General features: G+C 34.5%; 2 long non-coding RNA genes and 1 pseudogene across 7 annotated transcripts, besides 5 other annotated features; all 3 read right to left on the bottom strand.

Moving 5' to 3' along the window:
* Positions 1-65,016: 65,016 nt before the first annotated feature.
* On the bottom strand, positions 65,017-213,749 carry LOC105377261 (uncharacterized). Of its 6 annotated transcripts, XR_007058453.1 has the most exons (5): positions 213,588-213,749; positions 131,009-131,091; positions 94,522-94,594; positions 81,484-81,562; positions 65,017-67,076 (listed from the first exon to the last, which is right to left on the bottom strand). It is a non-coding gene; the product is annotated as an uncharacterized LOC105377261 (long non-coding RNA). The 6 variants fall into 6 exon arrangements; XR_938844.2 differs by lacking the exons at positions 65,017-67,076; positions 81,484-81,562; positions 94,522-94,594; positions 131,009-131,091 and adding exons at positions 170,330-170,391; positions 171,806-171,937; XR_938845.2 differs by lacking the exons at positions 65,017-67,076; positions 81,484-81,562; positions 94,522-94,594; positions 131,009-131,091 and adding exons at positions 171,590-171,937; positions 191,342-191,451.
* Positions 92,302-93,188: an enhancer, noted in NCBI's record as "VISTA enhancer hs840". NCBI's record gives its function as "enhancer in: forebrain[10/10]" and the evidence as "EXISTENCE:transgenic organism evidence [ECO:0001131][PMID:17130149]".
* Positions 122,264-122,880, bottom strand: IFITM3P1 (IFITM3 pseudogene 1; annotated as a pseudogene).
* Positions 217,308-217,872: an enhancer, noted in NCBI's record as "H3K27ac-H3K4me1 hESC enhancer chr4:66864796-66865360 (GRCh37/hg19 assembly coordinates)". NCBI's record gives its function as "activates a minimal SCP1, AML or CMV promoter by ChIP-STARR-seq in naive H9 embryonic stem cells {active_cell/tissue: H9 hESC(naive)}" and the evidence as "EXISTENCE:reporter gene assay evidence [ECO:0000049][PMID:30033119]".
* Positions 217,873-218,438: an enhancer, noted in NCBI's record as "H3K27ac-H3K4me1 hESC enhancer chr4:66864230-66864795 (GRCh37/hg19 assembly coordinates)". NCBI's record gives its function as "activates a minimal SCP1, AML or CMV promoter by ChIP-STARR-seq in naive and primed H9 embryonic stem cells {active_cell/tissue: H9 hESC(naive and primed)}" and the evidence as "EXISTENCE:reporter gene assay evidence [ECO:0000049][PMID:30033119]".
* Positions 233,612-233,812: a silencer, noted in NCBI's record as "peak5039 fragment used in MPRA reporter construct". NCBI's record gives its function as "represses an SCP1 promoter by STARR-seq MPRAs in K562 erythroleukemia cells {active_cell/tissue: K562}" and the evidence as "EXISTENCE:reporter gene assay evidence [ECO:0000049][PMID:32103011]".
* LOC105377260 (uncharacterized) lies at positions 268,689-272,011 on the bottom strand. The gene is made up of 3 exons (XR_938841.1): positions 271,946-272,011; positions 269,109-269,311; positions 268,689-268,856 (listed from the first exon to the last, which is right to left on the bottom strand). It is a non-coding gene; the product is annotated as an uncharacterized LOC105377260 (long non-coding RNA).
* Positions 273,365-273,940: an enhancer, noted in NCBI's record as "OCT4-NANOG hESC enhancer chr4:66808728-66809303 (GRCh37/hg19 assembly coordinates)". NCBI's record gives its function as "activates a minimal SCP1, AML or CMV promoter by ChIP-STARR-seq in naive H9 embryonic stem cells {active_cell/tissue: H9 hESC(naive)}" and the evidence as "EXISTENCE:reporter gene assay evidence [ECO:0000049][PMID:30033119]".

Here is a 288,358-nt window from a genome sequence, read left to right as displayed (position 1 = left end):
GGATCACCTGAGGTCAGGAGTTTGAGACCAGCCTGACCAATATGGTGAAACCCTGTCTCCACTAGAAATACAGAAATTGGCTAGACATGGTGGTGCACACCTGTAGTCCCAGCTACTTGGGAGGCTGAGACAGGAGAATTGCTTGAATCTGGGAGGTGGAGGTTTCAGTGAGCCGAGGTCGTGCCATTGCACTCCAGTCTGGGTGACAGAACAAGACTCTGTCTCAAAAAAAAAAAAAAGAGCTCATGAATAAGACAACATTGAATATAGTAGTGTCTAGCTCACAATGTAGTCACTGTAGAGTGTAAATGTGGGCTTTGGGGATATATAATTCTTGCTCACATTGTGGCTTTACACTTACAAGATGTGTGATCCTGAAAATCTTGGTTTGCTCCTCAATAAAATGGGAGTAATAACTGCACCTAACTTCTAGAACTGTTATAAGGCTATAAACAAGTTAGCACATGTTCAGCACCTAGAACAGTATCTGACAAGCAAAAAGTGTTCAGTACAATTATGATATCACTATTAGTAAGTTCTGCTGTTGAAAGGCCCTTGATATTGGCATCCTACTCATGCCACACAAGTAACATCAAATTTCTTAAATTTTTAATTTTCTTTATTGATTTATCAAATTTTATGTTTGTCTTATTTTCTATTTTTGGTCTTGTATTCTTCCTTATTATTTTCTTCTGTTGACCTTATTCTATTCCAATTCTTTTCTTCACTATTTCTAATTCTCCTTCCTTTCATACATCTTTATTATCAACTTTAACTTCTCAAGATTTGTTCAATAAACAACTCTTTATACATATAACCTGTAGAGCTGAACAGAAAAAAGTGTAGCATATATTGAATTGTGCACTGAAAATCATGCCTACCTCACAGATGAACCAGTATTAAGAACCAGATTACCAATGTTTTTCTAATTAAGTAAAATCTAGTTAAATAATTATATTCATAATATGACTAAATAGCTTAATCATTTCAGATACTTCACTTTTTTATATATTTCATTTTAGTGGCTTAATCTAACCAAACATATTCATTGTAGTCCAAATATAAATTTTAAAATTGTGGATCATGACTCATTAATAGGTCCTAAAGTAAATTTAATGAGTTAAGTCCTGCATTAATAAATAAAATATAATTAAGTAGATTAGAATTGAAACAGAATGGAGTGGAATAGAGAGGGTTGCCATTATACATTGTAAGTGGGAGTATTGTTTTATGAAACATTTTTTATTCTAGGTTTGTGTATGTGTGTGTGTGCATATGTGTGTTGGGCATCAACGTGATGTATATTTCTCACTATGATCCATGACCCGAAAATTTTGGAAGACACTAGGCTGCTAGTCTTGTGAAAATAATAGACCAAAAATAAATTGCTGTGTTATGTCAATTAGTGTTGAAAACAAATAACTGCTATTGGGATTGAAAACTGATCAAGCCACAGATCGTTCTACTTTAAGCCTTTGTGATCACTTTGATACAGTTAAGAATGATCTTTTTGTGATTCATAAGCATTTTCTATTTACCTGTGTCATACTGGTAAATCCAAACTGGCTTCTGGTTACCACTTTCTGGGACAGATTGTCTCATTTCTGTCTATTGTTTGATACAATGTATTTATTACTAAATATAAACAAAATAATTTATAAAATTCTGAAAATTGTTTTCATCAATTTCTTCTATTCCTGTCAATTTTTCTTTACATATTTTGAAATATTATTAGGTACAGATAAGTTTGGAATTGTTATGCCTTCTGGTTGAATTCAAACTTTTACAAGTATAAAATGTCCTCTTTAATTTCTGATAGTACTCTTTATCTTGAAGTCTAATTTTTCTGATATTCATATTGCCACATTAGCTATTTTATAGTTATTATTGGCATAGCATATCTGTCCTTATACTTTTAATTTCAATTCATGTGTGTCTTTATATTTAAAGTGCATCTCTTTCAGACAACTGATAGCTGGATCTTATTTTTTTATTATGGCTGATAATCTATGGCTTGTAACTGAAGTGTTTAGTCTATTACCTTTAGTGCAGTTATTGATGTATGTAAGTCTAAATATTTGCTATTGTATGTATGTGTGTTTCATTACTTTTTAGTTCCTGTTTATTTTTTTCTCACTTTATTTTAGATTGTCCCACTCTTTTACATAGGTTTTACTTCCTATATTGAATTTTTAGCCAAACAGATTTTTATCATATTTTAGTTGTTGCTATAGGAGTTACAAAGGAAATATATCCTTAATTTATCTCTCTCTTTTTTTTTTTTTTTTTTTTGAGACAGAGTCTCACTTTGTCACCCAGGCTGGAGTGCAGTGTCGCTCTCTCAGCTCACTGCAAGCTCTGCCTCCCGGGTTCACGCCATTCTCCTGCCTCAGCCTCCCGAGTAGCTGTGACTGCAGGCACCCACCACCACGCCCGGCTAATTTTTTGTATTTTTAGTAGAGACGGGGTTTCACCGTGTTAGCCAGGATGGTCTCAGATCTCCTGACCTCGTGATCCACCCGCCTCGGCCTCCCAAAGTGCTGGGATTACAGGCGTGAGCCACCGCGCCCAGCCTATCTCTTTGCTTTTTAAAATTATCAAATCATTTCATATTCATAATTTATAAACATGTGGACTTTTCAAATATATAATTACAGTTATCATCCCCTGTGCATTGGCTATTACTGTCATGTATTATAATTCTACAAACAGTATAAACCCCATATTTGCAATGGTAGGTTTTTTTGTTTGTTTTAAGTAGTTATTTGTTTTTACATTATCTAGAAGGCAAAAAATTTAGTCCTTTATAGCTACCATTTATTTTCCATTTGGGGTCCTCTTCATTTTTTTTTTTTCTTCAGATGTAGTTTTCCTCCTGGTAGTCTGGTATAATTTACCTCAACCTGATTAAGTTTCTTATTCATTTCTGGTAGCACAGTTTTCTAACAACAAATTCTCTCGGTATTCGTTTATCTGAAAATGTCTTAATTTTGCCTGTATTTTTAAAGAATATTTTGGATGAATATAGAATTTGGGGTGAACAACATTTTTTTTTTCATCTTTTGAAGCATGTCATTTTCTTTTTTATTCTGGCCTTTGTAGTATCTAAAGAGAAGGTCAAGATGATTTATACCATTGTTTTCCTGTATACAATTTGTCTTCTCTTTTTTCCTGACTTCCTTTAAGATTTACTTTTTATCTTCTTTCAGAGGATTGACTGTGTGTTCCTAGATGTCTTTTTCTTTGCTTTTAACCTTCTTGAGATTGACTGAACTTCTTAGACTTCTAAGTTGATGTTTGTTACAAAATTTGGAAGATATTTTATCTTTATGTCTTTAAATTATTTTTGACCCATTTACTTCCTCTGGGTCTCCATGTAAATACATGTGAAATCTTACATTATCTCACATGTCACTTGGATGCTGCTTATTATTATTAACCCATCTCTTCTTGTCTCACATGTTCAGATTGAAAAATTTCTCAAATCAGAGTCCAGGCTTACTGACTTTTCTTCCATCTCCAATCTGCTTTTAGTCCAACTCAGTGAATTCTTGTTTTTACACATAACTCACCAAGCTGACCCTGCATATATTTATGATGTAGTGACATGACAATAAAACGTAATAATCAAATGTTACACCATAACAGGGTTTTCAACCTCAGAATTGCTAATTTTTTAACTTGGGTTACAAGGAGAATTGTCCTGTGCATTGTAGAATGCACAGAAGCTTACTTGGTATCTACGTACTAGAGGCCAACCCTCTTTCTGTTGTGACAACTAAAAGTGTACCCAGATGTTTCTAAATGTCGTCTTGAAGGAAAAATAGCGCTTGGTTGGGAACCACTAAGTAACAAAATATGTTGTCTTAATTTATTTATATTCATAGCTGCATTTCCATTGAGAAAATACTAGATTTATAAAGCAAGAGGAATTAAATTTAATCATAGATTGAATCACAATTAGTCAAGGAACAAGTTTGATTTACATATTTAAGGAACTAACTTAACTATGTCTTATGAGGCAATTACTCTGAAATTGCTTTCACATGATACGTTCAGTATGGGGTTAGAGAGCACATAACTGCATCTTTAAATTGCAATCAATTTCAAATAAGTTAAGTGCAAAAACCTTGTTAACTATACATGTGCATTAAATTCTCAACTCTTTTCTTCATAATCTGCCTTTGAAAATGTAACGCAAAGGGAGGACCTGAATGTCCAAACTTAGCATATGACTTTCTGTAAACTGCTGTGCTTGCAGCCAAGCTGTGCATCTGTGGATATGCCCAGATGGCTTTTCGTAGCTATTTAAATTGGGAAATCCATAAGAAGAAATCACTGCTTATTTAATCTGCTTTTTCAGGATACTTAGCATACATATTTGGTTAAAATTTCTAGAATTTTTTCATCATGTATGCTGTGTCTAGTGTATAAACAAGTGGGTGTGTGTGTGCGCGCGTGCGTGCATTTTTGTGTAGAAAGTTGTGTTATATCAGCTATTTCTCAATTTTGGTCTATTCTGCCAATATAGATTTTAATTTGGTTTTGTCAGTTGGGAAAGAACATTAACTGCCTTCTAAAATTAAATGCAATTCTGGTAACTAGATTTGTGCACGTGCAGGCCCTTAATATATGCTTGTTGAAGGTATAATAATAAGAAAAAAATAATGAACTTTAGATGGCATAAATTATATACTTCTAGATAAAGGAAAGAGATAAATTATGGACAAAGCAGAGTATTGGTTTTCTTTGTAATTATACCATGAGAATCAAACCAATAACCCTCTTAACAACAAAAAAAAGATAAAATTAGCTTAAAATAGTCATGTGAATTATATTTTTTATTTATTAATGAAATAGTATTCAGAAACCAGGCAGAAGCATATGTATTTGTATAATTTATATATATTTCTCTAATCTTTTACTGCTTCTTGTCAGCTATCAAATTTTTATTAATGAGAAAAGACAAATAATAAACTATATTACCAAAAGTTATTTCAGAAATTGATTCCTCCTACGTTAACATGGCAGAAAGTAAAATGTGTATTTTATGTGATCAAATACAGCCTAATAGAGTCTTTAAACTTTTAAAATAAATACCCCAAATTTATTAAAATATACTTTATGATTAAAAGAGCACATTGGTGTTTAGTGACTTTTGAATAGTTCTTTCTTGTGTATTATGTTCTATACCTTATGTATAAAATGTGATAATACATAATTTAAAAAGATTATTTGCCAAGTGATTGGAAACAAATTGGAAGTTATGTAGGGACAAGTGGCCAAATACTTTTGATATAACATTTTTTTTAAATGAAGTATTCTCTCAATGAACATATACTCTCATTTGCCATTTATTGTTGGTAACAATAAACAAAACCCATGACAAGATGTGGACATATTTTTAGAATAATCACAGAACAATGAGCAATGTTCATTACATTTGTAGCAAACAGAATTTTACCTTCACAATATTATGCTTCTTTCTCTCCCTAGATTAAACAATATAACCCCTTTCCCAAAGAGAATCAGCAATGGACTGAGTGATCTGAAAGGCTACTCTGGCATAGAAGTGGAAACAATCTTGGGATTCCATTTGGGTATTCTGGGTTCAAGTTTGATTTTTGCCACTTAACATCTAAGTAAATGAATCCACAGCAACTTAACCCACAACACAAGCTACTTGTGCATTTTAAAAAAGGTGGGTTTTTTTTTGTTTGTTTGTTTTGTTTTTTGCCGGGCGTGGTGGCTTACGCCTGTGCCTGTAATCCCAGCACTTTGAGAGGCCAAGGCAGGCAGACCCCTTGAGGTCAGGAGTTGGAGACCAGCCTGGCCAACATGGGGAAATTACCCTGTAGTCCCTGCTACTCAGGAGGCTGAGGTAGGAGAATAGCTTGAACCCCGGAGGCAGAGGTTGCAGTGAACCTAGCTGTCGCCACAGCACTCCAGCCTGGGTGACAGAGCGAGACTCCACTCAAAAAAAAAAAAAAAAGTACTTTTAATTTGGAAATTGGGCTACATAGATGCTTAGAGAGATATAAAGGGAAACAGGGAATGTAAGTTTCCCCAGAAATAAGTCCCACCAGAAAGTCACTAGATACCCAGAACCAGAAGGTCAGAGGGAGGGAGTAGTGCTATTGCAGGGCAGGGTCTAGATCACTCAGAAAATGTGGCAATCAAGTGATCCCACTCAATGTCAAATGAAACCATATAACAGATATAGCTAGTAGTAGAAATGGAGGGAAAGAAAGGAGATGCAAAGAAAGAGAGGCAGAAATAACCTGACTTATCTCTTTCTTCCATCCTCCCAACTCCCAATAATACCACATTGCCTGATCCCATCCAGAATTCAGCTGACATTGGAGTGTTATACAAGCAGTCTGTAAGCCAGCCCCTACAATGCAGAGGAGAATAGAAAAGGGCTCTGGGGAAGAACAGACACTAGATAAGCACAGTCAGTCTCTCCCATGTTTCTTGATCTGTAAAATATAAATTATAGTAACCACCACAGAAGATTAGTGTCAGGATTAATGTAAAACAATGTGCTAGGCTTTGAAAAGTGTCATGAGAGTTGTTACTATTATTGCTTGAAGGAATCCAGTAGTCCCAGAGCTAAAGAGTCTTCCTTCCTTTGGTTTCTTTATAACTTTGGATAAGATACCCATCTGTGATCATCAATAAGACTTAAAATTAGGAATTTATTTTTTTGAGCCTTGCAAAGGTCAATGCGCATCTCTAATAATTTGTAATATTGATGTTGGAAATACCTTGAATTCCTGAAAATAAAGGGTCAAGGTTTCCATTTTCAGTATGGCAATGTGAGAAGCCCCTTGGATACACTCCTCAGGAAAACGTAAAAATTACAAACAACAGCAACAAAAATAACAATAATATTTAGAGTATCTGGAAATGCACCTAAGGATATATAGTAAATAATGAAATATTCAACATAATCTATCAAGACTCCTTAAAAACAGTGGTATTTGAACTACAACCTCTCCACTCTTCTCCCCTTCCAGCTTAGTGTAATGGAAACTCCACCCCAACCAGGCAAAGTCAAGAACACAAAATTTCCTCTAGCTCCAGCTTCCTATTAAGGGCTACAGTATCTTCTCCAGAGAGTTGGGACATCAGCATTTTATATTCTGACTTCAAGTTACCTATTAAAGAGGATAATTCCTGAAGACAAGCAGCAGGGTTCTTTTCTTCTTTGCAGCCCTATTTGTGGTATCAAAGCTTTAACTAAGGTGTAGTGTGCTGAAAGTATGGGATTCCTGTTCACCCTCACTGTCTTGTTCATAAAGTGGAGGTTAAGTGTTGGGAAAGAAAAAGCTCATAAAACTAGGGCCCCAGGCAACCACCTCTCTCTCTTCTGAGTACTCAGCTACTAAAGTAGGGATGGCACTCTGAGAGAAGGACGGCACTGTCCTTGATCCCAGCTCCAGAACCATGGCTCAGATATTTTGCTGAGGCAGAGAGGCAGAACCTAACAAACAGCTTAAATCTCTCCTAAAAGAAATTACTTTATTGGCAGCAAACTGTGGGAATGTTAAGCCCAAGGATACTTTCAAAAACAATGGTGTTTGTAGTAAACAGAAGTTAAAAAGAGAATTGTAGCTTCATTGGTGATAAGAGCCAAATCATGTACCAGTTACTTTACAAGAGAGAACCAGGAAAAGAAACAAGAAAGTAGAACTTTGCTCGGAATCACAACAACTCTCCATCACTGACTCCATGAAGTATCACTGCAAAGAGGCCAAATTTTAATTGGATCAGTCTGTGGAACAATTAATGTCAAAAAATACTTTGTGGAAATCGAAAGCAATCAACTAACAAATAGTGAAATTCTCTTCTGGTGTGATCAGGAAAAGAGACAGTCAAATGTTGTCCTGCTAAAACCATTGTTATCCCAAGGTGACTGTGTGCATGCACAAGGCTGTACCCTCTGAGGGGGGACATCAGAGTCTCCACATATCTGATGGAAAACAGATTTTACTAAAATAATCTAAACAGTCACTAAAATGAACAAGAAAACCGCAATGATAAGCCCTGCATAGAGAGAGATTAGTTCTCAGTTTTGTTGCAATATATTTGCTAAAATATCTAGGTTTCAATAACAAATTTATATGAGGCATGAAAAAAACAAGAAATTTTTATATGAGAAAAGAGTAAGTCAACAGAAGCTTCCTGTTACAGCAACCAGATATCATATTTAACAAAGACTTGAAAGAAGCAATTATAAATATGTTCAATGAACTAAAGAAAGCCATATTTAAAGAAGTAAAGGAAGTTATGCTGACAAAGTCTTATCAAATAGATAATACCAATAAAGAGACAGAAAGTGTATTTTTTTTAAAAGACCAAATGGAAATTCTAGAGTTAAAAGGCACATAGCTAAAATGGACAAAAAATAACTTACTAGGGAGGTTCAACAATAGATTTGAACTGTCAGAAGAAAGAATTTGTTAAATCAGAGGTAAATAGAGATTTATACTATCTGAAGAACAGAGAGAAAACAATGATAAAAATGAACATAGCTTCAGAGAAAAGTGGGTTACCATTAAGAACATCAAATATATTTAATGAGGTTCTAAGAAAAGAGGAGAGGAAGAAAGAGAAAAAAATCCAAGAAATTATGGCTGATCACTTGAAAATTTAATGAATACCATTATCTACACATCTAAAAAGCTTAACAGAATTTAAGTAGGATAAATGCAAAGAGGTCTATTCAATGACATAATAAAATGCTGTTAGACAAAGTAAAATATTAAAAGACAAAGACAAGGGGTAAATTGTATCAGCAAGAAGAGAAAAAACTCCTCACAAATAAAGGAAACCCCCATTAGAGTAACAGCTGACTTCTCATCAGAGCAATGAAGGCAAGAAAGAAATAAGATAACATATTTAAAGTGCTCAGAGAAAATAACTGTCAACCAAAAATCATATATCTAGCAAAACTAACATGCAAAATATAGACACACCAAGATAAACAAAATCTGATTAATTTTGTGGCTGACAGAACTGCCTTATGAGAAATACTAAAGAAACTTTCACAAATTAAAAGTAAGTCATCCCATATTTAAATAATAAAAAAAATCTTAAATCAATAAACTAATTTACTGTAAGACACTGAAAGCTCTGGCTAGGGCAATTACTCAAGAAAAAGAAACATACAGTATCTTTATAAGATTGGATAAAATAAGTAAAACCTATCTCTATTTGCAGCTGATGAAATCTTCTATACATGAAATCCTAAAAATATCTGTTAGAACTATTAAACTATGTCAGTAATGTACAAAAATCAATTGTATTTCTATAAACTTGCAATGAAAAATCCAAAAATGAAATTAAGTAAATATTTCACTAGGAATAGCATCAAAAGAACAAAGTATATAGGTGAGAATTTAACAATAGAAGCATAAGACTTATCCACTAAATATTGTGAACCATTGTCAGAAAACAAAATGAATGGGAAGTACTCCATATTCATAAATTTGAGGACTTATTATTGTTATGGTTGCAATTTTTCCCAAATCTATCTACAGATTTAACACAATACTTTCCAGAATTTGAACTGGCTTTTTTTTTTTTTTTTAGAAATTGACAACTTGATCCTAAAATTTATATGGAAATTTAAAGGATCCCAAATACCAAAAGCAATCCTAAAGAAGAGCAAATTTGGAGGACTCACACATCTAAATTTCAAAACATACTACAAAGCAAAAGTAATCAACACTGAGTGATACTGACATAAGAATAGACATAAAGATCAATGTAACATAATTAAATATCCAAAAATAAAGTTATATGCCTATCTCAATTGATTCTTAGCAAGGATGCCAATATCATTCCATGGAGAAAGAATAATATTTTCAACAAATAGTACTGGGACAGCTGGATATCCATGTATAAGCAATGAAATTTGAAGCCTACCTCATACCATACACAAAAATGAATACAAACTGTATGAAATACCTAGATATAAAAGCTAAAACTATGAACTTTTAGAAGAAATTATGGGGGTATATATTTGTTACCTTTGATTTGACAATAAATTGTTAGATATAACACCAAAAGCATTGGCAAAATAAAAAGTAGATATATTTTACTTTATCAAAATTAAAAAAAATTGCTCTTCAAAGAACATAATCAGAAAGTGAAAAGATAATCCATAAAATTACTGAAAATATTTGCAAATATTATATCTTATACAGGACTTATGTTTAGTGCACATAAAGAACACTTACAACTAAATAACAAAAAGTGAAATAACTCAATTAAAAAATGGGCAGAGAATTTGCAGAGGCATTTATCTAAAGAAAATAGGGCCAGGCACGGTGGCTCACGCCTGTAATCCCAGCACTTTGGGAGGCTGAGGCCAGCGGATCACGAGGTCAGGAGATCGAGACCATCCTGGCTAATATAGTGAAACCCCGTCTCTACTAAAAATACAAAAAATTAGCCAGGCGTTGTGGCGGGTGCCTGTAGTCCCCGCTACTCGGGAGGCTGAGGTAGGAGAATGGCGTGAACCTGGGAGGCGGAGCTTGCAGTGAGCTGAGATGGCGCCACTGCACTCCAGCCTGGGCGACAGAGTGAGACTCTGCCTCAAAAAAAAAAAAAAAAAAAAAAAGAAAATAAACAAATGGTCAATAAACACATGAAAATATGCTCAATATTAGTTATTAGGGAAATACAAGTGAAAACCGTAATGATATTCTATTTCACACCCATTAGGATGACTATAATAAAAAAGTCAGATAATACCAAGTGTTGACAAAGGTGTGGAAAGATTAGAATCTTTACATACTGCTGTTGGGAATGTGAAATGATGCAGCAACTTTGTAAAACATTCTTATAGTCTCTCAAAATGTTAAATATAGAGCTATCATTTGGTCCAGCCATTCCACTTCTGGGTATATACCCAAAGGAAATGGAAACATATGCTCTTACAAAAATCTGTACACTAATATTCACAGCGACATTATTCACAATATCCAAAATGTAGAAACAACCTAAGTATGAATCAACTGAAAAATGAATAAACAAAATTTGGCTTGTCTGTAAACTGGAATATTATTCAGCCAAAAAAATAAAATATTGATATATGCTAAAACTTGGATGAATCTTGAAAACAGCCTGAGAAAAAAAAAGCCAGTTACAAAAGACCACATATTATATGATTTCATATATATGAAATTTCCAGAAAAGGGATATCTAAAAGACAGAAAATCAATTATGGTTGCCTAGGTCTTGGGGGCAATAGGGGTTTGGGAATGATAGTTAAGGGGCATGGTCTTTTGTTTATGGGTGACAACAATATTTTAAAATTGATTGTGGTGATGGCTGAACAATTCCATGAATACAGTAAGTTCTAAAAACAAATACTAAATTAATACTAGAAAAGTTGAGTTGTACATTTAAATGGGTGAATTGTATGGCCTGTGAATTATAACAATAAAGCTGCAGCCAAAAAAGGGTCATGTTTTCATCATTTTTAGGGAAGTATAAACATGAAATAGAATGCAGTTACCACTGTTGTCTACTTGTCATTTTTTGAAGCATAAACCACTGTCAAGGGGCAAAAAATGCAGTGGCTATTAGTAGTTTTTACAATTAAATAAGTAATATACTTTCCTATATTTTGCTGCTACCTATGTTTGTACTTTTCAAAAGTGATATTTTCACTAAAAATTCAAATAACTGAGCTTGATGTTCAAGGATGTATAAAATATACACAATTTTCTAGACATGCTAACCTTTAATTTTGTTCCCTTTTCCTGCATTTGGGAATGTGTGTTCTTCCCCCAGCAGGGCAGTCTAAACGCCTTTAGGCAGCTTTAGTTTTGCATTTGCTGGCTTTCATGTGCATGTATCTTAACCTTAACATCTCTTAAATAGAGTGTATTTTGCAGAGAATCTGTTTATCTAGCATTAGTACATGACAAAACCAGAAGTGTAATAAGAATGCATAAATTGCAAATGCATAGTGCATAACTGAATATTTGAACATGTCTCAAAGCAGTGGAGCAATTTGATCCTTATAATCCAGTTTACTTTTTTTTTTCCCTAAGAGAAAAGGGCATGCTTAGCTAGGATTTATTTCATCTGCAATTTTCACATGACAAACTTTACTTTTAAGTTTAAAATGATGTTGTTTCAGTCCCTGGTGTCTGAGTGTGATGAGAGTTGGAAAAGCAGACAGAACTGCAAACGTCTAATCTTGGCATGGTATTTGCTTTCCATTTTCTTTAGTGTACGCTGGTGGGATATTACTGAATGTTAAAACCTTGGCAGAGTCACTAGTGTGTAGAGTCCATTTCTTTTGTGAAGAGGGAAGTGAATTTGAAGTCCAGTGATGTTTATCTATTTTTAAAATTATCAGAGATTAGGTTTCATTTCTTTTCATCCTTAAAATTTCTCTTCAGCTGTATATAGCCTGAAGAACACTGAATTTTCAGCCCACTAAAAAGTTATATGCAGGAATATACTATTTCTTCTAGATGAAGGATAGGAATTTCAAATTTTGTCCTTCGTGAATATATTGCATTCTTGTCAAGAGTTAAGAGTGTCCCAAAAGTATGCATCACTTAGTGTCATCACACTTGCTCCTCTTTCCCTATATTCATAATTCCCGATTCTCTAAAAATACTGTCTCCTAGCTTATTTCAGGACATTTATTAAATATTGGTTATTTAAATATTTTCCAAACATAATTTATGTGGAGTACAAATTTAAAATACATTACCAAATGTTTACTATAAAATAATTGAACCTTATTTAATATAGGTATAACATCTTCAAAATTGAGTTAAATACAAAAAAACCCTTATATGCTAAATTTTTATTTGATATTTCTGGTATCAAGTATAAGAAATACTTATTTTCAATAGACTTGTATTTCCCTTTCAGATTCCATTTTTGGAATTGTTTCAGTTAGAGGATAAAATATTATTGGAAATGAAGAAATTTCCAGGCAAATGGTGGGGTGGGGATGGTAAATTTGTCTATCGTTACCCGTGTCTATTGTTGGCCACGCTAGCACAAACAAATCTTATCAAAACTATCCCTGCTCTGTTCTCTTTTGAAAGCTTCACAATAGCTGTCCCTCAGTGTTACAGTTTTTTCCACCATCAGTTGAGAAAAGGTTCCCATAGCTCTCTGATAGACAGTCTAACACACACATCCACACAATGCACAAATACAGCTATAAAACTTTTTAGATCTAAATGTCACTTTTAAAGCAACCTTAGAGACTATTATGATTTGAATAAATGTCCCCCTCAAAACTCATGTTGAAATGTAATTGCCATTGTAACAGTATTAAGAAGTGGACTTTTTGTTTGTTTGTTTGTTTGTTTTTGATGGAGTCTTGCTCTGTCGCCAAGGCTGGAGTGCAGTGGTGCGATCTTGATCTTGGCTCACTGCAACCTCTAACTCCCGGGTTCAGAGATTCTCCTGCCTTAGCCTTGCGAGTAGCTGGGATTACAGGTGCCCGCCACCACGCACAGCTAATCTTCCTTATTTTTAGTAGAGACGGGGTTTCACCATGTTGGCCAAGCTGGTCTTGAACTCCTGATGTCATGATTGGCCCGCCTTGGCCTCCCAAATTGCTCGGATTACAAGCGTAAGCCACCGCGCCTGGCCAAGAAGTGGAAGTTTTCAGAGGTGGTTATGCTATGGAGGCTCCACTAGTGGGTAATACTCGTGCTGTGATAAAAGGGGAATTTGGCCCCCTCTTGCCCTCTGTCACCCTCTTACCATCTGCCATATTATCATATAATGCAGCAAAAAGGCTCTCTCCAGATGCTTGCAGCTAGATACTGGATTTTCCAACCTCCAGAATTGTGAGCCAATAATTTTCTGTTCATTATAAATTACGCAATCTCAGGTATTTTGTGATAGCAATACAAAACAAACTAATATAGGGAATGTTCGTGGTTGTGACTAATCATGCTTCTAGAAGAATCTCAAAGCCTTTAGACAGGTGATGATATTTATCCAGTGATTAATACAGATTATAGAAGAGAGATTAATTTACTTCATATATTAATATGGGATCTCTTCCCTGGTTCCGCTTTGCTAACATCTATGTTGAGTTAAAACTCTCTAAGAGAAAACTTCTCTCACTCAACCATTGCATTACCAATGGTGACCCTTTTATGCTGATTAGCTTCTAAAACATACATTTTCAATGCAGTCGTCAGTGGTTTTCTCTTCTGTCTCTCCCACAAAGCTACAAGTTCCTTGAGAGAAATAATTATGGCATATTCCTGTAGTCTAGTACCTAGTATAATATTTGGGCCTGAGAAAATGCTTATATAATACATAGATGATTATCTTAATGTAGAAACTCATAGAATTCTTATCTTTAAGAAATTACCTATCACCAGAAGAAATTTGTTATAGTCTTTCTGATTTTTTGATAATTGCCTTAAAAATGTTACAGATTAAGTAGTAAAAAAGAAAAAAAATGGAAAAATGGAAACGTTTAGATGCACTTAATATTATACATTATCTATATTTCTAAAAGTATTTTTAATATTGTTCTTAGACTCAGGTAATTAAGTCCCCTTATATGAGCCCTGAGTTTTAGAATGCTTGCAACAGGCACTTCCCTTTTCAGACTTGAATCCAGCCCTAGCATAGACCTAATGGAATGCCATTACCCAAGACACGTGACTTCTCCTGCCTGATCAATCTGTTTTAAACCTCTGTTTAAGCTGGACCGCAGTTCTTACTGCTCTTGAGAACTGTCCAAAATACATCTGGAAATGTGGCTCCTATTGCTACAACCAAATGGGTTATGTAAAGTGAGAGAGAGAGAGAGAGATCTTCAGAAGGAATCTAACAAGTTCTCAGCCCTATCTTTTCTCTCAGAGTCTCCCCCAGCCTCAGTGGATTTACTATTCATATTCAGTTCTCACAGAACTAAAGTCTGTTTAAATGGGATAACTGGAAGAAAGCCAGCTCAAGACTATGTACATATGTGTTATATGGCTTGCTTTTTTTTATTATTCTTGGGAAATATTGAGAATGGTGGAGATCCACTGGGTTGAGTTTTGCATCATGTGGTTTCTATACTTTTCTAAATAAAACTGATTCAATAATTCTACAAAATAAAATATGATAAACTGAGAAAATTGCATGTTTACTTTTTACTCCTGTAGTGTATGCATAGTATCCATGGTTTTGAAACATACCAAAATAAATGTTGGTATCAAAATGAAGAAAATCATATTGTATGTCATATGATTCCAATGATCTTTGAAAATGAGATGAAACATATATAATTGCACTTATGACTTAAGCTTGTATTTTCCTTTACTTACGTGACAGTGTATCAGTACATGAGCATAAGATGAAATGGTATTATGATGGTCCTTTGTATTGTTATACGGCTAAGATTTTAACATTTCTATTAAAAGGAAGATAGTAAAGAGGACATTAAATTGGTCTTTATACAAAGTATATAGGTATTATTTCATATAAGAAAGTGTTTTATTTTACTTTCTTTTAGCTTTTCTGTTAAAGATTCAAGCCTAAGTATTTTCGTGAATATCTTATTGCACATGGCTTCTCATTGTAAAACAGCTACTTACTACTTATATGACCTTGGGCAAATTATATAAATTTTGTATTCTGGTTTACTTAACCATAAAATAAAGGTAGTGATAATACCTTTTTCACAGAGTTGTTAGTAGACTATAAATTATCTGTTAAGCTCTTAGAAGAGTGATAACGATGATGATGATAGTGATAGCAATGATGCTAGGGCAAGGCACATTATAGGTAATGACTAGACCACTTACTGAAGAGGATGATCTGAGTAGTATGATATGAGTCACTAAGGTGGGATAGGCCCCATTATGCATAACCTACCCTGCAAGGTAAAGGAATATATATACTTCATGTTAAAGTTTTAGATAACCCTTAAAAATGGTTGGATAAAAGAATATTAATAAATTCAATTAGATAAGTATCTATGGAATATAACCTGAGATCATGTGAGTTATGATGCATGATTCAGATAATTGTTATATGAGAGGACAAAGTCAAATAAAAAGAATCTTTTATATTTAAAACCACTTTTAATTCTTTACATGGAAATTCACATATACGAAGTTTTAGTGAAAAAATTTTTAAGTGAACAAAATTTGGTTACTAAAATAAAACTGAAAGACTACATTGGCTTTTATAAATAATATGTACTGATTTATAATTTTTTCATAATCTTGGTATGTAATAGTTTTAAAATAACAATATTAATTATAAATGTTGATCATCCAGACTATTTTGTTTTCTATCTTAAATGGCATCAAGGTCTTAAACAATGTCACATACATTGAAAAGACTCAAAATTTCATTTTTGGATATTGAAAATAGTTGCAATATATTGCTTATTGAGAAAAATATTAGTTATGCTATAATTATGTATCATAGCATCAATATTTATGCTACAACTACCATCCAGGTCAAAGGACAAAATCTCGCCACCATCTATGAACTCTCCCCATTCCCTTCCAAAGCATCGCCTTTTGCCTCTTATCCAAAATAACAATTATTTTAATATCTAAGTATAATTTTTAGCCTATTTTTGAAAATTGGATATTGGAAATTATACAATATTCTTTTGTTTTGGCTACCTTTTTTCCACTAAGTGTTTGTTTGTGACATTTGCTCATATTGCTTTGGTAGCTATAGTTTGTTAGCTGTCATTTCTGAATAGTATTCTATGGCCTGAACATCCTTAATCATTTTTTTGAAGTGTTCCGTTAATGTAAAAGTGAATACAATCTTACAAAATGTACTCTTAATTTGTAGCAAGGTAGATGAGTGTGGCCTGACAATGATGCAAGTGAAAGAAGAAAAATTATCTAAAGGGAGAGAAGCTGATTTATAGAGGGAGAGGATAAAACAATCAAACATCATAAGTATAGTAAGTTATCCCAAATTTGTAAACACAATAAATAAAATAGATAATTTTCTTTGAAGTTAAGAAAAACTTCAAGCTGCTGATTTAAAAATATAAGAAATTAGAGGAAAATTTAGTACAGAACACTCAATAGTATGTCCCATCTTGGCTAACTTATTGACCCTCAAAAATGAAAAAAGGAGTTGAGAACCCTGTGAAGAAAAGGAAAATAACTTAGCAAAGTGAAAACATCAGGTTAGCATCAAATGTCTCCATAGAAACAATGTTAAAAAACACTGGAGCAGTAGTTATGGAATTCTGAAGACAAGGTGACCGAAGAATATTAAATTCAAGCCATAGTATGTGCTTAAAGAGATAGATATTTAAAAGATGAAAGGAGTCAATAAGTACATATATTAGCTTTTCTTGGAAAAAAAAAAAACAAAGAAGGAGAGAAGAAAAGGAGGAAAGGAAAAAGGGAGGCAAGGAAGGAAGAGGGAACAAAGAAGGGAGAGAGGAAAAAAGGAAGGAAGGAAGGAAAGAAAAAAGAAGAATAAAGAAAAAGAGCAAGAGGGATGGAGGAAGAAAGGAAAGGATGAAAGAAGGAAGGGAGAAAAAATGAAGGAAAAAAGGAAGGAATGAAGAAGAAACTTTACTAAGGAATCTACTCATTTAAGATAGGATATGTATCAAAATAAAAGGCTTAAAAATAAAGAAGGAGAGGATGAAATGAGTGTAAGCAGTTATTCCATGTAAATTATTCATGTAATTCCATGTAAATCATTGCTAAGAAAAAATAAAATAATTTAAAGTTTGAGATTGAAAAAAGTGATTCTAGAATTAACAAAAATCAGAGCTGGGGAGTAGGAGGAAATGTGTGAGCCCTTCATCACAACAGAGAGGCAGATGAAATCGCCTACAATCAAGACATTTTAACTTCATACATTTTTTCATAGTATCATTTTTAATTAATAGTTATGGTAATCTTTTAGAACATTATTTTTCTGCTCTAAAATATTCTATGTGAATTTTAACTATTCCTTTACTTTCTATTTTACTTGTTTTTCTTGTTCTAATATAAATAAAATTTAATAATCTACATTCATATTACCACATAATACCACATAATCAAGTTTTTATAGTAGTATTTTGATCTATCTGACCCTCCTAATCTTTCTACATGAAAATAAAAGTAGGAATGATACTCACTTAAGCTAAATAATGATATCTATTTCCTGGTAGTAGAAGTAAAGCAATTATTTTGTATATTTTTTCTTTTACTTTCCATACATTGAATTTTCTAAGACAAACATGTATTATTATTGAAATACGAATAACAACTTCATTTTCATGATAATAATAGTGTTAATTAATAGGCAATGAGCTTGCTTTAAGGACTACTGGATAAAGAAAAATGTATAAGAGAAAGTTAAAGAACGTGGGTATTTAATTATCAATGAAAGTTATCCCAAAAGTAAATCTACATTTGGAGTGTTGTTAAACAATCAGCTCAATTGCAACAACAACAATAACAATAACATTTCAACAAGGTCCCTATGTTATACGCCCCCCAACCTTTTTTTAAATAGACCACCAGATAATAGCTGTGTTTTCCCCTCAAATGTATTTAACTATGACTAAAAACTCTTTATGGGAGGTTTAGTGTACATCATTTTAAGTAGAATCAGGGATAACTTACACAGAGTAAATTACCAGCATGGTTTATGTTTAAACTATGAGGAAGTGATATTGAATTCTTGATTTAAGAGTTCTGAAGAAAAAGTGACAAATAGAATAATAACATGGATTTTCTGCTTTAAAATTTATATATTTTAAATATTTTATTTATTGATCAGGTTCAGTACTAAATCCTTCATAAAATCTAAAACCACATGTTAGTTATTTTTTACCAACATATTTTGTAAGGTTCTAACCCACAATAAGGGCTAAGATTGAAAAGGCAAGTTATTACCTGGAGTTATATAAACCTTCTTTCTTTGAGATTTGCTTACAAAAACCCCACAAATGTAAAATAGTATTGATGTGTTTTAATATGGAGATGCTCGTCCAGTAATAAAAGTGTGTTGATCTGTGATTTTTGCATTCTGATTTTTATTTTTGTGTTAACATCTGCTCATGGAGATGACAAGTTCGTGTGGGATTAGGGAGCTGCATTATATTCCCAATTGAATTAATGGGTGTTATATTATCTCCTATTTTTTAAAAGTGGGCTTTAAAAATTCAGTGATAATATCTATGCCACAGATTTGCCCAAAAGGGAATACTACTGTGGTTTCCTATGGGATATAGCAAATGCAAATAACATTTTAAACAGTCCTATATGAACAGATGGCCCAGCAGAGGGTTTTACTCTAGAGAGTCCTGCTTGATTCTATGTTGCACAGGGTGGGCTGAGACAATAACCATGGAAGCTGCAAATCTCCTTATACACGTGGAGGAGATAAAGAATGTACAGCCACATCAAGATTTGGAGACTTTGGAAGACAGCAGCTGTATCTGGCACCTACCAAATGGCATTTAGAAAGATTAAAAGGATGGACTATGAAGAAGATGAAAGTTAATTACTGAGGGTCACCAGAGTAGTCAATAAATTTTTCATAAGCATTCAACACAACAAGTTAGGTGAAAGGAACAAACTTTAGAGCATTAAATATGGCACTTTTAAGAAATTGGTTGCATGATGAATGTATTTGGAAATTATTGTATTCAGCTGATTCTTTTACTTAAAAACATTTATAAAGTAAACCTTAGCAAGTATTTCCTGAATCTCAAGTCATTCCATGGTATTGTTTGAAATTTCTGGTTACTTGTCTTTCTTACACATATGTGCATAACAATGATGCAGAATTAAAAATGTGGCAAATTATCACCATGTAGATTTTCAGTGCTATCTTAGAGCATTGTCCAAAACGCATGCCTAAAGTCATCTTCAGAAGAAGCCAAAAGGGTTTCTTTATTGTTTGACTGTTTCTTTGCTCCTCATTATGGTCCAGAGTCTGGAATATCAGGTGCTATCCTGAGGAATATTGATGATTTATAGATAATTCTTATCTGATAGAAATGCTAATGATCTCTATTTGGTAGAAAGTATAACTCCATATAAATATAGCTTTAATATCAATTGTGTATCTATATTTTACAATTCTACAATCTAATTTTAACATTCTTTTCTTTATTGACCATACATACTTTGGCCTCAGACATTCTCTTTTGAGCTTTGCCATCCTGCTAGTTGTCTCTTCAGTGACTTAAACAAATTTTGACATGTGCTTCCTAAACATCTTGGTATGTACTTCACCAAAGCTATGCATTTGTAGCTTTGAAATGCCTATCCTGATGCCTCTGCCTGTGAAACTGAGAACAGAAACTCTGTTTTAGCTCTGTATCCCTAACAACTCTATTGTAGCCAGCCTGGCACTTTCTAGGCTCTCAATAAATGCTTGTTCAAAGAATGTGTTAATAATGGTAAATGTATACACATAAACAAGAGAGCAGTAATTAGATATCTGTTTATAAATACACTCACATATGTATGTGCGTACATATGTATATAATTTTGAAAAATTTGCTGATGTAGGTTTCTACTACCTAAGGTAAAATGGAAAGCAAGACACTTGGGCAGAAAACTATTCAGCACATGTGAGCAACGAATTAAAAGACAAATCCAAAGCGATTGTATTTGGTCACCTCAGGAAAATGTTTCTCCTAAAGATTTAAAGTCAAAAGGATAAGTTCTCCTGGTAACTACACACAAGGTCTCTTCTTTTGACCCTTATCTGACAAAACGTAAAAGCCTCTAAAACATATCTTTCAGAATTTTAACACAAAGCTATTGAAAATCTTACAATATACCTTTTGACTTGCTAAGAGAAGGGACTATGTATCATAATTTTACACTCTCTGTTAATTCAGTTTAATTCATTTACCCAGGGAATCATGGGCATAATGCGGCTTAATCCTAACTGATATTGTCTTCAGAGTCCTGGGGAGGGAACAAGTGGGAGGTAAAGAAATCTCTTTAGGGTAAAGAATGGAAAAGACCTATATGCTGACTGAAGGTGAGTATAAAGGAGACAGTAATTTAGGAAAAAATGACCTACTAGTTTATTATGCTAAGTACATTTTAAGAATAGAAAACATTTAATATTCAAAGCATCTCCAACTGTAATGAAAGAAATTTTGCCACAGAGAGTTGAGTAATTTGTTAAATATCAACAACTAATGTTGATTTTATCTTGATGCCTTTATTATAAACTGGGCACAGTTATTTTCCTTAAAATTTTGTGTCTCCTACTTTTGGCTATAATGTTCCTGTTCCCCAGTATCTCCAAAAATTGTTTGACATCAACTCACTAATAGAAAATTGTGTATCAACAGTTTATTGTTATCTATGAGAAAATATGTCCTTCTTTATAGTATGGATTTAGGTTCTTGTAATTTCCAAAAAATAGTTTAGTCCAAGAAAACTTATTCTGTTGAAGTAGAGACAGTCTTGTCTCCATAGTTTAAGAAGGTAGTTGGTAGAAAATGCAAAAGAAGTTTCTATTATCAGGGAAGAAGGAGAATTAAACGCTAAACATTCATAGCTAAAATTTTTTTGATGATCACACAAAATTGAAAATTTTCGAGTAATTGTAGATTATACAGAAAGAATAGAAGTTGTAGAAAACAGCATATTCACTACTTATCCACAGTTCTTAAACAGGCTTCTAAAGCTAATGACATGAATCAGAAAAGATATATTATTTCTAGTTTAAAATTTTCTAAGAGAAATAAAATTTTTCATTTAGAATTATTGGAAGCTCCAGTTTCGGTTTATGTTCAGTTTGGGTGATGCATTAACTTTTGTTTTGTTTGTTTGTTTTAAGGTTTGAAGGATTTCTTTCCTACTGGATAGCTTCCATTCATTTCCCTGCTCGGTCACTTCAACTTGGTTCTTTCTCTTGTGTGTTGCACATGGAATATGTCTGCTTGGATTTCTTCCTCGCTTATACCTCCAGTTCAGCTCGACCCTTTTTCCAGACCCACTAAATTCTCTGGAAATGATGTAGTTTCTATCTATACTTTCAGAATCTCCATTCAAATTCTATTCTGCATATTCATGCATATATTCAGCAAACTACATTGTCTCTTTAAACCAATCTGTTAAACAATCTTTAAAACTATCTTGTGGTTAAGTAAAATTTGGAGATATTAAAGAACTTATTCAAGATTGCACAGATTGCACAACTAGTCAAGTCAGTTTTCAAAATAGCTCTAATTCCACTATCTTAACACTTAAAACCTATAGTATACTTCCTTCTCTACTGCAATGACTCTCTCCTTCCAGTCCTTTTACAGCTTAGAAAAAGTACAAGAAACAGAAACCCTTTTAATATTATTGTTAGTTTGTGCTTTTTATTTTTCTTAAAGTCGATCAAATTGAACTACTCTCATCTTTGATTCTCTTTAGTCTCTTTCCCATATATTACCTCTTCTCAAGCCATAATCCTCACCAGTACATAGCAAAATCCAAACTTTAAAATGTTTGTATCATCTCATCTTCTGCTTTTGGGAAGGTGGTATAGACATATTTTTGACTATTCCTTCCAATTAATACTATGAAAAACATTATATATAACAGACACATGAGAAGACTCTGAAAGTTGGAGAGAAGAAGGAAGACCAGCTAGGCACTCCAGTATCAAGGAACGGTGTAACACAGTTTCTCGGTTTTCTTTTTGCCTCAAATATTCCTGACTTGGGAGTGAAAAAGCCCCAAACTTGAAAATGACCTATTTACTTCAAAATATTACTTAAAGTGTCACGGTAGGTAATATGTTCCCACAGTTTTATAAATGGCATGTGTGTAATTTGGTATTCTTGTGTTTTTTATCAGCAAATAAATACAGTAAATGTTTAATCAATAAATGTCAAATGAGTGATAAAAATTAGTAATTAAACCAGTTTACCATATATACATTAAGGATATAAGAATAGCTTTTATTTTCATGTACTCATAATGGATATTCAGTAAGAAAGAAGCTGTTGAACAAAAGGTCATTATGGTAACTTTTTAATGAGTGATTTTGATAACATAATATATTTTCTTGATGCATTTTTTTTTCTCCATTGAAGTGGCCATTCACTTGAGAACTACAGTAATTAGAGTTCTTTTTAACTAAGTCTTGTTTTCTAAAAATGGATCACTTTCTTTCATTTTTTTATTAATAATTTCTGACATACAACCTTTACTCAAAAGGCGCTTATGAGAATAAAAGGAACTTCCTATAAATGAGCTCAGTGCTGTTTATTCTCTGACACTTATGTACTGCTCAAAAGTGCTTGTCAGAATTCAAGAGACATTTGACAAATGAGCCTTGTATGATTTTAGACTCTGAGGACATCTTACTTTTTGATGAATTCTCCACAGTGCTTAGAACAATGTGGATAAATTAATACTTCCTGACTGGTTGGACTTAGTAATTCCTCATTACAGAAATTTTCTGTACTATCAGTGAATATAAGTTTTTGAAAAAGAAATATTTATGAAATATATGATGTTTAAATGTTGAGGTGAATTACTCATTTTGAAGCGAGCATTAAATCAGTTCCACAGCTTTAATATTTTACATTTCTAATGCACTGTTTATGACATCGTAGTTCAAATCCAAAAGCTAGTAAGCTAGTGGTTTGTTATATACATTTAAACCAATTTCTCCAACTAAATTTTTTCATTTGTGAAAAAAATGCAGCCATATTCAATACAAAGGGATGTTATTTACAAATCTCCATCTGATTGCTAAAATGCTGATTTACAATGAGAAAAAACAATAAAGAATTAACTGAAAAAACACATTGTACTATTAAGTGCAAAGAGATCTAGATACACAGAATGTAAGTTAAGATGAAGAACCAAATTATTCAATTTTTGGAAATATATATTCCAGTTAGTGTTGTCTGGCAGTCCAGAAAAAAATGCATCATTACTTACTAAACTTTTAAATGCTGTAGAAAGTTATTTGCTGAAATACTGAAGAAAAAGTTTGCCATGCGCAAGAAAAGCCTAAATATGTCACTGTAACTATTGGTAGAAAATAATTTAATCAACTTTCACTTTTTAACATGTGAATTATTTACAATGGATTTTCCCCTGTCATTTTTTACCCATTGATGTGAAAGCAAAGAAAACAAACAAAAATGAATGTTAACCTAGACAAAGTATAGCCAGAAAAAATTTATTTCAATTCATTACTGGATTCCCAAATTAAATTATTTTTGTATCACTAAATTGGCATGTATAAAGTTAATTCTCTTTAATTTTAAAAATACATTTATTAAAATGAGTGAGTTAAATTCATTAGAAAGAAAGAAAATCGCCTGTAAAATTCTTTGATGTTGACATAATAAGTAAGGTCAATTTTTCCATAATATGTAATAGTAAGAAATTCCCTGACTGTGTGCATCAATATTGACACTGTCTTTTGGGTTAGTGTAAATATCTGAAAAGTAACTGTATAAATGTTTACAAGAATGTTTTAGTTTAAAATACTGAAAACTAAAAATATGTTATTTTATTTTTTCTTAATTTACAGTGACATCTCTTGGTTTACCCAGAGGCTTGAGGAAAATATTTATTGTAAGATATTGAAATGATAAAAATTTATACAAGGTAAGAAGAGAGTATAGAGAAAAATAAGATTAGTGGGAAAAGACCTTTAGCACTTATGACACTATGAGTATGGTTTCCACATTCCTATTTCTGAAAGACAATATATTCAGCTAAAATAATTGCTATCACTTGTGACTTCACACTATTTTAATTTTACAACCAGAAAATATCAAATGCATTGTGTTTGATAAATGCTATATATACACACACTCATACACACATATATTATTTAAAGAACTAATTATAAAAGTTTGAATTGATGAAGGGATGAGGTCAGATATTTTTCTAAAATGAGGCTTTGATTTACAAGGGTTTTACTCTTTGAAAAATGTGCACTTTAGATCTATAGTGTCCACATGGCAGCCCTTAGCAATATCTGAGTATTTAACTTTTACTTAATTACAACAAATAAATAATTCATTTCCTCAATCTCACTAGCCATATTTCAAATGCTTGGTAGACTTATGTGACTAGTGAACAGTGCAGTTCCGGAGTTCAGATACAGGATATTTTATCATTGCAATAAATTCTACTGGAAAGCCTAGAACTCTTAAACTAGGAATCACTTTTTAAAAGTTGTTTCTATAAACAAAATGAGGTAAAACACTTATTATATAAAATAATATGCTATTGCAAATAATTTAAATACTTCATTACACATTATTTAAATACTCCTTTATGAAGAAGGTATTTAAATCATATGTATTTAACAATTATTTATCAGACCATTGTACCTGTCTAGAGACACAATTCATATTTAGTTATTGAGTTTTAATAAAAAGGCTTCTCTTATCATCTTGTCCTCTCTAGCTATTCCACTCCATTCCAGGGAATGTGGATGGATCTTATACAACAAAGAGACATTTTTCTATGTAAAAACTCATCTTTGATTACTGCTGTTTTCTTATACCATATAAACTTACTGTTTGATTAATACTTCTAGTCTGAAGCAAAATCTTGGACAAGGATGTATGTGCCAACTCCAAAGTCCCAAAGAAGCAGGAAGTAGATGAAGAACATAGGGAAATAAGGATCACCTTTACACTTCTAGACATGTGTAACCAGAGAAACGTACATTAAGGGATTTATTGCAACGAATTGGCTTATGTGATTGTAGGACCTGGCTGGGCAAGTCTGAAATCCATAAGGAGACTAGAAAGCGGAGGAGACTGGAACTTCTGGGCACAAACTGATGTTCACAAGCATAACTTCTTATTCCGCAAGCCTTTAGCTTTGTTCTGCAGGCCTTTCAACTGACTGACTCAGGGCCATCTGGATTATCTACAATAATCTCCCTTACTTATTATTAATTGATTATGGACTTTAATTGCATTTACAAAATACCTTCACAGAAACATCTAAATTCCTTTCTTATTGGATGACTGGGAACTCTAATCTAACCAAGGTGACATGTAAGACTGACTATCACAGTGGAGAATATAATTAATTGCTGCTAGATTTTAAAAGATAATTTATGGGGAAAAAAGGTGTTTTATAAGTTAACAAATATTCTAGGCCCATCATGACCTTTAACCAATGGGTTGACACAATAGAATATGTTTCGTAAAATGACTTGAAGTGAAACATTATAGAATTCTTCATATTCTTCAGGAAAACATTTCTATCTCTTTAACAAATGCTATACAATTTCAAATAATTCATTTTCTATACATATGAATTGGTTGTAAATATAAGAAATGCAAATTTATTGTTTATATAGGTAGGGCACATTGCTTTATATCTCATTTCAAAATTCCCATCTTTCCTTAAATTAAAGAAAACATAATGTATATTTTTAAATGCTTTGGTAGAAATTTAAAAACAGTTTAGGATGTCTTGTTTATCCCCAGAAAGTTTTTATCTATTTTTTATATAGCTTGGCTAAAACATACACACAATAGACCTTCAGTTGCACATCAAGACATGAGAAATCTGGGAACACAATCCAGAACTCTTATTTCATCCATTTTGTTTTGTTTCTGCAAAATGAAATTGTTTCACAGAGATGGATATTCTGATTATTCCTTTATACCCTGAACTCCCATTTTTAACCAATGTTGTCATTTCATTGCAGTCCTGATTCTAATCCTTTTTCTTTAAAAGAAGCTCAAAGAGAATGAAAAGAGAATAAAATTCAATGTTCATTATCTATAACTATTACCATTTAAAATTAAATATTGCATTTGTTCTAAGATACCTAATGTTCTTTATAAAATGTGTCAAAGATACAGGCATTTGTTGTCAATCACTTCTCTGAATATAGAGAAAAAATATACTGTTGTAAAAAGAGAAACAAAAAGATCAATATATATAAGAGCAATATGAATTATTTTGAATAAATAAGGAAAAGCCAAGGTCATAAGATTTAGTCTAGGGAGGTAAAGCTGATTTGTCATTCCAGGATGAAAACAAACAAAACAGCTACTGTTTTTTGTTTGTTTGTTTGGTTGGTTGGTTTTGTTGTTTTGGGAGGTGGGGTGGTTGTGGTTTTTTTTTTTTTTTTAACAGCTTCTCACTTTCAAGATAAGAGTTTGACTTTAAAAACAAGAGTGTTTTGCATTTATACCAATATACTGGGAATCTTACAATTTTGCCCAATTTATTTTTAAGTTTTTCATAAATTTGGAGGGATTTTTTTTCTCAAAAACAGTGTTTGAGCAACATATTTGTTCAATGCTTGCTTAATCTCACTGCTAAATGGAATACACCTGACCAATACACATTCTACAACATCAAAAAGACCTCAGCCTAGAAACACAGACTGAAAATTCATGTATAATTCAATAGCACGACCAAAAAAATAGAATGCTTCTATTAAAGCCAATAAAAAGATTGTTATAATTTTAAGGGTAAGAATGGGTGAGTTGGCAATGAAACAGACTTTTATTGGAATGTTGTTCAAGTTGAGTCTTAACATTTAAAGAAAAGTATAAAGCATGTACCAAAATAAACGTGAGAAGGAGACACAGTTGGGGAGTAGAGACTTTCTGTTACAGGGAAAAGTATGTACAAAAGCCCATGTTCAAGGGAAAACAGTCTGTTTAGCAAAAGGAGAGATTTCATTGAGTAGAACTTACAAATTAGAGGAGCGGAGACTGGCATACCTTAGTAACAAACAAGGTTGTGAATTATTTTGCATGATACAGCAGATAATGTACACTTTTACATTAAATATGATTTGTTAAATTTCCAGTGCTTGTGGGACATCTATTCATATTTTGGGCTCTCAGATCATGTACCGCCTCACCTCTAATAATCTTTTAATCTGCTTAACTACAATAACACATCCTCGGAGCCTTACTCTAGACCATGCAAACCCAACTGAATCATCTCTGAAATTCAACATCAAGCTTTTTGGTCTCTGTGAAACCATCTAGTTTACAGATCATTTGCTCTATTATACCCAATTAATAAAAATATATTTTGATTTTATTTAGCTGTCCAATCCATTGATCCTGATACCTTTTCTCTTTTAAGTCAACTTTCTCCTTAGGCAGCTTAGATTCATTTGGACAGTATTATAATCACACCCAAATAAATAAGGATGGTAAATAGACCTTCTCCTATCTTCATATTAGCTTGTTATATATTTTACGTTATAATAACAACACTCAAATCACTCTCCTTGTTAGCTCATATTCTTGGCTAAAATTATAAGAAAGAGACTAAAGCTTAAAATGTTATTCCTTGTGGTTTTTACATTTTTGTCACAGGTACTTTGGGGCTTCTGATCCATATCTTTACTCTGAGATTCAAGCTAACATGGAGGATGGAAAATTATGCTCTGGCTTTTAGAGCTTTACACAGAAGTAACATATGTCAAATTTGCTTATAAATCTGGGGAAAGTAAAAACAAGTCACATAATGATACTTATTTCAAATGGTGGAGAAGTACAACTTTACTAGATACCTGGAGAAGAGAACATTTGTGGTATTTATATATTAATAGCTCTAACTATGAACAACCCTGACCAAATCTAGCCTTCCTCGCTTAAACCCAGATAGCTGCCTATTTGTTTTCACCTTAACAGGTGAAAATTTTTAGAAAAACAAACATAAAAGCCTCCTAAAAATGTTCACTTTTCTCACTTAACATCCATGATGACAAATAATAAATGAACACTGAAAATTGCCCAGCAATCCTGCTATACTTTCCTAAAATGTATAGTACCCTGCTGTGCAAAGTAAATAGTTCACACTCTTATTACTCTTCAAAGCACACCTTTTCCTATGTGACTTATGATGACATTGTTCTATACTGAGAAATCATAAGCACTCATTCAGGAACTATTTAATATTCCTATTTCATTACTTACCATTTATATCCTTCCCTCCTATTACAATGAATGACTCAGGTATGTATCCATCAATACCCAAATCTGCCATCTGTGTCATGGATCCTATGCCTCAAGCGGTATGAAAAGATTCTCTTCTCCATTTTTTTCTCCACCTCCTTTCTAACTGTGTTTCTTACTTTCCGAGACCATCCCCAAAAGATCATAAACAGTATAGTTGATCCCATATTTAAATAATAATATTTTGAAAAGCAGAATTAGGAAAATGACTTCTGCAAGAAAGCATAATAGGACTTTCTAGTGCTTGTCCCAAAGAATATCAATTGGAACCGTCTGCACATGAAAATATTTTTACAAGAGCCATAAATAAAGGTGAGAGATTGCAGCACCTGGTGGAGCACAGAAAATACACACACACAAACACACCCCCACACACACACATACTAACACACACACTGAAAGAGGTCAGAAGGATCACATCACATTACTCATGTCACTCTTCTCCTAAGCCTACACAGCACAACACAGAGACACATACCTTCTGTTTGGGAGAAGTAGAATGAAGGAAGCAACTACCAATTTCATCAGAGACCCTAGTACCCGACCTGCGACAGTAAACCCTGGCATCAAGCCAGTCCCCACAAACCCAGCACCTGCAGACCCAGGCTTTGAGCCAGCCTGCATGACCTCAGGCACCAGATTCACCCCAGAGCCAGGTGGCAGAACAGCAACCATGGACTCAGGTTCCAGGCTGGATGGCGTGGACCCAGGTTCCAAGCCTCCCAGTCCCAGGCTGCCACCAGTGTTCTCAAGCACCAGGCTGATACCCATAGACTCAGGCTCCTGGTCCACACTAGTGCCAATTGCTAAGCCAGCACCCATGAACCCAGGCTCTGGGAAGGCATTCATGGATGCAGATTCCAGGCCTGCCCCAGTGCCAGGGCAGCCCTTGTAGCCCCAGGATTCAGGCGGGCCCTTGAAAAACCAGGCTCCAAGATTGCTCCTATAACCTATGTCTCCAGGCTGGCTCCTACAGCTGCAGGAGGTAGGGCCACACCTGCCATTCCAGGTACCAGGCCAGCCTACCTGAGGACATCAGCAGCAAGCCCACCAACAGACTCTGCCAGCCAAACCTCCCAGAATGTCTGGATGGATTGACTAAGAAAGGGTTTTTCCTGCTGAAGTCAGAGCATACCAGTACAAAAAAATATATATCAAATTACAAAGGAAGACATCAGGAGAGGGAGGAAGAAACTAAGGAAGAGTGAGAAAACTTTTTTTTGAGTTGCCTTAGTAAGTCCTTATCTACCAATAGTTAATTTAAATGTAAATTGATTAATTTCTCCAGTCAAAAGACATAATGCGGCAGAATTAGTATAAAAATTGCCCAACTATATCCTGCCCATAAGAGACTCATTTCACTTTTATGGACACAGTAAAAGTAAAGGGATAGAAAATTATATTTCATGCAAATGATAACCAAAAGAGAGCAGGGAATGAGGGAGCTATACTGCTATCAGTCAAAAAATACTTTGAGTCAAATACTGTAAAATGAGACTAAGACGATCACTATATAATCATAAAGGGATCAATTTATCAAAAGGATACAACAATTGTAGATGTATGTACACCTAACATCAGAGTACCTAAATATATAAGGCCATTTTGAATATATCCAAAGGGATACATAGATAGCTACACAATAATAGTAAGGGACTTCAAAACCACACTTTCATCAGTAAATAGATCATGCAGACATAAAATCAATAAGGAAACAGTGGACTTCAGCCACACTGTATACTGAATAGACTTAACAGACATAGGCAAAACATTTCATCCAACAGCATCAGAATTCACATTCTTCTCAAGTGCACATGAAGCATTCTCCATGATAGATCATATATTAGGCTACAAAACAAGTATTAACACATTTAGAAAGGTACATTATATCAAATATATTTACTGACCACAATTGTAGGAAACTAGAGATTACTAACAGGAGGAAATTTGGAAAATTTACAAATATGTGGAAATCAAGCAACATGCCCCTAAACAACCAATGGATTAAAAAAGAAATCAAAAGATAAATGTAAAAATATATTGATATAAACATAAATAAAAACACAAATATCAAAACTTAAGAGATACCACAAAAACAATTCTAAAAGTTTATAGTGATATATGTCTACATTAATAAAAAATAAAGATCTCAAATAAACAGCCTTACTTTACGCCTTAAAGACCTAGAAAAAGAAGAAAAAATTAAAGCCAAAGTTAGAAAGAATAAAATAATAATGATAAGGAGGAAATAAGTAGAATCTAGGAAAACTATATTAAAAATGAATGATATGGTCAAATATTTGTCATCTTTCAACCCAAATTTATATGATAAAATCCTAATAGTCTAAGTGAAGATGTTAGGAGATGGGATCTTTCGAGAGGTGGTTAGCTCCTGAAGGCAGAGTCCTCATGAATGGATTAGCTCCCTTATAACATAGGCTCAAAGGAGTTCCCTCACTCTTTCCACCATGCGAGGACACAGACAATGCCATCTATGAACTAGAAAGTGTGTCTTCACCATTTACTGAAGCTACCATTCATCTTCAATTCCTCAGCCTCTAGTATTGTGAGAAATACATTTTTGTTGTTTATAAAACACCCAGTTTGTGATATTTTACCATAGAAGTTTATATAAACTAAAATTTTGAAAACTGGTACTGAGTAGGGAGAGATGCTACTACAACAAACACCTACAATGTGGAAGTGACTTAGCAACTGGGTAATGGAAAGAAGCTGGAAGAGTTGTGAGGTGCATGTAGAAAAAGCCTACATTGTCATTAATAGATACTAAAGGGTGATTCTGGTGTGGGCTCTTAAGAATTAAAAAGGTGTCAAGAAAACCTCAATCTTCTTAGAGACTATGTAAGTAGTTGTGAACAGAATGTTTGTAGAAATATAGTGAGGTCTCAAATGGAAATGAAGAACATACCATTGAGAACTGGAGAAAATGTGATCCTTCTTATAAAAGGGCAAAGAATGGGCTGAATTATGTTAATGTCCTAGTGCTCTGTGGAGGGTAGAACATAATAATAATAAAATATCAGCATATTCAGCTGAAGAAATGTCCAAACAAAAGTATGAAGGTGTGATCTAGCTTCTCCTGACTGCTTACAGTAAAATATAAGAAGAGAGAAACAATTTAAAAACAGAATTTATACTCAAAATGGAAGCAGAACTGAAAGATTTAAAAATTCTCAACTTGTCTATACTGAAAAAAAGTGAAAATACATGTGGATGAGAACATTAAGTATGTGTCCAAGAAACTGTTTAATAAAGAAATTGGCATGGCCAGATGGTATTCATCAAGGTAATGGAAAGATGACGCCAAGGCTTATTGGTGATTACTTAGGCTGCTGCTACAATCACAGCCTCAGAATGTCAGAGTCTGAGGAATGAACAATTTCAAATGAGGTATCACAAGTGCCTGTCAGACATAGGCACTTGCTGCCCAGCACCAACACAAAGCACTGCTGCACAAATTCTGGCAGGAAACTTTTTAGCTATCTGAGGTGTGGCTCTAATGAGTCCAGGTATGGTGTGGGCCATGTTGCCTTCCTCTTCACATGGCACATGTGATAAACCTTGGCGGCAATGCAGAATACTCAAGCTTTGGAGGTGTGCCTTCCTCCACTTAGATTTTGAAAGATGGTGCTGCCCTAAGCCTCATAGCAATGACTTGTGCTGAATGTTACTATGATAGAGAGCCACTGCAAAGAGTCTTCCACAGAACAATGCCTAGAAAAATTAAGGGGACAGGGCCGCATTCAAGTCGCTAGACCCGTAGAGCCACATGCATATGGCTCCAGCTTTGGAGAGTTACAGGTGTGCTACTCCAACCAGTGAGAGCCGCAGTGGGGACTGTCCCCATCAAAGCCACAGTGGCAGGGTTGCCCAGAGCGTTGGGGAACCAACCACTGTCTCAAAGTTGCCCAGAAGGTGGAATATTGAGTCAAACATGATTATTCTCAAGGCTTAAGACTAAATATTTTTTCCCCTGTTGGGTTAAAGACTTATTTGGGACTTATTACTTGTTTATTTTTTCCTAGTTCTTTCTTTTGGAATTGAAAGGCCCATTCTGGGCCTGTCCTAACATTGTATTTTGGAAGAACATAACTTGTTTGACTTCACAGATTCACAACTGGAGAGCAATTTGCCTCAGGATGAATTGTACCTCGAGTCTCACTCATGTCTGATTTAGATGATATTTAAGGAGACTTTAAACATAATGTCGGAACAAGTTAAAACTTTTGGAGCTATTGGGATACAGTTAATATATTTTGTATGGGAGAAGGAGATGAGTTTTGTGAGGCAACGGCAGAATGCTGCGGTCTAAATATTTGTATCTCCATCAAAATTCATAGGTTAAAATCATATCACCAATGTGATGGTGCCAGGAGGCAGGGCCTGTGCCAAGTGATCAGGTCATAAGGGAAGAGCCTTCATGAATGAGATTAGTGTACTTGAAAAGAAACCCCAGATAATTGCCTTGCCACTGCCACCCTATGAGAACACAGCAAGAAGACATCATCTATGAACCAGAAAGTGGGCCCCCACCAGACACTGCGTCTGTTGACATCTTGTTCTTGGACTTCCCAGCCTCTAGAATAGTGAGAAATACATTTATCTTATTTATTTATTTATTTATTTTATTTATTTATTTATTTTGAGATGGAGTCTTGCTCTGTCGCCCAGGCTGGAGTGCAGTGGCGTGATCTCGACTCACTGCAAGCTCTGCCTCCCGGGTTCACGCTATTCTCCTGCCTCAGCCTCCCCAGTAGCTGGGACTACAGGTGCCTGCCACCATGCTTGCCTAATTTTTTGTATTTTTTAGTAGAGACAGGGTTTCACCGTGTTAGCCAGGATGGTCTCGATCTCCTGACCTCATGATCCGCCCACCTCGGCCTCCCAAATTTCTGGGATTACAGGTGTGAGCCAACGCGCCCAGCCTATCTTATTTATAAATTACCCAGTCTATGGTATTTTGCAATAGCAGTCCAAATGGACAAACATACCACATTTACATACTGAAGGATACAAATTATATAGTCATCCCAATAGATACAGAGAAATCCTTAGACAAAGTTCAACATTCTTTCATGATGAATACTCTTCACGAACTAACTATAGGAGGAATTTACTTCAGCATAAAAAAGCCATATATGACAGGTCCACATCTAACATCATACTCAATGGTGAAATCCTGAAACATTTTCCTCTAAGATGAGGAACAAGACAAGAATGCCCACTCTCACCACTGTAATTCAATATAACCCCACTGCCATCACCTTGGGATTAATATTTCAACATGTGAATATATGAATTTTGGGCAGACATAGACAATCAAACCATATCAAATGACTAAAGAAAATGTGAGACGTATACACACACATGAAATACCGTTAAGCCACAAGATATTAAAAAATCCTATCATTTGAAACAACATGGATGAACCTGAAGGACATTATGCTAAATGAAATAGAACATACACAGTAAAACAAATACTGCATGGTCTCACCTATATGTAGAATCAAAAAATGTTGAACTCAAAGAAGCAGTTAGTAAAATAGTTCCCAGAGAGTGGGTGGGAGTGAAATAGAGAGATGTTGCTCAAAGTGTATAAAGTTCAATTATGCAGGAGGAATACATTTTGCAGATCTAAAGTACAGGATGGTGACTATAGTTAATAATCCTGCATTGTATATTTGAAATTTGCCAAGAAAGTAGATGTTCAATGATCTTACCACACATGCATGCATACACACACACACACACACACACACACACACGATAGTAACTATGTGAGGTAATGGATATGTTAATTAGCTTGATTGACATAATCATTTCACAACTTGTAGGAGTATCAAAAATCATGATGTACACCTTAAATATATACTATTTTTTATTTGCAATTATGCCTCAATGAAGCTGGGGATGTGTGGAGAAGAAACAAAACAAAAATCATAAATATTTCTTGACGCCACAACTTTCTCCAACAAAAACTTAATGTTTACTTTCTTTCACAGCAAAGCTCCTAAGAGTTGTCTCTAGTGTCTAACCCTGTTGCTCACTTTCCATTCTCTCCCCAACACACTGAAGTTGGATGTCTTTCCCTTCCACGGCACGAATTTTTTTCTCTGCGAACTTTCCATTGGCCTCCACGCTTTCAAATCCTGATCTCACTTGACCTTCTCAGCCACATTAGAAACAGCTGACATTATCACCTATTTTAAACTATTTCTTCCTTTGCATTCCAGATTTCCTCCTACCTTGGTGACCTTTCTATCTTAGTTTCGGTGCTATCATCCATCCATGGCTCATCCACTAAATGTTGAAGTGCTACAGTAATTACTCCCGAGACTCTTTTTCTCTTTCCTTGTTACTCCTTTTGTCTGTTTATACCATAGAGTTACATGCCTTTAAACACATTCATTAAGCAGCAGATTTTTAAGTCTATCTTCAGTTTGGAATTTCACATTTGTTTATCCATCTTAACACATCCATTTAAATGTCTATAGTAAAATGTCTACATTGAAGATCATGTAAATGAGTATTGTGTAATGTGCAGGACAAAATGTCTACTATGTATATAAATCTTAACAAATTCATAAAATGTTTCTTGATATCTATCACTCTATAATCGGTTCCTGGCCAATATTTTCTATCCCAGTAATTGGCAATATCAGTTACATAACCATTCAAATCTAAAACTAATATACTTTTTTTCCCTCCTTTCTACATAGTACCAAATCAATTCATCAGAATGTTTTGATCACTCTACCCCACAATATATCCAGAATCTGGCCATTTTAGTCCCTTCGCACCATTGCACTTTTGTCTAATCCACCTTCATTATTAAACTGAATTAATGCAATAATCACTTTACTTACTCTCCTACCTCTATTATTGTTTTCTATAACAGGGCAAGGGAGAATATTTTTAAGACACATAATAGAGTATATCATTCCACTGTTAATATTCTACAATACTTTTCCATCTTATTTTTAATAATATTTTAATTCTGATAGTTCCTCATGTTTCTTATCACATTTTCCTTTTTCATTAATGACTAATAATTTTTTTTTTCTGAAAAGTGTCATAGAGTAAATATTTTAGAATTTACAGGTCTAGTAGTTTCGGTCACAACTACTCCACTGTGCCTTTGTAGTACAAAAGCAGCCATTAACAATGAATAAACGAATGGGCATGACTATGTTCCAGTAAAACTTTATTTACCAAAAATATGTAGTGGGAAGGATTTAGCCTCTGGGCTGTGGCTTGCTCTTCTCTAGATAAAGAGCCTATGCCCATGCTATTTTTTCTTTTATTCTTTTGTTTGTTTGCTTTTGTTTTGAGATGGAGTCTCGCCCCGTCGCCCAGGCCGGAGTGTAGTGGAGCGATTTCCGCTCACTGCAAGCTCCGCCTCCCGGGTTTACGCCATTCTCCTGCCTCAGCCTCCCAAGTAGCTGGGACTGCAGGCGCCCGCCACTACGCCAGGCTAATTTTTTTGTATATTTAGTAGAGACGGGGTTTCACTGTGTTAGCCAGGACCGTCTAGATCTCCTGACCTCATGATCTGCCCGCTCGGCCTCCGAAAGTTCTGGGATTACAGGCGTGAGCCACCGCGCCTGTCCTGCCCATGCTGTTTTTTCTGACTGGAATCTCATCCTATAACACTCATATGACTAAATCCTTCTCAAAATATTACCTTTCTAGACAGGTTTTCCTCGTTGCCTTATCAAAATAGCCCTCACGGTAATGTTACAGCTGATTTTGTGATTTATTTTTCATAACCCTTATAACTATTTTAAATTAATTTTATTTTCATTTACTTATCAGTGCACTGTCTTTTTATTAGAATGTGAGCACCATTAAAACAGAGGCTTGCATGCTTGGTTTTTGATGGCCTCTCCAATATCTAGAACTCCAGAATGTAGGCACTGGATAAACTGTGGCTCATGAAATGAAAGAGTTCTAACATTGAAGAGAGTAATCGAAGCTGGAGATAAAATCTTTAAAATACATTTGGGAATATAAAACTCTTCTTTATTAGTTTTTAGGCGTGCATTTTCATTCATGCTAATTAATTAGAGTGTTTTTAATGGCCTCATTTCACTAACTTCAAGCTAGGTCAATTTCTGGCTCAGAAAAAATAAATGCCTAAGTAAACTCTTTAATCAAAATACCGATATACTTATTTCTTAATATGGAAAATGATATATGTATCCATTTTTGTGAAACCACCTACATATACATATTTATGTCTACATATATAATTATTACAGATGAATTTATTACTAAAGTATATTTTTTATTAAGTGACAAGTGATTTAATTTTTCCTCCATGAACAAGAATGGGGACAGGAGGAGAACGAGAAAGGAGAGGAAGAACAATTGCACCGGCAGCAATGATGTCTGTATTGAAATTAGCAATGATGGGTGTGGAGTGGAAAAAGGAAATGCATTCTCTCTCCATGTCCTTATCTCCCATAGTCTGGACAGCCAAAATAAACTGATGAAATTGAATCTATGATTTAGTGTAATCAAATCTGTTTCATCATTTTCATCTTTCTCCCTTTTGTATCTTAGAAATAAATTAGTAATAAACTAGAGTATCCTCTGAATTGGGTACATCTAATATGCCTGGAAGTAGCCATGCCAGAATGCATATTAGTTGAGTGGCTCCTTCTTTGTAATAAAGCTGTCAGGACTGACATCCTCAGAATTCATGGTGTCCTCCTTCCTCCTTGAACAGGGTGAAGGGATTATGCAGATGAGTCACAACACTGTGTCTGCCTAGAAAACCTCCTCTTGTGTGCTTGGCATACTCTGAAATTCCTTTCTATACCACTGAATGCCCACAGCTCAGAACTGTGTCTAGGGGATAAACACCTTAACAAAGCTGTTCAGCAGCTCCACTAAATGGTTCTGGCAGGCATACACTTTTGAGTGGATGGGAGCAATCTTCCTCTCCCACTTAGTTCTATTTATCCTCATTCAACCCACACACTCTCTCTCTGCTCCTTCCTTAAGTCTGTTTTGTCTCTTACTCCATGTCTCTCTCCCAACCATTTGAAATTTTTGTTTTTATTATATACAAACATTAAGATACATTCTTAGAGTTCCTTTCCTTAAAGCGAGAAACTATCTTTTCTAGTGTGACTAGCTCTGAGTAAGCAGAGAAGAAAGAGACTGGGAATAAGAAGTGAGCTAGCCACCCAGCAGTCATAGTCAATTTCCTATCACCAAAAGCCTTTTGGACTGTGGTTCAAAGTTTAGGTTTTATTCTGAGAGTGATGGAAAATCTCAAAAAAATTTTAAACAGGCAAAATTCACAATTTGATTTATATTTAAAATATCAAATTTTGGTTACAGTTCATAAAGAATAATCTATACTGGGAAGAAGGTGAGACACGAAGCAGGTAGTTCAGGTAGAATGCTATTGCAGAAGTCCAACGTAATAAAATCATGGCTTGATCTACTATTTTTTTTTTTTTTGCCAGTTTGTCTTGCTTTTCTTATTTTCAAATAGTTAAATGTCTTATGAATGTGTCTGTTTTCTTTCTTTCCTTTTTCAGAGGAGAAGCTACCATGAGTGGGTATTAAATTCACTCTTCTCTATTTTCCTATTATTTTGCTGTTGACATTGTAGAGATTCAGGTATATTTTCAGAGGTCTATCTAGGTTAAAGCTCAGTGGAGTACTTATATTCACAATTCCTTCAGCATCTTTTAGAAAATGTAAAGTCTTACAAACTAAATCTTCAAGGAAAGAAGAACTTCATTGGTTTCACGGTGGTTCTCAACTATCCCCCAGAGAAAAAACAGACATTGAATTCATTCTACTCAGTCTAAATTTGTATTTAATCCTTATTTTACTTTAGAGTTAACCATTCTAGATTTCCCTCTAGCAGCAGCCTATAAAAAGTGCAGTGAAACCTTTAGAAATTTATCTGTAATCATTTTTTCCAAATGAGTCCTTTTTATTGACATTTCTGGTAACTTATTTTTTCTAACTGGCAATCAAATGTCTATGAAAACATAATTCTATATGTGTGTTCTTCAGCATATTATTTTTTACGTTTTTGGAAATAACACATCAAACACACACGCATATAAATTTGTTCCAAGACTTTCAGTTCAAAATAGCTAAATTTAACAGTTTGAAAAATTACGAGCTAATAAATATTTGAATTGTCAGTAACCAGAATATATGAACAATCTTTAGTTTCATATAAAGGAATTGCAGCTTTTTAACATTTTCTTTTTGATAAAGACTTTTAGATATGGAGTCATGCACCACAAATTGATCTAATCATATGTAATCTCTGTTTAAGACCAATAAATTAAGTCATGGCCTTATATTTTTAAGGATATTATATTGCACAAAAAAACCTTTCATTTTTTTTCTAGGTCAAAATTGTTTATTGCCAATTTTATTTTATTCAAACTATACTTATATTGGCAGATGATGAACTTATTCACATACATAAATGCAAAACATCTTTAACAGGCCAATATAAAATTTTACGTTAGTTGGTAAAAACTATCCAATAAAAGATGCTTCAGGGTGGATATGAACATTCTATTGGCTTATATAATATCCATCACTGTAATGATAAATGTGGCCTTATATATAAGAATAATATTCCCAACTCCAAATATCTCTTAAATCTTAGAATCAGTATGTTTTAGCCTTTTTTATTTTATTATCTTTCCCTTTCACATAAATTCAGCTACTACTCTCCACTATGTGTCTATCATTACCCCTTTGTGTCTTCCCAAGCACCAAATCATGTATTTTTTCATCTTTCTAGAGTTTCTACAGGTATTTTAACATATGCAGAATAACCTTTGTTTTCTTCCCACCACACTTTATAGCATTTTTCATTTAAGCCTTACATGGTGACATCACCATGCACATAGTAGGAAGAGCACTAATCTTGACATCAACCTTTAGATCCACATTTCTAGACTTTTACTTTTATTAAATCAACCAGCTATGCTAATTATACCTCTGAAATGCTCCCCAATTGCTGCGTCTCTCTTTTACTAACAATGTTGCCTCAGTTAAGACTCTTATCATGCCTGTTTAGATTGTTGCAAAGGACACTGAATCATTTTCCCTGAGAGTAGCTTTCTCCTCTTCTGGTAAATACTTTTCTACCTTCTCCCTTGTTCTCCCTTCTCTCCTCTCCCTCTCCCTTTCCCTTCTCCTTCTCCTTCTCATTTCTTTTTCTTTTTTCTTTTTCATTAAGAAAGCAAAGGAATAAAAGAATAGCTACTTCGTAGGCAGAGCAGCTGGCAAGTTGTTAAAAGCATATATTTTTATATCATAAAGAGAAAGTTGATGTTATTAGTTTTAGGAATAAAACTTTATACTGGCTCTCTTAAAACTAAGTACTTTTAAAATCTTGTCTCAAGTTATAATGACATCTCCATTCCTTGCCTATTCATCATACTGTATTTTGCAGATATAATGAAATTCTCATTACTATCGTGTGTTGAGTTCACTTTTGTTGTTGTTATTATCTTTTATTTTCTAATTTATTACCTTCATATGTTTTGTTTATTCTGCTTAGTGACTTTGTTTTTATTCCTGACAACTCATTTGTAATTTCCTACTCTTCCTTCAGAATCAAGTTAAAACTTCACCTCAGTAAAAGCTTCTTTTTAACCTTCTAGAAGGAGTTAGGTTTTTGTGTTGCCAAATAAAACTATGGTGTATTATAAACTATTTTATTAAACTTGTGTCTCCAACTTGGACAAAACTAACATAAGGTGGATTAGCTCTTCAGAAAAGTTCTGGCAATTTAAGGAATTGTTCAAAATATCAATGTTTTAGAAGTCCTATTTCAGATAGCCTTGTTAAACCCTTTATGATTCAAAACCTACTTCTAGATCAAGAAGAAAATTTATTGAGTACCAGAAATAATAATAAATAATAATTTCTACTAGAAATTATCTGTTTTGCAGATGATACCACTTAAATAAATATGATTTAATCAAATATTGATTACTTGTGCCTATGTGTTATCAATATGATAGAGAAAATCTGTGGTAATGTGGAAATCTTATTGAACAAATTATTGATGTCTCCATTGTCTTATAAAGTAAAATCTAATGATAAGGAAATGTCTAATTTAATTCTATTATTGCAGCAATATACGTATCTAAAAAGTTATTTCACTAAAGCAAGTTTCTTTTTCATCCCTGTTATTCTGCTGAAAAGAGAAAAATTCAATGAATCAGAGATTATAACTCTACAGGAAAAAAAAAATCCTAGTGTTCAATAAAAAAGCCTGCCTATTGCTTTCTTTGAATTCATTTTGCTTGATTTTTGTTCAGTATGAGAAGAACTCACATTGATTACAATGAACCTGTTTTATACAGACCATGTAAAGATCCCTGTGGATTTGATTGTGGGGTGGGTCTCTAGTCTCTTTTTTATTACTATTGTCTTTTAGAATATTCTTGCAAGAAGAACAATGCAATGTGATGGCATTTTAAAGTTTAAAAAAAGGTATGAACAATATTCCAAAAACATTGCTTTCTTTTTCTCTCATCACGGTATTTTCAGGAAGTATAATATGCAATAGATACGTTCCATCAAATATGGCTAATTTACTGACATTTATTTGGTATTTTATATGCTCAAAATTTATACACAGATTTTGTCCTGACATTTTCCAGTATTTAAGTAGATCAGGGTTTTTAATAGCCAATGACATTTTAGATCCTCTTTACAGAATAACCAAATAATAAAGGCAACAAACACATTCATCCAGGCAATGGAGCACAGTGGGGATTTATTTTAGTTTTTCTAACAATATGGGTTTTTCTGATTGCTTTCCAGATATGCCTTTTTTGGTTACAAAAGTCCAAAATGTATGCTAATAAGGCTTATAAATCTAAATTATTATGGATATTGCCTTCAGTGGTTCTCATCTGAGAAACACAGGGAATTAAACATTAAAAAGAAATTAATGAGGTATAGAAAAAAAGGAATAGATGTAATAATAAACCATAATCCAGGCTCTTGGAAAAAAGTAACATGATTAATGAACCAATAGCTAACTTAATCCATTTAGTAAGGTAGAAATCACAGATATTCAAAATAAGAAATCATAAGGATAAAATAACTGTTAGAAAAGAAGAAAAATATTTGATTGTTTTCTTTGCTCTGCAGAAGTTTATTAGTTTGATGTAATCCCACTTTTTTTTTGTTTTTGTTGCCATACTTTTGGAATCATATCCAAGAAGTCATTGCCAAGACCAAAGTTAAGAAAGTTTTCTCCAAGGAATTTTACAGTTTCATATCTTACATTTCAGTTTTTAATCTACTTTGAGTTAATTTTGTGTATGATGTATGGTAAGGGTCCAATTTTATTTATTTTGAGACAGGGTCTGGCTCTGTCAACCAGGCTGGAGTTCTGCAGCAGGATCACAATTCACTTCAGCCTCTACCATGATTCTCCCATCTCAGCTTTCCGAGTAGTTGGGACCACAGGCATGCACCACCACATCCAGCTAAATATTTTCTATGCTTTTTTGTTGTTGTTGTTTTGTTTTGTTTTGTTTTTGGGTAGAGATAGGATTTTGCCAAGTTTCCCAGGCTGCTCTGGAGTTCCCGAGATCAAGTGATCTGCCCACCTTGAAAAGTGCTAGCATTACAGGCATAAACCACTGTGCCCAGACCAATTTTATTCTTTTACATGTGTATATATAGTTTAACCAATACCACTTATTAAAATTACTGTTTTCTTCATTGTATATTCTTGCCATCTTTGTCAAGATTAGTTTACCATGTGTGCTTAGGATTATTTCTGGACTCTCTCTATTATGTCTAATTGGTCTATATGTCTGTTTCCATGTCAGGACCATACTGTTTTGATTATTACAGCTTTGCAATATAATTTGAAACCAGGAAGCGTAATGACTCCAATTCATTCTTCTGTCTCCTGATTGTTTTATCTATTGAAGTATTCTTTGTGGTTCCATAAGCATTTTAGTAATTTTTCTAAAAGTTCTAAAGTTTTTTTTAGAATTTTTCTATTTCTGTGAAAAATATCACTGGAATTTTGATAAAGATTGCATTGACTCTCTATGTGGCTTTGGGTAGTATCAACTGCACAATAGAAAAGCAAATCAATAAAAAGGCAACCTACATAATAGCATAAAATAGTTGCAAGCCAAATATCTGAAAAGGAGTTAATATCCAAAATATATGAGTAGTTCATACAACTCAATAGCAAAAAAAAAACAGATAACCCAATTAAAACATAAAGGAACCAGATAGAAATATTTCCAAATAAAACATACAAATGGCCAAAGTTGTATGAAAAGGTGCTTAACAGAGCTCAAGTAATTTGTACCAGAAATACCAATGGAGGAAATGCTCCAGATGCTGGTGAAGATGCATGAACAGGTCCAACCAACTGTACACTTGAAAAAATAAACATTTATTAAATCAAAAAAATAAAAAAGGTGCTTAACATCACTAGTCATCAGAAAAATGCAAATCAAAACCTCAAAATGGAATACAACCTCACATCTCTTAGTAGGGCTATTATCAACATAGACATAGATATTATCAAAATATATAAATAGATAATTACTATTGGCTAGAGTGTGATGAAAAGGAACATTTGCACGTTATTGGTGGGAATGTAAATCGATATAATGATTATGGGAAACAGTACAGAGGCTCTTCAAAAGATCAAAAAGAAAAGTACCATATGACCTAATAATATATCTTCTGTATGTATACTCAATGAAAATGAAATTAGCATGTCAAAATGATATCTGCACTCCCATGATTATTACAGCATTATTCACAATAGCCAATGTAAGGAAATAACTTGTTCGTCAATGGATAAATGAATTGTTTGTGTGTATGTATACATACATATATACACACATATGTATACATATATATACATACACATATATATGTATTTGTGTATAAGTATTTATGTACATGTATAAATGGAGTATTATTCAGCCATAAAAAGGAAGGAAATCTTGCCACTTTGTAACAACACAGATTAATCCAAAAGACATTATGTGAAGTCAAATAAGCTAGATACAGAAAGGCAAACACTGAATAATTCTTACTTATATGTGGAATCTAAAAATGTTAAACTTACAGAGAGTAGAATGCTGCCTGCCAGGGGCTGGGAGTGGGAGAAATGAGAAGACACTCTTCAAAGGGTACAAACTTTTATTAAAAGATGAATAATTTCCGGGGATATAATGTACAGCATGGTGACCATTGTGAATAATACTGTATCATTACCTAAAATTTGTTAAGATAGTTGTTTAAAACTTTTCTCACCACAAAGAATTTAAAAAGATAACTATGTGAGTTGAAGGATATATTAATTAGCTTGATTGTGGTAATCATTTCACAATGTATATGTGTATCAAATCATCAAGTTTTATACTTTAAATGAATAAAAAATAAACCATTCTTTACAGAAATACAATAAGAAACAAATAAACAGATGTCCTAAGGGTAGCTGTTACATAGAATTCTATGTAAACATATATGGAAACCTAGATAAAAAGAAAATTTAAATTTAATTTGTTAAATAAAATTTTCCAACATTAACCACAATAGAAATAGTAAACTGAAACACATTAATTTACTCAAATGATGAGAAATTTGTCAAGAAATTGCCCCCCAAACCACCAGTCCCAGTTAGTTTCACAGGACAATTGAGCTAATCTTTAAAACCGGATAGTCTCAATAATATTTAAATTATTCCAAAGAATATAACATTAAGAAAATTTCTATTTTTTGTAATAAAACAAATATTTTCTATGGTCTTCAGCAGGTAAGTGACTCACAGACAAAATAGAAGCCATGGAATAAAATCTCTTTTATCTTCCTTTCAGGTCCATCCTCCTTTTCTACTTCTTATGATAAGAATAAGAAGCCTTTGCCTGGGTGCTGGTGCTCAGTCTTACCTACTGTCTCAGAATTCTATTTAATGATTTTCCTGAAGTTCTTCAGAATATGTGATATCACTTGTATAAAGTCAGGTACAACAGCAATATAGAGGTATAGTATATAATTTAATTTGATCATTTCAATTTTTGAATTTCCTAAAATTCACAAAATCTTTAACAAGATTATGTAGTGGAAATAATGGTTGGTCATACAGTTTGTCTGTGTCTGCACCCAAATCTCAACTTGAATTGTATTTCCCAGAATTCCCACACAATGTGGGAGGGACCCAGTGGAGATAACTGAATATGGGTGCCAGTCTTTCTCGTGCTATTTTATTATTTTTTTTTAAACAGAGTCTTGCTCTGTCACCCAGGCTGGAGTGCAATGGCACAATCTCCGCTCACTGCAACCTCCACCTCCCAGGTTCAAGTGATTCTCCTGCCTCAGCCTCCCAAGTAGCTGGGATTACAGGCACCTGCCACCATGCCCAACTAATTTTTGTAATTTTAGCAGAGACGGGGTTGCAACATGTTGGTCAGGCTGGTCTCGAACTCCTGACATCAGGTGATCTGCCTGTCTTGGCCTCCCAAAGTGCTGGGATTACAGGTGTGAGCCACCATGCCCAGCCCCCAGTGCTATTCTTGTGATAGTGAATAAGTCTCACAAGATCTGATGGGTTTATCAGGGGTTTCCACTTTTGTTTCTTCCTTATTCTCTCTTGCCACAACCATGTAAGAAATGCCTTTTGCCCTCCACCATGATTCTGAGGCCTCCCCAGCCATTTGGAACTGTAAGTCCAATTAAACCTCTTTTTGTTCCTAGTTTCGGGTATGTCTTTATCAGCAGCGTGAAAATGAATTAATACAGTTTGCTTGGCTGTTGTTGCTTCCTCAGTTAAATAACTTAATTTAAAATTTGAAATTTTAATACCAGTAGTAGTATGGAGAAAGGAGATCTTTTATAGAAGAATGTAGAAGATTGCTTAGTAATATCTTTTTTTTTTTTTGAGACAGAGTTTCACTCTTTTCACCTGGGCTTGATTGCAATGGCATGATCTCAGCTCACTCCAACCTCTGCTTTCCAGGTTCAAGCGATTCTCCTGCCTCAGTTTCCCGAGTAGCTGGGATTACAGGCACCTGCCACCACACCCAGCTAATTTTTGTATTTTTAGTAGGCGTCTGCCACCATACCTTGCTAATTTTTTTGTATTTTTAGTAGAGATGTGGTCTCACCATGTTGGCCAAGCTGGTCTTGAACTCCTGACCACGGCCTCCCAAAGTGCTGGGATTACAAGCTCGACCCTGTTGGGAGCAAGCCCCCCCAAATCCTGCCATAAACTGGCCCCAAGACTGGCCATAAACAAAATCTCTGCAGCACTGTGATAGGTTCATAATGGCCCTAACACCCAAGCTGGAAGGTTGTGGGTTTACGGGAATGAGGGCAAGGAACACTTGGCCTGCCCAAGGCGGAAAACCGCTTAAAGGCATTCTTAAGCCACAATTAGCCTGACCGATCTGTGTCTTAAGGGCATGTTCCTGCTGCAATTAATTCGGCCCATCCCTTCGTTTCCCTTAAGGGATACTTTTAGTTAATTTAATATCTATAGAAACCATGCTAATGACTGGTTTGCTGTTAATAAATATGTGGGTAAATCTCTGTTCAGGGCTCTCAGCTCTGAAGGCTGTGAGACCCCTGATTTCCCACTTCACACCTCTGTATTTCTGTGTGTGTGTCTTTAATTCCTCTAGCGCAGCTGGGTTAGGGTCTCCCTGACCAAGCTGGTCTCAGCAGAGCCATTGCACCCGACAAGTTGGTTAATAATATCTATTCAATTCACAAATATGTATGAACCTTATTTAAACAATTCCAGTGTAAAAATGTGTCTATACATATATGTATAAAACTGTGCCAGTTAGTTTTTTCCTGGGAAAAAAATCATTTTGTATATGTTGATTTATACAGAGTTATAAGATCATTTTGACATGATAAAAGAAAGGTGATGTAGGATATGAATAGTATGAAATCATACATACAAATTAAATATATTTATATACTGGTCTATGCATACAAATAGTAGAGAAATGTACATACCAAACTGGTAATGGGTATCACATAACGCCAGTGGAGGTGGAGGTGTTTGGAGGAGACATAAAGTTTAATTTTTAAATTATTCTGTACTTTTTGTGTTTTCTTTACAGCATATATTCATCATATTATTTCAAAATAAATTTTGAAATAAAGATGAATTAAGTCACAGGATTTAGTATGACTTTGACTTCTTGAGATGTTGTGATTTAAGTACGTCTTGATTTAATTTCCATAAAAATTTGTTTCAAAGGGAAAAATGAAAAAAAGAAAAAGAAAACAAGAGAAAAAGAGAGAAACAGGAGCTGGAGAGCAGGGAGAAATAGGAAAAGAAAAAGGAGAAGAAAGGAAGAAGGGAGGTAGAAAAGAAGGGGGAATCTCTACCTCTGACTTTGACAAACGCTATGAAAATCTTTACTGTTGACCAGGCGATGGCGCAATATAACCTATCCTGGATGATACTACTACTACTAACAACAATAACAACTCGACTTAGTCTTTCATAGTTATAACCGTATTTTTCACAACACATTGTGCTGTATTTTATTTAAATAATTGTATACAATACAAAATTGCTAATTTTGGAAGATATAAATTATAATATGTATTTGTCTTGCCAATTCATATCTCTGAAGCCAATTTTATCATTTATTTAAAATGGCATTTAAGAAGGAATTTATCTCTAGGTTAAAAAGTAAGTTTTCCATCAATAAGATTATATTTTTACAGAAATAATAGTATAAAAGTGGTGCTTTTACACTTTTACAGTGAAAAAATTGTACATTCTTTAGTTTTGTCGAAAGACACTAAAAAATGTAGTATGTCTTAAAAAGTAGTCCTTCTCTTAAAAAAAAAAAAAAACTAACAAAAATTACCTTTGTTTTTTGCTTAAATAACACTTAGTTCCTGAGATAAAAGGACTGGTGTCTTTAAACTTACTGTGATTTCCAACAGCTCTAATTTCAATTCAGAATAGCAAACATAATATGTCCTAAAAAGAAGTGTGCATTGTTTATACTTTTTTGTTTTGTATTTAACTGTTTTTTAAGAGTGAAACTAGATAAAATTTTAAGTGTCTCCTGCTCCCACTGTTTGAAATTTAATTCCAAACCAAAGCTTCTCTCTCATATGGACTGCAAGCAGGTATCTACGCGCTTCTTAAGAATTCCAGTATTATAAGATTAAGTTAATTGAGCGAAAGACCATATCTATCTGTTGAGCTTGAAAATGATATATTTGTTTTTTTTTAAGACAGAAAAACAGAACATGTAATTAGCAATAGGTTTTTTTTTTTAACAAATACATATTTATGTTCATTCAGCACATCTGTGAAATAATCTATTTGTATGTATTCAAAGAATTTACTTACTTTTCGAGTTTAGCACAATAATTCCTTCTTTTTGTGTCTATTCTTACATTTTCTTAAAATTCAAGTTTAATAGACAACTAAAATGTTTGCTACTTTTGTGAGCTTTATTGTTGTGTTACCCATACAACAAAAGATTTATGACAGTCAGGAAGGGTGTATGCCTGGAAAAAGTGAAGAACAAGAAGAATGAAGGTACAAAGATGCACATAAAATTTCAGAAAGTTCCTCATGACTGAAAAGGCACAATTTAACCTATTACCTATCCAATGACTTTGAAAACTAAATGAAATAATGTAAAAAAGAAAATTCTAAAATGCTGTAACTAATGGAATGTTTAAGGTAGACTCATGTACCCAGCTAAATGGAAATACATACATATACACATACATACATGTATACCTGACTTCAGGATCACAGCGAGTTCGTGCTCTAAAGTTGCCTCAGAAAATTGTTATATCTAAGCTACAAAGCGTTTGTTCATCAACACATTGGATTATGTAAGGCTTCTGACCTCTCCCTAGTATTGATTTAAGCAACCTTCAAATTCACTGTAGCTTGCTATAATTTACTTTTTGCTGTGTAGCAACAGAAAAACTGACAATATTTGCTAAAGTTTGTATATTTTTTTCAATGGAAACTTAAAAATAAACTGCTTAGTCGCTCAGTATCCACTTTTATTAGTGTATCTATGTTCCATTAATCTTATTGGGTTAGTTCTCCAAATTAGTAATCTTTTATGATTCTGTTAATTCCCTACAAAATGTTCAGTGATGAGAGGAATCAAGCTCCAATCTCATCTGTAAATGAGAGCACCGTTGCATTCAGAGGTAGATGTTTGCTATTTACCATGTGTTACCTTTCACGTCCTTATGCATTCTATAAGAAATCTGTCTACCTTGCTGGCACACACATATATAATGGAGGTTTACTCTTTTATACCAAATCCCATTACTGGAAATGGAAAACTAACACTGCTTTCCTTATTGATTTTACTGTTTTCAGTTTATTTAATGTGTGTGTTTCCCATAACCCATTCTAATTATAACCAAAATGAGTATGGAAGGCAAAGCAGCTTAAATGGGAAAAACCATAACTGGAAACCTGAAGGGTTGTCCTTCATGAAAGAAACTGAGGTAGTAAATCTCATAGCTAAAGGGAGAAAGCCACAAATATTTGACTTCCTTATCCATGACACTGGGAGCAATAGGATGCTCATTTGAGAAGCTTTTGCTGCATAATAAAACTCTATTAGCAAACAAGAGTAGACAGCTATTTCTCAATCTCACTTTGACTGTTAGTTTGTGTGGCTCTGCTTGAGGCTTTTTGTTGAGTCTGGTACTAAAGTCTGGTTCTACTACCCAGATCTCATTCCAGGGCAAAGCTGGAGACATAATATTCACCCAGGTCTTGCTTTTTTTTATGGTGATCATTAAAAATTTCAGAGGGATGTCCAAAAACACTCATTGCCTCTTAAGATATAGGCTGGGAATTGGTTCTCTCTCACTTCCACCTACATAGTTTTGAACAAAGCCAGCCACATAGTCAAGGCCAACATTGTTGGGGCATGAAGATGGAATTGTGGGGAAGCAGGATGAATATACGCTGAAAAGTAAGTTAATCTGTTATAGCAGTCATCAGGATAGAGACCAAAGCAACCCAGTAAGCTGCTTTGCAAATTTCCTATACTGAAGTAGAACTAATATAGTAGCAACTCTTTATTCACAGGAGACATGTTGAAAAATCCCCAGTAGACGCCTGAAATCATGGATAGTACTAAATCCTATTTATACTATATTTTTCTATACATACATACCTGTGATGAAATTTAATTTATATACTAGGCACAGTAAGAGATTAGCAACAATAACTAATAAAAAAATAGAATATTCTAATAATAAATCATAATAAAAGCTATGTGAATGTGGTCTCTCTCTCTCTCTCAATATATCTCATTGTATGGTACTCATCCTTCCTCTTTTGATTATGTGAGATAATAAAATGCCTACATGACAAGGTGAAGTGAGGTGAATGGGCTACTCTTGACCTTCTGATGATATATCAGAAGGAGGATCATTGGATTCAGATGATCCTGAATCACAGAGCTGTGACAATGTCAATGATTGGATGTCATGATCAGATGATGTCGACGCCTAACAGACAGGTATAGAGCTCGGATACACTGGACAAAAAGATGATTCAAGGGATGACACAAGTCTTCATCATGCTACTCAGAAAGGAGCCAAATTTAAAATTTGCGAGTTATTTCTGGAATTTTCCATTTAATATTTTTGGACATTGGTTGACTGTGAGTAACTAAAATATCAGAAAGCAAAACCATGGTTTAGTGGGGACTACTGCAATTTAATTTAACTTAATTTAGTGGGTTGGTAGCCTTCAATATCCACGGAGAATGAGATTTCTTTTATTTTTATCCTATAATACTTAAATAATAGTTTAGTAAGTAACCCAGCTTGATCCCCAAGCTATTTCTACCAGGTAAATCCAAATCTGTATGGCTAATGTGCAGGGCAGCAGATCAGAGAGTTTATACCCATGGAGTGTTGGAAAGCAGCCGAGGAAAGCAGTAATCCTCAGTGATATTGGATTGACCAGAACAAGATTATCCCACAAACTGAATCAGCAATCAGAAGGAGGCAACAACTGCGTTCCAAGTTATCTAAGACTCAGATTTGTGTTCAATTTAAGTCACCACAGAATTATAACTGGATTTTTCAGACAGGAGAGAAGATAGCAGGTGAAAAGAGAAAAAAAAGTTAATTTGGCTAATGCTTCAGGAGGAGAATGGGAGATAAGTTATTCTTTATTTGCTATATGCATTCTCCCTTACTTTGCCTTAGAATCTTGTAGAGCTATAGTACTGGAGGTTAGCAGTTGCTGAGGTAAAGGAGGAACGCTGCTCAATTCTCCTTTAAAACAACCTGCTTCATACTCATCAGCTATCAATCACCCCTTTGGATCTACTAAGGTTGTCACAGTAAGCCACATTTCCTTTTGGCTGCTCTCAACCAATGGTCATTACCAATCACCTTGAGGGTGGAGTGGTTTCAGAGTTGGTTCACTCAGGCCAAACTCAGCCCTCCTATAATGGGCAACCTTTGCTCAGGAACTCTCCATTGGCCTGATCAGCGATTTCTCAGAACTGTACTGCAGTTAAAGACTGTTCCTACCTTTATTCTTTATCTGTTTCCTTTCACAGGAGTCAGTACACACTGTGAGCTAAAGGTTCCCACTGCCTAATTTAGTACCCTTGTATTTTAGCTTTAATGGCATTTCTCCCATAAGTCTTTTGTATATCTAATCTTATATTGGTAGCAGACTTTATGAGAATCTAACCTGACACAGTCATTAGAACTTACAGAAGCAGAAAATAGAGTGGAGGTTGGCAGAAGATAGGGAAGTTGTAGTTCAATGGGTATAATGTTACATTTATACAAGGTGAGTAAGTTTTAGAGAGATACTCTACAACATAGTGCCTATACTAAAGATATTGAGAGAGGAGAAAAGGTAAAAAAAAAACAGGCAGACAGTTAAGGCAGGTCCTCAGTAGAATTCTTTTAAACAGAGAAACAGCATGAAAAATCAAGCTGTAGCTGCACAGATAAGTGAGCAAGACCCAACAAAGAAATGCCTTTGTACTTTGTGTAATCAGCGGGCTCCCAGGAAAATGTTTCCTCCCCTTCTATGGATGTATACATTGTGGGCTCCATGGGAACTTGTCTTGCACAGGGAGGAGGCTTGCTTAAGACGTGCTCACAGCTGCACAGATAAGGGCACTTAACACAGGCAGCTACACAGATAAGGGGAATTTCCTATAAAAGCTTTTGTGTTCAACTGTAAAGTGGCAACCCTCTTGGGCCCCCTCTCCATTGCAGAGAGCTTTCCTCTTTTGCTTATTAAACTTTCACTCAAACCTCACTCTTGGTGTCCATGCTCCTTATTTTTCTTGGTCCTGAGACAAGAATTATGGATAACACCTCAGACAATGAGCCTGCTTCATTGACCTTAAACTGCTTCAATATGTGCATGAAAATTTAACAGAGTAGATCTTAATTAGTCTTAAAGCACCATGATTGCTTAGGAAATATTACTACAAGTTCTTACTACAAGAAAAGAGACTCAAGAACACTTTTGGTTTTATGTGGATAGATTCATTACATTTGTTATGGCAATGGTATCACATATGTACAAGCTCATCAAATTGTATACATTAAGTATATGCAGGTTGTTTGCTTAAAAATCATATCTCAGTAAAGATGTGAATCATATCTCTCTAAAAGTGTTATGAAAAGTGGGACTTGTGTTGCTAATAAGTAGTGGCTACCATGCTCAGCACTAATATTAAACATAGTGTGCTTTGGAAGGCACATGGTGTTTTATAGACAGAGGGGATACTTTTCATCCCTTTATAAAAAGAAACTCCTTCATGCTCTACTTTGCATGTTAGCCACACAGATTTAATTCTCCTGATGAACATAGCTTGGACATAAAGTTGGCTCAAACAAAAAGAAATGGTAAAACCTAGTGAAGGAGCAGTCATGCTTGACAGATCATGCACTGCTCAGTGAAGGTGGCCTATGGGCAAAAGGGACAATGATGCCTGGGAAGTGCTATCCTCAGAATAGGTGGTAGCAGAGCCCAGGAGGAGCAGAGCTTGATGAGACCCAAGTGGAAGTGGCTTTTCTATGGGCTCCAAAGACACACCTATCAAGGAAACTTTAGACAGTTTAGCAGACATTGGAAGCCTTGAACCAGAAGTGTGTTAAGACAATTGGGTTGGGAAGAGAGAGGGAAAAGGAGGAAGAATTGCAGATATAAGGTATATATAATTCATGTTCACACACTAGGAAACTTTCTAAAATGATCCCTGGGAAAAAAATGCAAGAACTATTATATTATTGAAACAATGGGCAGGTTTTAAAAAATAGGCTGTGAAAAGAACCACGAATATGAGTTTTGAAGTGACTCTATTCAGACCCATGAGTAGTTAACCTTGAGGAACACGCGTTATAATATTGGTGTTAACATTCCTAAATACGTATCAGCTTCATTTTGAGCAGTGACATATTAAGAGAAGGAAGATGATTCAGGGTATAAATCACATTCCCATAGCAAAACATTCTCACATTGAGATGGCACTTGGATTGCAATCTCTAACTCTACCAAGATTCCAAATGTGTCCTGTGAGTTAATGGTCCAGTAAATTTTCTTCTTTAGACATAGAGAACCACACAAATTCTGTTAATTTTGTTAGTGCTTTTGTCACTGATATGATACTAATGTTGTTGAGTGATTGTCAGTGATATAATCACTCCTGTCCTTAGGGAAAACAAAAACAAGAGTACAGGCTAAATAAGAGGAGGAGGAGAATGTTTATAAGGTTCCATGCATTATGAATGACATGAGTCAAGTGACACAAGCGAGTTGCCGGATTTGGGGTCAAGAATCAGTGCTGGGGTTAGCAGGTGAGAGCACACTCAATGTCTGGGAGGAGATGAAATACATTTACAGATCAAGAGCAATCTGAATACTGTTATTATAAATTATTGTTTGTTCTTCATTGTATCATGTATTCTGCAATTCTTAAAAATAATGACTATTGAATTCCTTAAAGAATAGTCAATAAATGCTATTATTAACAATAAAAGCAAATAAATAAAAACATGTCAGGCTATCATAACATAGAAAGTTAATCCCAGAAGTTCATAAAATTGAATGAAAATGAAGGGAATTTGGAGGTTAAAAAATTGATTGTGGAGTAAGAAGACTTTGAAAAAAATAAATACATCCAAGTGCATTGTTGCTCAGCTCCCTATTCATACATTGTGTTTCTTACCTCACATTAAAGTGTTTAAAATCTCTAAGTTTCTTCTAATAAATTTAGGATAAGGAGATTAGATATTAGAGTACTGCAATTGTTCATTGATGCTAGGCATCTGAACTAAGGAGATAGTGACGAGAATTGAGTGGGAGGGAATGGTGAGGAAGGCATTGCAAGTATTAAATAAATGGCCTGTTGGAATCCAGAGTACTAGCCCTTCCTTTCTAAATCTAGATGGTAGTTTTCAAAACAAAATGTGTGCTATAACATGAAATGATTTTATGTATAAAAGCCATTTAATAAAAACCCTAGAATATGAAAAATTTATTTAAATGTATAAAACATGCTTGTATTTGTAACGATGATATATAAACTCACCAAATTTGTTAGATATTTGGAAGTTTTAGATGTAGCAAATTTAGTTTATAGCTTTCTCCTTGTGTAAGGGGAAAATAATGAAAGCAGCAAATACAAATGCCAATTTTTGACAGTTGTAACTTATGCTGTGTTTTTTTCTTTTTTTCAGACCACTAGATTTTCTGAATACACAATTACTGTACTGAGATTTCCACTTGACATTCCTCAAAAGTTTCAACAACTTGACCTTTCAAAGATGCTATTCTGTTGAAATTATTCTTATATCCACTGTGAACCAGTGGGTTTTAAGCAAGATAGCCAGAAATCCACCAATTATCACACTGAATGCTTAAAAGAAAAGTGTGTTAGGACTTTGAGTTTCTCATTGGTACTCAACTATTCAAGCATCTTTGATTCAAATCTTTGATTTATATACTCAAATTTCATTTATGCTATTACTAACAAGTTTGTCTGCATAAATTGTAGGAATCCTTTTTCCAAGTTTCATCCAGGGAGAGAGTTCAAATATACTTTTAAAAGTCAATACACAAGTCTAGACTACAGTAAACTCTCCCTAGTATGTCCTGCTTAATTTCTCAACTTTATGTACATTTGGGAAGTAAAATGATCAGAAATCTCAAATTGACCATGACTGTAATAAAGAGGAACATTTCTTTCAGAATGCATTAGAAAGCTATTTGTTAAAAATCAACTTGTGAATAGTACCATATTCTTTTTTTTTCTGTTTCTCATCACCTTTTGGTATTAATTTGTGTGTATGTATTTTTTATTTGTTTCTTTCATCCTAGAAAAGAGAGCAATCCTGCAAGCCAATCCCGACTCTGAAAATCATCACTATACTGTGAATATATTCTGAGCTCTTCCCGACATCCCTCCATCATTATTCTATAACAGACACTTTGCTTTCCCATAAATAAGAAAGGCAAACACAATATAATGGCTTTTGACATAAAAGAGCATTGGATTTTGACATAAAAGAGCATTTCAATGTATCCAAGTTTCCTATCCAAAGCAATAACTCACAAGAAGTTTTGCTATAATTGAATTAGTCTCTTTGTTTTATGATTAAGATTTATGTGTCTGTTATTTAACAGTAACAACTCTTTCTCTTTTGCTCCCTTTGAATCTTAGTTATCCTTAGAAACATACTAAAACACTGGAGACACGTCTTTTATTTCTCTACTTAAATTGTTCCACCAATCCTAAGTTGGAAGTACCTGTGTAGTATGTAATACTACACTCAGTATAGGTAAACTGCTTTCTCATCAGGTTATCAGCATCAAGTTTTAACATCTGGCTTGCTTTAGGTTAAGTTTTCAAGGTTAGTGGAATTTTTTATTTACTTAAATTAGTAGCAACAATTTAGCATTTTTGAGACAATAAAATATACTATCTTAGTAAATCAGACATTTACTCATGTTTACCAAATAATGAACACCATGCTAAGCAGGAAAGATAAGGAAGAATGCTATGGCTCAGCCCTACATAAAATTGCCCAAGAATCTTATAGTGAAGATAAACAACTAAAAAGTTTCCACATAGTGTAATAATTATTTTCAAGAAGGCAGTTTAAGAATGCAAAGATGACTCGAAAGTTGGCCATCATCCCTGTTGCCATCCTGAAAGATCCTTCAGACATGGGAGATTAGCCTGGGACCTATTTGTCATGTAGCTTTCAGAGACATTGATTGCCCTCAGATTCTGCCTAACCCTCAAACTAATTAACAAATGCAGATTTTCTACTACTAATTATTTGAATTTATACAATTCAGGCAGGAAAAACACTTTTGCACCAAGAACTAGTAGGACCAAATTCTAAGCAGAAAAAGAAAGTATACAAAATCACAGACATATGAGAAAACAATCGATGAGATTTGGGTTATTACAACACGTGGTAGAAAGTGACTACTTCCTGCCGGGGGCGGTGGCTCACGCCTGTAATCCGAGAACTTTGGGAGGCCCAGGCGGGCAGATCACGAGGTCAGGAGATCAAGACCATCCTGGCTAACATGGTGAAACCCCGTCTCTACTGAAAAAAAAAAAAAAATTAGCTATGCATGGTGGCGGGAGCCTGTAGTCCCAGCTACTCCGAAAGCTGAGGCAGGAGAATGGCGTGAACTCGGGAGGCGGAGCTTGCAGTGAGCCCAGATGGCGCCACTGCACTCCAGGTGGGCAGCAGAGCGAGAGTTCCTCTCAAAAAAAGAGAAAGTGAGTACTTCCAAGAGTGAGGTTGGGGTTTTTGTGTAGCCAGCCAAAGTGATTGGATTTTATGTGATAAAGCAAATATTTTTAAACATCTCCACAAAAGTGCACCTTAAGGCTCATCTAAGATAATATGAAACATTTTGCCTCTGGGGAAATTGCTTAAGCTCAGAACATTTTGATGCAAAAATAGCATTTCTTTTTAAACTCATATTTTATCCCTACAATTTTTGCATGTTTGCCATTTATTCTTTAATATTAACTTTAATACCAATTCCTTCAAAATAAGCAAAACAGATATTGAGAAGATATGCTATGATGATCCTGTGGTTTTGCATATGTATATATACTATCTTTTAATTTTACCTTACATCGAGAAGAACATAAAACCTCTAAGTTTGGGGAAGATATTTAAGAAATTTAAGAAAATAAGTCACATGATTGAATTTGCAATTTAACAAATAGCACTTATGATAGGCCAAATTTACCCTATTGAAATGTTTTAGTAATAAATTTATATATAACTCAACCAATTTTGTTCTTTTTTATGTAATATGCAATTGGAATTTTGATAGGAAGTGTGTTGAATCTGTATATCACTTCAGATAGTATGGACAAGAATATTAATTTTTCCAATCCATGAACAAGAGATATCTTTCCATTTATTTGTGTCCATTTATTTGTGTCCTCTTCAGTTTCTTTGACCAGTGCTTTATAGTTTACAGTGTACAGATTTTTCACTTCCTCAGTTAAATGTATTCTTCAGTATTTTGCTCTTTTTGATATGCTCATAAGTGAGACTGTTTTCTTGATTTCTTTTTTTTTTCATTGTTCTTTTATTATTGCTATTACTTTTTTTTTTTTTTTTTGAGACAGAGTCTCACTCTGTCGCCCAGGCTGAAATGCAGTGGCAGGATCTCGGCTCACTGCAACCTCAGCCTCCTGGGCTCGAGCAATTCTTCTGCCTCAGCCTCCCAAGTATCTTGGATTACAGGCATGAGCCACCACACCCTGCTGATTTTTGTATTTTTAGTAGAGACAGGGTTTCACCATGTTGGCCAGGCTGGTTTCCAACTCCTGATCTCCAGTGATTCATCTGCCTTAGCCTCCAAAAGTGCTGGAATTACAGGCCTAAGCCACCACGCAATGGATTTTTGTATGTTGATTTTGTATCCAATTAATTTACTAAATTTGTGTATTAGTTCTAACAGTTTTATGATAGAGTAGGATTTTCTACACATGGGGTTATGTCATCTGCAAACACAAATAATTTTACTTATTCTTTTCTGATTTAGATGCATTTATTTCTTTTAAAAATCTGATTGCTCTTTCTAAAACTTCCAGTACTATGTGAATTACAAGTGGTGAGAGTGGACATCCTTGCCTTGTACCAAATCTTAGAGGAAAAGTTTTTGGTTTTCCTCCCACTGATTATGAGTTTAGCTGTGAGCTTTTAATAAATGGCTTTTTTAAGTTGAGGAAATTTCCTCATACACCTATTTGGCTGAGAGTTTTTAGTTCTGAAAGGATGTTGAACTTAATCAAATGCTTTTTCTATGTATACTGAGAAAATTATGTGATTTTTATTTTTCATTCTGTTAATATGAATTTACTTACTTCCACATATTAAATAAACCTTGCATTTCAGAAGTAAATCCACTTATTCATAAACCTCAAAGGACCACAGATAGCCAAATAATCTTGAGAAAGAAAAATAAAGTTGAGGAACTCACTCTTCTTGATTTCAATTTATATTGCAAAAGATACAGTAATCAAAATGTATGGTATGGCATGAAAACAGTCACATCGAACAATGAAACAGAATAGAGAGCCCAAAAATAAAACCTAAGTGTATAAAGACAACTAATTTTCAACAAGTCTGCCAAGAATATACAATGGGGAAAGGATAGTTTCTTTAATAAATGGTATTGAAAAAACTGGATAGCCAGATGCAAAGGAGTGAAACTGCACCCTTATCTCACACCAGAGTTGAGTTGAAAATCAACTCAACATGAATTAAACACCTAACTGTAAGACCTGCAACTGTGAAGCTCTTAGAAGAAAACATATGGGAAAAGCCCCTTGATACTGGCTTTGACAATCATTTTTTTGGATATCACACCAAAAGCTCAGGCAACAAAAGCAAAAATAAGTGGTATTATATGAAACTATAGTGTTTCTGCAGATCAGTAGGAAGGAATCAACAAAATGAAAAGACAGCTTACTAATTCAGAAAAAAAATTTGCAAATGAGATATCTAATAAGGACTTAATATCCAAAAGAAACTAAGACAACTGAGGAGAAAACCTAAGAAATGTAAGAAACTCAGACAACTCAGCAAACACATAGAAAGTAAATAGCCTAATTTAAACATGTGCAAAGGAGCTGAATAGACATTTTTTTCTAAAGGAAACATACCAATGCCCAAAGGTATACAGACATATTTTCAATATCACTTGTCATTAGGGAAATGCAAATAAAAACTACAGTAAGTTATCATCTCATACATGTAAGAATAGCTATTATCAACAAACTATACCAAGAGTTGGCAAGGATATGGAGAAAAAGAAACCTCTGCACACAATTGGAGGAAAAAGAAATTGGTACAGCCATTATGGCAAACAGTCTGGAAGTTCCTCCAAAACTTAAAAATAGTAAAGCATATATCTCAGCAATCTTTTTGATTTCATACCGAAGGAAAATGAAGACAGCACCTCATAGAGTTGTCTGTACTCCCATGTTTATTGCATTATACGTAACAGTCAAGGTATAAAACACCGTAAGTATTTACCAGCACATGAATGAATAAATAAACTGTGGTGTATATGTCTTCTTGATGCAATACTATTTAGCCTTAAAAAAGAGAACGGTAACTGCCATTTACAACAGTATGGACGAAACCGGAGGGCATGAGGCTAAGTGAAATAAGCCAAACACAGAAGGAAAAATGCTGCAAGATTTCACTTACATATGGAATCTACAAAAAAGTCAAATATATAGAAACACAGAACAGAATGGTGGTTACCAGGAGTAGGGAGCAGGGAGAAAATGTGAAACAATATGTTAGAGAATATGAATTCACAGTTACATACAATGAATAAGTCTAAAGAGCTAATGTACAGCATAAGGACTACAGTTAGTAAAACTGAGTAATATTGAGAAGAAACGGTTACCTTGACCCTTTCACGGGCTCGAACTAGATTGCACCTGCTCTAAGTCCAGCCAGTCACTTCAGCGCCAGCAGGGATGAACTTCACTTTCTTGAACCCGTTGGGTTCAACCCCTTACAGGCAGGAGCACGTAGGTGAGCAAGTGCTGGGCCGCGGGTGAGTACTTTCGGGCTCCCGCCCCATGGCAGTGTCTAGGTGTGTTAAAATTAATGCCCTTTTAGCTTTGCTGTCCGCAGATGGCTTAAGTGTTAAACAGCTCAGGGAAGAGTCAGTGTGACAGGCTTTTTGGGTTCCCACAACCATTGTATCCCGAATTCTTGTCCGGCATCCAGGAAGAATCAGCTCACATGAATGGTTTGAAAGGTGAGGAATGCAGAGGATTTTCTTAAGGAGTGGAGGTAGATCTCAGTGGAAGGGGAGCTGAGAAGGGGATGGAGCGGGAAGAAGGTGATCTTTCCCTGAAATTTAGCCAGAGATGGCTGGGCTCCTCTCTGAAGTCGTGCCATCTAAAGTTAAGCTGAGTCTATCCATAGTCTCTGATACTCAGTTGCTTCTTCTCTCAACATTCAACCACTTGTCTCTTTGCCAGCTGAGGTCTGGGGTTTATATGGGCACAGGATAGGGAAGTCGGGCGGGCCAAAAAGGTAACATTTGGGTGGGAAAATAGTAACGACTTGTCTCATTTAGGGCCGTGCTTTCCAAGCTTGAGGACAGGGCCTCTGTTGGGGAACCACGTTCTTTTACCCAGTATTTCCCTGCCTCCTGTCCATATCAGTATTACATATCAAAAATGTACCGAGAGTGGTAGATTTCTGATGCTCTTACCACAAAACCAAAAAAGGTAACTAAGGAAAGTGACAGATAGGTTAACTTGTTTGGCTATAGTAACAATCTAAGTAAAAACTTCACTGTGCATATGTCTATCAAAATATCATTTCCACATTTTATATAAAACTTTGAACAAGACTCAACACAAGACATTGGGCACATACAACTCCATAAACTAAAATATTTAGGTAGCGTACGCTAAGGTGTTAAGAGTGCAGAAAGTTCACTTAGGGTAATACCTGCAAATAATTAAGGGGAAGGAAGCAGGATTCCTTAGGGAAAGGAGTCAGATTGCAATGCTCATCTGGCACCTGTGAAAAGGAAACAGGAAGGAGAATCGGGCAGAGAGACGCTCAGACTGTGACACAGATTTAATAAGGTTTCTACCTCAAAACACAGATCTAGAGCAAAAAATTTATGGTACAAGAGTCCCGTCATCAGAAAAAATGGTCAAGTTTCAGTGCTCCTTCCAGGCACAGTCATTGTCTGTGCTTCCTTGTGAAGAGCGTGGCCTAGATGGAAAGTTGCAGCCATTATAAAGTTGCTGCAGCTGGAAGAAAGTTTTTGAAAGGCTAACGGGTGAATTTTTAGTGTTGCAACAGGCCAATACTTATGCCATATGGGCCCCATACTTCATATATATTTGGAGAGGAACTTTTATGGGTTTCAATTGAGCCTCATTTTCTAAAGGCGGGCATGGAAAAAAAAGAAAAAAAGCAGGTTAAGGAAATGAAATTTAGCTCCTGGTCAGGTCCTTTGATTACTAGTAGTTATCTTTTTGTTTCAATATCCCTTCCATATTTTTCTCCACACTCACCTAACATTTCTAGTGGTCTTGGTGGCTTACTTTGTGAAGTGACAGAAGTCTTTATTCTGGGAGGAATGAGATTCCCTCATGTCTATGGAGTGAGTACATAATAAGCCTTCATAGCATGGTGCCAGCTGAGGCCCTCTGGACAGGAAATGACCAGAATAGGTGTCTGTTATTTTGAGAATAAATTGTAGACCCTTCTAAAATGGAAGAGACTTAGCAAAACAGACTTAAAACCAACGAGCTGGTTTCTTCCTATTAGAAATAATGCTATATCAAGGGCTCATTATTATTTTCTGTTGCTGTCATATTGGGCAGTAAGTGGTGACAATAACTAGATAAGTCTTAAGAAGAACAGTTTACACTGTTGGGCCCATGCACATCTTCTATCACTGTCACATGGAGACTCCATTTGTGGCTTATCACACCTTATGAATAAGAATTACTGTGTCCTCCTTTCTTGACTGAAATTAAACACATACACACTACACACTTGTCAAGTCAAAGGCCACATATCATGTACTCAGACTGTATTAATATGCTCTAGTAAATATATCAAATCTAGCATGGCAGTTAAAATTGGCCTTACCACTTGGCTGAGCTTGCAGTAATCCAGAATCCATTTGGTTCCCGCAGTGTCTATAAAGCAAGAAAGGTTCCCTTGTCCCTCTCGCAGTGTGTGTAATGGGGGTGTAGCTAATTTCTTCAGTGCCCTGCGGCTCAAACCTCTAAGGGAACATACAGACAGGCAGGCTCTGGCGCTCCGACCCCAAGGCAGTGTCTATGGGTGAATGTTTACAGCTCCTGAAGCCCCTGTGGGCATGTGTTACAGGGTACTTTCTTAGCTTGCTGTCTATAGGTGGCTTGTGTAAACCAGCTCAATTATACCCCCATCTTTATCACAAGGACAGAAGGATTTTTGTATCCCAGGGTTTCTTGCCTTGGTGTACCAGGATAATGGATCACATGTGGGCTTGGAGAATGAGTGTAAAGTTTTATTGAGTAGAAGTAGGTCTCAGCTGATGGGGGAGCCAGAAAGGAGACGGTTTTCCCCTGGAGTTAGGCCACCTGGCTTCCCCAGCTCTCCTCCAACTGCCCAGTCAAACTCCACCTCATCCCTTCATGGTCGATGGCCTGCCAGCATGCAGGCATCTGTTAGTATGCTCTTCCTCCAGTGTGCTCTTCTCGATGTCCTCTCGATGTCCAGCTGCCTCTGTCTCTGCCTTGCTAGGGTCTCAGGTTTTTATAGGCCCAGGATGGGGGTGTGGGGGGCCAGGGTGATCTTGGGAAATGCAACCCCCATTTGGGCAGGACATGCCTGTCCTCACCTAGGTCCATGGGGCAGAGCCCTAGCCAGGGACCACGCCCTCCTTTACCCAGCACTTCCCTTCCTCGCTTCCCTAACATTTAAAGGGACTATACTCTTCCCTTCCCAGCACTCCCATATCATCTCGACTGGTAAATTAAATGAAGTTATATTATCAACCTACATTCTTCAGAGATACCTAAGGGTGACACTAAAGTACACCACTCACCTCCTTCTGACCCCCACTAACAAAAAGGTTATATTCCTTTTTATTTTTTAATTTTCTACCTTGGTCAAAGAGTTATGGTTTCAGAAGCTCCCATTTGGCCTTCTCCACTATGAAAGCATTTACCCCAGTGGTCAAGAATCTAATATGAAGGTTGTTCCGACTTCCAAGTATGGCAATTACAATTATATATTAGAAACTGACCATCAAGTGAGTCCATGGCCCTTGTAGACCTGCTGTAGGCTGGACTTCAGTCCAGCCTTCACGTTTTACATAGCTCCTGCATACCACCATTCTAACAGGGGACCATGATGATGCTTTGAGTCTCTGGGTATCAATGTTATCTAAAACTCTCTTTCCAGTAGTTATCAAAATGTCTGCTATTCTGCATTCCCCAGCATACAGTGCACATAAGCAAAGACTTTATGCTCCATTAAGGACAAACTGGAACATCATTAGGTATATACTAGCTCTGTAGTTGTAAAATCCTTTCTCCCGGATACCAGTCACAATTTTATTCTATAGTTAAAGGTTGAAAATGTATCTCAATCCCAGAAATTGGGAAGGGAATCCATACATTTTTCCCAATATTTTAATTGTAATAATATATACATGAAATAAGTATACTATCTTAACCATTTTTAACTATACAGCTCAGTGCAATTAAATACATTCATAATGCCATACCACCACTACCACCATCTACTTCCATAACTCTTGTCACCTTGTAAAACTGAAACTCTATACTCATGAAACAATAACCTATCCTACCATTACCACAGTCTCTGACAACCACCATCCTATTTTCTGCCTCTATAATTTTGACTTCTCTAAGTACCTCATGTAAGAAGAATCATATAGTATTTGATACGTATATAATATATATATATATTCAGAAATGGAATTGTTGGATTATATGATAATTCCGTCTTTAATTTTTTGCTCAGTTCCACAGCAATTGTACCATTTTGCATTCCTTCAAAAGTGGACAAGATTCTAATTACTCCACATCTTAGCCAACACTTACTATTGTATTTTTCATTCATTTTGTTTTTGATAGTAGCCATTCTAATAGGTGTGAGGTAGTATCTCATTGGAGTTTTGATATGCGTTTGCCTAAGTATTAGTGATATTGAACATCTTTTTATGTGCTTTTTTTTTGTATATCTTCTTTGGAGAAATGTCTATTAAAATCCTTTGCCCATTTTTTAATTGGCTCATATATTTATTTCTTGTTAGAAGTTCTCTATATATTTTGGTTATTCATATTTTATCAGATATGTGACTTGAAAATATATTTTCCCAAAATGTGAGTTTCCTTTTTACTCTTTTACTGGTCTCTTTTGATGCAAATATTTTTAAAAATTTTCATGAAGTCCAATTTGTCATTTTCCTGTTTGTTTTCTTATGCCTTTGGTGTCTTTTATTCAAGATTTTAAAAAATGTGGTACACGTGTTATGGAGAAACCAGGTGTTCAGTCTAGTTCCTGCTGCCTGCTCACCACAAAGAAAACCAATCACCGAGACAATTATTGCCAAAAAGGATGGCTTTAATTGGCCAGTTGCTGCAGCCAAGGGGACAGAAGATTGGTCTAAAAATCCACCCCCTTGACCAACTAAAACTAGGGGTTTACATAGCAGGAAAAAACGTAACAATGTGTAAGAAAACAGAAACTATGGAGGGGCATGGAAGCAATTATGATTAACACAGGGTCTAACATTTCATTGTCTGGATGAAGTGATCCAGTGAGTTCTTTAATAATTTTTGAGAGGCCTAAAGGTTCATTCCTGGAGTAGGAGCTCAGATAAAACAAATGTAAGTTTCAAGCTTTAAGACCAGAAGTGTTTTTAACAAGAACAAGAACAACAACAACAACAACAACAGCAACAACAAAACTATGAGACTGTTGAGTCGGTTTCAGTCCCCTTTTTTATTTATCAATTCCTCAATCATGGGGAATCCAGGTGTTGATCTTTCTGGCTGCTTCATGCTGAGGAGGGGTTTCATGAGCAGCTCCCATCCATGGGTGACCTCATGGCCACTCAGGAATCAAAGATTAGTGTAATACTATAGTTTTCTTCGGAAACACAATATTTATTTCTCCAGTCCCCCACTTCCACCAAAGACAAATCACAACAGGACCAATCTAACTGCAAAATAAGTGTCAGTCCCATATACTCGGCCTGATTACCCACACAATGTGCAGCAAGAATCATTGTCCATATACGCTCTCCTAAATTGGCTTTGCTGGAACCTCTCACAATGCCATTTTAGTCAAAGGCCTGAGAAAATAACAAGTTCCTCCAGTTATGGCCCATTATAAAATAAAACATGTTGTTATTAAATGTATGCAAGCAACCACATTGCCATTAATTAAAAATATTCACAAGTAGTTTACAAATTCTGGATAAATTAAACAGAGAGAGAAATATGCTTCAAAAGTGTGTTTACAGAAGTATGATGTACTCACTATACTAAAAAATATATTAAAAGGCTATAAATAGCTCAAAAGAAAAACATTATTCAAAACTTATTCTGAAAAACAAAACAAAAAGAATCAGCAATATTTCAAAAAAAGCCATAAATATTATTTTAGTCCTCCATTAGTTCAGTTCATGCAATCAACTCTTGCTCTGCTTGATATTGGTTTAGCTATGTTTATGAACACATCAGCCTTCCACTTAGTTCACTGGAAGTTTTCTCTCTATTCCAGTGGCACAATCTCCAAAGTTATCAGAAACCTGCATTCAAGAATCCTTTTCATGAAATCCTCCAAAGAAGCAAGCCCTGGACCATAGCTGATTACAAGTCACTTTTTGAGAAGGATCAAAGCAAAACAAGGATTGTAGATGACAAAAGGCTTAAGTCAGCCATAGATAAAGACACAGTTGACCAGGACGGTTGGTTATTTCTATGGCATACAAAAATTTAACATAATAATCGTAATTATGACAGACAACATATATTAAGACATATCAGAATTTTAGGCATCTCATATAATACTGGAATGCATATTAACAACACGTCTATATAAATAAGCCGAAAGGAAGCTAAATACCACCTCAGATTTCACAATGCTTTCTGCATAATTCTAACATAACAAAAGCCTAGTAAGCCTAATATGTCTTTCTTGGACTTGAGGGAACCTAATATCCAAAGAGTTAGTTTGAGGTCAAAAAGCCTGAATTTAGACTCTGAAATTTTGCTGTTGGAAAGTCTGTCAACTATCAAATGTTTAAGACATTTGATATATCACAAAATAGGATCATGGTTATTATAAAATAGTCATTTGTTTAGCCAAAATGATAGCACAAAAATGTTTACCTTTTGATAGAGAAGACACTCAGTTTCCCAAGCAATAAGACCTGATACTTAGAACAGCTTGAGGCCAACTAAATCTGTCTCCTCTCACTCCCTTTCTTTTCCCCTGCAGTTGACTCAAAAGGTAAACAAAAATATCTTATTATTCCTTACATAAAAATTTTATTCAAAAGAGAAAACCAAATTTTACCTTGTATGCTGTATTATTAATGTTAAAGCTAATTTTAATAAAACCTTATAAACAAATACAATTTTAATCAGTTTTACCATAAGGTAAGATTTTGATAAACCTTTTAAAACCTTTTACAGCTTTCTATTAAAGAGCAGATCAATGCTCCAAGAAAACCCTGTTATTCCAACACACGGGCGGAGACGCTGGCCTTGCATCGGTGTGCTTTTGATTTTAATGTTTAATTTATAGAAAACTCTAAACTAATCAACCCTCAAAATCAGCCCTCACAATCTTATGTTCCCATCTCTTCTGCGATAGTTCCTGGGCCTAGGGGACTTTAATAGTCTTAATTTCTGGTCCTTTGCCTCATTAAAAAGCAGATCGTTGTGATTGTTGCTTCTTCCAAGGCTGACGACTAATGTCAGTGTTCAGAATTTAGCAGGGATCGCTGCCTTTTTCAGACCCAAGAGTCAAAACCCTATAAATAATAGCACAAGGATTTGTTAGTAGGATGTTTATACTACAGAAAGTGCTATCATTCTCTCTAATATGTTATACTGTGATTTGGCATTTAGGAGTAACTGCAGGACTCCTTTAATTCAAATCACTGAATTAAAGTAGTTAGGTTACTCACTGCCTATGTCTAATTGCTGTATTCTAGTGACAGAACTGTGACCAAAAGCATCACAAATGTAATAGGGCCTTTGCCAAACATATCAAAGTTAGACAACTAACCTTTCTCTACATTATTTAAGAAAATGGTAAATGCAAATATCAGTTTTGGAAATATGGTATGAGGTTAAACAATCTCCTTTCACTTAAATACTATACAGCAAAACAAGGACAAAGTAAGAACAAACACAGTAATTTCTCTTCAGCTATAAACAGAGCATCATTACACATTTCCAGGTTTGGTTTCTAGATACGTACTGACAACTGATTAGGTAACTTTCACTACCAAAATCTTCAAATCAGTGAAGCACCTGCACATATTTTGTTTTCAGGTACACATATGAAGGCCCATTATTAGTAAGTACCTTGGCATTAAAAATCAGTAGAAAGTATTACATTTTAAAGAAAAATTATTACTACCTAATCCAAGTCAATGTCATTTAATGTTAATCATTGTAAACACAATTAAAGTAGTTTGAGAGCAATCCCAATCAATGTAATCTCCTTAAGGACAAGGCCAATCTTTCCTGAACTTTAAAACATTGTCACTATATCACAGTTTGTCTTTATTATCTCATGAAAAAAATCTGACACCAACTCAAATTATTGATTAAACTGAATTATCTTGAAAATAAACACGATTTAAATATTTTTATTCTCACTTTTTCAAATAATAAATAATGTACTATTTTGGTTCCCAACTTATAAAAATATGTCATTTGTGTAATTTTTTTTCTTATACTCTCAAGATCATCAGAGGTAAGCAAAACCAACTGAATTTTAAATGGCTGGTGTCCTCTATCAATTTTTGGAAACTTGACAAAGTTAGAAATTTTAGATAAATAGATCAAATAATGAATTGTTGGACCTGCATAGAAAACAAAATTGCTATTCATAGAATCAAATAAAAGCCTTCCATTAAAATCTAAAAAAAAAATCAATAGTTTTATACATATGGACAAATAAGTAAAACCCAGAGGACAACAAACAAAAAATAAATAAAAATTAAAAGCAAAAACAATTTTTTAAATTTAATTTAATTTTTTTCTTTGCAGATAGAGTCTCGTTCTGTTGCCCAGGCTGGAGTGCAGTGGTGCGATCACAGCTTATTGCAACCTCCGCCTCCCGGGTTCAAACCATTCTCCTGCCTCAGCCGCCTGAGTAGCTGGGAATACAGGTGCCCGCCACCATGCCTGGCTAATTTTTTTTATTTTTAGTAGAGATAGGGTTTCACCATATTGGCCAGGCTGGTCTCGAACTCCTGACCTTGTGATCTGTCCACCTCAGCCTCCCAAAGTGCTGGTGTGAGCTGCTGTACCTGGCAACAATTTTTTTTTTCTTAGTTTACTTGACAGGCTACAGTGTTATCCAGAGCCTAACAAAAATACACGATGGACATTTTGCTCCTGGCACAGTAAGTTAATGTCATTAAATCCAGCAATACCACTATAAATTGTGTACAATTAAAAAATTCACTTCAGGTGCATGACTGTAAGTACTTTAATGCTAGTACTACCTATGCAGAATTGCAAATATAGTGTGAGGCAATGCAAGCACGTATGTAAAATTTGGCTCTATGCTAAATCTGGCTTCATGCTTAGCTATATTTAAAAATTGCCTAACTGCCCATGTATTTCTTTACGCTATTTCTTATTTTACTTTTACCAAGAGTAAGAGCTTTAACAATCCACGATGTTAATTTCTCTAGTTTTCTATGAGGTTTTGAAGAATATTTTATGATCTAAACTTCTTTAACTTTCTATTTTCTTTGTATATGCGTGAAGATAGACACACAGAAACAAGAAAAAACTACATGTGACTTACATAGACCATGTATGACGTGTTGAACCTTGTGTTTCATTCTAAGTTTTCTTTTTTTAAATACTCAGTCATTTTACTTTAAGACAAAAACTCATTATACAAGATCCATTCTCATATAAAAATTATCTTTTCTTTATAACCTTCCTTACCAAATATATAACTTCATACCCATAACTTTCTTCACACATCTCTCCCCTACTTACTGGTTGCTTTCTACCTTGTTTCATAAATAATCTTTTTAAGTTTATAATTTGAATTAACATGTAGATAACTTCTTAATTAGAAAAAATTATTCTTTTACTCCCTAGGAACACATCTACTTTGGCACGTTATATACAGAATTATATATTAACTCCACTTCTTATCCTTAGTAACTACCTTAATATTGTGTGAACTCTAGGAAGCAAGAAATCCTGAAATAGCAGATATTAGCATTTTATAGATGAGAAAAACTCCACAATTTTTAGAAACATATTTTCTCATATCATAACCCTTCCTTAATTGGAAATGACACAGGCATCCAATGAGCATCAAAAACAATTTTAAGATTTTAATTTATACAAAAAATTCACCTATAACACTTATCCATTTAAATTGTATTCATTTTAGCAATTAATAAAGATTATTTATGCATCATTTCCTTGTTATTCATTTTATAACCTGAAAATATCAGATGTTCACCCAAATAAGAACCTTAAAGTTAACTACATGGGCATTTTCACCAATAACTCAGAAGATTCAGTTGTTTTCGTAAACCAGCAACATTAAATTAGTCTTACTTTTCAAAAAATTCACACAAAGACTATTTTGTTTTGGCTGGCTTCATAGTTTTATAACCTTCTGTGCCCAACCCTGATACTTTATCTAGCAGAGACAAATATAAAACCCAGACAAAATATAAAACTCAGAGTTGCTGACAACTCTGAAGGCATTTCCATGTTTATTTTACCAATAATTTTAAAGCCAACTTGTTTATTAAAGTTTTACTTAAGTCATGTGAATTTGAAAGTTGCTTGGACTTTTTAACTTAATTTATGAATGCACTTTTAATTATGAGCCAATTTGGTAGACACAACATATAAGAATAAATGTACATGCACATAAACACATCTAAGCATGTATACACACACACAAATGAAGATCCAATAGTTTTTACCTCAGAATCCAGTCATGAGATAGCAATACAGACTCAGCAATCTACAAACTTATTCACATGGCCAAACTTAGCCCTGATAGGTGATCCGATGAAGGCTATGGAACAAAATTTTGGGTAAAGCACTTTCCATAGCAGTTTGATTTTTAAAATCCAAATCTTTCCAGACTTCGGCCCAAAACTGCCTAAAACAGCAACTTAAAAGCCTGAATACACAGAATTCCATCTTGCTTTTCCATTCAACAGCGAACTTCAGACTCCAAAGAATATTGGGACCAAACAGTATTGTAAAAGAATATCAGTTACCAAATTCTGATTTCCCATGGCTACATCAAACACACAATCATCAAGGCACAATCCAAGTGCTGCAGAAACAAACAAGCTCCAAGAGTGTGCAAACTGAAACAGTCCGGGTAATTCCTCTCCCCATGGGTTGGGCTTGATCAACCCACAGACAAAATTTTCTTTGGAATTTCTCAAATTTAGAGGAGCCAATTCTGCTGTCTGTTACCCACAAAAGAAACTCACACACACACACACACACAATACACAGTTACACACACACAATACACAGTTACAAACAAGCCCCAAGGGTGTTCACAGTGAAACTGTCAGGGTGCTCTCCTCTCTCAATCAGTTGGGTTTGTTCAACCTGCAAATGGAAATTCCTTTAAAAATTTCCCAAATTGAGAGGAACAGATCCTGCCCTCTGGGCCAACAAAGGACATTCACCTATCTGAATGCAGATGTCAAGTTTCAAAGCCTGTTCCTCTGTGGCAATCAGGAATGCAATTGGAGCCAGTAGTGGCAGGGCCAGACAGAGAGGAAAACTCACCTCCAGCCAAAATTGGGAAAGCAACTGCTTTGGAGGGCTTCTGAGACTCCTGAGTCATGGCAGCTGAGCCACAAGCACCATGCTGCTTATAAAGACATTTGAGACTGGGCAATTTACAAAGGAAAGGGGTTTAATGGAGGACTCACATTTCCACGTTGCTGGGGAAGCCTTACAATCATGGTGGAAGGCAAGGAGGAGAAAATCACATCTTACACAGGTGATGGCAGGCAAAGAGAGAGCTTGTGCAGGCAAACTCCCATTTTTAAAGCCATCAGATGTCCTGAGACTTATTCACTATCATGAGAACAGCACAGAAAAGACCCGTCCCCATGATTCAATTATCTCCCACTGGGTCCCCACAACACGTGGGAATTATGGGAGCTACCAGAACAGATTTGGAGGGGGCTGGGTGCACACAGAGCCAAACCATATCGTACACCATGGAATACTATGCAACCGTAAACGAGAACAATATCATGTCTTTTGCAGTAACAGGGATGCAACTGGAGGCCATTATCCTAAGTGAATTAACACAGAAACAGAATACCAAATACTGCATGTTCTCACTTATAAGGGGAGCTAAACATTGAGTACACGTAGACATAAAGATGGGAACAATGGACACTGGAGACTACCACAGGATGGAGGGAAGGAGGTGGACATGGGCTAAAAAACTACCTGTCGGGTACTATGCTCAATACCCAAATTGCAGGATCATTTGTACCCTAAACCTCAGTATAAAGCAATATATCCAGGTAAGAAACCTACACACGTACCCTCTGAATCCAAAGTAAAAGTTAAAAACAAAATTGAATGTTATGAAGACTTTGCCCTGTTTTCTTCTAAGAGTTGTATAAATTTAAGTTTTACATGTTTAATCAATTTTGAGTTAATTTTTGCATATAGCTCAGATAAGAGTCTAACTTCATTTATTTGCAGGTGGATATCAAGTTTTCTAGCACCATTTTTTGAAAAGACTCTCCTTTCCCCTATTGAATGGTGTGGGTATCCTTGTGAAAAATTATTTAGCCATATATGTAAAAATTTGTTTCTGGGCTTTTTATTCCATTTCATTTGTCTCTGTCTGTTTTTATGAGAGCACTAAACTGCTTTGATTACTGCAGCTTTGTAATATGCTCTGAAATCGGGAAGTATGAGTCCCCTCATTTTGTTCTATTTCAAATTTGTTCTGACTATTCTGGGACCCTTGAGATTCTATATGAATTTTAAAATTTGTTTTTCTATATCTACAAAAAAAACTCATTGGTATTTTTATAGGGATTTCACTGAATTTGTAGATCACTTTGGGTAATGCTGACATCTTAACAATATTGTTTTTTAACCTATGAACATGGATATGTTTACTTATGTATTCTTTAATTTATTCCAGCAATGGTTTGAAGGTATCTGGGGCTGTAAATTTTTATTGAGGTAACCACTTTCAGACCCTATCATCTGTATTGGTTTCTTTTGATTTTTTTATGTTAGGCAGTGCCCTGATTGGCTATCCATTTATTTTGCCCTTAGGGTTGCCGTATTCCAGTATCATTCGCATAATACTATGAGGGTTCACCTCCCTTGACTGTCACTCTGAACTTGCTGGTTTTATGATAACTATGACTGCCTGATTTCTGGGATTTTAGCATGATCATTTTATCTCTAGGTCTTTGAGGCCCTTCATACCGAAAACCAACCTGTGTTATATTCTTTCCTTCCATTAGTTCTAGCTATAAAAAAAAAGAGTCACCTACCACTGAACTTCTTAGTGAAACTGATGCCTCTGTGACCAGGCATCAGTTAGTGACCTCAGTGACCTTGTTGAATAATGTGGCTCTTTTGTTCTCCACTGCACCATGCCCAGTTCCCTGGGCATTTTAATCCCTTCTGCCATGACCACCTACCACAGTAATTCAAATATTTTAACATCACTCAACTGCGCTTTCATTTTTTCAAGTTTATAGAAATCATCAAAACAGATAGTCAGCACCTTTTCCTGGGTTTCTTACAAAGATATTATAGTATTATATAATGTTTATCAATAATATCTCCAAATCAATTAACTCTACTTTACAGTCTTGTATAGTCTTGTATGTCAGGCATCTTGATCAAGCATTTTCATAACCCAGTCATACTGAAAGTTTCATATTTCTTGATAAAATATGCTGACTAACTTTTGCAGCCCCTTTTGAGCATTGACAGTTTCCTGCATATGCCTGGATAGATTAAGCTAAAATTAGCATCAACCAAGAAGTTGGAAAAACTCTTCAGGGGGCAGATCATATTATGTTGTGGGAGAGAGGCCTCTTCATTGCCTTTTTACTCAAGAATAGTTATAATTCTTGTTAGGGAATGGTGGATCAACTCTGTAAATTCTTTGGGATATAAAAGAGTGTGAGGAGCTGAAATCTTGAGTGGTATGCATTATGCATCCAGATATTCCCATGCCATGTGTTAGAGTGCCTGGCTTTTTGACCCAGGGTCATATATTTTGCACTACACATTTTTATCATCTGTAGAGTCAATGGTTTCTGAAGCTCAGAGACTCTAAATATTAAATTCTGAGTTTAATCTTTACATTTTTCTGCTCTACCACAGCTGCAAAAAAGGTTGTCTTTGTAAGCAACCAAGGAGGATTCTGACTTTCATGCATGGTTTTCAATTTTTGGTGAACAGTCCTGCTTTTCATTTGTTGTAGGGTGTCAAAGCAACTTAAGAGCGTCAGCCTACATTGTATGCATGGTACGCATTGTCCTCTCTCCCTGTACTTTTCAAATTCCTGACTTATTTTACTGAACAAGACAACTCCCACCATGGAACATACTTCTAAGTATTTGTAGGTTTAAAAATTAATTATATTTTGGAAAGTTTATGATTTCAACATTGAGTTGTAAATTTTCCGTTTAAAAAATTCAACCAGATTTATTTAAAAATAACAGCCACATCAAATATTATCTCTAATACTAACCAAATACAAAATTATTTTATAAAAAATACATATTATGCATGAACATAGATGCCAAAATAATAAACTGTGTAAACCTGTAATGAATTTCTGTCCATTATAAGAATTTTAATTATAAATTTAAAATAAAAAAACAAATTACTCAAGAATAAAACATAATTTATAAGTAATTGGAGAAATAGAAGTTAAGTAGAAAAATATTATGGTTCTTAAAAATACAAATGCATAGGATTATATATTCAAATACTACTAAAATTCCTTTTGCCACTTAGTAACAAAAATTAGTTATTTCACTGTGAATTATCTTCTCTTGATATATTCTTGAATTCTTGGTGTATTAATTGAAAAGTATGTTCATCTAAGTAGGATAAATATATTAAATTTTATATTATAATACTTTCATAGTGTTACATATACCTTAATATAGTTTTCTCCACTATTATAAGAGGAAATTGTACTATTTCTACCGACTTTTACAGAGTCTATAATTTTCTGTGCTCTTTTGTTAATTGTCAAAAAAAATAGATAAGAAAGAGGAGGAAGGAAAGGGAGAGGAGATGGGGAAAAAATAAAGCAAAGAGGAAAAAAAAAGTAAGATAAGGGGGAAAATTGTCAGGCAAGAATATCTTATTCCTAACATAAGACTTTCTGGACAAACAGGATATGAACAGAGCATTAATGAAATTGATAATCTAAACTAAAGAAGATGATTGAAGAAAATAGAAGTTTTAGGTGTTTATCAATAAAATTGTTTAATAGTCCTTCATTAAAAGGAATTTTTCTTTTCTAAATTAGCCACTGATATGCTTTGGATTTGCGTCCCTGCCCAAATCTCAAGTTGATTTACAGGAGGTGCCTGATGGGAGGTGACTGAATCATGGGGATAGATTTCCCCCTTGCTGTTCTAGTGATAACCGGTCAGTTCTCATGAGAACTGATGGGTTAAAACTGTGTGGCACTTCCCCCTTCTCTCTCTCTCTCTCTCCTGCTCTGACTTGTGAAGAAGGTGCTTGCTTCCCCTTCACCTTCCACCATTATTGCAATTTTTCTGGGGCCTCCCAAGTCATGCTTCCTGTTAAGCTTGTGGAACTCTGAGTCAATTAAACCTCTTTTCTTCATAAATTACCCAGTCTAAGATAGTTATTGATAGCAGGGTAAAACAGACTAATACAGCCACCAAAATTTGAGGTTATTTGAGGAAAAAGAAACTTGAGGAAATACTTGAAATTCGTTGATCATTATCTATTCAACTCTCTTCCAGTTATTTAGGGTCCTAAATAAATTCTCCAACAAATGAAAATATGTGCACACACACTCACATACATACATACAAATTCTCACAATTTGGTGTCAAAAACATAAAGCCCATTTTTTGGAAAGATTATATTTTTCTACCAAATTAAATTGCTACATATAATTGTCAAATCTAATAATTTTATATATGATATAAAATTAGTAAATTCACTGATTTTAATATTAAATGTGGTTTTAAATTTTAACAGTATTTTATTTTGAATAAGTTATTTGTAAACAAATATTGGAATATTTATTTTGGCCTACATTATATTTTATATATTGTATGTAATATATATATTTTATATTTGAGATACATTAAATATTTAGCTTTGTTGATTTTTATCTTATACATTCTAAATACATTTTTTCTCTGAACATTTAAACTTAATATTAGTTATTATCTTGTGTTACAACCTCTAGTAATTTGTAAATTCTAACCACTTTTAAAGTTAATACTGAAAAACATTTTGTTATGCTTTTTATTCCCCCAAGGAGAGGCAAAAGTATCAATCAACGTTGCTATCCACTGCATTATTGATGCATAAGGACATGCTCAGAATTGATACAAAAGCAAGGGGCTAAATACTGACCAGGTAATAGAACAGATATTAATAATAATCCTCTATACAGTATCTAAATGTCAGAAATGTATTTGTAAGCATTTAATATATATAAGTTTTTAAATTCTGATAATTTGGGCAGAGGTTATTTTGAACAGTCTATCTTCTCCAAGTGTATATGATGTTACTCAGTAAGTTTCTGTGTGTCCAATGTTTCTTCTTTCCAAATAAGCATACATTGCTCTTTTTCTCATAGTAACTTATTATAGATATTTAATTTTTCACACTATTATAGTTTTCCAAATTTATTCCTTCAAATACAATGACATGCGAGGCTTTAGACAAATAGCACTAAATGTCCTCCTGTCCTCAATGATATCATGGTATAGATAAGTGAGAAACACACAAACCAACTATTGCAATTCATGGATATGAGTGCTATAAAAATATTTTAGAAGGGAAAACAGGAAGAACAAAGTGAAAGAGCGAATTATGAGAAACTTGATTTGGAGACTGATTGAAGGGACTTTTCACAGGGCCTAAGTTATATAAGAAAAACAGTAAATCAAACAAGATATTTATTTTGGTGGATAAAAAGAGGGCTTGCCAATCTATTAGAAAGTAATATAAAAAGTTTACTAAGATAAGGTAAGTGGGAGCTGGAATATATAGGGTTGTGCCATTAAGAAAAAATGTTCAAATTTATAGACTCAGAGCAATTCTAAGAAACCGCAAAGTTTAGATCAAAATCATAAGTGCTGGTAGCTGAGTGTTGGCAGTCATGGGATGAGAATAAGAAGGTACATTCCATTCATTAGTCTGTCTGTTAAGTATACCTGTGTTTTGAGTATAAATGTGTTTTCTAAAATCAAAGACCAATTCAAGTTCATTCTGAATTATGATCCAACATTTTATATGAATACTCTACATCTATTCTATGCTGAGATTAGGACCATTTGAAGATTAGTGAGCATTCCATTTCAACAACTTTCACAAATGTAAAATCTGAGTTTATTTTTTGCATCTACTCAGTATTGCAGCATTGTTGTTTCACAGTTCAAAGCCCATACACATATTATATAACCATATATTTATTAAGAATTTATTACATATTAAATACTGTTCTAGGTGCTGTTTATACAACAAACTACAATGTGATAAAGGTTCAGAGGGCAAATTGTTTCCCTAAGTATTAATATTCTTACTCTCAATAATGCCTTCATTTCTAAGTCATGTGGAACACACGGTAGGCAACAATTCCAATGATATTTATTAATTTCTTCCCATCATATAGACATCAGGTATTCAGTAACACTAGGCTTTTAGCTCTCCACTATACCCAAAAGTTTAATACTTGGAAATATTTTTAAAAGGATAAATTTTTTTTCCTAAAGTTTCTAATTTCAGTTATGATTTTTCTTCATAAAAATTTCAGAATATTTTACTTTTTTTTTTTTTTTGAGTCAGAGTTTCGCTCTTGTTGCCCAGGCCGGGGTGCAATACCGCGATCTTGGCTCACCACAACCTACGCCTCCTGGCTTCAAGCCATTCTCCTGCCTCAGCCTCCTGAGTAGCTGGGATTATGGGCATGCACCACCACGCCTGGCTAATTTTGTATTTTTTAGTAGAGATGGGGTTTCTCCATATTGGTCAGACTGGTCTCGAACTCCCGACCTTAGGTGATCTGCCTGCCTCGGCCTCCCAAAGTTCTGGGATTACAGGCATGAGCCACCGAGCCTGGCCTTATTTTACTTTTTATCACATTATTATCAAGAGTTTTGAACATTGTCTGCTTGGAGAAAGCCACTGAGTTTATATCTAATACCTACCTGTTTCCTATGCTTCAGTATTATATCTCAAAATAAATATATTTTTCTGTGACCACAAATGCAATATATCCAAAATGGTTTTCTTTTTTCTTCAAGTCAGATCCTCTACCAATTTGTCTGTCTTTTAATAATGGTATCCTGTGTTTCCAATTATCCTTAAAGCAAATATTTCAGTACCTATAATTATTCAGTCACAGAGACCCATCATTTTTCTTCAAATGATGTGATATTCCTTTTCCAAATTTCTGTCTATTTCACCTTATCATTCTAACCCATACCCTTAACCCTCACATAGCATTATTAAAATAGCCTTCTATGTAACCTTCTATACTAAATTTACCATTCAGTCTATAAGATAAATCCCAGATCCTATAGAATTGAAAATGGCCATGGAATCTTGGAACCCCAACTTTTGTCATCTGAGTATTATCTCCTTTTAATATTTACCTAGAATATTATTATCACATCAGTTCTTACAAAGACAATTCTCCCCATCTTTCAAAAGGAGCCCTTGGGGCAGTATAATTGAGAGAAGATTGGAACACTTAAGTTAAAAGCTTCTATTGATTTGGTGTTAGGGAAATAGAAATAAATACCAAAAGGGAAACAAAATTAGATATTTTGGCTCCTACATATTTAGAATAGTTGTCTTTAACTTGGCATGCCTTAGGGTAATAATTACCTGTTTAGAGTTCAGGCTGCCACTGCTTTTCAGAGCCCTTCTTTCGTCTATACAAAATAAGAGTAACTTAACTATATCTGGACTTGAAATTGAGGCCTGAGATATCCAGATCCAGAAGAGGCTAAGATTCCCTCTTGCCAACTGAGATCTCTCTTCCTGGAACACACATTTGACATTTCTGTTGGCTGTCCAGAATCAGAAACACTTTTATGTTTGGGAAATTTCTGAAATTATGAGTTGAAGTTGACTTGCAGCTAACATTAACATATGAACTAGACTTTGCCAAACAAATGCAGCTACCTGTGCATGGAATCGAAGGATAGTGGTGTAAAATATAATAGACATTAGTGATAGTTAAAAAATAAACTTTCTAGAAGCATTAGTGATGTCAGATCCTGCAGAAGCTTCTGATGTTCCAAATGCTGGCAACCTAAAGCATAGGATATAATATTTGATGGCTGATGCGGTATTTTTTTTTTTTTTTTTATCTAGAATAGTGTTTCTTAAAGTGTGTTTCTTGTACCAGTGGCAATAGTAACATCTAGGACTTGGTACAGATGCAAATTCTCAGGTCCTACCCCAGACCTACTCAATCAAAAGAAATTCTGAGAGTGGGACCCACCAGTCAGTGCTTCAGCAAGCCCTTGAGGTACATGGACACTAAACTTTGAGGATCATTGATTTAGGATGTTATTTCAGGCTGCCTTTAATACTCACTTAGCCCTTACATGTGTTTTTGGTGTTGGCACCTTTGTCTCTGTATAATGTCAGCAACTTTGATCTTGGCATAAACTAGTAGTCACATTCAATAGAAGCCAATAAAAGCACCTGAACTTTGCCCTAAAGAACTTTTATCTGGTTTGATTTCCGTCTGTCTGTGATGAGCCTACAAATCATGGCCCCTGGGTTCTCACACATTTTCTCTGAACCTCAGCTTCTTATCTAATCCTGCTTGAATTTGGTGATTTGACATTACACTTCGTATCTTGTCTGTAATCTGAAAATGGTGCTAATGATGGTAGGTAGTGCCCTGGTTACTGCACTGGTAGCAGCATGCCCAGGAATAGTGCCCCTAAAACAGGAAGTTTGAGTCATTTAATATGTCCATATATTATCTCCTTTTAGGACTAGAAAATCTATATGGTCAGCGATTATGCATTATACTTTTGTATTCTGCTCATTAAATAGAACTGTGAAGCTCAATCATACCTATATTTTATTCATTGTGTAGATAACTTTGATTTTACATCCACTTTGATTTGACAAACCATTTTATTTACATTTTAATTCATTTTCAATCAAAATAAATCACAGCACCAAGTGGCTATAGAAAAATGAACTGTGCAATTGGACATCACATTGAATTCTTATATTGACTAATTTTTTATCTTTCACTAAATCTTATCAGTAACCTTCTATCTATGAATCTAAATGCTATTATAAACTCTTAAATGATACCTCTGTTACTCAGAGCCTATTGCAAAATTTGATGAAATTGTCTCATGGGATTGTGGTAAATTAAATATGATCATAGATTCTGGTCTACTCCTCTTGTTAAAAGTGGAGCCGATCCCCCAAACCCTTACATCTCAGCAGCCCTCATGACCTGCTTTGACCAATAAATGATAGTGGAAGTGACCTTGTGTGAGTTCTGGAGCCCAAGCCACACGAGGTTTTGCAACTATTCTACATTCACCCTCTTGAAACACTTCTGCCATCTTATAAAAAAATCTGGTCTAGCTATCTAGAAAATAGAGACTGTGGAGGCGAGCCAAGGTGCCTCAGTTGACAACCAGCCAGAAGCTTCCAGAATGAGTGAGGCCATCATTGGTCTCCTAGGGCAGCTGACCCACTAGCTAGTGGTAATCACATGAGTAAGCCCAGGTGCAACCAGCAGAAGAACCACCCATCTAAACAACAGAATTTGGAGTAATTATAAATTGTAATTTTAATTCGTTATATTAGTAGTTTTGGTGTTGCAGTAATAGTTAACTAAATATTTTTAAAATAGTAATTAATGTTCTGGATTGTTTTTGTTATAGTTTTATATGTTGTCTTCTTTGGCTTATACTGCCAGTAATGCTTGATCAGACATTTTAAGAGGAGCCTTTGGAATTTCTTTTGTTAGAATTTATTTTAAAATCATTAAAGACTTCACTTTTAGAGCATATTTATTAATGATCTAAGAAAATCTGGTCTCGATGCCAACTGTGTACTTCCAAAAAAATATTCTATCATTCTAACTATTTCCCTGCTTTCTCCTCAGACAAGGTCATAGTTAATGGGCTTCTCACTGTGCATCTGAAATATGATGACAATTAAAGAGAAATCCCTCTTCAAGCACATGCAGCATTATAAAAATGACTTCCAAATAACAAACTGAGAATACACACGTAACACTCATATCTGATAAGTTCTAAGTGCTTAAGTTATTTGTTACTTCCTTGAAGAGTATAGTTTAATGAATCTGTTAAAAATCAGTTAAAGTATAAGTAGAGAAGACATTATTCATTGATAACTCCTCTTATTAATCAATCAATACTTTTTTTTTTTTTTTTTTTTTGAGATGGAGTGTCACTCTTATTGCCCAGTCTGGAGTGCAATGGCATGATCTCGGCTCACCGCAACCTCCACCTCTCGGGTTTAAGCAATTATACTGCCCAAGCCTTCGGAGTAGCTGGGATTACAGGCACCCGCTGCCACACCCAGATAATTTTTTTGTATTTTTAGTAGAGAAGGGGTTTCGGCATGTTGGCCAGTCGGGTCTCGAACTTCTGACAGGTGATCCACCCGCCTCTGCCTCCCAAAGTGCTGGGATTACAGGCATAAACCACCATGCCTGGCCAATACTTTCTATTAATTTATTTATAATCCAAATTTAATGTGATATCTAATATTTACATGCAATAGCTCAGATAATAGGTATGAAGCTAAAAAATATCATACATCAAATATGCTAGTTAGAAAAAACATCTTGTCTCTAACTTTTATATTAAACTATTTAAAATATTTTTCAAATTTTGCTTGTTTACAGAATTTTCTTGAAATTACTAAACATAATTTTTGAATTCTTACCATATGCTAGATGAGTTTTCTCAGCACAAGGGACTCAGAAGAACAAAGCAGAAAAATCTTTATTATTGGAGCTTGAATTCTAGAATGGGAGAAGAAAGATAATTCATATAAATGAGTAAATTATAGTAAAAGTATATAATTATATGATTGTGTACATGTTGCGTGGTAAGATATGCCATGTATTTCATGGTAATAAAGAAAAAAAACTAAACAGAAAATAGATGTAAAGACTACAGATAATTTGGAAGGGAATGGAGCAGTGTCATTTTACATAAATTCGTCATGAAATGCCTCACTGAAAATATGGCATTTAAACCAAAGTCTTAACAAATTCATTAACGGAGACAAGGAATACATCTGTTTGAATACTGGGATGGGTCCAATTTACAAGGAAGTGCAATCGCAAAGACAGAAAACATGAGCATGTCTGTACTTTTTAAGGAATGTCTGAGAAATTGGTGTAGATGAAAAGTATTAAATGATGCCAAAAGCAGTAGATGCATTTGGAGAGATAAGGTAAGGCCAGATCATCTATAGCCTTACAGATTATTATAAGATTCTGGCTTTGACTAGGAGTGAAATGAAAAGTGATTTAGAACATTTTCAAACAGAGTACTTGCTGTGGTATAAATGTTGATGTCCTCCCCCGAAAAATTAAATGTTGGAACCTAATACCCAATGTGGTAGTATTAAGAGGTAGGGCCTTTGGGGTGTGATTAAGTCATGAGGGCACCATCCTCATGAATTGGATAAGTGCACTCATCAGTGAATCTTAATCAAGCTCCCTAGCCTTTTTCCACTATGTGAGAACACACAGAAAGCAGCATCTATGAAGAATAGGCCCTCACTAGATATCAAATCTGCTGGTGCCTTTATCTTGGACTCTCAGTCTCCAGAACTGTGAGCTATAGAATCTGTTGTTTATATGTTACCCAGTCTGTGATATATTGTTACAGCAGCCCCAATAGACTTAGACAGTAGTCTTTTGATTGGACTTGCATTTAAAAATGATTACCTTGATAACTACATAAAATTACTTTTTGTTAGTGAGACAGGTTGTTGCCATCTTCTGAGAAATAGGTGAAGGACACTTGGACCATGGTGATAGTGCAGAGGGTAGAGGTAATATATAATAGAAAGGTTAAGATACTACATATAAGAATTGAGTCAACATTACTACTGTGAAGTTGATGACGGATGTGAGAGGCAGAAAAGATAAACATGACTCCAGTGTTTTATTTTAAATCCATGGATATTTTTCCATAATGTTAACATCTATACAATAATTTCTTTTTTTTAATTTTACTTTAAGTTCTAGGGTACATGTGCACAACATGCAGATTTGTTACATATGTATACATGTGCCATGTTGGTGTGCTGCACCCATTAACTCGTCAGTCATTTACATTAGGTATATCTCCTAATGCTATCCCTCCCCTCTTCCCCCACCTCACAACAGGCCCCAGTGTGTGATATTCCCCACCCTGTGTCCAAGTGTTCTCATTGTTCAATTCCCACCTATGAGTGAGAACATGCGGTGTTTGGTTTTCTGTCCTTGGAATAGTTTGCTCAGAATGATGGTTTCCAGCTTCATCCATGTCCCTACAAAGGACATGAACTCATCCTTTTTTATGGCTGCATAATATTGCATGGTGTATATGTGCCACATCTTCTTAATCCAGTCTATCATTGATGACATTTGGGTTGGTTCCAAGTCTTTGCTATTGTGAATAGTGCCGCAATAAACATACGTGTGCATGTGTCTTTATAGCAGCATGATTTATAATCCTTTGGGTATATATCCAGTAATAGGATGGCTGGATCAAATGGTATTTCTAGTTCTAGATCCTTGAGGAATTGCCACACTGTCTTCCACAATGATGGAACTAATTTACACTCCCACTAACAGTGTAAAAGCGTTCCTGTTTCTCCACATCCTCTCCAGAACCTGTTGTTTCCTGACTTTTTAATGATTGCCATTGTAACTCGTGTGAGATGGTATCTCATTGTGGTTTTGATTTGCATTTCTCTGATGGCCAGTGATGATGAGCATTTTTTCATGTGTCTGTTGGCTGCATAAATGACTTCTTTTGAGAAGTGTCTGTTCATATACTTTGCCTATTTTTTGATGGAGTTGTTTGTTTTTTTCTTGTAAATTTGTTTAAGTTCTTTGTAGATTCTGAATATTAGCCCTTTGTCAGATGGGTAGATTGTAAAAATTTTCTCCCATTCTGTAGGTTGCCTGTTCACTCTGATGGTAGTTTCTTTTGCTGTGAAGAAGCTCTTTAGTTTAATTAGATCCCATTTGTCAATTTTGCCTTTTGTTGCCATTGCTTTTGGTGTTTTAGTCATGAAGTCCTTGCCCATGCTTATGTCCTGAATGGTATTGCCTAGGTTTTCTTCTAGGGTTTCTATGGTTTTAGGTCTAATGTTTAAGTCTTTAATCCATCTTGAATTGATTTTTAGGTCTAACATTTAAGTCTTTAATCCCTGTTGAATTAATTTTTGTATAAGGTGTAAGGAAGGGATCCAGTTTCAGCTTAAAGAACACTATGTTGAATAGTTTTACTGTAATTACCATAACCATTTCTATATGCTGACTGTCACATTGTAATAAACATAGGTTTTCTGAGAATATAATGTGAGAAACTATGTTAGGCTTAAAAATGGATGAAATGTATTCCCTGTTCTTGAGTAGCCTACAAATTTAGTGTGAAAAACAAATATCTATAAAAATTATTTTAATTCAGAGTAGAAACTGATAAGATATAGATAAAAACATGAAGATACATGAAAAAAATAATGTGCACTAATCTGATATGGAGCATGGAGGTCATAGGAGTAAACTTCAAAGTACAGAAAGATTTTTTTCAGAGAAAAATATAACAACTTAAAGAGAAAAAAAGACTTGAATAAATGGGGAGACACACCATGTTCATAGACTGGAAGATGCAATATTTTAAAAGGGAAAAATTTCCTAAGACTGACAATAGATTAAATAAAATTCTACTTAAAATACAGAAATGATTATTATTTATTATTATACTATTGAGCCAATTAAGAGAAAATAACGAGACACCCATAAATAAAATGACCAGGTAAAAAAATCTACTCTGAAAATAACAAGACAATATTGAAACAATAATTGTTAAGATGATATTGTATTGGTTCAAGTGTATTAAATAACCTATATAAGTGGAGCAAAGAATTAGCAGAAATATTGATATGTTGTATGGAACAACGTATGCCCAACATGGAATGAATGATCAATACAGAATAAACAATCTTTTAAATAAATGATGGTTGAGCAATGGGATATCAATGTGACATAGAATGAAATCATAAACTCTCTTCCTGCTACATTAAAATATCAATTCCAAATAAAGAAAAGCTAAAACTATGGACAGAATATTATTATGTAGAATATAATAGAGTGAAATATTTACAAGAACCTACTTCAATGCATGTTATGAAACAATAAAAAAAGCTATGAGAATAGATTAAAAGACTAATGAGTTAAAATACAAAAAAGTTAATATTGTATTTATTAACATAATAAATAATATATATAATAAAATATATAAACTGTATTTATCAAAAGATACCGTGAAGAAAATACAAATACCAGTCGCAACATGGGAGAAAATACTCAACATTTAAAAAGCTAACAAAAACCCTGTTGCCCAAAATATGAAAAGGATATTTTCATGCAGTTAAAAAAAATAACCCAAACTGATGGAGGGAGGGGGGAATTTCCAAAATGTATAAATGAATTTTTTTAAAAAGAAAAGTGAAATAATTATATGAAAAGATGTTTAATCAAATTAGTAATCAGGGAAAAGCAAATTAAAATCTCAAAAAATACCACTACTGAAAAAAATAACCATTGGTAACAAGGACCTGGAGCATGTTTTTTTGAACATTTTTGACATTATCTGTTAAATTATAAAATTTGTATACCCTCTGACCCAGAAATCCTAACACTATGCATAGACCCTACATAAAATGACAAATGCATGCACTAAAAGTCACAGGACATTCATAACACCATAGTTTGGCACAGGCAGGCAATACAAACAATCCAAATGGTCATTTACAGTAGAATGGATTTAATAAATATATGATATATTCATACAATGAAATATCATATGGCAATAAAAATGAGTGAGCTAAAGCTATACACAAAAATTCGGATGAATCTTATAAATAATATATTGGACAAAAGAAACCATATGGAACAGAAGTATGTATGGTAGGAGTCCATTCTTACACATTTTAAAACCAAGCAAAACTAAAAACAGTATTGCTTCAGAATCTATACATAAATCTAAAATAAAGAAATTAAAATAATGATTAATGATTATCACAACTCAACATAGTGGTTAATTCTTGGGGAAGGATTAAGTTCCTGACAGAAGAGAATTCAGGTGGCCTCGGAAGTACTGAAAATAATCTATTAGATTTTCCGTAGAACACAAAATGATTTACTTTGTTAATTTTGTAACACTCTGAATATATGTTCTACTTAATTTCTTTAGGTAAGTTATATTTTTAAATTTGTAGAAAAGTTTATATTTTGTCGTGAAATCATTCCAAAGATATTAGGCTTTTGTTTAAGTAGCAGGAACAAAAAAAGAACGTGTATATGAATGCCATAATACTGAGAACACAGAGTCTCTCAAATCATTCTTTTCATGTAATTTTCATAGCTAATAATATAACAAAATGAAGCTATGAGATAAACTGTAAAATCCAAAAAATATATTAATATTGAAAAAATAATATAAGATAAGCAGCATACTCTACTTTCAGAAATGACAACATGAGAAGTTCAGGGAATCTACTGTAGAAAAAAAGAGTATACTATAACTAGCCATACTATCATAAACAACAATTTTAGAACACTGAAAAATATTCAAAGATGGACAACAGCTTGAGAAGTATAGTTGATATTTGTTATTCGTGGTACTTATATTCTATAACTTTGCTGAGAACACTGAATTAATGAACCCAGAATCATTGCTCTTGGGGGAAATTCATGGTTAGATTCCCCCTAGCTTATAGTTACAGTATTTTCATCAACTGATCAATAAATAATCTTCTTTTATGGGTGTTTCTCTTTAAAGATGCCCTATTAAATCTATGTCATTGATTCATTAATATTGAACTTATGGCTGGCGGCACTACTACTCATGCCTGAATGGGTATGTCTGACATGCGTGTTTTCTCTGTAAGGCACAGCACAGCCTTCTTGTACTGAGGAACCCAGACAGCATTTCAGTACTACACTTCAGGGTCAATTTAAACAGCAAAATCGTCAACAAAAAGTACAAACGTGAAAAATGTGGCTGTAAATAGACTGTAAAAACGACCCTCGTTCATTGTATGAGAACTAAACAAGGGAGAACATTGTCTTTTTCTATCTCATCTGGGAACATGTGCCACTCAAATTTTTCACCATTTTGTGCATGTCTGCGAATAAGCACCAAAGCCCATGAGTACAGCTATTGCAATTACAAATGCACATTAGCCAGTAGGCAAATTTGCAAATATAGTATCTGTAAATAATGAGGATTAACTTTATCGACTTACAAAAAATTACACTGCATTGTATACGATGAGTGAGTTTGTGATCTTCTTACCTGGTGGAACTTTTATTCTGGTCATGACAGGTGGCAAAACCCAAAGTTTTACCTTCAGAAGTGATGAAATAGTTAAGATAAGGTGACAAAGCACCTAGAAATTTAATGCAGAGATTTGGAAATTGAGAGAATAATAGAAACACTGTTATACTAACCTACCCCACACCCCTGGCTTACCGCTGAGGTAAGAAAGTACAAAGGAGATCCCAGAAAGTCTGGTCAGGTCAAAATTTACAGCCAGATGAAGGTTTAAATTTTGCTGTGCCTCTGAATGCAACCCTCAACTCACGCATGGCTCAGGCAACAGAGGATGGACATCTTACTGGGATTATTTTATCTGGGATTACAGGCGCCCACCCCCACACCAGGCTAATTTTTGTATTTTTCGTAGAGATGGAGTTTCACCATGTTGGCCAGGCTGTTCTTGAACTCCTGACCTCAAGTGATCTGCCTGCCTTGGCCTCCCAATCTTTCTTTGCTTTTTCTTTTCTTTTCTTTTTTTTCTTTCTTTCTTTTTTTTTTTTGTTTTTTTGAGACAGGGTCACACTCTGTCACCCATGCTTGAGTGCAGTGGCACAACCACAGCTCACCGCAGCCTCAACCTCCTGGGCTCAAGCAATCCTCCTACCCGAGCCTCCTGGGTACCTGGGACTACAGGAACATACAACCACACCCTGCTAATTTTTGTATTCTTTGCAGAGATGGTTTTCATCATGTTGTCCAGGATGGTCTCTAACTCCTGGGCTCAAGTGATGCACCTGACTTCGCAAGTGCTGGGAATAAACACTTGCCTTGGCAGGTGCATCACTTGAGCTCAGGAGTTAGTTGACATGTTTGGGATTACAGGCATGAGCCACTGCACCTGGGCATGTACTACATTTTCTTTAGTCTATTGTCAGTGGGCATTTAGGTTTATTCTACGTCTTTACTATTTTGAATAGTGCCCTGCCACTGTTTTTAAGTCCATGTTCCTTGGAGTGTGTCCTTCTCAAGTGTTGATTAAGGAACAGCTGGGGCTTTGACTAGATTTTTGTATGTACACAGGTGGTGAGCTTCTACCACGTGTAACTCACTAATTTTTGGTATTCTCTTCCTAAATTTCCAACCATTATGGTAGCCCCAGACTGTTTTCTGACACTCCAGCCAATGAAACTATGCTTTTCTGCTAGAGTTTGGCCATGCTGTGCAAATTAAAGAGAGCCTTTAGGGGGAAAAGTATGTAAAGCTGACACAGTGTGGTTCTCTTCCATAAAGGGTAAATCTTATCTATTCTCTGCCTTAAATTTTTTAAAAATACATAGTTCAAGTTATAGTTGATATATGCAGGAGGATCTGTCTGATGCAGTCAGTTCCATCATTATTGAACATACTAACCAATTTTAAAATATGTACACACACACTGACACATACGTTCATGTACATATTCTGATAGCATAAGATTACATATTTTAATTAGCAACCCATTATTTTTTCATGTTATTTATGGAACTCTACTCAAACCATATAAAAACTATACACAGTCCATAGTTTTATTTATCATAATTAATTGAGCACACACTCAAATTAAGGAGCTATGAATTTTTCTCTCTTATAGATGATGATGCATTGAAATCATTGTGATAGTTTGTGTATTAATTTATCTCTTTTACATAAGGTTTTGGGAGTGGAATATAAAACAAAGGGTATATACATTTTTAAAATTTGGATATCTATTGCCTCATTATGGCAGTATCATTTTCTATTATCACCAATAATATATAAGAATATCTATTCAGTGTCTTGATCATTATGACAATATTATTAATTTCTGACAATTAAGTAGTCACAATTGCTGTTTTGTATTATCTTATTGGCTTTTCCTGACTTTGTAAAAGGCATAGGTATTACAGCATTTTAGAAAATATGTCTTGGTTAGGTTGACATGAAGGGAGAGGGCTGTTATTTTTATTTATACAGGAATAGCAACATTTTTACACTACTGAGGACAATTATTGCACTATTCACCCAAATTTTTAGAGTGGCTCTTCTGTACCTGGCACCAGTTTAAGCAGAGGAATAACACTTTGAAATATCATTTACTGCAGATTTCCTCTTGTTGATAATCTATGCTAAGGTAAGGCATCTACATTACATTACTAATTTCTGAAAATAAGGTATATGGACTTTATTTTATAGTTTAGGTAAACTGTGCATCAGAAAGGTTTTGTGGCTGAGTTTAAAGAGTAAGAAAGAACCAGAGCTAATTTGTTTAACTCCAAAGTGAGTGCTTTATGGTATTAAGTTCAGGTGAAGGATAAAAAAAATTAATTCCATTATTACAGTGAGATCAGGACTATGATTGGAGAAGTAAAGGAAACTCTGAAATATTTGAATAGGTGTATCTGGCACTGGCTTGGTTCTTCAAGTTAGTATTCCTGATAGAAGCAGTATCTAAGCTGAGACCACAGGGATAACAGCCGTCAGACAGGCAAGGAAGGTAAGTACGTTTCAACCAACAGAATGACGTGTGCAAAGATTCAGAGACAAAGATGTACAGTATTTTGGGCAAAGAAATGTGCACATCAGTCTGACTAGTGTCTTGTAAAAATAAACATCAGCGCTAAATTATGTGTACACAATTTAAGTTCCTCATGGATTTTTAGATTTAATTTTTATTATCTATTAGGCATTTTATCAGACCTATATTAAAGATAAGATAATTGAGGCAAAAAGAAATAAGATATCTTTCCAAGTTTAAAAATGAATGATAATCCCGACTCAGGATTTGAACGCAGGCTTTTTTTAGAGTTTGGATGCTTACCCAAAATGCTATGCTATCCTGTGGCAATCTGTGTTAAAGGGTTTAGATTTAATTTAAAGACACATGTAAGACATTGAAAAGGTTTATGCAAAGAATAATATGATCAAATGTTCATTTATGAAGGATAGTGCTGACTACAATGTGGAGAAATAATTGGATGGATTTGGAAGAAAAAGTATCCAGGGTGAAAAAGAGCATGCAGTAAAACTTTTCTGTACAATTGCCCTTTGAACACAATACTTACAAATATATAAGAGTAGTCTTCTTTCCATTACATAAGTAATGCAACTGGACATATCACTGATTTTGTTTGTTAAATTGATGATTTTATTTTAAGAGATTGTAATCATTCAACAATATTTTATTTTTGTGACATAGATAAAATATTTTAAAGTGATCAATTTATAAGCATTTCTAAGCAACTTCCCTCTATAAGCAAGATGTGATATTGTTGTTGTATTTCAAAAGGCACTGTATTTGTAATCAGTGAAACATGGAATCGAATTTGAGATCTGTCATTTATTAATTGTATGACTTGAACAGGTTATGTAATATCTATGCATGTGAGAAAAATCGAGGTCCTACAGGAATTAAATGAGATATATCAACAGTCTTTATATAGTGCTAAAAACAGTATTTTCTCAGATGATGATAGTAATTATATCTAACTAGATGCAAGGTTTTGACAATGTTTGAGTCATTTTAAGATTTTTTGTATGTGTATATATCATTTACATTTTATTCTTCTTCTTAAGTAGTATTGAATGCACCCGGGATATAATGAATTTTAAAATATATACACACGTGAATCTATTCTTAATTTGGTTGACAATTTTTCAGTTCTATGTATATGTATGCACATACACAAAGATTCTATTTTTCTGATATTTTTACAGAAATTGAATTGCAATATACATATTTGTCTATGAATTCTTATATTTCTTTTCTTTTTTTTTACTTCATAATATGGCTTAGAGAGTGTTTTTTAATGCATCTTTTTTTTACATGGCTGCCTAGTTTTCTAAAGGATATAGTCTTCTATGATGTAATTTGTTCTTTATTGGTAGAGCTTTAGATCTTTCCAACTGGTCATAATTATGAACAATATTTCTATGAACATATTTGTATGTAATTTTAAAAGGATATGTAAATATATATATGTATATAGTTGTGTTTCTATGAAACAGGTTTCTTATGCCAAATTTATACATTAGTGGAAATACTCATCTTAAGTCTGTCACAGATGCTCAAATATGCTCCTACAATGCCTGTGTCAATTTAATTGGCACAAGGAGTATATAAAAGTGCTCTTAATCTCATACCATATTTGATAACGAATATAATAAAATTGAAAAAAAGCCAGTATTTTAGGGTTGAAATAGTCTTATTTCATTTTCCATTTCTTTGCTTATTTTCTGATCAAGCACTACACAAGACGTTTGTGCCTTGTGGCAAAGTTACATAGATACTTGATTTTTATGGATAACTATTTACACTTGTGTTATTTCAATTAAGTGCTCTTTTTGTTTAATGTTAGAGGATTATTTGTATTGTCATGAAATTCTCTATAATAAGAATTTCATTCAGCCTTTCATTTCTTGTTAACTTTGTTTATATAACATTTTTACTCTATAGAAACTTAAAAATTTACAGTTAAATCTAGAAATACTTTACTTCAGAATTGTGAAACTCATGCTACATCTTTCATTACAAGGTTATTTTTAAAACTGTATTTATTCTCATCTCATATCTTAATAGTTTAGTTATATACATACATATGTATAACATAAATATGTATTTTTTAATATATATATATATAAAATGTCCTTTTGCCATTGTGAATGTATTTTCACATAGGTATAATATGTGATGTGCAGATTTCATTATATTATTTTATAAATGGGTAGCCAATTACAGGTTAATAAATTATAAAAGATCATATTTGACATAAAAATATTGCGTTAAAATTTATTTAAAATCATTTTATTTCCTTTGCAATTTTAACTTGCTACAATTAAATTTTCTACATTTCCTATTGCTCAACACAGGTCAAATTATCATAAATGCCATTTGTTATGTAATACCTTCTTCAAATAACTGATTGATTTGCAAAGTAGAATTTGCTCTTACTTATACAAAATAATATGTTTTAGACACAGTTACCTTTTCAGTCTTGAAAAGGTAAAAATCTCTCTGCCCACCTAATCATAACCCAAATTTTTCCATGTTCAATCTTGCCAATGTGTTCACTCTACCTGAATTGATGCAGGACAATAGATCAAGATTTGCTCTTCAGTATCTGTATTGCCCATGAGCCATATTCTACATGATTTATATAAACGTTGACCTAATGTCAGCTTCATATTTCTGATAAAGTTTTGGTTGTTTGTGCTTTGAGTGCTATGTCTCTCTCTGTTTCTCTGGTTCTCTCTCTCTCTCTCTCTCTCTCTCTCTCTCTGTCACACACACACACACAAACACACACACGCAAACACACACACATACACAAGATTTAAGCCTTTCTATTGATCTTTTATTTTAGTTATATTTATGGATAGAGGAACTGTGTGAAGCTTGCTGAGTAACTGATGATGTTAAGGTGATATATCACTCTGATATAAACAGATTAAAATAAAGAACCACTGCTTAATACTAATGAAACAGCACAGCACACTCAATTAGTCACTAAACAGCTTTTCACTCTTCTCTTACACCCAGGTCTAAAGGATTACTGGAGCTGTGGTTCAGTTACTCAAATTTTGCACAGCCTTCCAACAACATGTTATGGTTACCAAAGACAAGAGGCAATAATAGATTAATTCAGCAAGGGCTGAATATGCCATTAATGGCCATGCAATAGGCTTATCTGGGCTCACAAAGTAGCCCCCTTTCATGTCTGTTCAATGAGAGATAATAGTTGAAGGCATTAATCACACATATTTTCAACAAAACTTTTCTCAGTTAAAGACACCCTGCAAATGATGTGGTCCAATGCACATCCGCCTATTAGGGTTGCTATGACTATGGTGAGTCTGATCTGAAAGACAGGATACAATCAAGCCTGAGACAATGAGTGGATTTTCATATTTAATGGCCTTGGTTTTCAGCTTGGCACAGCAAACTGAATAGCAGTGACCCAAAGATGACCTTCTATTTTTCTTCTTTGATTTGTCCCCAGGGATGGACAAGGCATTGGGATCATGGGAGTAATCAGAAAACAAGCATGCCACCTTATGTAGATGAAAACACCGGGAAAAGTCTACCTTAGAAAACTTTTGTTTCATTACTGATATGGAAGAATCCCCTTTTTATTAAATTGTTCTTGAGTTAAAGGTATTTCTAGGAATGCAATGGAGATAAAAAGCATGCCAACCAAAAATCACAGGACCAGGGGCTTGCTCTACCATTAAAGGTCTTTAGTCACATGCCTTTATTTCTCAGGTTTTTGGTTTATCCATTGATCAAAGCATTTGAACAAGGTGTTCTAAATCCAGGTTTAAAAATACATTTATTTATTTTGCAATCTTAATATAGAATAAAAATAAGAATTAATTATCATGGATCTCTTCTCTGAGGCAAACATTAGATAATGCACAGAAAATGATGCATGCTGGATATGTCTGTGTTGTCATGTCTCATCCTTCACATGTCTGTACCATGAGTCATATTCAACTTTAAGAACATTGATATATTCTTCTTTTGTAAAAGTTTCCTAGGAACTTTTCCTCAAGAAAATATCAGATATCAATTATTCATCTTCATGAATTCTATACATTGCTCCAATTAATACTGGCAAATATTGATCACAGACAGTACTGTCATTTACTAAAATCCTGAATTACATGCTATTGAATATTGTGTGATGTACCAAGGAATCTGGTAACAAACACAGTCTTGTTTTTTAAAAATATATGTGTTATATATATAATTATATGGTTTGAAATTATTTAAATATGAATATATGTGTATATCAATATATAACATCCATATATATATTATATATATAAAATTCAAATGGCCACATTAAAACTATTAATTTATAAAACAGTTCACTAATTGAACAGGGGTTGCCCCAAGTTAACACGGGGAGTTAATTAGGAGATAGTGTAAATAAAGCAATCAGACAAAATACATTTATAAACTAAGAAATTTATCTTTCCATCCAGATACGTTAGTTATATTTCACTTGTTTAATTTAAGCCAACTCATTCGTTTAGCGTTTCTTCATCACTCAGCTTGAATTGTTTTTTCTTTTCTGTGTTTCCACTTCCCTTGGACATCAGTTATGGCATTTGTATTATTTGGCCTGCTATTATTGTTGTTTTCATGTATAGCTTTACCAGTAGTTGAAAACAAACCAAATACCTAATAAGGCATTATGAACCTTATTTATGAAGCCTTTATTTATTTAGATAATAGGGTGGAAAATGAATGAATACAACTTCACACACAAGAATGGTGTTTCGGATCTGATAGTGGATGAATTGATGGAGTCTTTGACTAAGTGTGTGTTGTTTAAAAAAAAATACAAGCTGGAAAGATAAGAAGATGAGTAATTACTGGTACAATAAATTGCCAAGAGCTATAACTACTTACATTTTTGTTTTCAAGAGAATTGGACAGCATTATATGCCTCTGAGATATGGTAACTTGGGAACAAACTAGATTCCTAGAGAAGAAAAAATAGAACCATTATGTTAAGCAGGCAAAGTTGTTAAAAATAGTTGTGTATAGGAGTCCAAGAGTGTTAAAATATGCTACAGGTATTTAATTGGTAAGCTGTAGAATTTACCTTTAAATTTTAAATGAAAAACCTTTCTGTCTAAAAGTATAAATTTCTATGTTAGAGTTCACACTGGCTTGTTTGTTTATAGAGTACCCTTTACTACATATGGAAAGTAGTAAAGATAGATTGAAAAATATAGACAGATAGATAAAAAGATAGATAAAATGATCTTACTGAAAACTCGTTTCTCACTGATGTACTATAGGAATCTGTTAATTAAAGGCTTTCAATAATTTTAAGTTTATTTATAGATTTTTGAATATTTAAAGAAACATTCTCTTTGATCACTTTCCTGATCTAGTTTGCCTACAAATACTTTTTTTTGCATTTCAGAACTCATTTGCATTTTCTTCCATGCGACTATCAAAATGCTAAGAACACAGCAAACTAATGCAGGAACAGAAAACCAAATACCTCATGTTCTCACTTATAAGTGGAAACTAAATTATGAGAACACACGGACACATACAGGGGAACAATACACACTGAGGCCTATCAGAGGGTGGAGGGTGGGAGGAGAAAGAGGACCAGGAAAAACAACTAATAAATATTAGCCTTCGTACCTGGATGATGAATAATCTGTACAACAAACTCATGACATAAGTTTACCTATATAACAAACCTGCACATATACCCCTGAAATTAAAATAAAAGTTAAAAAATAAAAATTAAATTTAAAACACAGAGAAAATATTTATTTCAGCATGACAAAATATATATATAGTGCGTGCATGTATATAATATGTGAATATATATACATGCAAACATGTATGCATACATACACATATAGACATATAAATAGATTTGAACAAGCTAATATGTAAATGTGATTGTTTAAAATGCAACAGTTATATTATTTAAAAATATTTGTATGGAAATATCTTCAAACATACAGAAAAGTTTCAAGGATAATAATAGTATATAGTAAATATACATACTATTATATTAGGGATTTTTAGAGAACCAGAATGAATGTGCATGTATATATATGCAAACAGAGATGAGCTACAAGTGAGAGACAGAGTAAGAGTGAGAGAAAGAGAGAGAGAGAGAAAGTGGTACTTATTCTAAGGAACTGGCTCACACAATTGTAGAGGTTAGCAACTCTGAAATCCACAAGGAAGGCCAGCAGGCTGGAAACTGAGGCAGAGTTCTTATGTTTCAATCTTGACTCAGATTTTTTTTAACTTCAAGAAGTCTTGATCTTTGCCCTTAAGGCTTTTAATTAATTTATTAAAGCTCACCCACTTTATGGAGGATAATCTGCTTTAGTTTAATTTCTACTGATTGAAATGTTAATCACAGTAACAAAAGACTTTCAGAGCAACATCTGTGCTGCTAGTCTTTCACCACACAGTCACCATACACTAAGCAGGCTGACATATAATATTAACCATCAAAACACTTTACACAATGTTTATGAATATTTGTATCTGTTTTTTCAATATCTATCTGCAATACTTTTCTGGACCATTTGAGATTAAGCTGCATATATCATAGCATTTTATTCCTCAAATATTTCAAAGTGTATACCTAAGAATAAGAATGATCACTAGCATAATCATATACATTTATTAACTTCAGCAATTTTAATATTAATATTATATTTCTGTGTAATTTATTGTCCATATTCCAATTTATACAATACCTTGCTTATAGTGTTTTTTTCTACATCAGTTTACTTGGTCCAATCCAAGATCAAGTATTAAACTTAGTTATTGTAACTTTTAGTCTCCTTCAATTTGAAATATTTCCACAGTTTTATCATGTCTTTTTTATCATGGCCACTTTTTTTTAAAAAAAGTACAATTTCCACACCACCTTATTTTTTTTTTTCATAGAACCTTCTGCATTTTTATTTTGTCTTGTATTTTCTCTTGCTTGCCGACAGGTTGTGAATTCCTGGCAAGGATATTACAGATATGATCTCTTAAGTCCTCCTCAGGTTATCACATCTGGAGAGACACTATGTTCATCTGCCTTTTACTAATAATATTAATTTTAATCACTCAGTCAAGGTGTTGTCTGTATAGCTGCAATTTTTTTCTCTGGCAAATAAGAAATATGTAGAGAGATCTCCCTAAGCCTACTTCTCATCAAATTCCTTTCTTTATTTATAAGCCTTTGCTTTTTACCTGAACCAGTTTTTACAGCAATGTTGATTCTCCATGTCCAGAACTCCTTCTGTAAATTGGCCTTCACAAATCTACTGTAAGCAAGAGTTCTCCCTTCTCCTCATTTTTTGTTTGTTTAATATCCAATATGGACTCATGGGTTTCTAGTTTTTCATTGGTCTGTGCTCTCTTAATGTCTTTCATTATTTTGGTATTCAAATCGTCTTATTTTTGGCTATTTAGAGCTCCTTCAGGCTACATCCCATGCACTGCGACAGTCTCCATCAGCCTTTAGAGTACTTCCTCACTTTCTGCTATAACAAGATATCCCAGGATGATCTTTTGTCTATTCTGTCCCAGCCTAGAATCAGCCATTTCAAGAAATAGCTCTGGTTCTTTTTAGGGGAAAGTGACAAATTCTATTATGAGAAACTAAGATTGGAGTTCCAGTTATGCCCATTGGTACTGGATTGTCTTTCTTCCTAAGTTCACTTTGTGGACAGAAATAGAAAGTTTGTTTGTTTATACATATGCATATATATGCGCAAAAATACATATACATAGTATCAAACTGATATTAAACTCAATTCCAACACGTCTTCTCAGAGACTTATTCTTATGTTTCCCCTTCTATATTGTGTATCATATATTCTGTAGTGAGGACTGTGGCTCCCCAAATCTCATTACATTTACTCATTTTCTCAATCTACAATACAAATAAATTTATTTTTAAGTGGATTCAACCATATCACTACCAAATATAAGTTCACTGAAAAGAATTCAGGAAACGTTTTCATTACTCCCCCACCAAATTTATCCTACTCAGAAATGAGGGCATACAGTAAAATTCTGTGTTCTTGGATTGCCTTGCTTCTTTTGTTTTTGTTTTTTCAAAGTGGCCATGTTAGTCATTTGAAATTCATTTATTTCTTTCAGTTTGATAACTGTTTTCAGTTTTACTTTATCTTCCCATTATTGTTGATATATTGGAATATGTATACATTAACAACTTCCAAAAGCCAAAAACTACAGGAAAATATATAATTACGAAAAATATAGTTATACAAATATATAGAGTCTCTGACATATCCTTCCCATCCCATTATCTACTTGCATGCAACTTTCCATTTTCCTGTTTTTTCTTACCTACATAAAAAGTAGCATTCTTTATATGCATTTTTGTCCTTATATCTTTTCATTGAATAATATCACCTGAAGTTATTCCATATTGGTCCATAGACTTTCTTCATTCTCTTACACCTTAATAGTACTACATTTGGTGTATGTATCATAAAATAAAAAAATCTTATATTGGAAATTTAGGTAGTTTCTATTATTTTTTACTTTAAAACACTTTCATCTACAAGCAAAGAATAGTCATCTGCATATATATTACTTTGTGTTTGAAATATATCTTCAGGGTAAGTTTTTAAAAGTTGCATTTCTGGGTCAAATCATATTGCCTAAGTAATTTTGTGTTATATTGCCAAATTTAACTCAATAGGAACTGGCCTATTTTTACACGTGAATGAGAGTCTTTCAAGAACTGTCACCCAAACTTTTATAAATACAAGTTTCTGATTTAGCTGATGTAATCAACTATCCCAATTTTACTTTTATTATGGGGAAAATAAAAATCTATACACCTGAGTAAGCTCTTCTAAAAGTAGAGCATAATTTTCTAAATCCCTGGGAGGCAACGAGTAGATAGTTGGCTCCTTCTTACCTTTCCCTGGAACAAAGAATTGCAGTGAAATTATCAGGCTCTCTATTAAAAAAAAATAGCTCTTATTGTTTTGAGATACGTCCCATCAATACCTAATTTATTGAGAGTTTTTAGCATGAAGGGCTGTTGAATTTTGTCAAGGCCTTTTCTGCATCGATTGAGATAATCATGTGGTTTTTGTCTTTGATTCTGTTTATATGCTGGATTACATTTATTGATTTGCATATGTTGAACCAGCCTTGCATCCCAGGGATGAAGCCCACTTGATCATGGTGGATAAGCTTTTTGATGTGCTGCTGGATTCGGTTTGCCAGTATTTTATTGAAAAAATGATCATCATCACTGGCCATCAGAGAAATGCAAATCAAAACCACAATGAGATATCATCTCACACCAGTTAGAATGGCGATCATTAAAAACTCAGGGAACAGCAGGTGCTGGAGAGCATGTGGAGAAATAGGAACACTTTTACACTGTAGGTGGGACTGTAAACTAGTTCAACTATTATGGAAGACAGTGTGGCGATTCCTCAGGGATCTAGAACTAGAAATACCATTTGACCCAGCCAATCCTGTTACTGGGTATATACCCAAAGGATTATAAATCATGCTGCTATAAAGACACATGCACACGTATGTTTATTGTGGCACTATTCACAATAGCAAAGACTTGGAATCAACCCAAATGTCCAACAAGGATAGACTGGATTAAGAAGATGTGGCACATATACACCGTGGAATACTATGCAGCCATAAACAATGATGAGTTCATGTCCTTTGTAGGGACATGGATGAAGCTGGAAACCATCATTCTCAGCAAACTATCGCAAGGATAAAAAAACCAAACACCGCATGTTCTCACTCATAGGTGGGAACTGAACAATGAGAACACTTGGACACAGGAAGGGGAACATCACATACTGGGGCCTGTTATGGGGTGGGGGGAGGGGGGAAGGATAGCATTAGGAGATATACCTAATGTAAATGATGAGTTCATGGGTGCAGCACACCAACATGGCACATGTATACATATGTAACAAACCTACACCTTGTGCACATGTAACCTAGAACTTAAAGTATAATAAAAATATATATATATAAAATAAAAAAAAAATAAAAAAAGAAAGGACTGGCATGAGTAAACAAAAAGTAGACTAAGTCTTACCAGAGAAATATTCTAGCCCCTATTGAACATAGAATTTTATTGATTTAAGGTAATTAGCTACCATCACATTTTCCTACACTCTGGAAAAAGATGTCATTAACTAGAGCATCTGTATTTTAATACATAATGTTGTATTCAATAAAACCATTATTACATGTGACATAAAAGAATAAGGCCAAAATATTTGTATAAACAAATAAAGAACAAAATGGTATAATTAATTAAAAGATGGAGAATTTTATGAGATTGTTAAGGTCTGTAAAAAGGTGACATTCTAAAATTTAAAAATATAGTATTTGACATTAAGAATTATTATATGGATTTAATGAAACATTAGCAACAGCAGAATACACGATTAGTAAACTGGAAAATAAACAAATAGAATGTATTTAAAGAGTATATCCACACTTAAATACATGGAAAAAAATGACAAACATATAAACAACTTAAAGATAGATGGGACATTGTGAAAAGGTCTAACATAATTTCAGTAGAGGTGCTAGGAGGGCAACGGAATACAGGGATAAAATAGAGTTAAAAAAAAAAAAAAAGAAAGGCGAAAAGATTCAAAACGTTGATTCAAGACCTCAGGTTACATATCCAAAAAGTTTTGCAACCCTCAAGCAAAGCAACACCTAGAAATACAATAGTAAGACTACTAAGAATCAAGGATGTATTGGACATTGGTTTTGGAAAATAATTTATGACTAAGTCCTCAAAATCATTTGCAACAAAAACAAAAATTGACAGGTGGGACCTAATTAAATTAAAGAGCTTCTGCCCAGGAAAAAAAAGTCAACAGAGTAAACACACAATCTACATAATGGGCTAATATCCAGAATCTTGAACGTGAACAGACACTTCTCAAAAGAAAACATATGGCAGGCATGGTGGCTTCTACCTATAATCCCAGCAATTTGGGAAGCTGAGGCAGGAGGATCCTTTGACCTCAGGAGTTTGAGATCAGCATGGCAACATAAGGAAACCCCATTTCTGTAAATAAAATTTTAAAATTAGCCAGGTATGGTGGTGCACTCCTCTAGTGTCAGCTACTTAGGAGGCTAAGGTGGGAGGATTGCTTTAGCCCAGGAGATGGAGGCTGTGGTGAGCCATGATCACACTAAAGCACTCCAGCCTGGATGAAAGAGAGAGACCCTGTCTCAAAACAAAAAACAAACAAACAAAAAAGACTGCTCAACACCACTAATCACTAATCATTAGATAAATGCAAATCAAAACAATGATATATCATCTCACACTAATCAGAATGGCTATTATTATTTCTTACTTTAAGTTCTGGGATACATGTGCAGAATGTGCAGGTTTGTTACATAGGTATACATGTACCATGGTTGTTTGCTGAACCTATCAACCTGTCATCTAGGTTTTAAGCCCCATGTCCATTAGGTACTTGTCTTAATGCTCTCCCTCCTCTTTCCTCCCACCCCCCAAACAGGCCCCAGTGTGTGATGTTTGCCTCCCTGTATCCATGTGTTCCCATTGTTCAACTCCCACTTATAAGTGAGAATATGTGGTGTATGGTTTTCTGTTCCTGTGTTAGTTTGCTGAGGATGATGGCTTCCAGCATTTCCATGTCCCTGCAGAGTACATGAATTCATTCTTTTTTACATCTGCTTAGTATTCCATGTTGTGTATGTGCCACATTTTCTTTATCCAGTCTATCATTGATGGGCATTTGGGTTGGCTCCAAGTCTTTGCTATTGTAAATAGTGTTGCAATACACATACCATGTGCATGTGTCTTTATAGTAGAATGATTTGTAATCCTTTGTGTATATACCCATTAATAGGATTGCTGGGTCAAATGGTATTTCTGGTTCTAGATCCTTGAGGAATTGCCACACTGTCATCCACAATGTTTGAACTAATTTACATTCCCACCAACAGTGTAAGAGCATTCCTATTTCTCCACAGCCTTGCCAGCATTTGTTGTTTCCTGACTTTTTTTTTAAGAGCTTCCTTCTACTTTATTGTATACTACCCTTAATACATGGTTTCCAGCTCACAGTCCAAGATAGAAACATTAAAACTGCTGTTCTCTTCCAAAAAATATAGATTCCCTAGAAAAGGGACAGTTGTGAGCCATTGGCAGTCAATACTTTCTTTTCTTTTTTTTAAAAAAATGTTATTATTATTATACTTTAAGTTTTAGGGTACATGTGCACAACGTGCAGGTTTGTTACATATGTATACATGTGCCATGTTGGTGTGCTGCACCCATTAACTCGTCATTTAGCATTAGGTATATCTCCTAATGCGATCTCTCACCCCTCCCCCAACCCCACAACTGGCCCCAGTGTGTGACGTTCCCCTTCCTGTGTCCATGCGTTCTCATTGCTCAGTTCCCACCTATGAGTGAGAACATGTGGTGTTTGGTTTTTTGACCTTGCAATAGTTTGCTGAGAATGATGGTTTCCATCTTCATCCATGTCCCTACAAAGGACATGAACTCATCCTTTTTTATGGCTGCATAGTATTCCATGGTGTATATGTGCCACATTTTCTTAATCCAGTCTATCATTGTTGGACATTTGGGTTGGTTCCAAGTCTTTGCTATTGTGAATAGTGCCGCAATAAACATACGTGTGCATGTGTCTTTATAGCAGTATGATTTATAATCCTTTGGGTATATACCCAGTAATGGGATGGCTGGGTCAAATGGTATTTCTAGTTCTAGATCCCTGAGGAATTGCCACACTGACTTCCACAATGGTTGAACTAGTTTACAGTCCCACCTACAGTGTAAAAGTGTTCCTATTTCTCCACATCCTCTCCAGCACCTGTTGTTTCCTGACTTTTTAATGATCGCCATTCTAACTGGTGTGAGATGATATCTCATTGTGGTTTTGATTTGCATTTCTCTGATGGCCAGTGATGATGAGCATTTTTTCATGTGTTTTTTGGCTGCATAAATGTCTTCTTTTGAGAAGTGTCTGTTCATATCCTTTGCCAACTTTTTGATGGGGTTGTTTGATTTTTTCTTGTAAATTTGTTTGAGTTCATTGTAGATTCTGGATTATTAGCCCTTTGTCAGATGAGTAGGTTGCAAAAATTTTCTCCCATTCTGTAGGTTGCCTGTTCACTCTGATGGTAGTTTCTTTTGCTGTGCAGAAGCTCTTTAGTTTAATTAGATCCCATTTGTCAATTTTGACTTTTGTTGCCATTGCTTTTGGTGTTTTAGACATGAAGTCCTTGCCCATGCCTATGTCCTGAATGGTATTGCCTAGGTTTTCTTCTAGGGTTTTTATGGTTTTAGGTCTAACATTTAAGTCTTTAATCCATCTTGAATTAATTTTTGTATAAGGTGTAAGGAAATGATCCAGTTTCAGCTTTCTACATATGGCTAGCCAGTTTTCCCAGGACCATTTATTAAATAGGGAATCCTTTCCCCATTGCTTGCTTTTGTTAGGTTTTTCAAAGATCAGATAGTTGTAGATATGTGGCATTATTTCTGAGGGCTCTTTCCTGTTCCATTGGTCTATATCTCTGTTTTGGTACCAGTACCATGCTGTTTTGGTTACTATAGCCTTGTAGTATAGTTTGCAGTCAGGTAGCGTGATGCCTCCAGCTTTGTTCTTTTGGCTTAGGATTGACTTGGCAATGCAGGCTCTTTTTTGGTTCCATATGAACTTTAAAGTAGTTTTTTCCAATTCTGTGAAGAAAGCCATTGGTAGCTTGATGGGGATGGCATTGAATCCATAAATTACCTTGGGCAGTATGGCCATTTTCATGATATTGATTCTTCCTGCCCATGAGCATGGAATGTTCTTCCATTTGTTTGTATCCTCTTTTACTTCATTGAGCAGTGGTTTGTAGTTCTCCTTGAAGAGGTCCTTCACATCCCTTGTAAATTGGATTCCTAGGTATTTTATTCTCTTTGAAGCAATTGTGAATGGGTTCACTCATGATTTGGCTCTCTGTCTGTTATTGGTGTATAAGAATGCTTGTTATTTTTGCACATTGATTTTGAATCCTGAGACTTTGCTGAAGTTGCTTATCAGCTTAAGGAGATTTGGGGCTGAGACGATGGGGTTTTCTAGATATACAATCATGTCATCTGCAAACAGGGACAATTTGACTTCCTCTTTTCCTAATTGAATACCCTTTATTTCCTTCTCCTGCCTGATTGCCCTGGCCAGAACTTCCAACACTATGTTGAATAGGAGTGGTGAGAGATGGCATCCCTGTCTTGTGCCAGTTTTCAAAGGGAATGCCTCCAGTTTTTGTTCATTCAGTATGATATTGGCTGTGGGTCTGTCATAGATAGCTCTTATTATTTTGAGATACATCCCATCAATACCTAATTTATTGAGAGTTTTTAGCATGAAGAGTTGCTGAATTTTGTCAAAGGCCTTTTCTGCATCGATTGAGATAATCATGTGGTTTTTGTCATTGGTTGTGTTTATATGCTGGATTACGTTTATTGATTTGCATATGTTGAACCAGCGTTGCCTCCCAGGGATGAAGCCCACTTGATCATGGCGGATAAGCTTTTTGATGTGTTGCTGGATTCAGTTTGCCAGTATTTTATTGAAGATTTTTGCATCAATGTTCATCAAGGATATTGATCTAAAATTCTCTTTTTTTGTTATGTCTCTGCCAGGCTTTGGTATCAGGATGATGCTGGCCTCATAAAATGAGTTAAGGAGGATTCCCTCTTTTTCTATTGATTGGAATAGTTTCAGAAGGAATGGTAACAGCTCCTCGTTGTGCCTCTGGTGGAATTCAGCTGTGAATCCATCTGATCCTGGACTTTTTTTGGTTGGTAAGCTATTAATTATTGCCTCAATTTCAGAGCCTGTTATTGGTCTATTCAGAGATTCAGTTTCTTCCTGGTTTAGTCTTGGGAGAGTGTATGTGTGGAGGAATTTATGCATTTCTTCTAGATTTTCTAGTTTATTTGCGTAGAGGTGTTTGTAGTATTCTCTGATGGTAGTTTGTATATCTGTGGGATCGGTGGTGATATCCCCTTTGTCATTTCTTATTGTGACTATTTGATTCTTCTCTCTTTTCTTATTTATTATTCTTGCTAGTGGTCTATCAATTTTGTTGATCTTTTCAAAAAACCAGCTCCTGGATTCATTGATTTTTTGAAGGGTTTTTGTGTCTCTATTTCCTTCAGTTCTGCTCTGATCTTAGTTATTTCTTGCCTTCTGCTAGCTTTTGAATGTGTTTGCTCTTGCTTCTCTAGTTCTTTTAATTGTGATGTTAGGGTGTCAATTTTAGATCTTTCCTGCTTTCTCTTGTGGGCATTTAGTGCTATAAATTTCCCTCTACACACTGCTTTGAATGTGTCCCAGAGATTCTGGTATGTTGTGTCTTTGTTCTCGTTGGTTTCAAAGAGCATCTTTATTTCTGCCTTCATTTTGTTATGTACCCAGTAGTCGTTCAGGAGCAGGTTGTTCAGTTTCCATGTAGTTGAGCAGTTTTGAGTGAGATTCTTAATCCTGAGTTCTAGTTTGATCGCACTGTGGTCCGAGAGACAGTTTGTTATAATTTCTATTCTTTTACATTTGCTGAGGAATGCTTTACTTCCAAGTATGTGGTCAATTTTGGAATAGATGTGGTGTGGTGCTGAAAAGAACGTATATTCTGTTGATTTGGGGTGGAGAGTTCTGTAGATGTCTCTTAGGTCCGCTTGGTGCAGAGCTGAGTTCAATTCCTGGATATCCTTGTTAACTTTCTGACTCGTTGATCTGTCTAATGTTGACAGTGGGGTGTTAAAGTCTCCCATTATTATTGTGTGGGAGTCTAAGTCTCTTTGTAGGTCACTAAGGACTTGCTTTATGAATCTGGGCGCTCCTGTATTGGGTGCATATATATTTAGGATAGTTAGCTCTTCTTGTTGAATTGATCTCTTTACCATTATGTAATGGCCTTCTTTGTCTCTTTTGATCTTTGTTGGTTTAAAGTCTGTTTTATCAGAGACTAGGATTGCAACCCCTGCCTTTTTTTGTTTTCCATTTGCTTGGTAGATCTTCCTCCATCCCTTTATTTTGAGCCTATTTGTGTCTCTGCACGTGAAATGGGTTTCCTGAATACAGCACACTGATGGGTCTTGACTCTTAATCCAATTCTCCAGTCTGTGTCTTTTAATTGGAGCATTTAGCCCATTTACATTTAAGGTTAGTATTGTTATGTGTGAATTTGATCTGTCATTATGATGTTAGCTGGTTATTTTGCTCGTTAGTTGAGGCAGTTTCTTCCTAGCCTTGATGGTCTTTACAATTTGGCATGTTTTTGCAGTGGCTGTTACCGGTTGTTCCTTTCCATGTTTAGTACTTCCTTCAGGAGCTCTTTTAGGGCAGGTCAAATAATTGCCATTCTAACTGGAGTGAGGTGTTATCTAATTATGGTTTTGATTTTTGCATTTCTCTAATGACCAGTGATGATGAGATTTTATTTGTGTTTGTTGGCTGCATAAATGTCTTCTTTTGAGTGGTGTCTATTCATATCCTTTGTCCACTTTTTTTTTTTTTTTCTTGTAAATTTGTTTAAGTTCCTTATAGATTCTGGCTATTAGACCTTTGTCAGATGGGTAGCTTGCAAAAATTTTCTCCCATTCTGTTGGTTGCCTGTTCACTCTGATGATAGTCTCTTTTGCTGTGCAGAAGCTCTTTAGTTTAATTAGATCCCATTTGTCTATTTTGGCTTTTGCTGCCATTGTTTTTAGTGTTTTAGTCATGAAGTCTTTGCCCATGCCTATGTCCTTAATGGTATTGCCTACATTTTCTTCTAGGGTTTTTATTGTTTTAGGTCTTACATTTAAGTGTTTAATCCATCTTGAGTTAATTTTTGTACAAAGTGCAAGGAAGGGGTCCAGTTTCTGATTTCTGCATATGGCCAGAGAATGGCTATTATTAAACAGTCAGAAAACAACAGATATTGGCAAGGTTACAGAGAAGAAGGAATACTTTATATGCTGCTGGTAGGAATGTAAATTAGTTTAGCTGCTGTGAAAAGGAGTTTGAAGATTTCTCAAAGAACTTAAAACAGAACTACAATTCAACGCAGCAATCCCAATATTGTGTATATACCCAAAGGAAAATAAATTGTTCTACCAAACAGACACATGTAATCATATCTTCATCACAGCACTAATCAAAATACCAAAGGGATATCAACGAATATAGCCATCAACTGTGGACTGAAAATAATGTGGTACATATTCACAATGGAATAGTATGCAGCCAGAAAAATGAATAAAATCATGTTCTCTGCAGCAACATGGATGCAGCTGGAGGCTATTATCCTAAGTGAACTAATGGAGAAGCCATTAAATATACATGGACACCACAAAGATGGATACAAGACACTGGGGACTGCTTGAAGGAGGAGGATATGAGGATGGTGTGGGTTGGAAAGCTACCTATCAGATACTATGCTCACTACCTTGGTGATGGGATCCTTCACACATCAAGGCTCAGTGACACACAATTTACCCGTGTAACAAATCTGTAAAAGTATCACCTGGGTGGGGTGTGGTGGCTCACGCCTGTAGTCCCAATACTTTGGGAGGCTGAGGTGGGTGGATTGCCTGAGGTCAGGAGTTCGAGACCAGCCTGGCCAACATGGTGCTACCCCGTTTCTACTAAAAATACAAAAATTAGCTGGGCATGGTGGAGGGCACCTATAATCCCAGCTACTCGGGAGGCTGAGGCAGGCAAATCAATTGAACCCTTGAGGCGTAAGTTGCAGTGAGCCAAGATCGAGCCATTGCACTTGAACCTGGGTGACAAGAATGAAACTCCAACTAAAAAAAAAAAAAAAAAATCATCTGATCCCTCCTAAAATGAAATTAGAAAAAAGAGACAGAAAATCTTAAAAGTAGCCAGAAAACGTTGTACATTAATTTCAGAGGAGTAATTTTAAGTCACCAGAAATTTGTTCTATACAAATTATGGCCCTAATGACAATGGAATGGTATTCTTTAAATAATAAAAGGAAATAAATACCTATCTAGAATTCTATGCCCAAGGAAATATTCTTAAAATTGAAGCTACAATAATAAAGTGTTTCAGACAAAAATCTAACAGCATTTGCTACAAGATAACCTGAAATTAAATGAATCAAAAGGAAGTTAAGACTGAAGAAAAATGACCCCAAATGGAAACAAACAGAACTGCAGGAAGAATGAGAAAGAAAATAAAAAGAGAATATATAAATGAATAGTGAGAAAGTAAGTAAAGGTAAAAAATAATAGTACTTTTGTGGCTTTAAAACTATTTGGAACAATGACTCAAAATAAGAGAAGGAGAAAATGGAGTATATTGTTCTCTTTTTATCAAAATTAATAAAAATAATAATGTATATTAAGTGACAATGAGTAAAAATTAAATGTTTTAATATCTAAAATAACTTTAAAAATAATAATGTATACATAGCAAATTAGTAAAATAAAATAACAATTCTATAAATTATTTGAAAAATCTGAATATAGGCCAGACAAGAAATGAATAGAAGTATAAAGTAAGTGAGCCTAACATAGGAACAGTAGAATTTAGTTACAATATTAATTTTAAAGAAAACAGTCAATGATAAGATTAAACATGCCCTAGAAATGCCAGTTTTCTCTTTTTTTACACGTTGAAAACATCTGGGCAGGTGATGTCTTTTTAAATCTGCATAAATTATCAGAAGACAAAACAAAAATAGTTTCCCAAATTACCAGCTAGATCATTTACGTTTATATTTATGCTTACATTTATTTTTCTTCTCAAAATAAATAACGTATTTAAATAACTCTGAAATCATAAACTCATTTCAATTAAACTCTTTTCTAAAACAATTATGGAGAATTTATGTACTGCCCAAATTCTTTGTTATTAAGAAGGCAATATAATAACATTCTGATTTCTGAAGTTGTAGAATCCATCTTTGAAGCATTTGAAAACTAAAATGTTTCTCCAGAAAGTGTATCCGAATGTTGCCTAAAATACTGAGATTATTTTAGATTAGGGCTTCTCAGTCAGTATGCTGCTACCATTTCAGGCTCAATAATTCTTTATTTTGGGGGCCTCTCCTGTGCATTATGAGATGTTTAGCAGGATCCCTGGCCTCCACTCACTAAATGTTAATAGCATCCTCCTAGTCATAACAAGCAAACTATGTCTCTAGACATTGTCAAAATTTCCCTTGAGGGAAAAATTACCTCTTGTTGAAAACAATTGCCCCAGATGATCTATAATCATTTACTACAGTGCTGAAGATAACTATCATCTTTAGTTCCAGGGTTGACTGACTTAATTCATGTTATGCTAATTCTCCAAAAACATTAGACATCTTCATTAAAATAGCATATAAATTATAAGGCATCCCTGAACTATTTTTACAAAAATAACTTATTTTGAGAAGGTGTTGCTTTGATGTTGAAAGAATAAGAGCATAAATTTTTTAAACTATATGTAGAAAATATTCTGCATTTGAAAAATAAATAGAACGAAAACATATTTCTACAGAAATTCTTGGAACTTTTCTACTTTTGTGTAAAGATCAATTATGACAGACTAATATGAAATTTGACCTTTATTTGGAAGAAATCTGTCACAGGTTGTCATTGATTACATGAAAAATTATAAACGTTCTGTACTAAACAGGAACACTATCAGCATTTACAGTGACTGCACATCTGCCTAGTGAGATTCCAGTCATACTTAATATCACCCTGATGCCTGATTTGGAAACAAACTTACACTTTCTCTAAAAGCAAGAACAAAGAATTTGGACTATAAAAACAGGTTCCTGGAATCTTACCATATTTGTATTTTTTTCACCGGTAATTTTACTTCAAACATAATCTTGTTCATTAGCATGCATATTTCTTATGTACATATTTTTTCATATATTAATTTTTGAATGGATATTGACTAATTATTAGAAGGCGGGTGTTGTGAGAGGTGGATGTAAACTGAATAAAATTAAAATGTCTGACATTTAATGGAAGGCATAGGCAAGTACATAAATTGTCACATCTGATAAAGCATCTAAAATCATGAACAAATTATTTTTCAGGACTAATTCTATCTTTAATATAAGTGTTCTATTGACTTGTTTCTCAAAAAAATGAGTTATAATAAGGATTGAAAATTTAAAGAGCTTTGAACAGTTGGTGGAGTATATCAGTTTCTTCAAACTAGGTATGTGTATACCTGAGAGTAAATGAAAATACTTTTTAAAAGGATAAGAAATTTTCAGGAAAGAAAAAGTTTAAAAGATATTCAGGTCTTAAGTAAAGTCATTGTTTAATTAAAAGGTACACATTGATAATTTCTGTTATGCCTTATCTAGAATACCTATGAGTGAGAGAAGCAGGATGAGGCAGAGGAAGAATTTGAACTACAATGCACCTGCAACACAGACCTTAGCTGATGGCACTTCAGAGATATCCCAAATTGGGACAAGAAGATTGGGTCTTTGAACCTCTGTGAGGACCAATTTTGGGAAGGGGGCTGGCCCTAAGAGAAGTTTTAACTATGACAGAAGCCTTTCAATGAGGGAGTTCCTTGAGAGTCTCACCTGTGAGCTGCCTTCCAGGATTGAATGTGAATCTAGGGCAAAGCTACAGCATCCACTGCATACCACCCCCTGACTAGTTAGAATCCATGTGCTTTGCATGGTATGTTTACTCTATTTGGGAACATACTCTCCAAGACTCTGGCTGGTATTGTTTCTGGACAACTTATAAGCGGAAGGTTAATGGGGAAAAAATAAGTTCATATAGCCACAGCTAATTTCACAGCTGCAACTATTTTTTAAATTATTGTTTGCCTCCTTCTGATACATATTTTAAATTTGTTTCATTGTTGCCTAGAATCCTGGCTGATTTGGGTAGCTTACCTATCAAGGTGACCCAGATTTGCATACCTGAGAGGTTTGAGCCCTTTGATTTTTCATGTCCTTCTGAGATCTTTGATGTTGTGCTTGCTCACATACCATCAAAATTAGGCAGAGCAAGTCAACTAGATGCTCCAGGGGATTAATTTGGCAAACACTGTCTTCTCTGCCTCTATTGTATCAGACCAACCCTACCTATTCCTGATTACCAACAACAATTATTCTTGGCAGCATACCTCATTTTATTGGCTTTGACGTATGCACAACGAACCCCAAAGGGCCACGTGGCAGCCGTAGGTTAAGTTTAGTCAGCCTTCCGCAAATATTCAACCTCTGAGAATCACAAGATCTGGGACTGCAGTTTTAGGGTCAGGACGCTCAAATTATTTAGGTAAGTCACTGAAGTGAGGCTACTAAGGGCTATTGTAATTGGAACAACTTGATTCCAGACATATGTAGTCTACCTAATTAGGGATACAGCACCATATAAAAGTCATATCTCTCTCATAACTCCATCTGCTTGCCTCTTTACCAGAGCTCCTTGTCCCACAGTGTTTAATCTTTCTTCTCCCAAGTCCTGATCAATCAGCAAAGCCATTCACTATTTCCCAGGAAATAGTCTCATAATAATCACCTCCTCCACCTTTCAAAGTCTGAGAAAATACATCTGCCAGTTCAATCCTTTCCACAGTAGCCCTTCTCATTTTGCATCAGCATTGTTGAAAATTTAATAATTGTAGTCCAACAGCAAGCCAATGGGATGTGGTACTCTACCTTTCACCTGTGATGGGATCCTCATTTCCTGCTTGCCTGTAGGTGATTTAGCTGTAAGGTATCATTTTAGGGTCTGCTTTCTAGAAACCAGACTGCTACCAACTTCCAAAAATCACACATGGTATATTTAGGAATGCTCTCAAGAACAGTACCAGTAAGACATTAGGATAGAAGACTGACAAAAGGGAGAAGTTGAACTGTGATGTAGTTCGAGACTTCAGGTAGTCCCATGAGGGGTCCATCAGAGATGCTTCTAATTTAGAAATTAACCCGGCTGGGCTTGGTGGCTCACGCCTGTAATCCCAGCGCTTTGGGAGGCCGGGGCAGGCAGATCACCTGAAGTCAGGAGTTTGAGACCAGCCTGACCAACATGGAGAAACCTCATCTCTACTAAAAATACAAAAAATTAGCTGGGCGTGGTCATGCATGTCTGTAACCCCAGCTACTCGGGAGGCTGCAGCAGGAGAATCACTTGAACCTGGGAGGCAGGGGTTGTGGTGAGCCAAGATCACACCATTGCACACCAGCCTGGGCAACAAGAGCAAAACTCTGTCTAAAAAAACAAAAAAAAAGAAAGAAAGAAAGAAAAAGAAATTAATGAATTATGCAGGTTATTCCATTGCTCAAGTTTGAAAAGCCAATGACTTAAGATAGCAAACATTACCATATGTATTAGCTACCTAAGGATGCCATAACAAATTGCCACAGACTTCACAGCTTAAAACAACAGAAACATATTCTCTTAGAATCTGTTTCATCATTTTATCCAAGCTTCTGAGGGCTCCTGGCAATTCTTGACATTCCTTGGCTTACACACTTGATAACTTCAATCTCTGCCTCTATCTTCATATGTCTTTCTTCTCTCTGTGTCTGTCTTTTCCTTTTCTGTCACTTATAAAAACACCGACCATGGGATTCCAGGCACATTCTAACTCAGGATATCTCATCTCAAGACCCTAACCTTAATGACATCTGTAAAGACTCTTCTTACTTCAAATAATGTCATTTGTCAAGGTTCTGCCTGAACACACATTTTGAATCCAGCCACTATTTAATCTGCTACACTCTAGAAGAGTGGTTCTCTGATTTCAGAGTGCATGAGAATCCCCTGGTGTGTTCACTAAAAATGTAAAATTCCATACACAGGCATTCTGTGACTGAATTCTAAATTCTTAATGCAGGTGGCCCTTCAAAAACATTTTATAAAACACTGTTCTTGAAAACATGGACAACTTTACTAGCATAAGACAATTACTTCTGTATTTGATGATAGGGTTACTGGAATGGTTTATGTTTTGATATGTCACTGGTTAAGGATAACACTTAAAGAGTGTCTTATGTTCTTCTACTACAACACACATAAAGACTGCAGCTACTACTGCAGGATATGCTGCTGTAACAATCAAGGCATTGAAAACTATAATACTTCTTGTAGTGAACAGCACTGTTTTTATTTTATTTGAAAGCCAGTTTTAGATGGTAGTGTCATTTGCTAATGCCAGTGGATGTTTGGTGGCAAATATGGCTCATTGGCTGATTTTTAAAACTGCTGGGTTTCTAAGTTGTCATCCACAGGTAAAAAAGACTGACTCTTTGGATTGAGTAAGTGATACTTAGGCACTGAATTTGATGTTTCAAAAAAACATATATGACTTTATGTTATATCTCTCTGTATTAGTTTATTCTCATGCTGCTGATAAAGACATACCTGAGAATGGGTCATTTATAAAGAAAAAGAGGTTTAATGGACTCACAGTTCCACGTGGCTGGGAAGGCCTCACAATCATGGCGGAAGGTGAAACACACATCTTACATGGCAGCAGACAAGAGAGAATGAGAGGCCAAGCAAAAGGGGTTTCCCCTTATAAAACCATCAGCTCTCTTACCACGAGAGCTGTGGGAGAGAAACCACCTCCATAATTCAATTATCTTCCACTGGTTCTCTCCCACAACACAAAGGGATTATGGGAGCTATAATTCAAGATGAGATTTGGGTGGGGACACAGCCAAACCATACCATTTTGCCCCAGCCTCTCCTGAATCTCATGCCCTCTTATTTCAAAACCAATCATGCCTTCCCAACCGTCCACCAAAGTTTTAACTCATTTCAGCATTAACTCAACAGTCCACAACCCAAAGACTCATTTGAGACAAGCGAAGTCCTTTCTGCCGATGAGCCTGTAAAATCAAAAGTAAGTTAGTTACTTCCTAGATACATTGGGGGTACTGGCATTGAATAAACACACTTATTCAAAATGGGAGAAATTCACCAAGATGAAAAGGTTAAAGGCCCCCTGCAAGTCCAAAACGCAGTGGCGCAGTCAAATCTTAAAACTCCTAAATGATCTCCATTGACTCCATGTCTCACATCCAGGGTGCACTGATACAAGAGGTGGGCTCCTACAGCTTTGGGAAGCTCCTCCCCTGTGCCTTGGCAATGTATAGCCCTTCTCCTGGCTGATTTCATGGGCTGGCATTGAGTGTCTGTGGTTTATCTAGGTGCACGGTGCCAGATGTTGGTGGATCTACCGTTTTCTGGGGCTTAGAGGATGGTGGCCTTCTTCTCAGAGCTCCACTGGGCAGTGCCCCAGTAGGGACTCTGTGTCGGGGCTCCAACCCCACATTTCCCTTCCGCACTGCTCTAGAAGAGGTTCTCAATAAGGGCCACGCTCCTGCAGCAAACTTCTGCCCAGGTATCCAGGCATTTCCATACATCCTCTGAAATCTACATGGAGGTTCCCAAACCTCAATTTTTGACTTCTGTTCACTCTCAAGCTCAACACTACATGGAATCTGCCAAGGCTTGGGGCTTGCACCCTCTGAAGCCATGGTCCAAGCTGTACCTTGGCCCCTTTTAGCCATGGCTGGAGCATCTGGGATGCAGGGCACCAAGTCCCTAAGCTGCACATAGCAGGGGGGCCCTGGGCCCAGACCAAGAAACCATTTTTTCTTCTTAGGCCTCTGAGCATGTGATGAGAGGGGCTGCCTTGAAGACTCCTGACATGCTCTAGAGACATTTTCCCCATTGTCTTGGTGGTTAATATTTGGCTCCTCATTACTTATGCAAATCTCCATGGCCAGTTTGAATTTCTCCTCAGTAAATGGGTTTTTTCTTTCTATCGCATCTTTAGGCTGCAAATTTTCCAAACATTTATACTTTGTTTCCTCTTGAATGCTTTGCTGCTTAGAAATTTCTTCCACTGGATACCCCAAATCATCTATCTCAAGTTCAAAGTTCCACATATCTCTAGGGCAGGGGCAAAATATCGCCAGTCTCTTTGCTAAAATATAGCAAGTGTCACTTTTACTCCAGTTCCCAACAAATTCTTCGCCTCCACCTGACACCACTGCAGCCTGGATTTCATTGTCCATATCATTATCAGCATTTTGATCAAAGCCGTTCAACAAATTTCAAGGAAGTTGCAAATTTTCTTACATCTTTCTATCTTCTGAGCTCTCCAAGACTCTAGGAAGTCCAAACTTTCCCACATCATTTTTTCCTTTCTCAGGGCCCTCCAAACTGTTCAAACCTCTGCATGTTACCCAGTTCCAAAGTTGCTTCTACATTTTCAGACATCTTTACAGCTTGTGCCCCATAGCCTGGTACCAATTTACTGTATTAGTCTGTTCTTATGCTGCTGATAAAGGCATAGCTGAGACTGGGTAATTTATAAAGAAAAAGAGAAAGGACTCACAATTCCACATAGATGGGGAGGCCTCACAGTCATGGCAGAAGGCGAAACTCATACCTTACATGGCAGCAGACAAGAGAGAATGCAGGCCAAGCAAAAGGGGTTTTCCCTTACAAAACCATCAGATCTCGTGAGACTTATTCACTACCCCAAGAACAGTGTGGGGGAAACCACCCTCATGATTCAATTATCTCTCACCGGATCCCTCCCACAACACGTGGGAATTATGGGAGCTACAGTTCAAGATGAAATTTGGGTGGGGACACAGCCAAATCATATCATTCTCATTTATATAACAGGACATAACACATCAATTTATATAATTAGAAGAGAAATTTTATTTCAAATTTACAGTCAGAATCAAATGATAGTCTTGATAGTCTTGTGTCAGACTCTGTTTTTGGCTTCATGCCCATTCTCCCCTAATTTTTAGTTTAACAGAACCCTGACAAAATGTTTCTAGCCCCAAGCAGGGGATTATGATAAAATTAGGTCCATTATGACAATAATGTTTCTATTTTTCCCACCATGATAGCAGCTAGAAATGGCCATGTGACCTAGTTCTGGTCTAAACTTTGTTAAATTTAAGCAGTAATCTGCTGGAAAGAAAGATGCTCTAGAAACTTTCTCCTTTGATTATTACAGTTGAGCCATACCTAGAACAAGATCTCTTTCTGCTTTTTTTCTGCCTTGAATATAAATGTGACTTCTAGAACACAATACTCTGTAACCATGAGGTGACAGCTGACAAAGACAGGCTATGAACATTACAGAGATACTGACTCTGATACCGATAGACCACTGAATCCCTGCCAGTAATGGTCTGTTTCAGACCCCTTAGGTTTCTATTAGTTAAAACCCAAAATCACACTAGCTCAAATTATATTGTATCTGAAAGTTATAAAGCAAATGGACTTAATAATTAAAGAACATTTAAATGCAGACCTATTAGTTGAATATTTCATCTCTTCCTAGAATTCCTAGCAGCCTTTAATCAATATAGGGATTTTAAAGAGAAAAAAAGAAATAAAAGAAATTTATCAGCAAATGAAACAGACTCAATTTTAATTGTTTTTCCAGTTTTTGACTATTAATTTAGGTTTCATTATGTTTTTACTCTAACCTAAATGTTGCCTATCCACTTTTAGCATTGAGTTTTATTGGGTCATATTTAGGTCTAACTGTCTATTTATTTGAGTTATTTTTTATGCAAAATGCTTAAAAATATGCATAGCCTAATGTAATGTATCTAACTAGTCATCAACATATAGAAAAAAACAAATTTTTGAACTTGTGCTACTATTCATTATATGAAGTCATATATATATATTTATTTCTTCATTTTTACCGTTATTCTCATTTTTACACTTAATAATTCATTGGTATTCATTTCTTTGTGATGCTGGTCAGATACAAATCAGAACAAAGTCACTTGAATATATGAGTTGATTTTTTTAATATCTGCAAATACAGAGTCTACAAAAGCTAGTGTTTCTATTTTAAAGAACCAGATGCTTGAGAAAGAAAAAAAAATGTGTTTTAAATTTTAGAAATATTGGTTTGGAGTAGCAAGACCACAAACTCTGGAAAATGTAGAATATGATTAAGAAACAGATTGAGAATGTGTTCCTGATTGCATAAAATTTTTTTTTTTTAAATTATTTATTTATTTATTTATTTCAGATGGAGTCTCGCTCTGTCGCCGAGGCTGGAGTGCAGTGGTGCAATCTCGGCTCACTGCAAGCTCTGCCTCCCGGGTTCTCGCCATTCTCCTGCCTCAGCCTCCCGAGTAGCTGAAACCACCGGCGCCCGCCGCCGCGCCCAGCTAATTTTTTTTCTATTTTTAGTAGAGACGGAGTTTCACCGTGTTAGCCAGGATGGTCTCCATCTCTTGACCTCTTGATCCGCCCGCCTCGGCCTCCCAAAGTGCTGGGATTACAGGCGTGAGCCACCGCACCCGGCCAAGATTATTTTTAAAAGTCTTTTAAACTTCAAACAGACAGGAAATATGTACCATTTCTGAACTTTGAACTAAGATTTAAGCAAAGGAATAAAAAAAAAAAGAAAATTTATTCACTAATAGGGACTTTCCAGTCTCTGTAGTTCCTCAGGTCTTATTCCCGAAGTGATTTGGAAACAACAGAATTTGGAGTAATCTGTGGTGAATCCAAAGTCCAGGGTGAATTTAACTCATTTGCCAGGTGGTAGGAAAGGTATACAGTAAACCATTTAGCAGAAATTCATGTTCTTTGTGATATTCCAGAAATAAGAAAGGAGTGAAATGTCTACCTATATAGGGTTGAGGTGGTTTTAGAGAGGCCCATTGTCCAAGAAATGAGAAGGAGCTTTTTAAAATTTTAGGAAGAGTAATTGAGATGCCACATACCAAAAAATAAAAAAAAAAAATCTAATAAAAATAAAATAAAGAATTACAGGCCTAGTGATTAGGGATACTAGAGGTCATGATAGAAACTCGTTAGTCAACTATGGGGTCAAGTAGAGTCACGGTTTGACAACAAAACATCAAATAAAATAAACTATACTCCACAACAGCACAAGCCAACAGACCAATGTAATGCTGTATAATTTAGAAAAATTGCTGCAGATGTCAGGTTTATAAGTAAGCTTTGTAAACCTAGGTTTCACTCTGAAAATAAGGAAGGCAAAAGAAAAGTTTATGAAACTTGGATTTCTATATTGACCAAAGGACACTGTGATTTAAATTAGAAGTAACTAAAGACTTTAACTTGGCAAAAATAAATTTTATAATTCCACAGGGAATTTACAGCTTTGAAAGTCAAGTTGGGAGCAGTTATAAAAATAAAGTGAGTTAAAACTTTAATGTTCTAGTGTTATGATTAGGTAATTTAAATCAAAGCCAAGATACTTAGTTTTCAATATAAATTAAATATGAATAGTTATCCGTGTGTTTTGTTTAGTTTTGCTTTGTTTTTGAAAGAAGTGGACACCTTAATAAATAATAACCAGTTTACTCAGATAATCTGGTTTCAAACTCTGGTTTTGATATTTACTAGGCATAATTGTCTTTGACAAGTGGAGGAATTATGGGCTGATACAAGAGGAAGGCCATCTGAAGACCAGGAGACATGATGTCACCAGGTACTAAAACTGTTGACACCATGATTTTGGACATCCCAGATTCCAAAACTGTGAGACATTTTCAGATTATCCTCTGAAGATTTATATGTTGAAACCCTAACACCCAAGATTATGGTATTTGAAGGCAGCTCATTGGGAGATAATTAAATCGTGAAGATGTTGCCCTCAAGAATGAAATTGGTGCCTGGTCTGGTTTGGATCTGTGTTCCCACCCAAATCTCATGTTGAATTGTAATCACCAGTGCTGGAGGTGGGGCCTAGCGTGAGGTCACTGGATCATGGGGGCAGTTTCTAATGATTTAGCACCATGCTTCTAGAACTGTTCTCCTGATAGAATTCTCACTAGCTTTGGTTGTTTAAAAGTTTGTGGCTCCTCCCCACTCTCACTCTCCTACTCTGGCCATGCGAAGTGCCAGCTCCTCTTTTCCCTTCCACCATGATTGTAAGTTTCCTGAGGCCTTCTCAGAAGCTAAGCAGATTCTAGCATCACGCTTCCTGTACAGCCTGCAAAACCGTGAGCCAATTAAACTTTATTTCTTTATAAATTACTTAGTCTCCTGTATTTCTTAATAGTAGTGCAAGAATGATCTAATACAGTGCCTTTTTAAAAAAGAGACTTCTGTTTGAAGAAAAAGAGCTTGCTGTCTTCCTGCTCTCCAACATGTGAAGATACAAGAGGAAGGCCATCTGCAAACCAGGAGACATGATGTCACCAGGCACTAAAACTGTTGACACCATGATTTTGGACTCCCCAGACTCCAAAACTGTGAGACAGAAATGGCTGACTTTTAAAACACTTAATTTATGGTATTCTGCTCTAGCAGCCCAAACTGACTGAGGCAGGGAGATACCTTCCCTGACTTCAATTATTTTACAAGCAAAAGAAGTAGTACAGCATTTTGCCTAGCATTTAACAAAAAAATTTAGATACTTGAATAGTGTATTTTGGAAAGTAACTTTGCAGATGTTAAAATATTTAATTTTCAAATATTATATAACTTAAACATTATACAATATAAAATATATTTTTAAATGATGACTAAATTCTTACTATTTCCCTTTCACTCTGCATCTTGGCCATTTCTGTCTATTTTGAATCCCATAAAATGCTTTTCTCTCTCTTTATATATGCTCTTTCCTCTGACAGAAATTTTTTGACTATTGTTCCATCCTCCCATTCGTAACTATTGGCCAAGCTTACATATTCTGTATGATTAAAAATAGACATAATGTCCTCAAGGATACCTTTCCATTTCCATAAAGTCTATGCCAAGATCTCCCCTGACGTGCTAACATAAAAGCCTATAGTTCCTTCGTCATTAAATTTAGTTCAGTGTTTGCGAATGACTTACTTGCCTGTCACTGGCATTCAATGATAAACACTGGGAGGGCAGAACCATTGTGTACTTTAGATTACTTCAGCTAGCACCTACAATGGTATGTAGTATGCACACAATGCATATTCATGAAATAAACGTTTACTAACAGACTAGCACATGAAAGTAAGCACTGCCCCAAAATTTGTTTAATCTCAATTTTCTATTGACTTTTTCAGGGCTATACTATAAAACAGGAACTTGATTATGCTGAGTACTCATAATGGTTGTCATGAGACATCAATGAAACAAATTACCTAAACTACCTCTCCAAGTTGAATTTGCTCAGTATCAAAGCTCATTTCTGTGTTCATACAAATGTTGTTGAGTACTTGGCAAAAGAGAGTCATTTACAGTTATTTGTAGGTTTCAAATTACCGTGAATTTCGACCCAAATGTAAGGTGAATATAGTTAAAAAAAGAATCTTTTCATAAACATCAATATAATAAATGGTATAGCTGCAGACCACAGGAAAATTCTCTAATATGTATTGGAGACAATGTAAAAGATAATTTCAATGGAAACTCTTTTTCCATCATTTAGATAAAGTCATACTTTTAAAATAAGCTAGGTGAAAATCTATGTGTTTAATTAAGCTTTGTAGTGTAAGCTCTTCATTCAATTGCTTTAATAGATTTTGACATGCATACACAATGACTGAATTTTACCTTAGGTGTCAGCAGGCTATTACCTGAACCTAATTCCTGGATGCAGTGGATTTCAGAGTGGTTAATAGGAGAGAGTTAAAGCACTTACAATTCTACATCTGACAAATATATACATCAAGTGTGATTTAAAAAAAAGAGGCTATACTATTTTTTATTTTTCTGGTGAGATTACATGAAAAAGCAAAGAACAACAGAGTGTTTCATCAAAATGGAAGACTGAAATACAACATGTCAGAACATAGCATAAAATGTCGTAGAAATTAAAATCATCCTTATGAAAGTTTTTGCACTTTCACCCTTTTCTGCTAATACAGAGCTTAATTTGACAAAATTATCAGAGTGTTCTACAGTACAAACTTCTCAAAATTATAAGTGCTTAATCATTTAACTTGTAACATTTTGTAAAAACTGTACAGTTAAATTGCTTTTTAAAATATGCTTAAAAGATGCAGTTTAGAAAGAGTTGATTATGAGAACAAAATATGCACATTACAAAATGCTGAAAAAATGTATTTTAAAAATTAAATCCATCTAAACAACCACACTCAGTGACCGCAACTAACTGACTTTTGGCAAATTTCTGTCTATATGCACAATATTTTACATGACCGAGAGTATTTTGCACATATAATTTGGTATCCTAATTTTTAACTTAATATAAAGTGTAAACAGTTCTAATAATAACATTTTAAATGTATTTTAAAATGACTTTATGAGCCTGTTTATGAATAAGCCACAAATTGCATCATTTAATCAATTTTCCATGATTATACATTAACATGGTTTTCAATTTTCTTTCAGAAGTTTGCTTAGCTAATCTAAATAATGTTCCTATGAATATCTCTGTGTCCATTCACTATGTAAAAGAACATTAATTTTTTAATAACTAAAAAGTTTGGAGATACATAAAGCATATATAATGTAAATACATGATTTTAGGCTGGGCATCTTATATTTTCATCTTATAGCAATGTTTCCTTAATTGAAAGAAAAGACCCGTGGAAAAATGCAAGCCATATTTAGGAACAGTATCTATTGCAATGCAATTTTAACTTTATAAAGAAAAATTCAACAAAGATGTCATTCTTATTTTGGCAAGAAAAGTAACACAATCTTTCGTGAATGTGTGTGTGTGTGTGCACTTAAGCACAAATGAAGGTAATGGTGAAACGTGACAATTTTACATAAATTCTGATGCTCCAAGGCCAAGATACAAGCAAAAAGAAGCAGCACTATTAGGTAAAGAATACTATCTTTGAAGACTATTGACCAAAAAAATGTATTTTTCATGTTACATTACTCAAAAAATATCACATTACCATCATAGAGTGTTCTGAGGTTAACTATCACTATGGAAATGTAAAAAGCACATTTTTTCAGAGCCAAAGGTCTGTAAATTTGTATCATGGATGAATTATAAATTAGCTACATTTATTTGTCATTTGACTAAGCAGGAAAAATGATTTTCCTCTCCTTCCCATAAAGATATTGGTCTGTTTACTTAAAGTCTCAGATGCTGATTTGTGCAGAGATATTAGTTGTCACATCACCATGACATAAAGGGCAAAATTTCAAATTTATACCTTCTCTCTGATTCTCTTCTCATTCTTTTTTAGTAATTCGTAGGGAAGTGGTGCCAGTACTCTATTGAGATTCAGGAGTCACCACTTTCTTTAGTCTTTTCGTCTATGCTACTGGGCAGAAATTGGTAAAAAAAAAAAAAAAAGAAAGAAAAAGAAAAAAACACCAATAATTATATCACGTATGAAGGAAATAGGTTAAACCTAAGCCCTGTGACTCACCTCCGGGTTTTATTACATCATCTAGGATAGCAGAAACTTATCCAACAGTTTTTCATTTGATTTGCTCACTTGCTCGCACTCCCTCTTTCTCTCTTTTCCTGTATCTTTCCCTTTTAATTTGCTATAGGAAAAACTTAAACATGAGTGAGCAAAGAGGAGGATGCAACTGAATATTTTTGGAAATGTGGATATCATATAAGGGTAAGTGTGTAATACTGTATATTTTTATTTATTTATTTATTTATTTATTTATTTATTTTTTACCAGAAACACGTGCACTTTATTGAATGCCGTTGTAGAAAAGTGTGTGAGGATAAAGGGCTGACACAGGACTCGGCTCCGGGGGCAGGGTGAGGAATGGAAGGTGGAGTACATGGGATACAGGTCATGGGCAGAGCTCCTGGCCTCAATGATGCCTCCTGATCTATTGATAGGCTTGGAAGATCAACACTGGGATGATGATGAGCAGAATGGTCATGAAGATGCCCAAAATCAGGGCCCAGATGTTCAGGCACTTGGCGGTGGAGGCATAGGCCTGGGCGCCAGTCAGGTCGCCAACCATCTTCCTGTGCCTAGACTTCACGGAGTAAGCGAATGCTATGAAGCCCAGGCAGCAGGGGTTCATGAAGAGAGTGTTGAACAGGGACCAGACAACATGGTCGGGCACGGAGGTCTCGTTGCGGATGTGGATCACGGTGGACGTCGGGGGAGCAGGGTTGTAGGCCACCCCCAGCACAGCCACCTCATGCTCCTCCTTGAGCATCTCATAGTTGGGGGGCTGGCCGCTGTTGATAGGAGAGAAGGTTGGACAGTGTGGTTCATGGTGTCCAGTGAAGACCAGCGGTGGTCGGGTTACTGGGATGGCTCTCAGTGGGCCCTAATATTGTATATTTAATGATAATAGTGATTAATTTGTTTTTATCACTAGTGGATTATAATTCTGAATTATTGAAACCTTTGTTTTTCTGAATAGACAGGAAAAGATGATCTTAGTAACCTAATAAAGTGGTTGTCATTTTTCACTATGTCTTCAGGCTAATCATATTAATTTTCAGGGGAACAGGTACCTTTTCTAGGATAAAGAAATAGTTTGTGCCTCCAGCAGGAGAGTAACACCAGATTTGTATTTAGTTTTCTCAAGAAGGTAGTCCCTCAGTGATGTTAAAAAAAGACATGAAACACATGCAATGTTAGAGGCCTTTTCCTCATTAAACTCATGTGCACACCTTTTTTTCTTCTTTTCCAGTTCATGAACCTTTTAATCTTATCTATGTAACAAGTAAGAAAAACATTTTGTGTTATATAATTTGGACAGAGCCTAATTTCTCTAATGATAGTTCATGTTCAAATGGTAAAAGAAACGTAGGGAGCAACTACACACACGCACACACACATACATGCGCGCACACACACACGCACACACTACAGTGTTTCCCTGGTATCCTCGGGGGTTGGTTCCAGGACTCCTGCAAATACGAAAAATTTTACAGATGAACAAGTCTCTTATATTAAAAAATGTAGTATTTGCATCAAACCTACACATATCCTCCTGTATACTTCAAATGATCTGTAGGTTACCTATAATACCTTATACAATGTAAATGTTATGTAAATATTTGTTATACTGTATTTTTATTTGTATGTTAAATATTGTATTGTTATTTGTCATTTAATTATTTTTAAATATTTTATTGCATAGTTGGTTGAATACATGCATGCAGAACCCGCAGATAGAGAGGGTTGACTATACTTACTTTTGCTAAACACCTTATATATATATATCTACAGTACTTTACTGAATGAATGCTTTTGCAAATATCTTTGTCTCAATCCATCTCTCCTTTCTCTCCATATATATACACACATATATATACACACACATGTACACACACATATATATGTACATATTTATGTGTGTGTTTGTGTATGTGTGCGTGTGTATAGATATGTTACTGGAAAGGGGTCCAGATCCAGACCAGAAGAGAGATTCTTTGCTATTGGGCAAGAAAGAATTAGAGGCAAATCCATAAAGTGAAAGCAAGTTTATTAAGAAAGTAAAACAATAAAGAATGGCTACTACGTAGGCAGAGAAGCCCTAAGTATTGCTGGTTGGCTATTTTTATGGTTACTTCTTGATTATATGCTAAACAAGAGGTTGAGTATTCATAAGTTTCCTGAAAAGGGATGTGCAGTTCCAGGAACTGAGGGTCCCTCCTTGCTTTAGACCATATAGGGTAACTTCCTGATATTGCCATGGCATCTATATACTGTTATGGAGATGATGGGAGTGTCTTTCAGCATGCTAATGAATTATAATTAATTAGCATATAATGAGCAGTGAGGATTACCAGAAGTTGCCATCTTGGTTTTGGTGAGTTTTAGCTAGCTTCTTTACCACAATCTGTTTTATCAGCAAGGTCTTTGTGAACTGTATCTGGTGCCAAACTTTTATATCATTACAATGGTTAATATTGAGCGTCAACTTGATTGAATTGAAGGTATTGATCCTGGGTGTGACTCTGAGGGTGTTGCCAAAGGAGATTAACTTTTGAGTCAGTGGACTGGGGAAGGCACACCCACCCTTAATCTAGATAAGCACAATCCAAATTTATATATATATATATATATATATATATATATATATATATACACATATACACATTATATATATATATAATGTATATATATATATACATTAGTTCTGTTTCCCTATGGAACCATGACTAATCCAGATTTTGGTGCCAGAAGTGATTCTAGGGGAACAGAATATTAAGGATGGAGTACTTTCACTGGTTTGGGGGTTTCTGGAGTTGGCTGCTTAATATCATTTGATCCAAAAATGCTAAGGACTGTACTTCTAATAGTAGGGAGAACACTGATAGTTTTTGGTGTGGACTATTTAGAGAGTTATCCAAAATAAATGTATTTGACATTCCTGATTCATCACTCATGAGAGGCAAGGAGTTTAGTGACTCTATATATAATACCTTTGACCATATATGGAGAACCAAAGAACATAATGAAGCAGGTTGGTTGCTTCTAAGTTCAGTGGAAAAGTGAGGAAAAAAATGATGAACTCAGTTATTCTATCTCCCGGCTTCAGAAGACACTGAGCCTCAAATTGCTAAGATTGCCCAGGGTGAGAGTCTTATCTCCTGTAGAGAAAGAGCTGAAATTGTGGAAAACCAGACATAAGCTCTTATCATGAGACTGGCTGACCTGCAACAAAAGGTGCATGCACAGCCTCTCCAGGTGTCTACTGTTACAGTGAAGACATTGGTTGGAAAAGAATGGGACCCTGCAACTTGGAATGAGTATGTGTGGGAGAACCCTGATGAAGCTGGGGACACTGAGTTTGTAAATTTCGATGAATCTTTTTTTGCTGGAAGAAACAGCTTCCCCATCCACAGTAGTGTCAACATCCCCTCGCCAACCCATGCTGCCATCAGCCTTTCTACCTTTGTCTGAGGAGATTAACCCTGCACCACCTGAGGCAACAGTGATGGCCTCCACTGAGGCAGTTGCCAGGCAAGATAATGCTGATTCTCCTTAGCAGCCACCTCCAAAACCCGTGTTTGCTTCTAGACTTATAACTAGACTAAAGTTTTGGAGTGCCTCTAGAAATGAGGTTGAGAGTGTGAGCCATGAGGAGGTGCACTCGAAAAGAACTGCTTGAGTTTTTTAATTTTTGAGAGCAGAAATCTGGAGAATAGGCATGGGAATGGATATTAAGGATGTGGGATAATGGTGGAAGGAACATAGAGTTGGATCAGGCTGAATATATCGATTTGGGCACACTAAGTAATCATTCTGCATTTAATGTTGCAGCTTAGGGAGGAAGTTAAAAAGATTCTAATAGTTTATTTGCTTGGTTAGCTGAAATATGGATTACAAGATAGCACACTGTGAGTGAGCTAGAAATGCCTGATTTACCTTGGTTTAATGTAGAGGAAGGGATCCAAAGGCTTAGGGAGATTGGGATGGTAGAGTGGATTAGTCACTTTAGACCTACTCATCCCAGCTGGGAGGGTCCAGAAAATATACAATTGACCAATGCCTTGTGAAAGAGATTTGTGAGGACAGCACCTGCATCTTTGAAGAGCCCTGTAATTGTTCTTTTCTGTATGTCAGATCTAACAGTGGAAACTACAGTCACTCAACTGCAAAATTTAAATACAATGGGAATAATTGGATCCCGAGGTGGCAGGGTCCAGGCGGAGGCACTCAACCATCAAAGGCAATGTGGGCATAGCTACTGTAATGGACAGCAGAGGCAAAGCTGCAATCAGAATGGTCTGACTCACGTAGAACTCTGGCACTGGGTAATTAATCATGTTATTTCTAGAAGTGAGATTGGTAGGAAGCCTACTGCATTACTGCTTAATTTATACAAGCAGAAAAATTCTAGGTCGAATGGACAGAAGATTAATTTGAATTATAAAAACAGAGAATCACATCCCCTCAGTCAATTTCCAGACATGAGCCAGTTTACAGACCCAGAACCCCTTGAATGAAAGGGATGCCAGGTCCCATTGAGGAAGGAGCCTACTACATTAGAGACCATTTATGAAGTGAATCTTTCTCCCATCCTTCCCCAAGGAGACCTCTGGCCTTTTACCAGGGTAACTGTGCACTGGGGAAAGGGAAATGATCAGACATTTCAGGGACTACTGGGCACTGCCTTTGAGCTGACATTGATTCCAGGGGACCCAAAATATCACTGTGGTTCTCCAGTTAAAGTAGAAGCTTATGGAGGTCAGGTAATTAATGGAGTTTTATCTCTGGTCTGACTTACAGTGGATCCAGCTGGTCCCCAGTCTCATCCCATGGCCATTTCCCCGGTGCTAGAATGCATAATTGGCAAGAACATACTTAGCAGTCAGCAGAACCCCCACAATGGCTCCCTGACCGCTAGGGTGAGGGCTATTATGCTGGGAAAGGCCAAATAGAAGCCATTAGAGCTGCCTCTACATAGAATAATAGTAAATCAAAAACAATATTGCAATATTGCATCTCTGGAGGGATTGAGGAGATTAGTGACACCATCAATGACATGAAAGATGCAGGGGTGGTGATTTCCAACACAACCCTGTTCAACTCTCCCATTTGGCCTGTGCAGAAGACAGGTGGATCTTGGAGAATGACAGTGGATTATCACAAGCTTAACCAAGTGGTGACTCCAATTGCAGCTGCTGTACCAAATGTGGTTTCATTGCTTGAGCAAATTAACACATCTCCTGGTACCTGGTATATAGCCATTGACTTGGAAAAGTGCCTTTTTCTCCATTCCTGTCCATAAGGCCCTCCAGAAGCAATTTGCCTTCAGCTGGCAAGGCCAGCAATATATCTTTACTGTCCTATCTCAGGCATATATCAACTCCCCTTCTTTGTGTCATAATCTTATTTGAAGAGACCTTGATCACTTGTAGCTTCTGGAAGATATCACACTAGTCCATGACATTGATGGCATTATGCTGATTGGATTCAGTGAGCAAAAAGTAGCAAACACACCGGACTTATTGGTGAGACATTTGTGTGTTAGAAGATGGGAAATAAAACTGAATAAAATTCAGGGATCTTCTAACTCAGTAAAATTTCTAGGAGTCCACTGGTGTGGGGCCTGTTGAGATATTCCTTCTAAGGTGAAAGATAAGTTAGTGCATTTGGCCCCTCCTACAACCAAAAAGAGGCACAGTACCTAGTGGGCCTATTTGGATTTTGGAGGCAACGCATTTCTTATTTAGGTGTGTTACTTCAGCCCATGTATTGAGTGACCTGAAAGGCTGCCAGTTTTGAGTGTGGTCCAGAAGAGGAGAAGGCTATGCAACAGGTCCAGGCTGCTGTGTAAGCTGCTCTGCCACCTGGGCTAGGTGACCCAGCAGGTCCAACGGTGCTTGAGGTGTCAATTGCAGATAGGTATGTTGTTTAGAGCCTTTGGCAAGCCCCCATAGTTGAATCACAACGAAGGCCCCTAGGATTTTGGAGCTAGGCCCTGCCATCTTCTGAAGATAACTACTTTCATTTTGAGAGACAGCTCTTGGTCTGTTACTGGGCTTTGGTGGAAACTGAATGTTTGACTACGGGTCATCAAGTCACCATATGACCTGAACTGCCTATCATGAACAGGGTGCTTTCTGACACATCTAGGCATAACATCGATCATGCATAGCAGCATTCTATCTTCAAATGGAAGTGGTATATATGTGATTGGGCTCCAGCATGTCCTGAAGGCACAAGTATGTTACATGAGGAAGTGGCTCAAATGCCCATGGTCTCCACCCTTGCCACCCTGCCTTCTCTCCCCCTGCCAGCACCAATGGCCTCATGGGAAGTTCCCTATGATCAGTTGATAGAGGAAGAGAAGACTAGGGCCTGATTCACAGATGGTTCTGCCCAATATGCACGTACCACCCAAAAGTGGACAGCTGCACCACTACAGCCTCTTTCCAGGACATCCCTAAAGAGCAGCAGTGAAGGGAAATCTTCCCAGTGGACAGAACTCCATGTAGTGCACCTAGTTATGCACTTTGCATGGAAGGAGAAATGGCCAGATGTGCAATTATATACTTATTCATGGGCCGTAGCCAATGGTTTGGCTGGATGGTCAGGGACTTGGAAGGAGCATGATTGGAAAATTGATGACAAAGAAATTTGGGGAAGAGGTATGTGGATGGACTTCACTGAGTGGTCAAAAACTGTGAAGATATTTGTATCTCATGTGAGTGCTCACCAACGATTGACCTCAGCAGAGGAGGATTTTAATAATCAAGTGGATAGGATAACTCATTTTGTGGACACGACTCAGCCTCTTTCCCCACTCACCCCTGTCATCACTCAATGGGCTCATGAGCAAAGTGGCCATAGTCCAATTTGCCAGCAGCAGAGACCAACACTGAGCCCTCAATATGGCACCATTCCTTGGGATGATCAGCCAGCTACCTTGTGGCAGGTTGATTATATTGAATCTCCTCCATCATGGAAAGGGCAGAGGTCTATCCTCACTGGAACAGTATTTACTCCAGATATGGGTTTGCCTATCTTGCACGCAATACTTCTGCCAAGACTACCATCTGTGGACTCATGAATTCCTTATCCACTGTCATGGTATTCCACACAGCATTGCCTCTGACCAAGGCATTCACTTTATGGCTAAAGCAGTGGGCTCACCACATTCCCCATCACCCTGAAGCAGCTGGATTGATAGAACTGTGGAATGGCCTTTTGAAGTCACAATTACAATGCCAACTAGGTGACAGTACTTTGCATGGTTGGGGAAAAGTTCTCCGAAGGCTGTGTATGCTCTGAATCAGCATCCAATATATTGTACTGTTACAGTGTCGGCCAGGGTGATTGACCTGGACTATCAAGAATAAATTAGTCTACTACTCCACAATTGAGGTAAGGAAGAGTATACATGGAATACACGAGATTCATTAGGGCATCTCTTAGCATTACCCTGCCCAGTGACTAAGGTCAATGGGAAATTACAACAGCACAATCCAGGCAGGACTACAAATGTCCCAGACCCTTCAGGAATGAAGGTTTGGGTCACTCCACCAGGAACAAACCACGAACTACTGACGTGCTTGTTGAAGGCAAAGGGAATACAGAAGGGTAGTAGAAGAAGGTAGTCATCAGTACCAGCTACGACCACATGACCAGCTGCAGAAACCAGGACTGTAATTGTCATGAGTGTTTCCTTCTTTTGTTAAAAACATGTTTCCTTTATCATGTGACATAAGATTTATTTTTTATTTTTTTCAGATGGAGTTTCGCTCTTGTTGCCCAAGCTGGAGTGCAATGGTGCGATCTTGGCTCACCACAACCTCTGCCTCCCTGGTTCAAACAATTCTCCTGCCTTAGCCTCCTGAGTAGCTGGGATTACAGGCATGCACTACCAGACCCGGCTAATTTTGTATTTTTAGTAGAGATGGCGTTTCTCCATGTTGGTCAGACTGGTCTCGAACTCCCAACCTTAGGTGATCTGCCCGCCTTGGCCTGCCAAAGTGCTGGGATTACAGGCCTTAGCCACCGCGCCCTGCCAACATAAGATTTACTGACTTCATATCAGCATTTAAGTGTTGTTAATTTTATGTAATAGCATCTCAGGAGATGTTTAGGGGTTCAAGTTCACAAGAGGTGAACTTGTGGTGGTTAATGCTGAGTGTCAACTTGATTGAATTGAAGGATACAGAATATTGATCTTGCATATGTCTCTGAAGGTGTTGCCAAAGGAGATTAGCATTTGGGTCAGTGGGCTGGGGAAGGCACTTCCACCCTTAATCTGGATGCCTGTAATCCCAGCACTTTGGGAGGCTGAGGTCAAGAGATCAAGACCATCCTGGCTAACACAGTGAAACCCCATCTCTACTAAAAATACAAAAAAAAAAAAAATTAGCTGGGCATGGTGGCGGGCACCTGTAGTCCCAGCTACTTGGGAAGCTGTGGCAGGAGGATGGCATGAACCTGGGAGACAGAGTTTGCAGTGAGCCGAGATCTCACCACTGCACTCCAGCCTGGGCAACAGAGCGAGACTCCATCTCAAAAAAAAAAAAATTAAATTTATTTTTAAGTGATAGACACTAAATCAAACACATAATTTTTGTTCCATTTAAATTAGCTGGATTTTAGTAATCAAATATATATAAACAATTTATATAGATATATATTTGAATTTATATTTGAATGTATTAAACCATGTATACTACCGCATATATATGATATACCATATGTACATATATACCATATTTATATATACATGCTTTAATAAATTCAAACAATACAAAGAACAACCAATTTCCTAGTTCACCTAAGAAGAGCAAACACTCTGGTCATTTTTAGGATAATTTAAGAAAAATAACATATTATACATTGCTTTCCACATTTATTACTTAAAATTTTGAATATTATATTACTTGCTGAGAATGTTGATCTTTCACCAGAAGAAAATGTTTCTTATAAAAAGTTCAATGAAATTTATACTTTCTCATAGTTATTTTTATTTTACCTTGAAAAGCCATTGCATCTCAGAGTCAACATTTAGTATGCTGTAAATATCTTCATCAGGAAGTTGGTAGTTCTGGTAGAGTGCTAAGAATAATGAATGAGAACTTCAGAGACATGAGTTTGGACATTTATAAGAATATGACAACAAAAACCTGGCTAAGCTAAGAAATAAAAATTCTAATGATTTAATTACTGCAAAGACCATACCATAAACTGTAAGACTGTAAAGCTATATTAATACTCTTAAGCTAAAGGCAACTAACCTTTTCATTCAAATCAGTGGGACATTTTTTCACTCAAATGAAGAACACCTCAGTGAAAATATGTTTGTATGTGTGTATACCTAAATATTTTAGTGTATATATATAGTTATCATATAATATGTATAATACATTAGATCGATAGAAAAACAGAAAGATATTGGTGATTGTTGCATACAATTATGAGTGCAATTACTGACACTCAATTCCGCAGTTAAAATGAATAATATGGCACATTCTGTGTTGCATATACATTACAGTAAAAATTAGATAAATCTAACAAATAATTAGAAATTCTAGCATAATTTTGGTGAGAAGGTTATAACGTTGTATAAAATGAATTGCAGAAGTTAAATAAGTACAATAAGTGTATTGTATTTATGCTATTACCTATTTTTATGATGTAAATTTGTGTACCTTTATTGCGATTATAAAGAAGTTCTCCTGCTTACAACAAAGCCTCTACTGATGAATCATAAAAGTAGCAGATGGACTCTAAGGTGACTGAGGAAAAGAAAGATCACCTGGTAGCCATCAAGCAGACCATCAAGTGGCAAAACTCTTTATCTGAGTAATTCATAAGTAATTAGATGTCCCTATTATCTAAAGCTGGTGTATTAGTCTGTTTTCATACTGCTATAAATAGCTGCCAGAGACTGCATAATTTATAAAGGAAAGAGGTTTAACTGACTCACAGTTCAGCATGCCTGGGGAGGCCTCAGGAAACTTACAATCATGGCAGAAGATGAAGGGGAAGCAAGGCACCTTCTTCACAAGGTGGAAGGAGAGGAGAGGTGCAAGTGAAGGGGGATGAGCCCCTTATAAAACCACCAGATCTCATGAAAACTCACTCACTATCATGAGAACAGCATGGGGAAACCACCCCAATGATCCAATTAGCTCTACCTGGTCTTTCCCTTGACACATGGGGATTATGGGGATTATAATTCAGGATGATCAGGAATTCCAGACCAGCCTGGCCAACATGGCAAAACCCCCTCTCTACTAAAAATACAAAAAGTAGCTAGGTGTGGTGGCCTGCACCTGTAGTCCCAGCTTCTTGGGAGGCTGAAGCATGAGAATTGCTTGAGCCTCGGAGGCAGAGGTTACAGTGAGCTGAGATCATGCTACTGTACTCCAGACTAGGTAACAGAGCAGGCATCAGTCACAAAAGGAAAAAAAAAAAAAGCGAATCAAGATGAGATTTGTGTGGTGTATTAGTCCATTTTCATGCTACTGATAAAGACATACCCAATACTGGGTAGTTTATCAAGAAAAAGAGGTTTAACGGACGCATAGTTCCATGTGGCTGGCAAGGTCTTACAATCGTGGTAGAAGATGAAAGGCACATCTTACATGGCAGCAGACAAGATAGAATCAGAATCAGTGAAAGGGGAAACCCCTTATAAAATCATCAGACCTCATGAGACTTATTCGCTACCATGAGAACAGTATGTGGGAAACTGCCCCCATGATTGAATTATCTCCCACCAGATCCTCCCACAACACGTTGGAATTATGGGAGCTACAATTCAAGATAAGATGTGGGTGGGGACACAGCCAAACCATATCAGGTGGGGACACAAAGCTTAAACGTATCAGCGAGCATCTAGTACCAGACTTCTTTCTCCAAAATTTATAAGTAACTAGAATTTCTATAAATTTCTGGAATGCATGCATGTCAAAGCTCATTGTGTCACCCTTGCTGACCTCAAGGCATCAAAATGTTTACAAACGTAATCATTTATTATGACCTACATGCTAGCATGGTCCAAATTACCCTTAAACTCCCATTTTAAAGTCCATAAATACCACTAAGGAAAATCCACCACAGAGTGCTCAGTCCTCCTTGCCGAAGTGCCCCTCTGAACTCTGACGCAGCATTCTTTCTATCTAATAAAGCTTTTCTTTTTTTCAAACCTGTATTGCTGTCAGTGAAATATTTTACCACCCACAAGCCAACCACTCTCTACTGCTGGGACTCTGACACCTCACCCTACAGTGACCACCTATGATTCTGTTTTCTATTTTTCACACCCTTCTGTAATTCCATTTAGTTGAGCGTAAGCAGGACCTATGACTGCAACTAATGAATAGAATATGTCAAAGATGAGATGTCACTCTTGTTATTATATTACACAAGACTCCGTCCTGCTATCCCACTTTCTTTTGAGACTCTCCATGCTGACTAAATGAAGTGGCAATGTTGGAGAAGCCTACATAACAGGCAACAGCAGGCAACCTCTGGGTGAGTCTAGACAGTGTGGAAAAGAAGTGGTGTAAGAGCTGAGGTTCCCTACAAAAGTTGAGGAAGGCCTCCAGCTTATAGCTAGAAAAAGCTGGGTTGAACAGTCCTACAATGCAAGAATATTAATTCTGCTAGCAACTCAGATGAGCTTGGTAGTAATTCTTCCCCAGCTGGGCCTTCAGATATGAATACAGCCTAGCCAACCCCTTGATTACAGCATTGTAAGATCCTGGGCAGAGGACTCAGCTGACTGTGTTCAGACTCCTGATTTACAGAAATTGTGAGATAATAAATGTGTGTTGTTTAAGCTGCTAAATTTCTGGTAATTTGCTACACAGTAGTAGAAGACAAACACATTAATGTAAAGGATTAATGGTATTTATTAGATGTATTCTATTTGTCATCATTAGAATTAAAGTACTAACATGACAAACCTGCTATACTTAATAAACTCTAACAGAAAATGTAGCTTAACACATAACACACAAACACCCACATGAAACATTATTTAGTAGTATTTTTAGATTTATCATAAACCTCATTTTCTACCTAAAAAATCTGAAACATATATCATTAAAAACACTGAGTTTATGAATCAAGTATGTAAAGCATGCCAGTATACACAGGATCCTAAAATCGTCAAGAGTTTGTAGCTAGTATCAAATGTTTGTTAAGCTCTGCAAATAAGTAGTAATGTAATTATGGAGTACTATGTGCTTGCCACTGACAGATACAACTTTACTTTTTCATCTGACTATTCGTTTATTCTGTATTCAGTGGAGCTAGTTCTTCCATTGGCCATAGATTAAACACATGAATAAGACCATACATTTTTGTTCTACACCATACAATTTCTATAGTTAGTTTACGTAGCAAAATAAAAGACTCAACAGTACATTTAAAATACCCAATCTTTCTGTAATAAGGTCAAAGCTTTTGTTGGTATTCATATTCCTTCCTCCTTCTCCAGCTTGGGTTTGCAGCACACAAGAAGCCTATACCCAGTTAAGGTGAGAGTGTTTCTATATTTTTAGTTATCAGCCTTAAAACTTCACTTCTCTTCTATCTTGTCATCACAGATACAAAATTGCAAGCTATAACAATTAGGAAAGTTATAACTTGAGACGTCCTCACAAACTCTTATTCCTTTAGATTACAGCCAAATTTTTCTCATTAGCTTTTGTGTGTGTGTGTTTCCTAGAGTTTAGAAGTCTCTCACCGACCTTTTTTTTTTTTTTTGGACAAAAAAAATCCATGCTCCGTTAGATGGTAAAAGTATTGCCTACCCTCCTGCTTGATACATGTTTGTAGGTAGTACCCTTTACACAGAGTATCTGTTTCAGTTTCATTGCCCTTCCAACCTTGGTACTTCATGTTTGAATCTTAGGAAAACCTCATACTTTCTTTGGCCTAAGAAACTTGAGAATTTTTTGCTATCAAATACAGCCATCTCTTCTTAACTCTGTAGGTTTTCCAGACAAAATTCAGACATGAGCTTATTCAATTTGCCCCTCCCGCTTCAATTGCAAAGGACTCCTATTAAGTCCTACAAGAAGTTGCATTCTCAGCTCCACATTCCTGGCATGGGGTGAATGATAAATAAGATAATTGCTCCATAAAGGGTTATCAGTGGAAACTACCCTTGTCAGGTAATAAATACGAATAAGTTTTCTCTCAAGCAATTACTGTAAAATCCCTTCTGAAATATGTAAGTTTTCCATAACCTTAATTTGGATGATAAAGTTTATTATTTGTATATATAATTTTTGGATAAATACTATTTACAGGTCTTTCAAGGGGACTTTAACTCATTTTATAATTTTATATCTGTGATGAATTTGCTAAAATAGATAGAACATGAGTCCACTTAAATAATTTAGCATTAGATTCTTAAATTTATTCTAAAAATTTAGATCCATAGTTTAGCATCTGATCCTTAAATTTATTCTAAAAAAATCAAATTTAAATGTACATTTTATCATCTATTATGTCAAAGCACAGAGAAAATGCAACACAGAAAGAGATTGACATAGTTGGTGGCCTCCAAGAAATTATTCCTAGATTAGTGAACCACATGTCCACTGTGATCATCCTGTTCTCCTTCTACACACAATTTTTCCTTATTCTAAATAATGCCATTTTCCATATACAATGAAGTACGTAAAAATATTTTCTCTTTATTCTTTTTTGGATGGACATATTTCTTAGTTAAATTCTAAAACCCTGAAGAGAAGAATTATATATTTAATTATTTATATTCATCTAACATATTAACAATATCACAGTGTGTTGCTCAGAAAGGTCATATATTATTTGACATGAAATAGATATTTTCAGCAATTTAACTAATATGTATACTGGTCCAAATGCTCCCTTCTTCATACATTTGGATTCTAATTTTATAACATTGAAATATGTGGAATATCATTTTCTCAGCAGCAATTCAATACTGTAATTTTGCTTTAAGAGTGTTTTTTGTTGTTTATTCTTATCTTCTTTATACTTTCTTCAGTATAAAATTAGATAAACAATAACCAGGAATTAAAGGCAAATACATAGATTATAAATGTCTTTCTACTCTAAAATACATTTGTTAATTAATTCAGGTGAAATTTGATTAACCCCTACTGGAAATCAAGCTGTATTAATAAGTTTAATTTGTCATTTAATTTTTAAAAGGAAGGTTTTATTTGGAGGTGGCCATTTCCTACAAGGAACGGCCTGTGAGGATGTTAGGACTTCTCAAGAAAATGATAGAAGACTAGTGAAAGTAAGTGGGTTGCTAGAGAGAAAGTACTATATCATCCTGAAGTCACATCATTAGGATAAATGCTTAATTTAAAAAAAAGTTAAAGAACATTTGGTCTGTCTCTCTCTCTCTCGCACACCCACACTCAGTGATATTTAAAGCAACAACTTTAAAACCAAGGAAGAAAAGGAGCAAATAAGAGGAAATGCTAAAAAAAAAGAAGTGCAGTTATACTGTTTATTAAGGTGATATTTCTCAGAAACAGAGCCTGTAACATATCTCATTGCATACACGCAATCCTGAAATTGTTGGCCATGATAAAAAATAAACAAAACAAAAAAATCACATGTACTTAGCTCTTCATTTTCCCTGAGCTATTCTTCTGCTCTCATCTCATATCTACTATTACAATCTTCTTAAGTTGGGAGCAACTAGGCAATGTTTGATGATAAATTAATGACACCATTAGCAATCTAAGATAATCTCTCTGAAAATTTACTATACTATTTATTCCTTTAGTGAGGCTCATAAAATTGAGTATATTGTTTCTCTTTTAGTTTAATATTGTTTTGTCATGTGGATAATAAGAATTATAGAAGACCTACAAAGTTTTTTTTAAACACTTAATGTTTAAATCTATATATCTTGAATAAGATTTATTATATTTCTTGTACATGCAATGATGCTTAATTACCCACTTAATACATTTTTCTTAAAAATTTTTCTAAAAGATTTAATATTCCATGTACCAATACTCCATGTGCAATAAGGCAAATATTTGCTGTACTTGTTTAAGCCAGGGGAGTATCTACATTTTTCTCAGCTTTTTCTATCGAGATACAATTGACAAAAAATTGCAAATATTTGTAAAATGTTGCAGATATTTTCAAGTTATAAAACATGATGTACTCATATACATATACATTGTAAAACAATTATAATAATGAAGCTAATTAAGATATCCATCGCCTCACTTAGGTACCTTTTTTGTGTACGTGGTGAGAATAATTAAGTTCTTCTCCCTTAGCAAATTTCAAGTATACGTAATAGTATTAACTATAGTTGCCATGCTACACGTTAGGTATCTAGAACTTATTCATCTTATAAATGCAAGTTTGTGTCATTTGACCAACATTTTCTCTTATCCTCTACCCCCCAAACCTAGTAAGCATTCTTCTCCTCTCTGTATCTATGACTTTTACTCTTTTAGATATTACATATAAATGAGATTATGCAACATTTGTCTTTTTTGTGCCTGGCTTATTTCACTTAGCACAATATGCTTCAAAATCATCCATGTTGTGTAAATGGCAGTATGTTCCTCTTTTCTAATGTGGACTAATATTCATATATAGAGATATAAAGACAAATATTCATATAGAGATATAAATAAGATCATTGTTCCATAATAACATTCATCAGAAGAATCTATCCTTATCAGGTAATAAATATAAGAAAGCTTTCTCTCAAGCAATTACCATAAAATCACTTCTGAAATATTTAAGTTTTCCATAAGCTCAATATGGATGATAAAGTTCACTAGTTGTCTATATAATTTCTAGGTAAATATTATCATATTTGGGTATGTGCACAAATAAACTTTATCATCTAAATTGGGTAAATACTGTGGGATATACATATGCATATACATATATCCCACAGGGTTGTTGTGGTTTTTTTTTTTTAATACAAGCATCTGTTAACAGATACATAGGTTGTTTGCATATCTTGGCTATTGTGAATAAAACTGCAATAAACAAGTAAGTAAAGCCCCCCTTCAAGATAGTGATTTTATTCCCTTTGCATATGTAGCCTAAAGTAGGATTGTTAAATAATATGGTAGTTCTATTTTTAATTTTTGATTACACTCTATATAGTTTTACTAATGCTTGTACCAATTTACATTCCCACCAACAATGTTTGTGAGGGTTCCTTTTTCACTAAACCTTCATCAACACTTAACTTCTAAATATTTTATGCCATTCTAACAAATGTGAGATGATAATTCATTGTGATTTTGATTTGCTTTACTCTAGTGATTAATGATGTTGAGCACCTTTTTATGTATGTGTTGGCCATTTGTATGTCTTCCTTTCAGAAATGTCTATTTAAAACATTTTTTTCTACTTTTTAGCTGTTTGTTTTTTTACAGTTGAGTTGCATGCATTTTTTTCTATATTTTAGATATTAACACATTATAAGATATAGTTTGCAAATATTTTTCCCATTCCATGAATTGTCTTGGCATTTTGTTGATTGCTTCCTTTGCAGAAATGTTTTCATTTGATATAGTCCCACATGTTTATTTTTGCTTTCGTTGCTTGTGCTTTAGGTGTCAGATCTAACAAATATATATTGGCAAGATCAGTGTCCTGGAACTTTTCCTCTGTGTTTTCATGTAGGAGTTTTATGGTTTCAGGTCTTAACGTTTAAGTCTTTATTCCATTTTGAGTTGATATTTAAGTGTTGTGTGAGATAAAAATTTAATTTCTTTTTTTTTATTTGGCATGTGAATATCCAGTTTTCTCAAGGCCATTTATTGAAAAGGATATCATTTCTCCATTGTGTTTTCTTGGCACCTTAGTTTAAGATTAGGTGACCATATGTGCTTAGGTTTATTTCTGGCTTTCTATTCTGATCAATTGTTCCACATATCTGTGTTTATCTGATGCAAAACATCATGATGTTTTGAAATCAGAGAGTGTCATGCCTCCATCTTTGTTTTTTGGGTTTTTTTGCTTTTTTTTTTGGTTCAAGATTGCTTTACCTATTCAGAGTCTTTTGTGGTTTCATAAAATTCTAGAACTATTATTTCTATTTCTGTAAAAAGTGTCATTGGAATATTGATAGACATTTTATTGAATCCATAAATCACTTTGGGAAGAAAGGACATTTTGACAATATTCATTATTCTGATCCATGACATGGGATATATTTTCATTTATTTGTGTCATCTTCAATTTCTTTCATCAATGTTATAGTTTTTAGTGTACAACTTTTTCCCTCTTGGTTAAATTTGTTCCTAAGTATTTTATTCTTCTTGATAATATTAGAAATGAGATTGCTCTCTTAATATTTTTTGGATACACTATTGTTATTCTGCATGTTAATTTTGTATCCTGAAGTTTTACTCAATTTATTTGTTGGTTCTTCCTTTTTTGGTAGAGTCTTCAGGGTTATCTATATATAAAATTTTGCCATTTGCAATAAAAAACAATTTTACTTTTTCCTTTCTGACTTGGACATATTTTATTTCTTTTTCTTGTCTTATTGTTATGGATAGAACCTTCAGCACAATACTGAACAGAAGAGGTTAAACTGAGCATCCTTGTCTTGTTCCTGATCTTATAGAAAAAACTTTCAGCTTCTTACTGTTAAGAGTTATGTTTGCTATATGATTGTGATATGCTTTTTATTGTGTTGAAGTACTTTCTTTCTACACATTATTTTCTGAGAGTTTTTATCATGAAAGCATGCTTAATTTTGTCAAGTGATTACTGTTAATCTATTGAGATCATCATTACGTTATTGTTTTTCATTATGTTAATATGGTATAACACATTTATTGATTTGTATATGTTGAATCATCCTTACATCTCAGGGGTAAACCTCACTCAATCATGGCATATGGTCCTTTGAATGTGTTGTTGAATTCAGTATACTAGCATTTTGTTGAGGAGTTTTGCATCTGTTCTCCTCAGAGACACTGACCTGTAATTTTTTTCTCTTACAGCATCCTTGTCTGGTTTTGGTATCAGGTTAATATTGGACTCATATAATCAATTTGAAAGTACTCCCTCCTCAGCTTTTTGCAGGTGTTTGAGAAGGATTGATATCATAGTCTTCTTTAAATATTGGGTAGAATTTACCAGTGAAGCCATCAGGTCTTCAGCTTTTATTTGTTTGGAGGTATTTTCCTAGAGATTAAATCTTCTGACTCATTATTGACCTGTTAAAATTACTTATTTCTTTGTGATTTAGTCCTGGTAGGTTGTATATTTATACTAATTCATCAATTTCTTCTAGATTATCCAATTTTCTGTCATGTAATTACTCATAGTAGTCTCATGATTTTTGTATTTCTGTGATAAGAGTTATAATGTCTCCTCTTCCATTTATGAGTTTAGTTGCTTATTCAAAAAACCAACTCAGTTTTATTGATCTTTTCTACTGTTTATCTAGTTTCTATTTCATTTATTTCTGCTATGACGTTTGTTAAATTCCTCCTTCTGCTACCTTTGGTATTGGATTGTTCTTCCTCTAGTTCCTTAAGGTATAAAGTAAGTTTTTCTGATATTTTCTTTTTACCTAGACTTTATTGCTAAAATCTTTCTTGGAACTGTTTTGGCAGCATTTGATAAGTTTTGGAATGTTGTGTTTCATTTTCATGTCTTAAGATATTTTGGACTACCTTTTGGATTTCTTCTTTGCCCACTTGATTGTTCAATAATATTTGTTTTGTCTCCACATATTTTTTTAATTTTACAGTTTTCCTCTTGTTATTGATTTCTAGTTTCATGGCATTATCACCAGACAAGATATTTCATATAATTTCAATCTTCTTAAATTTCTAAGACTTGCTTTCTGGCCTAGCTTATTATTTATTCTGGAGAGGGTGCATGTATATTTGAGAAGAATGTGTATGCTGCTGCTTTGAGATGAAATATTCTGTATACGCTTTTTAAAGTTTGTTTGATCTGAGGTACTATCCAAGTCCAATATTTTCTTTTTGATTTTGTGTCGGAAAGCTCTATCCATTGTTAAAATTGGAGTATTAAAATCCCCTAGTATTATTATATTGCTATGTCTCCTTTCAGGTCTATTAATAGTTGCTTTATATATTTAGATGCTCCAATGTTGAGTGCCTATATGTTTATAATTTTTATATCTTCTTGAAAAATTGCCACACATTATATTAAAAATTCAAACTGGTACCCCTAAGGCAGGAAGCCTAAGCCTGTACTTCTTCTCCTAAGCTAGTTTTGGAACTTTATAGCACAATTTGTTCTTGTTAATGGGACTCTGCAGGCAGTGAGTGGCTAAACGTGAAATTCACTTACAACAATATGGAAAGATGTTAATGGAGATATACATATAACAGAGACAGGTCCTCAGTCATTTAATAAAGTAGATAGGGTGTGAGCACATGCAGGAATGCCACAGCCATGCTCCTGTCAGTACCCCACCTAAGCCAATGTGTGTGCACCCCATTGTGGCTGCAGGGACATGCAAGTGGGCACAGATCCCTCTGCCACCACCCTGATGAAGCACTTTGGTTGGCCCTACCCATCAGAGTGTTGGAGCTATTAGTAGAATGAGAACACCTTAGCCCCTCTAGTGCATCAAGTTTCTAAAGTCAAGGGGCCAGATAGCAAAATTCTGGGCCTTGTCCCAGGCCTGTTAGAGTTAAAGTCCAGGATTACTGAGCTGATATTTTCCCCCTAAAATTATCCAGAAACAAAGCCAGCCAAATGAATACACCCTATATCACGATCAATCCCCCAAGGACATCAAGAAAGATAAAAGCAAAAATCCTAATTAAATGACAGCAACCTAAAAGACTGAAGGAACATCAGCCCAAACAGATGAGAAAGAGCCCATGAAATAATTCTTCCAACTCACAAAGCCAGAATGAATTCTTACCTCCAAATAAGTGCACTAGTTCCCCAGCAATGTTTTTAACAGGCTGAAAATGATGAAATGACAGAAATATAGCTCAGCATATGGATTAGAATAAAAATCATTGAGAATCACGAAAAACTTGAAATCTAATCAAAAAATTTAAGGAATACAATTAAACAGTAAGGGAGATAAAAGACAAAATGACCATTTTAAGAAAGAACCAATGTGATCTGATAAGAGCTGAAAAACTCCAAGAATTTCCTAATACAATTTCAAGTATTAACAGCAGAATTGACCAAGCTGAGGAAAGAATCTCAGAACTTGAACATAAGTTACCCAAAATAACTTAATCAGACAAACATAAAGAAAAAAGACAAATAAAATGCCCAAGAAATATGGGATTAAGTAAAAAGACCAAATTTACGACTCATTAGTGTTCCTGAAAGAGATGGGGAGAGTGTAAGCAACTTGGAAAACATATTTGAAGGTATCGTCCATGAAAATTTTTACAACCTCAGTAGAGAGGTCAACATTCAAATTCAGGAAATGTAGAAAACTTCTGTGAGATGCTATGCAAGATGACCATCTACTAGACACATAGTCACCAGATTCTCAAAGGTCGAAATGAAATAAAAAATGTTAAAGTCAGCTAGAAAGAAGGGGCAGGTCATCTATAAACGAAATGCCATCAGGCTAACATTGGAACTTTCAGCAGAAACCTTATAAGCCGGAAGAGATTAGGGGTTTATATTTAGCATTCATGAAGAAAAGAAGTTCCAATCAAGAATTTCATATACAGTCAAACTAAGCTTTATATGCAAAGGAGAAATAAGAACACTTTCAGACAAACAAATGCTAGGGGATTTTGCTACCACCAGACCTGACTTATAAAAGGTATTAAGGGAGTGCTAAATGTGGAAAGGAAATACCATTACCAGCCACCACAAATATACACTTAAGTACATAGACCACTGACAATATAAAGCAACCACACAATTAAATCTGCATAATAACCAGCTAACCGACATAATGACAGGATCAAGTCTGCCCATATCAATATTAATCTTGAATGTAAACAGGCTGAATGCTCCACTTAAAAGGCACAGAGTGGCAAGTTAAATAAAGAAGGAAGATCCAAGTGTATGCTGTCTTCAAAAAACTGATTTGACATGCAAAGATACCCATCAACTCAAAGTAAATGGATGGAGAAAATTCTACCAATCAAAGAGAAAAGAGAAGAAAGCAGGCATCACTCTTCTAATTTCAGACAAAGCAGACTTTAAACCAACAAGATAAAGAAGACAAAGAAGGGCATTACATAGTGGTAGAGAGTTCAATTCAACAAGAAGAACTAATTATCCTAAATATATATGCACCCAGCACAGGAGGACCCAGATTCATAAAGTAATTCTTAGAGACCTATGAAAAAAGTTAAATAACCACACAATAATAGTAGGAGACTTCAACACACCCCACCGACAGTAGTAGACAGATCATCAAAGCAGGAAACTTACAAAGATATTGGGAACCAGAACTTGACACTTGGTCAAACAGACCTAACACATCTACAGAACTCTCCACCAAAAATCACAGAATATATATTATTCTTATATGCGCATAATCTAAAATGGATCACATAATTGTGAACCAAAAAAATCAGCAAAATCAAAAACCCTAAAATCATACCAACAACTCTCTCAGACCACAGCAAAATAAAGTAGAAATCAGTACTAAGGAAGGTGCTCTACATTATACAATTACATGGAAATTAAACAACCTGCTTCTGAATGATTTTGGATAAATAATGAAATTAAGGCAGAAATCAAGAAATTATTTTAAACCAATGAGAAAAAGTACAACATACCAGAATCTTGGGACATAGCCGAAGCATATTTAAGAGGGAAATTTATAGTGTTAGATGCTCACATCAAAATTTAGAAAGAGTTCATATTAACAAACTAACATTACACCTAGAAGAACAAGAAAAATAAGATCAAACCAATACCAAAGCTAGCAGAAGACCAGAAATAACCAAAATTAGAACTGAAATGAAGAAAATAGAAATAGAAAAATTATGCAAAAGATTAATGAATCCAAGTGTTGGTTACTTGAAAGAATAAATAAAATTGGTATACCACTAGTTATACAAATAAAGAAAATGAGTAGATAAAAATAAACATAATCAGAAATAAAATAGGGAATGTTATCACTGAACCTACGAAAATTCCCTCAGAGACTATTATGCTCACATATATGAAAACAATAAAAAAAAACCTAGAATAAATAGATAAATTCCTGAAATCATACAACCTCCCAAGATTGAATGAGGAAGAGATTAAATAGCTGAATAGATCACTAACGAGTTGTGAAATTGAATCAGAAATTAAAAGTAAAAGCCTACCAACCAGAAAAAACCCAGGACCCACTGTATTCACACCAAAATTCTACCAGGTGTATAAGAAAGAGCTGGTACCATTCCTACTAAAACTATTCCAAAAAAAAAAATGAGGAGGAGTGACTCCTACCTAACCCATTCTATAAGGTAAGCATTATCCTGATACCAAAACCTGGCAGAGACAGAACAAGAACAACAAAAAACTTCAGGCCAATATTATTGATGAACATTGGTGTAAAAATATTCAGCAAAATACTAGCAAACTGAATACAGTAGCACGTCAAAAAGCTAATTCACCACAATCGAGTAGCATTTATCCCTGGGATGTAAGATTGATTCTACATATGCAGATCAATAAACATAATTCATCACATAAACAGAACAAAAAATAAAAATCATATGATCACCTCAATAGATACAGAAAAGACTTATGATGAAATTCAATATCTTTCACACTAAAAACCCTCAACAAACAAGACATTGAAGGAACATACCTCAACATAATGAAAGGAATCTATGACAAAACCACTGCCAACATCTTACTGAATGGAAAACGCTGGAAGCATTCCCCTTAAGAACCAGAACAAAACAATGATGTCAACTCACCACTCCTCTTCAACATAGTACAGGAAGTCTTAGATAAATCAGGCAATAGAAACAAAACAAACAAACAAACAAAAAACGGCATCTACATAGGAGGAGAGGAAGTCAAACTATCTCTGTTTGCAATAATATGAATGTATACCTAGAACACCCCATACTGTCTTCCCAAAAGCTACTAGATCTGAAACACAACTTCAGCAGAGTTTCGGGATATAAAATCAGTGTAAAAAATTAGTAGCATTTTTATTACACCAACAACATTCAAGCTGAGAGCCAAATCAATAACACAATCTCATTCACAATAGTACAAGGAAAATAAAATAGTTGGGAATACAGCTAACCAAGGAGGTGAAAGATCTCTACAATTAGAATTATAAAAGATTGATCAAAGAAATCAGAGATGACACAAACAAATGGAGAAACAGTCCATGATCATGGCTAAAAAGAATCAATATTATTAAAATAGCCATACTGCTCAAAGCAATTTGTATGTTCAGTTCTATTCCTATCGTTCAACTAATGATGTTCTTCACAGAATTAGGAAAAGTTATCTTAAAATTTACCTGGAACCACCAGGCATGGTGGCTCGGGCCTGTAATCCCAGCACTGAGGTGGGCAGAGCACGAGGTCGGGAGTTTGAGACCAGCCTGCCTAACACGGTGAAACTCTGTCTCTACTAAAAATACAAAAATTAGCCGGGTGTGGTGGCGCATGCCTTAGTCCCAGCTACTCAGGAAGCTGAGGCAGAAGAATCACTTGAATCCATGAGGAGGAGGTTGCAGTTAACCGAGATCGCACTACTGCACTCCAGCCTGGGCAACAGAGAAAGACTTCATCTCAAAATAAATAAATAAATAAATAAATAAATAAATCTGGAACATAAAAGATCTCAAATAGCCAAGGCAATCCTAAGCAAAATGAACAAAGCCACCAGCATCACACTACCCAGCTTCAGACTATACTGTAAGGTTATAGTAGCAAAAACAGCATTGTGCTGGTATGAAAACAGACACATAGACCACTGGAACAGAACAGAGAGCCCAGAAATAAAGCTACACACTGACAACTGACTGATTTTCAAAAAAGTTGACAGATACAAGCAGTGTGGAAAGGACTTCCTATTCAATAAATGGTACTAGGATCACTGGATAGCCATATGCAGAAGACTGTAATGAGACCCCTTCCTTACACCATATACAAAAGCTAATTCAAGATGGATTAAAGACTTAAATGTAAAACCTCCAAGTATAAAAACCCTGGAATATAACTTAAGAAATAATATTCTGAACATAGGCTCTGACAAAAATTTTATTACAAGCATGCCAAAAGTGCAATTGCAACAAAAAGAAACATTGAAAAATAGGACCTAATTAAACTAAAGAGTTTTGACACAAATAAACTATTAACAGAGTAAACAGACAATCTACAAAATGGGAAAAAATATATTTGCAAACTTTGCATCCAACAACAATCTAATATCCAACATCTATAAGAAACTTAAATTTACAAACAAAACAACTCCATTAAAACATGAGCAAAATACATGAACAGACACTTTTCAAAAGAAGACATACCTGTAGCCAACAAGCACAGGAGAATATGTTCTATATCACTAATCATCAGAGAAATATAAACCAAAACCACAATAAGATGCCATTTTACACCAGTCAGAATGGCTATAATTTAGAAGTCAAAAAAACAACAGATGCTGGCAAGGCTATGGAGCAAAGATAATGCTTATACCCTACCTTATGAACTTAATTATTTCAGCCACTGTGGAAAGCAGTTTGACATTTCTCAAAGAACTACCATTTGACCCACCAATCTCATTGTTGGGTATATACCCAAAGGAATATAAATTGTTCTACCATAAAGACACATGCATGCGTATGTTTATTGTAGCACTATTTACAGTAACAAAAACATGGAATCAACCTCAATGTTCATGAACATTGGACTGGATAAAAAAAATTGTGGTATATGTATGTAGCATGGAATACTATTCAGCCATAAAAAGAACAAGATCATGTCCTTTGTAGCAACATAGATAAAGCTGGAAGCCATTATCCTAAGAGAACTAACACAGGAACACAAAGCCAAACACTGCATATTCTCATTTATAAGTGGGAGTGAAATATTGAGTACACATAGACACAAAGAAAAAAGCAAGAGACACTGGAGCCTACTTGAGGGTTGAAGGTCAGAAGAGGGTGAGAATCAAAAAACTACCTATCAGGTACTATGCTTATTACCTGGGTGACAAAATAATCCGTACACCAAATTCCTGACATACAAGCTATCTATACAACAAACCTGCACATGTACTATTAAACCTAAAATAAAAGTTTAAAAAATAACCTTCTTTGTCTCTTTATACAGTTTTTTGCTTAAAGTCTAGATTGTCTGATAGAAGTATAACTACCCCCACTCTATTTTGTTTCCCATTTGCATCAAATATCTTTTTGCATCCTTTCACTTAGAGTCTATTTGTTTGGTTAAGTGGTGAAGTGAATCTCTTGTAGGCAGAATATAGTTGAGCATTTTTATTTAATTCATTCTGCTCTTGTATGTCTTTTCACTAGAGAATTTAATCCATGTACATTCAGGTAATTACTGATAGGTAAGAACTTACTATTGTCATTTTGTGAATTGTTTCCTGGCTATTTTGTAGATCCTTTGTTGCTTTCTTCCTCTCTTGTTTTCTTCTTTTGGTTTGATTTGATTATTTTTTGTAGTGGTATGCTATGATTCCTTTCTCATTTATTTTTGTGTACCTAATGTTAGTTTTTTCTTTGTGGTTATCATGAGTCTTATGCAAAACATGTTGTAATCATTATTCTCTTTTTAAAGCAGATAGCAACTTAACTTTGATTGCATACAAATACTCCAGCTTTTACTCCTCGCCCTATTTAATGTTTTGATGTTACAGTTTACATCTTCTTATATTGTATATCCGTTAACCAATTATTGTAGTTATAGTTATTTTTAATACTTTTAGTTTTTAACCTTCATGCTAGTTATATGTGATTTACATGCCGCCATTACAGTATTATTCTGAAATGTATACTAAGTATCCATTTGCCAGGGAATTTTATACTTTCATGTGTTTTATGTTACCAATTAACACCCTAATACTCTTCCAATAGCGCATGCTAGAACGTCCCTGCTGGACTCCAAGACTCACACAAAGGTGTTCTTGTACATGGAAAGTTGCTAAAGTCAGTGCTTCTATGAGGAATGATGGTAGAAAGCTTCTATCTGCCATTTCAGTCAGAAGTATTTGCTTTAACTGCAAAGTTTTCTTTGCTATATCAGGACCTATGAGATTTACTGGACCATTAAAACCATTCACCTCTCATTTACAGTAACATATTTAGAGCATGAGTGTCAAGTGCCAATAAGCTAGCACTTAAATAATGTCTATAAGAGGAAACAAAATGCATACACATATATATAAACACAACTATGCTTGCATGCACAAAATTTCTCATCTGTATTCCAGAAAGTCTCCTTAAAGGAGAGAAAATTGAGCCAGTTCACTCAAATTATTAATTTCTTGGAATTTTCACCAGTTTTGAAATTTGCAAAACTTTCAGTAATTGCCATTACTTTTCACTATATCACTTTAATATGAAAATTGTTTCTCTGACTTAAAACTTTTAACTCACCACTGAAACAATATTCTCTAGCTAGAGATTAATTAACAACATATCAGAGGCGGCAGACATCTGCAGGCAAAAGAAACTGCAGATATTCCCAGAGGCCTCCATTACATTGATTTGTAAACAAACAAACAAACAAACAAAAAAACAAGAGAAGAGCTGAAATCTAGATCTAGCATCTTATCCGTTAGGTAAAAATCATCTGAATACCTGGCATATATCACTGACATGTTGCTATTGGTAGTCCTGCAGTTAATTTAACTATTGTCAAAGGAACTTACTAGAGTTAATTTTTGTTATATACAGTACATATAAATTAGCTTTAAATTAATTTATTATTCTGTTATTCTACTATATGTACATAATTTTGTTATTTTATAGCTAATATATTTAAAATTTTGACTAATTAATACTAACAAAGGACTTATTGAAAAAGAATATTTGTAGTATTTTTTAATTAATTAATTTAATTCATTTCTATTTTGGCCTTGATTTGGTTTAAATTTTCCCTCTATTTTGAGACACTTAAAATCTAATGAGTATACTATAAAGCTGTAGAGGAGACATTCAAATTTTTGTTTCTATTTTTCCTAATAAGTGCTGAAATGAAAAGTAAACATGTTAAGAATACAGTATGAATATAAACATATACAGTGAACAGCATGAACAAGATCTACTGGCACAAAGAAACCCATGATAGAGCCATTAGAATTATTGTACAAATCTGCCTGTTATTTCCCAGCTAAACTTTACATTAGAATCTTGCTACAAAGTAGCAACTTTCCAAAGTTACAGACCCATTTTAATAATAATGTGCTTGCTTAATGTATCTAATTTTGGTATTGGGAAGGGATTCTTCAATAAATTGCTTTCAGAGTCTTAAAAAAACGCTCTGCATTTCAGTGCCAAACTAATATTAGGCTGTTCAATAGTCATACATTTATTAAAGTTGACTCTCAATAATGTTTTCAAAACTAACTCATTATAGATAAATGTATACTTTCTATTACTAATGATGTTCAAAAGAATGTGTCATAATTTCTGAAATGAAAAAAAAAATACATCGTAGTAACTTTAAAACACTTTTTGAGAGGGACAAAGTTGTTTAGGTAAATATAAAGTCTCCCAAGCAGAATATTTTGAAAATCAAGAATATCTTACATAGTTTTACTTTGAAATGAATGCCAAATAATTAATTTTATGCAGTACATTTATTGCACTTAGCATTCAACTCCTTAAAATAACTTGATTACTAGTCTGTTTTTATAACGTATTAATGTACTCAACACCTTAATACACTGCTGTACAGAAACAGATATAAATGTGTGTGTATGCAATTACTCTTCAACCAATGTTGCAGATTTCAACTTTAATGTTTCTATGTTTTAGTTTCACCTAGTAAGCACAATTTCTCCTTTAATAATTGGAGACTGTGAAGTAAAAATATGAGTTTTTAAAAAGGACAAAGTGTTCTCCCAAGGAGACTTGGAGAGTCTGAGAAAATACGAAAGTGTCATTTAGTCTATTTTTATTATGTCTCCAGAGAGCTTAGATACTCTGCAGTTTTCTCCCTAAAAAAGTTTATGTCCAAAGTAATAACCCTCATCAACTTTTCATCTATATTACTGTTTCTACATTTGTAAAGTTAAAAATAAGTCTAAAGAAAATAATCTAAACCTTTTGCTACTATTATCATGTTGTAAATAATTGGCATGAGAAACTTTTAGAGGAAGATTTGTGCCAGTTTAGTAAGAGGAAGAAAATGGCAAGGTGTGATATAACTGAGGTTAAGCCTAAGACAAATGTAATAGTTCAAGACCTTTCCCCGGGCACAAATTTTGCAGCCCAAGCACCAGTACTGAGAGATATCAACTCTATTCTTGCTCTGTCCTCAACTTGCTGTAAGAATCTGAATAAAATATTTATTTGCCTAAAATTCTTCATTTGTAAAAGTGAGAACTTATTAAACTCACTGGAATTTATACTAATGTTAATTTAAATTCCTTAGAAGTTACTACTGGAATATATGAGATATACTATAATTTTGAATAGAATAAGCAAATATTTTGTAGTTAGGTTACAAATTTAAAGCATTGTCAAGATGTTATAGAATTCTAAAGTCAAAAAATCAATTTAGGCAAAAATATAGTAGGTAATAATATTTCTTTAATACCTCCACTCTACCCATTATTTTTATATTTACTATTTCCTAACCATTTTTTTCCCTGTTAATTTCATATTACCCTATTATTTGAAACAAATCATAAGAAACAAATATAAATAAATGAATAAATAAAACCAATGACATGATAATGTAATTCATATCAAATTATCGATGATCTTTTTCTTTCATTTATAACAGGTAAATTTGTAATTTAAATAAAACCAAAGGGAAAAGGTTCAACCAGAACAATGAATGCACACTTGTTCAATTTTGGAATCAAAGTTAGAGAAATATTGTTTTGCATGATAGCACAGAGGAATAGGTATTCTCATCATGCTGATATGTCTCTACTCTGCTAGTCTCACAGAGGTGGCTTCCCTTTCTTTCAAAAATCTGCCAGTGCAACCAGCAGCTCTAAATTGGAAAAAAATCGCTGTTCTTAACTCCTTGACACATTTGTATAACAACTTCATTCTATATTTTGATTTGGGTTCTTTGATCACCTCTTTATTTGACAATAATTTTGTAATTATAAAATTTAAAGTTTGCATTTTGTAATGTACAATTTTTAATTGTAAATGAAACATTTTGTAATATGAGAAGAGATCATCTTTAGCATTATTTCATCATTTTTATTACTGTAAAATGGTGTACTGAGCATTTATTATTGTATATATAAGGGGTATATAGGGTTTAAGCTGCCTTTATAAATATTAGTAGAGGTAATAACTATTGGAGTAATTAGAAGGACTAGGGAAGTTATAGTAAGGGAAGAAAATACATTTATCACTTTTATTTGGAGTTGCACCAATGTTTTTGGTTCCTAAGACCAACAGAAAACTCTTATCCTTTAAAAGTTGAGAAAGTTATATTGTTAAATTTGGGGTCATGAGTTATGGGGACTGCGTAATCAAATATCTTTCTAGCAGAAGAGAACTTCCATTTTTACTAAGCAATTGTAAGAAGCAAGTTTTTATTTATAATTTTGAATATCTAAATTTGGGAGAATTTTTTAAAGACTAGCTTCAGGCACATTCTGCTGCTTCTCCATTACCTACACATTCCAGGGCTGTGTGTTTTAGGACATACTAATGTAGAAATTAGCTGTAGATATGGATATGGATGTAAATGTAGATGTAGATATAAATATAAAATAATTGAACAAAGCACAGATTTTCTATGTAGAATATGATGCTAAGATGTATATTAATATCCCTATAGCAAACGCTGAGATAATAATTTAAAAGTTTGTCTAAAATGATCAAAGTACATCAGCGACTGTCATACCTGGCCATTCATAAGCCCCCAATAAGTACATTGTTACGCACTACCAGGCATTAGGCCTGGAGGTTATTTTTCACCATTTTGGTTGAGACCCATGTATAACAATGTTTCAATAAAACTGTACTGAATTTACAAAAACAGATAGTGGCTGTATTTGGCCTTGAGGCTGTATTTTTTCAACTACTATTCTAGGTGATTAAGGGAGAAATTAGTATAGCATTAAGCTCCATAAAAATGAAAATATTAGTTTGATATTTTTATTTGTTATACCTCTCATTTAATCACTTAAGCAATGGTATTTGTTTTGCAGGCAAGTAGAATTTAATGGCAGGTTAAAATATACATTAATGAAAGGTGAACATTCAATGAGTTGTAATAAATGCTTTGCAGGTTGTAAACATGTAAGCACGAAGTATAAAAAGCGTATGGAGACCCTATGGAGCTGTAACACTGAAAAAATAAATGGAACAAGATGATGCAAGAAGCAAAACATTTATACATAGAAGATTTGTGATTATGATTTTAAATAATATATTTGCATTTTATGTTCTATCAGCCTGGTTATTGTTGGGAAATAAAAATCATAAACAAACCTATAAGTGACAAAATGACTGGAATATTGAGAGTTGTCATAAGACCTGGATCAGTTTTTTTTTTAATTATAAAAGTCTATGGGTTATTACATCATCAAAAATAACAAAAGGTAGCAGCCTTAAATTGTAGAATCTAAAAGAAAACCATAGGTAATAAAGTCTATTCTGTATTATTAATTTAATTGCAAAAAATAATGTAGTACAATGCTAATACACACCCATAATATTAATATGAAAACATGTTTTAAATTACCAAAAATATAACATATTGTCTTTTATTATAATGGTTTATGTACATATATTTTATTATATAAAACTTTTTGGAAATTGTAAATTATATGATGTTTGTTAACTAGGTTTATTTCATTAATGAGAATGACCTATTCTCCTGACAGTCTCAATAAACATTTACTCATATATTCATTTAGAAATATCTAAAATTTAGCTGCAGAAAGCTTACTCCAGAGACATTCAGCATTCTAACAGAAGTTGGAAAATTGAAAGTTCATGAAATGGTCATTTAGGTATTTCTGGATTCTGAGATCACCTTTTCAGCTCATATTTCAATTCAGGCCCTTTTTTCTTTAGAATAGGCTTCTCAAAACCCAGTGGTGACTTTATACATCATATTCATGTGTACTTCACACCACATTTTATTATCATTTCTATAGCCTGTATATCCTTTATGCAAGTCATAAGTACTATGTGACAATTGACATTGTTACTGAATTAATTTCACAGGATATAAATGTATTTCTTCATACTGCCTGTGTCAGGTATCCCAATAATATCCACCTTACTAATTTTAAGGGCTTTCTAAAAATGTATTTGATTAGCAATTTTTAGGGATGATTCCCAATTTCATTCTAGACATTTGTTTAGTGTGCATACTTTTCATATGAGATTTAAAAAATATATTTTAAGTCTACCTTTTTTCTCTTTGTTAACATTACTATGATATCCCTTTAATTTCAAAAATATTCTTCCATTCAAAAAGCTAGCTTTGGGTATATAATGAATTGAGTTTCTCTGACAATGAATTTCAAGTAGATTTTGTGTGTGTGATTATTAAGAGGTAAAAGATACTTCATGTCTTCCTAAAATGAATAATCCATTTATTTAATGGGTGGTTTGTTTGCTTAAGGCACTCTTTCAATTTGTACCACTTGGTAATATACCCACCAGGAGGCAGGTTGGCCTTCTCACCCTAAATGTATTTAATGCTTTCTTCAGCCCCTAGCATCCATTTTCCCTAACCAGTTGGGGCATATCTTGTAAACAGAATAAATAATTAGCTGCTTAACAGCTTCTTACTTGGAACATGAATTTTTAATCACTTAAGTGCAACATGGCAGAATGAGTGAACATATGCCTATATTTCCCTAAGAAAATAATGATCAGAATTACTATTCTCAGCAGAGCTCTTAAAACAAGACAGAGGGGTTTAATGGAGCTTGGTGGCCTTAGGACACTATTCAGTAACCAAGAATGAAGCTAGGTTTCTTAGAAAAATTCTGATTTCTATGTTAAAAAAACAATACCTGTGAGCCAGAAATCTCCCCGACAAATTTCCTTTTAAGTATCCTGCATGCCGTATTAGCAGTCAGAGAGAGCCATGCTTTAGTTGCAGTGTAATACATTTTAATCATGTCCTATCTCTTATTTTTTATATCCTCTCAAAACACAGTAAGAAAATAGAGAATTCTTTATATGTTATTTTAATACTTGACACCTTTCCCTAGAATTATTTTTCCTTTTTCTAGAAATAGAGTTGTTCATATCTTTCATTACTATAAAGTTTCCACCTCCCCTTTTCCTTCTAGTAATTACAGCAATTTTGCTATAAGGATGATATTGTAAGTCACTGAGAAGCCAATTAGCTTTTTCTGTACATGATTTATAAAAACAGGCTTTTGCATGTCCTGAGACATCTATCCAAAATTAGGTCACATGCCCCAGTTTTAAAATGTTACAGTTCTCCTTTGTCTAATCAGAAAAAAACATTTTGTTAAATGATTTTACATGGGCTCTAACCTTTATTAAATTTTATATGCTAGACAACGGTTTAAAATACTGGGTCTTCTGATTCATTCATTTTTTCTTAAAGTGTCATATCCTGAATTACTCAACAGAAACAAAATTTTAAGCTGACTATGGACGTAAAAGGAACAAGAGGGGAAGATTTTCTTTCTTCTTCCTTTCCTTTCATTTCTTACTATTTTCCTTTTTCTCTCTCTCTCTCTCTTTTGAACTGAAGAAAATAAAAATCTGCTTTCCAATTTAAACCATTAGCAAATCCTGTGGTTGGATGCCATTATGTTACTAATGGATCCACAGTGCAATGTGACACCATTTGTGATCTCCATTGGGAGATATAGGCACATAATACACATGTTTATTTTAAGTCTAAAAGGGTACACTAATGGTTTCAGCACTTTAGTGTTAAGTAATGAAAAATTGTCCCCTTTGGTAAAAAACGTGTTGTAATGTAATCCACGTTTTTGTTGAGATGATAGGGTATTTTCTCTCTTTATTGGAACTATGCTGAGTTTCAAATTATACTCATGACTTAAGATGAGGCATGGACATTCTTGAAGTTTGTTCTAATTAACTCTCAGCCACCTTCTGTCATATATACCTTATACCTCATTCTCACGATCCTCAAGTAGCCACATGGTTCAACGTCCAGTATATTGCTCTAAGACTGTAAACACATTAGGGTGTTATGCTCATGATTTATTAGATCATTGCAGGTCTTTTTTCCTCTTTCGTTTCTTCCTTCCTTTCTTCCTTTCCTTCTTTCTTTCTCTTCTTATTAAATTTCACTTGAATATTTGACAGCTAAACTCTAACAAGATAGATTATTTTTAAAAAGAGAAGACTCTCATTCTTAAACATGATAAACACTTGTCATATTCAAATTTTCAGATGAGGAAACAAAGGCCCCATGAATTTGCCCAAGCAATACATCTCTAAATAGTTAACTTGTTAAAATTTTCTTCTTATTTACTTTTATCTATATTTTATCATCTAAGCAATTGTAGGAAATGACACAATTTACGAATCCAGCCTGACCAACGTGGCAAATCCCTGTCTCTACTAAAAATACAAAAATTAGCCAGGCATGGTGGTGCGTGCCATAGTACCAGCTACTCAGGAGGCTGAGAAAGGAGAATAGCTTGAACCCGGTTGCAGTGAGCTGAAATCTGGCCACTGCACCCCAGCACTCCAGCCTGGTTGACATGAAACTCCATCTCAAAAAAAAAAAAAAAAAAAAAAAAAATCAGCTAGTGGAGATTTTAGGTTTGAGAATGTGGAGGAAACAATTAAATTGGATAAGGGTGTGATGCTTCCAGTTTAGATTCTAAGAAACTGTAGATGTTCAGTGCGTGTAATCAGGGAATACGCACATACTGTGAATCTCTCACATTCTTACCTGCTTCCTGCTTCCCAGGCACTTTTTATCCAGTCAGGTAAGAAGGCAATAAAAAAAGGAAGTAAGAACTTCAGAACAGGCACATTTCTTAGGGAGACAAAGCTGTCAAGTTTTGGTTTTCAAGTATGAGCCTATTTTCTCTCTTTCAAATTCAATCTCTGGTCAGGAGGGAACATTAAATCTAAACAAAATCTGGCATTTGAGAACACATGTAAAATCTGTATGACCCATTATATCATTGGATGGCAAGTGTTGAATATTGCGTGTTACCCAGCATACGGTGATAACATGGATGTTTAGCAGCTATCAAGTCAGATAACCGTGTAACAGCAGAATTCTGAAATATTGCAGAAGGAAGGGGCAGTGGATTGTAGGAGTAGTTTATCAATGAGATTTCATATTAGTTAAGCGCTGCTGTAGACTGACATAGCTTCTTGCATACTTGTAATTGTTCACAGGCTACAGAGCTCATTGAGCAGATTCCATTCTATGTCTAAAAAGCCTTTTATGCACAAACATGGGTATGCTTTATTGTTATTTAAAGCGGTATTACAAGAGATAGTAATTTTACTAGAGATATTCCAGTTTTAAGATTATACTGTCTTCTTTCATAATATCCTTTCTTAAACTTATTTTTGTTTGTCTATTGTACCAATATTTCTGTCATGTATATGGAGCTTTCGGACATTAATATTTGCTCCAGTATTTGCAAATATTGTCTATACGATATTCTTTTGTATTTTTTACCAAAACTATTAAAATGGTATTAAACCTTAATAAAATAAAATTTTAAAAATTTGTCCACTTCAGGATAGCCAGACATTCCCTAAAACTCATTTACTTTAAAACACTTAAGGAATTAGCACAGGTGAACTTCCAAAGAGATTAAAATTTCGCTAAAAGTTATATTTATCTAAAAGCGATACTTAAAAAAAATCAATTTGTCAAATAAAATGAAAGGCACCAAAGTGGTCTGATATTATTTCAATGATGCCAAACTAATAATTACAGCATTCCCAGCTTTTATTGTTCCGAATGTCTAAGAAGTCAGAAACATTTCACCTGCTTCACTCAGTTTCTTCTCATCCCTGTAATATAAATAGGCAGAGAGCAGGCATTACATGCTCATTGTGCAGTAAGTAAACTCAGACACAGAAGGGCTCTACGGCTTGCCAAAGGTTAGAGAGCTGGCTTTCAACACCACAGAGAACAGATTTACACCTCCTTTTGCAATTATTCTGTTCTTTACATTTAACTTTACTATTTATGTCAATGATACAAGATGGAATCTGTACAATAAAAAAGTTTATGCATTTTATGCATTAAAAGCCAGATTGATACTTTCATACTGTGTTCATGTCAATTGAATTGTCATGCAGCCCACATCTAATTTCAACTTTTTGCTTAAAATTCACCCAATTGCTCAAAAGTTCTTGTCGTTTCTTAAATGTAATGATTGAATAATTTCACTTTAAGTGGCAGAAATGGCTAATTTGGACACACACTGATAAGAAAAGGCAATGGAAGACAGTAATAGGGCAGTCAATGCCAAGTGAAATAAAACAATTGTGCCAGCAGTTGGAATGCCATATGGAAAAATGAAGCCTGGTTTCATAACCAGGATGAAGAAAAATCTGTCAAGGGTTATTTTTGTTGCATATTCATAACCTGATAAATTGTGTTAATTGCTAAAAGAATGAGGAGTCAACCAAGAATGGATTGATTGTGATGGAGCTGGAACATGTTAAGAATAGCAATACAGTTGCAGAAATCTATCCAAGTGGTATTTCAAGGCTTTTTGTTTTTTTGTTTTCCCACTTAGAACTGGCAGAGAAAAAAATTTGTTTTTGTCACTATTTACATTTTTGTTTGTATTTTCTACATTTACACATATAAATCTCATAAAAATCTTGAGCCATTTCTTGTGTACTTAAATAAATGGAGATATGATAAGGGTATATACATTAAATATCCAGGAATTTGGCCATTTTTATGTGCTATATTAGTCTAGAAAGTGCTATATCTGAGCACCTTGAGCCATAAATAATTATTCTTCCTATTTTTTTTTGTTGTTGTTATTGTTGGCTTTTGAAGAAAACATAGAAAAAATATTTAAGATTCAAAGTCCAAACAATGTGGATACATTACCTTTAGACTCACATTTCAACCACCGCCTTTTCAAACTCCTCAATTCAGGCCAACTATAATTTACCATATTCAATTTATACTACCTGATTTTCTTGGATCACTTATGAGATACATTCAAGAAAACTTATGCTTTAGAAGAAGTTCTAGAAGCTTTTCTTTTTAAAGTTCTATGAAGTATTCTCATCTCCTAGAACTATTTTGTATTCTGAGTAGGTTTTCCTAACTCCATGCCAACCTAGAGAAGTTGACTGAATGTATGTGTCCTTACAAAATTCATATAATAAAGCCCTAATCCCCAAAGTGCTAGTATTTGGAGGTGAAACTTTGGGAGGTATTTTGTCATGACAGAGAAGCCTTCACACAAGAGACATGACATCTCTCCATCATGTGAGGACATAATCATGAAAAGGAGACTTGACAGAAAGTGAATTGGCTGTCACCTTGATCTTGGACCTCCCATTCTCCATATTGTAAGGTATAGATTTCTGTTGTTTAAGCCACCCAGTCCATGATATTTTTTTGTTATAGCAACCACAAAAGACTCAGACAGAAACTGGTACCGAGAAGTCAAGTGCTGCTGAAACAAATACCTAAAAATGAGGAGCACCTCTGGAATTGGGTAATGGGAAGAGGGTAGAAGTTTTGAGGTATGTGCTATAAAAAGCCAATATTGCTTTGAAAGGATTGCTAAAGTTGACTCTGATGAGGACTCAGAAAGCAAAAAGGAGAGGTGTTGGGAAATATTCCCTCTTTTCAGAGGATACATACATGGAATCATGAATGGAATGTTGGTAGAAGTATGGACCTAAAGGCCAGTTGGATGATGTCTTAGAAGGAGATGAGGAACATGTTATTGGAAACTGGATGAGAAGAAGATGATTCTTATAAAGTGGCAAACAACTTTGCTGAATTGCATTTGTGTTCAAGTGATTTGTGGAAGGTAGAGCTTGTGCACAATGAAATTAGATAATCAGCTGAGGAGATTTCTAAGCAAAATATTAAAAGAGCATTGTGGTTCTTCTTGATTGCTTATGATAAAATGCAAGAAGACAGAAATCAATTGAAGAAGAAATTGTTAAACAAAAAGGAACCTAAACATAAAGATTTGAAAAATTTCCAGCCTATCCATGATACAGAGAATACAAAGGGTGTGGTCAAACAACCCTTTGATATGGAGATTATTATTATGTGTGTGAACCATGAACCTCATCATTCACCCCCCCCCAAAAAAAACACTCCCAGTTTGGAATAAAGGAGATAAATAAAATGGGATAAAATGAAAGAAGGTTGTCAGACTTCATAGACTCTACAGGATGAAACTATAGAGCTATTTGGCTACAAAACTGTGCTGTTCTTCAAGACAAGAGAAGAATAACCCCACAGGCAATTCATGGGTCTTCAGGGATGCAACTTCCACCATGGGCTCAGCTTTTATGGTACTGGAGGACAGGGCTGCCTCCACTTCGGTTTCAAAAGGAGGGACTGCTGCCAGCAGAGTCACATGAACAGGGACATCACCTTTGTTCCAAAGGCTGGAGTTGTGGGGGTGGGGCGAGTGGGACCACCATTCCACTGAGTCCTAGGGGTGGAACTGCTGCCCCAGTGGGCCTGGAAGGTATAGCATCAGTTCAAAGTGGATTATTCTTGAGCCTAAAAATATGATGGTATTTTGCTTGCTAGGTTTTGAGATTACAACACGTCACCCCTTCTTTCTTATTTTCCTTTTGTAATGGGAATGTCTACCCTGTATCTGTCTCATAATTGCATTTTGAAGGTACATAACTTGTTTGGTTTCACAGATTGACACCTGGAGAGGAATCTTGCCTCAAGATGAATTGTACCTCAAGTCTCACCCATATTTGATTTAGATGATATTTAAGTGAGATTGTGGACTTCAGACATGCGAGTTTGCCCTGGAACAAGTTAACACTTTGGAGCTCTTGGGATGGAATCAACTTGTTTTCCATGTGAGAAGTACATACATTTTGGGGGTCCAGGGATGGACTTCTATGGACAGGATGTTTTTAAACCCATTAAAATGTATATGTTTAAGCCCTGCTCCCCAACATGATGGCATTTGGAGGTTGGGCCTTTGGGAGGTAGTTAGGTCATGAGAGTGAAGCCCTCAATAGAATTAGTGTCCTTATGAGATAGATACAAGATAGGATCTGTGTGTGTGTGTGTGTGTGTGTGTGTGTGTGTGTGTGTGTGTGTGTGTGTTTGTGTGTTGTGTCTCCCTTTCCCTCCCTCTCTCTCGCTCTTTGCCCTATGAAAACATAAACAGGAAAAGGACCCTTACAGAAACCAAATCAGTTGGCACCTTGATCTCAGGCTTCCCAGCTTCCAGAACTGTGAAAAATGGATTTCTGTTGTTTAAGCCACCTAACCTATGATATTTTTGTTATAGCAACCTGAACTGACTAAGATAAAAAGGCTATCAGAATTTCAGGATGAGTTATATTGATCTAGCTACAAAGACATGAAATCAACTAGATGTCTTCTTCTGTCAGGAATTTAATGACTAAATATCTGGGTTTTTTTTTTTCTCTAACATAGGAAACAAAAGTCATGACTCATCATAAAGCACCTAATTAAAGCTGTAATAGTTGTAACATTATGCAGATATAAACTATAAATTTGTCTGTGACATTATGATATACAATTCATGTCAGAGACATGCCTAATGGATTCATTGTGCCAAACTGAAATAATAATATGCACCAGAAACTTGTACAATCCAAGCAATGTTATGTTAGTCATTAATCAATATACCCTAAATTTATTGAATAATTTTCACCTGTATCAACTTCCAGGATAATAAGGTTCTTCCTGCTTGGTACTATAGCAATAATATTTTGAGAATATTAAAATGTTAACTATGGATTACACTGAAGTACATTAAAATAATGTAATGTGAACTCAAAAATATTATTTTAAAACACAAAACATTGCAAAACATGATTTATATACTTCCAATTTAGTCCTATATCACACTGAACATATCCTTGGAAAGATATTGCCCCTAACCCACATGTTTTCCTTCTGGACTGTAAATGCCATGAAGGCAATGACTATATCTCTACTGTACTATATTTTTCTATTAAGTACAGTGCCTACCTCATAGGCTTCTTATGGATATAGATCTAATGCATATTTAAATATCAAACTAGTTCATAAATGAGTAAGCCAGCATTTATAAAACTACTATGTGAACAAAACACGGTAAGCACTGCATTTTAATCCAAAGCCCGACATTATTTAGAAAATCAACACACACATACTCATTTTTCTCAAACAACAGTGCTGGACTAAGTTCTGAGAAAGTCATTCTCTTTACCTGGGGACCTCTTTACATTGTGTCAGTGCTCAAAACAATACAGGTTACTAAACACGTTTTTAAAGTTAAAAGTTTTATTTAATGTTGAAAAGGAACAAGGATGGAATTATATGTGTATTTCAGCAGGTGATAAGATGAGATCATAACTACAAAGACAATAAAATGACCACAATAAACACTACTATTTATCAAGCAGCTGAGGAGTGTTGGTTAATGTAGCAAGCACCCTAAGGATGCTATCCTATGTAATTTCTATGTCTACCTTATGGATAAGGATACCGATTATAAGTGAAATGCAGAGAACTTTAACAATTCACTCAAAGTCACATGAGTAAGTAATAGAACTAAGATTTGACATCAGGTCTGTTGAATGCTCAAATTTTTGTATTTTCCACTATTCCATATCCCCTCAGTTATGTAAGGAACTTACAGAATAACACTGCAAATCTAAGCTGCAATTGAAATTTAACATGTTTGTTTCTCTGATTGCAATTTTCATTTGGTGCCATTAAAAAGTAATTTTCTGTGAGTGAATTCAGCAGGAACTGTAATGATTTATCCAAAAAAGATGAATTGCATATTTAGTAATAAATGTCTTCATATTACGTAGAATACTTAACCCTTGAGTAGTTGATATCAAGGAAAGTTACTAGTTTGAACTGAAGGGGAAAAAAAATTAAGACATATTAAGCAGTATAATGAAGTGAATACTAAATGTGACAAGCAAAAACAATGTCTCCAAAGGAGCATACAACAACCTTTTCAATATTTCAAAATTTGACTAGTTCAAAGAAGTGTGATTAATGTATATAGGAATAATAAAAGTTATGTAACTAGAAATTAATTGTATATTGATTCTTGTTATTTAATCATTTTCAGATTGTTCCATTATATTTTGTCACTATGAATGCTTATTATTTTATTTTTCCTATATGCTTTAGAATTTTAGTTTGAAACTCAGTTACTATATTTTTAAACTTTCTGTTTTTACTCACTTCTATGTATTACCTCTTTGTAGTCATGCAGAATAAATTTTCATTTGGTTTTTTGTTTTTGTTTTATTAAAAATTGGTTACTGGTACCCCATGGTGATATTGAATGTACATATCAACCTAGCAGATAACTAGCTCAAGTTCTGCCTACAAGTTCTACCTCTCATAGGCATAGGCATAAATCAGTTGAAATCTCATTTTGCATGTCAGTGGTTCCTGTATGAGTCCCTAATTTCTTACATAAGCTTGGTTTGGGTTCTACATGTTATTTTTGGTATTACATTTTTTTGGGCACTTTGGACATTTTTCTATACTTGTTTTTCTCACTTTTCTCATTATGGAGATGCGGCCAGTAAGAACACATATTGGTTCCATTACTTCCTCACTATTCCTATTGCTTTAGTTCGTTGTTTCCTACCTATTGTAATAATATTGCAATCAATTCCCCTTGAGAAGCCCTTTAGAGGCAGAATTGCGTAGTTTTAAGGCTGATAGAATGGTGTACAAAGCTAGAAACAAATGAGTATTTTGGGGTCAGTAAATGAATGGGACCAGTGTTAATATGGAAATACAAGAGGAGGAGCAAGCTAAAAAGCTTAGATAAGGAGCTCAGTTTTGAACTACAGATTTTGTAGAAGATTCAGACAACTCTAAGTCTAACTTAGATATAGCTTATAATATGTCTTCAATACTGTTTAATGAAAACAGAGCTACCGTTATACCAGAAACCTTGCTTATTTGTTCTTGCTGGTCTTAGCCTTTATTCTGGCCACTAATACTGTTTTATTTTCTGTTTTTATATATTTTGCGTGCACTTGTGTGTGTGTGTGTGTGTGTGTTTGTGTGTGTGTATGTGTATTTAACATTAAATGAGTTATTTTATAGGCTCTCTTTTCTTTATATATATTTGTTGTTAATCATGTTAATACCAGCTTGGTAATTATACAAGGTTATTATAAAAATCAATATGCTATACTTATCAAATAATCTGTAGAGCCCTGTACAAACTAAAATGCAGAGTCCTGTGCAAAACTAAGATATTATTAAAATTATTAGGTCATTTAGTCTCATATTTAATGATACTAGAACTAGGTGAAATTTTCAACTATGATGAAATGTTCATTATTAACATACTTAGGCAGTGTCATTTATAATGCGCTAAAGAATAATGGTAATTCTTACTGCCTATTACAGGTCTTCTAAGGAATTGTGTAGCATCAAAATTGTTTTATTTACTTTCGTCATAGACTTCCATGTAATTTCTCAGAGTCCCTTTGCACTTTGCATCTTAAAATCTAGATATCCTGTCTTACTTTTTTTTTCCTTTTTTTTCCACCAGCTGACAACACCTACTTCTGGGAAAAAAACAAAACAAACAAAACAAACAAAAACAAAACAAAACAAAAACCTTTGGCACAAAGATTAATCAAGTAGAAAATCAATTTATAATGAATTAAAATGACTACAATGTATTTTAAAAATTACTTTTGTATTGCTACCTGTCTTAGCATCTATATTACTTGCATGAAATAATGTTTTGTAAAATAGCAATTATAATTACTTATTAAATTTCCTTTTCTGTTATAATATTTAAGAAATTTTTCCTATGATGCAAATTTCAATGGCAGAAGTTCTCTCAAGGTTATCACTGCAAAACATTATATTTACCTTTCTCTAATTACATTCATTATATTTTGAGTTTCTCATATATGCATTCAGAATCACATCCCTCTCTTACACTCTCGTTTCTCTCTGTGATGACAATGCCACTTGCTAATGGCTGCTTCTTGGCATCCTCTCCCTCAGTGTGCATTGCTGCCAACTTCTGACTTCAAGGAATGAAGTTCTTTTTCTCCCAACCATCAGTTATTAACCTCATATTTTTCTAGGAACACATCCAAATTTTATCCCCTATCCTGTATCAAGGTCTTCTTAAATAACTGAAAATAAAAGTCATTTTTTCCTCAACAGTCTTCTGACAACTTCTATAGATCTCTGGTCTGGCTATGTTTTCGTATGAAGATTCAATATCAGTATATTTTCACAAAAATCTGTATGATCAATGTTACTGATTATATGTTTATTAAATCTTTGTTTTTGTTTTTTAAATCTAGGGAATTCTGATCAGAGAATAAAGGTGAATTTTAAGCTGAATTGATGCCTGGTATGTAAACAATTTCAAAGTTAAGGTGATTGCATCTACAGCAAATTCAGGACGTATATTCCCTTCATCAGTTTTCACACTTTGAATGAAGCTTGGACATAGAAGAAAAGTAGTGGAAGATTAGACATATGGGGACAATTAAAACACACATACTCTGCCAGGCTGAAGTGAGTCTAGGTGATGACAGTGAGTTTATCTTTCTATAATCATGTTTAGTTCTGTTCAATCTTTTACTTGAATTTATTTGCTTCTTTTCATTAATATGCTATTTAATAATCTTTAAATGAGAATATTTATATAAATACATTCTCAGGCAATAATTTTTAGTGTTTCATCAAAATTGACTTCCTTTTCTTCCAAGATGCACAATCATAGTATATTTCCAAGGCTCTATTGCAGGTGGAGCAATGTGAATTCTGGTCCATGTGTTTGAAGAAGTGGTAGGTGATACTTCCACAGTGGAATATAATAATCTTCCAGACACGTTTACCCTTCCTCTTCTCTCTTCCTTCATTTGAAAAATGATGATGGCTTCTTTTGTTTGACTATGTAAATAAGATTAGGCTGACACTGGAAAACAATGCCAAAGATGGCAAAAGGTCTGCCAAACTCTATGCCAGCAAGATTTTGTAAAACAGCCCCCAGTGACGTGCACACTTTCAGAAATGTTCTATTATGTTATGTCACTAAAATTCTGGGGTCCATTTGTTACCACAGCCAATTTACACAAACTTAATACAGTATCTGTGGAGCTTCTTTAGAAAGTGACAATTTATATTATAAATCTTAACTACTTTGGAGATTTTATTTCCTTTATCACCAGCCTTTGAGGTTTTGCAATTTTGTGTGGGACTGTGATTGGTTGATTTTTTTTATCCTGTGTAAAAGTTGTTTCAGCAGAGGATAACACAGCTAAGTAGTGGGAAGTTCAGTTCAAACCAGGAATGCAACAAATGGCCAACAGCTATTGAATATCTGAAAATTAAGCATTTCCCTTGGGAGAAAAGGGGCTAATTTATATTCAATTATCTAATTAATGGTCACAAATCACATCTGCCTGAAATGTTTACAATAAGGAGAAACCGTTGTATATTAAGACATAAAATACAGTTAATTTCTATCTCATTGGAGGTCTCAATGGTCCTCTGAGATCTGATTAAGCAATTACATGGGCCTCAGCACCACTCGTAAGTATTTAACAACATTTGGGATGGGTTATAACCTAGAAGTTAACAATTTATTATCAGTATTCAACTAATATGGTTTGGCTGTGTCCCTACCCAAAACTCATCTTGAATTGTAATTCCCACAATTCCCATATGTCATGGGAGAAACCTAGTGGGAGGTAATTGACTCATGGGAGCAGGTCTTTCTTGTGCTGCTATCATGATAGTGAATAAGTCTCAGGAGATCTGATAGTTTTAAAAATGGCAGTTTCCCTGCACAAGCTCTCTTCTCTTGTCTGCCGCCATGTGAGATGTGTCTTTCACCTTCTGCCATGACTGTGAGGCCTTCCCAGCCACGTGGAACTGTAAGTCCAATAAACCTCTTTCTTTTGTAAATTGCCCAGTCTTGAGAATGTCTTTATTAGCAACATGAAAACAGACTAATACATCAACATTAATTCATCAAATAGTCAGCATAGAGGGAATAATCAGTATTTTTAAAGACTCATTTTCATAAAACATTCACATAAATTGAGTTAAGAACCTATTGAATGATAGTGGATATAGATATACTTCTAAAAGAGCTGTAAGATTCTACTGGTGGTTTTTTATAATCAGATCAAAAGTGATGGACATCTGCTTCTTGGAGTTTTGTTTTGATCCATCATAAATGTGTGTTTTATATGTCTATGTAAGATACAAACATGTTAGATTGAGTAAATGTTTTATATTTGAGTGCAAAATTGCTTAGGGCTAAATATTGTCCTTAGGTTGCCATGTGGTTTTGCTCACTTCATTCATCATTCCTGTAAAACGTTTCCCTGCTATAATTGTTTATTGCAATCAAGAATAAAAATGTCAACTTGTGCTTTGGACACATTGTTTGAGTACCTTTATATTTTCAAATCTCCAGATTGTATCTTGTTCTCTGTGGCATATATGATAATAATCATTAATACTTGAGGGCTTACTGTATGATATGCATTGTTCAATGTGCATTACACTTCTTAACTCATGTAATACTCATTGAGGTTCTACAACAGTCTACCCATTTTGCAAGTGTAGAAACTGGCTTTTAGCAGTGCCAAATATCTTGCCCAAGGTACAGATAGAAGCGATGAAGATGTAATTTGAACCCAGTCAGTCTGGCATCAGAATGCGGTGTGCATATTGCCCACATTTCTTTTTATAAACATCTAAGTCAGCTTTGAGATATATTTTGGAGGCTTTTTCCACAATCATTCAAAATTACAAAAGAGTAGAAGTAAATATGTTAAATCAGCTATAACTACTGCACCAATATTTTTGTAGACAATCTTTGGAAGAGATTATAGATGATACATTTTATCTGAAGAAACAAGAAAGTTGCTCTTTCATCTCAGGCTTCTGATAAAAATCACATACAAATAATGGAAGAATATGTATTTTTTTAATTGTCTAGGTTATTTTTTACAAATCAATGTAAAGCCAAATTGGTCCTGATATTTTTAATTTATGTTCCTATTTCATTGCTCCTTCTTTAGAATAGAGGATGTTTTTGTTTTTATTTTGACCTATTTGCCAGAGACAGGTTCATTACTTGCTCTACCACTTAGTGCTTTTCACACATAGCAAGTTATAATAACTCCTGGCCTCCTTTTCGCCTTGGTAATAATAGTGGGTAAATCCAAATGATAATAATAATATTGTTTATCTCATAGAATTGTTAGAGGTATTAAATAACTTTTCAGTTAAGCCATACTGCATAGGACCAGAATAAAATGAGAGGCACAATAAATTATATTTAACAATAATAGGAATAAAAATTTAAAATCGTTAAGAAATGCTAACGTGTATCTTTTTATGGTTTAACTTTGAAAATTAACCACTGAAACTAACCTAAAACAGCAACCAATTTAAACTATTATCATGGCCTTTATAAATTACAGCTTGAAAACAGAATAATTATCTCATGCTATCTCATTCCTTTAAGCCAGCTAAAACCAAATAGTGATGAATACAACTCCTGCTGCTCCCTGGAGACTATATTTCCTTAAACTTCTGCCGAACTTTCAATTACAAGGGAGAACAGAAATAGTGAAAGCCCTGCAGTATCGTATTACTCTATAGCTAATTGAGAGGGGAAAAAAAAAGATATCAGGCCTGAATAATTATAGCAGGAACCAGATGATGAGCTCACCAAGAGTCCCAGATAAATATTTCCAGTACTCAGAAGACATGAGAGGCTTTGCTAACTCATTTTCTAGTCAATTATTTGAAAAGTCTTAGACAACTTCAAAGTAAAGAAACATCCTAGAACTCATTACAATCTGCAAACTATATTGTAAAGTTGTCATCCATATTGAGTGGTCTTGAATGTCCCATAGCAGTCCATTATGACATAGTTATAAAATTTATTTTTCCTCAGTCATATATATGTCAAGCTACTCCTCTGAAAAAAACAATTTACCTTCTGCTTAATTCCTACACTGTTGATACTCTTAAGACTCAGTATTATTTGACTTAGTCATATTATTTTCTTCTCAAATTCTGAAAATGTCATTCTTATAAAATTTTCCTTCAATAATTCTATCTTTTTTTTCTAGTACACTGTTAGTGGTTGAACAAATGGTATGATCATGTTTAGTTTGATATGAAGAAAATATCATGTATACAAATTACTGTGTTTGGGGTTCTTTCTTCCTTTTCTTTTCTTTTCTTTTCTTTTCTTTTCTTTTTTTTTTTTTTTGTTAGTTTTCTCATTACCGCGTTACAAAGGCAAAAAGTCAGATTTAGGGAGTTGCTAGTTAGAATCATTTCCAGATACGCTGAACAATACAGAATTGTTAACTATAGGCACTATGCTGTACAGCAGGTTTCTAGAATTTATTCATCTTGCATAACAAACATTATACTGTTGAACAACAACTTCATCTTTCCCTCTTCACCAGTCTCTGGAAACCACCATTCTACTCTCCACATCTATAATTTTGACTATTTAAGATAACTCCTATACATAGAATCATGTAGTATTTGTTCATGACTGCCTCATTTCACTTACCATAATATCCTACAGGTTCATCCACATTGTTGCATATGGCAGAATTTCCTTTTTTGTCTGAATAATACTCTGTTGTATGTTTATAACACATTTTCTTTATCCATTCATCTATCAATGGACATTTAGATTGTTTCCATATATTTTGTTTGTTCATTCATTTTTATTTGTTTATTTTTATTTCAATAGCTTTAAGGTTGCCTGTGGTTTTTGGGTATATAAATGAATTGTGTAATGGTGAAGTCAGACATTTTAGTGTATCTGTCACTCAAGTAGTGTACATTGTACCCAATATGTAGTTTTTCATCCCTCAGTCCATTTCCACCATCCCTCCTTCTGAGTCTCTAATGTCCATTATGCCATTCTGTAAGCCTTTGTGTACCCATAGTTCAGCTCCCATTTATAAGAGAGAACACGGTATTTGGTTTTTCCTTTCCTGAGTCATTTAATTTAGAATGATGGTCTCCAGTTCCATCCGAGTTGCTGCGAAAGACATTACTTTGTTCATTTTTATGTCTAAGTAGTATTCTCTGGTGTATATATACCACATTTTCTTTATCCACTGATTGGTTGATGGGCACTTAGGTTGGTTCCATATTTTTAGAACTGTGAATTGTTCTGTGAATTGTGCTGCAGTAACATATGCATACAGGTGTCTTTTTGATATAATGACCTACTTTCTTTTGTGTAGAAACCCAGTAGTGGGATTGCTGGATCAAATGGTAGATCTACTTTTAGTTCTTTGAAAAATCTCCATACTGTTTTCCATAGAGGTCATACTAACTTACATTCTCACCAGTACATATAAGCAATATCTTTTCAGCACATCCACACCAACACCTATCGTTTTTTCACTTTTTAGTAGGAGCCATTTTATTTTAATTTTCATTTTGGTTTTAATTTTCATTTCCCTGAATATTAGTAGATTTTAATTGAATTAACTCTGAACCATATTAAGATATTAACTATTAAATAGATATAGATCATTTTTATCATTTGTGTTGGCAAATTACACTTTTTTTTCATAGCACACTCAAGAAGTGGTAACTCCCTGCTCATTTAGCTCAATGTTCTATTTCAAATAAATTTCACTACTGGATGTGCTCCCTGATTCAGTATAATCCTCAGAAACGTATCTGGGGGGACAGATATTTAGATAGTGCCATCTGTTCTGCTAGTTTTGTGTTTACTCTCCTTTCTTAAATATCACTCCTACCACTTTCTCCAGACCTTAAACCGAGTTGTTTTGATAAATATCTCCTGAATTATTTGCTTGCTGAACATTAGTTTCTTAAATATAAAAGAGAGTATAATTTTTAAAGCACCAGAAATTTATTCTCTGGTTATTTAATTTTGGTACATTAGACCCCTGATTTATAAAACAGATTGATCTACAATATATGTTGCTTTTTCTTTTACTACAAAATGGTAACTTTTTTATTTAAGTTTCAAATAGTTGTTCCAACTCAATCTCTTTGGTTTTGACAGTTATACTGAGTTGATTTTTCTTATCCCAATACTGATCTGTAAAAACAAAACAGGCATAAGTAAAAATAAAAATCAAGCTTTACGTTCAATATTTTCATACATGCGTGCTCTGTATGAACATTTCCACCCTCTCAAATTGGTTTTTGCCTCAATCTCTTTTCTGATATAGACCATGCAATGAAAAGGAAATGTGTGAGCATAGTTCTTCAACTCACTAAATTTGATATCCTTTTAGTTTTATGTAAACAAGAAAAAAAGAGGAAAGAATGAATGGATTGTATTATTTGGTACTGAATATGTTCCAGATTGATGGTCTTTTCATATTTTGCCCTAACCAATGACTTTATAGGCCCTCATTTTGGCTAGAGCATCATTCACCAATGAAAATTTTGTTCTCAGTGTTTTTTAGGGAAAAATCAATTTTCTCCCTTTTTCCCACTTCTAGAGGGTGCCTGCATTCTTCGGCCCGTGACCCCCTTGCTCCACCTTCAGTCGGCAATGGTGATTTGCGTTCTTACATTGCCCCACTATTCTCTTCTTCTTCCCTTGTTACTTTCATGGAAACTAGTGATTACATTGAGTTCACTAAGATAATCCAGTATTATCTCTCCATCTCAAGGTAATTAATTTAATTACATCTGCAAAGTCTATTTTGCCATCTAAGGTTAAATATTCACAAGCTCTAGTTTAGGATGGAGGTATCATAGGAGGGGTCAATTATATGTATCTATGTGGTTTTTATTGTGAAAAAATATTCTTGCTATATTCTAGCAGGTTAGTATGCATACATGTAAAATAAATCCTTTATTGTCCAAGAAAAATGGAAACACAAATTTGAGAACTCAGTGAAAAAATAAAAGATCATAGGTCTCTTAATCATATATTCTTGCACAGATAAAAAATAATTTATACTTATTAAGGCCTTAATGTGCTTAGCATGTATCAGAAATTGATGTCATGTCTTCATAACACTTTTATCCTCACAACAAACTTATGAAATAGGAGCTATTATTAACATTATTGTTTACTGAAAGGATACTGAAGCTAAGAACATTTATGCAAATTGTCCAAAGCTGGTAAGTAACAACCCAATCTGGTCTTAGAGTCTACGTGCTAATTATTATGCTAAACTTCGGTCCTCTTAACAAGAAGACTGAGAATATTTAACCTTAACCACAAATAAAGAATATTGTAACCTAAGATATTAATGGAAGACATTTATATCTTCCATTAGTGTGTGGCAGCTTATTTTATTTTTAATATCTGTGCACCCAAATATCTTGGAAGTTAATATGTTCCATTTTTAGGTAGCCCACAATAGAAGGAGTGGGAGGACTTTGCGTTGTAGGTACAGATCCCTCATGAATGCCTTCTTGCCTTTCTGGCAGTAATGAGTGAGTTATCACTCCATTAGTTATGGGAGGTCTGCTGGTTACAAAGAGCCGGCTACCTCCTCCTCCTTTTCCTGCCTCCTCCTCTTTTGCTGTATAGCGCAACTGCTCCTCCTTTGTCTTCCTCCACAACTGAATGCTTCCTGAGGCCTCACCAGAAGCAGATGCTGGGGCCATGCTTCTTGCAGAGCCTGGAGAACGATGGGCCAAATTTAGACATCTTTTCTTAATAAGTTATCCAGTTTCAGGTATTCTTTCATGCAATACAAAACAGACTAAGACAAACCACAATTCTCTTCTATATATTATTCACTTTTAATGAACTATTTAGAAACCTGAACTTAAGATTTTTATTATCTTTGAATCTCTGCATACGTATTCTACTTTCTTAAGGTAGTGCTTCTGTTTCACCTTTTTCTTCTATGCCTCCTATTTCTTATCTATAAGAATTATATTTTGACATGTAGATTGTCATTGACTCCTGTCCTAAACTTTGGAAGTCTACTCTCATTTTCTCCTACAGTACTCTGGATTTACCTGTCATATGTGTTACCACCTATTCAACAATTCTTTTTGGCTGTGTTTCCTATTACACTATAAACTAATTGAAGACAGTGATCTTGCTTTCTTAGTTTCCACTGGATTTCTTGTGTTTGGCTAGCTAAATAAATATTTGTTAAATAAATGGATAAACAAATAAATAAATAAATAAATAATGAGGTATTAAATTAACGTATTCTATCTCATGTTGTCTCATAAAATCCAAGATTATCTTACTAGACCTAGGTGGAAGTATATGTTAGGCAAGTGAAGGAAATTTTTGAAATTATCATAAATTTACTTAAGATTGCAGATGTTGGAATTTAAATTCAGCTATAAAAATTAAGTCATTACTCATGTTAACTGAATAAATCTTTAATACATGTTAGTATGTCTAAAGAATTGTATTACCAGTATTTCTGGAAATGCTGATAGTTGTGTTGAAGAAACTTTAAGTTTAATTAAAACTTGAGCACTTGTTTTTGTCTCTGAGAAAATTTTAGCCAATCTTTATTACACACAAGAAACTGAGAAATTAAAAATGTGTGCATTTAGAGACCAAATAGGAAAAGGACCTACAAAACATTTTTTAAATAAGAGGAAAAAAGTATGTCTAAAAGAAAATATTCAGAGATGCTAAAAGTTGATATCCATATACTCTTTACTTTTTGTATTTATAGGCAAATTATGGAATTTTTATACTAATTGATTTTCTTAACCTAATGATATGTGCACTAGAGGAGCATAGACAGAGATAATGGCAAATGGAGCCAAAAGTGTTTTCCTGGTGTATTAGTTAAGATTCACCTGAGAAAAAAATGAACAGGATATATCGAGATATATATATATATATGTGTGTGTGTGTGTATATATATATATATATATATATCCATCCATACACACACACAGATATTTATATGTGTATATATATAGATCCTTCTCTTTCACTATATATATTTATATATATATATATATATATATATATATACACACACACACACGCACACACAGAGTCAAGGTTAAAATCTGCAGGATAGGCCAGCTTTGTGTGTGTGTGTATATATATGTGTACACACAAACACACACACACACACACACACACAGAGTCAAGGTTAAAATCTGCAGGGTAGGCCAGCTGACTAGAGACCAAAGAAAGTGTTACAGAGTCAGTTCAAGAGTGGTCTCCCAGCGGAATTCTTTCTTCTTCCAGAGTGGTCAGTCTTATTCTATTAGGGCCTTCAACTGATTTGATAAGGCCCATTCACATGATGGAGGGTCATTTCCTTTACTCAGAATCTACAGAATTAAATGTTAATCTTAGCTCAAAAGCACCTTTACAGAAACATCTAGAATAACAACTGATCAAATATTAGTCACCATAGCCTAGTCACATTGACACATAAAATTAAATATATTATTTTCTTATGTCCTCATCTATGATTTTGCTTTTTACAAATCACGTCAAGATCTTCCTTCATACTGCAAATCTCCTTCTACCCTCAGAATTTCTATGAATTTAGGTGATTTATAAAATAAAACTGATAGCTGCATAGCTCATCCTTTTATTTTACTTTCACTTATTCCTTCTTTAATATTCTTCCTTTCTTTATTTAGATCCAAGTTTCTAATCTACGTCATTTTCTCTATCTCTGAAAAACATCTTTTAACATTTCTTGAACGGTAAGTCTGTGGGCAACAAATTCATTCCCTGCTTTTCTTGAGATGGAGTATTTAATTTCTGTAGCCCAGGCTGGAGTGCAGTGGCACCATCTCAGCTTACTGAAACCTTTGTCTCCAGGGCTCAAGCAATCGTCCCACCTCAGCCTCCCGAGTAGCCGGGACCACAGGTGTGTGTCATCCTGCCCAGCTAATTTTTATTTTTTGTATAGATGGCATTTCTCCCTGTTGCCCAGGCTGGTTTTGAACTCCTGGTCTCAAGTGATCTGCCCGCCTTGGCCTCCTAATGTTCTGGGATTGTAGATGTGAGCCACCACACCTGGCCCTTTTTTTCTTTCTTTTTCTTTTTTTTTTTTTTTTAGACAGAGTCTTGCTCTGTTGCCCAGGCTGGAGTGCAGTAGTGTGGTATTGGATCACTGTAACACAACCTCTACCTTCCAGGTTCAAGTGATTCTCATGCCTCAGCTTCCTGAGTAGCTGGGACCACAGACACGTACCCCAGCAGCCAGCCGATTTTGTATATTTAGTAGAGATGGGGTTTCGCCACTTTGGCCAGTCTGGTCTTGAACTCCTGGCCTCAAGTGATCTGCCCATCTTGGCCTCCCAAAGAACTGGGATTAGAGGCGTGAGCCACTGCACCCGGCCATGGCCCATTTTTTGTTTGAGAAAAGTTTTCTTTCACATTTGAAGGATAATTTTACTGTATACAGAATTCAAGGTTGGTAGTTCCTCCCTCCCCCCACCACCATCTCAATATTTAAGCATTTTATTCCACTCTTTCTTCACTCTTTACTTGCTTGCATTGTTTCTGAAAAGTCCTATGTAATTCTAGGCATTTAGCATAATTAGGTGTAGGGGTTTGTTTTTATTTATTTATTTTTTAAGCATTTGTTCTACTTAGTATTTTCTGAGCTTTCTGGATCTTTGATTTGGTGCCTGACATTTATTTGAAGAAATTCGAGCTGTCATTGCTTCAACATTATCTTTTGTTCCCTTTTCTCGTCTACTTCCAGTATCACCATTTAATGTATATTATACGTCTTGTAGTTGTCCCAAAGTTTTTGGATATTCCGCTTCATTTTTTATCCCAGTCCCTTTTCTCTTTGCTTTTTACTTTTGGAAGTTTCTACTGACATAATCTCAAGGTGACTAAATCTTGCTTCAGCCAGGTCCAGTCTATTAATGTGCTCATCAAAGGCATTCTTCATTGTTATTACAGTGTTTTAAAATTCTAGCATCTCTTTTAATTCTTAGAACTTTGATTTCTCTACTTACATGATATATCTGTTCTTGAGTGTTGTCTGCTTTAGACTATACCCCTTAGCATATTAATCATAGTTATTTATTTTCCTGGTCTGATAATTCTAGTATTCCTGCTATATTTGTATCTGGTTCTGATGTTTGTTCTGTGTCTTCAAATTACACTTTATGCCTTTTAGTACCCTTTGCAATATTGTGAAAAGCTATGCAATGATGTATGAAATCAAAGGAACAGTGACAGGTAGACCTTTAGTGATGTTGTGCTAAGATGTGGGAAAGGGAAAAGTATTTGTAGATCTATAATTAGGTCTCAGTCTCTTAGGAAGTCTATGTCCCTGGACTGTGAACTTCACAAATGCTTCTCAGTTCCTCCCCCTCCTTAGGTGATACAGGAAGGCTAGATGGGCCTGGAATTTAGTATGTCTCTTTCCCTAGGTCAGTTGGGTTTTGGTAAAATCATTTCTCTTAAGGGTAGACCTTATTAAGAAGAACAGAATGTTCTGGGAATTCTGCTCTGGGCATATTTCAAATGGCTTTCTCACTGTGAGGAACCTACTAAGACTCTTGGAGTTAAAACTCCCAGAAGTGTCGGGTCTTTCATAAGACTGGCTTTCTCTGGAGTTTTTAAATCTTAGACTTGTCTACACTGAGCCTCCAGCAATTTGTCAATTACAGTTGCGGTTTTTCTACCCTAGCACTGGTTTTTCTGTGGCGGTTTCTACTCATGGGTCCCTTTTCCATTAAATTGTGATTTTTCCTATTTTTATGTTTGTCTCTTGAATTTTGGGGGCAAGCAGTTTGTGACCTCATTTTTCAAACAGATACTGAAAGAATTGTCGATTTTGAGTTTGTTCAACTTTTTACTTATTCTTAGGATGGAGTGATGACTCCTAAGCTCCTTATCTGTCACAGTGGAAACTAGAAATACTATTTCATACTTTTAGCAGGTGATGGTCAGTTAGAAACAGGACAATATATTTATCTTTCTTGACACAGTGCTTAGAATTCAGTCATGTAAAATGGTGACGGAACAGAAACATTTAATTATAGCTATTATGACACTGGCAGTAAATATGTCACAGTTGGAATTAAGATACTGACTATCATATGACTCTAAGCATCCTTTCATAATAACTGATTCTTGTTTAATACACTACGTATCATCATCAGTTATTTCAGACTTCCAGGTAAGGGAGTGATTGGCCATGTGCATTGAATTGTCTCTATAGATGAAAGAGGGAAGATTAGAAACAAGAGCCCAAACCCTCCTTCTATTAAAACAGAAAAAAAAAAAATATATATATATATATATATAAAGGAAAATGTACTAGCAAAATTCAAACTAAATAAAGGGCCTATACTATAAATTGTCTCTGACTGAGAAAAAGTTAAGAAATGGCACATGGGTTGAATACACCAATATCATTTACATGTATTTCAGAAATACATATACAGAGGAGAAAATAATAAAAAATAATAAAAAAATAAAAAATAAAACAAGTATCTTCAAGGTCATAATTAAGGAAGCAGGAGATGAACAAAAGTCCCATGTTAAGTTTTCATCACTTACGGGAAATAAATTTTACTATAAGTGATTATACCCCATCAGTGTCATTACCCTGCCTACACCTTGTCAGTAACTGGAGCCTGATGATTCATAATGGATTTTGGGTAAAAATTTACTCAAAATTGAGAGGCGATACCTATACAAATAGCACATACTGTTCACTGTGAATAATAAACTCCAGAATTATTCTAAAAATATTAGAGAGAACAATAAACCCCACCAATTTATGACTTTCCATATTCCAATATCACCCAGCAATAGTAAAGCAGATAGAAAACAAGGCTAACTTCCAATGACCGAGGCTACCCATGACCAGTATTTAAACAGAAGTTCTAAAGGTAAGATATAGGCAAGGCTAACATGAAGAGGAAAGGATATCAAAGAACAGACACACACATGTGTCTAGCCAGAAATGATGGCTAGATAGGGCTACTTATGTCAGAGATATGTCAAGTGGAATGGTGTGGCAATGATTCCAAGATACTACAGCAAATGAAAATAAAATTAGAAATCCTAAAGAAAAACACAGAAATAACCAAAGAAACCTCTCTGATAGAAAAATTACGCTTCAAAAAACGGAAGATTTCTCTAAATGAATGTTTCTCCTCACAAATATAACAAATAGAAAAATAGCTTTGTGAACTGAGAGTTTAGGATGAAGACAGAAACATTTTTGAATAAAAGGGAAAATGAAAAGAAGAGCAAAACCGTCCCATCATACAATTAGCAAATGAATTAGGGCTATGAGGAACAATATACACAGGTGGAAACCATAAGTGTAATTAAAATCATAACTCCTCATTTCATTTTTGGGTTTAATGATTTTTTTTATCTTAAGATATGAATCTATTTCCACTTCTAATTATTCTGTATTTTTATTGAATCTTAAATATTCTGTGATTCCTTTTGAAAATTCTTTTCAAGAAAATATACACCTTCTCAAGATTGATTGTCTTACCGTCCACTTTTCACTATTTCTGGCATTTCTCTCAATAAACAGGCTTTGGCTTTGGAGGTTTTGAGATGATAACACACATGCACACATACACACATGGATTTAATATGCAGAATTTGCCTAGTTTTGTCAAGAAATAAAAAATTTGCTTTGTTTTTGGCAGAGTAATCTATATCTCTCTTGGGACCTGCTAATTTGACTTGGCAACATAAATATATGCTCATCTGTTTTATAAAGGTAGTCCACACTTTGGCCTAAACTTAACTTTTGTTATTAATAGTCAGTATGCTTAAAAATTAACTTTAAAAAATAGGCTTTTGGACTACAAGTACCATATTTGCATACAGATCAATACATATGATGTGGCAAGGTTATTAAATTACATGTGGCAATCAACGAAGTATACTTTTATATAAATCCAGAAGTGTATGCCATGTATATAGTCATCATTGCTAAAAAGCTACTGATTTCAACAAAACTGTATGAATTTCATGACCTGTATTTACAGATTCCGCTATTAATATAACTTTGCTTTTCTCAGTATAAAAGCTAGGAAATGTATAAACATTGCTACAGGTAGAAAAAGAAGGGAAATATGTAGTATAACTCCTTATTCACAAAATACAATGATTAGAAAAAGAAGGAGGAAGAGAAACAGAGCAAGAAATGTTTAAGGAACAAAAGTGACCTGTCGCTGTTGTGTTTTGTTTTTCCATTGTCTAACCATGAAAATTAAGTTCCATATTTAAATGTAAGTAAACTTTATTTTACCTAAATAAATTAAGTTTCCCAAATTATAATGTTCATAAATTGCAGAATTTTAAACCACTCTTTCTAGTGTAATACTCAAAGTCCTGATACATTTTTTGAAATCAGGACATTTACATTCAAGGAACAAATCTTTAAATTTGAGACCAACAAACTTTCAGAAGGTCATCTGTAGAGTTGGTGAAAAAAAATTATTATTATTCTATTCTGTTAGTCACTAATGATAGCCACTCTGCTGAAAGAGGAAGTAAATATGAGGTTTTGTGAAGACTGGGGGATGACAAATGACAAATTTATGGTTATGGACTTGCTTTTCATTTCTCCTGCAATAAGTAATGAAAAAAGTAAGAGATAGCAAGAAGAGTTTCTATAGTTGTAATTCAATTCCTATGCACTGTGGCTTACTATCAATAGTACAAGAAAAATTGTAGGGAAATATACATAAAGGGGTTAATTATATACTAAATGTGTTGCAAAAACAACCACCAAAAAGTTCACCTTGCTGATTGACCTAGCAGATTATGAATAAGAAGTCAACTTATAATTTCCATATTAAGACTGTTCTTAAACTAGCATAAGGTCAAGCACCACTCTTATAAAATATAATTGAATTTTTTTTTTTTCTTTGAGACGGAGTCTCATTCTGTCGCCCAGGCTGGAGTGCAGTGGCCCGATCTCGGCTCACTGCAATCTCCGCCTCCTGGGTTCACGCCATTCTCCTGCCTCAGCCTCCCGAGTAGCTTGGACCACAGGCACCCGCCACCATGCCCAGCTAGTTTTTTGTATTTTTAGTACAGATGGGGTTTCACCATGTTAGCCAGGATGGTCTCGATCTCCTGACCTCGTGATCTGCCCACCTCAGCCTCCCAAAGTGCTGGGATTACAGGCGTGAGCCACTGCGCCTGGTCCTTTTTTCTAATATACTATGCTTTATTATGTATGACTTTGTTATACTCCAGAAGGAAAATGTCAAAATGCCATACCTGAAACACTCTTGAATGGAATAGAGCACATTTTGGTAAAAGAAAGGAATATATTGTAATTTGAGTATATTTTTAGTGACTTTTCATTGTTTACTTCCATTCTCTTCATTAGTTATAGAATACTTTCATCTCCTTTCAATTTACTTAGTAAATTTTTTTTCATTTTTAATTTTTTTAAGAGATGGGGACTCACTATGTTGTCCAGTCTGGCCTCAAACTCCTGGGCTCAACCAATTATCCTGTGATATCCTCCAAAGCACCCTGAAACTATAGACCATTATAACCAGGTATTCTTAGTAAATTTTCCATGCAACACATTCTAATACTTCACCTGCCTAGAGCTCATTCAGTGTTCCTTGTACATAACTGTTTTTTAGAAATTATAAAACCACTTTTCATTCTGGAGACAGATTCAAACATTTAAAATATATGTATTATTAATGGAGAATAAATAATATTAAGCCAACTCTATAATCAAGAAAAAATACATCACATTATTACATAAAACTCTCTTTTCATAAAACCACAGCTTTCGAAGTTGAAACTTTTCTCAGTAATCTTCAACATGTGTTTAAATCTGTTTTAAAACTATCTCAAGCAGTTGAACACCCTTGCAAATTCAGAAACTGATTTTCTAGACAAGCCCCAGTAGTGGACAGAATAGTAGACAGACAAGACATCAAAAGTGGGTAGGTTCATAGTGTCACCCAAACTCATAGGAATGGAGCAAATTTCAGATAATTTTCAGTAGTGGTCTATGCAAGAGACTCTTCAGTTGTTAAGTTTAAAGACTGGTACATAGTAGGTTGTTAAAATGAATATTGATTAAATGAATAAACAACTGAATCAGTCCCTGAATAGATGCTTTAATAGAATGATAATTAGGAAAAAGATGGGGAATTGGTAAGTAGACTTACTCAAAAGCAACTTTCAGCATTTAAGAATAACTCTCAGACTGTTCCCATATGCTGTTTCAAGAGTAATTGTAAAGTTATATCAACATTTGGCAATAGATAAAAACATAGTAATATATCATTTCTGTGAAGAAAAGATTTTTTAAACTCTCCAAGTATTTTTTTGCTCTCTCTCAAACCATTAATTTAATAACAGAAAGAACAGAAGAAATCATATTCTGGCCAGTCACTCAGATATGATATATCCCTGATCACCATGCTTTTCACAGCTTTTACCTGGCATTATCAATTACCTTCAAATAGACTGGAGTTTCCTTTAAGCCAAAACTGATTATTTTTGTAAATATTTACCATTTAGTGCCTGGTTCCATGCAGAATATCTTAGGTAATGTTGTATTGAATTTTTCAGTAAGGATGAAAGGCAACATTCTCAATGTCCTTAACAAATAACAGGTAAGACTCCAAAGATGATGAAACTTCATTGAAAAATATTTGAGTGTTGTGTGAGTACATGTACAGATTCTTATGTGAGTACATATACAGAGAAGACTAACTCTCACGTCTCGATGTTATCTATACACAGAACAAAAGTAGGTAAATAATATTGGATTTTCCTCTATTATAAAAAGGTCTATGTTTGATTTGTTTATTCAGTGTAAAAATAGTAAAATTATATAAGAATATGAATTGACTGCTGTATTTTGAAGAGTAAACAAAACCTGGAACAAAAGGTACTATCCTGAGTTTATTATTACCTGACAAACAGAGATTCATTTGACAGATTCTAATCAAGATGGTCATCTCCTCCTGGCACTACTGCTGAGGCTGGAGGATGACATTTTATTAAATTCGTATGCTAGTGAATTGTCAGCACTTATTTTGCTTGTATGTTCTGCTGCTTTCAGCGTTATTGATCATGAAATTTTAATATAATGCTTGGAAACGTATGCCTGCATTTCAAGAACAGCCTCAGATTGATTTAGGACTTAGCTGCCCCCAAGAGAGTAGTCCACACTGGTTTGTGTGTAATTCTTCTTTTCATTTCTTCATTCATTTTTCTACCTCTTCTTATCCTCCTGACCTAATTCTTCCTTCCCCTATTCTCCTAGAAACAAAGTATGTTTGTGAACAAAAGAAAGACTCCAAATATGATTTGGTTTAATTTGTAATATCCATACTACTCTGGATACTCATATCTGAGAAAGTTTGTATAACTGAACCATTTATGGTAACTCATTAGCATTTGCCTATATTTAAACATTAGCACAACATGCTACTTTTCCTGCAGTATACATAAATTTGTAACACTGGTTATGATAAAATTTCTTGTAATTTAGCTCACACAAACAATAAAAATGTTCTATTAACTCATATAAGTGACTTCCTAATTAAGTCATTTTATTTAATTTTGACAAAAATGGCATTTGATTAAATTCCATTTTTATGGTTTTAGAATTCAGATTCTTAGTGGCCTTTTGAATGATATCTTTTCCTTAGGCAGTTTGAAGTCATTTTTTCCCCTCCACTCTCTCCACATTGATGCTGGCAGAAGAGGACCATTGCTTGTCTTTACTTGTGTTGCTCTTATAATATGATTGCAAGTCTGTTCAGTACATCGATTTTTTTTCCCCAACAGCTTGATTACTGCAATTCCCTGTTAGCTGGCCACTTTTCAACTACTATATCAAATTGCAATATGTACAAAGCCAGGCTATAAGACTGCTGGTCTGCAACCAGATAGTGAGAGAAAGCAGAATCAGTTTAATTCCTTTCCTCTAGTCCCTTGTAGCAGGGCTTTAACACAGGCTGTAATCTCTTTGAATTTAAGAACAGTTTTCGTGTCTAATATAGTTTGGATGTTTGCTCCCTCCAAATCTCAAGTTGAAATGTGATTCTCAATGTTGGAGTTGGGACTTGTTGAGAGGTGATTGGATTATGGGGGTGGATCCCTCATGAATGATTTAGCATCATCCTCTTGGTGATGAGTGAGTTCTCCCTCAATTAGTTCGCATGAGATTGATTGTTTAAAAGAGGCTGGGGCCTCCCCCTTCTCTCTCTCTTTCTCCTCTGGCCATGTGATGTGCTGGCTCCCCTTTGTCTTCTGCCATGATTGTAAACTTCCTGAGGCCTCCCCAGGAGCAGAGGCTATGTTTCTCTCACAGCCTGCAGAACTGCGAGCCAAAAAAAAAAAAAAAAGCCACCTTTTTTTCTTTATATATTACTCAGCCTCAGGTATTCATCTAGAACAATGCAAAGGGACTAACAGAATGTCTTTATGGTAAAAAGTTTTAAAGACCATATCATAGTAGCATTGATGTAACCTGCAACACTCACAAACACACAAAATCTATCCTTTCTGTAAGTTAGCTATGAGGGTTCTAGTGATTAGATTTAATTTTAATAAGCATAAAGATGGTGAAATGACTTACCGTTGCACTGTGAATGTGCCACATAAGAGGAGCTGCTCCAAGTGAATAGCATGTGTCAGGAGCATTGGTGTGTCCAACAAATCACCTTCCATTTAACACAATCAATGAATAAATGAATGAAAGGAATGAATTGAAAGAGTAACATGTATGGGAGAAAATTGAGATCTATTCCAAAAGAAATTCCAGAATCTGGTTTTGAAATATTGGTCTCAGAATAATAGAAAAAGTCTACTTGTATACATTTATTACATGTATACATATAACTTTAAAAGATCACTTTTAAAGATAAATTGTGTTAAATATTAAAATAACAATTAAAAGAGAAACATATTTTAAATTACTTCTGTTTAATAAGCAAGGTGATTAATATCATTACCACATACAGAAATATCATTAAAAATTTGGAGGAGAACATAAGTTTACTATTGGATAACTTAGTAAAGAAAACATTCAAGAGGTCTTGTCATTCCTAAAGAAAAACGTATCTCTTTCTTGGAAAAATACACAAGGTTGGAAACTTTGAGATATATCTTTCACCTAGGAAATGAACATACTTAAAACATATGAAACATGGTAATTACTAGGTTAATATTAGAATATTAACCTATTTTATTACTTTTATCCCAGCAAGCACTGAATGTTTATATAACCTGTAGCATTTGTACCATTTACTTTTCTGAACATAGTATCTGTCTAAACAGTTCTGAATTCTGAAACAATTATGAGGCTAAAGGTTTTGAATACAGAATTGAGTATTGCTAGTGGAATTATACGTTGATATTTGTTTGTTTTTTCATACATTAATTCACTTATTCAAAAAATATGTATTTTATACCAAATATTTTTTATTTAATTTTTAATTTTAGTGGGTATGTAGTGGGTGTATATGTTTGAGGGGTACATGTGATGTTTTGTTACAGGTATACAATGTGTAATGATTACACCAAGCATTACCTTAAGCATTTATCATTTCTTTGTGTTATAATAGAATCATTCCAACTCCACTCTTTTTGTTATTTTAAAATACACAATAAAGTACTGTTGGCTATAGTAACCCTATTGTTCTATCAAATACTAGATCTTATTGATTCTATCTAAACATATTTTTGTAACCATAAACCATCCTCACTCTCCGTGCCCCCTAACTACCCTTCCCCGCTTCTGGTAATCATCATTACACTCTATCTCTATGACTTCAATTTTTTTCATTTTTAAGTACCCACGTATGAATCAGAACATGGAAAATTTGTCTTTCTGTGCCTGGCTTATTTCACTTCACAGTTCTATCCATGTTGCTGCAAATGACAAGGTTTCCTTCTTTTCTATTGCTGAATAATATTCTATTGTGTTTACATACCACATTGCTTTATCTACTCTTGGTTGAGAAATACCTAGGTTGATTCCAAATCTTTTCTAGAGTGAATCATGCTGCAAAAATAACAGGAGTGCAAATATCTCTTTGATACACTGATTTCCTTTCTTTGGGGTATATCTAGCAGTGGAATTACTGGATCATATGGTAGTTCCATTTTTATTTTTTTGAGAAACATCCATACTCTTCTGCATAGTGATTGTACTAATTTACATTTCCACCAACAGTGTATAAGGGTTCCCCTTTCTCTACATCCTCACCAGCATTCATTATTGCTGTTCTTTTGGATGCAAGCCCTTTTAACTTGGGTGAGATGATGTCTCATTGTAGTTTTGATTGGCATTTATCTGATGATTAATGATAGTAAGCACTTTCCCAAATACCTGTTGGCCATTTGCATGTCTTGTTTTTTAAAATGTCCTTTCAGATTATTTGCCTATTTAAAAAATGCATTATTAGATTTTTTTCCTATTGATTTTTTAAATGTTTTAATATATTCTGGTTATTAATCCCTTGTCAGATAGAGGGTTCGCAATGGTTTTCTCCAATTCTGCAGGTTGTTTCTTAACTTTATTGATTATTTATTTTGCTGAGCAGAAGCTTTTTAATTTGATGTGATCTCATTTGTCCATTTTTGCTTTGGTTGCTTGTGTTCTTGGAGTATTACTCAAGAAACATTTGCCCAGGCCTTGGTGCAGTGTCTCACACCAGTCATCCCAGCACTTAGTGAGCCCAAGACAGGAGAATTGCTTGAGGCAAGGAGTTTGAGACCATCCTGGGCAACACAGTGAGACCTCATCTATACAATTTTTTTTTTTAATTAGCTAGGTGTGGTGGCATGCTCCTATAGTCCTAGATACTTGGGAAGCTGAGGCAGGAGAATCACTTGTGTCCAGGAGTTTGAGGATGCAATGAGCTATGATGGCACCGCTGCAATCCAGCCTGAGCAACAGAGAGACACTCTGTCTCTATTAGAAATAATAATAATAATTTAAATGAAGAAATAAATAAGTAAAATTAATCTTTTCTTGGACCCATGACATGAAGAGTTTCCCCAGTATATTCTTTTAGTAATTTCATAGTTTCAGGTTTTAGATATAAGTCTCTAATCCATTTTGATTTGATTTTTTGTAAGATGACAGGAGACAAATGTCTAGTTTAATTCTTCTGCATATGGATATCCAGTTTTCCCAGCACTAATTATTGAAGAGACTATCCTTTCTCCCATTTATGTTCTTGGCACTGTTGTCAAAATGAGTTCCCCATAGGTGTATGGACTTATTTCTGGCTTCAATTTTCTGTTCCATTTGTCTATATGTCTGTTTTCATGCCAGTACCATGCTGTTTTGTTTATCATAACTCTATCATACAATTGGAAGTCAGATAATGTGATTCCTCCAGTTTTGCTGTTTTTGCTCAGGAACACTTTGGCTATTCTGAGTCTTTTGTAGTTCTATATAAATTTTAGATTTTTTTTTATTTCTCTGAAGAATATCTTTGGCATTTTCGTAGGGATTACATTGAATCTGTAGATTACTTTGGGTACTTACGGATATTTTAACACTATTGATTCTTCCAATTCATGAACATGGAAAGCCTTTTGACTTCTTGTGTCTTCTTCAATTTCTTTCAGTGTTATGCAGTTTTCATTATAGAAATCTTTCACATCTTTGGTTAAGTTAATTCCTAGCTATTTTATCTGTGTCTCTTGTCAATGGGATAACTTTTAAGTTTCTTTTTCAAATTGTTCACTGTTGGTATACAGAAATGTTACTGAGTTTTATGTTGATTTTGTGCCCTGTAACTTTACTGAATTTACAGAAATGCATTTAACTATGGCAAGTACTAGATAGAGGAAAACAATGTGAGGTTTACAAAGTCTTTAATCTAGCCTGTGGGACAAGGGATAATGAGGAGGTACTATGCAAGTAGGAAAAACTGCATAGAAGAATTGAAATCCAAACTGAGTCTAATGCACAAATTAGATTTGGTGAGAGAAAATATAGAGTGTGGAGAGTCCACCAGCAAGGCTTGATCTAAGATTTCTAGCAAGACATGAATCTGATTGGAAAATGGCAAGGTGTAAGCCAAAGCTAGGAATCTTTGATTTATTAATGTGATTCCAGGAAGCTAATATAGGATTTTATGTAAAAGCTGACATAATGTTGATTGTTTCAGTGATATTAGAATTTTTTCATTAAATAATTTATTAAAAGGAGATAATCCCAATAGGTGACAGGAGACTGGTTAGTAGATTATTGTAATAATGAAGATAAAAAAGATGAAGCCTTATCTAAGATACTGGATTTTGAAATTATACTTCGTTATGAACTTTTCAAATACCTATATTTTTTACAATTGTTTAAGATGATGTTAACTTTTGATTATAAGTTTAAATCTATGCAACAGCTGTTGCTGGTCTATATCTACATCTCTATATAATATATATATATATCTATGACAACAAAGAAAGGGCCCAAAGTCATCAAAGGCTGGTAATTTATTGCCTTTTAAATTATTTTAGCTAAAAAGGAGAATAATAATAAGGTATCAAATCTTTACATTTTTACTCTATACTCAATTGTTTTTCTCTTTATGAGTAGGTCAGCCACCATGCCATAACATGGTTTCCTTCAGTGTTGCTATATGTGGTTTGAGGTTACACACTGTAAGCTCCATAAGAGTTTCATCTGTTTTGTTCAAGTAAAACTTCTCATATTAGTTCCTATTACACAATACATGTTAAAATATATTGTTGAATGCATACATGAATACTAGAAGTAAAGAACCAAGACAGGAAGAACTGCTTTTTTTGTAGGACTGTGTTTCCTATTGTTGCGTATCCAGATTGTAATCCAAATCCAAATGATAAATAACTTTATGAATTAATCAGTTATTTTTTCTTATTCCTCTACTCTATTACTGGAGTGGAAAACTCAGTCATCAATATTACACTTAATCATATGTATGAATTACCCCTCCCAGGCTGTCATATGTATGTGATTTGCTTAGGTTGAAAATCAACAGGACGAATCTATCAAGTTACTGTTTTTTTCTTTTTTTTTTCCTTTTGTTTTAAGATGGAGTCTCCCTCTGTCAACCAGGCTGGAGTGCAGTGCCACACAATCTCAGTTCACTGCAACCTCCACCTCACGGGTTCAAGTGATTTTCCCGCCACAACCTCTCAAGTAGCTGGGATTACTGGCGCCTACCACCACGTCTGGCTAATTTTTGTATTTTTAGTAGAGATGGGGTCTCATCATGTTGGCCAGGCTGGTCTTGAGCTCCTAACCTCAGGGGATCCACCTGCCTCAGCCTCCAAAAGTAATGGGATTACAGGTGTGAGCCACTGCACCTGACCAAGTTATTGTTCTTTCCAAGACTCTATTTCTGGTTTCAGATCTTGTGAAACATGAAAAAAAATTAAATCTAAAGTGATAGGCCATCATTTATTTAGTGTGGCATTGAATGAGACCCTAAGAACACATTCTTCGTTTTATTCGGGACAGGGTCATTGTGCACGCAAAATAGTAATCTCTGTACACCAAGAAACAGAAAATCAAAAACATATCTACCATCCTTTTTCTACACCATTCTGCCCCTATGATAAAGTACTTATTAATAAAATAATAGTTACCATGAAATGAGTGCTGTGTGTTAGGTATGGTACATACATTATTTCACGAGTTCCCCAAAAATTGTCTGTAAAGTAAATGTTACAGATGTCATTTTATAGGCCAGGAGATGAAGCTTAGTGAATGAGATAATTCATTTTAGATCTCAACCTTGGTAAATGGCAGAGATACAATTCCAGGATTGTCTGACTTTAATGTCATCCTTTCACCACTGAAGAACAATATATGCTATTTCCAGAAACATCCCCTGAGATATACTTTAAGTGCTACATGTCTTTCATATCTCTATAATGCCAAATATGTTTTTGATATATTACACATTATGTAAAGTATTGTATGGAAAGCATACAGTAACAATTTAAATCATTTTTGTCAGTTCACATACTGCCATTCTTATAAAGACTTGAAACAAATTCTGTGAAAGGAAGAATTAGTTTTGATTTGACATATAACATCATTAAAAATTAGTAAATTTTATACAGATGGTAAGAACTTTTACAAATACAGGTTATAGAAACAGGCACATCTCAAGTATTTTTCAAAAATTTTGTGACTAATGAAGTAAGCAAATAAGCAAATTATATTGTGCAAGATTTTCATTAATCCCTTTGAATCTATTATTTCACTTAATTCTCAAATATTTTAGTCTGAGCTTGATTTTCTCTTTCTAGATAATCTTTATTCATGTATCAAATCAGAATTGCCTTACTTCCCGACAACATTCAATTCTAAGCATAGCCCTGTTTTCTTAAATCTTCCCCAAATCCCTTAACATAAACCAAATCCTATACCCTCTTACTGGCATACACCTGAGTTCACCATGATGTGCATTATTCCTCACTGCAATTAGTGTAAATCCAGGCTTTTCAACTACAGATATATCCCCAGTGGTCTTTGGTCATTGATTTATGTAAAAAGTCAATCAAATATGATTGTTTTTAACTTGATACTAAATAACCAGCTTGATAGTTCTATTTTGTTGGTTTTTGACTCCTGTCATAATTTGTTTAGCCCTGTGAATATTCACTTTTTCGTTACAATAACCCTAGTTAGTAACTATTTTTCTTCCTCCTGCTTCTCTTCTTTGAAATTTTCTTTTCAGAAATGGCAATAAAGTTTGTGTGTTAACTACGTGATTATTTCATAAAATATGTGTTTTAGTAATAAAATCCAATCCAATGTCATTTAACAAAATGTTTTATTAGCCAAAGCCCATCTAAGCTATTCTTTGATCAACTGTTTTCATCATCACTTTTGTAAATATTTTGAAAGAAAATAAGGCAGCTGAAGATAAAAGCCAGAGGCAGGGAATGTAGTGCTGATTTTGGGTTAATGGTGTCCTCAAGAGTTCCAGAAAGTGATTTTAAAATCCTGAGAACGAAAGGTTGGTGAGTCAGGTAGTGCCACACAAACCATTTTGTCCATGCTTTCTGACCCTACATGATTAGGGGTCATTCTCACATTTGTAATAAATCATATAGATTAATTTGACACAACACCCAGTATCTTTTATCTTCCTATGCACAGAGCTCCATTAATTGAAAAAAAAAAAGTCAGAAAAAGCCCAGTAAGCAAAATAAAAACACCTTTTTTCAAAGGTGATTATTCTTATTATGATCTTTCAAATTTCAGAATAAGAATGAGAAAATCATTTATCTGAAATGCTGTTTATACCAAAATGAATTTGACTCAGGGCTATTTCTAAGAAGGGGCCTTTCTGCAACATTCTGGCACCTCTTAAAGCAATAAGAAAAGCCACCTTTATTTCTTGGCCAGTGGCAATATTTGGAGGGTGAGTTAATTTTCTTTAATTTTTCTTATAATTCTGCTTTGCCTACATCTCAGACCAAAAGCCGATTATATTTTCATCAACAATGGATCTAGAAGAAAAAGTAAAGTATTTTATGTCTGCAGTTTTCTTTTATATTCATATATTTAAAGTTTAATTTTGAAATTTATTTAACTCAAAGTAATTGGATATTAAAGAACTATGCCAGCTATAAATTATTCTAACTGTAAATTATTTAAACAAATAATAAAAGAAAAGCTTTGTTTCATTTTCTTCATTATTACTCTATGATTGACTACTAAACCAACTTTTAAATATTTAAAATTAATTACAAGCTTTATCAACAAGTTCCTCTTATTTTCCATCCTACTGTCAGTCTTTTAAACAATAATTGTAGCTTTTTCAAAAGGTAATGTTTAAGAGAAGCAAGAAACACAAACTTGCAAATAGCTTTTCAGTAGTAATATTAAATGGTTAGGTTTACGAGAAATTTGAAATCAATGGCAAAAACAAACAGATGATAACATATAAAGAAGTCTAAACTCTATCTAAACACAGAGTAAAGTGTAATAATTTTACCACCTTATTTATCAAATTCTTACACCAACACTCCATTCTCAACATTGGACAGATCTAGATAAAAAATCAATAAACGACTATTGTAAACTGCACTATAGACCAGATGAAATTAACAGACATTTACAAGACATTTCATCCAGCAGCAAGAGAATATACATTCTTTTCATCACCACATGAAATCATCTCCAGACTAGACTATATGTTAGACAACAAAACATGTCTTTACAAATTTTTAAAAATCAAAATTGTATCAAGTGTCTTTTCAGACTATGAAGAAATAAAACTAGAAATTAATAACAAGAATTTTGGAAACTGTATAAATACAAAACACACGGAAATTAAACATTCTCCAGGATGACCAATGGGTCAATGGAGAAATTAAGAAAGAAATTTAAAAATTTCTTAAGACAAATGAAAATAGAAATTTAACCTATCAAAACCTATGGGATACAGTAAAATCAGCACTAAGAGGGAATTTTACTCTAATATTACTCCATGTAACAAATAGTATAGCAATAATGTACCGATAAGTGCCTACATCAAAAATTAGAAAGATTTCAAATAAAGAACCTAACAATTCTTAAGGAACAAGAAAAGCTAGAGTGAACCAAACCCAAAATTAGCAGAAGAAGACAAATAACAAAAACCAGAACAGAAATAATTGAAAGAGAGATTTAAAAATATAAAAGATCAAAAAAATTAAAAAGTTGGTGATTTAAAATGATTAAATCAACAAATGATTAGCTAGACTAAGAAATAAAGAAAGGACTCAAATAACTAAAACTGAAACAAAAAGAGACTTTACAAGTGAAACCACAAAGATACAACAGATTATTAAAAACTAATATGAATGACTATAGGCCAACAAATAGGAAAACTAGAGAAAATGGATACATGCCTGGACACATACAACCTACCAAGATTGAATCAGGAAGAAACAGAAAAGTTGAAAAAAACAATAACAAGTAACAAAATTGAACTGGTAATAAAATGTTTACCTTTCAGTAGTTTTTTAACTTTTATTTTAGATTCAGGGGTACATTTGCAGATTTGTTATACAGGTAAATTGCATGTCTCAGGAATTTGGTGTGCAGATTAATTCATTAGCCGGGTAATATGCATAGTACCTGAAAGGTAGCTTTTCAATCCTCACACTCCTCTCATCTTCCACCATCAAATAGGACCTAGTGGCTATGATTCCCTTCTCTGTGTCCTTATGTACTCAACATTTCAGCTCCTACGTAAAAGTGAGAACATGTGGTATTATTTTTTCTGTTTCTGTTTTATTTTGCTTAAGATAATGGCCTCCAGTTCCTTCCATGTTGTTTCAAAAGACATAATGTCATTCTTATTTATGGCTGCAGAGCATTCCCTGGTGTATATGTACCACATTTTCTTTATCCAGTCTACCATTGAAGGGCATTTACGCTGATTCTATGTATTTGCCATTGTGAATACTGCCACAATGAACACATGCATGCCTATGTCTTTAAGGCACATTTTTTTTTTAAACTTTAAGTTCCGGGATACAAGTGCAGAACGTGTAGGTTTGTTACAAAGATATATGTGTGCCATGGTGGTTTGCTGCACCTATCAACCTGTCATCTAGGTTTTAAGCCCCACATCAATTAGCTATTTGTCCTAATGCTCTCCCTTTTCTCGGCCCGCACCCCCGAACTGGCCCCGGTGTGTGTGTTTTTCCCTTCCCTGTGTTCAGGTGTTCTCATTGTTTAACTCTCAGTTATGAGTAAGAACACGCAGTATTTGCTTTTCTGTTCCTGTGTTAGTTTGCTGAGGATGATGGCTTCCAGCTTCATCCATGTCCCTGAAAAGGAAATGATCTCATCCTCTTTATGGCTGCATAGTATTTCATGGTGTATATGTACCACATTTTCTTTACCCAGTCTATCATAGATGGGCATTTGGATTGGTTCCATGTCTTTCCTATTGTAAATAGTGCTGCAATAAACATACATACATGTGTGTCTCTAGAATAGAATGATTTATATTCCCTTGGGTATATACCTAGTAATAGGATTTCTGGGTCAAACAGTATTTCTGGTTCTAGATCCTTGAGGAATCGCCACACTGCCTTCCACAATGATTGAACTAATTTACATTCCTGCCAACAGGGTAAAAGCTTTCCTATTTCTCCACAGCCTCGCAAGCATCTAGTGTTTCTTAACTTCTTAATAATCACCATTCTGGCTGGCATGAGATGGTATCTCATTGTGGTTTTGATTTGCATTTTCTCATGATCAGTGATATGTTGAGCCTTTTTTCATATGTTTGTTGTTCGTTGCATAAATGTCTTCTTTTTAGAAGTGTCTGTTCATATCCTTTGCCCACCTTTTAATTGTTTGTTTGTTTCTTGTAAGTTTGTTTAAGTTCCTTGTAGATTCTGGATATTAGATCTTTGTCAGATGGGTAGATTGCAAAATTTTTCTCCCATTTTGTAGGTTGCCTGTTCATTCTGCTGATAGTTTCTTTTGCTGTGCAGAAGCTCTTTAATTAGATCCCATTTGTCAGTTTTGGTTTTTGTTGCAATTGCTTTTGACGTTTTCGTCATGAAGTATTTGCCCATGCATATGTCCTGAATGGTATTTCCTGGGTTTTCTTCTAGAGTTTTTATGGTTTTGGGTTTTACATTTAAGTCTTTACCCCATCTTGAGTTAACTTTTGCATAAGGTGTAAGGAAAGAGTCCAGTTTCAGTTTTTAGCATATTGCTAGCCAGTTTTCCCAGCACCATTTATTAAGTAGGTAATTATTTCCCCATTGCTTGTTTTTGTCCAGTTTGTTTAAGATCAGATGCCTGTAGATATGTGGTGTTATTTCTGAGGTTTCTATTCTTTTCCATTTGTCCATATGTCTGTTTTGGTGCCAGTACCATGCTGTTTTGGTTACTGTAGCCGTGTAGTATAATTTGAAGTCAGGTAGCATGATGCCTTCAGCTGTGTTTTTCTTGCTTAGGACTGTCTTGGCTATATGAGCTCTTTTTTTGGTTCTATATGAAATTGAAAGTAGTTCTTTTCTAATTCTGTGAATAATGTCAATAATGTTTGATGGGAATAGCATTGAATCTAAAAATTACTTCGGGCAGTATGGCCATTTTCACAATATTCAATCTTCCTATCCATGAGGATGGAATTTTTTTTCATTTGTTTATGTCCTCTCTTATTTCCTTGAGCAGTGGTTTGTAGTTCTCCTTGAAGAGATCCTCTGCATCCCTTGTTAGCTGTATTTCTAGGTATTTTATTATTTGTAGCAATTGTGAATGGGAGTTCATTCATGATTTGGATCATTGCTTGTCTATTGTTCATATACAGGAATGCTTATTTTCCTTTGGTTATATATCTGACAATGGATCACTGAGTCAAATGGCAATTCTGTTTTAAGTTCTTTGAGAAAATGCCAAACTACTTTCCACAAGGGCTGAACTAATTTACATTCCCACCAGCAATGCATAAGTAGACCTTTTATAACCTCTCCAGTATCTGTTTTTTTTTTTTTAATGGCCATTCTGAATGATGTGAGACAGTATCTCATTGTGGTTTTGATTTGCATGTTTCTAATGACTAGTGATGTTGACTATTTTTTCCTATGCTTCTTGGCCACATCTTTTTTTAAAAAAAGTGTCTATTCACGTCCTTTGCCCATTTTTTAAGGGAAGTGTTTGTTTTTCATAGATGCTGGATATTAAACTGATATGCTTTGGCTCTGTTCCCCCCACCCAAATCTCTCCTGGAATTGTAAGAGTCCCCACATGTCAAGGTCAGAACCTTGTGGAGATAATTGAATTGTGGGGGCGGTTTCCCCCATGCCATTCTCATGATAGTGAGATCTCACAAGATCAGATGGTTTTATAAGGGGCTTCTTTTTTCACTTGGCACACATTCTCCTTCCTACCACCCTGCAAAGAGGTGCCTTCCACCATTATTGTAAGTTTCCTAAGGCCTCCCCACAATGCGAAACAGTGAGTCAATTAAACCTCTTTATAAATTACCCAGTCTCAGATATGTCTTATTAGTAGTGTGAGAACAGACTCATACAATAAATTGGTGCTAGGAGAGTGGAGCACTGCTACAAGGAAACCCAAAAATGTGGAAGCAACTTTGGAACTGAGTAACAGACAGAGTTTGGAACAATTTAGAGGGCTCAGAAGAAGACAGGAAATTGTGGGAGAGTTTGGAACTTCCTAGATACTTGTTAAGTGGCTTTGACCAAAATGCGATAACAATATGAACAATGATGTCCAGGCTGAGGTGGTCTCAGATGGAGATGAGGAACTTGTTGGAAACTGGAGCAAAGGTGACTCTTCCTATGCTTTAAACAAAGAGACTGGTGGGATTTTGCCCCAGCCCTAGAGATCTGTGAAATAGTGAACTTGAGAGAGATGATTTAGGTTTTCTGGAAGAACAAATTTCTAAGTGCCAAAGCATTCCAGAGAAAGCACAGTATAAAAGTTTGGAAAATTTGTGCCTGACAATATGATACAAAAGAAAAACCCATTTTCTGGGAGAAATTCTGGCTCCTGAACAAATTTGCGTAAGTAACGAGGAGCTAAATGTTAATCGCCAAGATGACAAGAAAAATGTCTCCAGGGCATGTCAGAGACCTTCATGGCAGCCCCTTCCATCACAGGCCTGGAGTCTTAGGATGGAAAAGTGGTTTTGTGGGCTGGGCCCATGGCCCACCTGCTCTGTGCAGCCTTGGAACATAGTGCCCTGCATCCCAGATGCTTCAGCTCTAGCTGTGGCTAAATGGGGCCAATGTACATCTCTGGCTGTTGCTTCAGAGATTGCAAGTCCCAAGCCTTGGTGGCTTATATGTGTGTTAGGTCTGCAGGTGCACAATAGTCAAGAATGAGGTTGAGGAACCTCCACCTAGATTCCTGAGGATGTATGGAAACACCTGGTTGTACAGGCAGAAGTTTGCTGCAGTGATGAAGCCCTCATGGGGAACCTATGCTATGCCAGTGAGGAAGGGAATTGTGGGGTCAAAGCCCCCACACTGAGTTCCTGCTGGGGCACTGCCTAGTGGAACTGTGAAAAGAAGGCCACTGTCCTCCGGATCCCAGATGGTAGATATGACAGCTTGCAGCACAGAGCCTGAAAAAGCCACAGACACTCAATGCCAGTCATGAAAGCAGTCAGGAGAGGGGCTATAGACTGCAAAGCCGCAAGGGTGGAGCCACCCAAGGCCATGGGAGCCTACCCCTTGCATCAAGATTATCTACATGTGAGACATGGAGTCAAAGGAGATAATTTTGGTACTTTAAGGTTTAATGACTGCTTTACTGGACTTTGGACTTGCATGGGGCCCATGACCCCTTTGTTTTGGCTAATTTCTCCTATTTGGAATAAATGTATTTACCCAATGCCTCCACCCTCATTGTATCTAGGAAGTAACCGGCTTTTGATTTCACAGGCTCAGAGGTGGAAGGGATTTGCCGAATCTCAGATGAGACTCTGGACTTGAACTTTTGGGTTAATGAGTTAAGACTTTGGGGGATTATTGGAAGGGCAAGATGTGTTTTGAAATGTGAGGACATGAGATTTGGGAGGTGGCAGGGGCAGAATAATATGGTATTTCTTTGTGTCCCCACCCAAATCTTGCCTTCAATTGTAATAATCCCCACACGTCAAGGGCAGGACCAGTGGAGATAATTAAATAATGGGGGCCATTTCCCTCATGCTGTTCTCATGATAGTGAGTGAGTTCTCACAAGATCTGATGGCTTTATAAGGGGCTTCTCCCTTTGCTTGGCACTCATTCTCCCTTCTACCATCCTGTGAGGAGGTACCTTCCCCAAAGATTGTAAGTTTCCTGAGGCTTCCCCAGCAAGGTGGAACCATGAGTCAATTAAACCTCTTTTCTTTATAAATTATCCAGTCTTGCGTATATCTTTATTAGCAGCATTAGAGTGGATTAGTACATAGACCTTTGTCTGATGCATAGTTTGCAAATATATTCTCCCATTCTGTAGGTTGTCGTGTACTCAGTTGATAGTTTCACTTGCTGTGGAGAGGTTCTTTTGTTTAATTAGGTCTCATAGGTCAATTTTTGTTTTTGTTTCAATTTCTTTTGGCTTATTTGTTATGAAGTCTTTGCCAGGTCCTATGACCAGAATGATATTTTCTAGGTTATCTTCCAAGGTTTTTATAGTTTTTGGTTTAGATTGAAGTTTTTAATCAATATTGAGTTAATTTTTGTGTCTGGTGTAAGGAAACGGTCCAGTTTTTATCTTCCACATATGACTAGTCAGTTATGCCAACATTATTTATTGAATTGGGATTCCTTTCCTCATTGCTTGTTTTAGTTAATTTTCTTGAAGATCAGATGGCTGTAGGAGTATGGCATTATTTCTGGGCTCTCTATTCTGTTCCATTGATCTATGTGTCTGTTTTCATATCAGTACCATGATGTTTTGGTTACTGTGGCCATGTAGTATAATTTGAGGCTGGGTAGTGTGATGACTTCAGCATTGTTCTTTTTGCTTAGAATTGTTTTGGGTATTCAGATTGTTTTTGATTTCATATGAATTTTAAAATAGATTTTCTAAATCTATGAAAAATGCCACTGGTAGTATGATGGGATTAGCACTGAATATGTAAATTGCTTAGGCCTTGTGGCCATTTTCAACAATATTAATTTTTACTATCCATAAGCATAAAAAGTTTTTCAATTTGTTTTTGTCATCTCTTATTTCTTTAAGCAGTGTTTCATAATTCTCTTTACAGGGGTCTTTCACTCACTTGGTTAGCTCTATTCCTACATATTTTATTCTTTTTGTGGCTATTGTAAATGAGATTGTGTTTCTTATTTGCTCTCAGCTTGGATGTTGTTGATGTATAGGAATGCTACTGACTTCAGTACATTGATTTTGCGTCCTGAAGGTTTGTTGGAGTTGTGATACATCAAGGAGCTTTTGAGCAGGGACTATGCAGTTTTCTAGGTATAATCATATTGTCTGCAAATAACAATAGTTTGACTTTTTCTTTTGCTATTTGGATGCCTTTTATTTCTTTTTCTTGCCTGAACGACACACTTAAATAGGTAGACCCATGGCATTATAAAGCAACCACACAAACAAATCTGTATAATAACTAGCTAACAACATGATGACAGGATCATATGCATACATATCCATATGAACATTGAATGTAAATGGGCTAAATGCCCCAATCAAAAGGCAGAGGGTGTAAAGTTGAATAAACAAGCAAAACTCAATGGTATATTGTCTTCAAGAGACCCATCTGCCATGCATTGGCACCCATAGGCTCAAAGTAAAGGAATAGAGAAAAATCTACCGAACAATATAAAACAGAAAAAGCAGGGGTTGCTATTCTAATTTCAGACAAAACAGACTTTGAAACAACAAAGATCAAAAAAGACAAAGAAGGGCATTACATTATGGTAAAGAGTTCAATTCAACAAGAAGATTTAACTGTCCTGAATATATATGCACCCAACACAGGAGCACCTGGATTAATAAAGCAAGTTCTTAGAGACCTATGAAGATATTTAGATAACCACACAATAATATTGGGAGATTTTAACAACCTGTTGGCAGTAGTAGACAGATCATCAAGGCAGAAAACTAACAAAGATATTCAAAACCTTAACAATTGGGGAAATGGACCTAATAAACACTTACACAATTCTCCACCCCAAAACAACAGAATATATACTCTTCTCAGCGGCATATGACACATACTCGACAATCAATCACGCAATAGGACATAAAATAATCTTTAGCAAATTCAAGAAAAACTGAAATCATACCAACCACAGTCTCAGACCACAATGCAATAAAAACAGAAATCAAAGTTAAGAAAAAAAATACCATGAAATAGAAAAGAGCAACCTGCTTCTTAATGATTTCTGGATAAAATAATGAAATTAAGGCAGAAATTAATAAATTCTTTGAAATGATTGTGAAAAAAGATACAACATACCAGAATCTCTGGGACACAGCCAAATTATTATTATGAGAAAAATTTAGAGCATAGCATGCTCAAATAAAAAAGTTAGAAAGATCTCAAATTAACAACCTAACTTTACAACTAAAGGAACTAGACGAACAAGAGCAAATTAATCCCAAAGCTAACAGAATACAAGAAATAATCCAAATCCTAGGTGAACTGAAAGAATTTGAGACACAAAAAATTATACAAAAGATCATTGAGCTTAGTAGATAGTCCTTTGAAAGAGTTAATATGATAGATATACTACCAGCTAGACGCATAAATAAAAAATTTGAGAAAATCCAAGTAAACACATTCAGAAATGACAAAGGGGACATTTGTCCCCACTGACCCCACAGTAATACAAAAAGAAAAACCCAGAGACTATTATGAACAGCTCTTTACATAAAAGATATGAGAGCTATAAAAAAAACAGATAAATTCCTGGAAACATAAGTCCTCCCAGGATTCAACCAGGAAGAGATTGAATCCCTGAACAGATCAATAAGGATTTCTGAAATTGAATCAGTAATAAAACGCCTGCCAATCAGAAAAAGCCCAGGATCAGATGGATTCACAACAAAATTCTACCAGATGTGTAAGGGAGAGCTGGTACCATTTCTATGGAAACTATTGCAAAAAATTGAGGAGGAGGAAGTCTTTCCTAACTCATTCTATGAGGCCAGTGTCATTGTGGTGTGAAACCTGGCAGAGATATAATAAAAAGAAGAAAAAAAAGAAAAAAACTTCAGGACAATATCCTTCATGAACATTGATGCAAAAATCCTCAACAAAATACTAACAAACTAAATCCAGCAGCAAATCAAAAAGCTTATCCACCACAATCATGTGGGCATCATTCATGGAATGCAAGGATGATTCAACATGTGCGAATCAATTAATGTTATTCACCACATAAACAGAACTGAAAACAAAAACCACATGACGATCTTAATAGATGCAAAAAGGACTTTCGATAAAATTCAACATCTCTTCATGTTAAAACCCCTCCAAAAACAAAACACTGAAGGAACATACTTCAAAATAATAAGAGTCATCTACTAAAAACCCACAGCCATCATCATACTGAATGAGCAAACCTAGAAGCATTCCCTTTCAGTAAATTTTTCAGTTCTCAACACTGTATTGTCAAATACAGGCACTATGTTGTACAACAGATAACTAAAATGTATTTATTCCATATAACTGTAAAATCATTAAATAATAACTTTCCATTCACCTTCCCTAAATTTCTGACAACCACCATTCTACTTCTTCTAATATTAGTTTGACTACGTTAGATACCTCATAAAAGTGAAATCTTGCAGTATTTTTCACTCTGTGACAGAATTATTTCACTTAACATAACATCTTCCCAGACTCTCCATGATGGCAATCATTTTTGTTCTTTTTAAAGATGAAATATATTCCCTTGTATGTATCAACCACATTTTCTTTATTAAATAGTCCGTTGATTGACATTTTATTTGTTTCCATATTTTGACTATGGTGAATAATGCTACAGTGAACATGAGAGTGTGGCTATTTCTTTACATAATGATTTCATTTGTTTTGGATATATAGTGAGGAGTGCAATTGCTGGATCATATGGTAGTTCTACCTTTGATTTTTTGAGAAACCTTCATACTGTTTTTCATAGTAAATCTTCCTATAATAAACACAGAGTATGTATACGTAAGGTATCTGGTGTAACATGGAACCTAGAGGAGGCACTATGGTTGCAAATCATTTAAGTTAAACTCATGGAGAAATTGGCTTTATCATGTCCTGATATTCGATTCCACTAAAGCAATGAAGTTATCTGTAAATTGAAATACTCTGTTCTCCCCGGACAATTGATGTCTTAAAGGACAATGGAAACAAAGATGGCTTAAGAAAAAATGATGGCATTTTATATTAGGATAAATCTATGTTTAAACAAAAAAAACCTAAAATGAGTAGATTTGTATTATTAGAAGCTATACGATCACAAAATAAAGTTCAAAAATAAATAAAATATCCAATAAATTTAGAGAACTCATTGTTATTCCTGGTCTTAGGCCAACTTAAAAAAACGGCTATTTAAACAAATTAGTGCTCCATAATTTCAAGGGTTTGTAGATCTCAGGCTGCCAGCAAAACTGCAGTGATAACTAACTATGGGCAGTAGTACCGTAGTCACTACTGAAAAAAGTTTGTTGACATCACAAACTCTGTAACTATTGAGATGATTTCAGATAGTTTCTGGAGTAAAAAAAAGTGATGAAATCCAAATGTAATTGAAAGTAGTCCTAATGGTTACTGAGTTGCATAGTTATATAAAAGATGAAAGAGCCAACTAAGAAAGATGTTTGTTTTCATGTTGTACATCCTCTTTTTAGATCTAATGCCAATATGCTGAATGAGTTTGCAAACAATGAGCTTCAGTGCAACATGAATTTTTGAACTGGAAAAATCAACACAATGCTATTACTTCTCAATGTCAGCAGGTTAATAGAAGAAATGCAGAATAAAAATGGTTATACATGCAAATATTCACGTAACATATCAACCTAAATTTTGGTCATAAGAAAATCCATTTCAAAAGTAAAGGTAGCTTATACTTAACCTATCTGAAGCTATAGTGAACTTTGAATTTAATGTTAGGTTCTAATTTTCTTAAGTAGAAAAAGTTCTATATAAAGTCAATTTTAGCTTTATCATAAAATGCTTTTATTATGTAGTCCTAGGCCAACCAGGAGACAGGGGCTAATTTGCTGATATATTTTACTGAATGCACTAAGAATAATAAGTGCCCACCAGGAGTTTTTAAATCCACTTAGAGCCTCTTCATCAAAGACAGAAGAGTAGAAGTTAAGTATTCTCAGACATAACGACTTCCTAAATAAACCTTGCACTAATTAGGTACCCATGATAAAAAAAAAAACACTTCATTGGGCAGTAAGAGAGGCAGAGGCAGGAAGTGCTTGTAAAATTGTCCTGAATTTTAACCAATGTTTTGTAAAAAAAAAATTAATTTTCACCAGGGTATATTTTTCTGTTAATGTTGAATCCTTCAATTCACACATTTAAAATGTGACTCTTTTAATACATTTACATACTACCATCTGATAAAAATAATTTATTTTATGATGTGCTTAGTAAAAGATTTGTGCTAAATAAAAACATTTTGTAAAATAAGTGCAGCATTCTTTGACCGATAATAATTTTGACAAAAAGAAAAATATAACAGTTTAAGAAATTTTTTTTAAAAGCCTTTTTTGTTGTTGCACAATCTTTTCAATTTCCCCTAAACTCACACTATGTTGATATAGATACTATGTTCTTAACTTTAATTCAAGTTTAGCTTTAGAGAAAAAGACATTTATTTCCCACAAGTGGATAAAAAATCTCAAGGCAATTAACAAGTAATGGAAACAAAATGTCAGAATCAGAGAGTATGTTTAATAATCTACAGAGAAACCCACATTTCATGCAGTAGATCAGAAGAAAATATTTAACATCAACTCCAGGATTTAATATTTAGAGTGCTGAACTTAGAAGATGATTAAATGGTGAACCTAAGCAACTCTTATGCCAAGGTCAGGTCTCTAACTTGGAAAACCTGAGCTCCTTGAATAGGAATTACTTTCTGAATGAACCCAAAGATTTTGGTTTCATGAACTTTCACTCCACCCCATAAAAGCTAGTACCCTTCTCTGTGGAAAATAATACAGATATTGTTTCACAGTGAGGCAACAAGGTTCCCCTCTCATGAGCAAATCCCACCACCTCTTCTAAACAGCAAGCTGATAACTCAATTCACATTTGAAAAAATCGGGGTGGGGGCAGGGCAAGATGCCTGACTAGAAGCCTTGGTGTTCAAAGGCTCTCATCGAAAAAATACATAATAAGAGTGTGAATTCTTCACCAGCAGCCAAGGTATCCAGGTTCTCTCATCAAAATTTACTAGAAGGCTGGCTTGACCCATGGAGAGAAGGAACAGCAGTGTGGTGCAGTGGTCCACCCGAGAGCCATGCAGGGAAGGGAAACTCCCTCCCTGGGCCAAGGGAGGCAGTGAGTGAGAGCACTACCCAGCCAGGGAAACTGTGCTTTTTCCATGGAACTGTGCAACTCATGGACCAGAAGATCTCACTCGTGAACCTATGCCACTGGGGCTTCTGTCCCAACTCCTGAACACAGAGATTCTTACAGCCTTTCAGCTGGAATCTGCTTAAGCCTACTGAATTCCTAGGGGGAGGGCTGACCAGCACCTGCTGATGCTGCCTGCAGTCTAAGCCATTTGAACTCCTTGGGGGAAAGGCAGCAGCCAGCAGTGGGACTCACAACTGCCTAATACACCAAACTCCCTGGGCTGGGGAAGGGCAGCAACCATTTCTATAGCTCCAGTCTGTGCTTTTCCCCTGCTGGAGCCAGGGAGACTGGATGGCTTGGTCCCAAGACTTGTCCCAACAGCCCAACACACAGGCTGTGGCAGTCTGGAGCCAAAGTGCCTCTTCAGGTCTAACCCGGACCCATCCTTCCTCAATGGGTGGGGCTTCCCTGCAGGATCTCCAGTAACTCCAACCAGAGGCTCAGGAACAGAATTTGGATATCCCTGGGACTGAGCCCCTAGGGAGAGGGGTGGTGGCAGTCTCTGCAGACCAGCTGACTTTGCCTCTCCTTCTGGTAGTTCTGAGGAATCCAGGCAGCCCAGATGGGTCCCCAGTGAAACACACCCTCTCCGCTAAGGGACAAAGTGCTTTGGGAAACAGGTCCTGTTCACCATGCCATCCAACTGGGTGAGACCCTCCAACAGGGGTTGTCAAATATCCTATAAAGGAATGATCCTACTGACATCAGTTTGGTGCCCTTTGAGGTCAGAGGTCCTAGAAGAAGAAGCAGGGACCCATCTTTGCTGCTCTCCAACCTCCTTGAATGACATCTCCAGGCACGGGAGTGAATTAAATGAATAGGGACTGAAGTGAACCCTCAGCAAACTGGCACCACCCTACAGAAGGGGGACCAGATTATTGAAAGAGAAACAAACAAGCAAAAAGCAAAAACAATGGCATCAACAACAAAAAGACCCCCACCAAAACCCCAGCCAAGGGTCAGAAGTCTCAAAGACTGAAACTAGACAAACTCACAAAGATGAGAAAGAATCAACAACAAAAAAAATGCAGAAAACCCAAAAGGCCAGAGTGCCTCTTCTCCTCCAAATGATCATAAAGTCTCCCCATTAGGGGCCCAGAACTGGACAGAGGATAAGATGAACTAACTGACAGGAGTGGAGTTCAGAAGATTATTGGGGGAACCTGCCCCCAGTATTTCAACATAGGTTCTTTCAATTTTCCATAAGTGTTGGCCGGCTGAGAAATAAAGAGACAGTACAAAGAGAGGAATTTTATAGCTGGGCCACCAGGGGTGACATCACATATCAGTAGGACCGTGATGCCTGCCTGAGTCTCAGACCAGCAAGTTTTTATTCAGGGTTTCAAAAGGGGAGGGGGTGTAAGAACAGGGAGTAGGTACAAAGATCCCATATTTCAAAGGGCAAAAAGCAGAACTACTAATAAGGGTCTCACAAAGATCACATGTTTCTGAGGGAACAGGACAAAGGACAAAAGCAGAACTACTGATATGGGTCCAAAAAGATCACAAGGCAAAGGGCAAAAGCAGAACCACTGAAAAAGGTCTATGTTTCACTGCTATGTTCAGCAGTGAAAAAGGTCTTGATAAACATCTTAAACAACAGAAAACAGGGTTCAAGAGTAGAGAACCAGTCAGACCACAAATTTACCAGGGCAGAGTTTTTCCCCACCCTAGTAAACCTGAGGGTACTGCAGGAGACCAGGGTGTATCTCAGTCCTTATCTCAACTACATAAGACTGACATTCCCAGAGTGGCCATTTATAGACCTCCCCCCAGGGAATGCGTTCCTTCCCCAGCATATTAATATTAATATTCCTTGCTAGGAAAAGAATTTAGTGATATCTTCCCTACTTGCACGTCTGTTTATAGACTCTCTGCAAGAAGAAAAATATGGCTCTTTTTGCTCGACCCTGCAGGCAGTCAGACCTTATGGTTGTCTTCCCTTGTTTCCTAAAAATTGGTGTTATTCTGTTCTTTTTCAAGGTGCACTGATTTCATATTGTTCAAACACACATGTTTTACTATCAATTTGTACAGTTAACACAATTATCACTGTGTCCTGAGGTGACATACATCCTCTGCTTACGAAGATAACAGGATTAAGAGATTAAAGTAAAGACAGGCATAAGAAATTATAAAAGTATTATTTGGGAACTGATAAATGTCCTTGAAATCTTCACAATTTATGTTCCTCTGCTGTGGCTCCAGCCAGTCCCTCCGTTCAGGGTCCCTGACTTCCCGCAACAGAAGATGGGTTAAAAAAAATATGTTGAGCTAAAGGAGCATGTTCTAACCCAATGCAAAGAAGCTAAGAACCTTGATAAAAGGTTAGAGGAATTGCTAACTAGAATAACCAGTTTAGAGGGGAACATAAACAACCTGATGAAGCTGAAAAACACAGATGAGAACTTTGTGAAGCATACAGAAGTAACAACAGCTGAGTTGACCAGGCAGAAGAAAGTATATCGGAGTTTGAAGACCACCTTACTGAAATAAGACATGCAGACAAGAATAGAGAAAAAAGAAGGAAAAGGAAAGGAAAGAACAAAGCCTCCAAGAAATATGGGACTTCATAAAAAGACTGAACCTACAATTGATTGAAGTAACAAAAGGAAATGGGGAGAATGGAAACAAGCTGAAAAACACACAGCAGGGATTGCAATCCTAGTCTCTGACAAAACAGAATTTAAACCAACAAAGATCAAACAGACAAAGAAGGGCATTACATAATGGTGAAGGGGACAATTGAACAAGAAGAGCTAACTATTCTAAATGTATATGCACCCAACACAGGAGCACCCAGATTCATAAAACAAGTTCTTAGAGGCCTACAAAGAGACTTAGGCTCCCACCCAATGTCAGTATTAGACAGATCAACGAGACAGAAAATTAACAAGGATATTTAGGACTTGAACTCAGCTCTGGATCAAGTGGACCTAGCAGACTTCTACAGAACTCTGTACCCCAAATCAACAGAATATACATTCTTCTCAGTGCCACATGACACTTATTCTAAAATCAAACACAAAATTAGAAGTAAAAAAATGTTCAGCAAATGCAAAAACCTGAAACCATAACAGTCTCTCAGACAACAGTGCAATCAAATTAGAACTCAGGATTAAGAAACTCACTCAAAACCACATAATTTTATGAAAATTGAAAAACCTGCTGCTGGATGACTCCTGGGTAAATAATGAAATAAAGGCAGAAATCAAGAAGTTCTTTGAAACCAATGAGAACAAAGAGACAATGTACCAGATTCTCTGGGACACAGCTAAAGCAGTTTTAAGAGGAAAATTTATAGCACTAGATTCCCAAATCAGAAAGCTAGAAAAATCTCAAATCAACACCCTAATATAAGAATTAAAAGAACTAGAGAAGCAAGAGGAAACAAATCAAAAAGCTAGCAGAAGACAAGAAATAGCTAAGATCAGAGAATAATTGAAAGAGATAGGGACACAAAAAATCAACAAATCCAGGAGGTAGTTTTTTGAAAAAAATTAACAAAATAGATAGACTGCTAGCTAGACTAATAACGGAGAGAGAAGAATCAAATAAACAAAATAAAAAATGTTAAAGGGGATATCACCACTGACCTCACAGAAATACAAACTATCGTCAGAGAATACTATAAATACCTGTATTCAAATAAACTAGAAAATCTAGAAGAAATGGATAAATTCCTGGACGCATACACCCTACCAAAACTAAACCAGGAAGAAGTTGAATCCCTGAATAGACCAATAACAAGTGCTGAAATTGAGGCAGAATTAATAGCCTAGCAACCAAAAAAAGCCTAGGAACTACCTGATTCACAGCTACATTCTACCAGAAATACAAAGAGGAGCTGGTACCATTCCTTCTGAAACTATTTCAAATAACTGAAAAGGAGGGATTCATCCCTAACTCAATTTATGAAGCCAGCATCATACTGATAGCAAAACTGGGAAGAGACACAACAAAAAAAGAAAAAAATCAGTCCACTATTCCTGATTAATATTGATGCAAAAATCTTCAATAAAATACTGGCAAACTGAATCCAGCAGCACATCAAAAAACTTATCGACCGTGATCAAGTCGGCTTCATCACTCAGATGCAAGGCTGGTTCAACATGCACAAATCAATAAACATAATCTATTACATAAACAGAACCAAAGACAAAAGCCACATGATTATCTCAATAGATGCAGAAAAAGCCTTTGATAAAATTCAACATTCCTTCATGTTAAAAACTCTCAATGTACTAGGTATTGATTGAATATATCTAAAAATAATAAGAACTATTTATGACAAACTCATAGCCCATATCATATTGAATTGGCAAAAGTTGGAAGCATTCCCTTTGAAAACCTGTGCAAGGCAAGGATACCCTCTCTCATCACTCCTATTCAACATAGTATTGGAAGTTCTGGCCAGGGCAATCAGGAAAGAGAAAGAAAAAAGGCGGATTAAAATGGGAAGAGAGGAAGTCAAGTTGTCTCTCTTTGCAGATGACACGATTTTATATTTTAAAAAACCCCATCATATCAGCCCTTAAATTTCTTGACCTGATAAGCAACTTCAGGAAAGTCTCAGGATACAAAATCAATGTGCAAAAATCACAAGCATTCCTTTATGCCAACAATAGACAAGAAGAAAGCCATATCATGAATGAACTCCCATTTACAATTGCTACAAAGAGAATAAACTACCTACGAATACAGCTAACAAGGCATGTGAAGAGCCTCTTCAAATAGAACTACAAACCACTGCTCAAGGAAATAAGAGAGGACACAAACAAATGGAAAAACATTCCATCCTCATGGATAGGAAGAATAGGAAGAATCAATTTCGTGAAAATGGCCATACTGCCCAAAGCAATTTACAGATTCAATGTTATTCCCATCAAACTACCATTGACATTCTTCACAGAATTGGAAAAAAACTACTTTAAATGTCATATGGAACCAAAAAGGATCCCGTATAGCCAAGACAATCCTAAGCAAGAAGAATAAAGCTTCGGCAAAGACTTCATGACAAAAATTCCAAAAGCAATTGCAACAAAAGCCAAAATTGACAGATGGGATCTAATTAAACTAAGGAACTTCTGCAGAGCAAAATAAACTATCATAAGAATGAACAGGCAATCTACAGACTGGGAGAAAATTTTTGCAATCTACCCAACTGACAAAAGTCTATTATCCAGAATTTATAAGGAACTTAAACATATTGCAAGAAAAAAATAAACAGGCACATCAGAAAGCAGACAAAGGATATGAACAGACACTTCTCAAAAGAAGACATTTACACAGCCAAAAAACATATGAAAAAAAAAAGCTCAACATCAGTGATCATCTGAGAAATGCAAATCAAAAACACAATGAGATACCATCTCATGCCAGTCAAAATGGCGATTATTAAAAAGTCAGGAAACAACAGATGCTGGTGAGGGTGTGGAGAAATAGGAACACTTTTGCACTGTTGGTGGGAGTGTAAATTAGTTCAACCATTGTGGAAGACAGCATGGCAATTCCTCAAGGATCTAGAACCAGAAATACCATTTGACCCAGCAATCCCATTATTAGTATATACCCAAAGGAAAATAGTAAATTGTTATACTGTAAAGACACATGCACTCGTATGTTTATTGCAGAACTATTTATAATAGCAAAGACATGGAACCAACCCAAATGCCCATCAATGATAGACTAGATAAAGAAAATGTGGTACACATACCCCGTGGAATACTATGCAGCCATAAAAAGGAATGAGATCATGTCCTTTGTAGGGACATGAATGAAGCTGGAAGCCACCATCCTCGGCAAACTAACATAGGGACAGAAAACCAAACACTGCATGTTCTCACTTATAAATGGGAGTTGAACATTGAGAATACATGGACACAGAGAGGGGAACAACACACCAGGGCTTGTTGTGGGGTTGGGGGTGAGGGGAGAGAACTTAGGAGTCAGGTCAATAGGTGCAGCAAACCACCATAGCACATTTATACCTATGTAACAAACCTGCACATTCAGCACATGTATCCCGTTTTGTTTTTTTTTTAGGAGAAATAAAACACACACACACACACACACACACACACAAAAATTCAAGGATCCCATAATATCCCCCTTCAAAAAAGATAGTGAAGTTAAAATTAGTTATTCAGATGAACCCTAATCTAATATGGCTGGTGCCCATATAAGAAGAGGAGATTAAGACACAGACACTCATAGAGAGTGACCATTTGAATATGAAGGCAGTCAAAGAAATAGACCTCAGAAAAAACCATTTTGAACTTGGACCTGCAGTCTTTAGCACTGTGAGAAAATTAATTTCTGTTGTTTACACAGTCACACAGTCATTAGTAATTTGATGATCAAATAAAGAAGAAATTACTTTAGCATTAAAAAAATCTGGATCATGTGGACATTGCAGAAAACATCACATTGCTCCACTTTATTAATGTCCTCTACTCATTTTATTGAAAGATCAAGAAGTAGCTACACTATTGGAAAACTTGTGAGACATTCAATTCAGAGGATGAAGACTAAGCCCTATGAAGATTCAGAGACCAGTTCAGTAAAAATATTTACAGACCTATTAGAAGCATACTAGATATTGTTTCTAAATTAACAAATAAATTTAAGTATCTTATATGTTTTACTACAAAATAGGTACAATGCCTAATAGACCTATGCTCACTACTAAAGTACAATTTCACACATAGGATGCTTCTGTGACCCATAAAAAGGTAACCTGAGAGGCTTTGTGGGGTGTACATGTTGTGAGGTAAGTATTATTCCCCTATGGGCCATATGCTCCAATAGAACATAGTATTATGCTGAAAGGGTTATTAGTAAAAAAAAACATGTTGCGAGGTGTTTGTGGTGAGTCCTAGAGGAAAATTCAGAACATAGCCCACTGAGTCCTAGAACAAGACTATGCTATCTGTAGCAAATAACTATGTGTTTATTAAAAAAAATTACTCATCTGTCACCAAACCCTGATAGAGATGGAATTTTTAACCATTGGACACCATGCGAGCATGGATGTGGAACTGCCTAACATGAGCTCAGACCTTTGACACCCATCAAGTCATAAATAAGTCTGGGTTATCCTGCAATAATCCTTTGTAAGATGCAAATTGCATGTTTAATACTAAGTATAAGCAGAAAGAGGGGTTATAAGTAAGACACATGAGCAGGTATTGCCCCATGCTCCATGTACTCCGTCTGATCCCTCCTTGTTCAATGGAGTTTTACTTGTTTTCCTTCTTCAGCGCACAAGAAGGATATTTTTCCAAATGATCACATGCATAGGATAAAAAAATCCTGAGCTTGGCTTATGGATGAGTTTCCCAGGAAGTAAATGTAAGCTAAAAATACAGAATGACTGTACTACAGCTTTGCACATAAATGGCCTTGAAGGACAAAGTTTTTACCAATAGGTGATGCTTTAGAAAGTGCACCTATTCTTCTACTTTGTGTAGTAGGCAAAGTACTTTGAGAATAGAATATATATGGACACATTGGCAGTAGTCAGTAGTTTAAAACCCTCAGGAATAAAGATTTATTTCACACCACCAAGTAAACCAAATATGGTATCTGAGGGTAAACAAAATATAAAATAAATAATAGACAGACGATGAATAGCATTTAAGACCCTAAAATCAACTTTAGTGATGAGTACTGAAGTTTACCCCACTAAAAATACCCCCTTCTAATTCTTCCTTCAGGGAAAATAACCCATTTTGAAGGGGCTGCTTAAAAATTGGATCTATGTTGTATAATTAAGAGCTTGCTGCTCAGCTACAATGAATGTGCTTAGCTAACAGCCACTAGGTTTTAGTTCCTTTTCAGGATCTGCTTCAGTACTCAAGATGAGGCTAAGCTTCTTCAGGAAAAGCTTCTAGCCAATGACAGAGCAAGTCAGTGGTAGGTAAAGTCAAGCTCTTCTTAAGTTGGCACCCATATAGTAGCTGAGCAGGTAGGTGGTAGTGACATAGCCATTCTATCCAATATATAACTCTTTTAACAGGATATTTCTTTAGAGTTCATGATTGAGTTGCTACTCTGTTAGGTCTATATCTTGGTCTGACAATACCCTCTGATCATACTGCATCCCTTTCTTCTTTTAGAAGCTTCAGCCTTAATAATCCTTTTGCCCTATTAATTTTATCTTACCATCAGCTTCTCAATAAAACCTAATTTCAATGGTCTGCTATAATAAATTGGTATGTTTTCATTATTTTTATAGGGTTGTCAAGGTGTTATCATTAATTAATTTGTTCCTTTTGTTCTATAAGTATCTAAATACGTTTTTTTCAGAATCTGAGGATCTGGATTCTGTCCAAAGCTGTATGTTGGATACCTTGGTTATTCCCACAAAAATCTGGCCTTATAGAAATTAACATCAACAAGATAGCAAAATAGAAGATCTCAGGCAAATTTGGACAGCTAAAACATAAATGGAAAGAGGAGAAAGAAGTGTGTACTTATTGTATGCAATCAAGATTATCAGCTTTAAATCAACATTATCAGCTTCAAATAGACTATTCTAAATGCAAGATGTTCTTTGTAAGCCTCATGGTAACCAGAAAGCAAAAATCTACATGATATGCACAAAACAAAAATAAAAACATTCAAAACATATTGCTACAGAAAACCATCAAGCCACAAAGGAAGAGAGTAAGAGAGGAAGAAAGAACAAAAAGGTTACTTACAAAAATTCCAGAAAACAACAAAATGGCAGAATTAAGTCCTTACCTATCAATAATTACCTTAGATGTAAATGGATTATATTATAAAATAAAAATATATATAATGAGTAAATGAATTAAGAAAAATCAGACCCAACTATACGCTTCTTACAAGAGATGAAGTTTGCTTTTATGGGCACACATAGTCTGAAATTGAAGGATGGAAATAAGATATTTCACACAAATGGAAATCATAAAGGAGCAGGTGCAAAAATTTAGACAAACTAGATTTTAAATAGAGAAGAATAAAGGAGAAAAAGAAGGACATTTAAAAATTGATAAAAGAGTTAATTCATCAAGATAATATAACAATTATAAATTTGTATGAACTCAACAGTGGAGCATCTAAATATATAAGGCATATTAAAGGATATGAAAAGAGAGATAAGTTGCAATACAACAATAGTAGAAGACTTCAATACACCACTTTTAATATTGAACAGTTAATTGAGACCAAAAATTAATAAGAAAATACTGAACTTGAACAATGCTTTACAGAAGAACGCATATTCTTCTCAAACATACCTGGCATAATTTTCAGGATAGATCATATTTTGGTCACAAAACAAGTATTAGCAAATTGAAAAATGTTGAAATTATATCAAGTACCTTTTTAAACCCTAAAGGTATAAAATCAGAAATCAATAACTATAGGAATTTCAGAAAATTGACAAATGCATGAAAATGAATCAACATACCCACAATCAATAAATCAATGAAGAAATTAAAATAAAATGTACAAATAGCTTGAGACAAATAAAATGGAAACAAAATCTACTAAAATGTATGGAAAGAAGCAAAGAAGTTTTCCAAGGAAACTTTATAGCAAGAAATGCCTACATCTGAAAAGAAGAAAGATTGCAAACAACTTGATGTTACAACCCAAGATAATAGAAAAGGAAAAAAATACAATCAATGTTAGCAAAAGGGGGAAAAAGAGATCAAAACAGAAAAGAATAAAACAGCAACTAGATAAATAATGCAAAAGAGCAAAAAAACTAAGAGTTGGTTTTCTGAAAAGAGTAACAAAATTGACAAACGTTTAGGAAGATTAACCAAGAGTATAAGAGAAAAGACTCAAAGGAATAAAATCAGAAATGAAAGAAGGAACATTAGAACTGACACCTCAGAAATACAAACAGTCATAACAGACTATCATGAATAATTATATGCCAAAGTGTGGATAACCTAAAAGAAATTGATAAATTATTTGACATAACCTACCAAGCCTGAATTACGAAGAAATAGAAAATCTAGACGGACCAATACTGAGTGAAAAGATTGAATCAGTAATAAAATGTATTCCATCATAAAAGGCCCAGGACCTGATGACTTCACTGCTGAATTCTACCAAACATTTAAAAAACTGATACCAATTTCTCAAAAATGACTTCAAAGAATTGAAGGGGTGGGAACAGTCAAACCCGTTTCACTAGGCTAGCATTAACCTGATACCAAAGCCAGACAAGGACATCACTAGAAAAGAAAACTACAAGCCAATATTTTTGGGAAACAGAGATACAAAAATCATGAACAAAACACAGGCAAACTAAATGCAATAACAAAAGAATCATTTATTATGATGAAGTGAGATTTATCTCTGGGATTCAAGGATGGTTCGACATTTGCGAATCAATAAATGTGATTCACAGCATAAACAAAATGAAGGACAAAAATTATATGACCATCTCATAAGATGCTTATAAAACATTTGACAAAGTTCAATATCCTTTCTTATAAAAACTCTCTCAACAAATTAGATATACAAGAAATGTACATCAACACAATAAAAAAATGTATTACAAACACACAGATAACACACAAAGGAGAAAAGTTGAAAGCTTTTCTTCTAAGATCAGGAACAGGACAAGGATGCCCACTCTCAACAGTCCTATTCAATGTAGTACAGGAGGTCCTAGCCAGAACAATTAGGCAGGAGAGTGACAGGAAAGACATGCAACTTGGAAAGAGACAAGTTAAGTTGTCTGTTTCCAGACTATATAATTTTATGTATAGAAAACACTAAAGATTTCAACAAAAATAATAGAACTGGTAAATGATTTCAGCAAAGTTGCAGGACACTAAATCAACATGTAAAAATCAGCAGTGTTTCTCTACCCCAACAATAAAATTTCTGAAAAATATAACCAAGGGAATAATCACATTTACAATAGCTACAAAAAAATTAAAATGAGTTTTACACTAAAAACTAGGAAACATTAATGAATGAAACTTAAGACATCCAAATGGCTAACAGATATATGAAAAATGCTCAACACCGCTAATCATTAAGGAGATGCAAATTAAAACCACATGAGATATTACCTCACACCAATTACAATGGCTATTATTAAAAAGGCAAAAGATAACCAATTCTGGTAAGGATATGAAGAAAACAGATTTCTTGTACATTGCTTGTAGGAATATAAATTAGTATAATCATATAGAAAATAGTCTCTAAAGTTTCCAAAAAATAAAAATAAAAAGTAGAATTACTCTATGATCTAGCAATCCTACTTCTGGGCATTTACCTGAAAGATTTGAAATCAGTGTGTCAAAGAGATGTTTACACTCCCATGTTCATTGCAGTACTGTGTATAATGGCTAACCTATGAATTCAACATAAGTTTTCTTCAAGGGACGGATGATAAAAAAATTCTGTCATTTGTGACATCATAGAACATTAGCAAAATGTTCTCCAATTCCATTCATGAAATGAAACATGTCAAACACAGACAAATACCAAATGTTCTCACTTATATGTAGAATCTAAACCAATTGAATTAATGGAAGCAGAGAGTAGAAGGGTGGTATCCAGAAACTGGGATGTGAGGGAAACAGGAATAGTCAAAGGGCATAAAGGTACAAAGCCTCAGACAGTAGGAATATGCACATTTTTTAGAACAATTACACAGCATGGTGAATATAGCTATAACTGAATATTGTACAGTTAAATTTTATTAAGAAAGTAAATTTCAAATGCCCTTATCAAAAAATTATTAAATATTTGGGATAACAAATATGTTAAGCTTTATTTAACCATTACACATTGTTTTCAGAAATTATAATATCACCCTGTATGCAAAACATACATACATCACCATACATATAATTTGTCAACAAAAAGGAATTCACAGAATAATACAAATAATGAGATACATTCATAGATAAAAATATGGTATTTATTGTTATTAAGCAAACTTTCAAGAAATAAGCACTGTGAGCATTTTTTTTTTCATACTTTAAGTTTTAGGGTACATGTGCACAACGTGCAGGTTTGTTACATATGTATACATGTGCTATGTTAGTGTGCTACACCCATTAACTCATCATTTACATTAGGTATATCTCCTAATGCTATCCCTCCCCGCTCCCCCCACCCCACAACAGGCCCCTGTGTGTGATGTTCCCCTTCCTGTGTCCATGTGTTCTCATTGTTCAATTCCCACCTATGAGTGAGAACATGAGGTGTTTGGTTTTTTGTCCTTGCGATAGTTTGCTGAGAATGATGGTTTCTAGCTTCATCCATGTCCCTACAAAGGACATGAACTCATCATTTTTTATGGCTGCATAGTATTCCATGATCTATATGTGCCACATTTTCTTAATCCAGTCTATCATTGTTGGACATTTGGGTTAGTTCCAAGTCTTTGCTATTGTGAATAGTGCCACAATAAACATATGTGTGCATGTGTCTTTATAAGCAGCATGATTTATAATCCATTGGGTATATACCCAGTAATGGGATGGCTGGGTCAAATGGTATTTCTAGTTCTAGTGAGCATTTAGATAAGCAAGCCATTGTTTTCTTTGAGGAATGCAGGCATCATAGAGGATGTAGTATCTATTACTGTGAAAATTTTCATCCTATGAGTCTTGAAAGGAGGCAGAGCCCATCTACCATGGTAGACGTCAAAGATACAGATATAGATTTCTGTAGCCTTCCTTAGAGAAAGGGTACTACTACATGACCTAGATTTACTGGTCAGATTCCACCCATCCTACTTCTGAACTTTGAATCAGTTCATTTCAAAAGAAAAGGGACAGTAGAGAAAACATCTCGGTGTTGATGGTGAAGTGGTAGTGTAGCATCCAGGTTCCAGGCTCAGCAGTAGAAGCATCAATTGTCCTGCAGCAGCAACTAAAATAGCGCCAGCTTAGCAGGGCAGCTCTGTCCTCATGGGCCTGGCTCTGGAACTTGATATTTACCAGTTGGCTGCTGCCTGGCCTCCCTTGTGTCTGACCATTCTCGAACTTGGTTCACAATTTTTCCTTTCACACCACTAGCTACTAAATACTTATTCAATACATTTATATTCTGTGTAAATGAGACAGTGTTGTTTTCTGTTGCTTGCTTCAAAAAACACCAGCTGATACAGAGAGATGATGCATGAACACACACAGATGGATGAGGTAAAACAGAATAGAAAAGTCAAAAATTTAGAATTCTCGATTTTTCTGTTGCCTACAACCACTACATCGAAACTTCTAGCTAAATCTACTGTTTTATTCTCCAAAACATATCTTCCTGTATTTATTGTCCATCTCCATTACTATGACCCTGTTGAAGCCACATCTCTTTCCTATGTTAAGCAAAATTTTATGTAAATATCCTCTCTAGGTCCCAAATTAATTTAAGCTTCTCATAAGCCAGTGGCTAAAAGGTTTAGAAAACCAAAGGAGAGTTATCAATTAGAAAGCTTTTGCAAAAACTATTTTCTACTTAAGATAGCATTGGATTTTAACCAGACATTCACTGCAATGGATTTTCAGACCTCTGTTTTTTTCTTTCTTTTTTTTTTTTTCAGGCCTTGAAGTTGTAGTAGAATTGTAAAAGGCTCTTCATCTCCCGCTCTCTTCTACATATAGAAAGCAGGAGAAATAAATTCATCTATTGTCACATTTTCTGGAAACAGTCTGGTTACCCCTGTTTCTCCCTTGAGGTGACCAGCCTGCTTCAACTGAATGCTCAACAGAGATATCATATTACAGTTTTACTTTCTCATTTTGAACATGGAAAGACTAGCTTCCTCTATTTTTTAGAGGCTATATTGCAATGTAGTAAGAATTTATGGAAAATTCTCACAACAAAATTGAATATAGAAAGACTACAGAATACTTCCTCCTTTGGTGATTACTCATGTAACTGTTTTCCAACTCATAAAGTAAGCAAGTTAAACTCTTCTCCTATCACTCCAAGAAAATGTGAACTGTTCATTTGTCTGGAAAAATCTATAATTGAATCCATCTGTGCCTGTGGGTTTCAGTTTATTTTCCCTTTTCTTTCAGTGAAGGGTTTTAAGTGACAAATTTGATTCCTTAATAGATATCAGACAATTCTAATATTTAACTTCTTCTTTTGTCATCTTTACTAAGTTATATTGTCCCAGGAATTTGTCTATTTTATTCACATTGTCAAATTTTTGTCATACAGTTTTTCAGAATGTCACGTCTAAATATCTTTTGATCTGTGAAGATTTGTAGTGATATGATATTAATAGCACCCATAATATTAATTTTCTTCTCTTATTGTATCAATCAGTCTTTTTAGTGTTTATCAATTGTGTTAATGTTATTAACGTGTCAAATTTTGGCTCTTGTCTTATGATTTATATTTATTTTATTAATATCTGCATTTATATTTATTATTCATTTAGGTTTTTCATCTTTATACAAATTAAATACAAATAATACAAAATTTCGTATAGTTACAAAGTAAAATGCAAGAATAAAAATGTTATTTAGCAGCAAATTAAAGAACTATGTGATGAGGAGTAAAATAGAAATGGAAGTACTCATTGCTTTACCATTTTATGTGAGATTATCTAGATACATTTTCAGTTGCTAAATTATTCAAAAGAAGATTAAGTATATTCTTAAAAATCATAATTACTGAAAAAACTAAGATTTCAGAAATTTCTGACAAAATCTGAAGAGTTGAAAAGTGGAAATGGTATTTTTATTATTTAAATGTATCAGCTAAATTTCTCATATGGGAGTGCCAAATTTGATAATCAAGAAAGAGTAGTATTAATATATTATTTCCTGTTCTTTTGGTAACCATAATGTATCAGCTAACATTTGAGTCAACTTTGAAGAATGGGGGAAAGTTATGGAGACAATGGAAACAGAGGATTTTTTCCCTCTCACATGATAATGTTTATGGACAGACATTTTTTTGTGTTACAGCACGGCTCCTTTTATTTTCTGCTTCTGCAGGCCCCTGCTCTATGCTGTTCTGTGAGCCTAGGTCTGACACTTTCAAATTAGGATATAAGATAGCTGCTAATATTCAAGAGCTAACTACAAGAAAATGAAACATGCAGAAGATAGGTGTCTCTTTTCTCATTAAAAACTTCTCTCTAAATTAGAACATACGTTTCTGTTTATGTCTCATAAACCAAATTGTAGCTAAATGATGTCTTCTAGGCAAGATAGGTTACAAAGTATTGTTTTAGTTCTTTTGGCAGTAGACATAACTAAGGGTAAGCCACAAGATGGTGAGAACACATATTGGGGTAAGCAGCAAGCGGTCTCCACAAGACACTAAAATAACGTTATGGAGAAAGAGTTAAAAGATATTACCGCTGAGGAGAGGAGCCAAGATGGCCGAATAGGAACAGCTCCGGTCTACAGCTCCCAGCGTGAGCGACGCAGAAGACGGTGATTTCTGCATTTCCATCTGAGGTACCGGGTTCATCTCGCCAGACAGTGGGTGCAGGTCAGTGGGTGCGCGCACCGTGCGTGAGCCGAAGCAGGGCGAGGCATTACCTCACTTGGGAAGTGCAAGGGGTCAGGGAGTTCCCTTTCCAAATCAAAGAAAGGGGTGACGGACGGCATCTGTAAAATCAGGTCACTCCCACCCGAATACTGCACTTTTCCGAAGGGCTTAAAAAACGGCACACCACGAGATTATATCCCACACATGGCTTGGAGGGTCCTACGCCCATGGAGTCTCCCTGATTGCTAGCACAGCAGTCTGAGATCAAAGTGCAAGGCAGCAGCAAGGCTGGGGGAGGGGCGCCCGCCATTGCCCAGGCTTGCTTAGGTAAACAAAGCAGCCGGGAAGCTCCAACTGGGCGGAGCCCACCACAGCTCAAGGAGGCCTGCCTGCCTCTGTAGGCTCCACCTCTGCGGGCAGGGCACAGACAAACAAAAAGACAGCAGTAACCTCTGCAGACTTAAATGTCCCTGTCTGACAGCTTTGAAGAGAGCAGGGGTTCTCCCAGCACGCAGCTGGAGATCTGAGAACGGGCAGACTGCCTCCTCAAGTGGGTCCCTGACCCCTGAGCAGCCTAACTGGGAGGCACCCCCCAGCAGGGGCACACTGACACCTCACACAGCAGGGTATTCCAACAGACCTGCAGCTGAGAGTCCTGTCTGTTAGAAGGAAAACTAACAGAAAGGACATCCACACCAAAAACACATCTGTACATCACCATCATCAAAGACCAAAAGTAGATAAAACCACAAAGATGGGGAAAAAACAGAACAGAAAAACTGGAAACTCTAAAAAGCAGAGCACCTCTCCTCCTCCAAAGGAACGCAGTTCCTCACCAGCAACGGAACAAAGCTGGATGGAGAATTACTTTGACGAGCTGAGAGAAGAAGGCTTCAGATGATCAAATTACTCTGAGCTATGGGAGGACATTCAAACCAAAGACAAAGAAGTTGAAAACTTTGAAAAAAATTTAGAAGAATGTATAACTAGAATAACCAATACAGAGAAGTGCTTAAAGGAGCTGATGGAGCAGAAAACCAAGGCTCGAGAACTACGTGAAGAATGCAGAAGCCTCAGGAGCCGATGTGATCAACTGGAAGAAAGCGTATCAGCGATGGAAGATGAAATGAATGAAATGAAGCGAGAAGGGAAGTTTAGAGAAAAAAGAATAAAAAGAAATGAGCAAAGCCTCCAAGAAATATGGGACTATGTCAAAAGACCACATCTACGTCTGATTGGTGTACCTGAAAGTGACAGGGAGAATGGAACCAAGTTGGAAAACACTCTGCAGGATATTATCCAGGAAAACTTCCCCAATCTAGCAAGGCAGGCCAACGTTCAGATTCAGGAAATACAGAGAACGCCACAAAGATACTCCTCAAGAAGAGCAACTCCAAGACACATAATTGTCAGATTCACCAAAGTTGAAATGAAGGAAAAAATGTTAAGGGCAGCCAGAGAGAAAGGTCGGGTTACCCTCAAAGGGAAGCCTATCAGACTAACAGCGGATCTCTCGGCAGAAACCCTACAAGCCAGAAGAGAGTGGGGGCCAATATTCAACATTCTTAAAGACAAGAATTTTCAACCCAGAATTTCATATCCAGCCAAACTAAGCTTCGTAAGTGAAGGAGAAATAAAATACTTTACAGACAAGCAAATGCTGAGAGATTTTGTCACCACCAGGCCTGCCCTAAAAGAGCTCCTGAAGGAAGCGCTAAACATGGAAAGCAACAACCGGTACCAGCCGCTGCAAAATCATGCCAAAATGTAAAGACCATCAAGACTAGGAAGAAACTGCATCAACTAACGAGCAAAATAGCCAGCTAACATCATAATGACAGGATCAAATTCACACATAACAATATTAACTTTAAATGTAAATGGACTAAATGCTCCAATTAAAAGACACAGACTGGCAAATTGGATAAAGAGTCAAGACCCATCAGTGTGCTGTATTCAGGAAAACCATCTCACGTGCAGAGACACACATAGGCTCAAAATAAAAGGATGGAGGAAGATCTACCAAGCAAATGGAAAACAAAAAAAGGCAGGGGTTGCAACACTAGTCTCTGATAAAACAGACTTTAAACCAACAAAGATGAAAAGAGACAAAGAAGGCCATTGCATAATGGTAAAGGGATCAATTCAACAAGAAGAGCTAACTATCCTAAATATATATGCACCCAATACAGGAGCACCAGGACTCATAAAACAAGTCCTGAGTGACCTACAAAGAGACTTAGACTCCCACACATTAATAATGGGAGACTTTAACACCCCACTGTCAACATTAGACAGATCAACGAGACAGAGAGTCAACAAGGATACCCAGGAATTGAACTCAGCTTGCACCAAGCAGACCTAATAGACATCTACAGAACTCTCCACCCCAAATCAACAGAATATACATTTTTTTCAGCACCACACCACACCTATTCCAAAATTGACCACATAGTTGGAAGTAAAGCTCTTCTCAGCAAATGTAAAAGAACAGAAATTATAACAAACTCTCTCTCAGACCACAGTGCAATCAAACTAGAACTCAGGATTAAGAATCTCACTCAAAACCACTCAACTACATGGAAACTGAACAACCTGCTCCTGAATGACTACTGGGTACATAATGAAATGAAGGCAGCAATAAAGATGTTCTTTGAAACGAACGAGAACAAAGACACAACATACCAGAATACCTGGGACACATTCAAAGTAGTGTGTAGAGGGAAATTTATAGCACTAAATGCCCACAAGAGAAAGCAGGAAAGATCCAAAATTGACACCCTAAAATCACAATTAAAAGAACTAGAAAAGCAAGAGCAAACACATTCAAAAGCTAGCAGAAGGCAAGAAATAACTAAAATCAGAGCAGAACTGAAGGAAATAGAGACACAAAAAACCCTTCAGAAAATTAATGAATCCAGGAGCTGGTTTTTTGAAAGGATCAACAAAATTGATAGACCACTAGCAAGACTAATAAAGAAAAAAAGATGAATCTAATAGACGCAATAAAAAATGATAAAGGGGATATCACCACCAATCCCACAGAAATACAAACTACCATCAGAGAATACTACAAACACCTCTACGCAAATAAACTAGAAAATCTAGAAGAAATGGATAAATTCCTCGACACATACACTCTCCCAAGACTAAACCAGGAAGAATTTCAGTCTCTGAATAGACCAATAACAGGATCTGAAATTGTGGCAATAATCAATAGCTTACCAACCAAAAAGAGTCCAGGACCAGATGGAATCACAGCCAAATTCTACCAGAGGTACAAGGAGGAACTGGTACCATTCCTTCTGAAACTATTCCAATCAATAGAAAAAGAGGGAATCCTCCCTAACTCATTTTATGAGGCCAGCATCATTCTGATACCAAAGCCTGGCAGAGACACAACCAAAAAAGAGAATTTTAGACCAATATCCTTGATGAACATTGATGCAAAAATCCTCAATAAAATACTGGCAAAACGAATCCAGCAGCACATCAAAAAGCTTATCCACCATGATCAAGTGGGTTTCATCCCTGGGATGCAAGGCTGGTTCAATATACGCAAATCAATAAATGTAATCCAGCATATAAACAGAGCCAAAGACAAAAACCACATGATTATCTCAATAGAGGCAGAAAAAGCCTTTGACAAAATTCAACAACCCTTCATGCTAAAAACTCTCAATAAATTAGGTATTGATGGGACGTATTTCAAAATAATAAGAGCTATCTATAACAAACCCACAGCCAATATCATACTGAATGGGAAAAAACTGGAAGCATTCCCTTTGAAAACTGGCACAAGACAGGGATGCCCTCTCTCACCACTCCTATTCAACATAGTGTTGGAAGTTCTGGCCAGGGCAATTAGGCAGGAGAAGGAAATAAAGGGTATTCAATTAGGAAAAGAGGAAGTCAAATTGTCCCTGTTTGCAGATGACATGATTGTATATCTAGAAAACCCAATTGTCTCAGCCCAAAATCTCCTAAAGCTGATAAGCAACTTCAGCAAAGTCTCAGGATACAAAATCAATGTACAAAAATCACAAGCATTCTTATACACCAAAAACAGACAAACAGAGAGCCAAATCATGAGTGAACTCCCATTCACAATTGCTTCAAAGAGAATAAAATACCTAGGAATCCAACTGACAAGGGATGTGAAGGACCTCTTCAAGGAGAACTACAAACCACTGCTCAAGGAAATAAAAGAGGATACAAACAAATGGAAGAACATTCTATGCTCATGGGTAGGAAGAATCAGTATCATGAAAATGGCCATACTGCCCAAGGTAATTTACAGATTCAATGCCATCCCCATCAAGCTACCAATGCCTTTCTTCACAGAATTGGAAAAAACTACTTTAAAGTTCATATGGAACCAAAAAAGAGCCCGCATCACCAAGTCAATCCTAAGCCAAAAGAACAAAGCTGGAGGCATCACACTACCTGACTTCAAACTATACTACAATGCTACAGTAACCAAAACAGCATGGTACTGGTACCAAAACAGAGATATATAGATCAATGGAACAGAACAGAGCCCTCAGAAATAACGCCGCATATCTACAACTATCTGATCTTTGACAAACCTGAGAAAAACAAGCAATGGGGAAAGGATTCCCTATTTAGTAAATGGTGCTGGGCAAACTGGCTAGCCATATGTAGAAAGCTGAAACTGGATCCCTTCCTTACACCTTATACAAAAATCAATTCAAGATGGATTAAAGACTTAAACATTAGACCTAAAACCATAGAAACCCTAGAAGAAAACCTAGGCATTACCATTCAGGACATAGGCATGGGCAAGGACTTCATGTCTAAAACACCAAAAGCAATGGCAACAAAAGACAAAATTGACAAATGGGATCTAATTAAACTAAAGAGCTTCTGCACAGCAAAAGAAACTACCATCAGAGTGAACAGGCAACCTACAAAATGGGAGAAAATTTTTGCAACCTACTCATCTGACAAAGGGCTAATATCCAGAATCTACAATGAACTCAAACAAATTTACAAGAAAAAAACAACCCCATCAAAAAGTGGGCAAAGGACATGAACAGACAGTTCTCAAAAGAAGACATTTATGCAGCCAAAAAACACATGAAAAAATGCTCATCATCACTGGCCATCAGAGAAATGCAAATCAAAACCACAATGAGATACCATCTCACACCAGTTAGAATGGCAATCATTAAAAAGTCAGGAAACAACAGGTGCTGGAGAGGATGTGGAGAAATAGGAACACTTTTACACTGTTGGTGGGACTGTAAACTAGTTCAACCATTGTGGAAGTCAGTGTGGCGATTCCTCAGGGATCTAGAACTTGAAATACCATTTGACCCAGCCATCCCATTACTGGGGATATACCCAAAGGACTATAAATCATGCTGCTATAAAGACACATGAACATGTATGTTTATTGCGGCATTATTCACAATAGCAAAGACTTGGAACCAACCCAAATGTCCAACAATGATGGACTGGATTAAGAAAATGTGGCACATATAGACCATGGAATACTATGCAGCCATAAAAAATGATGAGTTCATGTCCTTTGTAGGGACATGGATGAAATTGGAAAACATCATTGTCAGTAAACTATCACAAGAACAAAAAACCGAACACCGCATATTCTCACTCATAGGTGGGAATTGAACAATGAATTCACATGGACACAGGAAGGGGAATATCACACTCTGGGGACTGTTGTGGAGTGGGGGGAGGTGGGAGGGATAGCATTGGGAGATATACCTAATGCTAGATGACGAGTTAGTGGGTGCAGTGCACCAGCATGGCACATGTATACATATGTAACTAACCTGCACAATGTGCACATGTACCCTAAAACTTAAAGTATAATAAAAAAAAAAAAAAGATATTACCGCTGAGTTACACAAAGTATGGGTTGGACATAACAGTATTTATTTTTAATTGCAAATATAGAAAATGCTATTTACTAGGAAAATATGCAATAGCCATCAAAATTATGTAGAATAGGCTACATAGTAATATAGAACAATATTGATAATATATTGATTAGTAGAATAAAATGATAAATGATCAGTATAGCACTATTATTTTTAAGGTACTATGTATGTTTGCATCCATGTAAGTAAATGAAATTATTATAAGACTTTTAAAAGGAAAGATATCAAGAGTCATCATTGTTTACTTGGGAACTTTGCTAATTTGTCCTAAAATATTTCATGGTCATATATTGTATAAGTTTATAGGCACGAAGCTGATCATTTTGGGGGAAAAAAGCTAATCTGCATGATTCAAATTCAGATAAAAAGATTTTAGGCTTTCAGGTAACCTACGGTATCTTCTAGGCTGGTCATGTTACCAGGCTGTTACAACTTCATGAAATATTTTTGTAGCAAAAATGGTATTAAGTGACTTTAAATTTATGTTTTGAAAAATTTTATAAGTAAAAGCAATCAGTTTTGTTATTATTGCATCATTAGCTCCACTGTCTCTAAGTGGTAATAAATTCAAATATAAAAAATGATTAATTACTTGTGTTAGCTCTACATGAAGTACTGGTTGACTAGATAGACTAGTGAGAAGTACAAAATGACCTGGTGAGATGCCATCTGTATTTCTGTCCAACCTTATAAAAACATTTCTCCTGCTTTCATTATCACAGTGCTCAATAACAATTTAACAGAAGTTTTATCACCAGGACATCATGGGTGTATTTCATACTCCCTTGATATGCTTTGATTGCCTCCTGAAACATTTTAGGGTTAATTGTCTTTATTAAGCATATTTCCATATCTCCTTGGAATCCACAACATAGACTTTTACAAATCTCTAAAAATAATTACCATGTCAGTTTAAAACCAAGTCATATGCCAAAAGGCAAGAAATAGAAAATTTGAAAATGAATATTACTCCTAATTTCAAGCCAACAGCTCAACTGATTAGGTTTATATAGTTGATTATTCAAATGGTAAATGCTATAAGTAAAATTGAGTCTTTTTTTACATATTGTTGATCTCTCTTTCAAAAGATTATTTACATATTAAAGTATAACATCAAGAACCCTCTCAGGTAGCTATCTCTAGCTTTGAAAATAATGTGGTCTACTCTATCTTCTCTCCATTTTTTTTTTTTTTCTGTTTGTTGATTAAAAAAATTCTATATAATTTTTAAATAAATAATTATATAATATATGGGTTATGTTTTTATAAACATGTGATGTTATATTCATATCTAATGAAATAATAGTAATTTATTAATGTCTAATACTGAATCCAGGTATAAATTTTCTAAATTCTTTCAAAAGTTTTTAATTTGTCCAAAGTAGAATCTCAGTATGGTTCACATATTTCATTTGGTTGGTATAATCAAGGCTTATGCAATCTATACTGTCCCCTCACAGTTTTACACTATTTATCTGTGGAGGAAAACAGTGTCTTTACCTCTAAAATTTCTGTTCCATATTTGACTGCTTCCTCATGTTATCAGTCAACTTATTCTTTGCTCATGTTTTTTTCTAAGCTATTTGTTGCATCTGGAGACTGGGTTAACTTTTAGATAAGTTTATATTTTAGGCAAAAAATGCTCCATAGGCCATTCTGTATATGTCTTAGTAGCTTCAACAGAAGGCAATAATGTTTATGTGTTCCAAATATAGAGATATTAACTTCTATTAGTAAGTTTAGGTTTTATCTGCTTGACTCATTAGTTATGAAGTTCTCCCTGAAGCTGTTTCCTATTGGTTTTGAATCAACAGAAGATTTTGTAGTTGAATCCATTTTTAATGATACACTGCATAAAGATTAATTTGCTAATTATGTTATTTCCTCCGTATTTATTACTTGAAATTGTTTTACAAAGTACTCTTCTTCAGCTATTTATTTAAAAAATAAATTTCATCATAAACTTACAGTAAATATGCTTGATATAGTCTTTGTATCAGTTTGTTGTTAGTGCCCTCTAAAAGTCACCAAATGGATTTTTAGTATCATCCTAAACACATGATTTTAGTGTTGCTAATATACTTCAATACATCTTAGTTATTACCTTTACGTTTAATTTCCCTCATCTTTAGCCAGTAATAATTTTTATCCTGTGGCTTTTTAAAAAATTCCAGTAGTTTATCATAACTTACCTTCTGGTTAAGCAGAATATCTTAGTCCTATCTTTATAAATTGCGTGTTCCAGGTGGAGAATTTTATTTATAATTGGTATGTTATTGATAAGGGTGTTCTTAAATATTCTTGTGTTTCAGTTTTTATGCTTATTTATTCCTAACTTCTTAAAGAAAATATTCTACGTAATACTGGATATCAAATTTGTTCAAACTTGCTCAGTTTGGCTTGGCAAATGTCAACTTTTTAAATTTTTCAAGTCCATTTGTGAAAATGAATTTTTTAATTGTAAGATATAGAATTCTCTGTATGATTTTTAACAAAGCTAATTTATTATGGTGCTTAAATCATTACATAATCATTTCATGATGTTATCAATTACTAAGAGATGTGTGTTAAAATATCCCCATGAAACTGTAGAGTAGTGATTCTGCCAAATTTTACTTTATATACTTTGGGGTTACTTTGTAAATAGTAGACAAGTTTAGAATTCTTAATCTTCTTGTTGTATTCTCTCATTATTATACAGAGGATATTTTTATAAAATTACAAATAATACAAATGTGGATAGAATGGTAAGTAGATGATAAATATACTCCAGATAGATAGAATGTTATGGTATAAATCCATATAAATAAGCATTCTTTGGGTAGAATTTTTCTATTTTACTGGATTAATTTTGCCCATCTTTTACCTTCAAAGTTTCTTATATTTGTTTCTTATAACTTATATTTTAGTTGTGTCGTAAAGAGCTTATATTCATTATTTTTAATTTATCTCATCTGCAAATCAAGATATTTAAATTAGTAATATTAGTTCACTTTTATTTTAATTATGATTGCCAGTATAAAATATATTTATTGTTATGATATAAATTATATTTATATCTCTCTGGATTGTATTTGTCATCTATTTACCTATCTCTCCATATTTGTATTATGTAAGTATATAAAATAAAATTATATAAAGTATGTAAAGTAAAATTTGGCAGAATTACTAACTCTACAGTTTCACAGTGAATATTTTAATACATATTATACTTTCTCTTTTTCTATTTAACTTGTGTTCTTCAATTATATTTTCTTTTCTCCTTAAATTTTTTGTGAGGTTGGAGTAATTAGAGGTTTAGATTTTTATTCTTTTGTATCTATTTGTCTGATAGTTACATATTTCATTGCTATTTTTAAATTATGTGCATATTGAACAAAATTTCAAGATAAGCCAGAAATAACCAAACATTGTAATGATATGTTTAAAACATTTAGATAAAATTAAATGAATGAAAGAATGAATCAATCACTGAAGAAATGAATGAAAAATAATGGATGTGAAACAGAATCAGCTTATGGGTGGTCAGTTTGGAAATTCTTTTTATTGGGAAAGAAGGGCAATAAGTCTTGTGTTATTTTACTCTTTGTGACAATTGAAATACTTTTTCTTTCATATCTTGGATATTCATTTATTCAGGAATATTGAAAAACAAGAAAGAAGACTTGTGATAGCTTCATTAGTAAACATGTCATTTAATTGACCTACAACATATGAAAAAAATAAAAAAGTATATCTTTTAAATATACTGTTTCCAAATCAGATCTTCTCTTATCAGATAAAAATAGATGATTATGTAAAAAGGAAAATAAGGGAAGATTCTGCATAAACTTAAGTTACGGCTCAGTTTTAAATTTTAGAACATAGCATCAAGCTATTTTAAGTATACATCTTTAAACACTGGGCTCATTTCCATTTATACTTTGCTTGCCTATGTTCTATTTGTAATACATTATAAAGCTTAAAAGAAAAAATACTTTATTTATTTAAAAACTTTGTTAAGAATAAAGTAATTTCTAATTAAACTATAATGAGCTGACCACATCCATGGTCTTCTAACTGGCAGTCACCACAACTGAATTTGATAAGGCCCAAGAGACAAGTCCTGTGACTTTTTTCACACAATCAATCAGTTCACACACACTTACAGACATTGAAGAATTTATCATTTCGGGTGAGGTAGAACGAAGGAACTTATCTTTCATAATGCAAGAAGTTTTCATAGTTGAAGGACAATCATATTATGTCATCATTTATTTAAAATAGAAACAAAATTATAGATAACATTACTTTCACTTAATTTTAATTTAAAATGTTTGACCCATAGTTTTATGACTGTTTCTGTGGGGCAAAATGATATAGCTGGAAGATAAAATTGTACATTAAAATTAAAATTTTCCTATGAGGAAATATAGGAAAAAATAATGTTTATAACTCCAACTTACTGACTGCTTAGCATGTGCCAAGTACTCTGATAAGCACTTTACATGCAGGGCACAAAGCTTCTATGAATAGTAAATAGGATAAATTGAATTTAAAACCAAACTTTTATTGATGCTAAAAGCAATGTATGACACAATATCAGTAGTATAAGCACACTTAAATATGTTCTCTCTCATTTAAATATTATCATTATTGTTTTATTTTATTTTATTTTATTTTGTTGAGATGGAGTCTTGTTCTGTCACCCAGGCTGGAGTGCAGTGGCATGATCTCAGGTCACTGCAAGCTCTGCCTCCCAGGTTCATGCCATTCTCCTGCCTCAGCCTCCCGAGTAGCTGGGACTACAGGCACCCGCCACCACACCTGGCTAATTTTTGTATTTTTAGTAGAGACAGGGTTTCACCGTGTTAGCCAGGATGGTCTTGACCTCCTGACCTCATGATCCATCCGCCCAGGTCTTCCAAAGTGCTTGGATTACAGGCGTGAGCCACCGCACACCTGCCTAAATATTATATTTTTTAACTTATGTAAGTTTACATTATTGTTTCTATTCATCTCTTCATTTTGTCTAGTTCATTGACTAGCTTAGGTCCTAATTTTCAGGCACACTTCCATGTCTATATTCAGCCATATCAACCTGACTCACTCGTGATTTCTTTTTCTTTAATCTACCCTGGTCATGTTCTTGTTTCATGATATCCTCACTTCTCTGTAACTACTTGACTAAAATTTTAGATTTATTTTTGACAAGTGTTATTCAATCAAGCTGTGTCTACCACAACTAGAATTTCTAGCTATTGTTTAAGGGCATTACCTTTAGAGGTTGGGTTTCTCTTGCTCTGAGTATTTGTCAGGTCCAAATTCTTGGTCTGTAAATATTATTAATGAAATGTGTACTTGCATTCAAAGCCTTGTATAGATTATTTCTCATATACATTTTCATATTTATCCCTTAGTTACCATATGACCACTTTGATCCATGGTTTATACAATATGTAGACCTTTGCTCTTTTTGCTTAAACATTTTCTTTTATCTAGTTAGGATTAATGGATTTATGTTGGGAGTGGTTATGATATTTTAAAGGGAGAGGTTTTCTATAAGCAAGGGTAGAATTTTAAGAGTGTAGGAGACAAGTTTATTATTAAAGCAATGGAATGTCTACTGAAGCTTTTAAACATACGAAAGCAATACAAAGTCATTTTCCTTTTATTTTTGATTTCTTCAAAAAAAAAATGGGATACATGTGCAGAATGTGCAGGTTTTTTACATAGGTATATGTGTTCCATGGTGGTTTCCTGCACCTATTGACCTGTCCTCTAAGTTCCCTCTCCTCCCCCCACCCACCCCACAACATTCCCTGGTGTGTGTTGTGTCCATGTCTGTGGCCATGTGTTCTCAATGTTCAACTCCCATTTATAAGTAAGAACATGCGGTGTTTGGTTTTCTGTTCCTGTGCTAGTTTGCTGAGGATGATGGTTTCCAGGTTCATCCACATCCCTGCAAAGGACATGATCTCATTCCTTTTTATGGCTGCATAGTATCCCCTGGTGTTTATGTACCACATTTTCTTTATCCAGTCTATCATTGAGGGGCATCTAGGTTTGTTCTATGTATTTGCTGTTGCAAATAGTTCTGCAATAAACATATAAGTGCATGTGTCTTTATAGTAGAAAAATTTATATTCCTTTGGGTATATACTCAGTAATGGGATTGCTGGGTTATATGGTATTTCTGGTTCTAGATCCTTGAGGTATCACCACACTGTCTTCCACAATGGTTGAACTAATTTACACTCCCACCAACAGTGTAAAAGCAATCCTATTTCTCCACAGCCTCGCCAGCATCTATTGTTTCCTGACTTTTTAATAATCGCCATTTTCACTGGTGTGAGATCGTATCTCATTGTGGTTTTGATTTGCATTTCTCTGATGATCAGTGATGTTGATCTTTTTTTCATGCTTCTTGGCCACGTAAATGTCTTCTTCTGGGAAGTATCTGTTCATATCCTTTGCCTGCTTTTTGATTTTTTTTTCTTGTAATATGAATAAGTTCACTGTAAATTCTGGATATTACACCATGTTCAACATACGCAAATCAATAAATGTAATCCATCACATAAACAAACCAAAGACAAAAACCACGCAATTATCTCAATAGATGCAGAAATAGCCTTTGATATAAAATTCAACATATATTCATGTTAAAAACTCTCAATATACTAGTTATTGATGGAACATATCTCAAAATAATAAGAGCTATGTAAGACAAACACAAAGCCAATATCATATTGAATGAAAACCGGTACAAGAAAAGGATGCCCTCTCTCACCACCTGTATTCAACATAGTATTGGAAGTTCTGGTGAGGGCAGTCAGGGAAGAAAATGAAATAAAGCGTATTCAAATAAGAAGAGAGGAAGTCGTCTCTGCAGATGACATGATTTTATATTTAGAAAACCCCATGATATCAGCCCCAAAACTTCTTGAACTGATAAGCAACTTCAGCAGAGTCTCAGGAAACAAAATCAATGTGCAAAAATCACAAGCATTCCTTATGCCAACAATAGACAAGTAGAGAGCCAAATCATGAATGAACTCCCATTCACAATTGCTACAAAGAGAATAAAATACCTAAGAATACAGCTAAAAGGGATGTGAAAGACCTTTTCAAGGAGAGCTACAAACCACTGCTCAAGGAAATAAGAAAGGACACAAGCATATGGAAACACATTCTATCCTCATGGATAGGGAGAATCAATGTCATGAAAATGGCCATACTGCCCAAAGTAATTTATAGATTCAGTGCTATTTCCATCAAATTACCATTAACATTCTCCACAAAATTAGAAAAAACTATTTTTAATTTCATATGGGATCAAAGAAGACCCCATATAGCCAAGACAATCCTAAGCAAAAAGAACAAATCTGGAGGCATCACGCTACCTGACTTCAAACTATACTACAAGGCTATAGTAACCTAAACAGCATGGTACTGGTACTAAAACAGACATATAGACCAAAGGAGCAGAACGGAGAGCTCAGAAATAACACCACACATCTATAACCATCTGATCATCGACAAGCCTGACAAAAATGAACAATGGGGAGAATATCTCCTATTCAGTAAATGGTGCTGGGAAAACTGGCTAGCCTTATGCGGAAAACTCAAACTGGACCCCTTGCTTACACCTTATACAAAAAACTATCTCAAAATAGATTAAAGACTTATATGTAAAACCCAAAACCATAAAAACTCTATAAGAAAACTTAGGCAATACCATTCAGGACATAGGCATAGGCAAAGACTTTATGACAGAAACACCAAAAGCAATTTCAACAAAAGCCAAAATTGACAAATGGGATCTAATTAAACTAAATAATTTTGCACAGCAAAAGAAACTATCATCAGAATGAACAGGTGACCTACATAATCCAAGAGAAGTTTTGCAATCTGCCCATCTCACAAAGTCATTTTCTAAAAACTATCTTCACAATGGGTTGATCAAAAAGTAGTATCAGAACAAGAAGATAACCTTGAGAGCTACTGCAATAAGCTGAATGCATAAAGTGTGAGAGTCCTGAGCCAAATTTGTGGCACCAAGAATTGAAAGTCAGAAATAATTATGAATGACAAAAAAGAGAATACTCAAGTTTTTATATTTTATTTGCTATGGAAGATGAAGAAAAGGTAATGATTTGGACTATTTAAAGTTTTCAAGTCTGAATGACTGACTCATATGTAGTACATTTGAAATATCAGAATAGGTATGAGTTTGGAAGTACATGATGAATTTTATTGTGGATGTGCTGCACTTGAGGGTACTAGAAAAATGTTCAGCTGGAAATGTCTTATACGTGATTGAAAATGAAGTAAAAGTTTGATGAAAAGTCAAGTTTAAAGATAGAACTTTAGGGACTCATTTTTGTGGATGTAATAGTCAATATTGTAAGATTATACGGAAGTCCTAGAAAGCAAAGAGTGGAGTCAAAAACATAAACCTCGGGAAGGCACACACCTAAAGAGTGAAAGCAACAAAGGAAAGAGTGAAAGCAAGAAAGGAAAGAGTGAAGGCAATATTTTCCACCAAGATCTGTTCTTCACTCTGTCTCTTACTCTGTGTAGAGACTTAAGGAACATTATTTCGAATTTCATACAATACACTGAATGTGTGAATCTGTGGAGCTTTGTCATACATGTTTAAGACACTTCAGTTGAAATAAAATGAAGAGGCAAACAGAAAGTTAAAAACAGAAATAAATGCAGATCTGTAGGAAAAATAATTCCAAGAGTGAAACCCTACATTGCAAATTCTGGCAGAGAGGATGTTAAGAAAATCAACATGAAAATATCATTGAATTTGGTGATGAGAATGTGATTAGTGACCTTTCAGACAACCGTGTGAGTATATTCAAATGCAGCAAAGTAGCAGAAAAATAGCATTTCTAGAATTTATATCTGTACCAGCAAAATTTATCTCTTCTATATATGCTCATTCATGTTTTATATGGCATATCAGTATCATTAACCTTTTGTCCTCATTTAATTAGAGAAACTGAGGCATGGAGTCAAGATACAGTTTACAAATATTAGACTAAAGGACAGAATTTAAAATTTGGCATACTATTCCTTGGATATCAAACTAAATGTCCTTCATTTATTGCCACTGTGACAAGCACTTCTTCTTTATGATGTGAACAGCTCATGCATGTAGTTAAATGGTACATAAACAACAATCAATTCAAATTAAATCATTCCATTTTTAGATGTAAAACCACCAAGCCATCTCATATCACATAATTGCATAATTCGCTGTAATTACATAATGCTTATATGGTACTAAAGAAATAGATGGGCTGACATTAAAGCAAAATGACTTAAACCTATCTTAATATGAAATGCAATGATCACACTACTAATAATAAGATTAGTCCTAAATTTTGGAATTGTATCCCTTAGGAAATATATGAATTTTCCTTTACACAACTTTAAAAACATTCGGAGGAAACCCCAGGAGAAAATGCATTAAGAAAATGTCTATTTATTTGTCACATATTTTTAGTACTCCCTGATTAAAACTTCTTTATATCCTGTCTGCTGAGATCACAAATATATTTGGCCATAAATAGTAGCAATCTCTTTCATAATTAGCCTCATCTTTGGTGATTTATTCAGTAATAAAATAAGTCAGATCCTGGGACTTTGATCACTTCTTAGGGAGTGAAATCTGGCATCACCAAAAGCTTGAGACTAAATTTAAAAAGACAATATTCCTATGATTCTGATGCTGCAGATATTACAGCTAGAGTCAGAAGGGATTTTCTAATTTAGTTATAAAACTAAGACATCACAGCAATGATTATAGCAATTTTTGCTGGCCCACAATGTATTTAAAATAGACTCTTTATGATAAAGTTCTGTAACTATTGCTTTTTCAATACTGAACATAAGGGACTTATGTAAATAAAAACTGCCCACAAGACACATGTCTGGAAACAATAAGACAGCCAACTTCTTTTGGAAAGTAAAAGATTGGCCAAGTGTTGGTTTGTTCACTGAGGAAAGTATGTTTGGGGTCAGACAGAGTGCAATCTTCTAATCCGTTGGGGAGCAACACGCCTACTGAGTGAGAAACAAGCAGAAATGCTAGATTATGTTCTACAGAACCTTTCAGAAGTTTCCCACAACCCTTAACTACCACTTCTACCAAAAGATTTTCATATATTTTTGTTATAGAAGATACAATTTTTTTTTTTTTGAGACGGAGTCTCGCTCTTCAGCACAGTCCGGCTGGAGTGCAGTGGCGCGATCTCCGCTCACTGCAACCTCTGCCTTTTGGTGTAAAGCAATTCTCCAGCCTCAGCCTCCCGAGTAGCTGGGATTCCAGGCACCCAGCACTACGCCCTCCTAATTTTTGTATTTTTGGTAGAGACGAGGTTTCACCATGTTGGCCAGGCTGATCTCAAACTTGTGACCTTGTGATCCGCCTGCCTCGGCCTCCCAAAGTGCTTGAATTACATGCATGAGCCACCGCGCCTGGCCCTACAAATATTTTTATTATAATATTGCATTATATATATTATATATATATATATATATATATATATATACTGAAAAAGTTACTTTACCTAAATTTTTTACAGTATGCCTCAAAAATTAGTCATTTCTCCACTCACTATATTTTTATCAAAAATAAATTACCTGTGACCCTCAAAAATTTTGATTCCTGGAAAATTGGCTGAATTCAGTGTCTACCCCCAAAACTCAGTTTTTTTTTCCATTTTTTTTTTCTAATTTTTGTTATGGAAAATGTTGCAGACATAACAAAGTAGAGAAACTAGTATAGTGAACTCTGATGTATCAGTTTCACTTTTGTATGGTCTGTTAAGTGTACCCCCCGAATACTCGGATTTTTGCCTAAGTAAGTTTCAGACAGCACATTATTGCATCCATAAATATTTGTATATATACCACTACATAATAACTACTTAAAAGCATAAACACAACATTAAAAACAGTATTTTAAAATTTAAAAATGCCGCTTCCTGTGTCCATGTGTTCTCATTGTTCAATTCCCACCTATAAGTGACAATATGCAGTGTTTGGTTTTTTGTCCTTGCGATAGTTTGCTGAGAATGATGGTTTCCAGCTTCATCCATGTCCCTACAAAGGACATGAACTCATCATTTTTTATGGCTGCATAGTATTCCATGGTGTATATGTGTACCCTAAAACTTAAAGTATAATAATAATAATAATAATAAAGATTCTGATATTGGAGAAAAATAAAAATAAATAAATAAATAAATAAAATTTAAAAATGCCTAGTTGGTTTTCATGGGACTTTGATCGTGTTTTTCTTTAAGCATTTATTTGTACAAATCAGAAACAAAGTAAGACCCATGCATTACAATTTTTTTCCATTTACTAGGTTTTTTAACCTATAGTTTTTATTTCCATCTCTTTTTTTTCTTCTTACAATTATTTTCCTTTATTTGATTTCCCTGTAGCATTTTCTATAGTCCAGATTTTACTAATTTTACTCACTGACTTTTTTATTTACATTTTCTTTGGTCTTCTCAATTTCTCTAAGTTGGTAGTTAAATCTAGAAATTGAATCTGATAAGAGGTCAATTAATGGGAAGAAGGTATGATAAGAGTTATTGGATATTTTCAATATGTGCATTAAGTGTAGTTTTACTTTATTTGAACATGCATTCATCTAGTTAGGTATGAGATTAATTTAAAACAAGAGCTTTTTCCACTAGAGAGGAAAAATATGTAACATTAGCTTTCAAATGATTTTGTCCATAAATTTGCCCATGTTTTTGCCTGTAATTTCCAAGAAAAAAAAAAAAACTAATTTCCAAATGTATGGAAAAAATATCAACCCAGCTTTCATCCAGGAATTTTTTTTAACTGCTTTTCATTTTTCCTCTTTCTATCTGGCAGTCACTTCTAAAAACCTGAAAGTTATAAGTCTAATAGCTGTTGAAGGAAATCAGAATCACGTGAAAGTATGAAAAGCAATGGGTTAGGCTTGAGAACTGGAACAAGGCAAGAATGCCCACTCTCACCACTCCGGTTCAACGTAATCCAGTAAATCCCAGCCCGAGCAATCAGGCAAGGGAAAGAAGCAAAAGGCATCCAAATAGGAAAAGAAGAAGTCAAACTATCTCTCTTCACTGACGATATGATTCTATACTTAGAAAACCCTAAAGACTTTGACAAAAGGCTACTAGAACTGACAAACAACTTTAGCGAAGTTTAAAAATACAAAATCAATGTATAAAAATCCATAGCATTTCTATACACCAATAACATCAAAGCTGAGAGTAAAATCAAGAACACAATTCCGTTTACAATAGGCACACACACAAAAAGGAAATATCTAGCAATACAGCTAACCAAAGAGGTGAAAGATCTCTACAAGAAAAACTACAAAACACTGCTGAAAGAAATTAGAGATGACACAAATAAACAAAAAAAATCCATGTTCATGTATTGAAATTATTAATATCACTAAAATGGCCATACTACCCAATGCAATTTACAGATTCAACACTATTCCTATCAAACTACCAATATCATTCTTCAGATACTTAGAAAAAAGCTATTCTAAAATTCATATGGAACCGAAAAAGAGCTTGAATAGCCAAAGCAATCTTAAGCAAAAAGAACAAAGCCAGAGGCATCACACTACCCAAATTCAAAACTGTATTATAGCACTTTGGGAGGCCGAGGCGGGCGGATCACGAGGTCAGGAGATCGAGACCATCCCGGCTAAAACGGTGAAACCCCGTCTCTACTAAAAATACAAAAAATTAGCCGGGCGTAGTGGCGGGCGCCTGTAGTCCCAGCTACTTGGGAGGCTGAGGCAGGAGAATGGCGTGAACCCGGGAGGCGGAGCTTGCAGTGAGCCGAGATCCCGCCACTGCACTCCAGCCTGGGCGACAGAGCGAGACTCCATCTCAAAAAAAAAAAAAAAAAAAAAAAAAAACTGTATTATAAGGGTATAGTAGCCAAAACAACATGGTACTAGTACAAAAACAGACACACAGATCAATGGAACAGAACAGAAAATGCAGAAATACAACTGCACACCTATAACCATCTGGTTTTCCACAAGGCCAACAAAAACAAGCAAGGGGAAAAAACAGTAAATGGTGTTGGAATAACTGGCTAGCCTTATGCAGAAAAATGAAACTAGATCCCTACCTTTCACCATATACAAAAACTAAATCAAGATAGATTAAGAATTTAAATGTAAGACCTCAAACTATAAAAGTTCTACAAGAAAACCTAGGAAATACCATTCTCAACATCAACCTTGGCAAATAATTTATGGCCAAGTTACAAAAAGCAATTTCAACAAAAACAAAAATTAAAAAATATAACCTAATTAAACTAAACAAAAGCAAAAGAAACCAGCAAAAGAGTAAACTGCCTACAGAATGGGAAAAAGTATTTACAAACTATGTGTCTGACAAAGATGTCATATCCAGAATCTACAAGGAACTTAAACAAATCAACAAACAGAAAACAACCCCATTAAAAAGTGGGCAAAATAAATGAACAGACACTTCTCAAAAACAGGTGTACGTGTGGCCATCAAACATATGAAAAATTGCTTGTCATCGCTAATCATCAGATAAATGCATATCAAAACTACAACGATACATCATCTCACACCAGTAGAATGGCTATTATTAAAAAGACAAAAAACAGCGGCTGAGGCTGCAGAGAAAAGGGACCACTTACACAATGCTGGTAGGAATGTTTTAATAAATTAGTTCAGCCATTATGGAAAGCAGTTTAGAGATTTCTCAAAGACCTTAAAACACAGCTACCATTCTACCCAGTAATCTCATTACTGGTTATATACTCTAAGAAATATAGATCATTATATCAAAAGAACACTTGCTTGAATGTTCACTGCCATGCTATTCACAATATGAAAGACATGGAATCAACCTAGTTGCCCATCAGTGGCAGACTGGATAGAGAAAATGTGGTGCATGTGATGCATATATACCGTGGAATATTATGCAGCCATAAGATATGAAATCATGTCCTTTGCAGCAACTGAGATGGAACTGCAGGACATTAGGCTAAGTGAATTAACTCAAGAACAGAAAACCAAATACCACATGTACTCACTTATAAGTGGGACCTAAACATTGAGCACACATGGACATGGACATAGAAACAATAGACACTGTGGACTTACTTACTAGATGGGGGAAGAAGGAAGGGGGATCATGAGTTGAAAAACTACCTGTTAGGTACTGTGCTCACTACCTGGGTCCAATATACTCATGTAGTGACTCTACACATATACCACCTGTATCTAAAATAAAAGCTGAAATTAAAAAGAAAAAAAAACTCAGTAAACTAACAACCAAAAAGGTCATGGGTTATGATATTTTAAGGAATGTGGCTTTGTAACCTTTAGCTGACTGACATTTTGTACTAAATTTTATTATATAATATTTCTTCTCTACTGAAACCTCCCTATGTATGTAATGATAGATATTCCAAACCCACAAGATAATTCACTCACCGATTAAAAGGCAGGTCAATCGGCTCAATGACTTAACAGCAATTCTAGAGTTATGTTTAGAGCAATTTATGACACTGTTGGCACTCTTCCCAATATAGCTCAATAACTACAGACACCAAAACAAATTTCTGTTTTTATTGCAATTATTGACCAACAAATAATTCTGGAATTGGCAATTCTATTTTATAACTGTGTATTTTCCACTTCAAAACTTGCATTAGTATCATTCATAATTGCTAAGTTGTTTCTAGTCCCTAAATATTTGCTAATGTATAACTAAAATAAATCCCTTTGTCATGGGAACTCTGTTAATACATGCTTTTCCAAAAATAAAAAGTTCAATGTAACCTCAGGCTGTGCATCTTAACTGGAGGAAGACAATGATTTGCCAGTGAGTGTCCAAAGCCAAAGAATAAAAATGATGTGTCTTCTTGGAACACTGATTGTACCCCGAAATTCAGTTAAAATATCTGAACTTTTATCCTCTTAAAAAACATCCCCGCTGGGTGCGATGTCTCAAGCCTGTAATCCCAGCACTTTGGGAGGCCGAGGCAGGTGGATCACCTGAGGTCAGGAGTTCAAGACAAGCCTGACCAAAATGGTGAAACCCTGTCTCTACTAAACACAAACAAATAGCCGTGTGTGGTGGCACATGCCTGTAATCCCAGCTACTCGGGAGGCTGTGGCAGGAGAATTGCTTGAACCTGGGAGTCAGAGGTTGCAGTGAGCCACGATTGCACCATTGCACTCTAGCCTAGGCAATGAGAGCAAAACTCCGTCAAACACACACACACACATATATATCTCACATATATATATATTGCATATATATATCTCGCATATATATTGCATATATATATCTCGCATATATATATTGTATATATATATCTCGCATATATATATTGTATATATATATCTTGCATATGTGTATATATGTATATATATAACAAGAATGGGCAGGGTGAAAACCACATACTGTGTCAGATAGTATTATGTTTTATGTGGATATAAAATAATTTTTTAAAAATTTACACAACTGAAGTGACAGAACATTTCAATACTTTTTTTTTCTATTTGGAAATCTGTGTTAGGCAGAGTTCTCTATAGGGGTAGAACTAATAGGATAGATGTATACATAAAGGGGAGTTTATTTATTATTATTTTTTTATTTTTTGAGATGGAGTTTTGCTCTGTAGCCCAAGCTGGAGTGAAGTGGCGTAATCTTGGCTCACTGCAACCTCTGCCTCCCATGTTCAAGCAATTCTCTTGCCTGAGCATCCCAAATAGCTGGGACTACAGGTGTGTGCCACCATGCCCAGCTAATTTTTGTAATTTTAGTGGAGATAGGATTGCATCATATTGGTAAGGCTGGTCTCGAACTCCTGACCTCAGGTAATCCATTTGCCTTGGCCTCCCAAAGTGCTGGGATTACAAGCACAAGCCACTGCACTCAGCCTAAAGGGGAGTTTGTAAAGGAGTATTGACTCATGCAATCACAAGGTGAGGTCCCACAATGGGCCATCTGCAAGTAGAGGAGAAAGGAAGACAGTCCGAGTGCCAAAGCTGAATAACTTGGAGTCTGATGTTCGAGGGCAAGAAACATCCAGCACAGGAGAAAGACATAGACTAGAAGACTAAACTGGTCTAGTCTTTCCATGCTTTTCTGCCTGCTTTTATTCTAGCCAGGCTAGCAGCTGATTAGATTGTGCCCACCCAGATTAAGGGTGGGTCTGCCTTTCCAAGTCCACTGACTCAAATGTTAATCTCTGTTTGCAACACCCTCACAGACACACCCAGGAACAATACTTTGCATCGTTCGACACAATCAAGTTGACACTCAATATTAAGCATCACAAAATCTGATAAAATTACCATTGAAAAATATTAGAAGTGAGGAGTAAAATGGCAAGTCACACACTAAGTTTATCCTAATTTCACCAGTGTCCTTAACTGCACATCCTCTGTCAAGACAATCACAGCATTAAAATATACACTTTATCCATTAGTTATTTTTCCTGATCCTCTCCCTCCTCCCACTCTCCACCCTCTGATAGGCCCCTGTGTGTTGTTCCCCCGTATGTGTTCATGTGTTCTCATCATTTAACTCCCATTTATAAGTGAGAGCATGCGGTATTTGGTGTTATGTTCCTGAGTTAGTTTGCTAAGGACAATGGCCTCCAGCTCCATCCATGTCCCTGAAAAAGACATGATCTCATTCCTTTTAATGGCTGCATAGTATTCCATTTTGTAGATATACCACATTTTCTTTGTCCAGTGTATCATTGATGTGCATTTAGGTTGAATCTATGTCTTTGCTATTGAGAATAGTGCTGCAATGAACATTCATGTGCATGTGTCTTTAGAACAGAATGATATATATTCCTTTGATTCCTTTAGGTATATACCCAGTAAAGGGATTACTGGATTGAATAGTATTTCTGACTTTAGGAGGGTCAGGAAAAAACTAGTGGATACTAGGCTAAATACCTGGGTGAGGAAATAATTAATACAACCAACTCCCATGACACGTTTACCTATGTAACAAAACTGCATATCCTGTGCATGTACTCCACAACTTAATAGTTAAAAAAATCTATTTCAAATTAATAAAGATATTTTGGCTATGTTGAAAAAATCTGCACTTTAGTATGGCCAATAGTAGGCTTAACCAATTGACTGAGTAGACTATATTCAACCTGTTCCTTTGAGTTTAATGAGATCAAGTAACATAGCCATTTTATTGGTCTTGCATGTATTTAGGATAATGGTATCTCTGAATACAAGTAAACCTCACAATATTGAATATGAAGATAACAAATAAGAATACTTTAATCCAGGTTAGGCAGGTTTATCTGTCAATAGGATGCAAGGTATTTTCTGGTAATGCATCTTCATATAACCACATTATAAAAACAGAAAGAAATTTGTTCATTTTTTGAGCTGAAAAATTTTTTAATCTGTAGTTAAATACATCCCATTAGTAGTTAATTTTCTTCTTCGAAAAAAAATTTAGGAACTATTTCCTTGAGAGACCAAGCTGTGACTGAGAGGTTTTTTGCCTTACAGCAAGAAAATATACTTTTTGAGATTTCTATCAAAAGTAGTATGAAAGTATGCCCAAATGCCAACTCTTCAGCAACACTCTGTGCATCTCTTCTTAGAAATTCTCTTGATACAGATCAAAAAGTAGTGGGAGAAATACTTGTCATTTGTGTCTACTTATTTGGTGAGTTTGTATCTCTGAAATATGATAGCAAGACTGAGAAATTTCCCAATTGTTGGCCTTGATAGAGTATCAATTCTTTTTAATTGAACCAAACAGTCTAAAATCTAGAAACATAATAGAATTTAATATCAATCTAATAAACAGCAAGAAAATTACTCATGTCTAAGATTGAGTAATTTAAAATAGGTTAGGTTTTGCTATGTCATGTTATGTTTTCACATTTGAGTATGTTGTGTTACAGTAACAGAGTTAATAGAATAAAAAGTTTGCATTATTATTAATTTTTAAAAAGCCCCTTTAATTTATTTCTTCAGAATCCTAAAAATATGGATTTATCTACGTTACCATTAGTGACACTGTCATGGAAATGTCTGGGAAGCCAATGTCTATGATGTTTCATGTTTTTACCTAAGAGGGAATGTTGCCTAAGGCAAAATCACAGTTCTCTGACATTAGTACCTAGTATCTCTTTTCTTCAAAATTTTAACCATTCTTTGGGCTCTGGAAGGCTGATGCTGAAAGTAAGGAAGAGTGGATAATTCTAGAATTCATATGCTCTTTATTTGATTAGCGATGAAGTAAAACAGGAATAGTATTAATTACAGAATATATCTATTTATATTATGGCTTGGAATTATTTTTTTCTCAAAACAGTTGAATTATCTCTATTGTCACAAGTTCTTAAATTATTAAATATAAATTATATAATGTACATTAGTAGCAATCATAAGGTCTGTAAGTCATTACAGAAATTTCTGTTGTTGTGAATGAGTATCTTTGGAAAATAGAAGAGAATTGAAAGCATATTAGTTAAATATAAAGGAAAAAATATATCCAACTAAATGATAACATTCAGCAGGATGGAAAAATTAAACTGATGGCATCAGAATGTATTCACATTGAAACTGTTGCCATATTTTGCATATTTTCGTTCTCTATCTCTCTCTTACTCTCTTGCTATCTCTCTGATTTTCCAAGATCTATAGATCCCATATTGATTGGTAAGGTGACAGTCTCCCCACTCTTATTTTTAATTTCTAGTCATTTTATGAAAGTATATCCTTGTCCCCTTTTGAACATGTGGGGAAAGAGGAGTAATGTGTATGAATTTTATTCATTTTTAAACATATTTTTGAAAAAATTTATTAAAATCTAATTTACATATTATAAAATATACTGCTTTGAAAAGTTAATTACCAGAACTCCTAGATACTTCTGAGTACCCTATAGATTTTGTGTAGACATTATACTTATTATAGAGTTTTTATACCACTTTTATTACAAAAGTAAATTTGTTTTTTATATTTACTTATTTCTTGCTTCTCTGTAAATTAGAATCTCTTCTGATTCACATTGGTTTATCATTTACTGCTAAGACTAGAGTTCATTTTTTCCTCTCAATGATTTTTTTGTTATGCTTTGGATTATTTAAAAATAATTGAAAATATTTAGAATTATCTTCTTTCAATTTATCACTTTTTATAGATCAAAAACTAGCTCAACATACATTCCAAAAAATTGCAAAAGGTTAGGAATACCCAGCATTTCTCATTTCCTCTATCCATCCTATATAACTACCTCTTATATATCTAAAACTTCTATTTTAAATATACAAACCTCAGTCTGACTAGAGCCAGTCTCAATTCAGAATAGTTAAAAAATTCTTAAACACACATACTATAATATTCAAGATTTTATTTTAAATCAATCAAATATGATAATGTGTTTTTTTTATTCTTAAAGAAAACATGAATTTTTACTATCTTTTCTTTGGATGAAATCTGTAATTCCTTGATAAGCACACAAAGCCCTTCATGAGTTTCATTCTTCCTACCCTTCTGGATTCACCTGCTATGAGCTCTCCACATATACTCCTTTATGAGTTTTAAGAAGCAATTTACTTTTACTGAATGAATTATAGCTCTTGTATTGAATAAAACTTTTCAGCTTCTCCATCAACTTAGCTGGTAGTTACCGTTAACAGCATCCAGCCGAGGCCCAGACAAAACATACCAGCAAGGAACCCCCTTCCATAGATCCCATCAAGCAGCCTCCCCATCAGGGATCAGATTGTGGCAGGACTTCCACGACACCACTACAATGTGAATGATTAAGAGCTTTAGTACTTGCAGACCTTGAGAGGTACATGGCGTTCCGGGAGGCCACAGAAAGGTCAGGGAGCACAGGCAGAGAAAAAAAGAGGAGAGCGTGGCAATTCTCAGTATATACTGCAGAAATAGGGTGTGGGTTACATTAAGTTCACAGTTAGATGCCGGAATCGTCCGTTTAAAGGAAACATCAGGAAAGAGAGGAGCCCAGTCTGCTAGGCAAGAGAGATGTCTCCAAGTTCTTATCTCTGGCCACCAGCTAACGCCATTTGGATGTGATGTAGAACTGCAAACTGTGTCAAGGGTGACTGAGTCCTGCCTCTGGCAGGAGAAAGCTAAACCAACAGTTAAAATGAATGCCAAGGCAACATGAAATTGGAAGCATTCACTATACGTCACATACCTTGAAACCATTTCATGTGCAATTTTCTCTTTTGGAAATACCACTTTTTTAAAAATTCACTGGATTGCTCATCATTTTAGATAAGTTACCTTTGCTAACACGCTAGCCTATTAGATGCCCTTTTCTGTGCTCCCACAGCATCCCGTTTCTACCACCAGAATAGCAAGCACAATGATGCTAAAAATGTTAATGTTGTTGTCTCTAATATCCACAGTACATACAAGCATTGAAGCAACTGTGCATCACATCAATAGTTAGTAAATCTTTGCTGTTGACTGGATATACATAAACAAATTAGTCCACCAACATAAGAAGTATCTGAGATATGAAAAATATAAAAGCTGTTATTTACAAAATATGGATTTTGTGTATTATCTAGTTTTAAACATCCTTATAATCTAATTCGAAAGATGAGGAAACTGAGGCAAAGTGATATTAAACTCTTGGTTAAGGCATATAAAAGGTAGAAAAGTAAGCTGGAATATAAATACGAGAAGATAGCAAAGCATGCACAGACAGATATGGTTAAATATATGGATTTCTCTACAGAAATTAGAAAGAAAAGAACCGAAATAAATTTTAATCATACATTTTCCCCTTTTTTAAAAAACGTCCTCAATGTGTAAATTTCAACAGGCACTAAAGCATTCCAATTATCTTATACTCTTTATCTGATTTAGCTAGTTTTTAATTCATACGAATCTGAATAAAGTCACAAATGCCTTAGCTACTTACTTAACACAGTGGAATAATTTACTCCTCAGTTTTCTACATTATCTCTTAAACCTAACACAAATTCTTAAGTCTCACCTAACTTTCTGGATATAAAGTCAATGTTTCAAGTATCACATTAAAGAAGCCTGGTAAGCAGGTTTCAAAGTTGCCTCTCCATGATCCCTACGACCTGGTTTTCATGCCCTTGTGTGGGGCTAAATCTAGTTACTACTAACCAATAGAATACAACAAAGGTGATTGAATGCCTCTTCTCTGATAAGATCACAAAACATTTTGACTTCCTCTCTTTAGAAGACTCTTTCTTGCTGACTTTGATAAAGCCCTCTGCCAGTTTGCAGAGGTCCACATGATAAAGAACTGTGAGGAAGTGAATGCTGCCAACCACTATTGAGTGAGCTTAAAAAGTACAGCCTTCAACACTTGAGGCTTCAGATGAAAGTACAGACCGTAGGCCAATACCTTTATTGCAGCCTTGTGAGTGATTGCAAAGTAGAGGGCCCAGCTTAACAATGTGCAGATTCCTGAACCACAGAAAGAAGTTATGGGATAACAAATGTGTGTATGTGCGTTGCCTTAAGTGATCATGTGGCAGTTTGTTATACAGCAATAGATAACAAATGTAAGAGGGTATTCACTCAAATTTGTGTACACAGACACATGAAATTGTTTCCTGCAGGGATCTGGTGTGGTTGCTCAATGCTAAGACCAATAGCTCCTAGAAATATTTTATATTAAGGATGTGTGTATATTTAAGCCTTTTCAATTTAATTCAGCCCAAAATGTAATCACTTTGGGTAGCATAACTTTCACTGTGTACTTCACTTAAAATCGTAGGGTATAAATATTAGGTTTTACTTTATATGAAACAACCTAGGTTATACCTCCATTCATATCTTCTAACTAAACATAATTAATTCAAATTCCAGTCAAAGTCTTGTACACAAACACACTTCAGTAATAAAATTTGTTATTTTATGGGGATTGTAATTTTAAAAATAAACTACAAAAGTCAGGCTGTTATTCACTATGCCAGGTTTTCCTACACATAAGTAAAAGAGAAGGCAACCTAACTATTTTAGTATTTATTGTGTGTTAGACATTTACATAAATCATCTCATTTAATATTAAGAATATTTTTTGAGCAAAAGTAAGTTTGAATTTAAGGATACATTGCATCATACAGTTCCGACTTTCAAACCTATCATTATTTGGCTTGAGAGAATAAATGGAGAATCAGGGTCATCATTCTACCACTTTGTGCAATATTTTTATTTCTAGAGGATTCAAGTGACTACTGACAGTAATAACATACAGTAACCTATAAACAGATTTTGTGATGTAGAGACCTTAAGTTATTTTATGAAAGTGAAAAGCAAAAACAAAACAAAACAAAAAGACATAATTCTGACATCTCCCAAAAGGAGGAAAAATAAAGTAGCTAGACTTTAGGCAATGCTTAAGATTCTTATTTGCAATACAATTTAAATAATTTTCTAAACTTTATATGGCACATTAATTATACAGTTCTGGATGGGTACCGCAGTGGATTGAATCGAATTCCACATTCTGATATCTGGAAGCATGTGGCCACGAATGAATCATTTGACCTCTGTGCTGTATGACACTCTGGTATCTGGTTCAGTGGTTTGCAAGTATAATAAAATAGAAAGGGGTTAGACAAGTTCATCGTTTAGGCCATTTTTAGCTTAGAATACAATTGATGATCTGAATTTTATTCACATCACTGATAGAAGTTACTTAAATATTTTCCTTCCCAAACTTGTTGTGAACCAATCGTTGTTCTGCTTTCTCCATGGAAACTGGAAATTATTGAAGCATTGAGTGCTAGTATTTAAATGGTCACTCCACTAGCTTAATGAAATAACCTTAATAAATATCTTCATTTTACAGCTTTAGAAAATTTCAGAAATGCTGTGAGTTTTCTAGGAATAGAGGGCCCTAAAATTAGTGTCATAACTTAGCTGTGGCATCTAAACATTCATGCTTAATGATACCTATTAATATATGTTTATTTTAAGTTAAAGTGCTCTTGTCTTAAACATTTTTAAATCTTAAATTTTGAAAACTAAATTTTGAATCATAAATATAGAAATTATTCTTAAGCATTCTAAGTGAAAAATAATATTATTTAAATAGAGATCTTCAAGTCAGTGAACATATCTCTTAGGTGTGAGAATCAGGCATTTAGAATGCTTAAATAGTTATAGGCTTCAGGATTCTCCAGAAGCACATCCATGGACGTTGAAGGAGCAGGACCCAATCATTAGTACTTTGTGAAAATCAATTCAGGAGAATGTATATGAAAACATAGGAAAATCTGACATGGGGTAATCTATTCTGGAGGCATTATCTAATTCCTTTCTAAGGCTAATAAAATGTAATTGCCTATCCATACTCTTTATCTTTGATTCTTATCTCTAGGACTTCATGGGTACCACTAACTTAGGATTTCACTTTTTTTTTTTTGGTCAAAAACAGAGAAAATGAATGAACTTGGCATTTGCAATTAAGTACATCCTACAACCTTTACTAAATACCTCTCTAAATCTTTTCCCCAGCACATAGATTTTATATTAACCTAAAAATTATTATAACTATAGCAAAATACTACCACTCTTTTAGACCCAATCAAATCATGACATTACCTTATCTTAGGCAATACATAAAACAAATGAAACATCACCTTAATAGAAAGATGATATTTAAGCCTTTCTGGAAATCACGTTTAGAAAATTTATCATGATTATGACTTTTGTCTTATGTAAGAAAACCTCTATGGGTTTGTAGGGGTTGGGGAATTGGCTATGGAATCAAAAACCAACTTCAGCCACCTTGTGTAATCAGCAACCTCCAGAGGGCTGCCTGGGAGGCAGTTGAGCATTACTGCTTTGTGCAGTGGTGGCCTCACAGTGCTGTATTCCCAGCACTCTTCCCATCACATAAGACCATAAAGATAATTGGGTCTTACACAGAACTTTCTAGGCCCAAGTTCCTCTGTATGCAGAATGTGGTTATTGGTTCTATGTTTTCTCACAGAGCTGCTTTGCGTGTTTATGAGATCATGACTACTGCTTCCTTTGAGTTCTTTGAACTAAGGAACTCTATAAATAAAAGACGCTATTATTTCACCACTCTTGTTACTCATTAAAGAAATGGTCCCTGAAAATAGAGCCTTTCACTTGCTCTGTGTGTAAAATCTCTGCTGCCTGCAATGGGAGGGCTTACGCGATGTAATTACAGGAATCTGCCTGTTCTGCAGAGTATTGTACAGTAGCGTTCCAAAACGTTTCTAAAGAAAAGAGATGCTAACATCCACCCACACTTCACCAAACACTGTTAATGCAAAACACTGACTCCAGATGTCCACAGCTTGCTTCCAAAAAAGCCTCCTCTCAGGGAACTCTGAAGTTTAAATGTTAAAAAATTGTCCCTGAAGAGTGGGTATTAGGGTTTCATCAATAATTCTATGAGTACTTTTGGGATTCTTGATGACATTTTCATCTGCATTTTGTTTTAGGAGCTTTCTTTTTGTACTCTTTTGAATATAGAAAGATTAACAACACTGGCAGTGCAATTAATCTTGACAGGCCTAAGAGCTTTCTCTCTCATTTTCCTATTTTTCTTTAGTTTATAAAAGACGAAATTGGTGATGAATAGAGACAAAACCATAATGCTAATTCATGCAGTTTCCTGCATCTACAGTACTATTACAATACATCATGAATACATTTTATTAAAGTAACTTAAGTAAAATACCAGAGTATAATTTAGCAATGGGCAAATGATGTAGAGAGGCCTTTTTAAAATCATGTAACGCTAAGTATGGGAGCATGCCACAAGACATTAGTTTGAAATTATTTTAATTTTGTATTTATATATTCTGTTATTAGTAATACAGCATAGCATTGTGCTAATATTTTTCTTTAAATAAGTTTAGTTAAAATATAAAATGATATTACTGATATTCATTTATTTGCATTACTTTAGTTTTTAGAAATATCTGGCCAGAAATTATGTGTTCTTCCTATACCAATTATTAGCCTAAGTATTCTAAGAAGGCCTTCCTTTATCATCATAATTTCAACATTTTTCTATAGTCCATAATATTTTGAATATATTTTCACTTAGTATTTAGTCTCGTAATATGCATTCTATAATAAGCTACTACTTTTGTTGTAGTTCATTTATATCTGGGCTTATCGAAAAATACAAGGTGTTAGCTTTCTGAAATTAATTTCTAAAATCAGATAGCTGGGCAGCCCACATTCGGGTCTCCTGCTTCTTATCTTTATACTAAAAAACTCTTTTAATGTACAAATGTACACAAAAGTTAAAAAGTGTGAATTATTAAGAAGTTTCAAAAACTAAGATATTTAATCTACCATATATAAATGTATGGATTAGTGTCACGTCTTCTTAGTGTTCTATGAAAATTCCCGTATTGTCCTTATTTATTTTGTGCAATCTGTTTTTGTGTATTTGCTTATCCCCATCTCTCTCCTTTCTAACACCATTTTAAATGTATTTAAATGTTTCAATATTATAAATATTTGGTAATGGAAAAATTAACTAGACTTTTACCTCACTTCATGGTCTTCAAAATAACCAGTTAATGATTAATGGTCACAAATTGCAAATTTTTTCTAAAGTCTCTAATTAACATATATATGCAATATAAAAATAATATAAATGTATATATGTCTTTGTGCACATATTAGATTAGTAGTCACAATACATTACTCAGACAGAAAAATGTTGCCCAGATTAACATTATTGAAATATTTGTATTTGTGTGTCTGTGTGCATACATGAACATGTATTTGCTTATATACGTATGCATATATATTTGTTTTGCAATCCATTGTACATGCATTTTAAAACAAATATTTTAGTGGCCCAGTTCCCTCCAGGAAATCATCAGGCAACTGAAGATTACATGCAATACACAGCATGTCCAAATATTAATGTGATATTCTCTATCAAAGGACACAACTGTTAATGTTTCAAAAAATGATGCTTTTTCTTATAAATAAGCTGTTATCAACATAGCAGTAAAAATTAGAGAAATCAGATGCATAACTTTAGATTCGAGATTCTTCTAAAGTGATAATATTTCAGTCTGCAAGCAAATTATTATTTTAAAATAACTTTTATGATTACCTTGAATAAAAATAATAATATTAATATAAAATTCATATATTTCAGCTATGCTAAAGGCATGTCAGAAATGCTAAATGGGCCTTTTCCTGATTGATGTGAAATGTAGTTTTATATGCATATATATATGTTATATATAATGCACATATATATGCAAATCATGCATGTCTCTCTTATTTCCACACATTTTCTCTTTTTTATGTGAGTGTGCTCACTATATAGTCACAAGATTTTGGCCTTGACCTCAATAGTGGCTGTGTCAGAATAACAAGACAGCTGTATTGATTTTCACATAAACCAAACTTTGGAATTATTCTCTGCTCTCCAAGAACAGGTGAAAAGATGTTTTAATGAATGAATGAATGTTTGAGAAACTAATACCATTCACCCTTATCCTTTTCTCCATTTTCCAGGTATATAGGAAAGGCAGACTTACAGACACCTTGTAGCTCTAAGAAAGTGGTTAGCTCTGAAAAATTATAAATAAAATTAATGCCTATTTTAAACCACACACAAAATTAAATTTCAGATGTATTATAGATTAAAATGAAGTACAAAGTGCTTTACAATATAACTTAGGTAACTACTTTTTAAAACATAAAGTATAAAAGAATAAAATGTATGTTTAATTATATAAAGTAGCAAGTTTCTATATAGATTTAAAATTAAAGGGCAAAGAGGAAGAAAAAATACCAAACACATGTCATGCAAACAATTAATAGTTTTAATAAACACATTTTCAACAACCCAATCAAAATGAACAAAAGTTGGATCTATAAGTGTGCAAAAGAAAATACCAAAGACCAGCAATATAAAAAATTCACATCAATTTTATTCACAAATAAAAACAAATGAGATAATTTTTAAAATTTAATACATTAACAATACACACACACCCACACTCACACACATATAAACAAAATACTCCATTATCAGTGGTAGAATGGTAGCAAAGTCATTTTGATTTACTATGTGTGGGAGTATAAATTGTCCAATATATATATAGAAAGAAACAAATTAACATGAATCAAAAGGCATTAGATACATACTAACATTTGGAACAGTAATTACACTTCTACAAATACATTCTGAAGGATTTTTTCATGATGTTGGCTTATGGTATATTAAGACGCAGAACAATCTAATTTCTGACTTTACTGTCAAGAATACTTGAAGTTCGTTTTGAGTATTCAATAGAGCATAATACAATCCTTACACAATGTTTCAGAAGAACACTTAATTAAATGGGAAAAAATGCCCAAAATGCATTCTGAATTTAGTAGGAAACATTGATAGCATTACCTGAAGTAAGATGACAAACTTAAAGAAAAAAAGATTATGCCATTCATAACTGATATTCTCCAGGCTCAAATGAGGCCATATTAACCTAATATTAAAATATACTTAATATTTCATACTGCATCCTCCCTTCTTAACGAAATACTTTTCAGCATTTCTGTTGGCCCATGAAAGTGTCTCATTGGTACTCATGAATGAGTTTCTTTTAAATAAAAACTATGTCTATTTTGCCATACTTCCTCCAGACAAAACCCATTCCATCTTTTTACCATAGCTGGTCTTCAAGATGTAGCAGTTGGAGTCTGGCACCAACTACTGTCTATTAATCATCACCTAACAACTACGTAACTCATGCTTGGTAACGCAGCTCCCACTTGATTCCTAGCTGCATGGAAAACATTTGTTTTGTGGAAAACTTTACCTTCGCCGTAAATATGTACTTTCTTGCTTCCTCATGTAAGGCTAAGTTCCCTCAAAATAGAAATAAATTTTCATTCTAACATTTTGAAACATACATAAAAAGGGTACAATAGAAATCTACACACTATTCAAATCATGAAAAAAAATTCAGTATGTATCAGATGTTCTTATGATAGAAATATTATTTTTAGGTTTGAATATTTGTGCTATGTTTGTGTTGCTATTGTACAGGTAGGTGACTTCAATTTAATAAGCAATCATAATTTCTAAAAAGACAAGTTTTGTTGCAAAGCAGGGTTAAGAGAATGAATTTAATCTACAGAAGAAAAAATAGAAAGAATTTTGGATAATTTAATTTGCATTTAATTTAGAAAAAAATGAATACCACAAAATATTTTTTCCAATGTAAGTTAACAAATTCCTATTTTCTGCATTAAAGTTTAAAGTAAAAGAAAATCAAATTAAAATAGCAATGCTTATATTATTGCTTTGACATAGCGGGTCTCCAGTAGTAATTTGATATTTAAGTTAAAGAAAAGGTATTATATTACTTGGCACTTCAATAAATATGGCCAGTTAGTGGTATACAGCACACTAAACTTCAAAATCCCTATAATGCTTCAACGATGGTTGAAAAATGTGTTACAAAAATGTATACTTTTAAAGACATATTAGCTGAACACACTTAAATATTTAATGAAGAAATCATATTGATTTGAGTGGATTAAAATAATTTTATATATTATTTTAGATTCTGGACAGTTGTAATTGCAATATTAGAGTACCATATTGGTAGTGACTTGAATTTATTAAAAAATGGGACAAATATCCAGAGAAAATATAAACTATCTCAAATAAAGATAAATAATCATTAATCTCCTTAAAGTCAACTTATGTATCAGATGACTGTAAATCTTAAGTAATTTCCTCCTGATTACATGTTCCAGTATATTTGTAATATGTTTTTCAAATAATTTACAGCCTGGATGGGAGAAACCTTTCTGAAGATCATTGGAAACATGATCACTGTTGGTCATCGTAGTTGACCAGTGCATACAGCAGTAAGGGAAAAACAAACTGAAGACTTTCCTTCCTCCCCAATTCCACCACATTCGCCAATCAGTTTACTAACCAGAAGTTACTGTTTTTACAGTACATGTGTTTCTATGTTATATGTGTAATATTGCTATTAAATATGCATCATTCTGGAAGTCAAATTTATTTACTTTTTAACAGTCTTTTACAATTTACCCTATAACACAAACATCATCCCCCCACACATTTGGACTCATACATGCATATACAGGCAAAAATGCTGATAACAAAAGATAACTCAGTATCATGTGTAACTTCTACTTCCAGATAGAAGATGAATAAAATTTGGTCCCAAAATTCATTGAAATATTACTCATAGGTAACTTCATCAGATGACTCCAATTGCTAAAATCTGAACTTTATTGTAACTACAAAACTTCAAATTCTAACATTTATTTATTTTTAATTTTATAGATTTAGTAAATATAAGTGCAGTTTTGTTACAAGCATATATTGCATAGTGGTGAAGTCTGCATTTTTAGGGTACCTATTACCCAAATAATTTACAATGTACCCAACAGATAAATTTTCTTCCCTCATCCTACTCACCTCCCCCACCCTTTTCGAGCCTACAGTATCTATTAGTTTACTTGTATGTCCATGTGTACGCATTGATTAAGTCCAACTTATAAGTGAGAACATGTAATATTCAACTTCTGTTTCAGAGTTATTTCAATGAGGATAATGGCCTCCAGTTCCATCCATGTTGCTGCAAAATACATAATTTTGTTCTTTTTTATGGTTGAGTAGCATACACACACATATATGCACATGCATATACACACACACACACACACACACACCATGGGATACTACTTTTTATTTATCCAATCATCAACAGAGGATTGGATAAATAAAATGTGGTATATATGTATGTATCATGTATACATATACATATATACATACAATGTGATATGTATATATACATACATATATACATACAATGTGATATGTATATATACACACATATATGTGTGTGTGTATATATATACTTTATATATGGATACAACACATATATATGTCACATTTTATTTATCCAACCCTCTGTTTCTGTTGATGAACACTTAGGGGATTTCATGTCTTACCTTTTTTGAATAGTGCTGTGATAAGCATACAGGTGCAGATGTCATTTTGATATAGTGATTTATTTTCAATGGGGTAGGTACTCAGTAGTGGGATTGCTAGATTGAATAGTACTTCTATTATTAGTTTTTTGAGAAATCTCCGTACTGTTTCTTATAAAGATTGCACTAATTCACATTACCACCAACAGTGTATAAGAATTGCCTTTTCTCCACATCTTCACCAACATCTGTTGATTTTTGACTTTTTAGTAATAGCAATTCCTTCTCGTGTAAGATAGTACTGTGGTTTTAATTTTTAATTTTTCTGATGATTAGTGATTTAAGCATACTTTCATTTTTGTTGGCTGATTGCATGTCTTCTTTCGTGTAATATCTTTTTATGTTCTTTGCCCACTTTTTAATGGGATTATTTGTTTTTTTTTCTTTGTTGAGTTGTTTCAGTTTCTTGTAGATTGTATATATTGGCCATTTATCAGATGCATAATTTGCAAATATTTTCTCCAATTTTGTAGGTTATCTGTTTATTTTGTTGATTATTTATTTTACTCTGCGAAAGCTTTTCAGTTTAAGTTCCATTTGTTTTTATTTGTTTTTGTTGCATTTGCTTTTGAGAACTTTCTCATAAATTATTTGCTGAGGCCAATGTCTGGAAGAGTTTTTCATAGGTTTTATTCTAGAGTTTTATACTTCTGGGTCTTATATTTAAGTCTTTCATTGATATTGAGTTAATTTTTTATATGGTGAGAGATATGCGTCCAGTTTCATTCTTCTGCATATGACTATCCAATTTTTCCAGCACCATTTATTGAATAGGGTGTGATTTCCCCAGTGTATATTATACCACAAGTCTATAGTAACCAAAACAGCATAGTAGTGTTATAAAAGTAGACCTATAGATCAATGGAACATAATAGAGAACCCAGAAATAAATCCAGACATACCTACCATTAACTGATCTTCAATAACTTTTAAAATTTTATATGATGGTTTTCAAACACTTTTTTGCATCTTCTGAGTTAGTATGCTATCTTTCCCACTACAGTAATTCAAGCAACCCCTACAAGCATTTCAGAGTTGGCTCACAAGAAGGTACCATTTACCAACAAAGCTATTTATCCTATTATAACAATCTCTGCCTCAGAGTCTCAAACTGATGGCCAGAAGATAGCTAAAGGGGGAATCTGATATATAAGAATAAAAAAATGAATAAACACTAACAAAAATTGATATTTTATTGGATTTCAATGGAAAATCACAACAGAAACACTGTATTTGCCTTACCAGTAATGATGGCTAACCTTTAATAAGTATCCACTATGTACCAGGTTCATTTCAAAGAGCTTGCAATGAATTAAGAAGTTTAGTAGTCATACGCTATGAGGGAAGAAATATTATTGTAATTTTCTTTTTAAAGACAAAGAAACTGAGACAGAGGAGTTCAGTGATTTGCCTGAGGTTATGGTCCTGATAAGTGACAGAGCTAAGTTGCTGGATGCAGAGTCCATACTCTGAGTCTCTGCACTATATGATGTTTCAATGGCAGCAATGGACTGAATCTAAGTACATGTTGCATCCTTTAGTTATGGCACCCCCTGTGCAGCCCACCATCGTCCCTCCACTTCTACTTGTCGTTTCCTCACAGGGGTCAGAATAAAGTGTCCATCAGTATACTTGCATTTCTACTTTTCCTATAGTGTGTGTGTGTGCACGTGTGTGTATTCACACTATATATCATACATATAGTGCAACATATATACATATATATGTATGTGTATATATATATTTTTTTCAAATACAGCTTACTAAAATATAAATGAAAAGATTGAGTGCATTTTTAAAGAATGGTAGTGAGCCTACATTGTTCTTTGTGGATGTAAAGAACATTATTACTAACAATATAAGTAAATACTTGTTTTATATTATTAGGAGGCCACTGTTAACACTTGAGTTTGTCATCTTTTTTTCCATCTTTCTAAATATTTCATTCTCTTATTTAGTGAACATCTTTTTTTTCAACATCTTGGAGACCTTCAGTTATATGACCTTTCCTTGAGCCCAAATCTCCTACCACTCTTGGGTTTTATTTTCATTTTTAACAATTTTGTTAAATCCCTAATGGTACTGTTCTTCAGCTATTCCATTTCAGTCACTTCATTCTAGTCCCATTGCACTTATTCTGCACCTACACTGCCAAATCTCACTATTGAAGCAATCCAAAAATCATCTTTTTATTTTCCACTTTTGGGTGCCAAACTTACTCCCTTGCCAGATCCAATGGATGACTGAGTCCTGCATGAAACTCTAATTGATTTTCCTTTATAAAAAATCATCTTATTACCTCACAAGCAATTTTGTCTAGATAGTTTGCATCTTAGCTCAAAACCTCACTCCACATTTCCCAACGGATTGCTAAACATACAGAATTGGTGTCCTATTCTTTAGTCTTGTCCCCTCCTCTTCTTTCACACTGCTGACAGAGTGATCTTTCAAAAATGCGTTTGTTTATTCAATAGCTTGAAACATCTTGTGGTTGTCCGTGGCCTATAGAATGAAGGTCAAATCTTTTAACACCCATTTCATGTTCTGAACTGTCATTCAAGTTGTAACTACAACAGAAGTCAGTTTCTGTGTATAACATTGATTTGCTCTGTATCTTTAGAATATAAAGACCTCCTGTCTCAATTATACCAACTTTCTTAGTTTTTCTAATAGTTCAGCAGTGCTTGTTCCTTTTATAGAAATCTGTGAAAACTGCAAAAATATACAATATGTAGTCTTATTGATATGTAAGCATTTCCTTTGCAGAATTCCATTGACTTCCTTAGAAAGAAATCACATGCTTATAGATTCCTTCTACATATTTAATGACAGTGGATTTTGCAGAAAATGAAAATTATGTTTTACTTTAATTTTCTTTGAGAGTCCATTATTACTTAGGAGCAATTTTTCATATATATGTATATATATATGTATTTATTATTTTCCTTAATCAAATAATTTGGAACTTTAGAATCTTGAATTGTACTTCTTTGAGGGAGAAATTGTATTTTTTGCCTGGAGTGTAATGAATTTACTATTCAAGTCCATTTATGTATAAGTTGTTAGCTGAGGAAGATTGCTTACATCTAGCCTTGTATGAATGGTGCTTGTGTGTCTGTCATCCGGTTTGCAGCTCTTCAGTCAGGATTGACCTGCCCTAATTCTTACAGTAGGGATCAAAATATAAGAAATCCCCCATTAGCACCTCGTAATCAGCGAGATCATTCTCTTTTCTGCTCATAGGACATACTATTTCCTTCTTTTATTAATTTCCATAAACTCCAGTTTTACATCTTTCTGCTGAAAATCGACATAAGACCTTTGTGTTTAATTAGCAAGTACAAATTATCTATTCTAGACATCTCACCTTATTTATCTCTCAACATTCTTCTATTTTTTGTTCCTAAAGAATCTGACATTTTAATCCTTGACTATTCCGCTAACCTAGAACAGGTCCTGGCAAATAGCAGGTGCTCAAAAATATGTTTGAATAAAATGAGCAAATGGAATTCTGAAAGCTCTGGATAAGATACACTTCTACTGCTTATGGGCTTTTAAGATCTAAACAAGGTGAGCTAGTAGCCCTGGAGGAAGTAACAAAATTTTGCTTCTGATGAAAGAGTATTCAACATTTGGTCAACTTTCTTGCATTGTTCCCCAAAACACCTGAGATACATAAAATGTCAATTATATTATCAAGCAAGATTATTTATATAAAAAATGGTCCATTATTTATAAATTGTTTCTGGATTGTAAGAGGAACTCTGAATCTTGGGTTTCCCTAAATCCAGTGACTCTTGAAACTGACATGACTTACAGGTGTCCTGCATATGTATATGACATTATTATTAATATTTGTTCCTGAGTAGCATAGGAGTTTTAAGCCAGGGCAGATTTTGGATCCTGTCTCCTATACCTGAACTGTCTTGCCCAAGAATAAAAACACACATAGAAAGATTCTTTGGAGGAAGACAACATATTGGTTTCCCAATTATTTCTATAAATATTATTTCAAGTACAACTTCTAGAAGAAAGTACACATAACAAAAACATAGGCAAAATATGATATGAGCAGAACTAGCAGAAAAAAGAATCAAATATTTAAATAAAAACTTAGGATTACAGATATTTAAATAAATTGTTTCTGGATTTAACTCTTAACTTTGGGTTTTGTATAGAGTGAGAGATGGGAGCCTAGTTTTGTTCTTCATACGGATATCCAGTTTTCTTGGCACCATTAATTGAAGAGACTGTTCTTTTCCCCAATAGATGTTCTTGATGCCTTTGTTAAAAATCAGTTGGCTGTAGATGCATAAAATAATTTATGGGTTATCTATTCTGTTCCATTTGTCTATGGGTCTGTTTTAAGGCCAGTACCATGCTGTTTTGGCTACTATAGCTCTGTAGTATAATTAGAAGTCAGGTAATATAATGCTTCTAGTTTTGTTCTTTTTGCTCAGGATACCTTTGGCTATTCAGCATCTTTTGTGGTTCCATATGAATTTTAGAATTGTTCTTCTATTTATGTGAAAAATGGTATTTGTATTTTAAGAGGGATTGTGTTGAGTCTGTAGATCGTTTTGGGTAGTATGGTCATTTTAACAATATTAATATTTCCAGTCCATAAACTTGGGATTGTGTTCCATTTTCTATGTGTCTTACTCAATTTCTTTCATCAGCGTTTTATAGTTTTCCTTGTAGAACACACTGTCACCCCACTGGTTAAATTTATTCCTAGGTATTTTTATTTTTCGCAGCAATTGTAAATGGGATTCCTTTCTTGAGTTCTTTTTCAGCTAGTTCATTGTTCTTGTATAGAAATGCTACTGAATGTTTTATGTTGATTTTCTATCCAGCAACTTTAGTGAATTCGTTTATCAGTTCTAAGAGATTTCTTAGCAGTGTCTTTAGGTTTTTCTATATATAAGGCAACATGATCTGAAAACAAGGACGATTTGTCTGTTATTCAGTTTGGATGCCCTTATTTCTTTTTCTTGCCTAAATACTCTGACCACGACTTCAATGCTACGTTGAACAGAAGTGGTAAGAGTGGGCTTCCTTATATTCCAGTTCCCAGAGGAAAACCAAAGCTTTTCCCCATGTAATATGATGTTAGCTGTGGATTTGTCATATATAACTTTTATTGTGTTGAGCTACTTTCCTTTTATACCTAATTTATTGAGAGTCTTTATCATGAAGAAGTGTTGAATATTATCAAATACCATTTCTGTATCTTTTGAGATTATCATGCTTTTTGTTCTTTATTCTGTTGATGTGATGTATCATGTTTTGATTTGAATATGTTGAAATGTCTTGCATACTTGAGAGAAATTCCACTTGATCATGGTGTATGGTCTTTTTGATGTGCTGTTGGATTTTGTTAGCCAGTATTTTATTAAGAATGTTAGAATCTATGTTCATCAGGGATATTATTCTGCAGCTCTATTTATGGTCGTTGTGTCCTTGTCTGGTTTTGGTATCTGTCAGCAGTATGCACAATTGCTTCAATACTAAGTTAACCCAAGTGTCCAACAACAAATAAAATAATAAAGAAAATGAGGTACATATACACAATGGAGTACTATTTAGCCATAAAAAGAATGAAATCCTGTTATTTTCAGCAACATGGATAAGGCTGGAGGAATTTATGTTAAGTGAAATAAACCATGAACAGAAAGTTAAACACAGCATACACAACATATTCTCATTCATATGTGGAAGCTAAAAAATCTGATTTCATAGAATTATAGTAGACAGAGGTTACCAGAGGTTGGGAAGGGTCAGGGGAAGGGAGCATAGGGAGAGATTTATTAAGGAATAAAACATGGAAGCTAGGAAGGTAAAATAAATTCTAGTGTTCTATAGCAGTGTAGGATGAATATAGTCAAAAATAATATGTTATATATTTTCAAAAAGCTAGAAGATAGGATGTTGAATGTTCCAAACACAAAGAAATCTTAAACGTTTGAGATAATGGATATACTAATTACCCTGATCTGATCACTATAATGTTGTATGTATCAAAACTTCACAGTGTGCTTCATATATATGTACAATTGTTATATGCCAATTAAATAATAAATAAAATTTTAAACATTGAAATTCTCAAGCTAAAAACCAGAATGTTACATTTTCTCAGTGGATGGTTTTATAAGAAGATGAAAAGTGGACTAGTAAACTAGAAATTATGCCGGAAGCTACTGCCCAGAATTTAATTTCAATTTTAATCTAAAATTTCTTAAAAATATCAAAAGCTGACATGTTAAAGTGAAACTTCAGAATTGGACAGGCAAGAGAAAAATCTTAAAAAAATAAATAATTACAAAGATTCTCTATTACATGTACAGCTAGGTTTTCAACACAAATATAGGAAGAAAGATAATGGTGAAATGACATAGCCAATGTGTCAAAATAATATAACTGCCAACCTAGAAGTTTCTAACTAGCAAAAATATTTTTCAAGGAAATAGGGGAAACAAAATGATCTTTACATACGCAGTAAGGATTAAGAGGATTAAGAGCACATATTAAATATGTGGGTGATTCCACTAATTGATTGTATAAAACAATAATATTGGGCATAATGTTTATTTTTTATATTTATTTATTTATTATTTTACATAATATCTATATAACATTTAGATGTAACAATGTTCTAAATAAGTTATAATATGAATTCATTTTAATCAGTAGTAATTAAAATCTATAATTTTATAATTAATATACAGCCTGTAAAAACAATGATGCATAAATCAAAAGGACATAAAGGGTAATAAACTTTTCTAACTTTATATCACCACCCATGAGAAAAGTAAAAGAGACAAGTAGCATTAGACTTAGGAATTCAAAGATGAATTTTGAAAGTTAAAAGGAAATCAATATAAGAAAAAGAAACTGAAAGGATGTGCATACCTTCTGAAGAATATAAAGGTCATAAAGAGAATAGTTCAAAAATTCTGTAATTATAAAACAAGGCAATGATAGCCAATATTAAAATTACAGATAGCACACAAAACATCACAAATTAAATTTATAGATTTAAAAAGGAATGTGTTGTTTTCCTAAATATGAGTGGTCTAAATGTTCTAGTAATAGAATAAAAATTGTCATATTGTATTAAAAATATTCACACTACATATGTATACAAAAATCTTACATACATCATGAGAATTTAGAAAATTAAAAGTAATGAAAGGTAGTATAAATACAATTACTTATGTGCATTTAAAAACATAGATCATAAAAAGTTTAAAAGTGTAATTTCAAAAGATAAATCTTTCAATAACTCTAACAATACCACCCCCAAAAATAAATACTGACAAATTTTGTACACTCATGGCAAAAGTTAACTTTTTTCAGGAATTACTAGAAGAAACAGAAAAAATTTCATTTTAATAGAATTCCAATAAATAATTAACAGGACATAATTCCCATGTTACAGAACCCTATACTCAATAACTATAGAATTTACATTTTCAAGCATAGATACCATATTTTAAAATAAAATAAAATTACCTTATATAGAACATGTTCTATGATAAAGTATTTTTGGACATTAGGAAAAATATTTCAAAATAATGTAAGTTACATGGATCCAAAGAAAAGGAAAAATTTAGTGGTAATAAAATATTTTAATTAGTTAATTTATTAATGTTACTGTTTTCTACATTGCTGACTCCCAGATGCACATCTATTGTTTCAATGTTCTCTCCTACTTGAAACCCTGCAATGGCTTCCATAACACCTGAAATAATCTTCACAGCCTACAATACCCCTTATGAATGTCCACCTGCTACAAATCCAACCCCATTTTCAGTCATACTCCCTGTCACTCAGCTCCAACAGAGTTGGAGCAACCTCATTGCTAGTAACCTCCTTTTAGAGCTTTGCACATGTTTACCTGAAACCTTTCCCCTTGGACTATCAAGTTCACAGTTCCCATTTTCATTATTAATCTTACTGTACCATGTTTTCTTCATAGTTATTATTACCTAATTTATTGCATGCTTATGAATTTTTATTTTAGACTCCTTTTCCACTATGTTAAATTCCAAAATGACAGGGATGTTACTTTTTGTTTTGTTTTGTTTTGTTGTGTTTTAAATCTGTGATCTAGAACAAACCTTGGTACCTGATGACGGGTAGAGGCTTAATATAGGTCACGTGGTTCAGTTCTGAACAATCATGTCTAATTGCTATTGGAGAAAGTTTTCATCATTATTTTGGAGGTAATTTCCCACCCCACATGCTTTCTGTTATCTTCTGGAATTTCAAACAGAGAACTGGCTTTTTGGACCTCATTGGCTCACTACTAAGTTGCCCTTAAGCATTCTCTATCCTGCTGCCCATTCTGCTAATTTGCTTCTTTTTTTAATTTAGTGATCAAAATGTTCATATCCACCATTTTATTTATGTTTTTGTAATTCTAAAGAGCAATAGCTAAATAGCAAATCCTGTAGAAGAAATTGTGCCTCTCCAATATAAGTCTCCCCTATTCAAGCTCAGCTTTATTTCCACTGTGTCACAAGTTTGTAATATTTACGCAACTACTTAAATCATAGGAATGATTCATCTTTCTCTTATCACATTTCCTTTTCCTTCAGTGAAAACCTGGTAATCCCTAGACAGGTTGATCTAAATGTATAGGAATAGATTTCAGGAGTGACTGCTATAATTTCACCTGAAATAGTTAAATAGTTGATTCCAGGTATATAGTTTACAAAAGGATTCCATAACTGCCTTCCTGGAGAGGCCCTAAAAACATATCTGACCAGTTTCCCATTCTCTCACAACTTCTTAGTAAAAGGAGATTCTCACTATCTAGGGATGGTGGTTTAAAAAAAAAAAAGCATTTTTACATTATTCAAGCACTTGACAATTAACATGTCTCACATACATCATATATGAATTGATTTCACATATTTACAGAGTTGCCTTATGAAATAATCTGAGGTTTCATCAGTACTCATTTCTGAATTCTGTCAGAAATGAACCAAATAGATCAGGTTGTACATTTATTGTCATTCACTTTTGCCTTTCCTTTGTGTGTGCCAGAAACTTAAATTTTCTCTACGGTTTAGTACATTTTCAAGATTGCAGCTTATTTTAGGATTGCAAAAGCTCTTTTTCTGACTATTCTAGTTAATGAGAGGTCCCTTATTCCCCAATCTTCTCAAGATTGTATCTAAACTCTTTTACACTTACAAATGTCAAATAATAGAAAAAAATCACTTATTGGAAAATATCATCTCAATGCAGATGTTTGTGATAGCATATTAACTTTATTCACCTACTTATTCAATAAATATTATGTATCCACTAACTATTCAAGGATTTAGTATGCAACAGGTAACAATAGTAGGTTCCTGTTGTGACACTTGTTGTATAGAAGATGAGGCAAGAAAGCAAGTAATTACAACACAATTTGATAAGTGCCACTATAGGGATAAACACAGGCTTGGGTAGCCAGATCAGAGCCACCCCATCTAGCATTAGGGAAATAAGCAACAACATCCCTAAGAAAATAATATATAAAAATAAAACTGAAGTGAAGAGAGTTATCCCAGCAGAAAGAAATTGAAATTAGAGGTACTGCCATAGGTAAATGAAGGATGATGACAGAGGTTGTGTTATGTTTGAGGAATTGCATATCAGTAAATAGGGCAACAGGTAAAGCAGGGAGATTAATAAAACATAAAATTGGAGATGCAAGCATGAGCCAATAAATGGACAAATTTTACATTATTTGAATGAATTAAGTCTATAAGTTAAAAATAATGCAAAGTCATCGAAGCTTTTCAAGTATTGGGGTCACGCAACCAAAGTGGAAATTCTGAGTGACAACTCTCTGTAATGTGGAAATATTGTACAGGGGAAGCACCCTGAGGCAATTCAGGTCACATGTGATTATTGACTAAAATCATTCCATGGGAATGAGAGGTAGAAAGACAGAGAGACGGATTTGAAAAGTTTTAGAATGTAGTGGCAATAAGACTTGGCAATTGATCAACACTGAAAGTCAGAAATTGGATAAAATTTCTAGAATATTGGATCAACCCGAATCAGGTGTAGTCAAGAAAGTCTGAAACAGATGTTCAAATTGCTGCACATCACATCAAAGAGGCAAGGTAGTACCACTCTTTGACTAAGAATGAGAATATGACAAAAGAACAAGTACAAAAGTGCAAAATACAGTTAATCACCCAAATGTCAGTCCTAAATAAAGGGCATCATTTAGACGCCTGACATGACAGGAAGAGAGCCTTGTTTTGTCAGAGTCTTATAGCTCCCATGAGATACTTTCAGGCAGTTACCAAAACCTATTGCCGTATTGGCCTTGAATTCTCCCTAATGGATGCCATTCAGTTACTGTTCTCTGATCATTCTGACAGAAAATTGAAGTCTGAAGAGACCTTGTTTGTTTGTCCTTTAATATCCAAGGGAGCAGCATGCTTCATGTTCCATCTGTGAATCATCTTTATTTTATCATCTTTATTTTAATCAGTATCTCCTACATAAGCTAAAAGAGAAATTGATTGAAGCTGTTACTTTGCTGGCAAAGTGAAAATTTTTATTTGCAAAAACCTCTGGAGAAAAATATGCTTTCTGCAAAGACATACGCAGAACAGTTACCTTTGTGGTATCTACACATTTTATTATTGCTTTCAACAGCATATCTCACAAAGTGACCGTGATGGTTAATTTTAGGTGTCAACTTGACTGGCTGAAAGAAAACCCAGGGAACGGGTAAAGCAGCATGACTTCTGGGTGTGTCTGTGAGGGTGTTTCCAAAGGAGATTGGCATGGGAGTCAGGGGACTTAGTGGGGAAGATTCACCTTCAATGTGAAAAGATCCCATCCAATTAGCCAGGGGCCTGAATAGAAAAAGGCAGAGAAAAGGTGATTTTCTTTCTCTTGGGGTTGAGACACTCTTCTTTTCCTTCCCTTGGACATCAGAAATCCAGGCTTTCTAGCCTTTAGACTCCAGGACTTAACACCAGTGGTCCCCAGGGTTTTCAGGCCTTTGGCCTTGGACTGAGAATTACACCATTGACTTCCCTGGTTCTGAGGCTTTTGGACTTGGACAGAGCCATGCTACTGGCATCCCAGGGTCTGAAGCTTGCATACGGTCTATTGTGGGACTTCTCAGCCTCCATAATTGCATGAGCTAATTCCCCTAATAAATTCCCTCTTATATATCTTATCTATTCTGTTGGTTCTCTCTCTCTGTAGAATGCTGGACAATGATACACAATTCAAATGTTAGTTGGGGAAATTTGAAAGTTCTTCACTTTTATTGTACAGTGGCACAAATATTTTTCTCAATTTATCTCCCTCTTTCTCTCTCTTTGTGTGTGTGTGACTGACATATGACACCTTTGCTAATTGATAAACAATAAGGTACTGAATTGCTATTTTCACCAGTTTAGTCTTTTTAGTAACAAATGCCTTAATGATTTAGGATTCTGGAATCCTGAGTAAGGTGAACATTCTTCTTTGACAATACAACTAGCTAGGAATTTCTTAGCTAGCTGAGCAAAGATTCAACCAAGCAACACTTTTGTAATGCGTATGTTAAAAGAAAAACTTCTGATAAATTAAATTTAATAGAGTTTACCTGAGCAAAGAATGATTCATGAATTAAGCATCACTCAGAACCCAGAGAGGTCTGAGAGCTCAGTGCAGCAAAGTGAGCACATAGTATTTATAGACAGAAAAATGAAATGACATGCAGAAACAGCTTGATTGACAGGTGAGCATTTGCCTTCTTTGGGCATGGTCTGATCAGTTGGCAGTCTGTGATTGGCTAAAGCTTGGCTGCTGTGTATGTCTGAGACTCAGCTACTTGCTAGGAGAATGTACTCTTAAGTCGGCTGCAGTTTGCTGCAGATAAACTCAAGGTATGGAGACAGCTTTAGGACATATTTAATTTAATTTAATTTAATGAGTGTATTTTTTAATAAGTAAAAACAAACTGTATTTTAGCCTTGAATTCAAAATTAGGTTATTGATCCATATCTTGACAAATTATTAGCCAGCTGTCTATTATTAAAACCCAGAAAGAAAATCACAGCACTGGAATAATGCAGTACCAAAGTGGGCAACTTAGTAAACCTTGTACATTGCAAGACAGTCTGCTCTACAGAAAGATTCGGATGCACAGAGAAAAAAGGGATGAATGTTAGAATTGCTGCTTACAGCAACTCACCTTTCAGAAACCAATGCAAATTTTCAGAAATCACAAAATATGTTTCCAAGACAAAGGATTTAGTAGGGAAGAGTCACCCTCAAGATAATAAAAGAGAAATACGGCAATGAAAGTTTCACTTGATATTGGGGATTGAAAATGGAGGTTGAGAAGAAATATGAAGTGTTTGTTATTTTATGTGTGTTTTGCAATTTAACATATAGTCATGTGTCACTTAACATGGTGGTAGGTTCTGAGAAATGTGTTTATTGTGTGAACATCATAGAGTGTACTTACACAGAGAGTATAGCCTAATATACTTAGGCTATATGACATAGCCTATTGCTCCTAGATTACAAACCTATACAGCACAAATATTGTTGGCAAGTGTAACATGATGATATTTGCGTATCTAAACATAGAAAAGGTAGAGTAAAAATATCGTATAAAGGATTAAAAATGGTATACCTATATAGGGCACTTCTCATGAGTATATCTTGCAAGATTGGAAGTTGCTCTGGATGAGTCAGTGAGTAGTACTGAGTGAATATAAAGGCCTAAGACATTACTGCACACTGCTGTAAACTTTATAAACACAGTAAACAGGCTATATTAAATTTATAAAAATTATTTCTTTCCTCAACCTTAGCTTATATAATTTGTTTCCTTTTAAAAACTTTTAACTTTTTAACTTATTTACTATTTTGTAATAACACAGCGTAAAACACACATTGCAGAGGTGTACAAAATATATTTTTCTTTATATTCTTATTTTATAAGCTTTTTCTTATTTTATGATTTTCATATTTTAAGATTTTTTTTTGTTAAAAACTAAGACACATATATTTGTGCATACACATTCACCTAGGCCTATCTATACAGTGTTAGTCTCGTCAGGACATTACTAAGTAATAGGAATTTTTTAGCTCCATTGCAAGCTTATGAGACTGGCTTTGTATATGCTTTGTTGAACAAAACATCACTACACGATGCATGACTACATTTAAAAAACCAACACCTTTCTTTGCATTTTGATTTAACTTGTTTAGGTTTCTATGAGAACAGTCATTTAATGTTAAATTATGAGAAAGGCAATAGCTATGTTATCACTGTAACTATAAAGGCTGATAATTTCTAAGAGATTAAAATTATTGTTATTTCTAATATTGTCCAATATAAAGCAGTCAAATGTAATATATAAGGAATGAGTTCTACATGTAATCTTTCTATTATGAGAATGTGTCAATTGATATTATAAATATACAGAAAAAGAAAAAAGAAAGCCAATAAAAATACATTCATTGAAGTTATAATATAAGAAATGTGTAGATAGGAAAATAATACAATTTTACTGAATTTTAACTTGATTTTTTTCCCTTTTAACACTTTACTATTATAGTAATTTTCCATTATTTTGAATAGACTCTCTTTCTTGGGAATATTTGGAGGCAGGGACACTGGGTTACGAAGCAAAAATCTAGATTCTTGCCTAAGTTCTGCAAATTTTAGTATGCCCTTGTCATTTCATTTTCCTACATCCAGTGTCCTCACTTCTTATAAAAGAGGGTTGAATCAAATAAACACACAAATCTCTACTAGCTTTTTTATTTTCTACGTACCAGAATGTTATATAATTATTTTATACTTAAACTGTTTCATTTCCTTAATTGAAAGTATTCATTTTTATTTTCCCATGAAATAACATATTAATAGGTGGGATTATTATAATAGAGAACATACTAAAACTTTCAATGCAATGATTGATAAACAATGATGCCAGGAAGTACAATTGGATGTAAAGGAGATTGGTACAGAGACTGTAACAATTATCTGAATGACATCTAACACTCCTTACCTATTAAAATTTCAGAAGACACAAATTTTCAGTACCTATTTCATCGGTTTGTTACGAGACTATTTCACAGTAACACACTTAAAGTGCCAGTATAGAAATTGCCATATAACAAGCAGTGAATGAGAGCTTGTATCTACTCAAAATACCTGGAGGGATGAAATTCAAAACTTACTGGTTTCTTCTTATAATTCCTGTATACCTAGGGAATTTGGTTACTGGTTCAGTATTTGGTATATGTGCTTCTTTGCAAAACATGCATGGCAACTTTTCATTTTTACCAGGTGTGAAACAAAAATAAAACATCTCAACTTCTATCACATCAATAAAAAGGAGTTTGATATTTATAAAATAAGAAGGAGAGGTCGGGCACGGTGGCTCATGCCTGTAGTCCCAGCACTTTGGGAGGCTGAGGCAAGTGGATCACGAGGTCAGGAGTTCAAGACCAGCCTCACAAAAATGGTGAAACCCCGTCTCTCCTAAAAATAAAACAATAAAAATAAAAATAAATAAAAAAAAATTTGCCGGGTGTAGTGGCACCGTGCCTGTAACCCCAGCTACTCAGGAGGCTGAGACAGAGAACTGCTTAAACCCAGGAAGTGAAGGTTGCAGTGAGCCAAGATCATGCCACTGCACTCCAGGCTGGGTGACAGAGCAAGAACTATGTCTATTAAAAAAAGAAAAAAAAAAAGAAAAGAAAAAAAAAAAGGAGAACTGCAAATTTACAAGCTAAACCAAGAAATAAGATTCTCCTATCTTGTCAATAGACTAGCATTATTTTTCTATTACTGCAGCAAACTGTTCTTTGTTACAGTCTCCAACCAAAGGATTATATGCTGGAAGAGGAGCTCATAAGTGATTCTGACCTGGAGAGAGGTGTATGCATTTCAGGTTTTGGTGGAGCACAAGATAACCCACCAAAGTCTTCTGGTCTCCTATTTGATTTGCCACGATTGACTTGCTTCTTATAGCAGAACTGTAGCTTCTCTCAGGATCTTGTTTGTTCATGCTTCCTGGGGAAACTTAAAAGTGAAAGGTTACTGGAATGAATTAAAGCCTTCTCTGCTGCAGTTGGCCTGAAAGCTGAAACAAATACTATTTCTTCTCCATTGTTCACCATCCATTCAGATTCTTCTGGTGCTCAACAAGGAACTGATAGGATGACCAAGACTAATGAGCGACTGGTTACTAAGTCTTTTTCAAACCACACTCTTTCATGCCTATTTACTGTTTAAACTAGGAGCCTCAAGAGACACCCTGGCAATTTTCCTTACCACTGGTCGTACTCCTCTTGGTCACTCTTCGGAATGGTATCAACTGCTGGCAAAAAGATCCCCAGGCTGAGGTTAGTTGAAGGCTCAGTTCCCGCTACATTCAGGTCAGCTTCTCCCTTTTCCAAATATTGACTCCATTTCTTCACAAGTGTGTCTCCAGAGAAAAGTCTCTAATAAACCCATACAAAATTTCTCCTTTCAGTCTGTTTCCAGGGAACACAGCATAAAATAAAATCATATCAAAGTATTAAACAGAGCAAAAAGCCATTACAGTTATATAATTTCTACACATTTAATTATTGTTTGTTTTATTAGCAAGTCACAGAAAAGCTATAGTAATGACAGCATTTTAAATTTTAAATGGGACTATGAACTCCTCTAAAATTTTCAAATAAAATTTTATTTATAAAATTGGTCATTTAGAATTGCCTCTCAGTTGCATAGAGTAAAACACTGGCTCATTTTGAGTTGTAATAACACATCAAATACATGTTAAGTGTCAAAACTTAATATCTCAATAGTGTGCCTACTGTTAGCAAGTAACAACATTTAGTCTGATCTCTAAATCAGATATGAGTATGTATTGCGACTCCTAATTGACATTAAGAATAGACGATCATGCAAATAATTAAAAATGCTACGTTTGGAAGAAAAATTTATTTCAAGTCGTTTGGTCCTTATGAAATAATGTGATATTTGACGCATTTCTTTTTCTCGCTGAACTGTCACCAAGTGGAACTTTCTCCAATAATTGAGGATTTTCTAATGTCCTTTTGGTAATTAAAAACTTTGCCATTTTTTCAGTAAAAAATAATTTTACAACACCCTTGTAAACGCATATTGTATCTTTAATACTGCCATTTCTCATTTCACTTCTCTCCTATCCACTCAACTTTTAAAAATAAAAAGATATGGCCGGGTGCAGTGGCTCATGCCTGTAAATCCCAGCACTTTGGGAGGCCGAGGCGGGCGGATCACGAGGTCAGGAGATCGATCGAGATCATCCTGACTAATACGGTGAAACCTCGTCTCTACTAAAAAAATACAAAAAATTAGCCGGGTGTGGTGGCGGACGCCTGTAGTCCCAGCTACTCGGGAGGCTGAAGCAGGAGAATGGCGTGAACCCGGGAGGTGGAGCTTGCAGTGAGCCGAGATCACGCCACTGCACTCCAGCCTGGGCGACTGAGCAAGAGCCCATCTCAAAAATTAAAAAAATAAAAAAATAAAAAGATATCTGTAGATTTCAATTGTGTCTAACGACAAATTTCAATTCAGGCAAAACTGTAATGTGGGAAAACAGAGAAAAAAAATGGAGTAAATTTTCTGTAACATCATCCCATGTGTCTTTCTCCCTCCGTTCTCATCAGGACACACTCTCCTCATGTGTCTAAGGCTTCTCATGTTGTTCTAGACCTTTCATCCAAGATTAAATTAATCCAATAAGTATAAAACACATAGGTTTGGATGGAGAGCCCTGTAATTTTTTTTGCTAAGTTGATTTCTACCCAGTTTAATTTGCTTCACTTTACTTAAAAATCATTGTATACCAAAGTGTAATAAATGTAGTGCCTTTACCATTTTAGAGGTATTTGCATTGCAATAAAGGATCATAAGGGAAAAAAACAATTTTTAAAGTTCAGAGATAAATTTTTGCTTATCGAATTTTAGACATTAAAGAGATTTATTTGAGAAGGATCTGTCTCAGAGCCCAAGTTACACTACAAACATCTTTTCACCATAAAGATGAAAGTTACCTCTTTTATTGAGTATTGGTTGAACAATGACCAATATAGTTTTCTGATAAGCTTTTGATTATCTATTTTAAAATGATGTAAACATTAACATGTCCTTATCAATTGTAATATTTTGAAGAAATAGTGGCTCTAAGACACAAGGGCATTTTCATCGGTGGAAGAAGTTAACTGATTTTAGCATTTATATTTTGGTCATAAACTACAAAACAAAGGGATTTTTGTTACTAATCTAAATAGATGATAAAAAGTGTAAAGCCAATGAATATAAATTATACAGAATGTTATTTGTCAGGAATTCTGAATCCGTAAGTAGCTGCCAGTTGGGCTAGGCCACCCTTGATTTATCCTCCATTATCGAGGTCCTTATCTCTTTTGGGAAAGTGTGGTATTGCCCATTTTAACCAATAAGGGGCCTTCTTTATCAACTGTCACTGGACAAAGGAATAGGCTTTCAAGTACTGACAGGAATATCAGAGACAAAATTTGGACATGAAATACATACCTTGCCTAAGTCTTCATGCTACAATCTTTGAATGTCTTCCTATACATTTTAAATGTCAGCTTGAATGGGTAAATTCTGTGTCTAAGTTTGCCTCAGCCTACTACTGGAGCAAAAGTCAGCTACCCAGATATTTTTAAACATATTATTATATCGACATATTATGAGGTGTTCCCTAAGCAACCAATTCAGCAAGAATTACAATTATACTTTGTGCCCTCTGGATAATCATCTATAAATACATATTGATATAATATCTCCTGACATTTGTCAATATTACCTATGCGATTCTTGGATGTTTTAATGTGAATTGATTAAGCTTAGCTCCATCAGGGACATGGAATACTTGGACTCCAGTCATGGATCATGGAATATTTGGACCCTAGTCATGAACAAGCTTTTTAAAGATTCAGTGTGTTAAAATAATAAAAAAGAAGTTGATGAAGAAAAGAAATAAAAGCAGTGAGAAGTGTTTCCAATGAAACATAATCCAATGGGACATGTTTTGTACTTTTTACAGCAAGAACCTGGTTTGTTTCTAGTCTTTCATATGTTTATCTATTCAATTGTTATTCAGCTCTTACCAGGTATTGATTGGCATGGCTCCTACTGCTGTAGATAGAGCACTGCTGTGGATATAGTGAAAATAAGCAGAAAAAAGAAACCAAATATCCATCTTCTTAGGCTTTGATAATTTCAGAAAATAAGCACAGTGAATGCAATAAAACAGTATAAGATAGTGATAGTGATGGTGAGCCACTTAGACTTCCCATATACATCCTTTCCACTGATATAGCTCCAATTTTTGTGATAACCACTCCAATTATAACCATGAAAATAAAGTCAGTTGAAAATTTAGATGGTGTTGAATTGCAATATCATGGACAACGTGTTTCACAATCTTGTTTCCATCAGTCTGAGGTCACTGAAATGTCATCCTTCAGTATGGTTGTTACAGCCTCACAGAATACCCTTGTGCTCTGTGAACTAGAAAATATAGTATCAGAATTTGTCTTTCCATTATATTTAAAGCTGGGTAAGGAATCATCCAGCCCATTTTTCTTATCTCACTTACAACCATGAACCCAGATTTTCTCATCTTTTGTACACGTGATCGGTGTTTCTGGTGGATCACAGAAAACAGGTTACTTAATTCTTCACTAGAATGAAATTCTCATGGCCATCACTTTTTCACAATATCATAACCATGTGGAAATGCTGTATCTTTCAGTTAAAGATATATTTCTTGCTATGAGATCAGGTTGCAATACATATTCTTGAACCCATAATTTTTGGTGGAACCCATAAATTTCAACATTTCGTTTTTTATTTTTATTTTATTTTTATTATTTTAAATGTATTGCTTCTTTAGAAACCTGTGGCATAATTTAAAATATTTGTGAAATTTTTAAATATCTTACCACTATTGCTTTCTAATTAAATTTTATTTTGGGCTACATGAAATATCAATTTTTTAAATCATTGAGAGTTATTTTTATTGTCAAGCATATAGTATATCCTGGTAAAAATTCTTTGCACACTTGAGACAACAGGTGCTCTAAATTTGTTAGGTTTAATCTTCTATAAGTATCAATTAGGTAAATATGGATAAAACGCTGTTCAAATAGTTTATAGTCTTGCTGATTTATTTTGTATTTTTTATTTCAATTACATGTATTTTAACCTTGACTGTGGAATTGTTTATTCTTCCTTTAATTCTATTAGTTTTTCAGTTCTATGTTTTGAAGATATATTATTATGCGCAAATGTATTTTTTAACTGTGTCTTAACATTTGGTCATTTTACAAAATATTCCTTTTTCTTACCAACAATAATGATTGTTATGAACTCTACTGCTTTTGATATTATTATAGATATTTTATTTTTCATATGACTATATTTTATAATTATGATATTTCATGCTTTGATTCTCATCTTGAGTCTTTAATATTTAGTGTACAACTATTATAGACAGGATACACTTGAGTCGTGATGTTTTTGTCCAATATTAAAATCTCTGCCTTTTAATTTGTATGTTTATCAATAATTAATGTAATTACTAATATAGATAGAGTTATTAGTTGCATTCTGTACATTAAAAGATATGCTGCAGTCCTCACTTGTAAATTTCACCTTAATTAGAAACAAAGCCTTTACAGGTGTAAGTTAAGATGAAGTTCTACTGGATTAGGATAGGCCCTAATTCCAATGTCTGTTGTCCTTATAAGAAAGTCAGTAATAGCCACAGGAACACAGAAAAAAAAACCAGGAGAATGCCACATGACAATAGACGCAGATTTTGGAGAGAAGCCAAGGAATGCCAAGTATCCCTAGCAAATACCAGACACTAGGGGAAAGGCATGGATGAGATTCTCCATCAGTCTCCAGAATGTTCCAACTTAACCACAACCTTGATTTCAGACTTCTAGTGTCTAGAAGTATGAGAAAATAAATTTCTGTTGTTTTAAGCCACCCAGCCATTCAAGAAAACTAATGCAATTGCGATGAAGACTACTGTCTTGTTTTGTTTTGCTTTATGGTGATTTTTCTGCTGTTTTTCGTTTTCTGCCTTTTTTGTATTAATAAAGTATAGTTGGGCAACTCATTTTGGCTGTTTTATTGTTTTCTATTTGTTTAGTGAATGCATTAACTGCAATATTATTTTTTCACAGTCTAATTAGATGTAATACTGTGTAAATATTCATGTAAATTATAAGAATACTGTATTATAATTTCATTTATGCTGCAAAACTGTACTCTTGAAGTCAGAAATTTTACTTCTACATACATTATAAAATCTAATTTTGTAATTTTAATTCTACATACATTATATAAGCTAAACTTTAACATGTTTCTGTCTTACATAGTAATCATTTAAAGAAAATACATGATTATTAAATTTAGGTGGGTTTTCCCATATTTTCTCACAAATTTATCATGTCTGGTGCTTTAAAACCTTGAAAAATTATGTAACTTTCCACATAGTATATTTTTTCTCTGGGTTAAGATCTTCCTTTAGCATTTAATGTACTAGAGTCTGCTGGAGACAAATTATTCCAATTTTTACTTAGTTTAATTTGTCTATATTTTATCTAACTTGTGGAGGATATTTTTGTAGAATGTGAAATTTAGATGGACAAACTTTTTCTCTTTTAATACGTTAAAATTGTTATCCTCTTCTCAATTGGTTTTACTTTTTAAAGTCATATTCGTATTGTTGTTTCATTGCATGCACTCAATCTTATTTCTTGGAAATTTTTAAGAATTTCTATTTATCTTTTACCTTAAGCAACTTGTCTATGATGTACATAGGTATGACTGGCTTTTTGCTTGATCAGTTTAAGATTTTCTGAGATCCTTGGATATGCAAGTTATTATTTCTATTAATTTGGAATATTTTTGTCTACATTTTAATCAAATATTTCCTGTTTAATATATAATGTATCTTTTATATATAACATTACATATATGTATATGAAGAGAGAGAAATCACAAGAATGAGAGGTAAAAAATTAGTGTGTGTGTGTTTGTAGAGAGAGACAGAGAGAGAGAGAGAGAGAAAGAAAGAAGTTTCTAAAGCCAGTTCTAACTCTTAACTAAAACTATATAACCTTGGAACATTATTAATATCTGTCTATAACTTAGTTTCCTAATTTTTAAATTTAAAATATCAGCAATAGTACCTAGCCCATAGAGGTATTGTTAGAATTAAATAAGTCAGTATGTGATTGAACCAGAATAAGTCTTCAATATTCAAAATATTCAAAATTTCAAAATTCAAAATTCTTCTCAGAACTACTACAGCATTTTCAGTCTTTATAACTGAGTTGCTAGTAGTATATGGTAATGTGACCTCATTCTTATCATAATATCTAATATTTTACTGATAATACATTTATAGAAGTATCTTTTTTCTCTGAAACATTTTAAGCCACTTGAAGTCAGAGATGGAATGTTCTCTTTTTTTCTGTGTATATCGGAGAAATTGCTAGAGAGATTTAAGGATGTTAACAACTTAAACTATGAATATTTATCATATATTATTAAACTACAAAAACCTTGTAGTCTTGAAGTTGAAGTCAGTAGTGTTTCATTAATTATGTGGAAATAAATAGTAATAACAATTATATTAATTAAATATTTGGAACATTTTATAATAATTTCATTCATATAGTTTTCTTTGACCCTAGGGAGACATCTAACTTTATGTCTTTTTCTGTTTATCAGATTATTATTTTTCTCTGCCTTTCACAAGACAGAAATGTAATGCACTTTACATTTCTTTGATTTTTCCAATGCTTATTTTGTATTCATTTTTCAGTCATCAGCTCAAATATTTCCCTAGCAAATGATGTTTTGTAGATTCTAAAGTAGAAACACTCCTACCTCAACCAATTCTTCTATTCTTTCCTATTACGTTGCTTAAGTTTTGTATATTTTAATCGCTATCTGAAGTTATATTGTTAACTTATTTTCAAGTCTTAGTCTTTTATTTCCCATTAAAATGGTAGCTCTGTGATAAGAAAACCCAGGTTAGTAGATACAGTATAAAGTTGGCCCTCCTATCTAACTATAAATCTCTCTCTCTTTTTTTTTTTTTTTTTTTTTTTGTGGGGCGGAGTCTTACTCTGTTGCTCAGGATGGAATGCAGTGGCGCTCACTGCAACCTCCGCCTCCCAGGTTCAAGCAGTTCTCCTGTCTCAGCCTCCTGAGTAGCTGGGATTACAGGTGCCCACCACCACTCCCTACTAATTTTTGTATTTTTAGTAGAGACGGGTTTCACCATGTTGGCCAGGCTGGTCTCAAACCGCGTACCTCAAGTGATCGGCCCGCCTCAGCCTCCCAAAGGGCTGTGATTACAGGCATGAGCCACCACGCCCAGCCGGTAACCATAAGTTTCACATCCGTGAGTTCAACCAACTACGAATAAAAAATATTGTAAAAATTGCATCTTTACTGAACATATTCCCACTTTTTTCCTGTCATTATTCTCTAAATACAATATAACAATTATTTACATAGAATTTACATTATTAGGGATTATAGATAATCTAAAGATAATTTGAAGTATACAGGAGAATATGCATAGGTTACATGCAGATACTATGCCATTTTATTTAAGGGATTTGAGCATCTGTGAATTATGTCATTCTTGGAAGTTCCTCCTATTCTTGGAAGGTCAAGGATATGGAGTGATGTATATATATATATATATATATATATATATATATATATACATACACATAATCAGTTTCACATGCATACACATACATATGTATGTATATACACTCAGAAACATTTCATAGGTGAGAAGAAATATTGGGTTTTGGTTTTGAAATATTGGTAGAATAAAGATAGCAAGGAGGATAAAAAATAAAAAATGGCTTTAAGCCAGAAAAAAGAAAACACGGGGGAAATATAAATAAGTGAAAAATACAACTTAGCTCAATCAGATTCTTACTAGCACCTACAATATTGCATGACCTTTAGAATCCTTAAAAGCCAATTTTTAAGAATCTTTTCTTGTTTAACATGCATTACCAAAAATATTTTTTTAATTTAGTGATAAAAATCTTGCATCCTATTTTTCTTCAAAATGTCTTTGAATTATATAACAAATAACACTAAACTATAAAGTTCTCTCACTTTTAACAAGAAAAACAAACTTACTGATATATTTTATGCCATATATTAAAAAGGCATAAATATTACACATATATATAATTCTTCTGAGAATATTTTAAATTTTTTTCCAATATTCAACCCTTACATTTATGTCTTACTTCTATATTTTCCCCAAACTACTAACTCACTTTTACTCATTATAAACTTAAACATTCTGTGAAACTAATTTGAATTTTTAAACAAAATTATAGTTCACCATACCCCTCACTAAGGTCAAATCTATTTCATATTCTTTTTCAAATATTCTAACTCAAGTCCTAACTGAATAATAAAAAGAAATTTTTTTAATAGCAGCATCTTGGAAAACTCATTATATAATTTAGTACAGATGTATTCTTTCTGAATTTGAATGTTTTAGTCATATATTATTATTATCTCTTGTATGATAGTGAAACATGTAATGCATAACATAATATATGGTTTTATTGAAAGTAATAGGGTAATAAAAGGTATGGTCATCCAAAAACCTCAAATCTTAAAGTAAGCATTAAGAAAAGACTAGGCATGATACTTTAAATTTTTAAGAATGTAATTTGCCTCGAGACCATATTCATTTCAGTTAGCATCCATAAGTAATTTAAACTTTCTTATTGTTTTTAGCTTTAGACTTGTTTGTCCACACATTTCTCCTCTAAAATGCTAGCAACTTAGGTTATTATCTTGGATGAAGCAGTAAACAAGATATCTATATACCATTAAGAAACTCTTTGACTTAGAATTAAAAAATGTTATGTGTCTATGCAAAGATCATTATCATTTTTGTCCTTTTTGTTGTTCTGTGTATCCAGGTATTAAACAATGCCTAAAACTTTGCCATAACTTTCCAAACTATTTCTAAACTTACAAAAGTGTATAATATTGGTTTCAAAACCCAACTATTAGAAAATATTAGCACAGAATTTAATTTTACTATATAGAAGTCTAAAAATGTTTGTGCCTATGGCTTATAGTTATGCTAGGGCATTGAGTAAGGTAAATGGCTGTGTATTAACTCAAGACAGCCTCATTCCATTGTTGCATGTACCATGGTTTGTAGTCTTGATATCTGCCTCATTGATCGGTGTCTTAGTCAATTCAGGGTGATAAAACAGAAAACCGTAGACTGGGTTGGCTGAAACAACGTAAGTTTATTTCTTCCAATTCTGGAGGCTACGAAGTCCAAGATCAAGGCCCAGGCAGATCAGTCGTCTGGGGAGGGCCTACTTCCTGATTTTCAAATGACTGTCTTCTCAGTATATTGTCACATGGTAGAGATCAGAGAGAGAGAAAATAAAAGCTTCCTTGTGCCTTTTTATAATGTCATGTCACAAAAGCCATTTATGAGGGCCCCACCTTTATGACCTAAATACTTCCCAAAGATTCCACTCCCTAATATCACCACATTGGGGATTACAGTATCAGTGTGTAATTTTGGGGGCACAAAACATTTAGTCCAACACTGTTGCCAAACCCTGTCTCTTTTTACTTTTTCTTTCATGTGTGTCACCATTTCTCAGGAGCCAACCATACAATATTCATTCGTAAGTTAGTATATATATATGCGCCCCTCTCTTTCAGCAAATATTCGGCCATTTGGCCAGCACTGTGTATATTATATATATGTCACAATTGCATTTGGCATACTAGAGAAAAAAATAATGATCAAGCTACACTAGATTATTGTCTTCATAAACTGTATATTATAGGGAAAGAAAGAAAGACAAATATGAAGGCCACACTAATAAGAATTAATGTGTTGATTAGAGAGGTAGAGGGAGGTATTATAACAACATAAGGGAAACAGAACCCACAAAAAGGATATCTAGAAATATTTTAGATATGTGTCTTCAAAGATAGATCTGAAAATGGATGTAAAATAATGTGTTATATATACACAATAGAATACTATTCAGCCATTAAAAAAGCAGCCAATTATTTGTGATGACATGAATAAACCTGAAGAATATTATGTGAAGTGAAACAAGCCTGGCACAGAAGACAAATACTGCGTGATCTCACTCTTATATGTGAAATCTTAAAAGTTAAACTCATGAAAACAGAGAGTAAAATGATGATTACCTGAGGCTGAAGTTGTGGGTAAGGATATTTGTCAAAGGTTACAAAATTTCAGTTAGAAGGAAAAATTTCAAGAGATCTACATACATCACAGGGATTATAGTTAATAACAATGTATTATATTCTTGAAAGAAATGAATGTGAGTAAGGAAAAGTTACTGGAAGAGAGAAGAAAGCATTGTTTTCCAAACAGAACATAATGTTATGTAAAAATCTAGAGGTTTAAAGGCACATAATGCTTCTCAATGGTCATCGCCTTGCTGATGGGGTAAAAGAATAAAAATTCACTCTGCAAAAGAACCACTGCTCTACTGAACAATGCTTCAAGGTGAATTATTAGTTCCTTTCTGGGTAACTGTCCTTTCTTTTAAATTTTTAATTTCAACAAAACTTCTAGCCATATTATTGCATTAAATGAGATTATAGCTGAGTCTTAGTGGTCTGGAATCCAAATATCCTTTTTTGGTGAAAGGCAATTTAAGAATCTAAATCTGATTCTTTGTATCATAAACTTCCAATTTAAGATTTAAAGTGAAATCTTATTTTGTAAAGTATATTATTATTTTTGTTTAGTTGTTTATTTTTCATTATTATGGGTACATATAGCCATTACATATATGGCACATATTTATGGGGTACATGTAATGTTTTGATACAAGCATACAATGTGTAATGATCAACCAGGGTAATTTGGGTATCCTTGTGTTAGAAAAAATCCACTTCCTCTCTTTTACTTTAAACTATGAATATTTATCATATATTATTAAACTACAAAAACCTTGTAGTCTTGAAGTTGAAGTCAGTAGTGTTTCATTAATTATGTGGAAATAAATAGTAATAACAATTATATTAATTAAATATTTGGAACATTTTATAATAATTTCATTCATATAGTTTTCTTTGACCCTAGGGAGACATCTAACTTTATGTCTTTTTCTGTTTATCAGATTATTATTTTTCTCTGCCTTTCACAAGACAGAAATGTAATGCACTTTACATTTCTTTGATTTTTCCAATGCTTATTTTGTATTCATTTTTCAGTCATCAGCTCAAATATTTCCCTAGCAAATGATGTTTTGTAGATTCTACTGGACTTCAAACTATACTACAAGGCTACCAAGGCTACAGTAATCAAAACAGCATGGTACTGGTACCAAAACAGATATATAGACCTGGGCATATTCTCACTCATATGTTGGAGCAGAAAAATGAGAACACATGGACACAGGGAAAGGAACAGAACAGGGGCCTCAGAAATAACACCACACATCTACAACCATCTGATCTTCTACAAACGTGACAACAATAAGCAATGAGGAAAGGATTCCCTATTTAATAAATGGTGCTGAGAAAACTGTCTAGCACATGCAGAAAACAGAAACTGGCCCCCTTCCTTACACCTTATACAAAAATTAACTCAAGATGGATTAAAGATTAATACATAAAACCTAAAGCATAAAAACCCTAGAAGAGGCTGGGCTTGGTGGCTCACGCCTGTAATCCCAGCACTTTGGGAGGCCAAGGCGGGCGGATCACGAGGTCAGGAGATCGAGATCATCCTGGCTAACACGGAGAAACCCCGTCTCTACTAAAAATACAAAAAATTAGCCAGGCGTGGTGGTGGGCGCCTGTAGTCCCAGCTACTTGGGAGGCTGAGGCAGGAGAATGGCGTGGATCCAGGAAGCGGAGCTTGCAGTGAGCAGAGATCAGGCCACTGCATTTCAGCCTGGGTAACAGAGCAAGACACCGTCTCAAAAAAAAGAAAAAGAAAAAGAAAAAAAAAAGAAACCTAGAAGAAAACCTAGGCAATACCATTCAGGACTTAGGTATGGGCAAAGACTTCATGACTAAAACACCAAAAGCAATTGCAACAAAAGCCGAAATTGACAAGTGAGATCTAATTCAACTAAATAGCTTCTGCTCAGTAAACGAAACTGTCATCAGTGTGAGCAGGCAACCAACAGAAAGGGAGAAAATTTTTGCGATCTAGCCATCTGACAAAGGTCTAACATCCAACCATGTTTTACAAACTATGTAATACTCTTACAATAAGACACATTTTTCTTACAACAATAAGAGTGGCTTTTCTATAAATGTACCTAATATGTTATTCTTGCATATGTCATACAATAAATATGTCATATAATATTTAGATATATCATTGTTTTTCTTTTTCTTTCTTTTTTTTTTTTTTAAGAGATGGGATTGTGCTAGAGCAGCACAGGCTGGTCTTGAATTCTGAGATCAAGCAACCCTCCTGCCTCATCTTTGTGAATATCTGGGACTACAGGTATGCACCACATTGACCAGCAATTTGGGAATTTCTTACCCCTCAATCACACTATATGAAATTCATGGAGTCACAAAGAATAACAGGGAAATCTTCTTAGTTTAGGATGTTTATCATCTAATTTCAATGTGAATAATTTTTAGATACAAATAAATCTATAACAAACAGCCTAGCCAGAGTAGAATATTTGAATTAGTGCTTTAGTCTTTGCCCCATTCTGCAGGGCAGTCTGAAATTATTCATGGTGTCCACTGCCATGTTTTTCAGTGTTCATTTTGGGGTAGCATTTCTTTGAGCATAGATATAATATTATTGAATACATGGTTATTGGAAGGGTTTTAAGAAACATATACACATACTGGCTTGCTATAATATCTGCTGCAGGAAAGAGGTGGCATTGGTGGTGTTCGTGGTAATGGTCGTGGTATTGAATCTTGGAGTTGTTGCTGTTGATTTTTTTTCTGCTTTTAGTGTGATTTTTTTAATGGACATATAATAATTATAACATATTTGTAAGGTACAGTGTGAATTTTGGATACATGTATACATGTATAATGATCAAATCAGAGCAATTAGCATATCCATTACCTCAAACATTTATTATCGCTTTGTGTTGGGAATATTCAAATATTAGTTAGAGCAGGAGACTCCAAGTAAGACAAGGATTATTAAAAATAGCCTTTTATTACAAATTTCCATCAATTATACCCACAGCATGATAAATATATTTATATATTCAAAAAGGCACTAATATTAATCATCAAAAATATGAAGTGTACTGTGGAGAGGAAAATTAATGAAATCATTATTAGTTCATTATAGTGTGAAATATTTCAAGCAAGATTTAATATTGTACAAAAATTGAACACCTGAACCGTACAACTGCAATATGGAACACCCAACCAATAACCAATCCTCTGCGTATCTGCATATCTGTGTGTGGGTGTGTAGATCTACCCTCTTACCAATTTTCAGGTGTACAATGCTGTATTGTATCTATAGACACAAGGTAGTACAGAAGCTCTCTAGAATGTATTCATCTTGCCAAACTATCTATTGAACAGTGACTCCCTATTTCCCCCTTACTCCTAGGCCCAGGCAACCAACATTCTACTGTCTAGAGGTTTCTATAAATTCAATGATTTTAGGTACCTCCTATAAGTGGTATCATACAATATTTGGCCTCTATGACTGGCTTATTTCACTTAACATTTTCAAAATTTATCTATAGTGTTGCATATGGCAGGATTTCCTCATTTTTGTAGCTGATTAAAATTATCTTTAGAGAATATACCATATTTTTAAATCTACTAATTCAAAGATAGACATTATGTTTGATTTCACATCTTGGCTATTGTGAAAAATATTATAAAAATTATAATCATTTTTTGATAGAAAGGTATTAGAAAAAAGAATGTTTAACTTAGAACAACTTCAAACACAGCAAAATGGAAAAAACATGAAAATATGTGCATTAAAAACTGTAATGTTTTATTGTTATTTATAAAAATATTGTTTATATGGAGTTTGTACCTTAAATTGTATAATTTTACTTAAAATATTTTCTGAAATATGAAAATTATAACTTGAAATATATTTTATATTAATTTGATTTGAATAATTTATAATTTTTGTACTGTGACTATAGCAATAATTTTTTTTGTGATATGTAGTTATGTCACTCTCTTGTTAGAATATCCTGGCCAACATGGCGAAACCCCGTCTCTACTAAAAATACAAAAAGTGGCCAGGCACAGTGGCACATGCCTGTAATCTTAGCTACTTAGGAGGCTGAGGCAGGAGAATTGCTTGACCTCTGGAGGCCGAGGTTGCAGTGAGCGGAGATCGTGCCACTGCACTCCAGCCTGGGCAACAGAGAGAGACTCTATCTTAAGAAAATAAATAAATAAAATAAAATATACAGCATAGAAATTACTCCCATGAATGAGTATGTTCACAGCATTTCCATAAAAACCCTATTTAACCACTGAAAAATAATACTGTATCAAAATATTAATAAGAATTTTAAACATATAAGTTAAGACTACCATAATGTTTTCAATTTAATACATCTATTTCTAGCTTTGTATATTGCTATCCAATCTTAATCTATGTAACTGCTCCATTGAAGTTATTTGAGCTCATTTGCACATGCCTTTTTTGTTTTAACTACTTTTCCTTTAGTACTATATTATTTAAAAATCAGTTACTAAATAATCTAAATAATCACAAAGTATAATGGCTGACTAGTGACATCTAAAGTGTACCACAGTATTCCTTTTCAGGTTTTTAAATTAAAGGTAAAAAAAAAAGCCACATATGTATTTTTATAAGGGAAAGGTCTTGTTTCTGTCTTTTTCTTTTTGTTTTGGTTTTGGAGAAGTTATTCTTTTAACGTATATTTCTGAGAGTAGAACTCCTCTGTTAAAAAATAAGGTGACATATATGTTTATTTCTGTGCATTTCACATTGCTTTCTGTTCTTGTAATGTTTGTGAAAGCCATCAACAGTGTAAGAATGTACCAATTTAAAGCATGGCATATATCTGGAGTTATCTCTTTTCCCTAATTTAGTGGACAATGAAATGGGCATAATCTTTTTTTCCTTCTTTTAAAGTATGCCACTTTAACAAAATATGTTTTAAACAAAATATCTACCGTTTTCTTAGCAAGAAAATGTTACTGCATTATGAGGTGTCAGCATTTGTATTTCAATAAATGATAGAATGAATTTAACAAAGCAGTATTTTTATTACAAGATTGAAAATGCTTACCTTGGAAATGTATATGTTTCTAACAAAAATGTCAGTACAATGAAAAACTAATGAAGTTTGCCAAAATTAAACATTGATCAGATATGTCTGTGAACAAAAACCTAGATAATTTGAACATATATTGAATAGATCAGCATATTGAGAAGGAAGATACACATTGAAATTGTTCCATGATTACTGTACAATATTTTTGTTCTATAAAAAATGCAAGAAACTCAGAAAGTTAAACAGTTATAATGGGCAAGAAGGAGAGGTAAATGTTGAAATAATTCTTTATAAATGCTTATGAAAATAATTATCCCTCAAACATACTATTATATTTGATTCTACAAAAATCTATAAACATATTAAGAGGACAATAGAATTTTGAGCATTAAGCAGCATGAGGTTTATTAAGAATAGACATGCAACAGAAGCTTAATAGCTTCTTTTGATTCATTGTTAATTACAAAATTAGGGCATGCTGTGAATCGGCTCCATCGTCAATATTTGTACTCTAATAAGCATTTTGGATTACTGTTTTTAAAGCACATTTTGCCATTGTAACTTTTTGCTTGTTTGTTTATTTGAGACGGAGTCTCGCTCTGTCACCCACGCTGAAGAGCAGTGGCACGATCTCGGCTCACTGCAACCTCCGCCTCCAAGGTCAAAGCGACTCTTTTGCCTCAGCCTCCAGAGTAGCTGGAACTGCAGGAGCGCGCCACCACGCCCGTCTAATTTTTCTATTTTTAGTGGAGACAGGGGTTCACCATATTGGCCAGGCTGGTCTTGAACTAACTACTGACCTCGTGATCCACCGGCCTCGGCCTCCCAAAGTGCTGGGATTACAGGCATGAGTCACCGCGCCCGGCCTACCATTGTAACTTCTAATACGTTATTGGTAAGATGCATGTTTGAAGCTAGATATTGTCATTAACCTATTCTATTGAAAAGAGACTGAGATGAAGGTTATGTAACTGTGTGAAACTGGGCAGCAATTTAGTTAGCACAGAAACCAATAAACAATGTTAGTTATAGGATGTCCATATAATGTCCATTATGGGATTTTTACCAATTAGATTACCATATATTATCAGTATAGATTCATCCAAATAATTTTATTTCAATTAAAATAATAAGTTTAAGCTCGTCACAGTGGCTCATGCCTGTAATTCTAGCACTTTTTGAGACCAAGTATGCAGAATGCTTGAGTCTACAAGCTCAAGACAAGTGTGGGCAACATGACCAAACTCCATCTCTACAAAAAATACAAAAATTAGCCAGGCATGGTGGCATGCACCTTTAATCCCAGCTATTCAGGAGGCTGAGATGGGAGGATCGCTTGAGCCTAGGAGATCAAGTGCAGTGAGCTGAGGGTACACCACTGCATTCCAGAATGAGAGAAAGAGCGAGATCCTGTCTCAAAAGAAATATAATAATAATAATAATATGTTTGAGGTTACAAAAATAATTTAAATTGATAAATGGAGTGTACTGATATCTCAGTAAGAAAATAGGAGTATATATGTACAGGAAGACCTATATATATCAACATCACAAATTATTGAGTAAATAAGACATAATTTAAAATTATTTTAGCCTTATATTTTCAGACAAATTATTAAAAATTAGACAAATTTTAGTATGACACTAGCAAAGGAGAATATACTAATTTTACAAACAGGATGGGATTTTTGGACTTTGATAACAATGTCGATTTCAGGAAGTGTTTAGCATCATTCCATTGCACTGAATATCATTGTATTTCAGTCTGTTTCCAAAAAATAATTGTTCAATAAAAAATTATTGATATATTTTATACGTTACATTTAAAAGGTGATCTAGAAACTTATAATGGTCTTTGGCTCAACACAAATTCTAAATCAAATCTTTTCACTTCCCTGATGAAAACTCTCCAGTGATGTCCCCCTACATAACTGAGACTATGGTCATTATATCCATCAGTTTGTGTTTCTAAAGTAATTTCATACCACTCTCCAAAAGCATAGCTTACTCCACTCTTGGTCCACTGGCTTTCTTGTTGATTTTTGAATCTATCAAGTTCATTTTTTAACCCAGATAATTTTCACATAGGCTTCCGTTTCCAACTTTTCTTCAGCTACTTGCCTCTGTAGCATTTCATTGAAGTCACAGCTAAAATATATATTTACTGTTTCTAAAGTACTTCTCTGAGTTTTATTTTCATAATAGCTCCTTCAATCCCTGTCACTTTTTTATCTCCATGAGCACCAGTAACTCATAAATACTTGTTGAATGAGTTTATGAATGAGCTTCAGTTTTTCAGCTATATAGTGAATATATTACTATTGGTGATTTCTAGTGTACCTGCTATATATAACATTATAAAAATATAGCAGCTACCATTCACTGAGTATCTGTCACATGTCATATACTTTCATATTTTTAATACATCAAATTTGCCAGTACTTTATATTGTACCCATTTGATATACGAACAAACAAAAGTTTAAAAGGGCAAAGTGCGTGGCTCTGCATCACAATAATAGTAAATAAAACAACTAGAATTCAAATTCAGGTTAACTGAACTGCAAAACTAAAAAACTATATGTTACTGAGGAATTTTAAAATAGTCTTGTTTCAAAAGATTTGTATGTGGAAGCTGATGTGTAAATGGTTGCTCTAATAAAATCAGGATGGCAATAATTGCAGCAGGAAGGGAGACTAGTAATAAGATCTCCACAAGTTATTCCCTCCCCTTTCAGAGGAAGCACCTAGGGGAACAATCTGAAGATCAATGGACTGTTTAGCACTACCTCTCATACACTAACTAGTAAATATTGGTGCAAACTCTTTCCTGTAGGCTTTATAGAGCCTATTTCATGTTCTGCTAAGAAAAGCCCAGAAATGCAAAGTAGCAAAGTACTTGGGAATGTATCTGTGAAATAAATATTGGGAGAACTTAAATTGTACCCAAATAATCAGAGGAATAAAATTTATGCATGAATTGGAAAATTCAGTAAGTTTTAAAGTTCTCCTAAATTTAATATAAATACAATAACAATAGTTTATATGTAATTAAAAATTAATTTAAAAACTACATATAGAAAGACAGAGTCTTTCAGATAATGTTGAAAATAAAAGACAAAGATGAGAAGTGTCATATTATCAGTTATCAAGATACAGGAATAAACCTTCACTATTTTGAGAGACAAACAAATGAATGAGTAGAATATAATAGAATGTGCAGAAGCAGGTCTGACCATTTATGAATATGTGGTTTATGGCAAATGTGCCCCTTCAGTGCTGTGGTCCTTTTAATTAAAGTTGCCAAGTAATACAATGTAGAAATAATCTTGTAGTATAGTTTGAAGTCAGGTAGCGTGATGCCTCCAGCTTTGTCCTTTTGCCTTGGAATTGACTTGGCAATGCGGGCTCTTTTTTGGTTCCATATGAACTTTAAAGCTGTTTTTTTCCAATTCTGTGAAGAAAGTCATTGGTAGCTTGATGGGGATAGCATTGAATCTATAAATTACCTTGGGCATTATGGCCATTTTCACGATATTGATTCTTCCTATCCATGAGCATGGAATGTTCTTCCATTTGTTTGTGTCCTCTTTTATTTTTTTGAGCAGTGGTTTGTTGTTCTCCTCGAAGAGGTCCTTCACATCCCTTGTAAATTCCTAGGTATTTTATTCTCTTTGAAGCAATTGTGAATGGGAGTTCACTCATGATTTAGCTCTCTGTTTGTCTTGTATTGGTGTATAAGAGTGCTTGTGATTTTTGCACATTGATTTTGTATCCTGAGATTTTGCTGAAGTTGCTTATCAGCTTAAGGAGATTTGGGGCTGAGATGATGGGGTTTTCTAAATATACAATCATGTCATCTGCAAAGAGGGACAATTTGATTCCCTCTTTTCTTAAGTGAATACCCTTTATTTCTTTCTCCTGCCTGATTGCCCTGGCCAGAACTTCCAACACTGTGTTGAATAGGAGTGGTGAGAGAGGACATCCCTGTCTTGTGCCAGTTTTCAAATGGAATGCTTCCAGTTTTTGCCCATTCAGTATGATATTGGCTGTGGGTTTGTCATAGATATCTCTTATTATTTTGAGATACATCCCATCAATACCTAATTTATTGAGAGTTTTTAGCATGAAGGGTTGTTGAATTTTGTCAAAGGCCTTTTCTGCAACTATTGAGATAATCGTGTGGTTTTTGTCATTGGTTGTGTTTATA

The sequence above is a fragment of the Homo sapiens genome, chromosome 4, assembly GCF_000001405.40.
Source record: "Homo sapiens chromosome 4, GRCh38.p14 Primary Assembly".
Classification (NCBI taxonomy): Eukaryota; Metazoa; Chordata; class Mammalia; order Primates; family Hominidae; genus Homo; species Homo sapiens.
Note: the sequence above shows the minus strand (reverse complement) of the source record. Positions and strands in the feature narration are given on the sequence as shown.